Genomic DNA, 288358 nt, shown 5'->3' on the forward strand with positions numbered 1-288358 from the left:
TGGAGCTGGCCATTGAAACATTTTAATGAGCATATAAATATTGTACAACTTCAATATGTCTAGTATAGTAATATTTTTAAACTTTGATTCAATCTTCTTCCTCACATAGATTTAAAATAGTTCTGAATGTGCTTTTCAAAATTTTAAATTAGTGCTTTGTCTCAGGATATCTTTTGTCTTATCTTTTCAGAAGTTTCCACAAATTATAATAATTTTATAAGATATCAAGGACATAAGCATGAATAGCAAAGACTTTATAGTTCTTCCATGGGGAAAATCTGGAAATTCAGTAAAACTAAAATATAAGTAAGTTACTATTTTTTGTTATATAGAGAGAAATAATGATGTTAGAGTTCTATAATTGTAATTCATGATTTTACATAGTGCGTTTTATAATCGAATTCAGATTTTGTGATCTTTAATTTTCTTCACAATGCTGTATTTTGTCATAGATGTGTTTAAATATCTTAGATCAATGATTTAGAATAGTAACAAAATAATTATAAGACTCAAAATAGAAATTAGGGTTATTATTGAAACAGTAGAAGAGTGTGACAAATATTTTATAATTTATTTAAATATAAAATTATTATGTGAGAATTTAAACTTAAATTTAATAAAAGTATGAGATAACCAATAAATTTGCATAGTTAAATATTGTTATACAGAAAGAAAAATATCTTTTATTCTGAATTGTCTGGCATGCAGTCAGTCAGTTCCAAGTAATTCTTGGTATCATGGGAATTTCATAACATGGTTTAGTAAATTACAGATCCTAAAAATTTAATATATTGTTTCGCTTTGAGAAGATCTTCTCATTAGAAATTTCTAAAACTTCCCTCAGAAATAGCTGTAAGAACCAGGCAGGATATAATAGGGCCACAGTATCCATTTTAATTTAATTTATATGTTCTTTGATCCAGCTTGATAGTACTATGATTAATCAATGTCTTTAGATATTTTCATATTTTTCTTTTATATTTTGAAATACTGTATAAGGATATGGTGTCATTTGGAAATTGTTATACACATATATGACATTATCACCATTAGATTTATCATATTTTTCTAATTATTGTTAGAATTGCCAATTTTACTTTTTTATGGAATTAAGCTTCAGTTAGGTCAGCATAATCACTGTATTATTAGTATTACTCACTAAGCCTAACTGCTTTGCTGCAACCTTATAATTTCTAATTAATTTTTCTATTATGTGAGTAGAATGAACTTTCTGAAATGTAAGTCTGATCAGTTATATTAAAATCCTTTAATAGTTCTCATTTCTCAGAGGATAACATTTCTAATTTTTCAGTATGAATTAATAGTTCTACATTATCTATCCATTGTTACTTCAATAGTTCCATTTCCTGCCATTTTCTATATTCTGCAAATAATAGATAATGACACCAAACTTTTAACTTTTTTTGATATACCAATCCTTCTTTCTACTTGCCTCCATGCATTTATGTTTTTCTAGAACATTTTTATTACCGATTTTCTCATTCATTATTGATCTTCTATCTCAGCTCACATTATGTTTGGGACTTTCTCAAAACAATGTATAATCAACTTGATAGTTTAGCCATATTCTTTTTCAGTTCTTGATCTCTCTATACTAGAAGTTCTATTGTGCCTCATGTTCTAGCTTCATATATATATGGTATAGTACCATAAGAATACCATACTTTTTATGGTGTTACAAAAGGTAGGTGGGTCTGTATTATTTCTTAAGTGGTGGGTCTAATAATAAAAAAAAAACTCTTACAATATCTTTGCTTTATCACTGTTGGGATGAAACAAATATGTTGCTTCACTACCAGAATCTTTGTAGATTTTATACAATTAGAGATTATCTTGAACTGACTTATCTTTGATGAATGTGCATAAAGGACATACATTAGCTTTATGTCTTTGGATGTCTGTTGGTATTTAGAGTAGTTTTTTTTTCCTATACATATCATGTATGGTTCTCATACCACCTTACTGATTATAGTAAAACTCTAATGAAATAGGAAGAAGGATATTTATTCATGAAATATAATGAAGTTGAGATTAGGTATATGAGGTTGTTCATGACAAATTCTGAGAAAAAGGCCAAAAATGTAAAAAGAGCAAAAATGTAAAATACATTAAAATCTAGATAATCTCCTGATAGTATAAAGATCTTTAGCACACAAATAAATAAGGTTGTTTAACTTTGTCCTAAAATAGTTCTTGTATCATTTCTTTTTCCTTCATAGAGAAATCTGGGTAGTGTTTGATTCAGCTCCTTTTATCTTTTTGAAGTTCCTCTATAAAACTTGCAATATGTCTTTCTTTTTTCTAGGCTTTAAGCTAACTCTCACTTTCCCATCTCTATTTTTGCATAAAAGTAGATATAATGAAGATTTTCAAATAATGATTTCAACAAAACTTAAATTCTATCCATACAGTGAAAGATCATTATCTTAAACACTATGCTTCAAACTTGTGAATTCATTATGACATAATATTGTAAAATTATAAAATAATTCCTTTCTATGTGTGTATCACTGGTATTTATGCATACATAAAACCACAAATTATGTATAAAATGAATTGTGATTTAACTTGCTAGTAAAATAAAAAAGGGAAAGTCTAATATTTAAAGAAATACTTTGTTAGAGAAAACATTAATAAAGGCAAATGCTAACTTTATAAACCATATTTCAAAGAAATATTAATGGAAGTAGTAAAACACTCATTACTTATTTATTATTCATAATTTTAACTTATTACAAAGGTTACTGTAAAATTACTTTTCCTTTAATGTTCTTGCTGGTATACCCTAAATGAACATTCTGCGTTGTAATCTTTCATCTTCAGAAATTCTTTGGAATTGAAGATGGAGAAAACACAATTAGAGTTGGAGAATCAAGAGATGGAAAAGAAACTACAGGAATTCCAATTCATAAGGAGCAAAGAAAAGGAAGAAAGACAGTGGGTTACAGTTTTAGATAATTTTTGAGGAATTACCCAAATTATGATGTAAATGATAATTTTATCTCTAATTTTCATTCTAAAAACAAAGTGTTTTAAATGAATAATTTGATTTTTTCTGATCAACAGAACTGAATTTGTCTATACTTTATTACCCACACATAAGAGAAACATTACATTTAAATAATTATTCTAATTTTATTTCTTCTTAATTTTACATGCTTTCTTATACACACTAATTTATCCTCTCGTATAATCTTTTGACCTATTTATAATCTGAAATATAATACAGAATTTTTTCTTTTCCTTCCTCTCTCCTCCCTCTCTTCCTTTCTTCCTTCTCCTCCCTCCCTCCCTCCCTCCTTCCCCCTTACTTCCTCCCTCCCTCTCTACTTCCTCCCTCCCTCCCTCTCCCTCCCTTCTTCCCTCCCTCCTCCCTCCCTTCTTCCCTCCCCTCCTCCCTCCCTTCCTTCCCTCCCTTCTTCCCTCCCTTTCTTTCCCTCCCTTCTTCCCTCCCCCTCCCTCCCTCCCTCCTCCCTCCCTTCCCTTCTTCCCTCCCTCCCTCCCCTCCCTCCCTCCTCCCTCCCTCTCCCTCCCTTCTTCCCTCCCTCTTCCCTCCCCTCCCTCCTCCTCCCTCCCTCCCTCCCTCCTCCCTCCTTCCCTCCCCTCCCTCCCTCCCTTCTTCCCCTCCCCTCCCTCCCTCCCTCCCTCCTCCCTCCTTCCTCCCTCCTCCCTCCCCTCCCTCCCTCCCCTTCCTTCCCTCCCTTCTTCCCTCCCTCCTCCCTCCCTCTCCCTCCCTTCTTCCCTCCCTTCTTCCCTCCCTTCTTCCCTCCCTCCCCTCCCTCCTCCCTCCCTCCCTCCCTCCCTCCCTCCCCTCCCTCCCTCCCCTCCTTCCTTCCTTCCTTCCTTCCTTCCTTCCTTCCTTCCTTCCTTCCTTCCTTCCTTCCTTCCTTCCTTCCTTCCTTCCTTCCTTCCTTCCTTCCTTCCTTCTTTTCGCACACCTGGCAGCCCCCAGGAGTTACTCCTGGCTCTGTGCTCAGAAATTGTTCCTGGCAGGCCCAGGGGAACATATGGGATGCCAGGGATCGAACCCTGTTCTGTCCTGGGTCATCTGCATGAAAGGCAAAATGTCCTACCTCTGTGCCCTCTAATAAGATTTTTATTCAAAGGGTATTGACAGTTTATAGCTTGGATAATATTTATTGATTAAAATATGAATACAGGATCTTACATATATTGGTATAAAATTAAACTGCCAATGTTTGGAATATTTTAGGATATGCTCTTTAGCATAATTGTATTAATGAAATTCTGATATTCTTGCATATATGACGTTACTGAAAATTTTTCCTCATAGAAATAATATGATAGCAGTGTTTAATAGTAATATGAGAGACAATACATATACTTAGTATGAGATTGGTAAGCAAAACATTTCAATTATTGCTGTTAGCTAGTAATTTTTCCCAAATATTTTTCCATTGTATAAACATATATTTTTTCACTAGTATATATGTATATATGGGTTTTTTATATTTTTTTACAAATAAACTTAGCTAATTAAAAAGCAAGTTAATTTATTCACATTCTACTTTTCTACTTGCTATATCTAATTTCTCTGCAAAATTTTACACAAATTAACACAAATCTACATTCTTTTAGTAGCTGAGTGGTTTACCCTTGGATATATAATTCTTTTATCTTTTGGTACTTAATGCTCAGTGTTTGGGGATTACAATTGCTGATTTAAACACTTCTATGTATATTTTTGCTTATGCACGCAAATGTCTCTATGAGATAAGATTTTAAACATGTAATTTTAGGTCAAATTATATATTTTTGGACTTTACAATTTGGTTGACATAGCAAAATTTTCTTCCAAAATATTTTCCCAAAATAATTTCCTATAGAAAACTCATGTTTTATGTGCTTTTTACTAGTAATAAATAATCCCTACATGGCATTTTCTAAACCAATATAATCAAATATTTATTATTTGCTGCAGTTATCTTTATATTGAAAAGCACATATTAAAATGTCCATAATCTTATTTGATTTTACCCCACCCCATTTTATTTATTTATTTTCTTTGGTGGCTCTTGCTACTCCTCTCCCAGTGATCTAATGGTCAGTTCTTTGGTTTAACCTTCACATTTCTGGGCTTAGTTTCTTCTTTTTTCCAGTGGGTTTTAAAAATATTTGAAAATCAGAGTACCAGAAGTTAACGTATGAGTTTTCCTTAACTGAGAAGACTTTTCTATCTATATTTTAAATGTCCTAAATCTTGTGTGAATTCATATCAGTTAAATGCTTCTCTAAGATCACATCAACAAGAAATGCCACAGCCAGAATGAGAACCTGCCACTCACAAGAAAAGAAGACAGAATTCTGTTCTTCTGATCTTGACCACATTATTTATTATCTGTGTGATCCTGGCAAGGTTTTATCTCATTATTTTTAATAGGAATTGGTTTTCTGACCTGTTGACTTCAGAGAAATTTTGCAAGAATAATTCTTTAAAACTGTAAAACCAAATACCTTGCCTTTCTTTTCAATCTGTGTCATAAACTCTCAGTTTGTGAATCATCATCGGTGATAGGAAATCTGCTATAATTTTGGGTACTGTTTGCCTTACTTTCCTTATTATTTTTTGCATTTTATGTCAGTTTTAAAAATTATACAAGTCTGTAAATTTTTTATAAATCAGTAAAACTATATTGACTACGATTTATATAATATATTTGTTAAATTTGTTTTGGATATTTCTCTTTAATTGGTTCTTTTCTAAATGTGGTATATATATACTTAAGAATGACTAAGAATAATGAGTCATTATTGATACCTGATTTTTTATTATGTGGTCTCCTGTTACATGTTAACAGTTAAATTTCCATTTCATGAAGCTGAATATCTAGTTTTCATTTAAAGTAATCATATTTTGTGTTCTATTTATATATGTATTAAAGGTCAAGTGAATATCACTGGAAATCTGGACAAGTGGGAAAATTGAGTAATCAATCACATATGATATCACAAAATAAAAAGCATGTTACTAAGGTAAGAAAATACTATTTGATTCTCAATGTGCTAAACAAGAATATATAAATTGCCTTTTCAGAAGTTGGAATTTCTAATCATACTGCAGTAAATACTACTGTAACAATATTACATATGATTTGATTTTGAATTATTTTCATTAATATAAAATTAATACAAGTATTCATATATGTTTTTATTTGAAAATAAATGTTAATTTAGACCCAGCTTGAAAATTTTTTATTAATAATAACAGTTATTTTCTGTTTTCTATCTCATTTGTAAATTACAAATTAAGCAATTTACTTATTGAACAGTAATTCTTATTCACACGTTTTTGCAGCTATTTAAACATAAAAGTATTTTCAGATATAAAATTAATTTATTTTTCTTTTATTTTTATATTATTTTATTTTTTATTATGATATCAAAGATACAAAGAAAGTAGACAAGGTAAAGTACAGTGGGAAGACAATCACCCATAAACAGAATTCTCAGAACAATCCCCTTGCTGACACCTTAATTTTGAACTTTCAGCAAAAGATCATTAAGAAAAATAAAACAAAACCCATGCACAATTACTTTTTTGTCCCTCAAGTCCCAGATTATAGTACATTATAACATTTCTTAGCAGTACACAAAGCAATCTAAAGCCACAATATTTATGTAACTACTTTAACATTGAAGGCATAGTATTTTTTTTTACAGTTCCATACACATGCATAATAGTTTAAGTTAACCTCAAAAGTTTAAGTGGTTGTTTTTTTTTTTTTAAGGATTAGAGTCAAAGGAGCACAGCAAAGATGGTGTTAGAGTGGCAATTGTTGTTTGCATAGGTCCAGCAAAATATGGGGGGCATGGAAAGGAAAAACCTTGGCCTAAATACAAGGAGACCTTACCACTGAAGTTTTTTGGCATAAGACCATTTCTAGGCTCCAGTCATACTAGGTTGTCCAACCCAAGTCATTGTCTGTAGTGCCAATACACTTTTATTTTTCACAGTCACTGTTGTTGGTGTCATGTTTCTGAAGTTAAAGATCCTGTAATCTGTGCATATCCTTCATCGGAGTCAGGATGATGTGGAGCATCCTCTAGTTTCACCTCAGAATTAGAGGGCAATGCAGAGCACCCTGTCCTGAAAGCAGGTCCTTGTTAAGTCTTCTGGGTGTTAAGGGAAGTAAGTCTCTTGAGTAGGTCTATGTGAGAGCAGCGGTAGGGTCTTCCCTAGTAGAGGATTGCTTCTAGATGATAAGACAACCTTGGTTGTTTCGTAGATGGCATCCCTGGTTAAGGAGTGAATGGAGAATGTCCATTTTTCTGAGGCCTGAGCCAGGTCATTATGACAATGTTCAGGGTGTAAGGTCCCATAGCATTACAAGATTTGCGTGTTCCTGTAATGAATCTGAGCTGTTAGATCCTTTGTTGGGTATTTGTGAATCCACGAACAGTCCCCAGAATGAGAAATTACTTCCCATCCCCTTGTCCCCTTTTGGGGGGAGACCTTGGTAATATTTATCCGCAGCAAATAATAATCCACACAGACAAGAAGGTTAGGGTGTAAAAGATTGGGGGGAGGGAGGGAGGGAGGGAGGGAGAGGGAGGTAGGGAGAGAGAGAGAGAGAGAGAGAGAGAGAGAGAGAGAGAGAGAGAGAGAGAGAGAGAGAGGAGAGAGAGAGAGAGAGAGAGAGGAGAGAGAGAGGAGAGAGAGAGGAGAGAGAGAGAGAGGGAGAGAGGAGAAAGAGAGAGAGAAGAGAGAGAGAGAGAGAGAGAGAGAGAGAGAGAGAGAGAGAGAGAAAGAGAAAGAAGAGAGAGGAGAGAGAAAGAGAGAAAGAGAGAGAGAGAGGAGAGAGTTCTCTTGCAGCCTGCAGACAGCTTTTGCAAAAGGACCCCTCTTCCCTGCCCATCAAGCTATTTATTGCCAACTCCACAGCGCCCCCACCTGGAAGGTCTAGGTGGGGTAATAGTCACAGAACAATCCTAAGGAAATATTTTTATATACAATTCCAAGACTAATCTTATGGAAACTTTTTCATTTTTCATATACTACATGTTCCTATCTTTATTAGATCAGAACTTGTTTGTATGTATAGTATTTTCCCATTTTAATGTGTCTATGTAAAAGAGGAACAATGCCACGTGACGTTATTGGTGCATAAAGGGGCCGCTAGAACAAGTTCAAAAATCCCTGTGACTTGATTCAAACATAAACTTTAAACTGAGAGACCCTTCTACCAGAATTTCTTATTGAACAGATCACAAAGAGAAGAACAGAAAAATTGTGGGAAAAATAGTCACTGCATAAGAGAATATTTAGTAAGAGTTATAGCTGATAAGGAAATACATATAAAATATTCCAAAAACATATACTTATCCCTTTTATGTCTTTTAAAATAGTTGGAGGGTGTTAAATAAGGTGTACCACTTTGGTCAGTGATTTTGGCCTGTGCAGTACTGAAGGTAAAAAGGGTAAATGTGGGGTAATGATGGTTGGGAATGAGGGAGTGAAGGACTAGAAATGAGCTTGTAGGGGTGTAAGAAAGGGCAACATAAAAGATGGACATTCTGTATATGCAAAGCATATATTAATCACAGGGATAATTTAATATATATGTATGCACGGGGGCAAATTTGGTGGAGAACCAGAAGCCAGACATCTGGCCGCCCTCCTCCCGTGCCTTTTCTCCCCTAGTACTGGGGGAAGGGCAGGGTTAGCCTGAAGATCCCTTTAGAGTAGTCCTCTGGAACCCACCTTTCTTACTACCTGGGCTGGCCCCCAGAGAAGGCCTGGAGACCGGGGAAGAAGAGGTGGACGGCCGGGGGCTTGCCTAGCCTCCCAGCACCCCCAAGCTAGGGAGAAGGCCTTCGGCCTGGAGTCTCCCCAAACCCCATACCAGCAAGAGCTAGCCTCCAGATCAAGAAAAGGTAAATTAATTTATTTTAACTGAGTATTTTATTTTATTTTATTTTTGGTTTTGGGGCCACACCCGGTGATATTCAGGGGTTACTCTTGGCTATGCGCTCAGAAATCGCTCCTGGTTTGGGGGGACTGTGGTCCGTCCTAGGCTATCGCTTGCAAGGCAGATGCCATATCTCTAGCACCACCACTCCAGCTCCTTTACTATTTTAGAAATTTCATTACATTATTATTAAACAAGACAAGTGACTTTAGATAAGGCAATTCTTTGCTTATAAAATCTTTAAAACAAGAGTCATGACTTCGTTAAGTGTTAACTTAGCTTTATCTTTTTATATGCTCATCATTAAACTTTCATTGGGCCAGTTGGCATCTACAATTTACACACTTATAACATTATCTGCTTCAAAATAATATTTTATTTTTATTATTATTCTCTTACTAAGTTATACTTCTTTAACTCTTTCCATTTTAAGCTATCTCCCTTAGCTAGAGTTCTGTTTCAAATATTATTATTAATATGTATTTAAAACACTGCTCTATTTAATAGCACTTATTAAATACTTCTATCATATATTAAAAACTACTATAATTCCATTTATATGCATCTTTACATATTCTAAATGAAGTATTCTTTGTTTCATTGAAAATATTTTCAAGTTATTGTTTAAATTTCTATTGCTATCACATTGAATGCTTATATAAGGCCATTGTTTACCGGGATTTACAACTTTGATGAACTTTAAGACTTCACTAAATTCTGTCCCTTTATATCGATGAAGCTGCATTTCTTTGTTTCCCAATTTTTCTTAATCTTTTGGTGGGACTGAATGTAGAACTTTATATTCCTTCTTATCTGCATACTGATATAATTTATTATTTACATAAATGTACTCATGTCGCTGCTATTCTGACTATTTCTGTTACCAAGTAATAAAATTTCAGTTGGAGAGACAGGAGTCTTTAATATAGTTACCAAGACTATTTGGGATTATTCCTGCACTTAATTAAGACTCAGTAATTATTCACCAGTACTCAAGTTGCACAGGGGTCAATAGGGTTTGATAGTTATGAGGATGTTTCAAAATTGGCACCCGTTGTTTTGCATACATATGGCTCTTCATTGAGCAAACAATCATGCAAGAGGGTCCTGGAAGTTGCAAGAAACTACTCTAGCTCAAAGTTTTGAAAAAAAGGAAAACACTAACAAGATTATGAACATTATTAACTAGTTTTGTTCATATGTCTGTTTTCTCTGTGTTTATAGGGTATGGAACAAATAGTATCCCAGAGCTCTTTTGATCATGCATCATATTAGTAAATACATTTTAAACATGATTAACTTACATATTTGCTTTTATTTATTATAATTATAATTTATTTATACATATATTTTCTTACTAATATATCAAGTTAACTGTAACAACTAAAATTGGGAATTAGTCTAATATGATATAAATACAAATTGATATTTCTTCTCTCTGATCTTTTTTGTGAACTCTTTCTTGTATATTCACTTGCTTTGTTTAGGACTACAATTATAGAGGCAGTGTGTTTATTTGAAAACTGTTAAAGAATACATAGGTTTGATAAGAAGAGTATGTGATTAGTACACAGCTGAAAATAAAAAGGGTACCATGAAAAAATAAAAGTTGTGAGAAAATAAACTCAGCAGTTAAATGTATAATTGTGGCTGGATTTACTCTGAACTAAAATAGGGAAGGGATGTGGAATATTTGTTTTGGAATAAAAAATTTTATTCTTGTTTTTAACTCCTTTCCCCCATTTAATTAGATAATTTTCTTTCCCAGTTTAAGAGAATTATAAGGATATATCAAGTGTTCAATATGATGATTTGATATACATACACATAGTGAAAGAATTTCTTGCTGTGTCTTAATTAGCACATTTATAACCTCACATACTAAGCTCTCTAGTTTTGCACATGCAATTTCTCAGCAAATTTCAGAAATTGAGTTTTATTTAAATTCTCATGTGTAGTTGAAATTTAGAGAAAATTTGTTCCCTATTAATTTATAGAAATAAGAAAGATATATGATATAAACTTCAAGAAACACAAATATAAATAAACTTCAAGAAATAGACACTGAAGAATGTTAATACTTTCAAATATGTGCAAGCCAGTAGTTTTGTTGATCAATAATAGAGACAACTTCCACCATTACAGAATTTTATTTAGCTTAAAATATCAATAATGCCAAGATTAAACAATAAACATAAGAATATCCAATTCATTTTCTTAGCTTTGTGATTTTAGAAAAATTGTCTAAACATTTTAGACTTTGTTACCAAAATCATGCGCTGTATTTGCCAGATACTTTACAGTTTTGAGAACTATATAAATATATTAGTTGACAATTTTAATATTTCTTTAAAATCATATTGGTGTGTTTAATATATAACAAAAATGTTTTAATAAATTGAATCTGATTTGATCATTGAATAAAAAAGGATGAGTTGCAATGAGTAATGGCAAATGTTATAGTGGACTGAGCAATAAGTCAGCAAATAGGGTACTTGTCTTGCTTATGGCTATTCAGGGTTTGATACCCTGCTATCTCATATGGTTTCTCAGGTACTACCTAGAATAATTTTTAAGTGCAGCAGAGCCTGAAGTAAGCATGTGCATTTCCACGTGTGCCTAATATTGTCATGAATCTGAGAACAGGGGTTTATTAGATTTATGAAAGACTTTATTATATAACTTTTACAATCAGAAATATTTGTTGATTTGTACCGAAGTGTGATGGATTCAATAGTAAAAACTGGAGATGAGAATTAGAGGTGTCAGTTGCTGGAGGTAAGATCTTTGAAAGGATGACTGCTTACGGAGAAATTTACTAATTACTAGAGGAAACATTTTTTCTGAGAAGAGAAAAATTGACTAATGTTTCATGTGAGTATGTTCTGCCTAAAGTGAAAAAAACACAGTAGAGTGTCCCCTTTGCTCCTAAGTCTACACTTATATAGTATATGAATCCCAGCACATGTAACAAACACAACACAAAGGACACAGTGGAAAATCAATGCAGAGTATCATCATGCTTAGAGAATGAAGGTGGTAGCTCCAAAGATCTAACAAGTACCAGCCACCTAAATAGCCTTTCTAGTAAGTCTCTAGAGAGAAAATTAGGAGGGGAGGATTTTCAAAGAACTCAAAGAATCCATGGAACCAAATGAACCACAAATAAGACTCAAGATGATATGAAAGTAAAAGTGGGAAAACTTCAAACCAAAATAGCAAGGTTGAAAAACTTGGTAGGTGTAATGAAAACCTAAGTCTAAGGCCTTATCAGAAGAATAGTAGCTGATAAGGACAGAATCAGTGAGCTGGAAAATGAGTGTTACAGTTGGAAATATATACTTTTATTTGTACCTGAGTGATAAACTCATTAGTAAAAAATGAAGATGAGAATTAGAATTGCCAATTGTTGGAAGTATAGGTATAAAACTTTCATACAACATAAGATGTTGGCAAAGACCCTCAATGAAAACAGAGAGGAAACTAGAACTTTGGAATAAATTCAATAGATACAGCAAGAATTATTTGAGTCCCAAAAATCCAGGAAGAAATCTATGGAGATGAAAAATCAATGGTCAAGAACATCATTGATGAAAATTCCTCAGAGCTAAAGAGTGCATGCAACTACATCCTGGATGTTTGAAGAGTATCAGATAAAAGATATCCAAAGAAAAGCACCCCAAGGGACATCCTAAGCACAGTGATGAAACCCACATTCATAGAAATAATACTGTAAACAGAAAGATCAAAAATGGAAAATGCATACAAAGAAGTACCCTTAAGATTTAAAGCAGCTTTATCACAAGCAACTCTTAAGGCCTGAAGGCAGTGGTGAGATATAAACAAAACTTAATGAAATGAATTGCCAAGAATACCTTGTGCAGTAGACATTCATTCAGGTTTGAAGGAACGATACACAATTTCACAGATAAACAACAGTTCATAAACTTTACAGGCTTAAAACCAAACTTAAAAGAAAAGTTGAATGCTTTAATTTAAGGCAAGTCAGTCCCAACAAACAAAAACAATCCTACAAAAATATGACACTGAATCCCATACCAATAATCTTTCAATAGACTAAATGCCCCAGTTAAGATACATAGAGTAGCAAAATGAGTCAGATAGATGAATGCAATATTTTTATTCACTTAAGAAACACATCTGAATAGTCAGAGCAAAGTATAGACATAAAAATCAAAGGTTGGAGGACAATCATTTAAGAAAAATCTCCCCTAAAAGGGCTAGAGTTGGGGCCAGCTGCCTTGTCCACTCTAGCCTAGAACGCACTGCAGTTTGATACCCAAGTGTGCCATATGGTCCCCCAAGCCAGGAGTGATTTCTAGGCACATAGCCAGGAGTAACCTCTGAGCATCCCCGTCCCCAGGTGTGGCCCAAAAACAAACAAACAAACAAACAAACAAATAAAGGCTGGATCCAGGACCAAAGGTGGTTGGTTCGAATCCCGGTGTCCCATATGGTCCCCCGTGCCTGCCAGGAGCTGTTTCTGAGCAGACAGCCACGAGTAACCCCTAAGCACTGCCAGGTGTGGCCCCAAAAACAAACAAAAATAAATAAATAAATAAATAAATAAATAAATAAATAAAGGCTGGAGTGGCCATGTTAATATGACACAACACAGAAATAAGTGTTAAAAAGGTTATAAAAGACACACATGGGCATTTCTCACTGATCAAAGGAAAAAATCAAACTTCTAAACATATATGTATATATATGGGACAGAAAAATACTTTAAAAACTAATAAAATTGAAGAAAGACATCAATAGTAAACAAATAATGGATGATTTCAACACTTCCTTGTCAATAAGTCAATGAGGCTAAAATTTAAAAAGATATTACTGGCTTTGAGGGAAGAAATAAAAGTGGCTTAGTATATATATATGTGTGTGTGTATATATAGAGAGATATGTGTATATATATACATATATATATATATACAGATATATGTATGTATACACACACATACAGAGAGAGCTCTTAATCCACAGCATACTGGGTACAATTTTTTTCCCAGTGTTCTTGGGACATTCTCCAAGATAGAACACATCATGCTGGGATATTAAAAATACCTCCACTAAAAAAGAGTATGGATACTGGTTCTACTATTTTTCTGAGACCATAGTACCGAAAATAGATGCTCCTTTGAATGTAATTTTCCCTTCTAATCTTGCTGCTTTCAATATTCTATCGCTATCTGTGGGATTTGTTATTGTGACTTGGATGTGTTTTGGGGTGTTTTTCTTTGGGTCTCCTTTAGCTGGTACTCTTCGGGTATGCAGGATTTGATTGCATGCTGTCTTTAGCTCTGGGAGTTTCTCTGTGATGATGACTTTGACTGTTGATTCTTCCTGGGTATCTTCTGGGACTCCAGTGATTCTTATGTTGTTTCTGTTGAGTTTATCAAAGACTTCTATTTTCATCTGTTCACATTCTTTGAGTACTTTTTTCATTTTCTGATCGTTTGCCTTAAGGTTCTTTTCCAGTCCCTTCTGCTGTTGAAGTTGTTCTGCATTTCATCTTCCAGTTCACTGATTCTGTCCTCATCTGCTGTATTACCCTGCTGGAGAGGTTTTCCATTGAGTTTTTCAATTGAGCTACTTATTTCTATCTTTGTGTTTTGTTCAGCTAGAGCTATGTTTTCTTTGATTTTCATGAGGATCTTTCATATTTATATTCTAAACTCCTTATCTGAGAGATTAATCAGATGGTTGGCATTTTTTGGGTCATCAGAGCTGCCATCTTCATTTAATTTTTTTTTTTTTTGGTTTTTGGGTCACACCCGGCAGTGCTCAGGGGTTACTCCTGGCTGTCTGCTCAAAAATAGCTTCTGGCAGGCACGGGGGACCATATGGGACACCGGGATTTGAACCAACCACCTTTGGTCCTGGATCGGCTGCTTGCAAGGCAAACGCCGCTGTGCTATTTCTCCAGGCCCTCATTTAATATTTTTGATGCTGGCTTGTGTTGTTTCCCCATTGTCACACTTGCTGTGTGTTGTTTTTTTTTTTTTTCTGCATTTTATGGTGAAGTTCATTTACTAGAGATGCACAAGCCAACATGGTTAGGTGTCTTTTTTAGGACCTGCAGTGCTTATGAGCCCTAAGTAGTGGCGTTGGCATTGGAAACCTGGACAGGTGCCCAGGACACCTTAGTCTCTCTGCTTTCTTCAGGGATTCTGTGAGGGAGTTGGTTTCAAACCCGCGCTGCTCAGGCACCCTCATAACAATATTCTCTAGCTATGGAAAAATCTTAAGATGAAGATTATAACTAGTTGGTATCTTGAAGCCAAGAATATTAAAAATGTTATTTAGATTTAGGTATGTTCATAGTGATAGATTAACTGAAGAGATAAATAGATGTTCATGTTAGTATATTGTATGACTTTCAGTATTACGATGTCATGCAAACTAGAAATCAAAATCTACACAATTATTCTCCAGATAAACTATGGAGATAAATACTGAGAAAATTGCTTAAACTCAGGTTAGAGAGTATCCTGGGTATCGATGTGAACAATAAATGTCAAAGGTAAGAATTTTCAGTGGAGTTAATTTTACTAAATAATGGTAGTGGAACACTAGAGGAGGCCGTGTTAAGAAAAGATACGAAAAGTTAACTTGAACTTTTAGAAAAGATATTTATAGGAAGTATTTGAGACTTTTACAAAGTTCATGGAATTATAGTGGAGTTTGGATCAAAGAAAAACAATAAATTAGAAAACATTGGGATAAAAATTAATATATTTGAAAAAATAAACTTGTGGGGAAAACATGGGAAGAAAAACAAATTATAGCATTCATGGGAAATTTGAAGAAAAGTTGTAGGTATAGAAGGTTGAAGAACACAACATAGTCTGATGCTAATGGCCAGATGGCAGAGGCACTAATTTTTCTTTCAACTGATGGCATTTTTTCAAGTTTGTCTGCTGTAGGTATAATTGGTGTGTGTGTGTGTGTGTGTTTGTGTATGTGTGTTCTGTTTATGACTGGAACCCAACTGCAATATGTTTGTAATCATGGTGCTTAAATAAAAATATTACTAGAAATTTAAATATAATAATTACATTAATAGACTATAGACTATAACTTTTGATATACATATATTTTCTTATCTATCAGTCTCTATATATTTCTCTGACCTACCTCATTCACACTCACCTATTTTCTTAACAGATAAAAATATGACTTAATAAGCAGCTTGCATGTTATTAATGGAAATACATATTAGTCTGAATCACTTGAAATAAATATGGTTATTTTTATTGAACATAAAATATGATTCACCACAATAAAACAAAATGATATATTTTTTCTAATAACAAGATCAATTTGCCTTACCATTTATATCCAATCTGCCTTGGTAACCAATAACATAATTCCTATTTCAGTTCAGATGCATCATTAAGGTAGTGCTGTTGAGTAATTTGATTATGAAAAACATGATTAAATTATCTGTAACTTTATAACATTGCCAGTTTAAAAATAAAAATGTAATTCACATAAAATTGATTATTTCTGTCCTATTTTCATTTATGCTATCTGTGGCATACAGCATCTTAGCAGCTACTTAAAGCATATGAGTAACAAATGCCCTTTTGAAGCAAAATCACTAGTTTCATTAAGAATAATTAGATCTAAATTTTCAAAGATGACTGCAGTTGGTACAGCCATAGACATAGAGGCAACCATTGTCCTCATATTCTCATGTACAAATTGGGCAATTGAGCATGCAAATTGCCAACTGCAAACTCAGCATGAATTTATAGTCTGTATAGAATTGAACCATCCCCATGCTCATTTTGTATATGATCAGTGTTGATTTTAATAATACTATGGCAATTGTGCAATTAGAGTTTGATTTATATAAAAAATACAAAGTTTCAAGGATTTTGAGAAATATTTGGTATTCAAAAAGTGAATTAGTTGACTGAAATTATTTTGAGTTTAGCTTAGGGAAGATAAGAACCACAAATAATATTTGGAATATGAATCAATGATGCTTAAACATGTGATTCTCTAAATTTGGAAGAGAAGATAATAATATTGATTTCTGCTGTTATATAAGTATAGCAACTCATCAAACTTCAGGTTAATCTGAGCTACCCAAATATTAGACTTTGTATCAGAAAGAGCAGACTGATAAAAGAATGATCAAACTTTTATAAAATTTTAAAATAATAGTGCTTCCACAAGAAAATTTCTTGGTGGTATTTTTTTTAATTTTCTTTAAATATATTTTCTTTTCTTTTTTTTTTTTTTTTTTTGGGCCACACCCGGTAACGCTCAGGGGTTACTCCTGGCTATGCGCTCAGAAGTCGCTCCTGGCTTGGGGGACCATATGGGACGCCGGGGGATCGAACCGCGGTCCGTCTCCTAGGCTAGCGCAGGTAAGGCAGGCACCTTACCTCCAGCGCCACCGCCCGGCCCCTAAATATATTTTATTTTCTTTAAAAATTGATGACCTGGTTTAAAATGTTAAAATTTCTATTGCTCTATGAGTTTTCTATTATGATTATGATATATTTCATAAGTCCTATACATTTAAAATAATCTCAAAATGAATTTTGTTCAGGATGCATAAAAATTAAAACATTTTAATAATTATTTTAGTAACATGTTTTTTTGAATAAGGTATTGCATCCCTGACAAATTCTGTTTCGTTAATACAGTTTTCTGCTGGAAAAGTGAAATTGAAATTACTGAAGGAACAGCTTCAAGGTAAACTATCAGTACAATTATGCTAAAATACGATTTACATTTTATATTTGAATTGCCTGAGCATTAAAGTATTAGAATTGGTAATGAAATATAAAGTTTCTAAATCATTGTCATCAAATAGTTAACATATTTTATATTCAAAATACAGTTAATTCCTTTTGGGTAGATTTTATTCATGTCAAAAAAAACCCAACTTATAACATGTTGATTATAATAGCACTTTTCAAAGCCAGATACTTTCATAATGCTGTACCATTAAATATCTGAATATAATATCTTGACAAGAAAAGTCATCAGTCTAAACATATAATAAAAATTTAACTATGAAAAATAAAAGTTTGTTTAGGGTGCATAATATTTTAATACCATTTATAATAATGATAAAACTAGGATTTATTATGCTTCCAGTAGAAGTAAACATGAATTAATATGAAATCATCATAGATAATGCAAATAGTCAAGATAACATTTTTAAGGACAGAGGGATAAAGGACTGAAGAACATGCCTACATGCACAAGGCCCAGGTTATATTATTAGTTCCATATACTGTACCTCACAGCATTGCCAGGGTGACTCATAGCCTCTGACAGTGCTGAGTTGAGCCTCATCTCCTGACCAGACATACAACCATCTGCTAGACCCTGGATTGAACCATCCCCCACACTTTTAGACTATATAAGTTTATTATATATTTATTAGGCATATAGTAATCATATATTAGAATAAATGCTTATAAAGATTTTTAATTTAATTTTTATTTATTTTTGCCTCACCCAGTGATGTTCAGCATCTTCTGAATCTGCTTTCAGGGATCATTCCTGGTGGGCTCAGGACAATTTGGGATGCTGGGATTGAACTGGATCAGCTAATGCAAGGCAAACAACATATTTAGAAGTTTTATTTTTTCCCTAGAAGTTTTTTAGATGTACTTAAATTTGATATAGAGATATGGGAAAAAATCACATAGCCATTACATTATGGACATAATTTTTAATATTCTGTAATTATGTGTCTATATTAAGTCTATTTTTAAAATTATTATTAATTTTTATTATTAATCACTGTGATAAACAAAGGTATTCATAGTTGACTTTTAGACATATAATGTTCCAGCACCAATCCAGTGTCAACTTTCTTCAGTGTTAACTAGGTTTTCTTCCATAGCTCCAATTCCATCCAACTTGCCATCTTAAATGATACCTCTTTAAGTCCTGTTGTTAAATGATTGAGTCTCATCATTTTAGTGTTGTTGACTCAGAGGTTTGAATATTTAGGACAATCTTTCTTTAGCACCACCCATATACCTCCATCCCCTGGACATGTGCCTTTGTTTTATCTCATCTATATTCCAAATGCATTTTAAGTAGAGTGGACTTAGGCAGTTAAATGCAGTCCTGAAAGCATAGGCAAGAAGAGAACTATGCATTTCCCATACTTTTGAGGAAATTTGATTTGGTCACTTGCTATTCCTAGTAGAAAACTAATATTTAAATACTGTTTAATATTTAGAAATGTGAAAAAGTTCACTGCTTTATCAAAACAAAAACATCACATTTTTAATGATTATTATTATTTATCCCCCTCCCCAGGACCTGTGAAGCAACTTAGTAATAAAACTACAAATTCTTTTGAAGGCAAAAAATTTATAATAAAAGGAAAAGTTTGTGGGCAATGTGAGAACAAAGCTGCTCTACTAGTAAGTACATTTTAATAAGAAATTAGAATGTAACTTTGTCATAATTTTATCCACATTTGTTAACATAGCCTCCTTTTATTGTCATATAATTTTTCTTTTTTACTAAGGTGACTTCTGTTTAAGGACAACAGTCATCCACTGTGTCAAATCTTTAATTCCTGTTTAAGAACATCAACTTTATTCCTTCTTCCCTTGGAGCATACCTATGAGCACAGACTGTTTTAGTCTGAAACATATTTAATTTAAATCACAAACCAAAACAACAAGAAATTCTCTATACTTATCATCACTACATTTTATCTTATCTTCTTAATTCAAACTTCTGAAGATTTGTTTTAAATCTTAGATTCTCTAATTACATCATCACATTATATTCTGTTCTCTCATTTTGTTTTTGATTATAAACTGACTGGAAATTCTGAAATACACATTTCTTAAATGCAGACGTACCTGACTTTTAAATTTATGAACTTCTACTAAGAAAATAGGATGCTCTTGAAAGTTTTCTTGCACCTCATTCAATTAATACTACAAATACAACAGTTCTTATTTTTAGTACCATCCAGTATTGTTATCTTATCTTTGTATTTTGCATCATATAGATATTTGTTCACTACTGCATTTGTTCATTTGCTTTAGGTAATTGTATTTTATTATATGAGCATAACAAAATTATTTATCCATGTTAAATGTCATTTGATTGTTTTAAATTATTATAACTTATTTTTGGCTGTAAAAGACATTTGTGTCTTTTAATTTTTCCCAAATACTATTTTTCTTTAAAACTTATAACTATAATTTTAAAACAATATATACTTTCTTATAACTTGAAAATTTAGCTGGCATCAACTTCACAAACTTTAATAACCTTATCATAAAATAAACTTTAATTTAGAAGGTGCTTTCTTTGGTACAGAGACAGAGTAGAGGATTAAGTCTTAGGACTTGCGTGTGACAGACTTACATTCCTATATTCCTCCAAACAGCACCAGAAAATAAACCCTGAGCACAGAGCCAAAAATAAGCCTTAAACACTGATGCATGTGGTGCAAAACCCAGTTAGTAAATAAATAAAAGTTACAAGCTTAAACTTTAATTGGGGGGGGTGGTGTTTGGAGCCATATGAGGACCATATGAGGTGGAGGACTATATGCAGTCTTGGAGATGGAAACTGGGTTGGCTTTGTGAAGCTAAGCATCCTACCTGCTGCAATAACTCTCTGGTCCTAGCTTAACATTTTTTAGTGTGGATTTAGACACATTAAGTGTATTTATATTGATCTGCAATATAATTATATTTATTCACTGAACTCATGTTATCTTGTCCTTTGTTTATTTTTGTGCCACACCTGTCAGTGCTGAGAGAACTCCTAGCTCTGTGCTTAGGCATCAATTCTGGCAGAACTTAGGGTATCATATGTGATGCTGACATGGGTTTGCCATGTGCAAGGCAAGTGTCTTGTCCACTGTGCACTAACTATCCAGCCCCACAATCTCTTTTTCTTTAAATGTACAAATGTATCAAATCATCCATTGTATAACTAATTATTAGAAAACTTTGTTTATGAAACCTCAATGAATCTGGAAAAACTTTCCCCCATAGAACAACCACTACTATCTTGGGTGAGGGGAGAAAAAAACCTCGTATTCACCACTGGTGGGAATGCCATCTAGTCCAGCCTTTTTGAAAACATGAACTATATTTCTTAAAAAACTGGACATTGAGCTACCTCCCACATGATCCAGCAATAGCACTCCTAGGGATATACTGTTGGACTACAAAAGCACAATATAATAATGCCTTCTTTACTCCTTTATTCATAATAGCACTATTTACAATAGGCAGAATATGGAAACAACCGAGATGCCAAAATACAGATGAGTAGCTACAGAAACTGTGGTACATACCGTATTTTCCAGCATATAAGACGACTTTTGAAACAAAAAAAGTGAACCGAAAATCGGGGGTCATCTTATACGCTGAGCATATGCCAAAAAATGTTTCAATATGCCGCTAAACGAAAACTGTCTGAATATTGCCACAAAACAAATTTTCCAACTCTATCCTGCACCAATCACTGCAAGGCTGCTCAGGCCACCTCTCCTCTCTAACTCAGCCAATCCAAGCAGGCTTATTATGCATGCAAAGTAGACAATGTTCTGGACTCGAATCTAGACTGTAAAAAGCCTGCTCAGTTTGGCCAGAGTCAGAGAGGAAGTCTATTACAATATAACCTTTGAACCTGTGTGTGGCTCATCTGCAGATGGCTCGACTTACCTGGAGCCTTCCCTGGAGATGAGTTTACATGCCGAGAAAGGGAGGAGCCATAGGAGTGAGGCCACTCCACTTCACAGCCGTGCACATCATTTAGCCAATGAATACAACCACAACACGTAGAAAAACCCACAATACAAGTGTGACAATGGGGAAACAACATAGGCCAGCGCCAGACATATAGAATGATGATGGCAACTCTGATGACTTGAACATGACCAACCAACTAGTTAGTCTCTCAGATAAGGAGTTTAGAGTTGCAATATGGAAGATGTTCAAATAACTCAAAGAAAGTATAGAAAAGAACACTAATAAGAATCAAGAGAATATGAAGATAGAAATCAGAAAACTCCAAACTGAAATTTCAGATCAAATATCAGGTCTGAAAAACTCGTAGATGAATTAAAGAAAAACATGGTTGAGCTTTCCCATGGGTTAACAGCAGCTGAGGATAGAATTAGTACACTGGAAGATGAGATTAATAACAATTCCATACAGCAGAAAAAAATTGGAAAAAAGCCTTAAAACATGATGATCAAACAATGAAAAAATTACTCAAAGAATGGAAACAGATGAAAATAGAAGTCTATAATAAGCTCAAAAGAAACAACTTAAATATCAATGGAGTCCCAGAGACCCTGGAAGAAAATCTCCAGGAAGAATCAATGGTCAAGAACATCATTAAAGAGAAAATACCAGAGCTAAAGAATACATGTGATCAAATCCTACATGCTCGAAGAGTACCAACTAAAAGAGACCCCAGAAAAAACACCTCAAGACACATCCTAGTCACAATGATGAATCCCACAGATAGACACAGAATTCTGAAAGCAGCAATATCGAAAAGAGAAATTATATTCAAGGGAACATCCTTGAGATTTACTGCAGACCTGTCACTGGAGACACTCAAGGCCAGAAGGCAGTGGTGGGACATAGTGACAAAACTCAATGAAATAAATGCTTTGCCTAAATACTGTACCAGCAAAACTCACTTTCAGGTTTGAAGGAACAATACATGGTTTCACAGACAAACAACAGCTAAGAAACTTTACAGACTCAAAACCATTCTTAAAAGAAAAACTGAACGGCCTACTTTAAAACAAGATGACCAACAGACACACCAAACTTTGATAGAAAGATGGCACTAACTCCCAGGACAATTCTTTCTCTCAATGTCAATGGACTAAATGCACCAGTTAAGAGACACAGAGTGGCTAAATGGATCAAAACTCAATCCAACCTTCCGCTGCCTAGAAGAAACACACCTGAATAGTCAGAACAAACATAGATTCAAAATAAAAGGCTGGAGAAAAATCATCCAAGCAAACAACACCCATAAAAAAGCTGGAGTGGCCATACTAAAATCAGATGATGCAAACTTTATACTTAGGAAAGTTGTAAAGGGGCAAAGATGAACATTTTCTATTAATCAAGGAATATGTACAGCAGGAAGAAATTACTCTCCTAAACATATATGCACCGAATGAGGGGCCAGCAAAATATTTAATAAAATTGTTGTCAAATCTGAAAAATAATATCAATAACAACATAATAATTGTGGGAGACCTCAACACAGCATTGTCAACACTTGACAGGACAACCAGACTGAAACCCAACAGGAATATACTAGACCTGAAAAGAGAAATGGAAGAAAGAGGCCTTGTAGATATATACAGGACACTCCACCTCAAGAAGCCTGGATACTCATTCTTCTCTAATGTATATGGGACATGAGATGCTACCAAAAAAGAAAATTACAGACCAATATCGCTGATGAATACAGATGCAAAAATCCTCAACAAAATACTGGCAAATAGGATTCAATGCCTCATTAAGAAGATCATCCACTACAATCAAGTAGGTTTCATCCCAGGAATGCAAGGCTGGTTTAACATCTGTAAATCTATCAACATAATACACAACATCAACAACATGAAAAATAAAAAATCACATGATCATATCAATAGACACAGAGAAAGCATTTGATAAGGTACAACACCCATTCTTGATCAAAACTCTCAGCAAGATGGGAATAGAGGGAACCTTTCTCAATATAGTTAAGGCCATCTACCACAAGCCAGAGGCAAATATTGTCCTCAATGGAGAAAAAATGAAAGCGTTTCCTCTAAATTCTGGCATAAGACAAGGCTGTCCTCTCTCACCACTCCTATTCAACATAACACTGGAAGTATTTGCTATAGCAATTAGGTAAGAAAAAGATATCAAGGGAATCCAGATAGGAAAGGAAGAAGTCAAGCTCTCGCTGTTTGCAGATGTCATGATACTCTACTTAGAAAACTCTAAAGTCTCTACCAAAAAGCTTCTAGAAACAATAGACTCATATAGCAAGGTGGCAGGCTACAAAATTAACACACAAAAAATCAATGGCCTTTCTATGCACCAATAGTAACAAGGAAGAAATGCACATTAAGAAAACAACCCCATTCACAATAGTGGCACACAAAGTCAAATATCTTGGAATCAACTTGACTAAAAATGTGAAGGACCTATACAAAGAAAACTATAAAACTCTGCTCCAAGAAATAAGAGAGGACATGCAGAAATGGAAGCACATACCCTACTCATGGATTGGCAGGATTAACATCATTAAAATGGCAATACTCCCCAAAGCATTGTACAGATTTAATGTGATCCCTCTAAAGATACCCATGGCATTCTTCAAAGAAGTGGATCAGGCACTTTTGAAATTCATTTGGAACAATAAACACCTAGAATAGCTAAAGCAATCATTGGGAAAAAGAATATGGGAGGAATTACTTTCACCAACTTTAAACTATACTACAAAGCAATAGTTATCAAAACAGCATGGTATTGGAATAAATACAGGCCCTCAGATCAGTGGAATAGGTTTGAATACTCAGAAAATGTTCCCCAGACATACAATCACCTAATTTTTGATAAAAGAGCAAGAAATCCTAAATGGAGCAAAGAAAGCCTCTTCAACAAGTGGTGTTGACAAAACTGGTTAGCCACTTGCAAGAAAATAACTTAGACCCCAGTTAACATAATGTACAAAGGTAAAATCCAAATGGATAAAAAACCCTGATATCAGACCTGAAACTATAAGATATATAGAACAACACATAGTCAAAACACTCCAGGACATTGAGACTACAGACATCTTCAAGGAGGAAACTGCACTCTCCAAGCAAGTTAAAGCAGATATTAACAGATGGGAATATATTAAACTGTGAAGTTTCTGCACTTCAAAAGAAATAGCGCCCAGGATACAAGAGCCCCTCACTGAGTGGGAGAAACTATTCACCCAATACCCATCAGATAAGGGGCTAATCTCCAAAATATACAAGGCACTGACAGAACTTTACAAGAAAAAGACATCTAATCCCATCAAAAATTGGCAGAAGTAATGGACAGACACTTTGACAAAGAAGAAATACAAATGGCCAAAAGACACATGAAAAAATGCTCCACATCACTAATCATCAGGGAGATGCAAATTAAAACAACTATGAGGTACCACCTCACACCCCAGAGATTGGCACACATCACAAAGAATGAGAACAAGCAGTGTTGGAGGGGATGTGGAGAGAAAGAATTCTTATCCACTGCTGGTGGGAATGCTGTCTAGTTCAACCTTTATGGAAAGCAATATGGAGATTCCTCCAAAAACTTGAAATCAAGCTCCAATTCGATCCAGCTATACCACTCATAGGATTAAACCCTAGGAACACAAAAATACAAAACAAAAACCCCTTCCTTACCCCTATATTCATTGCAGCACTATTTACCATAGCAAGACTCTGGAAACGGCCAAGATTCCCTTCCACATTTGAATGGCTATAGAAACTGTGGTACATATACACAATGGAATATTATGCAGCTGTCAGGAGAGATGAAGTCATGAAATTTTCCTATACATGGATGTACATGGACTCTATTATGCTGAGTGAAATAAGTCAGAGAGAGAGAGAGAAAGACGCCAAATGTTCTCACTCATTTATGGGTTTTAAGAAAAACGAAAGACATTCTTGCAATAATAACTTTCAGACACAAAAGAGAAAAGAACTAAAAGTTACAGCTCACCTCATGAAGCTCATCACAAACAGGGATGAGTTTAGTTAGAGAAATCACTACGTTTTGAACTATCATAATAATGAGAATTTATGAAGGAAATAGAAATCCTGTCTAGAGTACAGGCAGGGGTTGTGTAGGGAGGAGGGAGATTTGGGACATTGGTGAATGGAAAGTTGCACTGGTGATGGGTGGTGTTCTTTACATGACTGAAACCCAAACACAATCATGTATGTAATAAAGTTTTTGAAATAAAAAAAAAAAGAAAAAAATAAAGTCACAAAATTTGCTTATATATGGATGGATTTGGAGACTATTATGTTAAGTGAAATAAGTTAGAGGAAGAGAGATTAGTACAAAATAGTATCACTTATATGTGGAATTTAAAAAATAAGACAGTATAGTACTAACAACCAGAGATAATAGAGATGAGATCTGGAAAGACCAGACCATGATAAGTTTATCACAAAGAGTGTTAAGTGCAGTTAGAGAAATATCTGCACTAACAGCTACCATGACAACAATATAGAGAGAAATACAATCTGTCTAGAAGACAAGCAGGGGTAGGAGGAAGGTAAAAAATAGGAGAGAAATGATGTTAGGGAAATGGCACTGGTGAAGGGGTGTGCATTTTATCGCTAAAACCCAGTTATGAACATATTTGTAACCATGCTGCTTAAATGAAGAAATTATTTTAAACCATTTTTATCCATCAATATTACCTTAGAAAAGTGAAACCAAAGAAGTGATTGAGAATGTGGTCATAAACTCATTTCTTCACGCATAATTAAAATGTTGTATCAACTGAACATTGCCTCTGTAATCACACCCATATTTTCAAGTCTCAGGATCTACCATTCTCTATTTCTTGTCTACATAATTTTGATTAATTTAATTGCGCTGTGCAAATGGAATCAACAATTTTTTTATTTTGCCTTTGGGTTAAATCTTTTTTCAGTAGAGTCAATAGTATGTAAAATATTGTATTCAAAGTTCATTTAGTTTGTAGCTTTTATCAGAATGTCCTTCCTTTTAAGCATAAGAATATCCCATTGTCTGAATATTGAATATTTTGTCTATTTTTTTAAGGATAGAAGAGAAGTTTGTTTCTACCTTTAGGGTATTCTGATATAATGATGCTAGGAAGATGGATATTAGATTATATGGACAAGTTCTTGCTTTTGGTTCTTTTTAGATATACCCAGAAGTGAAAATGAAAATTTTTCTTTCTTGTTAATCATCTCTATTCAGTATTGTATCTCCTCTACTGTCCAGAAATTACCCAAGGGGCTTCCATGTTATTAATGACAGTAGTAAATTTAGGTTATTAACTTCACTAGCAATGTTTAAGAGTATATTATTTTCTGTGACTCTCCATTTGACTTACTCTGGGACATTATTTTTTTCTCAAATTTTGACCATTGATTTTTTACATTTTTAGCTCCTAATATTGGAGATTATTCTTAAGATTTGCCTTTGGTCTCTAGTCAAGTCTTTAGGTAATTGCATCCACTCTTTTGATATTGACACTAGCTCCCCATTTTTAGATTTTTAAAAATTATATTTAAACTTCATAGTTTACAAGGTTGTTCATAAAACAAGTTCTTTTATACTATATCTTTGTTGATTATTTCTAATTTTCCCTTTGTAACTCATCCTACTCTAAACTTTCAACTCAAAAATATACTTAAAAAGCTCTACACTTTTATAAAGTGACATTTTCTTGTACTTAAAATCATTTGGAATATACTACATAGAATATTTCTTATGAAATACAGATGAATATGCTAAATGCTTGTAACTATTTTTGCATATAAAAGTTGACTGAATTTTCATAAAATCAGATAAATTTGCTTTGTTTTTAAAATTTTCCACCTTTGAAATAAACAAGTAGATTTTCCAAATGCATCAGGTTTGAATACAATCATAAAATGCATGTCTTTCTTAACTACTGGTGTTTTGAAATTAAAACATATGGTTTCTATTTTAGAATTAGTGGAAATGACAGGTAGAGGAACATGAGCAGGAAGAGTTATGTAAATTGCTGAGACTAAGGTGTCAAATGGGAAGAATTAAGTTAACATATTCAAAATTGAACCCTTAATTTCTCTTTATCTGTTTTTCTCCCTTCACAATTTCCTCCTCAAAATGAAGGTCAATACAAATATTACTTCCCCTGACAGTTCTTTATAAATTAGCAACAGTGAAGTTATACTTCCTGGTCTTATGAAACTGCTTAATTCATCTTTATAAGATTTATATGTTTAAATTTATATACTCAAAATAAGCCTATATTTGTTATATATTTTTGAATTTTATTTTACATTTCAGCAGAATATAAACTTCCTGAAAGTAGGAAATTATTTTACTGTCTTCTGCAGAAAATTATTTTTATTTATAGGAGTTAAACAATGTTTAAAACATTTTTAAATATTTTTGTGCAAGTTACATTGGACTTATATATATATATATATATATATATATATAGTTAAGCACTGAAGTGACTACAGTAGATCTTGCAATTTAAAACCATTACAGCATATAAGTGGCCACCACACACAAACTCACACACATATATGGACAATGAAGACTGATCATAGATTGCAGTTGAATAATTCTAGAAAATAAGTTTATTATGGGTTCTTAGTTTATGTTAAAATAAGGCTATAAGGATTGTTTAGCTTGTTATTCCCCCCCCCTCCCATATGTACCAGTAGTATCCTGTGGCATTTCTCCTTTTTTCCTAGGCACATTAAAATGGGAAACCTTGAGCATAGAAAGTTCTTATCAAAAAAAGATAGGAACTCCTAAAATTTTTTATTGCAGGGGCCTTTCATCCTGAACATGTGTCAGAATAAGTTGAGTTAAGCTTCAGTTGTTCTTACATCTGCTGTTCACCCCCTGAACCTTGCATTCCATCTTTGGAAGTGGCACAGTTTTTGTACTAGCACCAGGCATCAAACTTCTCTAGGGGAAGGCCCTAAAGCTTCCTTGGCACCCACTTGCTTCAGGGTGGGTTCGTATGACACCCTAACAGCTTGGAAATAGCAAAAACTTACTTTCAGCATGAATTTCTCTGTCTTATCATCTAAAGGTGAGAAAAAAAATCAGAAGACACTCTGTGACACCATGATTTCAACATAGAATCTGAGCAAAAATCTAGATCTCTAATTATTAAACCTGATTGTGACAAATGTGATTGAGGAGAACTTTTCCTGGAACCCTGAAGAAAGACTTTGGGCTTTGTTAATTTAGTATGCCTGGAGCCTGTAGACGGTCTTATAGCAGGAAAGCTTATGGGTGGATAGGGACACCCATTTTTAGACCATAGGATTGTTCTTTCTGTTTTGCCAACTTTTGCTGTGCTGTACAAAAAATTCCACCCTTTTTTTAACTTTTAGATAGAGGCTCCCTAAGTTTTCATCAAACCTGGCACATAAATTTGTTCTACATCATATTTCTGCATTTTAAAAAGGGAAAAAAAACGAAAATGTGTGCCAGGGGCAAGTGGTCTCGGGTGCACTGGTAGAGATAAAAAGGACAGAACTAAATATCCAAGTCAAAATTACCAACAATAGGATCAAAAGACCAAAAGTATAACTTAAAATGTGCCTGTTTTACTGAAAGTCCAGAAGGCAGAGGGTGGTGGTATAGGATGTTCTCTGGGAACATTTGTGGAAGGAGGTGGACACTGGTGGTGGGATTGACACTGATTCTTTGTATGCCTTAAATCCAGCTGTGAAGAACTTTATAAATCACAGTAGTTTCAAAAAATAAAAAATAAAATATTAATAAAACTATTAAATACATTTAGGGAACAGCTTTCCAATGACGAGTTTCTGATGAGTTAATAATTACAACTATAATATGCATAGTATGAGGTGATATAAGAAAATCTAGCTATAATAACTTCTGATTTATGACTACATTATTAGCCTTATTTTGTGGAAGTTTTACTTTATTGAAAACTTAGATATTTGAAAATATAATAAAGAGCAAATAACAGGGTTAATGCAAAAAGATAGCTCTCAGTATAATGTTCTATTCTTACATTATACTATTTTCTTAATTCATTTTATATAATAGTAGACTTGAGATACTTAATTAAATTTCTACCCAGAATTTAAAATATATAAATTAGTACTAATATAATTGAAGCCAGACCATGAAAGCTAAAAGGAAATTAGTGGATGAATTGAATTTTGCTAGTCTACTATCCATAAAATGAAAAAGGATATATGTAAGAGCTAAGAGTCAATGTTTCTTATAAATTCTATTCTGCTTTGAGAGGTTTTTTTTTTTTTTATAAAGGGAGGAAGTGTGGATAATATAAAATTTATAGATGGGACTTGAATTGAAATAAATTATCTGGTTTTGTAGAGAGAAGAAAAACAAGAAAGGCATCCTAGAATGGAATAAATGACTATGTAACTTGACTGGAAAGCAGATGTTAGAAAGTGAATAAGAAGTTAATTTGCCTAAAAACTATTGTATAATTCAACAAGAATTTATGTCCTACACACCTTTTTGAGGACTTTTTTTATATTTTATTTAAACACCTTGATTACATACATGATTGTGTTTGGGTTTCAGTCATGTAAAGAACACCAACCATCACCAGTGCAACATTCTCATCACCAATATCCCAAATCTTTCTCCTCCCCACCCAACCCCCGCCTGTACTCTAGACAGGCTTTCTATTTCCCTCATACATTCTCAATGTTAGGATAGTTCACAATGTAGTTATTTCTCTAATTAAACTCATCCCTGTTTGTGATGAGCTTCATGAGGTGAGCTGTAACTTCTAGCTCTTTTCTCTTTTGTGTCTGAAAATAATTATTGCAAGAATGTCTTTCATTTTTCTTAAAACCCATAGATGAGTGAGACCCTCTCTCTCTCTCTCTCTCTCTCTCTCTCTCTCTCTGACTTATTTCAGGACTTTACTAAATTTTTTTTATCTTTGTTTTGTTTTGGGGCCACACCCATTGATGCACAGGTTACTTCTGACTAAGTGCTCAGAAATAACTCCTGGCTTGGGGGGGATCATATGGGTCTCCAGGGGATCCAACTGCTGTCAGTCCTAGGCTAGGCTTGCAAGGCAGACGCCTTATCTATAGCACCACCACACTGGCCCTAAGATTTTACTAAAATTTTAAGAAAATAATTTTCTTATTTTCTTGAAGTAAAAATAAAATTCTATGATGCTTGTTCAAAGCATGATATTAAGGTTAAAAGGCATTTTAAAATTTAAGCTAAGCAGGTCTAATGCAAAATTTTTTTTTACTGTGAAACTCTAGTTTCCTTTTTATTTTGTTTTCTGGGTCACACCTTGCTTTTCTCATAGTTTAGTCATGGCTCTGGGTTCAGGGATCACTTCTGGCCAGGCTTAGAGAGCCAAATGGCATGAGGGGTTGAATCCTGGGTCAATTGCATAGATGTTATATACCTGTAGACCCTGTGTCTTTGGTGTCTAACATTCCTATGACAAGACTTATTGGACATTTAGAACAAACATTTAATTTTTATTTAATTTTTATTGATACATTATAAATTATGTCTTTCATAGTTGTATTTCAGTACATAGTGACAGTGAATTAGGGCCATTCTCACCACCAATGTTGATTCTGGTTGAGACCAGAGTTCCCAGCATGCATCCCAAACTTCCACGCTTAGCCCCTCGGACTATTAGTGTAACAGGTCCATTTTGTATTTAGCTTGTTATAGTTTGGGTTGCTTGATTCTGTTGTTAAATTGTTTTTAAAAATAAATTTCACTATATTTGGGCTGTTTCTGCATGAAAAAAATAAAAAGGTTTTAAAAACATTTTAATTTGGAAAATGTACATAATTTAATTAAATTCAAATGGATCCTGAAGGCATAACAACTGTTCAAATTTTGATACAATTAAAAAGAGTTTAGCTTTAAAAATATGTTAGTTTAAATTTCATGTGGGTAGTTTATCATTATAGAAACATCTTTCGCAGAATCTAGTCCTTATCTATGTTTTTATTATATTGTGCCAATTACATAAATTGCCTAATGTGATTTTCTAGTTGACAGTCATTTTAACTAAATTTAAGTCAAACATATATGAAGCTTAGTCTGAAATTCCAACTTTGGAATATAACATATTTTTTCATGGATTATTTATATAAATTATGCATTTGTAAGTTTCTATCATTTCTCTAAGATTTTGGAGTTCTTGAGCAAGAGGAGTTGAACAGATCAGTCTGATAATCATACAAAGAATGATATATTTTCTGCATACTTTATAAAAATTCTTGAAAAGTATGACTAATAATATTGTAAATCACAGTATTACATAAAATATTTTAAAATATAATATAAATAAGTTACATATTACTTATTGAACTAAATGGTTCTGACTGATAATTATCTGATTATGCAGTCATTAAGAATACTGCAATTTAATTTATTTTAATTTTTGATATTTTTAAATTCTTTGTATTGCAATTAATGGTGTATGACTTATTTTAGATAAGTAATGAAACTCATAGGTAAGCAGTTCTAACTGTGCAATGGGATGGATTCTTATCGTCATCTTATATTTTTCATACCTCATCTTACAGCAGGAATAGAAAACCACTCTCATCGTGTAGAATTGGTGTGAGAATAAAATGAGACACAATATGTGAAGACAATAGAAGAGTGCGTTTGTGTGTGTGCCTGTAAATGTTGAGGATATTGTTTATGCTATTTAATTTACATTTGGTGAGGGAACTTTGGGTCATATCTTGCAGTGTACAGGGCTTACTTTTGGCTTGCTACTCAGGGATCATGACTGGCAGTGCATGTGAGACCACAAATGGCTTGAGAGACGAAACTGGTGTTGGCTTGTGTAAAGCAAGCATCTAAATCTTCTGTACTATCTGGCTCTGTTTAGTGTAATTTAAATCTAGCTTTCGGTTTTGGTTTTGGTTTTGGGTCATGCCTGTCGATGTTCAGGGGTTACACTTGGCTCTGCGCTCATAAATTACTCTTGGCAGGCTCATGGGGCCATATGGGATGCCAGTGATCAAACCTGGGTCTACCATGTGCAAGGCAAATGCCTTCCCTGCTCCAAACCCAATCTATTTAAAAATTTTTTGTCAATAGTCATTGTAAATACAGTGTTGTTGGGTTTCATGCACACAATGATAAAACACCAATCCCTTCACAAGTGCCCACTTTCCCCCACCAATTTTTATATATATGTATATATAATGTGTATGTATATGTAGACATTTGCATATATTTATGAATTAGTATATATAAATACATATTTGTGTTCATATTCATTCACAGTTTTGCACAGTTTGTTACAGTACTTTTGCTGACAGGGTTTCATATATTAAATTTGACCAACTTTCAACATCACTTCCTCCCCTATTAGGCATTTTCCACTACCCCTCCTTATCCTATCCCCCAACCCCCTCAAGAGTTTGTTTTCTTCTTACTACCAGTCATCATTTTCTTTGTTTTAGTTGTTTATCTATGGGCATTCATTATTTAACTGTTATGTTTCTTTATATTTCACATATGAGAGAGATCATTTTGAATTGGTTTCTCCCTTTCTAGTATTTCCTCTTCATATATTCTCCATGTTCTTCTATGCAACATCTACTAAAGGAATGCAAATCAATCAGCAATGAGGCAACCATTTCACACAACAGAGACTGGCAAACAAAAGAACAAGTACAACCAGAGCTGGCATGGGTGCAGAGAGAAAGGAACTATAATTTATTGCTGGTGGCAATGCTGACTAGTCCAGCCTTTTGGAAAACAACATGGACATTCCTGAGAAATTTCTAGGCATTGAGCTTTCATTGTACCACACAACTTAATATTTTGGAATATACTCTTAAGTCTCTGAAACTAACAAACAAACAATTAAAGAAAAAAATTTTACTCCTGTTTCTTGCAGCACTATTCAACAGAACCAGAATCTGGAACAACAAAGTATATGTGTCCAAAGCTACTAGATATAGAAACTATGGTACATATATACAGGGGAATACCTCCATGTTATAATCAATAAAACAATAAATTTATAACTTTTTAAAAATTCATTATAAGTCTGAGGCCGAAGGAGTGGTGCGGAGCGGTAAGGCATCTGCTTTGACAACGCTAGTCTAGTATAGACTGCGGTTCCATCCCCCAGTGTCCTATATAGTCCCCCAAGTCAGAAGCGATTTCTGAGCGCATAGCCAGAGTAATCCCTGAGCATCATTGGGTGTGGCTCAAAAATTCATTGTAGGGTCTGGAGCGACAGCATAGTGCTTGTTTCCAGGTGAATGACCCAGGCTCTATAGCTGACATTCCATGTCATTCCCTTAGCTTGGCAGGAGTGATTTCTGTGTGTAAAACCAGGAATAATCCCTGAGCATTGGCCCTCACCAAAGAAAATCAATCATGGTTATAAAAAATGTTAATTCTCTTTTTACCAAAATTTTAGTCTTCTCTTATTCTCTTTCTTCTGTGTTTGTATGCATGTGTATGATGTTTTTTGTTTTGTTTTTTGTTTGTTTGTTTGTTTTTGTATCACATCCAACTCTGCTTAAGGATCACTGATGGCTCTATGTCTTTGATAGTGCCAAGACCAGAACCAAAGGCCATATGCAAATGATGCCTAGATCCTTGTATTATCTCTGGTCCTTAGTAATATCATAACCATTTTATGTATTATAAATGTGATTTATTATTTTAGTAAGGATATTATTAAGAAGAGACTGGAAATTTGAAAGAATACTTGCAATTTTTTTAGGTATAAGAGTTTATTTACTTTTTCACATGTTAAAAATGCTAGTGCTTTGATTTCCAATGTGTTTTGCATTGGCATCACCTGAGGAAAAAATAATGGCTCAAGTTGTGTACCAAGCCTGATACCAACTAGAGTCTATTTTGTCGCCACATCCCACTGATTCCTGTGCATATTTGTTTGAAAATCCTCACTGTATTATAAATTTCAGGGTACCTATAGTCTGTACAACATAGAAGAGCATGGTTACCTTCTCCTCAAGTGTCTGAACTGTGTTTTCTCTTATTTTCACTGATAAGGGAGAAAATGGAGAGAAAGATGTTAGTGGGAACTATATTTAAAGGAAGAAGAAATAAGGGAAGATCATTGGGAATGCTCATACTTCCACTACAAGTCCATATTTTCTTTATTTTTGCTAGTGGTCATTATAAAACTAGGACAATGACTAGAAGATAAAGGGGTTTCATAATTTCACTCTTTATTTTAATAGTTTTAAGAATGTTTTAGTGATTATTCCTCATAGTATTTTACTCCAAGAGAAAGTACATGTTTTCTTCTCTTCCAGTCTTAAAATCACTCATTACATTTCTAATTAAAAATTACATATTAGGGACCAGAGTATGTAGCCCAAGCAGTAGGACATTTGCATTGCACGCGCTAACCTAGGACGGACGACAGTTCGATCCCCAGGTGTCCCATATTGCCCCCCAAACAAGGAGTGATTTCTGATCTTATAGCCAGGAGTAGCCCCTGTGTGTCACCAGGTGTGGCCCAAAAAAAGCAAAAAAAAAGTGACATAATATTGGTTAATACATTGTTTATGCTTTTAGGAAATTAAGAATTTTGAAAATTTAAAAATGTGTGCATATATATGTATATATGTGTGTATATATATGTATATATATGTGAATATAACAAGCTCACTATTACCGTGCTTATATTGCTTTATTAGTCCTCTGGAAGTCCCTTTCACTATTATATATTCACTGTTAGATGCCCCCAACCTTGTACTATTTAATATTCATTACTACAATGAGAATCCAGACATTTGATTATTTTTTTGCTGGGGTTCTTTGTTTTATTTCTCTATATTTCACAAATGCATAAAATCATACAAAATTTTCTTTTATCCTAAATTAAACAAATACACTTTAGAGGCATTGAGACTTTAGAAGAAAAATATAAAAATTTTCAGAATAATTTCATGAGTATTAAACACTGTTGACAGTTTGATTTGGTTTCATCCACTTCTTTCCTTTGAAGACTCCTTTAAGAAACTTTTAAAACCAAATTTTGAGACTCTACAGTGAAGTAGTGATATTAAGAGAATGTCATGGAAATTTATGAAGAATAATATTATACACTTATTTTGAAACTAATTGTGTAATTTAGTTTTATTCCAAGAGGTAAAAGAACTTGTGAAATCTAAGTAGTTATGGTTTAGAGCTTTAGTTTTTTACTAATTTAAGAAGTTTTACCTGAGATTTATAGTTATTCTATTATTTAATTGGAATTTTAAAAATGTATATATAGCACATATATAACCTACTTAAAGTTAATATTTTCTTAAAGAGGAAAATAGAGTTTATAAGTGAATTTTTCTCAGGTAGGATAAGACTTGTGACAAATGGTTTTCTCAGTTTCTTAAATTTTATCACCATATCTGATATTAAGATATGTGATTATATATTTTATGAAGTAATATTTTATGTAAATATATTCTAAAGGTCATTTTCAGTTTGCATGATTTAAACCAATATATCTTCAAAGGTATGCCTTGAATGTGGTGAAGATTATTGTTCAGTCTGCTTTGCTAAAATCCACCAGAAAGGGGCACTAAAACTCCATAGAACATCTCTTTTGCAGGTAAGATTAAAAAGCTCTCATAGTAAAATATTTATAAAAGACAACATAAAGACCTTTAAAACTTGCTTAATTATTTAAAATTTAAGATGATTTACATTATTTTCTTAAATTATATTATATACAAATAGTCTACATATACCTCAAACTTACTTCTCTGAACACTTATCTGGATTCTCTTTTACTATTAAACTATGTTTTAAAACAGTTCCTAAAAGAATTCTAATATAGTACCTTGATTAGCTTTTAGTATATATAATTCTATATTTAAATTTACAATGTACATATTGTACTACATTGTATTACAATGTAGAATTAGAGAGTATTAGATTTACAGTGATTTCAAATGAGCACATGGTTTAAGTTTGATTTTAAACTACTTTATAAATTAAAATTTTATGTTTTCACGTTTATTTAAAATGTAATGTTTTATTTGAAATTATACCAATTAAATCATATATCTCTCAGATTATACTACTCTTCTGAGCCAAAATCTATTACATATTTTTATTACTGATCTATTAATCACTTATAATTGACATAAATATTTTAGACATGTGATACTTAACTATAGCACATCTTTCACTACTACCATGCTATTATTTTTACCCAGATTGTTCTTTGCCCCTATCCCTTTGATTCAAATCTGTTGGCAAAAATCTCATTCACCCCCTTGATAGTTGTCTATTCTCTTTATTGTCACTTTGTTTTTTTGTTCGTTTGCTTTGTTTTGTTTTTGGGCCACACCCGGTGATGCTCAGGAGTTATCCTGACTATGCACCCAAAAATCGCTCCTGGCTCTAGGACTATATGGGACACCAAGGATAGAACCCAGGTCCATCCTGGGAAGAAGTGTGCAAGGCTTCAGCCCCCTCATTGTCATTTTAAACTCCACAAATGAGTACAAGTATTTGGTAAATGCCTTTTTCCTTATGACTAGCTTTGCTCAGCATGCTTAATGTGAATTACAAGAGTTCATCTTTTTCAATAGCTGAGAAATGCTGTGCTGTATACATATACCACAATTTTTATAACCAGTTGCCTGCATTAAACACTGGGTTATTCTCAGATCTTGGCTATGGTAAATATGCTTCAATGAATATGGTGCAAATATCTTTTAAAATTATTACTTTTTTTTTGCCAAGGAGTGAAATTACTGATTCATATGGAAGTTCTATTTTAATTTTTTAATTTTCAATATTTTGATGTCTTTATACAATTTTTCATAGAAAGTGAACTAGCAATAGTTCCAATAACAGTAAATGAAGTTATTTTTACATCTTTGTCAAAATTTCTTGTATTCGACTTTTTGAGGTGGGTATTTCTTATTGGTAAATGACATCTTTGTCATTTTTTAAAATTTTTATACTATTTTTTATTTAAACACCTTGGCTACAAACATGATTGTGGTTAGGTTTCAGTCATATGAGATGACACCTCCCATCACCAGTGCAACATTCCCACCACCAATGTCCCAAATATCCCTCCACACTTTCCCACTCCCACCTGTACTCTAGACAGGCTTTCAATTTCCCTCATATATTCTCATTGTTAGGATAGTTCGCAATGCAGTTATTTCTTAACTAAACTCATCACTCTTTGTGATGAGGTTCATGAGGTGGGCTGTAATGTCCAACCCTCCTCTCTTTTGTCTCTAAAAATTATTGAGAGATGTCTTTCATTTTTCTTAAAACACATAGATGAGTGAGACCATTCTTCGTGTCTCTCTCTCTCTCTCTCTGACTTATTTCACTCAGCATAATAGATTCCATGTACTTCCATGCATAGGAAAATTTTATAACTTCAACTCTCCTGACAGCTGCATAATATTCCATTGTGTATATGTACCATGCTTTCTTTAGCCATTCATCTGTTGAAGGGCATCTTGGTTGTTTCCAGAGTCTTGCTATGGTAAATAGTACTGCAATAAATAAGTAAGGAATTTTTGTATTGTATTTTTGTGTTGAGTGGTATAGCTGGGTCATATGGGAGCTCAATTTCCAGTTTTTGGAGGAATCTCCATATTGCTTTCCAGAAAGGTTGAACTAGTCGGCATTCCCACCAACAGTGGATAAGAGTTCCTTTCTCACCGCATCCTTGCCAACACTGCTTGTTCTCATTCTTTGTGATGTGTGCCAATCTCTGTGGTGTGAGGTGGTACCTCATAGTTGTTTTGATTTGCATCTCCCTGATGATTAGTGATGTGGAGCATTTATTCATGTGCCTTTTGGCCTTCTGTATTTTTTCTTTATCAAAGTGTCTGTCCATTTCTTCTCCCCATTTTTTAATGGGATTAGATGTTTTTTTCTTATAGAGTTCTGTCAGTGCCCTGTATATTTTGGATATTAATGCCTTATCTGATGGGTATTGGGTGAATAGTTTCTCCCAGTCAGTGGGTGGCTCTTGTATCCTGGGCACTATTTCCTTCGAGGTGCAGAAGCTTCTCAGCTTAATATATTCCCATCTGTTAATTTCTGCTTACACTTGCTTGGAGAGTGCAGTTTTCTCCTTAAAGATGCCTTTAATCTCAATGTCATGGAGTGTTTTACCTACGTGTTGTTATATATACCTTATGATATCAGGTATCGAGGTCTTTAATCCATTTGCATTTTACATGACGTTAGCTGGGGGTCTAAGTTCAATTTTTTGCAAGTGGCTAGCCAGTTGTGCCAACACCACTTATTGAAGAGGCTTTCTTTGCTCCATTTAGGATTTCTTGCTCCTTTGTCAAAGATTAGGTGATTGTATGTCTTGGGAACATTCTCTGAGTACTCAACTCTATTCTACTGATCTGATGGTCTATCTTTATTCCAATACCATGCTGTTTTGATAACTATTTCTTTGTAATACAGTTTAAAGTTGGGAAAGTAATGCCTTCTATATTCTTTTCCACAATAATTGCTTTAGCTATTTGATGGTGTTTATTGTTCCAAACGAATTTCAAAAGTGCCTGATCTATTTCTTTGAAGAATGTCATGGGTATCTTTAGATGGATCTTTGTCATTTTGATTTTAATTATAAACAGTGATGATAATCACTTATTCACATTGTCACCATATGTATAACTTTTGAAAACTGTCTGGTCATATATATACATATAAATAAATATTTATATTTATATATAAATAAATATTTATATTTATATATATAAATATATATTTATTGATTGATGTTTTGGCCACACCTGGTTATGCTCAGGGGTTACTCCTAGCTATGCGCTCAGAAATTGCTCCTGGCTTGGGGAACTATATGGGGTCAGGGGGTCAAACTGTGTCTGTTCTAGCCTAGGCTAGCTCACACAAGGCAAATGACTTACTGCTTGCAGCACCACTCTTGCCCCTCTGTCTTTATTTTTAAGTCATTTTCTTTTTAATTTGTTGCAGTCCCTCTCCTCATTTTTTGTCAATGACATTAAATTCATGAGGATACAAAAATAAAGTAGATTCTACTTATGTTTATTTCCTTTTGATGTATTTATGTATTCCTATCTAATGTCATGGCTTGTAATCTATTTTTAATTTTAAATATATTTTGCTATGTTGTAAGTCCCTGTTTTGGCAGTTGATTTCTAGCACTTGATTCAACTGTATACTTTTAGTTCTATTTTTATAAATATATATATATATATATATCTGAAGATTTATATATAGGCTTCCAATTTACTTCCTTTTTACAGACAATACTATTTATTCTTACATAGTTATTATTCTTTGAGATTCCTAAACTCAAATATTTCATGTTTAAAATGTTAAATTTTATAGGTATAATGAAATTTTTATATCATTGTTATGCTTTGTGATGCCTTGGTTTGCCATAAATTTTATTCATTTTGTAGTAATTTATTTTATTTACACATATAATATATGTTATATAACATGTATAAATATATACTACATATGTATATGTATATATATGGTTTTGGGGCTCTTTCAGGGGTTACTCCTGGTTCTGAGCTCAGAATCGCTCCTGGCAGGCTCAGGGACCATATAGTATACTGGGATAGACCTGGGTCAGTTCTGAATCAGTCAAGTTCAAGAAATATGCCCTACAATTGTGTTATCACTCTGGTCACAATTTCAATAATATTTATTGATAACTTTTAAAGATGCCGAGTCTGTGAGTGATAGCACAGCAGAGAGGGCACTTTCCTTGCACACAGCTGACCTAAGTTCAATTCCTGGCATATCATATGGTCCTCAAAGCTACCAGAGAGACAGAAATAACCCCTGAACACTGCTGGGTGTGCCTCCCCCAAAAGACCCCCATAAAAATTAAAAAGGTAAAGAAAACAAAAAATAAATAAAAAAAAAAACCCTCAAAGATGAATAACACTAAAATCTTATCTTTAAGGACCTGGAGATAAAAAGTAACTATAAGTAAATTATTTGTGTAGTGGATAATACAAGATATTATCTTGTATGTCAAGGGGAGATAGATTTTGGATTTTTTAGATTCAGTAAAATTATTGGTATATTTTGATATATTTTTTTCTTCATGAAACTAAAACATAAATTTATCCAAGTATGCTATCGACCACACTCAAGATAACCAAGAAAGAAAACCGACATTATATAAACATTTATAAACATCAGGGTTGTTTTTGAGTGGCTATTCAATATTTTAAGCATCTAGGTCGAAATTATGGGAGAAACACACACAGATACAGTTATTACTTGTAAACTGCAGGACAACAGTCAGAAATTACAATTGATGAATTGAAGTATGAGTATTGGTCCTAAAACCAATAATTTTAGAGTTCAATTATATATGACTATTACATAAATATTTATATAGTTAAAATGAAAACAAAACTAAGTATAATTCTATTAATATACTGTAATTCTGAACAGCATTGAGTTAGACTAAAGACATTACTTTTAAAAGTTAACTCTAGTGTGAGTCAAAACCAGAGCACAGAAATTGTGCAGACTATCATTCTTACCCCCAAATCCACCAGCAATATAATATATCACCATACCCTTTTGCATAGGAAACAAAATACTATGCAGCTGCAAGGAATGATAAAAATATACGATTTTTTGCAATCTGCATAGAGCTAGATAAGGATAAGCACAGGATAGTCTCACTTATCTAGTGTATAGATAACTAGATTTAAAGGAAATATATCCCATAGTTGACACAATTGATCATAATACATGTTTCAGGAAGAACAAAGGCAAAGTATTTAAAAATAAAAAAAAACTAATGAGATGGAAGAGAAAGAGAAGATTCAGTAGCAAGTATTTTTTGAAAATCATTGAATCACTAATTAACTAATTAAAGGCCTAGCAGGTTTAATAAGCTTTTCTTCTTCTTCTTCTTCTTCTTCTTCTTCTTCTTCTTCTTCTTCTTCTTCTTCTTCTTCTTCTTCTTCTTCTTCTTCTTCTTCTTCTTCTTCTTCTTCTACTTCTTCTTCTTCTTCTTCTTCTTCTTCTTCTTCTACTTCTTCTTCTTCTCCTTCTTCTTCTCCTCCTCCTCCTCTTCCTCCTCCTCCTCCTCTTCCTCCTCTTCCTCCTCCTCCTCTTCCTCCTCCTCCTCTTCCTCCTCTTCCTCCTCCTCCTCTTCCTCCTCCTCCTCCTCTTCCTCCTCCTCCTCCTCTTCCTCCTCTTCCTCCTCCTCCTCTTCCTCCTCCTCCTCTTCCTCCTCCTCCTCTTCCTCCTCCTCCTCCTCCTCCCTCCTCTTCTTCTTCTTCTTCTTCTTCTTCTTCTTCTTCTTCTTCTTCTTCTTCTTCTTCTTCTTCTTCTTCTTCTTCTTCTTCTTCGAATAAGAGTTAAAGAAGTACAGCAAAAACAGTGTTAGAGGGGCCTGAGAGATAGCATGGAGGTAAGGCGTTTGCCTTTCATGAAGAAGGACGGTGGTTCGAATCCCGGCATCCCATATGGTCCCCTGTGCCTGCCAGGGGCGATTTCTGAGCATGGAGCCAGGAGTAACCCCTGAGCACTGCCAGGTGTGACCCAAAAAACAACAAGCAAACAAACAAAAAATAAACAGTGTTAGAGTGGCAATTGTTGTTTGCATAGGCACAGAAAAATATGGGGAACATGGAAAGGAAAAGCCTTGGCCTAAATACAAGGAGACCTTACCCCTGAAGTTTTCTGGCATAAGACCATTTGTAGGCTCAATGCATACTAGATTTTCCAACCAAGTTATTTTCTATAGTGCCAATAAACCTTTTTCCCCCTGCACAGTTGTTGTTGTTGGTGTCAGGTTTCTGTAGTTAAAGATCCTGGAATCTGTGTATATCCTACAGTAAAGTCAGGATGATGTGGAGCGTCCTCTAGTTTCATTTCACACTTAGAGGGCAATACGAATAGCCCTGCCCTGAAAGCAGGTTGTTGTTATGTCTTCTTGGTGTTAAGGGACCCCTCTTTGTAGAAGGTCGATGCTGGGGCAGCAGTAGGGTCTTCTATGATAGAGGATTGCTCCCAGGTGATGTTATAGACAACCGTGGTTGTTTTGTAGATGGCATCTTGGTTCAGGGGTGAATGGACAGTGCCCACTCTTCTGAGGCCTGTGCCAGGTCATTATGACAATATTCAGGGTGGAAGGTCCCACTGTATTACAAGATTTGTGTGTTTCTATCTCTATAAGATAAGAATGTATTTGTAGTATTTTCCTATTTTAATGTGCCTATGCATAAGGGGAACAATGCCTCATGGCATTATTTGTGCATAGGGGGACCACTGGAACAAGTCCAACAATCCCCATAACTTGGTTCTAATATAAGTTCTAAATATAGGGACTCTTCTACCATAATTCTTACTGAACAGATTACAAAGAGAAGAACAGACAAACCAGTGGGGGAAATCGTCACTGTATAAGAGAATATTCAGTAAGGGTTTTAGCTGTTAAGGGACTACATACAAGATATTCAAAAGATATATGTACATGTCTCTTTTATGTCTTTGTAATAGTTGGGGCCTGGAGAGATAGCATGGAGGTAGTGCATTTGCCTTGCATGCAGAAGGTCAGTGGTTCAAATCCTGGCATCCCATACAGTCTCCCGAGCCTGCCAAGAGTGATTTCTGAGTGTAGAGCCAGGAGTAACCCCTGAGCGCTGTCGGGTGCGACCCGAAAACCAAAAAAATAAATAAATAAAAATAAAATAAAATAGTTGGGGGTGTGTAAAATCCGGTGCATCACTTTGGTCTGTGATTTGACTTGTGCAATCTCATAACCGGCTGGCAGTGGACCCATAACAGAAAAAATCCTTGAGCCGTGACTTCTCAGAAACCAAGTCTCTTAGCAAGCAAAGGCCCACAATGAAGGAAGGAGGAGGGAAGGAAGCCTTTGAGAGTGGATCAATAGCAACATAGTATTGGAATTTCTTAGGCTGAAAGGCTATCATATCACTTAGGGTGCAGTTAGGCAGCTGGCTTTGTGTGGGGATAATTATCTGCTTCTTGAGGAGCCAAGAACTGAAGGTAAAGGGTTAAATGTGGGGTAATGCTAGTTGGAGGTGAGGGAGTAAAGGACTAGAAATGAGGTTGTAGGGAGGTAGGCAAGGGCAGAATATAATATGGACATTCTGCATCTGCAAAACATACATTAATTATTGGGGGTGCTGAGAGGCCAGGGAGGCTCCCAGACTTCTCCCCTCTTCCTCCCAAAATCCAGGGGCATGCCTGGATGCTGGCCCAGCAGCCATAAAGGTGGGTGCCAGGGAGGACTCTAAAGGGGACCTCAGGACTATCCCCTGCCCCCACCCAGCATACGGGGGGAAGATATTAGGGAGGGGGGCAAGCGGATTTATAACTTCCGGTTCTATAGTAAATCCTTTTCTGTTCTGGAAGCTAGCTCTGGCCAGCATGGCGTGTTGGGAGACCCTAGGCCAAAGGCCTTTTCCCTAGCTTGTTGGGTACTGAGAGACCAGGGAGGCTCCCAGCTATCTTTCCCCTTCCTCCCGGACTCCAGGGGCATCCCTGTGTGCTGGCCCAGGCAGCCAGAAAGTGGATGCTGGGGAAGACTCTAAAGAGGGTTGGGCTGGGGGAAATCACCAGCAACTTTCTCACTGGTCTCCATTTTCAAAACTGCGCAGCGCATATGATATAAATCAATAGGATTTTCTATGATTAATGTATGTTTTGCAGATGTCATCATATATATATATATATATATATATATCATTTTTTAAAGGGATATATTTCTAAATAATAAAGAAACACTATTATTACTCCTTCTATATTAACTAAGACTAACATATAAAAGGACTTTTCCTTTTTCAATTAATTGTGGTTTGGGGGCAACAATTGGTGATGCTCAGATTTATTCCAAATTTTTTGTTCATGATTTACTCCTGATTATGCAAAGAGAAATATATGTTGTGCTGGGGACAAAGTGCAAAACTTTCTTTACCATTGTCATGATAGTTATTAGTGTAGGTATTTCTCTAACTGCACTAAAAGCTCTTTGTGGTAAGCTTCATACAATGGGCCAGTTTTTCCAGCTCTTATCTCTATTTTCTCTGGGTATTATTACAATAATATCTTTAAGTAGAATGTCTGTCACGAATACAGGCAGGGGTGGTGGAGAAGGGAGATGGTGGGCATTGGTGATGGGACTATTGCACTGGTGAAGGGAAGTGTTCTTTTTATGACTGAAACCCAACTACAAACATGTGTAATCATGGTGCTTAAATATATTATTAAAAAAAACAGTGCAAAACAATCATCTTAATATATGTACTATATCTCTGTTGATTTTAGATTGATTCATGCTTTGCAGAGTTTCCTCCAATTTTACTATTGCATTATTAACTCCTTTAAATAGTTTTTTTTTTTTTTTTTTTTGGTGAGAGAGAGGCATAACCACAGTGCTGGCATATCCTGGCTCTGAATTAAACGATTACTTCTGGCAAGTCTCATGGGACTTTATGGGATGATGAAAATTGAATTCAGGTCCTCTATCTGCAAGAAAGTGTCCTAACAACTTTACTATTTATTAAGACTTAAATAGTTAATTATATACAAAATGAAGTTAAAATTTATAAGTGAAATAATTTCAAATTAATATTTCACTACTATATTTAGAAATATTATACTACTATATTTATATATTTATATTTACTATATTTTTAACAAAGCATTTTAAAATAAAACTTTTTTCCCAGTAGATAAGAATTACTTTAATGAAAACTAAGGTATTAACATATAAGACATTCTTATTTCCTTTAGACAATATCTGATCAAACAGAAGAGACAAGGTTAATCAGAAAATAACTATAACAAGGGGAAAAACAAACACAAGACATTCCATTTTGAAGTATGACATACACAAAGGGAGGTTGGATTAGGTAAATCATTAATGGATTCTGATACGTATTTTTTCTAAATTGGAATAGAGATTTTCTTAATTGGAAAGGAAAGACCTTGGGATAGAGGAAGATTAGTAATGAGAAAGAGATAATTGAGATTGAATTTTCATGTTTTCTGGTGTGAGGCAATTTAATAAAGCCTCTATTTTTTAATCAACAAGAGATCTGCCTATATTGCTATAACTAGGAATATATTTTTGTTTGAATATACTTAAAGAGAAATAAATTCCAGGACAATCTTAGAATTTATAGTCTTTTATTAAACACCTTGATTACACATACCATTGTAGTTGGGTTTCAGTTATGAAAAAAAAAAAAACCCTATTCACCAGTGCAACATTTCCATCACCAATGTCCCAATTCTGCCTCCTCCCCACCCCACCCCCACCTGCACTCAATACAGTCTTTCTACTTCCCTTATTCATTCACATTGTTAGGATAGTTCTCAATGTAGTTATTTCTCTAACTGCACTCATCACTCTTTGTGGTGAGCTTCATGTTGTGAGCTGGACCATCCATCCTCCTCTCTTTTGTCTCTGGGAATTACTATAAAAATTTCTTTTATTTTTCTTATAAACCATAGATGAGGGAGACTATTCTGCATCTCTCTCTCTCTCTCTCTCTCTGATTTATTTCACTCAGCATAATAGATTCCATGTGCATCCATGTATAGGAAAATTTCATGACTTCATCTCTCCTATGTCTGCACAATATTCCATTGTGTATATGTACCACAGTTTCTTTAGCCATTCATCTGTTGAAGGACATCTTGATTGTTTCCAGAGCTGGCTATTGTAAATAGTGCTGCAATGAATATAGGTGTGAGGAAGGGATTTTTGTGTTGTATTTTTGTGTTCCTAGAGTATATTCCTAGGAGTGGTATAGCTGGATCGTATGGGAGCTCAATTTCCAGATTTTGGAGTAATCTCCATATTGCTTTCCATAAAGTTCGGACTAGACAGCATTCCCAGAGTTCCTTTCTCTCCCCATCTCCGCCAGCACTGCTTGTTTTCATTTTTTGTGATGTGTGACAATCTCTGTGGCATGAAATAGTAGCTCATAGTTGTTTTGATTTGCATCTCTCTGATGATTAGTTATGTGGAGCATTTTTTCTTGTACCTTTTGGCCATTTGTATTTCTTCTTTGTCATAGTGTTTGTTCATTTCTTCTTGCCATTTTTTGATGGGATTAGATGTTTTTTTCTTGTAAAGTTCCATCAGTGCCTTGTATATTTTGGAGATTATTCCCTTTTTTGATGGGCATAGGGTGAATAGTTTCTCCTACTCAGTGGGTGGCTCTTGTATCCTGGGCACAATTTCTTTTGAGGTGCAGAAACTTCTCAGCTTAATATATTCCCATCTATTTATTTCTGTTTTCACTTGTTTGTAGAGTGCTGTTTTCTTCTTTAAAGATGCCTTTGGTCTCAATGTCATGGAGTGTTTTACCTACGTGTTGTTCTATATACATTATGGTTTCAGATCTGATATCAAGGTCTTAAATCCATTTGGATTTGACCTTTGTAAATGGCATTAGCTGGGGGGTCTTATTTCGATTTTTTTTTGTAAGTAGCTAACCAGTTGTGCAAACACCACTTGTTGAAGATGCTTTCCTTGCTCCATTTAGGATTTCTTGCTCCTTTATCAAAAACTAAGTGATTGTATGTCTGGGGTGTATTCTCCAAGTACACGAGCCTACTCTACTGATCTGTTGGTCTATCTTTATACCAATACCATGCTGTTTTGATAACTATTGCTTTGTAGTACAATTTAAAATTGGGGAAAGTAATGCCTTCCATATTCCTTTTCCCAAGGTGTGCTTTAGCTATTCTAGGGTGTTTGTTGTCTCAAATGAATTTCAGAAATGTTTGATCTACTTCCTTGAAGAATGTCATGGGTATCTTTAGAGGAATCACATTAAATTTGTACAGTGCTTTGGGGAGTATTGCCATTTTAATGATGTTAATCCTGCCAATCCATGAGCAGGGTATGTGTTTCCATTTCTACTTGTCCTCTTTTATTTTTTTGGAGTAGGGTTTTATAGTTTTCTTTGTATAGGTCCTTCACGACTTTGGTCAAGTTGACTCCAAGATATTTGAGTTTGTGTGGCACTAATGTGAATGGGGTTGTTTTCTTAATGTCCATTTCTTCCTTATCATTATTGGTGTATAAAAAGGCCATTGATTTTTGTGTGTTAATTTTATAGCCTGCCACAGTGCTATATGAATCTATGTTTTTCTATAAGCTTTTGGGTAGAGTCTTTAGGGTTTTCTAAGTAGAGTGTCATGTTATCTACAAACAGTGAGAGCTTGACTTCTTCCTTTCCTATCTGGATTACCTTGATATCTTTTTCTTGCCTAATTGCTATAGCAAGTATTTCCATGCTATGTTGAATATTAGTCGTGAGAGTGGTCTGCCTTTTCTTGTACCAGAATTGAAGGCTTTTAGTTTTTGTCCATTGAGGGTAACATTTACCATTGGATTGTGGTAGATCGCCTTGACTATATTGTGAAAGATTCCTTTCATTCCCATCTGTTTAGATTTTTTTTTTTATCAAGAATGGGTGTTGGGGGCTGGCGACATAGCACGGAGGTGTAAAGCCTTTGCCTTCCATGCAGAACGACAGTAGTTCGAATCCCAGCATCCCATATTGTCCCCCAATACTGTCAGGGGCAATTTCTGAGCTTAGAGCCAGGAGTAACCCCTGAGCACTGCTGGGTGTGACCCAAAAACAAACAAAAAGAATGGTTGTTGGACCTTATCAAATTCATTCTCTGCGTTTATTGATATGATCATGTTATTTTAATTTTTCTTCTTGTTGATGTTGTGTATTATTCTGATAAATTTACAGATGTTAAACCATATTTGCATTTTTGATCATAGTGGATGATCTTCTTGAAGCATTGGATCCTATTTGCAAGGATATTATTGAGGATCCTTGCATCTGTGTTCATCAGGGATATTGGTCTGTAATTTACTTTTTTGGTAGCATCTCTGGTTTAGGTATCAAGGTGATGTTGACTTCATAAAAGATATTTAGAAGTGTTTCCATTTTTTCAATTTTATGAAAGTGTCTTGCCAAAATTGGTAGTAGTTCCTCTTGAGATGTTTGAAAGAATTCATTAGTGAATCCATCTGAGTCTGGGCTTTTGTTTGTGGGTAGACATTTATTACCGTTTTTATTTTCTAAATAGTGATGGGGGTGTTTAGATATGTTACATCCCCTTTATTCAACCTAGAAGGTTACAAGAGTCCAATAATTTATACACTTCTTCCAGGTTCTCATGTTTAGTGGCATAGAGTTTCTCAAATTACTTTTTGATTACCCTTTGAATATCTGCAATATCTATAGTGATCTCCCCATTTCACTTCTGATATGGGTTATCAAGTTTCTCTCTTTCTTTGTGAGTTTTTGCCAATGGTCTATCAATCTTGTTTATTTTTTCAAAGAACTAACTTCTGCTTTCTTTGATTTTTTTGGGTTGTTTTTTGGGTTTCCATTTCATTGATTTCTGCTCTAAACTTAGTTATTTCCTTCTGTCTCCCTATTTTTGGTTCCTTTTGTTGAACATTTTCTAATTTTATGAGCTGTGTCATTAAGCTATCCAGGTATGCCCCTTCTTCCTTATGTGTGCTTGCAAAGCTATTAATTTTCCTCTCAGTATTGCTTTTGCTGTGTCCCATATGTTCTGATAGTTTGTCTTTATTGTCATTTTTTTCCAGGAATGTTTTGATTTCCTATTTGATTTCATCTCGGACCCACTTGTTGTTCAGTAGTAAACTGTTTAATTTACAGATGTTAAAGTTTATCTTTTGTATCCCTTTGTAGTTCACATCTAATTTCAGAGCCTTGTGGTTAGCGATGGAACCCTGCAAAATTTCTATCCTCTTGATTTTATGGAGGTATGTTTTATGTGCCAGCATGTAGTCTATCTTGGAGAATGACCCATGTACATTGGAGAAGAACATGTATTCAGATTTCTAGGGGTGGAGTGTCATATATATATGTATATATATAAATATACATATATATATATATATATATATAATGGGCATCTTTTTTCCATTTTATTTTCAGGTCTAGTATATTTTTTGTTAGGTTTCAGTCTGGTTGACCTATCAAGTTTTGACAAAGCCATGTTGAGGTATCCCACAATTACTGTGTTGTTATTGTTATCCTTTTTCAGATTTGTCAACAATTATATTACATTTTTTGCTGGCTCCTTATTGCGTGCATATATTATTAGGAGAGTGATTTCTTCCTGTTGTACATGTCCCTTGATTAGTACAAAATGTCCAATTTGTCCCTTAATACTTTTCTGATTATAAAGTTTGTGTCATCTGATATTAGTATGGCCACTCCAGCTATTTTATGGGTGTTGTTTGCTTTCATGATTTTCCTACAGCCTTTGACTTTGAATCTATGTTTGTTATGACAATTCAGCTGTGTTTCTTCTTCTTCTTTTTTTATCCATTTAGCCTCTCTTAACTGGTGAATTTAGTTAATTGACATGAGAGAGATATTTGTCATGGAATTTAGTGCCATCTTTGTGTAGAAGTTTTGTGTGTCTTTTGGTCTGCCTTGTCTTAGATTAGATCTTTCAGTTTTTCTTTTAAGGCTGGTTTTTAGTCTGTAAAGAGTCTGAGATGTTTATTTGTGAAGCTATGTATACTTCCTTCAAACCTGAAAGTGAATTTTGCTGGGTACAGAATTCTAGGCGATACATTTATTTCATTGAATTTTGACATTATGTCCCACCACTGCCTTCTGGCCTTGAGTATTTTTTTTTAACAGGTCTGCTGGAAATCTCAAGGATGCTCTCTTGAATGTAATTTTCCTTTTTGATCTTGCTGCTTTCATTATTCTATCTCTAGACCTACTGTACTATCTCTCCTTCCCCTGTACATACAGCAATAAAAATGAGTATGAAGAAGAAAAATATTCACTATACCTACATTCTTAATCTGAAGTCTTGCCAATTAGACATAAATATAAGAATGGGAGCATATGTTATCTCAATAAATAACTATAATAAATTCTCATTATCCAAGTGATGATTATCCTATATATAGTGTTTGTGTTTAGGAAACTAATTTTAAAATGTATAAAATGCTGATCATTGGCATTTTAACTATTTTTTATTTTTAAAATTACTTTAAACACCATGGTTTACAATGTTGTTCATAATACAGTTTTTTTCTCAGGTTACAAAAATTTTCATGATTTTCAGTTATATAATGTACAACCCTATCATTAGTGCATAAAAACATTCTTATTCTTTGTGCTACATGTTTATGTTTATTGCCCTCAATATGATGATTAAGAAATGGATTTATAAACTATTAACTATTTGTCCTTTTATATATATTTATAAGTTATAAAATATGTGATAAAAGATACCAATACAATTTTATTCATTAACATATTCTCTACATTTTGCATTGTTCCTGACTCTTGCAGATAATTTTCTAATAAAGTTTAGAAACATAGTAAAGAAACTAAAAAATACCAAACTCATTATAATCATATTGATTTTATTATGCTTTTGAATAAATAAAATGATAAAGTCTTTTAATTAGACAAATTTTCTTAAATAATTAAACATATATATATGTAGCAGCTATAATTTTTTTCTCTTGGATCTACACCTTGCAATTCTGTGTTTACACCTGGCTCTCAGCTCATAAATTACTTCTGGCAAGGTTCAGAGGACCATATGAGATGTTGAGATTTTTATCTGGGTCATATGTGTGCAAGGCAAGCTTCCTACATGCTGTAATATCTCTTTGGTCCAATCACTTTTTATATATCAATTTTTATATATAATTTTAAAGTAACAAACTAAATAATTTAAAGGATTTATGATATTACACAAAATTTTATGCAATTTTCTTTAATTATGAGAATCTGGCCTCTAGTTAGTGTTTTGCCTCTTTCCTTGGGAAACAAAGTTAAAGATATCAACTATGTTCCTCCTTATTCAGCAATATAATGAGTTCTGTCTGGTGAGTTTTACTTAAATGAGAGAACTATAAATACTTGGAGTATGCCATTGCACCCTAAGTGTGGTGAATTTTGTAACTGACAACTGGGATTGTCTGTAGTAAAACAAAGGCTTCTAAATCTGGGACATTCTCCTTTGAGCTATATACTGAATGTATTCTTCTGAAGGACTCCCTTCAAAGAAGAACAATTGATGCTGTCCTGATAGCAAAATGTTCCTGTTCTGCTTTTTGGGAGTAGGATAATGCCAGAATTGGTTTAAAGAAAGCTGTGTATTTGAAAGTTTTATTAACCTAGTAAAATCCTTTATCAGCATGAAATTTATGTCTTTTGTTAACTAGACATTTGCAGTTGCACTTGCAGTGCCAAGTGTTATTCTTGGCACTGTTCTCAGAAAGTGCCCCGGGAGCTCAAGGGACCATATGCAATGCAGGGAATTGAACCCAGGTCAGTTGCATCCAAGGCAAATGCACTACCACTGTGCTGTAATTCTGACTCCCTAATTAGACTTAAAAAAAAAAGCATTATTGTGGCACACACAATAGATACATGCAGCACACATGTGTAAGTTAGTCATTTATTGCTAGGATTTTTTAAAAATAGCTTTATTAATCTATAATTAAAATATAAAATTTTTGTAATGTGTGCAGTTCATTCTAGCAGTATATTTATTTTTTTACTGTTAGAAAAAAATTTATTACTTTAAAGCATTTCCCCTCAAAACTTTCATCTACTGGGCAGGAGCGATAGCACATCAATAGGGAGTTTGCCTTGCAGGCAACCGACCCAGGAAGGAACCAGTTTAAATTCCCGACATCCTATATAGTCCCTAGAGCCTGCCAGGAGCAATTTATGAGTACAGAGCCAGGAGTAACCCCTGAGCACCGACTAGTATGACCCCAAACAAACAAACAATCAAAAATCCCACATCCTTTTGACACTGTATATACATCTTTTAAAATAATGCTTCCCTTTTCCTCTGACAACCACCAATAAACACCTATAGTATATACTAAATATTTTATATAGATTTAATGTGATATGTGGTCTTTTATTTATGCAAAACCTAAGTAAATAAAATAGTTTAAATAAATAAAATACTTTAAAAATTAATTCGTGTTTTGGTATGTGTCAGTATTACTACTACAATAGCCCAATAGCATTCTATTGTATAGATAATTCTTGTTTTTGTGTTGATTGATTGACAGACACTGCATTTGTCTATATTTTAGATTATTTTGAATAATTCTCTTGTGAGCATAGTGTACATGCTTTAGCATAGTTATGTATTTTTTCTCTTATCTATATCCTAGCTGTGGAATTTCTGCTTAATGTAGAAACTACTTGTTGAACTATGAATTTTCCAAAGTGGCTACTCATTTTGCATTGTTTTTCAAAATGGACACTTTAAAAATTTTTTAGTAATTGAAGAAACATTTCTACAATAGTAAATGTTCATGATTTTGATGTTAAATATTACTGCACCCCAACACCACTACAGTTACCAAAACCCTGCAAAAATGTCCCTGTGTCAATTTTTCATTTCCCATATACCTCTATAGATTTGCATATAATTTCAAATTTATGATTTCCTACTCAAATAGATGCCAATAAGTGAAATTTTTGGGTCATTTGGAAGCTTTAGTTTTCATTTGTTGTTGTTTTGTGGTATCTCCATATTATGTATTGATGGATGGTTAATGAGGATTCTTTTTTCCTCATGTTTCCATTATACTAATTCTAGTATTTTATATACCTGTTCTTCCTGGTGTGAAAAATATATCATTATCGTTTTGATTTGCATTTTCTTAAAAATAAGAAAATGTCAATCACCTTTAAATATGTAAAATTGGTCATCTTTACATCCTCTCTTGAGAAAGTGTTGATTAATTGCTGCAGTTTTTGATGGAATTGATCTTTTAGTTGTTGAGCTTTGTGAGTGTTTTGTATATATAGGCTATTATCCCATTAACAGGAGAATGATGATTTAATAATATGTCTTTTAACATTAGCTTAAATATCTTTTGATATGCAAAAATATTTAGTTTCATTTAGTCACACTAATTTTGTGTTTATAATTTTTATTCATATCAATGGAGTTAATCAATTAAATCAATTAAATCAATTAAATCAATTAAATCAATTAAAACTGCCCCAGAGTCCATATTATCCATATTATGAAGAGTTCTTAAATATTTTACTTTCATATTTTATAAAATATGGTCCAATCTCAATGTCTTTTTTTATGACAAACATTTATGCTCAGCAGTTACTCTTGCTCTGAACTCAGGAATCAGTCCTGGAAGAACTTGGGGACCATATGTGTTGAAAAGCTGCATGCATGGCAAACCCCTTATCCACTGTACTATCAGAAATTATTGTTTATGGTGCATATCCAGTTTTTATTAATAAATGTAGTTATCCAGTTTTCAATAAGGCTTTCTTCACTGCACATCAGACACCTAGTTTTTTGTCATAGATTAACTAGTGCATAAATCTGAGAATTTATTTCTGGACTTTTATTTTGTCTCATTGACTAAGCATCAATTTTTATTTTGTTACATATTATATTTGATGATTACTCCTTTATAATTAAAAAAAGTAATGCAATATTCCCCATGCTTTATCTCTCTAATGATTATTGGGGGAGTTTTAGCATTCCATACAAATTTTAGTAAAGTTTGTTGTTGAAAAATGCTATCAAAAATTTTTATGAGAATTTGCATTTAATCTGTTTAATACTTGAGATATGGTATCATTTTGACAACATTTGTTCTTCCCATCAATGAGCATGAAGTTATTTTTTATTTCCTGTTGTCCTTTTATATTAGTATCAAAGTGACTTCAAAGTTTATTTTATCTTTTTTAATGTTTAAGTCACATTGTATTCAAGTTGATTCCAAGATTTTGAAAACTTTTTAAAATATATTTGACTTTTGAATTTTTTATTCTATTTTTAAATTCAAATAAAAATTCTAATCAAATAATGAGAGACACTTGTTCATTATTAAGTTGTTCATGATGGAATTTCACAATGCCCAGAACCCATATATTCACCTGTGCACATTTCTCACCATTAAAGTCCCTAGTTTCCCTCCTCCCACCCTAACCCCTGTCATCTACCCTGGCTACCTCAATGGCAGACATTTTTTTCTACCTCTCTCTCTCTCATTATTTTGTTTATCCCTTTTATATACAATATGTTTGCAATATTAATACTATAAGGGTATTGTGTATTTAATTCTACTTCCTTCAGCACTTCAGCTATTTTCCAAAGCGATTATTTCCAGCTATCACTGTGATAATTTTCTCTTCTCTGTCATCTGAGTGTCTTATTTGATGAATTGTTTATTCATCTATTCTCCTACATTTTCGGTAGAGTTAGGTTTTGTTGGTGGTGGTTTTGTTTAGGTCTAACTGTGCTTATGTCTTATATATTAACCCCTTATAAGATGACTATTAGATGAATAGCTTTTCCCAGTCCGTGGATTCTTTGTGTCCTGGATACCATTTTCTTTGAGGTGCAGAAGCTTCTAGTTTAATTTAGGTCCATTTGAGTATCTTTGCTTCCACTTGCTTGGTCAATGATGTTTTATGATTAAAATGCCTTTAGTTTCAATTTCATGGAGAGTTCTGTCTTCATTTACCTCTCTGTGCCTTATAGTTTCAGTCCCTTTATTAATAATTTATTTGAATTTATTTTAATTTTCTTTATTGCATGTCAATAAAAGAAGTCAAATTTTATTTTTTAGATGTAGGTTATCAGTTTTCCCAACACCACTTCTTGAAAAGGTCTTTTATGCTTTACTTCATATTTCTTGCTCCTTTACCAGAAATTAATTGATCAGACCTTATGATTTGTTCCAGGATATTGATGTCTATTCCCTTGATTTGAAAGTTTGTCTTTATACCAATACCAGTCTGTTTTGATAACTATGCTTCAGAATACAGTTTGAAGTTAGGGAAAGTGATGACTCTCATCTTATTTTTAAAGATCTTTTTTATTATTCATGGAGTTTATTCCAAATGAACTTCAGATGATGTTCTATTTCTTTGAAATATGTCATGGATATTCTTATAGGGATTTATTATATATATGTACAGTGCTTTGGGGAGTATTTTAATAAATGCTTATTTATTTTAATAATGTTAATTCACCTAGTCCACAGAGAATGTGTTTCCATTTCCTTGTGTCCTCTTTTATTTCTTAAAGTATCTTTTACTTTTCTTTATACAGGTCTTTCACTTTATTAAGTTGATTACAAGATACTTAATTCTCTGAGGCACAATTGTGAATAGAACTGTTGCTCTTAATTACTCTTTCCTCTTTCATTATTTGTATATAGAAGACATGTAATTTTGTATATTATTTTGTGTTATACAGCTTTATTATATAAATTTATTTTTTCTAGATTTTTAAAAAATATTTAGGAATTTTTAAATATAGTTTTATGTCACCTAAAAAGTGAGAGTTTTTATCTATATAAATTTCATTGATTTTTTTTTTGCTGGTAATTCATTTCAATTTCAGGGTATTAAGGTCTGAGAAGGTAAATTAATACATCATCTATCCTATTGATCTTATGGAGGTATGTTTTGTAATCCAGCATTTGGTTTATCATGGAAAATGTCCCGTTTCCATTAGAGAAGAATATGTATTCAGCTATTGGGCATGAAAAGTCTTAATCCTCTCTCTATCATTGCTTCCTTCAAAGCCATTATACCTTGTTAAGTCTTATTCTGGTTGATTTATCAAAAGTTGACAGAGTAGTGTTGAACTCTCCAACCACAAATGTGATGCTATTAGTCTTTTTTCAAGTCTATTAGCAGCTGTTTTAAGTATTTTTCTGGCCCCTTATTCTATGCATATATTTTAGGAGTCAAATAACTTTAGGAAGAAATAACTTCCTTAATTTTCCCTTGATTATTAAGAAATGACCTTCTTTATCTGCTACCTTTTTAATTCTGAAGTCTTCATTGTCTGGTATTACTATGGCCACACAAGTCTTTTTGAGGAAGTTGTTTGCTCGAAGAATTGTCTTCCAACTTTTGAGTTTGTGATTGCTCTGTTTATTCAAATGTGTTTCTGAGAGGTAGTGGATGCTGGATTAAATTTTTGGATCCATTTTGTGTTTTTTAATTGATGCATGTAGTATATTGATATTGAGAAAAATTATTCTCATGGAATTTTTGCCAGTTTTTTTAGATATTTGTTGTGTTTTATGGGTTTCTCTTACCTTAATGTACCCCTTTCAGTTCTTCTTTTAAAGTTGGTCTTGAGTTTTTAAAGTTCCTGTTGTTTTATATGTAAAGTTGTGTATCATTTTTTCCAACATGAATAAGTCTAGCTGGAATAAGTATTCTTGGTGAAGTATCCTTTGAGTTACTATTTTATTTTATTTTTTACTATATCCTACTACTGTCTTCAGGCCTGGTATGCTGCTGTTAATAAATATGCTGTAAATCTTAAGGATGCTCAATTTATGTAATTATTGATTTTGCTGCTTTCAGCATTTGATTTTTATTTATGGTTTGCATCACTGTAAATAAGATGTGACTTGGGTGGTTCTTTTTAATTAATATCTTTGTGTAATTTTGGTATGAGGATAATTGTTTTTTTTAATATAGTAAAACTTTGAGGGAATCTAGGAGTAGATGTTAGTGATGGTAGTTTGGAACTTAATAATGAAATCAGAAAAAAGACCACAACTTTTTTCTCTGAGATATTTTTAGTTATTGCTTTAACTTCCTTATTTGTGATTGATCTGTTTGGCTCTTCTATTTTCTTGAATTTTAATTTTGTGGTAGAGAAGGTGTTGAAATAAAAATGTATTCTTTTTTCTTTTTGTTCTCTAACTTAGTGTTCATAGTACTGTTCATAGTAATTTTAGATCTTTCATATTTATGTAATGTTTATTCTAAGTTTAACTCTTATCACTAATTTGATTGAATCTATTTTCATTTTATTGTTTTCTTTCTTGTGATTCAAGCTTTAGTTTTATCAATTCTGTTTATTTTTTTCAAAACTAAATCACTCCTGTATTTACTGACACTACATATTTTTATTTCTATGTTATCGTTTCTATTCTAATTTTTTTAATTTTTTGCCTTCTTTTACTTCTTTGGGATTTACTTTTATTTTTCTGATATCTCAATATATGATTTAATTTAGCTTAATATTCTGTTAAAGCATTTTTTAGCCACAGACTTCCTTTCTTGTACTACCTTTGCTGTGCACCACAGTTGCTGATAGTTTTTGTTTTCATTCTAATTAGTATTTGCTTGTTTGTTTGTTTTTGGGCAACACTTTGTGACTCTCAGGGGTTTATTCCTGGCTTTGTGCTTAGAAATCGTTCCTCGCTTGGAGGACCATATGGGATACTGGGGGATCGAACCGCAGTCCATCCTAGGTCAGCTGTGTGCAAGGCAAACTCCCTACTGCTGAGCCACTGCTCTGGCCCCTCTACCTAGTTTTGAATTTTTGTTACTTCTTAGATTTCCTCTTTAACTCTTCAATTATTTAAAACTCCATTCTTCAGTTTCCTTTTCACTAGGTTTCCTCTAACTTAGATTTCAGAATCAATCTGGTGCAGCCATATTTAGAGAATTTCCTTTGATTGTAAACTGCTGCTACTATCTTGCTTGACTATCTGGCACATGAGGACTGGCAGGTGAGGCCTTTCAGGAGAGAGAGTTGAGATATGGCAGAGACAATGTTTGATAGGGTGGAGCTGTGGCTTCAACCATTCCTTGGGAAGTCTGAGGCTGGGGATATTTTTTGTGCAATCCTCACTAATAGAATGGGTGCTCCCAACCCCAGATGGTTAGTCTACATCACTCTTTGTTGGACCTAAGACTCTTCTGAGCCAATAAACAAATAAATTATATACAAAGACTATTTGTTTACTTAAAATATGTATGGTAGAGGGTAGTGTGGCCATGTCAGCACTAAGAGACTATACAACCCTATTGAGAGATGATCTCCTCAAGAATGATTGAGTTCTCCAATAACAACAGTTCACTGTGTTGTGCTGCAGAGGCTGGTTTTTTTGACTTTGAAAATATAAACTTGTTATTTGTCTGGTACTGTCTTCTTGGACTAAGTTACCTTTTTTTGTTTTGTTTTGTATTGTTTTTTAGTTTCTGCTCCCTCTATCATCAAGGGAAAGAGATCCTTAGTTTAGAATTTCAACAATAGGGGCCAGGAAGGTGGCGCTAGAGGTAAGGTGTCTGCCTTGCAAGCGCTAGCGTAGGACGGACCGCAGTTCGATCCCCTGGCGTCCCATATGGTCCCCCCAAGCCAGGGGCAATTTCTGAGCTCATAGCCAGGAGTAACCGCTGAGCGTCAAACGGGTGTGACCCAAAAACCAAAAAAAAAAAAAAAAGAATTTCAACAATACTGGTTTCTACAGCATGGGATTTCACTGAGGTAGTAGTTGTTTCCTCCAGTTTTCTTACTGGATATTCTGTTCTTAAGAGTTTTTTGTTTTGACACTACAGGAACACTCACAGAACTATTCCTTTTTTTGGCCACTGTGGCACTGATTTCTATTGACAATTTTTGATAAAACCTCATTTTGGGTTTATATCTAAATTGTATGTATACTACATTTACAAAACAATTCTAAGAAAAATAAAGACAATATTTTATTTGACAGTATGTAAGAAAAATAAGGGAAAGTCTTCTATTACCAACAGTCAAAACTTGAAAGAGCATAAGTATTTTTTTGAGTTGATGGCATAATCAATTGTTACAGTAATTTATATAGTGGAGTTGATAGATAAGTGCAAAGGTTTATAGTGCAGAACTGGCCTAAATCATTCTCAAAAGAGGATGTACATATGATATGTATGTTATGGGAATACTTTTGATAAATTTAATATATGAGGCTTAAGAACTTGCTGGGTTGCTCTCATGTTAAGATTAACTGACAAAATATTAAAATATACAGTTATTTTAGCAGGTGTTCCATACATTTTTATTAGTCAGGATATGATAATGAAAATTCAAGGCGATTCCTATAACATCTACATTTAGAATTTATAAAACATTATGATTAATGATGAGTATTAAATTGCTTTAAGTTTATACGTGCATATCGATTTTATGATAAAACCTAAGTTTTAAAACATAATAGAACAATATATTTAAAGTGAAGTTTATACATATCCAAATAAAGATAATGGAACCTAATTTTGGAGTTGAAAAATTATCATTAGTCTAATGTGTGTCTAAATCTTTAATCCATCGCATAGACATTGGATATTAATCAGCCTTTTTAATTTCAGGTGTTGTTTATGTTGCCTTTCATTTTCTTGTATATTGTAAATAGCACATTACATTACAGTTGTTCTGATTATTTATGTTAATTGATCCTTGTATAAACTATCAATTTCTTATGTAACATTATTATATATACATAAATATTATGAATCATTTATATTTATTTGTAAGTAGTTCGCTAAACTAAAAGTTGTCTTGCAAAGTAGTGCATATAAAATCTTTTATTTCACTTGTAGTTCAAATATGATTAATTGCTGAAAGCACTTAACTCATCTGTATGCATTATACATGTAATATTAGATGAAAACAATTGCAAGTGCTTGCTAAGAAAATTAATATAGTACATAATTATAGGACATCAAAACTTCAAATAGAAGGCAAGATTGCAGGTGTGAATTTCCTGCATTATATTCTTGCTTTTATTCTGCATCACTAACAAAATTGCTTTATAAATAGAAGTTTTAATGTTGAAACAAAATTTGAAGAAACAACTATTTAGAACTACATGATATTCTGCTGTTTTTATAGATGTCAAGTGATTTAAACTTTGGCTAACATTAGGTTTTGATTTATATAATTTATATACTATAGTGGTTTTTAAAGTATTTAACATTTCTCTTTAAACATAACATGAAATATTGATTCCAGGTTAATTATAGTACATACTTATTATCTATTAAAAAGTAAATTGTGGGGCTGTAGAGATAACACAGCAGTAGGGTGTTTGCCTTGCATGCAGAAGGACAATGGTTTGAATCCCAGCATCCTATATGGTCCCCGAGCATGTCAGAGGCAATTTCTTTCATGTCAAGAAAGTATAGTGCTATAGAAATATCTAATTGCTAAACTTGTGTTGTCTATTATATTTTTAGAGGAAACATTAATTTAAAGGCCTTTAAATGATACTGGCTTAAGAAGCAAATGTCAATCACATGAATCTTATATAATCTGTATTTGATTCTTATTTAGTATATAATAAATAGTTTTCTAAGAAACTCATGTATTTATATTACTACAGCAAATTTGATATCTGTTTTTAATAAATATGATGAACATAATAGAATCTAACACATGATTCTTTTGTAAGTCTTATTGAAATTTTCTTTTTTCTTTCTTTTTCTTTGGTTTTTGGGCCACACCCGGCAGTGCTCAGGGGTTACTCCTGGCTGTCTGCTCAGAAATAGCTCCTGGCAGGCGCGGGGGACCATATGGGACACCGGGATTTGAACCAACCACCTTTGGTCCTGGATCGGCTGCTTGCAAGGCAAACGCCGTTGTGCTATCTCTCCGGGCCCAGTCTTATTGAAAATTTTATTACCCTTTAACATATATTTTAATCTTATTTTATAATGCATATATGTAATTTTACACAAAACATTTCCTTCTCTCTCCCCATAATTTGGTAAATGGAAATTCTTCATAACTTTCAAGCAGGCCTGAAGTAATCCTTTTTCATTTTTTTTTTTTGGTGGTTTTTGGGTCACACCCGGCAGTGCTCAGGGGTTACTCCTGGCTCCATGCTCAGAAATTGCTCCTGGCAGGCACGGGGGACCATATGGGACGCTGGGATTCGAACCAATGACCTCTTGCATGAAAGGCAAACGCCTTACCTCCATGCTATCTCTCCAGCCCCCTCATTTTTTAAATTAAAATGCTACATAATGCCTTTGATTAATCATTTATAGATCCATTTTCTTCAACTTAAAAAAATTAAGAGTTAACTCTGATGAAGTCTAAATTTAGAGAAATAAAGCAATCTATACAGATAGATGTTCATAAAAGCACCCTAATTTGTGCTTCAAAGTTATATTTTGGTAATATTAAGGAAGATACAGTAAATAGGGTCAAAGAGATAGCACAGTATATAAGATGCTTGATTTCCATGTATTCTATGTATAAATGTATTCCATTTATTATTTCCAATAAATAAAGATTTATTCTCTTACACCTTTTATAATCCTCCAAGGCCTTCTAGGAGTGATCACTAATTTCAGAGCCAGAAATAAATCCTGAGTACTGCAGTATTTCCCTCAAATAAAACAACAAAAAAGTAAATCTTATTTTTTATTTTTGTTTAATGGATTATGTTAAATTATAAATTTTATATAAAATGTATACATATATACTTAATAGAAATTTAATTGGCAGACTATATCTACCTTTTAGATCCATGATAATTTGAAGAATTTATCTTGGGCAGAGATAATATTCTTTTAGTTATTTATACATTAGTTTGGGTTTTTTTTTTTTCTCTTTCTTTTGTTTTTTGAGTCAAACCCGGCAGTGCTCAGGGGTTACTCCTGGCTCTGTGCTCATAAATCGCTCCTGGAAATTTCAGGGGACCATATGGGGTACCAGAATTTGAACCACTGTCCATCATAGGTTGGCTGCGTGCAAGTCAAACGCCCTACATCTGGTCTATTAGTTCCACCCCACAGCAGTATTTTTATATCTGATTGTTGGGTGCAATTTTGATGGTTGTATTTCATAAAACTTAAGCTAACAATGGTTTATGTTAAATTTTAGGAGTATATTTTCGACTTTGATAAATGAATATGTGTAGCTATATGTATATCACTCCATATACTACTTTGTTCTACTTTCCACCCACTATCATCTATTCAACTCCTTTTTTTTTTCCTTTTTTTTTTTTTTGGTTTTTGGGCCACACCCTGTGACGCTCAGGGGTTACTCCTGGCTATGCGCTCAGAAGTTGCTCCTGGCTTCTTGGGGGACCATATGGGATGCCGGGGGATCGAACCGCGGTCCGTCCTAGGCTAGCGCAGGCAAGGCAGGCACCTTACCTCCAGCGCCACCGCCCGGCCCCCATCTATTCAACTCCTAAACGTGTCCTTTCCTATTGATCCTGCATTCTCTTTAATAAGCATCATTCTATTTTAATATAAGGTTATATTTTACATTTTTGTTTATTTTCTTTTTATGTTTATATATTGTCTTAGTAAAATCTTATGCAATTTGTATCTGTCACTCTGTGAGGGACACAAAATTACACATTTTAACAAAAATGACAATATATCTTTTTAAATAGCTAATAGACTAAGTGTGTGTATATTTTATTTTATTCATCTTTGATGGATTCTTAGTTTGTTTCTGAACCTTGGCTTCATTCTCTTGGTTCTTCTAAAAGTAGAGGTGTATAGCTTCCCTACCCTCCCACTCCCAATTGCTGGAATCCCCAGCAGCCAACATATCCCATATCCATGGCCATATAAACAACATAGCTTCACAGTCTCACAAGGACTTAAATGGCTTTAGACAATAGGCTACTAATACTATCATTATGAAATGTAGTAATAAAATATTTCACTCTAGAGGCCTGTAATGGTTTATTTGTTTTTGTTTTTGGCCACACCCACTGGTGCTTGGGAGTTTCTCCTGACTCTATGCTCAGAAATCACTCCTGGCAGGCTTGGGGAGCATATGAGATGCCAGGAATCGAACCTGGGTCAGATGCATGCAAGGCAAAGGTCCTGTCCACTGTGCCAAATCTCTGGCCTCTCTAGATGCTTTTTTTATTGATACATTTTTGGACAAATCTTTATTACAAAATTAAATTTAGCATGAAAGAAAAAAATTGTTCAGTGTGAATGTGTTTTTCCATAATTATATGATTTAAAAATATATCTTTAAAATTACTGATTTAAAATTTTTAGGGGTGATGTAAATTAGAGGGGAAAACTCAGTTTTATGAAAATTTTATGAAAACATTTTTACAAGTGAAATGAAACTTTTAATAAAACCTAGAGTTCACATACCTTAAGAATGTGGGCAGACAGTATTGCAAATCAGTGTTTAAAAGGAAAAGAGAGAGACAGAGACAAAAAAGAGATTGAGACAGAGACGGATAGAGATAAATAGAGACAGGAACAGAAAGACAGAGTCAGAGAGAAAAGTAAAATGTCTGCCTTAGAGGAGGGCAGGTGAGGGATGAAGGAAAACTGGTAACGTTGGAGGAGGAAAGATGCACTGGTAAAGGGATATGTTTAGACATTGTATGACTGAAACTCAATCATGAACAACTTTGTAATTGTGTATCTCACAATGATTCAGTTAAAGAATTTGATTTTACAAAAAGAATGTGTGCTTTTTTCTCTGTGATATAAATCCCGGTGGATTTTATTTATAACAAATCATTTTTTTAATTTTAGAGTATTAAATCAAATTTGAATCAAATTTTTACCCTTTTTGTTAATTCAATGTTTTATTTATTTATTTATTTATTTTTTGGTTTTTGGGCCACACCCGTTTGACGCTCAGGGGTTACTCCTGGCTATGTGCTCAGAAATCGCCCCTGGCTTGGGGGGACCATATGGGACGCCGGGGGATCGAACCGCGGTCCTTCCTTGGCTAGCGCTTGCAAGGTAGACACCTTACCTCCAGCGCCACCTACCCGGCCCCTAATTCAATGTTTTAAACTAAAGTATGTTATAGTGTTCTAAATTGAGCTTCCTTCCTTCCTTCCTTCCTTCCTTCCTTCCTTCCTTCCTTCCTTCCTTCCTTCCTTCCTTCCTTCCTTCCTTCCTTCCTTCCTTCCTTCCTTCCTTCCTTCCTTCCTTCCTTCCTTCCTCCCTTCCTCCCTGCCTCCGTCCCTCCCTCCCTCCCTCCGTCCTTCCTTCCTTCCTGCCTTCCTTCCTTCCTTCCTTTCTTCCTTCCTTCCTCCCTTCCTCCCTTCCTCCCTCCCTCCCTCCCTCCCTCCCTCCCTCCCTCCCTCCCTCCCTCCCTCCCTCCCTCCCTCCCTCCCTCCCTCCCTCCCTCCTCCCTTCCTTCCTTCCTTCCTTCCTTCCTTCCTTCCTTCCTTCCTTCCTTCCTTCCTTCCTTCCTTCCTTCCTTCCTTCCTTCCTTCCTTCCTTCCTTCCTTCCTTCCTTCCTTCTTTCCTTCCCTTCCTCTTTTTTTTATGGAGAGGTGTTGGCCCACACCCAGCACTTACTCCTAATTCTGCATTTAGGAATCATTCCTGGGTGTGCTTGGTGGAGAATCTTTGGTCTCAGGGATAGAACCTAGGTCATATACAAGTTCTCCCACTTTCTCCAGACCCAAGGGATTAAAGATCTTTATCTTTCCTCATGCTTTTTCAAAATATCTTATCTAGGGAATGCTTGGTTATTGAAACTCTTTAAACTGTCAGTCTTACACTGAATGAAGAGTTTCTGTATATGTGTTTTTTTTAAATATGTGTGCTTGTGTTTGTGTGTGTGCGTGCATGTGCACATGTGGTGCCATACCTGCTGGTGCTCAGATACTCTTCCCTCATCTAATATAAGGGGTTACTCTTGGCAATGTTTAGGGCCATGTGCCACTGCTAATGAATAAAATCAAAGCATACACTCTAGTCCAAAAAGATGATTCTCTGATCTTGCCATTATTTTCCTGTAAGGGATCATAAGTTGCTAAAATTTTGACTTTAATTGTGAGATGGCTGGTCCCCATTTTTCTTAACATAAAAATGTACTGGAAGGGGCCGGTGAGGTAGCGCTAGAGGTAAGGTGTCTGCCTTGCAAGGGCTAGCCAAGGAAGGACCGAGGTTCGATCCCCTGGGTCTCATATGGTCCCCCCAAGCCAGGGGCAATTTCTGAGCACTTAGTCAGGAGTAACCCCTGAGCACCAAACGGGTGTGGCCGAAAACAAAATGTACTGGAAAAGAACAACTCTAAAACCCAACAAAACTATAAGATAAACTGATAGTAGTTTCTTCTTTATCAGCTATCTCTTAGGTCAACAGATAAAAGAAATAGAGCTTGTAAAAAGTGTAGATGGTGAAATGTTTTCTAAAAAGCTACTCCCATATATGTATAAATCTGTACATCCATTTACCAAAAGATAATATATATGGTTATAAAGAAATTTCAAGTCTTTCAAATTACTAAACAAAATACTAGGTATTAAAATTCCATTAGTACATAATTTGAACCTCTTAAAGTAGTTTCATAGTTAAAGTCATGCATATTCCAAACCAATAAAACAATTTATTTATAATTTCAAACAATGAATCCATTATTTCCATTGAGTAGTTCCCTATTACATTTTGTGTTTCTGTGCATTCTCTAATCTATCTCTATTTATACATATCTGCTGCCTTTTCTCTATATATAAATTTCCCTAGAACATACAAATAAAATAATAAATTTATTTTTTAGTTTATAAAATTTTGGTAGTTTGCAATACATGACTTCTAAGTTACAATACATTTCTAAGTAAAAATCTATTACTGAACAAAGAAAATAGATGATTACTAACATGAAAAGGGAAATTTCAGCAACTTTTTCTGTGTCACACCTGGTGATGAACAGGGGTCTACTCCTGGCTCTTCACTCAAGAAGTGATGCTCAGGAGATTAAATAGTAAATAAATAATAAATTGTAAATAGAAGACTAAATAATGCTGGTGATCAAAATGTGTCAGATTATGAAGGCAAGTGTTTTATGCGCTGTACTACCTTTTTGGCCTCTTCAGCATATTTTCACCCAAAAAACATTGAAAGTAAAATTTTGTTTTAAACTGTGTCTGAAGTTCTTTAATCTGGAACTTTTGAATCACATAAATAGGAATGACTATGTCAATATTGCCATTAGTGTTGCTGGAATTTTGAATCATGGTGGTAGAGTTTTAAAGCACTAACACTACCATTAATTAATACCATCTTTTTCTAACTTAACTAAAACTTTTACTTTTGGAGCTTAACTTCTGGAAGTTGCCATGTATTCCAAAATGTTATAAAGTATCAACTCTCTTTACTTTTATTAATAATACATTGTTAGAGTGATGCATTTTTTCCATATAATTTGAAGGATAATATTACTGTAGGGGACACATTTTCAAGTGAGAACATAGAATGGAGATGAAATGATTCCTGCCATCACAAAGCATTGCCAAGAATATGTGGGAATGTGGTAATCATGGCAGTAAATCACATTATTTGTGGCTATTTTAAGCTTTTTATTCTATAGTAATATATATATGAGTTACTATGTTCCCTTACATTGTTTGCTTTTATTTTAAACAATTTTAAAATGTAAGAGATGCTCAATCATTATAATCCTTATCTGTTTTCATATTTGATTACAAACTATTAATGTATATTGAACTGTTCAAGTTTAGATAACAGACAGAAATTTATGTGTATGTTCTGGTTTATAATTTGACAGTATATAACTGGTAAATATCATGCAGTTTGATGCTACTGAATTTTCATTTCCTATTGTTTCCATAACTTGAAAGGATCATTTTTATCTTATTAAGCAAATTAAATGTGTTGTGTTGTATATTTTATATTAAAGGGTCCATGTTGCATGCCAAAATGTTTAGAATGAAGTGTTCCTTGAACATTGATATTCAAAAATTAAAGAAAACACTGTCTGACATTTAAGTTAGTGGTTGAGGCTGAAGAGATACTACATCCAGTGTGTATGCCATTGGCCTTTCATGTTGCCAATATATGTTCTATTCCTGTCACCTGAAGTATCAGGTGGTTTCCTGAGTGCCAGGGCATTTTTAGGGGGGCTCAGTCCACCAGATGTATCCTCAGATTCTTGGCGGGTAGAACTCATTTAACCCCCATGGGATTCCTCAAAAGGCCTGCTGTGGACGCCTTTTTCCCCTGCATGGATGGTTGAGGAATTTCCAAAGAGATGCCTGGCATTACATTTTCAGCCAGTATTTACTATCTCTCCTTTGTATACATCAGGCAAAATAATGGCCTCTATCAAATAATTTGGCTCAGAAATCCCAGCACCACAATTTTATTTGAGAACCCCTTTTCTGGATAATCAGCCTTAAAAGCAAAGACAATATATTTTTTTTCTCTTTTTCAAATATGTCCTTGCAGCTGCATTTTTTGGTAATCAAGGGCATAACCAGAATGCTGATCCTGGCTATTGAATATTGACCCTCCTTTAGAAAAAGGGAAACTCATTTTCGGTGATTTGGCTCCTCCCTTTACTTAACCTTTAAAACAATAGAGTCCAGCCCAGGAAGATCAAGTTTCTAGATATTTCCAACTTCCTCCTAATCCCGATTTTGCATTTGAAGTAAGCTTGCAGGGAATTGCCTTGAGTTGTGACCTTCTCTTTTGTAACCTAGAATTTTTACAGTCTCACCCATATCTTAGGTATTGTTACTGTTGTATTATGCTTTGTAATTATAATTATTCTTTACCTCTGGCTAATTTTACCCCTATTAATTCCCCTGCTCAAAAAATTAAACTTGTTGCACTCTGCCAGAAGATGTGTTAACCCCACATACTCTGTGTGGTTTCATTATTTCATATTTCATATTTGACCATTTGTGTTACCCATTTTTCCCCTCATGAAGGATTACTCCCCCCTAAAGATGCTGAGACGCAAGGCGCCTACAGCATCTGAGCCTCAGAAAGAGTGATCCCTGGTGCAGAGCATAGACAGTGTGTACCTAAAACAAAAAAGAGATGGTGTTACAATTTTTTTTCTGACTTTATATAATTTCAAAAGATATTTTAAATTTAGGTTGTGTCTATGTTTCAATATATCAATAGAAATTCTCTTCAATATTTCTATAAAATTTTCTTCTTGAAGTGTACATTTTTACTTTTTAGAATTTTTCTTAATCCTCAATATCTCCCAGAGTTATTCAGAAGTAATCAAGACCCATAAACCTGCCATCTCCATCAAATGTCAATTATGTTCTCCAATGATAGTTCATATCGCAAATAATTCCCCACTTTATTCCAAAATAAATTACTTATATTTTCAGGATAACAATTATAATATAAGTCATAGAACAAAGTTGTCAGTTTCTATAACATACAAATCTAATGAATTATTGATGAAAGAGTAGAATACGCACAGTAATTTCACCCTAACAATATTGTTTTCTGTTCTATTGCATAGAATTTTTTTTTTGTTATTGTTGTTGTTTTGGGGCCATACCCAGTGACGCTCAGGTGTTATTCCTGGCTCTGAGCTCAGAAACTGCTTCTGGCTTGGGAGACCATATGCGAAGCAGGGAATTGAACCACGTCCGTCCTGGATCAGCCGCATGCAAGGCAAATGCCCTACCACTGCGCTATCGCTCCTGCTCCTATTGCATAGAATTTTGAACATGATCATTTTGGTTACTTGCATCTAATAATTTTATTTGTTTTTATTTTGGGGACAAACTTGACATGCTCAGGGCTTACTCCTGGTTTAGGCACTCAAAAATTACTCCTGTAGATTTTCTGAGGACCATATGAGATGCCAGGGACCACGATGGAACCCAGGACTGCCATATACAAGGCAAGCACTCGATCTACTGTTCTTCACTCAGGCTCCTTTTAACTTTATTTTTATTTTGGGTTTCATTTTTTGTTACTTATTTATTGTTGGTTTGGGCCCTTCTTAAAAGTTCTTAGAGTTGGCTCAGCTACAGTAGGGAGTTTGCCTTGCCCGTGACCGATCTTGGATAAACTTTGGTTTGACCCAAGCCAGGAGCAATTTCTGATCAGATAGCCAGGAATAACACCTGAGCATCACAGGGTGTGGCCCAAAAAGCAAAGCAAAACAAAACAAACAAACAAACAAAAATAAAACCCAACCAGTTATTGGAGTTTACTGTGTTCAAAGGCCACTACTATGGAGCTTGGTGGACCAATTTCAGGTATTATTCTGGTTCACATTACTGTTAAACTCTCTGAATTGACCTAGGTTCCCTTGACTTCAGTTGCTGTTGTCTCATCTGTCTTCCAGAAATCTCTTTATTGGAACTTGTATCTTTACTTGAACTCTTCCCAGGGTGCTCTCAGTCTCTCTCGTGATTTTTCCCTTTGTATTTTCTCTTTGACTCTTGCCACTCCCGCATTTAATTGGGTACTCTCACACTGCTCTTTGATCTCTGTGGTCATGCATATTCTGATCCTGTTCCTTATAGGATTCCCTCCCTATAATGAGTTGTTTTAATACATATTATTTTCACAGGTATCTAAGAATAAACGATATATAAGAAAACTGTAGTATAAATACACAGTGGGCTACTACTGATTGATAAGAAAAAGTGTGAAATCATTCAACTTGCCACTACTTATAAGAAATTAAAGGTAATCATGCTGAAAGATGACAGGAGAGAGACAAATACAGAATAATTTCTCTAATATGTGGGATACAAAGGAGTATAGTAAGGAAACGACTAATGGCCAAATGAGTTAATTTAAAGAACTGAGCTTGACAAAAGAGGGCACAAATGGTGATGGTATGGACTCTTATTTTGTACTTTGGTAGAGAGAAGCAGACACTCTAATAGTGAGTGTGGTGCTGGAATAATGCATTCATGAAAAATAATTAACAATATTTAAGTGATAATACCTTAGGAAAAGCATGAAAATTAAATGATAATAATAATAATAATAAAAGAGGCTGTAGTAAATGCACAGAGGGTTAAGGTGTTGGCTTTGCTCTTGGCTGACTCATGTTGGATCCCGGCATCCCAGATAGTCTCCTGAACCTATCAGGAGCATTCCTGAACTCAGAGCTAGCACCACTTAAAGTACCACAGGGCGTTGTTCAGAAACCAACAAAAGATAATGATAAAATATATCAGCCCAATTTACATTATGCATAGAGTTTGGTCAGAGAGCTATAGAGGAGTAGAGAAGTAGGGCCATTGTTAAGGTGGCAAATGTGGGTGATGGCTGCATGCACCCATGATTTTGGAAGGACGTTTCTTTTTTTTTGGAGTGGATGAAGAAAGCTCTTCGAGACATTAAAGCTGAAGTCATCTTCAAGAATGAAACACCACTGATAAGGAAATGGAAGCAAAGATTAAGCAAATTGAGCTACATAAAATTAAGAAGCTTCTGGACCTGAAAGGAAACAGTGACCAATGACAAATACAGAAATAGAAAATCTATTCGCCCAATCCTATATGATAAGGGCTTAATATCTAAGATATATAATGCACTGGTAGAGCTTAACAAGGAAAAAAAATCTAACCTAATGCAAAAATGGGAGAAGAGAGGAACAGAAACTTCCTCAAAGAAGAAATACAGATGGCCAAAAGGCACATAAAAATTGTTACACATCATTAATCCCCAGGGAGATTCAAATCTGTGGCCTTTTTTTTTTAATCCTACAAATGTGTGTGATCATCTTATGTCTATCCCTCCCTCTGATACTCCTTTGCTGGGAATCAAATCCAAGACCTGACAAATGTAAAGTATGTATCTACCATTTGAGTCATAATCCATATTATACTTTCCTATTTATTTTACCTACATAATCACCTTAAATTCCATTTATTTTCTACCTAAGGTCACAATTTCATTTGAACATTATTTCACTGCATATATAAACTGCAACTTCGTTTTTCTAGCATCTGTCAGTGAACAATTAGGTTGATTCCATAACTTGGCTGTTGTGAATAATGTAGTAATAAACATTGGTTTGCAAGTGCTTTTTCAAATTTCTGTTTTTATGATTTTAGGATAAATGCCCAGAAGTGTTGTACTCTATCACAGGCTATTTCTACTTTTTAAAGGATTCTCTAACATTTTCTATAAAGGCTATGTTAGTTTACTTTCCCACCTACTGTATACCAGATTTCCTTCCTCTCTACATCCCTACCAAGACTTGTGATTTTTTAATGTTTTTGATATGACATTCTAGCAGTGTGAGGTGATATTATGGTTTTGGTGATAACGTTGAACACATTTTTAATGTATCTTTAGGTTACTTGATTATCTATCTTCTTTTAAGTAGTATTTATAGAAATATTCTGTTAATTAAAAAAAAGAAATTTGCTTTCTTATGAGTTGCATGAATCCACATTTTCACATATAAATTCTAAATAAAATATTATAAAATGTTACATGGAGAATTATTTTGTGGTCAAACAAACAGCTTTAAATTGGTAATCTGACTTTCATATTATTGAATAATATTTGCTAAGCTAATGCTTTACTGTATCTATGCAGAAAAATAAATTCAACTACAATTATATAGTTATTTATTTTTAATTAAGCTGTATATATTTTTGTAAAGATTTATAATTGAGTAGCAATATATTGTATATATTAAAATTTTTATATGTAAAGTATTTTATATTCTATATTAAGTTTAAAATTAAAGCCTGATAGTATCTAAACTTCACCAAAGTACTCCCTTATACATGATTTTCCTTATTTATAATTAATGCTAACATAAGCATACTATTCTTATAATTTTTGGATAATTACCCAGGTGTGAGAAACTGGATCATATGCAATTTCAATTTTGAAGTTTTAACAAATTAGCTTTTATGATAGCTATATAACTTCGGTCCTACCAATCATCTCTATTAAGTGTTTTGTAATTTTCACTTTCAGATTATTCCATTAAAATTTTGACTTTTATTTCTTTTTATTTTTAATTTTTAATTATTTCTGTTGGAAATAAAATCCCCAGTATCATCAGAGTTATAAGGTTTTCCTTTTGGTTTGTAGCCATATTTACTTGTTTGGTCATTATGCTAATACAGTTTTAAGATTCTGGCTTCCATTGAGAATGAAGTATACAACAAAACCATCCATGCTCTCTAATCAATAGCAAAATTGGGAAGGGCAATAAAAGATAGGAACAGCCTCATAAAAAGAAGACATAAACTTTTATGTTCTTCACTAAAATCAGTAATTTTTTTAAAGTAAATACTTCTGAATTTGTTATTTTCTTTTTCATTTACTTACAGAATTCTGAAATAAATGTTAACAATTTTCTTTGGGGTTGGAAACATATTAGAGTGGGGTAGGGTCCTTACCTTGCATGTGTCTGAACCAGGTTCAATCACCAACACCACTTATGTTTCCTCAAGCACTACCAGGAGTGATCCTTAAGCATAGAGTAATGAGTAAGTAAGTAATATGTGTCCAAAATTAAATAAATAAAACAAAACAAAACCGAAATAAATTATTTAATATTTCTTCTATTAGAATAGAATTATTTATTCACTGTTTCATTATATCATAGAAAATTCCTTCTTTGTCTATATAATTTTCTATTAATTTAATGTTATCATAGTTGAATTACTTGTCTCTTCCTTTGGACAAGAATACAGTGAGGTCTACACAAAGTGGTAACACTCATTTGGATGTGCTACATTATGACATTTCTAGTTGTATATTCATCATAACAGTTCTTCAAGTTCTGCTTTTTTAAAAATTATTTGTCTTCCCATGCTATTATTAATAATGCCATAGATGTTGACTGTGTTAACACTTCATTTGTTGGATTGTTTTGAGGTATTAGGAAAGAATTCTCAAATATAATTTTTAGTCAATCTTGCCTCAGTAATTCAGTTAAATTTGCTTCAACCAACATTTCTCAAGTACTTATCTAGTGTCAAGCAATGTTCTAGTTTCATTGTGTGAAGGGCAGCATTGCAGAAGGCAAATTGAAAGAAGGTGATATGAAAAAATAATGTAGAATAATGTATCGTTGCCCCTCTCAAGGAGTTTAGAATCCCCAAAGGGAAGACAAATGTGTTTAATCAAATGTGACTACAACTGACTGATAACTGTCCTGACACATAGTTCTTAAATCCTAATGTGCATAAAAATAAAAACGTCAGACTTCAGATTCCAATTTATTGAGGTTTTCAGTGGGAGCTGAGATTTTATGTTTTTAGGAAAGTTCTGGGATTGTATTTGAGGAACAAATTTTCAATATAGGTGATAATAGCAATATGAATCTTGTTATTAAATATTTTGTTTTTACAAACTTGTCAAAGTTTTCACCTCCCATTAAGTATGTTATGTAGGATATGAAGTTTAAGAACAACCCACATATTATCCTGTCTTTTGTTTGCTATTGCTTGGTTATTTGAATTCTCTTTTGTGGTGAGACCTCTCAAGCATTGCTGAGGAAGTCCCTGCAATAATTGGCTACAGAACCAATTGGTTTGATTTTAGGACCTAGAAATGTGATGCTAGTGGTGGGCACCAGGACATCCATGTTGTGTTTGGGAATATTCAATGTTTGGGGATCATGAGGTGCCAATAATTACAGTTGGGATCTTGACCAAGCATGGTGTGTACACCTGGCTCTTAAGTAATATTTTTTGTTTGTTTTTGATTTTTGGGCCACACCCAGTGACACTCAGGGGTTACTCCTGGCTATGAACTCAGAAATTGCTCCTAGCTTAAGGGACCATATGGGATGCTAGGAATTGAACCCAGTTCAGTCCTGGGTCAGCCGCGTGCAAGGCAAATGCCCTACCACAGGGCTATTGCTTTGGCTCCTCTTAAGTAATCTTTTAGGTCACTTGAATTATCTAAGGGGTTTTCTAAGGAGTTGAAGCAATATTATATAAGGTAGGGGTGTTTGCCTTGTACAAGATTGGCCTGAGATCAATTCCTAATATCCGATATAGTACCATGAGTACCACCAGGAGTGATCTTGAAGGGAAGAGCACTGCCAGGTGTGGCCCCCAATCAAAAATATAAAAATAAAGTCTAGAATTTTTCTCCTCCCTTTTTCAAAATTCTAATTGGCAGGATTAACATCATTAAAATGGCAATACTCCCCAAAGCACTGTACAGATTTAATGCGATCCCCCTAAAGATACCCATGACATTCTTCAATTTATATATTTAAATCTTAAGTAATTATATTAAAATTTAGAATTAATTGAATAATAAAAATATTACTTAATATATTTTGTTTCTTTTTTACTAGAAAAAACCTCAGATATCACCCACTATACTAGATGTTGCCCATCAGTTCATTAAGGAAGTTACTCCAAATGAAAAACACGAAGAGCATCATTTTACTGAGGAGATTTGCAAAAATCAGCCTAAACCTAAATCTGTTCTTTTGCAAGATAACAGCTCTGAGGTAAGCAAAAGAAAAACAATAAACTATTTCACACATAGTTTTAGAGGTTTCCATTCATATACTTAACTGGAACTTTATACTTTTACAAATTATCTTACTACATTGTTGGTTATTTCTTCTTAGTAGTCACTCACTTAGTAGTCACTCTCATACTTACAATAAAATTTTAAGGACAATATTGCTGTGAGTACAAATAACTATTTTCATGCTTCATACCTTGATAATATTATTTTTATATGTCCATCAAGGCCAGATATAAATTAGTATTTAGAAGAGAGTAAAAAATTTATGCAATTTAGATTAGCTAGAATTTTATTCTGGATCTCAGGGACTCCATGATTCTTATATTTTTTCTGTTATCAATGATTTCTATTTTTGTCTGCTCGTATCCTGTGAGGATTTTTTTCCATTATTTGTTTTAAGACCCTTTTTCAATCTCTTTTCTTCTTTTGTATGAAGTTGTTATAAATATCTTCTTCCAGTTCACTGATTCTGTCCTCAGCCACTGTTTCTGTTGAAGAGACTTTTCAGTGAGATTTTCATTTCACCTATCAGGTTTTTTAATCCTTTTATATCAGTTTAGACATTTCTTATTTCTACTTTCATATCCTCTTGTTCTTATTTGTGTTTTTTTTTTGTTTATTTCATGCTTTCTTTGGGTTCTACTAAGATCCTCAATAATTCTTTTATAAACTTCTTATCTGAGAAGCTAAATAGGTGTTTGGAAATTTGGGAGTCATCAGAGATACCATCTTCATTCTCTAGGCATGGGAGTGGCCAGCATTTTTTTCCTCATGCTTATAGTATGGTGTTTTCTACATAGTGTTCTGGGGTTCACTGTTCTTAGGAGAACTGTGTGGCTTGGGCAGTGTCACTCACCTCTGTTGATGTGCATGTCACTGGCAGGGGAGGATGTGCGGCTCTTTGTGCAATGTGTTTTAGGCACACATCAGATTTTTCTCCTTACAACCTTCAATAGATTAACAATGGTATTTGAGGGAACACGGTTCTATGATTGATAATGCTGTAGGTGCCACTTTATGTAACCCAACTCAGGACGAAAGGGTCTGGACCAGGTTGTTCTTCGGGGAAGTAATAAACCAATACATGCATATAATAGAATGCATAGATGGGTAGACTTTGGCTTAGTGATCTTCACTAACTAGGGTTTCAGAGAGGCTAGAAATACAAAATCTTGTCAACTGCTTTAGGTGACAGACGATTTGACAGTTATGTAAAACAGGATTTATATAAAAATTTGGCAGTTACCATATTCCAATTAAATACTGATCTCACAGTTTTCTAGCTAAATTTTATTTTTATGTGTATATTATTATAACATGATTTAATAGGGAGAAATAAAATCTCCAATTGTCAGATATGCAGCAATTTATTTATATGCCTTATTTATATGCCTCTTTCCTTTACTTTGTACTTACAGTATTGTGAATGACTTGTTTAAAAACATATAGCTATTTATTTGGTGACAGAATCATGCTTGAACTTTGCTCTATTGAAATTTAAACACATGCTTAAAGAACAGACAAATGTATGTTCTATGTTAATATTATGCCATTTCAATCAAAGACCTGTTGAAAATATGCTTGATTAGTCTGGCAATGCTGATGTATTTGTGTGCATTTTTCATCACTGAAAACTCATCAAGGGTGTTTGTGAAAAATCACTAAATGAGGTACAGTTGTCAGAAGATAGTACAGGAGGTAAGGCACTTAGCCTTGCACTATGGCTGACTTTTGATAGATTTCCAGAACAGCCTATCATTCCTGAATACTACTGGATGTCACTCCTGATCACAGAACCCTGGATATACACTGAGTATTGCATAACCAAAACACAATAATAAAAAGTAGGCATTAAGACATGATTCTCAGAGATTATCCTAAATATTTTATGTATTGTTTTCTTTATTATTTTTTGTATAAAAAGTAGTGATTAAGAAACATTTTATAATTTTCTAAAGTATAATTAATAATGGAACTTAGATTTGAAATCAGATTTATTTAATCTGAAATTACATAATTTCAACCTCTCCTTAGAAACCTCTTCTTATCAGGGCCAGAGCAATAGTACAAAAGGTAGGCTGCTTGTCTTACGTATGGCCAACCCTTTTTCTTTTTTCTTTTTTTTTTGGTTTTTGGGTCACACCCGGCAGTGTTCAGGGGTTATTCCTGGCTCCAGGCTCAGAAATTGATCCTGGCAGGCATGGGGGACCATATGGAGCACCAGGATTTGAACCGATGACCTCTTGCATGAAAGGCAAATGCCTTACCTCCATGCTATCTCTCCGGCCCTACCATTTTTCAATCCCTAGCATCCCAGACTTTTTCTTGAGTGAAAAGCTGCAGTTACTCTGAGAATTTCTAGGTATAGGTCAAACCTAAAGATAAATAGATAACAGAATTTCATATTAAACCAGCATGTATATAATTCATCTAATTAATAATAATTATAAAAGAAGGATGTATTTCACTATCAATAATATTGTTTGATCCTTTGTATGCCTAATCTAATAATTACAATGCCTTATAATATACTTTATTATTATCCTGTTTACAAATGAGGAAGGCAAAGAACATAATATCATGCAGGAGTTTTAACTTAGAATCAACTGAATTATGCTTTAAAGAGATGTTAAAATGATGTTCATTGTAATATCAATTCCCATATTGTGAAATCTCCCCATGCATCATATTTCCAACCCCAATTGGATGGGTCTGAAAAAGCATTCTAGCTACAAAGAATTAATAAATGAAGCCAGTCAGGAAAAACTCATAGAGTCAGTTTGCTTCTCACTTTATGGTCTCTCTGTGTGCCAAAGCCTGATGGAAATTTTTTATTTACCTAGTAGAAATTTAACCAGGGCAGAGGAAGACCAATTGAGAGACAAAAGTGCTTTTCTCAGGGAGGGACTACAGAGCATGAAAACTGGCAAGGCTTTGCAAAAGCCGGCTCCCTGTGTGTGACACCAGGCGGGGAAAATCCGCGAAAGTACACCGGCCCAGTGGGGCCCAACTGTGAAAAACTGTGAGTTTGACCTGTCTATGTCTGTCTACTGTCCTCTTGCGTGAAACTCTTGCGAGTGGGGCAAAAAAAGGCTCCAGAAACATCGCTCGCCTAGACGCCATTTTCAGGGAGGGACTACAGAGAATGAAAACCGGCAAGGCTTTGCAAAAGTCGGGTCCCTGTGTGTGACACCAGGTGGGAAAAATCCGCGAAAGTACACTGGCCCAGTGGGGCCCAACTGTGAAAAACTGTGAGTGTAACCTGTCTATGTATGTCTACTGTCCTCTTGCGTGAAACTCTTGCGAGTGGGGCAAAAAGAGGCTCCAGAAACCTCGCTCGCCCAGACGCCATTTTCAGGGAGGGACTACAGAGCATGAAAACTGGCAAGGCTTTGCAAAAGCCGGGTCCCTGTGTGTGACACCAGGCGGGGAAAATCCGCAAAAGTACACTGGCCCAGTGGGGCCCAACTGTGAAAAACTGTGAGTGTGACCTGTCTAGGTCTGTCTACTGTCCTCTTGCGTGAAACTCTTGCGAGTGGGGCAAAAAGAGGCTCCAGCGGAGCATGGCCACTCCACTTTGCTACGCGGCCGTGCACTCTTTTTAAGGAAAGAACACCATTGCAACAAGAAAGAAAAATCACACTAAGAATGGTGCTATATCACAGAAGCAAACATTTCTTTCCAGACTGTCTTGTCTGTTGAATGTTCGGGCCTAAGATTTGACCCAGTGTGAGGCTTCATCCACGGAGGACTCCCCTCCCTTCGAGGCAAGTCAGCCCATCCAGAAAGGGAGGAGCCAGAGGAGTGTGCTGCCTGCATCATATAGACAATGAATACCACTACAACACGTAGAAAAACCCACAATACAAGTGTGACAATGGGGAAACAATGCAGGCCAGCATCAGACATAGAGAATGAAGATGACAATTCTGAGGACCAGATAATGACCAACCAACTGATCAACCTCTCAGATAAGGACTTTAGACTAGCAATATGGAAGATGCTCAACGATCTCCAAGAAACCATGGATCGAGTTGAACAGAACACTAATAAGAACCAAGGAAATATGAAGACAGAAATCACAAAACTCCAAACTGAAATAACATGTCAACTAACAGGACTGAAAAAGTCAGTAAATGAAGTGAATGACAAATTGGATAAGCTCTGGGACAGGGTATCAGAAGCTGAGAATAGACTTGGTGCTGTGGAAGATGAGATACATAACAATTCCATACAGCAGGAGAGATTGGACAAAAAACTTAAAGCAAATGAGCAGACAATGGAAAAATTAGTCAAAGAATGGGAACAGATGAAAATAGAAGTCTATGATAAGATCAACAGAAACAACTTAAGAATAATTGGAGTCACAGAGACCCAGGAAGAAAATTTCCAGGAAGAATCAATGGTCAAGAACATCATTAAAGAGAAACTTCCAGAGCTAAAGAATATATGTGATCAAATCCTGCATGCCCGAAGAGTACCAACCAAAACAGACCCCAGAAAAACCACCCCAAGACACATCCTAGTCACAATGACAAATCCCACAGATAGAGACAGAATTCTGAAAACAGCAAGATCAAAAGGGGAAATCACGTTCAAGCAAGCTTCCCTGAGATTTACAGCAGACCTGTCACCAGAAACACTCAATGCCAGAAAGCAGTGGTGGGATATTGTGACAAGACTGAATGAAATGAATGCTTCACCCAGAATACTATACCCAGCAAAACTCACTTTCTGGTTTGACGGAAGAATACATGGTTTCACAGACAAAAAACAGCTCAGAAACTTCACAGACACAAAACCAGTCTTAAGAGAAAAACTGAAAGACCTAATCTAAGACAAGACTACCCAAAAGACACACCAAATTTTGAAATAAAGATGGCGTTAAATCCCAGTACAATTCTTTCTCTCAATGTCAATGGACTAAATGCACCAGTTAAGAGACACAGAGTGGTTAAATGGATCAAAAAACTCAATCCAACCTTCTGCTGCCTACAAGAAACACACCTAAATAGTCAGAACAAACATAGACTCAAAATAAAAGGCTGGAGAAAAATTATCCAAGCAAACAGCACCCATAAAAAAGCTGGAGTGGCCATATTAATATCAGATAATGCAAACTTTATACTCAGGAAGGTTGTAAGGGACAAAGACGGACATTTTATATTAATCAAGAGGTACGTAGAGCAGGAAGAATTCACTCTCCTAAACATATATGCACCAAATGAGGGGCCAGCAAAATATTTAATACAACTGTTGACAAATCTGAAAAATAATATCAACAACAACACAATAATTGTGGGGGACCTTAACATGGCTTTGTCAACACTGGATAGGTCAACCAGACTGAAACCCAACAAGAATATACTAGACCTGAGGAGAGAAATGGAAGAAAGAGGCCTAGTGGATATATATAGGACACTTCATCCCCAGAAACCTGGATACACATTCTTCTCCAATGTACATAGGACATTCTCCAGGATAGACTACATGCTGGCACATAAAACATACCTCCATAAGATCAAGAGGATAGAAATTTTGCAGACTACCTTCGCTGACCACAAGGCTCTGAAATTATTTCTGAATTCCAAAGGGACCCAGAAGAAACACTTTAACACCTGGAAGTTAAACAGCCTCATGCTCAATAACCAGTGGGTCCGAGATGAAATCAAGGAGGAAATAAAAAAGGTTCCTGGAAACAAATGACAATAAAGACACAAACTCTCAGAACTTATGGGACACAGCAAAAGCAGTACTGAGAGAAAAATTTATAGCTTTGCAAGCCCACATCAGGAAGGAAGAAGGAGCTTACCTGAGTAGCTTAATGACACAGCTAATAGAACTAGAAAATGCTCAACAAAAGGACCCAAGAATAGGAAGACAGAAGGAAATAACAAAGCTGAGAGCAGAAATCAACGAAGTGGAAACTCAAAAAACAATCCGAAAGATCAACGAAAGCAGAAGTTGGTTCTTTGAAAAAATAAACAAGATTGATAGACCACTGGCAAACCTAACAAAGAAAGAGAGAGAGAGAAACTTGATAACTCGTATCAGGAATGAAAAAGGAGAGATCACTACTGATATGACAGAGATTCAAAGGGTAATCAGAAACTACTTTGAAAAACTCTACGCCACTAAAAATGAGAACCTGGAAGAAATGGATAAATTCTTGGACTCTTATAATATTCCACGGTTGAAGGAAGAGGATGTAGCATATCTAAACACCCCCATCATTATTGATGAAATTAAAACAGTAATCAAATGTCTGCCGAAAAACAAAAGCCCAGGTCCAGATGGATTCACTAATGAATTCTATTAAACTTTCCAAGAGGAACTACTGCCAATCTTGGCAAGACTCTTTCATGAAATTGAACAAACAGAAACACTTCCAAATAGCTTTTATGAAGCCAACATCACCTTGATACCTAAACCAGACAGAGATGCTACCAAAAAAGAAAATTACAGACCAATATCACTGATGAATGCAGATGCAAAGATCCTCAACAAAATTCTGGCAAATAGGATTTAATGCCTCGTTAAAAAGATCATCCACTACAATCAAGTAGGTTTCATCCCAGGAATGCAAGGCTGGTTTAACATCCGTAAATCTATCAACATAATACACAACATCAATAACAAGAAAAATAAAAACCACATGATCATATCAATAGATGCAGAGAAAGCATTTGATAAGGTCCAACACCCATTCTTGATCAAAACTCTCAGCAAGATGGGAATGGAGGGAACCTTTCTCAATATAGTGAAGGCCATCTACCACAAGCAAGTGGCAAATATTACCCTCAATGGAGAAAAACTAAAAGCCTTCCCTCTAAATTCTGGCACAAGACAAGGCTGTCCTCTCTCACCACTCCTATTCAACATAGCACTGGAAGTACTTGCTATAGCGATTAGGCAAGAAAAGGATATCGAGGGAATCCAGATAGGAAAGGAAGAAGTCAAGCTCTCACTGTTTGCAGATGACATGACTTAGAAAACCCTAATGACTCTAACAAAAAGCTTCTAGAAACAATAGACTCATATAGCAAGGTGGCAGGCTACAAAATTAACACACAAAAATCAATGGCCTTTCTCTACACCAATAGTAATAAGGATGAAATGGACATTAAGAAAACAACCCCATTCACAATAGTGCCACACAAACTCAAATATCTTGGAATCAACTTGACTAAATATGTGAAGGACCTATACAAGGAAAACTATAAAACTCTGCTCCAAGAAATAAGAGAGGACACACGGAAATGGAAACACGTACTTTGCTCATGGATTGGCAGGATTAACATCATCAAAATGGCAATAGTCCCCAAGGCATTATACAGATTTAATGCCATCCCTCTAAAGATACCCATGACATTCTTCAAAGAAGTGGATCAGACACTTTTGAAATTCATTTGGAACAATAAACACCCTCGAATAGCTAAAGCAATCATTGGGAAAAAAATATGGGAGGAATTACTTCCCCCAACTTTAAACTGTACTACAAAGCAACAGTTATCAAAACAGCATGGTATTGGAATAAGGACAGGTCCTCAGATCAGTGGAATAGGCTTGAATACTCAGAAAATGTTCCCCAGACATACAACCACCTAATTTTTGATAAAGGAGCAGGAAATCCTAAATGGAGCAGGGAAAGCCTCTTCAACAAGTGGTGTTGGCACAATTGGATAGCCACTTGCAAAAAATTGAACTTAGACCCGCAGCTAACATCATGTACAAAGGTAAAATCCAAATGGATTAAAGACCTCGATATCAGCCCCAAAACCATAAGATATATAGAACAGCACATAGTCAAAACACTCCAGGACATTACAGGCATCTTCAAGGAGGAAACTGCACTCTCCAAGCATGTGAAAGCAGAGATTAACAGATGGGAATATATTAAGATGAGAAGCTTCTGCACTTCAAAGGAAATAGTGCCCATGACACAAAAGCCAACAACCGAGTGGGAGAAACTATTCACCTAATACCCATCAGATAAGGGGCTAATCTCCAAAATATACAAGGCACTGACAGAACTTTACAAGAAAAAAACATCTAACCCCATCAAAAAATGGGGAGAAGAAATGAACAGACACTTTGACAAAGAAGAAATACACATGGCCAAAAGACACATGAAAAAATGTTCCACATCACTAATCATCAGGGAGATGCAAATCAAAACAACGATGAGATACCACCTCACACCCCAGAGAATGGCACACATCACAAAGAATGAGAATAAACAGTGTTGGCGGGGATGTGGAGAGAAAGGAACTCTTATCCACTGCTGGTGGGAATGCTGTCTAGTTCAACCTTTATGGAAAGCGATATGGAGATTCCTCCAAAAACTGGAAATCGAGCTCCCATACAATCCAGCTATACAACTCCTAGGAATGTACCCTAGGAACACAAAAATACAATACAAAAACCCCTTCTTTACCCCTATATTCATTGCAGCAGTATTTACCATAGCAAGACTCTGGAAACAACCAAGATGCCCTTCAACAGACGAATGGCTAAAGAAACTGTGGTACATATACACAATGGAATATTATGCAGCTGTCAGGAGAGATGAAGTCATGAAATTTTCCTATACATGGATGTACACGGAATCTATTATGCTGAGTGAAATAAGTCAGAGAGAGAGAGAAAAACGCAGAATGGTCTCACTCATTTATGGGTTGTAAGAAAAATGAAAGACACCCTTGTAATAATAATTTTCAGACACAAAAGAGAAAAGAGCTGGAAGTTCCAGCTCACCTCAGGAAGCTCACCACAAAGAGTGATGAGTTTAGTTAGGGAAATAACTACATTTTGAACTGTCCTAATAACGAGAATGTATGAAGAAAATGGAGAGCCTGTCTAGAGTACAGGCGGGGGTCGGGTGGGGCGAAGGGAGACTTGGGACATTGGTGATGGGAATGTTGCACTGGTGATGGGTGGTGTTCTTTACATGACTGAAACCCAAACACAATCTTGTATGTAATTAAGGTGTTTAAATAAATTAAAAAAAAAGAAACATCAAAAAAAAAAAGAGAGAGACAAAAGTGCCTATTCAGGTAGAATTTTCCATACAAAAGCACTAGGTTTAAAGGAGAGGGGAAGATGGGGAAACACCTTTGTTTGTGATAATAGCTGCATGTCAGCTTATAATTTTACCCTTTCTATTCAAAACAAAACACATTGAGAAAGGCTACAAAAGTTTTATTCTTCTGTTTTCTGCAAGAACAGTAGATCAGAAGGTATAAAAATGGCTGAATTTTGTGCTGGCGGGGATGTGGAGAGAAAGGAACTCTTATCCACTGCTGGTGGGAATGCTGTCTAGTCCAACCTCTATGGAAAGTGATATGGAGATTCCTCCAAAATCTGGAAATTGAGCTCCCATTCAACCCAGCTATTTCACTCCTAGGGATATACCCTAGGAACACAAGAATACAATACAAGAATCCCTTCCCCACACTTATATTTATTGCAGCACTATTCACAATACCCAGGATCAGGAAACAACCAAAATGCCCTTCAACAGACGAATAGCTAAAGAAACTGTGGTACATATACACAATGGAAACACAATGGAATATTATGCAGCCATCAGGAGAGATGAAGTCATGAAATTTTCCTATACGTGGATGTACATGGAATCTATCATGCTGAGTGAAATAAGTCAGAGGGAGAGAGATAGATAGAATAGTCTCATTCATCTATGGGTTTTAAGAAAAATAAAATTCATCTTTGCAACAATCCTCAGAGACAGTGAGAGGAGGGCTGGAACTTCCAGCTCACTTCATGAAGCTCACCACAAAGAGTGGTGAGTGCAGTTATAGAAATAACTACACTGAGAACTACAATAATCATGTGAATGAATGAGGGAACTGGAAAGCCTGTCTAGAGTACAGGTGTGGGTGGGGTGGGATGGAGGGAAATTTGGGACATTGGTGGTGGAAATGTTTCACTGGTGAAGGGGGGTGTTCTTTAAATGACTGAAACCTAATCACAATCATATTTGTAATCAAGATGTTTAAATAAAGATATTATAAAAAGTGGCTGAATTTTGCATAGGTACAGTAAATTTGGCTGTAAAATGTTAGATTATGCATACAACATTCTTAAAGCATTCAGTTTTTTATATTTTTGTCTTATACATATTATATTTTTTATTTTTTCTTTCTTTTTTTAAGTGACTCTCACTCACTGCTAGGGGTTGTGTTGACAGGTCCAGCCTTTTTGGAAAGCAATATGGACTTTCCTCAAAAAATTAGGAATTCTCATTATCTGCAGCTCTTGTCCTCGCATTAGGGACCTATATCCTTAACCTGTCACCTTTATCATCAATTGGAAACCATATCCTTATCTGTAACCCTCGTAGACTTCTCTGAACATAAACCTTAGAACCTTTCTGCAGACACTAAATTTGAAAATTCTTAAACAGTCTTATAATGAATACTGTAAGTTTAGAACATCGGAGTTTCTTTTCAATAAACTTACCTAAACAAAATCCTAAGAACATGTATGCCAACATATATAGTTTGAAAATAAGTTTAAAAATGTTTTTATAATGAGCACTGTATAGACCCTGTGGAATGTTATCTGTGTGCAGTGCACATACTAATTTTTTCCTTCATTTGCCTAGACTTTCTGTATTAAAGAACATTTGTTCCCCAGCTATATTAATCACCAAAATTATTAGATATTTTAAAATGTATTTATCTGTACCTTTAGGATCTTAAAATATAGTTTTAAATTAGTGTATCAGGAAACTAAAAGCTTATGTAGTCAATAAAGTCCAGTGTGAATCTTCTTTAGGAATTTTCTCATGGCCCCAAGCCAACATCATGTATAGACTTGGCGAGGGATGTGTATCTGGAAGAGCTTTTATTATAGCCTAAATCCCAGGCTTGAAATGCTGTCTATGGTTTTCTTACAAGTTTATGACATCAGGAAATTTATTTAGTTTCTATTTTTGTTTTGGCTCATACATAGGGGTGCTCGTGGGTTATACCTGGCTCAGTTCTGAGGAATCACTACTTGCTGTGTTTGGGGACACATGCAGTGTTTGGAATCAAGCCCACGTCTCCTGCATAAATGTAGGAGTCATCACTCCAGCTTTTACTCTGTCATTACTTTTTGATTCTGTGTCCTCTTCTGGAAAATAGAAATGTTAAAATATATCTTTCAGAAATATACTGTTGCCTACTGGTTAGTGGATGCAAAGCACTAAATTTTATTTGCTTTTCAAATTAAATTGAACCCTTTCACATTGCAAAGAATCTTATTGGACTCTGAGTGAAAGTGACACATGATATTTATGGCTGAAATATTGTATAGTTGATATAAAACCTGTATTTCCTAACTTGCAATCATTTTGTGGAGACCATTTAGAGTGTCATATTTCATATTTGTTGCTGGAAAGAAAGCTTCCATAAAGAGTTATAATATTATTTTGTATGAAGCCCTTGAGTTACCAGTGCTGCTTCATTAGAGTGGTATAGATACATGCATCCTTAAATATTGCTCACTGGATACCTGCACTCTTCATTCAACATGTGCCTGAAACTCAGTATTTAAGAACTAAATTCTCTCCAATTATTAAAACTGACTATTGTTAGAACCTATCTTCCATATTTCTAAGACAACAAGACCAGGTAATTTCTATCATTCTTTCTTTCCTGTGTTCATTCATGTAATTTTGAAAATAAACATTTTATATATTTTTGTGTAGATGATGAAATACTGATATTCTGATATGAATAAATTTAAAAAAAATTAAGTATATATAAAACACCATGTTGTTTATTATATAAAATCTCTAGTTTGGTCATTTGTGTCCATATGCTATTTCAAATATAGAAATTTTGTAAAGTCTTTTTTTTTTAATTCTTATTCTGTCTAGATAGGGGGATTTGGCCACACCTAGCTGTGCTCTGTATTACTCTTTGTTCTGCATTCTGGGATCACCTCTGGTAGGATTTAGGGAATAACCTGAGTGCTAGTATAGAGAGTAGGGATTGAACCCATATATGGCCATATGCAGAAGAAGCATCCAACTTGCTGTACTAATGTTTAAGCTGCATATAAAAATTAGCTTTTTCTTTAGGTTGGAAAAGGTTTCTAAAGTAAAAGTTACTCCTAGTTTTGTGCTAAAGTACTTTTTTATGTAAGGTGAGAGGTAAAATAGATCAACTTTTGACAAATATGAAGAAATCCCAAAATTACTAGTTGAATTTGGAAATATGTTTATTGACAGAATGGTAATGCTCATTGGGGAGTTGATTCAAAGGACTTTGCATGCAGAATTCCTGGGTTCTAGCTTCAGGCTCACATGATCAATTCTCCAAGTTTTGTGCCAGGCTAAGTATGCAACGCTTATTGAAATTTATATGTATTATATATCATTGTAATGAACATTATATTATTAACATAATGGATCATTTAATTGGTTTATTTGCATATGAATTAACTCTTCTCAGTATTTATCTCTCATAAACATGACACTTCAGTGACTGAATTTTTACTATTAAGTGTAAATGTAAGTTCAAGCTCCTCATTATCCCAGACATAATTATTTTTGTTTTGGTATATTTTTGGAGGGCACACCCAACCACCCACAGGGGTAACTCCTGGTTCTATGCTCAGAAATTACTCCTAGAAGGCTCTAGAAACCATATGGGATGCTGGGGAATAAACCCAGGTCAGCCCTTTTGAAAAGGCAAATGCCCTACCTGCTGTATTATCACTCTGGCCACCAGTCACGATCATTTGTCTTTCTATATCTATTTTTTTGTGATAGTAATGCAACTAATTTAGATATCCTTGATACTATATGTTAATTGTATTTTTAGCACATATCCAATTCTGTCCCTGCCACATTTTTATTGATTTTTTTTTAATAATTCCACTTGCCTTTGTTTCGTACAAGCAATATAAAGTAAATTTGTAGCTACTAAGGGGCAAGCTTGTGTAGTGGGAAGTTTCTATTGAAAACTCACTAAGCTAGTTACATGCCGAACAACTAGTGTTTGGCATTTGACAGTGTCTCAGACACTTTTATTTATATGTGGAAAAAAATTTATACTAGAAAAAAAAGCTTAGGAGAAAATGAAATGGAAAATGTTCCCCTTACTACAGAGAACACTGGTGAAGAATAGTGATAAATCCTGTCTTATAAGTTTTAGTTTTGAAAATTTCTTGAGACCATATATAATTGCCAATTGAACTTTAACACATTATTTAAACAAGTTAATATTGAAACTTTCTATTATTTAAACTATATGATCTATAATGAATGATTATTATTTCAATGTTTTGAATTGTGGAAAATTTTTCAAAGTGCTCTTAGATCAATTTTTAATTGTTCTAGGTAGAAGTTTCAACAATAGAAGCAGAATATAAAAATCCCAAAGAGAAGCTTTTGTGTGAAGAGTCATTTGATAAAGAAGCTTTTACCCTGTCCTTTCAGAATGCTTTAAATCACAAGGAAACTGAACAAGGTGGCAATGAGAAACTGAACTTAGCAGTAACAAAAGCAGGTACAGCTATTTTTATAAAACAAATTCTGTAAAATAAATCTGAATTTAATGACTACACATTCTCTGTTGATATATGTAATGTAAATAAACAAAAAAGTTAACATTAGGATAGGGATTTGATATTGTTTCTTAAAATAATATTCATGATAAGACCATTAGCTAGCATTTTAAAAATATTTATTGAACTCTGAATTGGTATTAAGATATATGCTTGTTTGATATGCATGTAAAGGCTGTAAAATGAATCTTTTTAACTTTTTTTAATCTTTTGAGCCACACCAACTGTATGCAGGAGTTACTCTTGCTTCTCTGCTTAGAATTTATTCTTGATGAGTTAAAAGAAAAATAAGTTGTGTCTAATGAATCCCAAGTCCCATGGTGTGCAAAGCAAGCACCCTACCTACTTATACTATGGTCCCAAAGTTAATATTTTTAAAATAGATGACTGAAAAATTAACTTCAAAGATGTTAGAAAATGAACTGATATTTTTTATTTATTATTCAGAGAAATATGTTTCTTTTATAATATTTACATGCCCATATTCTTGAATTTCAAGAAATAGATGATCAAAGCATTTCATATTGTTGCTCTAAGTTTCCCATTATTTATTTTTTTTTAGGAAATGCATGTTTAAAGTATCTGATGGGGCCGGAGAGATAGCATGGAGGTAAGGCGTTTGCCTTTCATGCAGAAGGACAGTGGTTCAAGTTCCGGCATCCCATATGGTCCCCTGTGCCTGCCATGGGCAATTTCTGAGCATAGAGCCAGGAATAACCCCTGAGCACTGCCGGGTGTGACCCAAAAACCAAAATAATAATAATAATAATAATAATAATTATTATTATTATTATTATTATTATAATGTATCTGACATACTAATTTTTATTACACAATCTTACAAAGAGTCTCAATTAATTTTATCAAAAACATTTAATTATGATAAATTTTGACATTATGTTTTAATTTGAGGCAACTGATATTTAGTTTTATTTTTAACTTCTATTTACAGAAATTAAAATTGAAATTCCTTATATCAAAGTAGCATATACTATTTTTGCAAACTAGAGAAAATATAATGCTATTATTTTTCTTTCAATGTTTTTAATATACCGGTATTTGTTCACTGTATGATTGAATTACTACTTCCAAATTTTAGTAAATTCTTATTTTAAATTCCATTAGCGATGTCATATTGTATTATTTTAGATTCTCTTTGTATTTTCATGTATTTTATCTATTCTATAACATCCTTCTTCTACTTGATTATAAGAATATATAGTAATTAAATTATATGATAACTAGATAAATTATATTAATTTTGACTTGACAATATATTAAACCTTTAATAATTTTACTTTTTTAAAGCATAATTTAAAATGATTTACAATTATTTGTCAAAACAAAAGTTAACAAATAACAAAATAAAAACAATCTTGAGCTCCTATTCAGAGGTGAGCAATATTCTATCACTGAGAACTTTATCTATAACAGTTATTAGCTATCAACTAGTATATGTTTTAATAAGACAGTTACATCCACATTTACATATAAACATAAATTGAAGGTGATATTGCATTTACCACTTATTAAATTTCACTTTTGTTTTGATTCTGTCAGGGACAATTCTTTTTTTATAAATACAAATATTTGATAGAACAGAGACACCTTCATGGCTTACTTTGTTGGAGTCAATGTTGATTTGAGCTACAGAACCACATATGGTCTCCCAAACACATTTAGGAGTAATTCCTAATCATGGAGCCAGGAGTACAGCTACTTGTGGTCCAAATAAATTTATGTATATAAAATACATCTTGATATATATAATTTGGTTTATCTTTATTTAATCAGACATTTATTAATGGACTGTGTTATCTTTTCAATTTGTATCATAGAAATATGTAAAATAAGTAGATTAAGATATTTTAATTATAATACTGAAGATAAATTATAGAACTTGAGGGGCTGGAGAGATAGCATGGAGGTAAGGCATTTGCCTTTCAATCAGAAGGATGGTGGTTTGAATCCTGGCATACCATATGGCCCCCTGTGCCTGCCAGGGGCGATTTCCAAACATATAGCCAGGAGTAACCCCTGAGTGCTGCGGGTGTGACCCAAAAACCAATATATATAACTTGAATATACTGAATTGATTTACATAGATATATTCATATAAATATGGATTTTATGTAGTGACTCCATAATTCAAAAATTGCTTTTGTTATGTTACATTAACTAATTAAATGTTGGGATTGATAGTACACAACTAATTTAGTTTAATTATATTTTCTGTGAGGTACCAGGAAACCGTTTTTTGGTTTTGCTTTTTGGGCCACATCCTGTGATGCCCAGAGGTTACTCCTAGCTCTGCACTCAGAAATTGTTCCTGGCTCAGTGGAACATAAGGAAGTCTGGGGATTGAACCAAGGTCCATCCTGGATCAACCACGTGCAAGGCAAATGCCCAACTGCTGTGCTATCACTCTGGCCCCACCAGAAAACCTTTTGCAGCCAAGTAGCTAGTACCAAGTTCTTGGTAAAGATTTGCATGGTATCCTTTCTATATTGAAGACTGTAGATAAAAGTGCTTTAATATAATTGTACATTGAAGCCTGGAATGATAAAAAAAATCTGATGAAACAATGTGCAGACATAATTTATAGTGAGATATATGTATATATAATGTTAATAATGCTTCAAAGTCACATAGTTTCCTTTTGTACTTAAATCAGTTGAATCTGTTTGAATGATGAACTGATATGACTTGAAACAGTATACTGAAAAGTCAAATTTTTGTGAAGTTCTGTGGCTGAAGCCAGTTCACACATTTGAAATTCTTAAAAGTTGGCACCCTTGTCCTTTTAGAGAATTTTGTAGTAAAATGACAAGAGTTCATTAGGTATCTTTTATCAAGCTTTCCTCACAGAAACCTAAGGGTTGACCAGCATGCAACGAGAAAGGAAAAGGCTCAGATCATTAGAGGGATTTTGATTCTGTCTCTACACTAACACTTATTGATGGAGACTTTAAATACTACTAGTTCAAAAGTCAGCATCAGGCATTTTTAGAAAAAAAAAAGTGGTGTAACTTTGAGACCATTTTAAGATTGTTTTTCCAGTACAGCTATATATTGGGAGTGAATACACTTATTAAAGAGTTAGACTTATTGTCATGTTTTGGTGGTTTGGTATGAAGATTGTTAAATTAGTACATAAGTAGAAAATGTTAAAACTATCTCCATCCCTTGCAAACTTCTATGCCAAAATAGCATGCTATAAAGAAAATTATGTTTCTGAAAAGTTCTGAGATAAAAATTATTATCAAGAGCCTGAAAGATATATGGCTACATAACACTTTTAAGTGATGCAAAAAAAATGGTCTTAGGGAATGACTATTAGTTATAGTAAATTTGATTAGATGTTAGTGATGGTAATGTCAACCACAGATACTTTCTGCACATTATACCTTTACTGGAGAAAACATTTATTATGAGTGGATAAGAAGCTATTAGTCTTGCATAGAGTTAAAGGAACTTTTTCTGTCAAGCTGATTAATAAATATTTCATTCTGAAGTACTAAAAATCTGCTATTGTAGTATGAAAGAAATCATAGATCATACACAAACAAATGACTATGGTTATTTTTTTTATTTTGGGACAATACAATTCAAATAATTTAACATTTTATACTATTTTATTTTTATTATTTCAATCATTACATATTTAGAAACATTTTTACATGCAATATATTATAGAATCAAATTTTGGGTCAACTCTGACCTGTAAGTTTTAGTTTCTGTTCCTTGGCTTAACAAAATATTATTTTCTATTTCTGTCAAAGAATAATAAATACTTGGATTTAATGTGGCAAGGACAAAAGCATGTATTTACAATACTACATTAGACCTACATTAATTATATTATCTTCTAGTAATATGATAGGGCTATGATTATTTTGGCATTGTACAAAACATAATGATTGACTATTAGATTGAGGATATAGTGATAAGAGTCATGATGTGATAAGGGTTCTGTCTGTATTAAAGGATGATTTATTGAATCTCTCTATCATGTAAAGGGAATCTATTCTAATGGTGAAATGTTCTACTTATTTTTGTATAGATTTCTTCCTCTGCATATGGTAGCCTCTTCCTGCTCGTAGAAACCTTATTTATTAGCATGGTATGGCATAATGTCTTAAGTCAAGATACTCACTTTATAATTGAAGTGGTATTATAAGAGTCATATCTCCTTAGAATCAGTAAATTAGCATGAGAACTATCTAGAAGCATTGGGTAGGTAATTTGGGGGAATTGCCAAGTGTGTTATGTTTATCTTCTAGTTCCACCTGTGTAACAACATCTGTTGTTTCAAATTAAAGTGCTTGTTCTAAGTGCTATATTAGTATTTTTTGAAACTACAGTCTTGTTTTAATTTTTAAAACTGAATTTAAAACTACTAATTCACAATATTGGGAAGTTATCAGCACTGAATAGTCAAGCATTCTACTATACTTAACATTTTGGCTGAGCATAATATCAATAGATTTATACTATATAATGAAGAGAATATATAATTCAATTAGAGATAACAAAATGGTGGGCTTATTTTTGTGTGTCCAATAATAACTTGAAAATATAACAACCTAGTAAAAAAGAGAACATCCTTAAGCCTTTGAAGATTTGAATAATTCCACCAAATAAAAAGTGATGACAAACAGTAGTATGAACCTAGAAGAAATTGTGTTAACAAAGTAAAGTTATTGCAATTAAATTAACTTAAGACTTCGAAATTGGCTGTCTTGAAGTACAGGGCAGCTGTATTTCATGTTTTTTGTTTGTTTGTTTGTTTTAAAATATGCTGGGCAAAACTGGTTTTTCAAATTTTAATATAGATGTTAGTTGAGGATTTCACTAAATTTACATCTGTGATACACAGCAGCTATAAAATTTTATGTTTTCCTTGTTTCAGATATGAAACATTTTATGTGTATGTAGAGAGAGATGGTGAGGAATGAATGATAGAGAGGGATAGACAGAGAAAGAGGAGGTGTTAAGTGCAGATCAGATAGTCTACTTTTTCAGATTCATTCTCTACCATTTTCTTTGAGCCAAGTGGTTGCTCTCTAGAAACTTATTTCTTCTGAGTTCTCTGACTCTATGATCTCTTTAGTTTTACTTGTGAAGATAAAAACAGAACACATGGGGGAGAAGGAGAGGTGGAGATATTGTCTTTTCATGTCCTTAATATACTGAGATCTTATTTCTTTCTTTTCTGAGCTACACCAGTGGTGCTTAGGACTTGCTCCTGGCTCTCTGCTTAGGGATTACTTCCTTTGAGTCTACAGTACTAATTATGTGATGCTGAGCATCAACTTTGGGTTAGTCATGTACAAGTCAAGCTACTGAATGCTGAAATAGCTCTCTGGTTCCAATGGACTGGGATTTATAATGGCTTCATTTTGTCCTATGCAATTAACACCACACAAATAATTTCTCTTTTATAACCATTGCTTTCAAATCCTTTATGGCTTTTCTTATTTTGTCCTCTTGATCCTGTTATTGAATCTGTTATTTTCTAGATACATCAACATCATTTGTTCCTTTTTCCCTATCACAGTAATTTTGTTTGTTTTGTTTTGGTCACACCCAGCTGTGCTCAGAGCTTCCTACTGACTTTTTGATCTGGGATTAATTCTTGTATGCTCCAGAGAGTTTGTCCATGCTGTTATAAAGCTGGTATTGGCTGCATACATGGGAGTCTCCTTATTCTTAGTGCTACATTGATTATAAGTCAGTTTCTTCATTTAAGATTCTTTAAATGACCTCTTTGAATTTTCATTTTTTTTTGGTCAGGATGATTATTGATATAGATAGTTAGAAACGATGATTCCTAAGGTGCCAAAATTTCAGTGAAGGGTTGAAAATGAAATGGAGAGTCTAGATGGAAAATAGCATGTCAGATACTTTATAATGGGTTGAGCATAATTCTTTTAATGGACCTGAAGTTAGGTATAGATGGCTGATGCTTAGCTAGTTGGGGAAAGTATTGTAGGATAGAGATATTTACATTTTTGTGGCCTGAAAAGGTAATTCTGTCAAAAACACCCACACACATATTTATATATTTAGTATTAATATATTTGGCATACATATATGTGAGTAAAGTTGGTAAAGTGCATTTTCATAAAAGTTATGGTACTTGTCATTATAGAAATGAGGTCTTTCGGGGCCAGAGCAGTGGCGCTATAGGTAAGGCATCTGCCTTGCCTGTACTAGCCTAGAACGGACCGAGGTTCTATCTCCTGGCATCTCATATGGTCCCCACAAGCCAGGAAAGATTTCTGAGCACATAGCCAGGAGTAACCACTGAGTGTCAATGAGTATGGCCCCCAAAAAATAAAATGAGAAATGGGGTCTTTCTTATATAATACATATAGTTACTATAGATGACTCATTAAGACAGAGAACTTTTGTTCATGTTATTTATCTCTGCCCAGAGTATCTTGGGTATTTTGGGTATTATGTGTATAAGTTTTCTAATGATTTACTTTCCTTAAGATATTAAATTAATATGTAAACATAAATTAATATGTAAACATACTATAGCTTGTGAGAAACAGCAGCCACTGTCCTGGTTACCTCTAAAAAATAACTAAGATGATTTTACAATTTTTAATTTTCTTTTTTTTTTTTTTTTTTTTTTGGTTTTTGGGCCACACCCGTTTGACGCTCAGGGGTTACTCCTGGCTATGTGCTCAGAAATCGCCCCTGGCTTGGGGGGACCATATGGGACGCCGGGGGATCGAACCGCGGTCCTGATCCTTGGCTATCGCTTGCAAGGCAGACACCTTACCTCCAGCGCCACCTACCCGGCCCCAATTTTTAATTTTCTTAAACATTATATAAGTAAAATATAGAATCTTCAATATGTAGATAAGTTCAGTGCAAGAGTTTTACAAATATTTTAAGATAATTTTGTATCAGAGCATATAAATGGTGTTTTGTGTATGTATAAATGTCATTGCATTAACATATTTTGGGCTCTTTCTCTGAGAGTTTAAAAATAAAATATCTCTATTTATTATCTTTTAAATATTATCTATATTAGTTTAAAAACTTATAAATTAAAATTGTATTGATTTAACATTTTTAAATCCCATACACAAGTTTTAGAATATAGCATTGTATCTTGTAAGTTATAAATATCTATTTTTATTGTATTTGTATACTCCCACCTATGCATATAAAAATCTTGGTTACCTTTTATTATCTGCAAGTCTTAAATTGAGAAAATTATGAAAAAAATGTTAGCCTAATAGTCTCTTAGACCATATATTTATATAAGCCTATATATTTGTTAGTCTAATATATTAGTAGATTTAATTTGTGAACCTATTTCAGATGATATATATATAATTTTCATGACTCTTAGTCACTTAGCAACATGCTTTGAGTTAAGCCTTTTAATTATCTTATTAACTTAGAATTATAACTTCATAAAACAAATACATGGGGCCAGAGAGATAACAAGAAGGTAGGGCATTTGCCTTGCATGCAGAAGGATGGTGGTTCTAACCTTGGAATCCCATATGGTTTCTTAAGCCTGCAAGGAGCTATTTCTGAGAGTAGAGCTCAGGAGTAACCCCTGAGCGCTGCCAGGTATTACCCAAAAAACAAAAATCAAACAAAACAAAACAAAACAAAAAACTCAAAAACAGAAACAAACAAAAAACAAATGTAATGGTTTTATGGGTAATTATTGAGAACATACTAGGTCCCAGAGGATAGTGAGAAGAATAAATTGAGCAAAGTAAGAGAAATATAAATATGAAAGGACTGGAGACTGGGGCTGATGCATGGTGGTAAGAAAGGATAGAATTAAATATCCAAGCCAGACTCAGCAACAGTGAAATTATGAGACTCAAACTTTAACACCCAAAATTAAAATCAGTCTTGTTATGCTCACAGTCTGGACAGGCAGTAGTGACATATTATGCAGTCTGAGAGGACCTTTGGCAGAAGGAAATTGATGCCAGGGGTGGGATTGGTCCTGAAACATTGTATGTGTAAAATCCAGCTATGAATAACTCTGAACATCGCATTGGTTTAAAAAATCATTTTGTGTTCTAAAATCAGATTCTCTTCAATGTAAAAGGAAAATATTTACAATGTCCTAAAAATTCTATTCTATCTGAAGGTCGTTTCCTTTGTGAATTCATGTTCTGTTATTTTATCTCAACTTATATTATTTTAACCACAGTAGTCTCCAGGTATTCCTTAAACACCTCAGATATATTTCCACAAGACTTTTGTATTATTAAAGGAAAATATGAACTCTTAATGATAGAGTAGCTCACATATATTTTTGCAGAAAGTAGGGAGTGAATTATCAACCAATGGAGAAATTCCAAATTTAATGTATATTTCTTAGATAGAATTTTTTAGCAATTATTCTTCAAATATATATGTTATAGATTTATTTCTGTTCAGTATTATAGACATATATAAATAGCTATATTTTCCAGAATTTTTTTCACCAAAAACCACTTCTTTACTCAGTAATAAATACACACACACCAATTCCAGAAATAATTATGTTTATAATTTAGAACTTTCTTTTATACACCCAGCAATGTTTTTGCTCTATTTATCAAATGGATGAAGAAAACTATAGAAAAAATTTAATTGATAACTCACATCTAGTATGTCTAATTACATTATTTTTATTAATATCTTTAAACACCTTCCAGAATTTTGTGAGCTTATTTCTATTTTTATTCCAGTTTTTGCTTTATACCCAGTTATGTTTAGGTCTTACTCCTGACTCTTCACTCAGGATCAATCCTGGTGAGTCTCAAGTTATGTCATAGGGTACTGGAAACAGGGTTGACTGTATAAATATGCTATTACATATTGTTCTCTCTCTCCAGTATAGGGAGTTATTTCTCAAACACACAGATACTTTTCTCTAATCTAGCCAGGAAAAAGGTGTCTTTATTTTTCTTCATTTTTCCTGTCAAAAAATAATTTGTTTTGGTGTGGAAGGAGAACTCATAGTGATGAATCTCCATTATTTCGTGACTTGCCTACTTATGTCCTGGATTTTGCTTTTTCCTGTTTAATAGATTCTGTTGATAGATTCTCCTCCAATCTTTTTTTTCTTATTATTCCTCATTGGAGAAAAAAGCAAAGTGAGTCACTTATATTCTTGCAACTTATATTTTGTTGTTGGTAGTTAATTTTCTGTAACCTACTACTTAAAACATGCAATATAATATTGTTTATTTTTACATTTAGAGGTTTTTGATACTATTTTTCATCCTTCTGATATAAGTTTTCTCTTCAACAATTCTTCTGCATGATGGTAAATTTGTAGAGAGGGAAGATATTTAGGAGAATTGGAGAATATAGTAATTTTCTGCTTAGATTATTTTGTTTCCCAGAAATCTCCATCAGTTTTAAATATCACTGTAAAGTGGTTTTAATTTAGTAATACTTCAGAATCATCTTAAGCATCTTGAAATAAATTGCCATGTCGATATAAATTCATGAGGATAGTGTCACCTTTGCCTGCCATTCTGAGTTATTTATTTTCTTCTTCCCATAATCTGTAAATATTATTGTCAGGAGGTATAATACATTCCTTATGATGCACGCTTATTGAATGCACAATATACCTGATGTTTTTCAATTTAAATTAAGTTATTCTTTTAAAATACTTTGTAAATCGCAAGATCCATCTATTTAAGGGAATTATTGAAAAATATTTCTCTAGTCATTTAACAAATAAAAATGTTGACAATTTTGTGTTAATTAAGTTTATAAATATTAATTATATAGGCAAATATAATATCAAGGTTACCTAAAATAGTGAGTTCAAGTCATTAAGAGGAGATATGATAATTTATAAATTAAGATATTTTGACTACATATTATTTTCATTGTTATAGACTCATGGGAAGTTAGTGAGGTACAAACAGATCTGAAAATTTGGAGAGAACCATTGAAGATTGAGTTTAAAGAAGATAGTTTATCCTATATGGAAAAATTATGGCTAAAAAAACACAAAAGGTATTTTCTAAAAAAAATTTCTTTTATGAAAGATGAATGCAAGTACTTGGCTATTTGGAGATAATATCCAGTTTTTTTTTTCTTTTTTTTTTTTTTTTGGTGTGATGAATTGTGTTAATTCCTTATATGCTTAATCTTTTTTACATTTTTTCTTTCTTTCTTTTTATTTAAAAAACAAACAAACAAAACCTTCACCAGCGCAAGATTCCCATCACCAAAATCCTAAGTGTCTCTCCTCCCCAACCCCCTCTGGCATGTGCTCTAGACAGACTTTCTACTTCTCTCATTCAGTCACAATTTGTTATGATGGTTCTCAGTGTAATTATTTCTCTAACTGTGCCCATCACTCTCCGTGTGGCTTCAACTCGTGAGCTGGACCTTTCAGTCCTCCTTTCTTTTGTCTCTGAGAATCATTGCCCAAATATCTTTTATTTTTCTCAACACCCATAGATGAGTGAGACCATTCTGTGTCTATCTCTCTCCCTCTGACTTATTTCACTCAACATAATAGACTCCATATACATCCATCTACAGGAAAATTTCATGATTTCATCTCTTCTTACGGTTGCATGATATTCCATTGTATATATGTATCACAGTTTCTTTAGCCATTCATTCATCTATATATTCATTTATATTAAGCTGAGAAGCTTCTGCACCTCAAAGGAAATAGTGCCCAGAATACAAGAGCCACCCACTGAGAGGGAGAAACTATTCACCCAATACCCATCAAATAAGGGGTTAATATCTAAAATATACAAGGCACTGACAAAACTACAAGAAAAAAACATTAACCCTATCAAAAAATGAGAAGAATTGAACAGACACTTTGACAAAAAAGAAAAAAAGAAAAAAAAAAGAAATACAAATGGCTAAAAGGCAAGTAAAAAATGCTCCACATCACTAATCATTACGGAGATGCAAATCAAAACAACTATGAGGTACCATCTCACACTACAAAGATTGGCGCACATCAGAAAGAATGAAAACAAGCATTGCTGGCGGGGATGTAGAGAGAAAGGAACTGTTATTCACTGCTGGCGGGAATGCCGTCGAGTCCAACCTTTATGAAAAGCAACATGGAGATTCCTCCACAAGCTGAGTTGAGCTCCCATATGATCCAGCTATACCACTCCAAAGGATATACCTGAGGAACATAAAATACAATACAAAAATCCCTTCCTCACACCTATATTCATTGCAGTGCTCTTTAAAATAGCTAGACTCTGGAAACAGTCTATTTTCTGAAATTTTACATCATCTATATGTAAAACAAAGAGTATTTTGTTCCTTGCTTTGTAACATGCTTTTTGTAGTAATATATATTTTCATTGGCATACAAAATTTATTTTTATTTATTTAAACTTGCCAAGTACAAAATAATTTATTTCATTATTTTATTTTATTTGTTGTTTTTACAACAAAATGGTAAGTGAAATTATCAGAAAATAATTCAGAGAAATAAAATAATTTATTTTATTTTTTTCATTTTTTGCTTTTTCAATAATTATTTAATATGCATAAATAATTTAAAAGTATTATTAAATATGGAAGTTTCTACTGTTGTAATAAGAATTTAATTTCATTTGTATATATATAATAGAACTAATTGAGGTTTTTCCTTAAGAAATAAAAGTGAACATGTGAAAAAGAAGGCACAGATATGGTGCAGAATTTAAAAAAAAATGCAATCAATGAAAATATATTTGGAAGGAAGATATTGCTAAGATATGAAGGAAGATATTTACTAAGAAGATAAAATTTGAGACTATTATTTTCAAACCATCTACTTTAAGTTAATTTGACCAGGGCCCGGAGAGATAGCACAGCGGTGTTTGCCTTGCAAGCAGCCAATCCAGGACCAAAGGTTGTTGGTTCGAATCCCGGTGTCCCATATGGTCCCCCGTGCCTGCCAGGAGCTATTTCTGAGCAGACAGCCAGGAGTAACTCCTGAGCACCGCCGGGTGTGGCCCAAAAACCAAAAAAAAAAAAAAAGTTAATTTGACCTTTCGTTTTATAAATTTAATAATAGTATTCACATATATTTTATACATAATATATCATTATATGTACCATTTTGTATATTATCTAATGAAAATGATATGATTTTAGAATAAACTCTAGCTGTTACATGTCAATTATAAATTATGACTAAGCATTCATGTAGTCATTTATGATTTTTCTTGACTTTATTTTTCATATGAAATTAATTAAACCCTTTATAAATCAATCTTAATTTGGATGATAAAAGCCACAGCTGAGCACCTCATATTTGTATCACAAAACTATCTTTTTTTTTTTTTTTTTTTTTTTGGTTTTTGGGTCACACCCGGTGGTGCTCAGGGGTTACTCCTGGCTGTGTGCTCAGAAATAGCTCCTGGCAGGCACGGGGGACCATATGGGACACCGGATTCGAACCAACCACCTTTGGTCCTGGATCAGCTGCTTGCAAGGCAAACACCGCTCTGCTATCTCTCCGGGCCACAAAACTATCTTATAACCCTGTTGGTTGGTATAATTTTAGAAACATTTCTTCATTTGTCTTAAGATTCTGAAGATAGTAAATTTTGTAGATCCATTGTACATTTATAAATGAGCATTTTAAATAGATTAATGCATTTATAGAATCCATGTGGCTTTTTGAAAATACTGACATATTTTTATTTTAAACTAAAACAGTTTGAAAAGCACTAGAAGAACTTTGTGTGGTGTTAATTTTATTCATAAAGTTATTTTAATAGATTTATATTTGGTGAATAGAAATATTTGATTTGGTGAATAGAAATATTACCAAGATTTTAAATTAATTTTGTAAACTCATTTGTTATATAAATCAGATCTTGTATGAAAAGTTTAAGTTAAGGAATGCTAGTCATTTAATTGTTCTATTACTGTATTGTAGTACTCTACAGGAGAAAAATCGAAACGTGCATCCGGATACATTCATGGCACATAAAACTGCTAGTGAAGCCGAGTGTTCTCACAATGAAAATAATCAACATAGTGATGGTTAGTTCAGTCACTTTATATAATTTTAAATTCATTATTTTAGCTTTTATGCCAAACATTAAATAGTATCTACTTTTTGAAAATTGCATCATTATGTGTAGACTTAATGACCTTAGTCTCCATATCAAAATTTACTATTTCTTCTTTCCATTCTCTAAATTTATTTGTTCTTAGATTTTATTTAAAATTGATTGCTAAAGTAAATATTTACTTTTATGAGGAAATTAAGAAAGCTTATAATTTTTATAGACAGACAGTATAGTAGCATTTTTAACTATATTGTTTAAAGAAGGTAAATTATTAGGTAACTATACTGTGTTGATAATATTTACAAACATTGCTTTCTAGTTGAGGAGAACAAAGCAGAACATGAAGATATTTTTCTGCCTGCACAAGAACTAAACCTAGAGAGATGCGAACCAACTCTAAAAATAATTGAGCTGGATGATGTAAGTGCATAATAAACATAACACATTGCTTAACAAAAAGAAAATTCATAAAAATTACAACTGTACATTATTTTCAAACTAATTTATTTTATAATTTAATGTAGTTTGAAAGGTTTTAAGAAGTATTATAAGTATATTGATAGAATAAAAGAGTATTTTATATAAAGTAAATTTTCAAATGCTTGGATTTTTTTTAAAGCAGGTGAGTGATAGAGCATGCTTTAATATTTTTACTTATATAACTTGGGGGGGTTGGGTCACACCTGGTGACGCTCAGGGGTTACTCCTGGCTATGCTCTCAGAAATTGCTCCTGTCTTGGGGACCATATAGGACGACGGGATTGAACCATGGTTCGTCCTAGGCTAGCGCGGGCACGGCAAGAAGCCTTACTTCTTGTGCCACATCTCTGGCTCCTTAGTTATATTATTTAATGTCTGATTAATCTTATGTTATAAGATCTCTTAAAAGAATGAAAAATCTTATATGTAATATGTCTAGCAGGGTGTGTATATGACAAACACAATGTCTCAGAATGAAAATAATCAACATATTGATGGTTAGTTCAGTCATCATTATATTTTTTCAAATTCATTATTCCAGCCTTTTATGCCAAACATTGAAAAGCATATATTTTTTGAAAACTGTATCATTATGTATAAGTCTCCATATCAAAATCTATATCTCAAGAAAACATGTTTTCTGAATGGCATTTATTTCCTTTTCAAAGAATATGTAATTCATTGCTTGCATTGACAAATATAACACATTTTGTATATTATTAGTATTATTTAAGGAAATTATTACAATAGTAACTTCAACTTCTACAAAACACTTAATATAATAAGCTGATGGTAAAAAAAAGCAGTAGTAGCTAGATATTACACTTAAAAGTTTAATTTTTGATATATTAATCTGGACAGATAGTACAGCAGGTAAGGCATTTGATTTGTACCTATTGATTTTGGTTTAACTGATAGAAATACGTATGTTTTTTGAGACCGACAAGAGTGTACCATGAGTAAGCCTTGAGAAACTCCATATATTATCCCCTAAAACATAAATAAAAACAATAATACATTACCCACTTCATGGGTATTACTTCTTGTTATATTTTAGTAACAAACAAGCAATTAAAATTTATTAATAATTATTATAATGTCTGTTCTGGCGCCAGATAGATCGTACAATTGTAAGATGCTTTCCTTATATGCATATCCTGTCCATGTCCAATTCTCACGTCACATATCATAGTCACAGCACCATCCAGGTGTGATCCCTGAGTTAATAGCCGGGAGTGCTGCAGGTGTGGCACAAAAATAAAACCAAACGAAACAGTAAGAAAGTTATGTGGTAATTTTTTCATGTGCCTTATTTCTTCTTTGAGAAAGTGTCTGCTCATTTCTTCTGCCCATTTTTTGATGGGGTTATTTTTTTTTCTTGTTAAGTTCTCTCAGTGTCTTGTATATTTTGGATATTAGCCCTTTATCTGATGGGTATTGGGTGAATAGTTTCTTCAATTCTGTGGGTGGCTTTTATAACCTACATCAATATTTCCTTGGGAATGCAGAAGCTTCTCAGCTTAATATTGTCCAATCTGTTTATCTCTGCTTCCATTTGTTTGGAAAGTGATGTAGACACTATTATAATAATACCCAGAAACAATAAAGATGACAACCAGAAGAACCAGTTCACTATTTGAAGCTCACCAAAAAGAGTGGTGAGTGCTGTTAGAGAAATAACTATACTGATGACTACCATAACAATATCAATGAGTGAAAGTAGAAAGCCTGTCTCAAATACAGATGGGGGGCTAGAAGGGAGATGGGGGTCATTGGTGGTGGAACTGTTGCACTGGTGAAGGGTGGTATTCTTTACATAACTTACACCCAACTACAATCAAGTTTGTTATCAAGGTGCTTAAATAAAAATATTATAATTTAAACAAAGTTCTGAGGGAGACTTTATGTCTTTACATGCTGCTTATCCTTTTCAGAGTTTAAAAAGGTATTTTACCTACATCAAACTTTTCAGGCAAAAATTATTTATAATACTTTCTTGCCCAGAAATCTATCTTCTTTTGAGCAAACAAAAAGTGCTTCTTCCCAATGGCATCTCAGTATACAGCTGCCCACATATAATTCTCCCCATGAGCCATAGTGCTCTTAGGGGGAATACAAAATTTATTAATGAAATATATCAGTTGTCCTCAATACTTTGCTTGATCTTATTGTTATTGTGATAATAATAGTATTAAAATGAAGGAGGAAGAACCACCTGGAATATTGCACTTTGCTTTAGGTTACTATGTAACAAGTAAATATATCTATCTATTAAATACATATATGTATGTATATGAATTCGATAACACAGGAGTATGTGCCTATCATACACATATAGTTATGATTTGTTTTTAAGTTCTTGATACAAAATAAGCTTATAAAATATTTACCAAAAAACTAAAAACACGTTACTCTTTGATCTATTTGACTTTTAAATTATTTAATAATGGGGCCGGAGAGATAGCACAGCAGTAGGGCGTTTGCCTTGCTGGCATCTCATTTGGTCCCCTGAGACTGCTAGGAATGATTTCTGAGCACAGAGTCAGGAGTAAGTAATATTTGAGCACTGCCAGGTATGGCCCCCAAATAAATAAATAAATAAATAAATAAATAAATAAATAATTTAATAATAAAAAATAGTTATTTTTGACCAGAGTATGTTAGTAGTGATAAAATGACTAAAATCCATATCCTGAAAATTTTGAGAAATTTTGAATGTATTTAGGTATAGAAGTTTTGTTTATGGCATATAGTCATAGAGCTTATGACATTATACTTGCATGAAAAATTTTCTCTAATAATATCCATAAATTAGATGACTAATGTATAATAATTTTTCTTGAACATGCAAATATTATACAATATGAATTCCATTAAGACTTATGAAGAAGACTTTGAAGAAATAGGAAATATCGTGCCTTACAAAGTTGAGTTAGCTGATACAAACTGTCAACAAAGGTGATCACTTTGATGCTTATTTAAGTGCTATAAATATCAAGTATTTCTTTAGATAATAAATTTATGATTGTATGTATATTTATATGATTTTAATTTTTTGTGTACTGGTATAGTTGAAATTTTCTATAAAAATTACTGATTTTAATATGTAATTTATTTTTCTGTAGAGGGGAATTATTATTAATTGACAAGTTATCCAAGTATGTTGCATTTTATTGAGTTTTATACTTTTGTCCAAAGATGATATTTGTTATTTTCTTATTTCAATTGATATAAACCATAATCAAAATAGCTGTATACTAGTGTAAACACTGAGAATATAAAGAGCTCCCAAGCCATAGATTACTTCCCAGGTTGTATGTAATATATGGCAAATAAGTGAGCAATATATGTGCAGTGGTTCTTTTTTTCTAACTTTTTTTTGTAGAATTTTGTTATCCATAAAAGAAATATAACTAAGTCTTGACTATTAATGTTAAAAATTGTTTCAAGTTCTTTTTTGTTGTAAATTTAGCTAGAATATAATATATTTAATTACAAAATATTGGATTGGATACATAACAATAAAATTTCCATCACAAAATATTGAGTTGAATAAATATCGGAATTGAGTTTCAATGAAGAAGTCCCTATACAAAATTCTATAAGTTCAAAACAATTTGGTCTCTTGTAAAGAATGCAATGGGCCTAAATGATGCCATTGATTCTGAAAAAACAACAGCAGCAATACTTGTTGGACTCCTTAATTGCAGGCATCTAGTATCAAAAACACTTTTGGCAGGAGATAACCTTTTAACTTGATAAGAGCTTTATTCACACAGAAATGAATTACATGTTTTCCCTCTGTATATTAATTCTTTATATACTGTCAGAGAATGCAGAAAATATTGTTGATCATAATTTGACAATAATTTTGCATCATGGCTTTGGAAGTATCCATAGTTTCTTCTTTTTCAATAATCATAAATGACCTTCCTGTTGTTATTGTGGGATAAGAAAGACAACACTCAGCCAAGCTCAGGGCTTAATCATAGCTCTGTACTCAGAAAATACTCCTGAGAGTACTCAGGGACAAAGCATATAGGTGCTAGGGACAAATCTAAGTTGGATAAGTGCAAGAAATGTGTCTTACCTCCTGTGCTAACTCTCCAGCCCAAATTACCATTAAGCTTTTTTGCACTTGTATTTGCTTTTGGGTCACACCCAATAATCTGCAGGGGTGCTCTTGGCTCCACATTCAAGAGTTAATCCTGAGAGTACTTTGGGGAACCATATTGGGTGTCAGGGTCCATGACTAGGTCAGCTGGTTGCCAGGCAAGCACCTTATCCACTATTTATTTTTCCACTCATGATCTTTTTTTTCTAAGAAGAATTGTAACTATAAGTGACACAAGAAGATATTACAAATTATACATAACTCATCATATTTTATGATATAATGTATAGATATATATGCAGTATTTTGTGGTACAAAATGCATATAAACTAAATTATATAATTAATAAAATTGAAACATAAGTAGAACATACAGCTTAGTAACTTACAATTTATTGGTGGATTAATGTATAAAGCCACTGGTTTTTGTGGATATAAAAGAGCATTACCACACATACATTAAATAAAGAATCAAAGTATTTTAGAATGATTTAAAAGTTGAAATCCTGAAATTGAATCAGATTGGCCCAATTACATATTTCTTTCATATAAGTGATATTTATTATTTGTCATTAGTAATATGTTTAGAATACTGGGTTAAGTGTCTAAATATCCTTGTATCCTTAAATTTTAATTATTTGTTTTAATAAGCTGACGTTTTTAACTTTATTTTTTAATATCATTTATTTTGACTTCATTGCTGCCTGTCAATTTGAAAGTTATGCATCTCATGATGATCAGAATTCTTTTCTGTATGAAAATGGCATCCTCCATCGACATTTTTTCATCAAGAGTAAAACAGACTTCTTACATCGTTATCTGAGTAGCAGATTTTCTTATTGTAAAGATAATCTAAGAGGTAATTTTGTCCTATTACTTAATATTGTTGACCATGAGTCTTGTAACTTAATAAAACAATAGTTATTGTACTATATAAGAACTCTTAAGAGACTTTTATAAACTGTTCATTTAAGAAAATAGATTGAGGAGCCTTAGTGATAGCACAGTGGCAGTGCCTTGCATGCAGCCGATCCAGGACAGTTAGTGGTTTGAATCTTGACATCCTGTATTGTCCCCTGAGTCTGTCAGGAGCAATTTCTGAGAGCAGAGCCAGGAGTAACCCCTGAGCGCCGCTGGGTGCGACCCCAAAACCAAAACAAACAAAAAAGAAAACCATTAAAAAGAAAATTGCCTTAATATTGTGCTAATCTCTTGAAAATGATTCCTTTGCTGTGAATAATGGTATCTTTATACGAAAAAGAAGTCAATCTAGGTCTCTAAATATTGCAGGAAACTAAGCTAACATACATATAAAATCCCAGTGATATAGATATAATAGACATTAAGTTTCAATGCCTTAGACTAAATCTATCAAACATTTTCAAATTTAATATAAAGTTTCAAACAATTGATAAAACCAGGATAAATCAACTGTTCATGTTTATATAGGTGTATGGTTATTAATAGTAGTTTCTTTAAGATTGGTATAATTGAAATTCTGTATGCAAATACTGGTTACAATTTCCAGATAATGAAATAATAAAAGACAGTTACAGAAAGATACTCTGATTTCGAGTCTTATTAGTTTTCTTTTCTACCTTTCACTGTGACCTTGAAATACATCACTTAATTTCTTTGATGTAACTTAAACTAAAAGTAAAATTATTTCCAATATGTTTTAAAATTATATATCATCTACTTGATATTTACATAAAGTTAATAAGTATATATTATGAATTGGGAGATGTTAGAAAGCATTATTTTAAGTAACTAGTTATAAAACTAGTGATTATCTTGTGATTTGTTAGCAGATGGTAAATAACAGTGATTTGTGGCAATCCTGCTGGTCTTGGAATTCTCAACTACGAAGACACAAATCATTCTGACCAACAATGGACTAACTCCATATAGCAACACCCAGAACTTCAGATTTCCTACAGATACATTTAACACGCACGCACACACACACACACACACACACACACACACACACACACACACACACACACACACACACACATACACACACACACATTAATTTAGATTTAAAATTGTTGTTTACCCTAAATGCAGAATTTAAAAAATTCTAGTTGCTTATCATTTACATTATGGCATCTTTGAATTGAGTAGGATTTCTACAAGTATTTTTGTGTTTACTGATTTAATATTTAATTTAACCAATTTTATTATGCCTTCATGATAATATTGAAGAAAATTATGCTTTAATGTTTTGTTTGCTTTTTTCTTCATTTACCCTCAATTTTCAATGAAAAACAAACTAATCTATTTAGTAGAGAGTAAATATAGTAAAAACTTAAGATACTTGCTTTCCATCAACAAACTAGATATAGAGTTCAACCAAGGTCACTAAATATGGTTTCCTAAGCATAGATTTCAGAGTAAACCAGTGGCCCTCAAATAAACAAAACACACAAAACCTAAATTAAGTATGATGTTTCATTTTTCTGTGTGAAGAGGGAATGTTGACAATAAGGCCCACAGGAATGTTACTTTACATATAATTATTTTTCATATATAATTGAATATATATATTTAGGTTAACTGCAAAAAATATGCAGTAAATGCAGAGTTCCTTTGTACTTTATATTACTAATAACCTATAGTTTTTCCTAAAATAACTTTCCAATCCACATTTATATATTGAATTAGAGTTAGTATTCTTGCTACTTAGTCTGTCTGAAAATGTGTAATTAAATATATTTACCATATAGGATAGTTTCACTATTCTAAAAATACTGTTTTGCTTTCAATGTTTTCCTTCCTTCTTGCTCCTGGAAACCACTGGTATTTTTTACTGTTTACCTAGTTATGTTTTGCCCACATGTCCTATAGTTGTAATATTAAAGTATGAATTATTTCAAACTGTTTTATTATGTAGAGATGTGAATTTAAAGTGTCCCTTGGTTTCTATGCCTTCAATATCCCTTTATTTTATTGTGAATAAAACTTCAGATGTATCAAAATTGGCACACTCACACATTATGAAAAATCTTGCTTACATACAACTTTTTACAATTATACATTATGTTTTTTGGTTTTGGGGGAGGATGGAGGCAAAAAAGGAATATTTGTGGCTCTGTGCCCATGAATCAACCTGAAGGTTAGGGAATTTTGTAAGATATCAGAAGTTTGAACCCAAGTTGGCTGCACACAAGACAAGATCCCTGCCTCTGGAATAACTCTCTTGGTGATAGATTTTTCATTGGATATATTTTTGTTTCTTTGGCTAAATACTAAAAATTTTATTGTTAAATCATGTTTAAATTGATAAGAAATAAGTGGAGTTTGTTTCCCAAAGTGACTATAATATTTTAAATCCCACTAAAATAATTTTTCATTATCATTTTTATATTGTGAATGATTGGGTTGTTTTTGTCCTCATAATTATTATAAACTGATATATCATTTGCTTTTCATGTAAAGCTGTTGAATGAGTTGATGTTGATCTATATTCCCCTCTCTTTATAAATAACACACATATAGATATATATCTACATGCAGATTAGATGATGAACTATCAAAGGCTTTTGCAAATTTTAGACAAGTTGTATTGTAAAAATGAGAAGTCTTCTCAGAAGTATTCTTGAAGTAAACAAGTTGTGTTATAATTTTAATATAATGTAAAATAAAAGCCTAAAGAATAAAAAATCTATATGCCTTATGAAATAAAAAATATATTGGGAGAGAAATGACACATAATCAATTTCAGTTGCATGAGTCTGTATAGTGCATTTTATTTTTATTAATGAAAGCTCTGTAGAGCTGAAGTAGACACAGAGCCTGTAGGGCTCCTGCCTTACACACAACTGACCCAAGAATGACCTTTGGCACCATATAGTTTTCCCTAAGTTCCACGAGAAATGACTCCTGAATGCAGAACAAGAAATAAACTCAGAGTACTGCTGGGTTTGGCCCCAAAAGTAAAAAACAAAAACAAAAACAAAAAACATTTAAATAATAAAAATAAATAAAAGCAATGTGTAAAAGCATTTAAAAACATTCCCATTATACATGTAAGAAAGACTAACATTTTACAGAACTGAGTGCTCATTATATTCACCTGGAGAATTTGATAGAAAGGGGAAAATATTGCTGTGTCTGATTTAATTGGTTTCAGATCAAAATAACACTGCTACTTATTTTAAAGAACCTTTAGATGATCCCATTGTGCATCCAAGTTGAAAACCAATGATCTAAAACAAGTGAGTTATTTAAAGCAGACATAATGAGTTGGGTGACTAATATAATCTTGCTCGTTTTGTAGTTTTTCAGAGGCAGGTGTCCCAACTTAAGCATATTTTTGTGCTCTTAAATGCTGTTACTCTTTTATCTGGCAGATCTCCCTTTGCCCTCTCCTTGTCACTAGGAATACTAATGAAAGAAGTGAGATGTGGAGATAAGGTTTCCTATATATTATTTCTGAAAAATTCCTACTATAAAATTTGAGTGAGTGAATCTATAAAACAATAGTCAAGGAAAGGAGCAAGAAAGGGGAAAAAGACAAAAACATTTGAACAAGGCTAAAATAAAAGTGTCAATTTCATTGCAAATCAAAATTTGTTCCCCTCTGTCAGTCTAATGAATTATAAATGTGGTTATACATGAACTGATTATCATGTAAAAATATAAGAATAATTGTATGAGTAGCTAAGTATTTTTTGGTTTGATTTATTTATTCATTTAGTCTTCGGTTGTGCTTAGGTCATACCCCTGGCTCTGCACTCAGAGATAACTCCTTAAGATCTCAGGGTACCAAATGGTGTTCCAGGATCAAGTCTTTACCTCTTCCTCTTCTTCCTCTATTCCTTTTCTTTCCACCTCCTTCCAACCCCGAATAATCCAGTAATATCTTTGGACAATATAGCCCTTCAATAAATTTTTCTTCACATATACACAAACATAATGGTAATGATATATGTATTGATAAAGAATATTAATTAATTAAATTAATAAGTGTGGAGATTTTATTTATTTAAAAAATAAATATGTATTTTTTCACAGCAGGAGCTTCAATTACAGATTTGAACAACAGTGAGGGACCTGATGCATCTTCTCATGCCACCAAAGAAGTAGTTGATTATGAGTTGTTCAAACGAAAATTTGAAGAGAGAAGCATAAAAAGAAGCCAAAGATATGATGATTCTCACATACTACATAACAGAAAGGATTCATTGCCAAATGTAGATTTAGAAAAACCTTCCAGTAGGGAGAAGTTATCCGAAGATGAAAAGGAATCCTTGAAATGTGTCAATTTACATTTGATGCAAAACTTTGAAATTTCTAAAGCTTCAGAGTCATCACTGGTAAGTCTATAATGTTTATTAAAATGTTGTAAGAAATAGGGGTCAAAGAGATACAGGTAGGGCACTTGTCTTGCCTGAGCTGATAAGGTTCAATCCTCAACATCTCATCTGGTCCCCTAAGTACTGCTAGGACTGATTCCTGAATGCAGAGTCAAGAGTAACCCCTAAGTATCTCTGGGTTTGGTGCCCGAACAAATTAAAAAAACATTACAAATGTATAATTATGCAATATAATTATGTAGTATATGCAATTATGCAGTATATCAAATGTTACTTCCTATTGGAGTTAAATTGTGGTAACATTATTACACAGTGGTTTAAAAATGACTCAGCTACCAAATAATTTTAATGATTTAGGGGACAAATTATAATATAATAAATAATATGACAATATTTTTCCAAAAATAATTAGACTGTAAGACTCACCTCAGACATCAAAATGTGTAAGATAATCTTTCTGCATTAAATTAATAATATATATGAATATTATATATAAATTATATGAATTCATATACTATATGAATAAATTTATATACTAAATGTATATTTTACTGGAAACTATTTCATTGGTTAACATATAAGACATGCAAATACACAAAACTAATTTCTATGACTTAATGTAAATATTACTTTTATAAGGTAATTATTTGAAAATATGATTAATATATATGATTAAATAAATAAATATAATAATTAATTAAACAAAATCAATTAATAAACTGTTTTATTTTTGTTAGAATGATTGGTAAAACAACATATTTAATTATTGCCAAACAGTTGCATTTTTAGCAAATAAAACTATTTTCATTTAAATTCTACCTATTGAAATTATTAAATAGTATAATTTATTAATAACTATTACTAAAATGAAAAGATCAAGTTTATTAATCATTTAATACTGGGGTGGCAAACAAAAATTTTACCCTCATTCAAAATGGCAAAATGCAATATGTGTTTAATATATTATTGTTAAAATTATATGCTTTTGTGTGAGTGTTTGTCTGTTTTGGCAGGTCACTGTGTGATGTGGCTCTCTGACTCTCACAGTTTAAAATTTTGGTTCTTTGTGTCGAACTTACTCGCCACCCCTGATTAGTAGCTCTTTCAAGCAGTGCTCAGAGGAACTTGGGCCATTTCCAGAAGTTTTTGGCTACTTGACTGGTGTCTCTGTGGTAGAGCCCTAAATTTCAGTGGGACTAGGAGCACTTCCTGTTCAGACACATCTATTCAGTACCCAAGGATCTCCAGGAATATCAAGAAGCACTTGTCCTCTCCATGGCCACAGCCAAGGAAGTCCAGGCAGACCATGTAGTGTAGGGAATAAAAATGGGTGAAACACAATTGTAATATATCTATGATTTAGCTTATTGATATTTTAAATACCTCAGAATTACTATTAGAAAAAATGAGCTGTAAACTATATGGCATTAATTATCATAATCTAGATGCTGTGTTTGAATAGCCTTTTTTCTAATGACCAGAAACTGCTTTCATCCTCTCTGATAGAAAAATTCTTTAAGGGGGAGTTGATTTGATTTTTCAGAGTTGTTATTTAAGATCCACTTTGAATGTTGAGAAGTATGTTTTAAACTTAATTTTTGAGCAATTATTTTGTAAAGGTAAGATTCTAGAAATAAGTAATAAGTAACAGCAGTGAGAGTGGTCTCAGTGCCAACGCAGAGTCAGGAATTCTTGCTTTTGATTTTTAAATGTCAATATTTTTCTTTGTGTGGTTAGAAAAAGGCACAAACAAAACAAATCAGATAGAAAAATAACCTTGCCAGTTAGTATATAAACAAACCTACCAATGCTTAGTGTCTATCTCCCCCAAAATGTTTAGATTCTAGATCCTCATTGTCTAATCCAAATATTAGTTCTGCTAGAATTTAAAAATCATGCACTTGGTAAGCATTGTCTTAGGAAGCCAGAGAAAACATCATGAGTGAACTTGAATTTGTCTCTGAAGAAGACACAAGGTATTGTAATTAATTTTACTTATAACTTAAAATTTACATTATTTGTAACTTACAGTGATTTACTCCCTTGAAATAGCTTGCCTTTATGCTTTTATTTAGTATATTGGGGAGTTATTAATATAGGATAGACACTGATAATTGTAGCACACCAAAAATGATCACTTCTGGGTATCTAATTTGTTTTTTATTAAGAGTTATAATTTGAATTCCATTAATATTTTTCTTATAATAAAATATTAATAGTATTGAGCTGTGACATTCCGTACATCTCATTAAGAAAGATGTATATTCAAAATTTTTTTTTCAGTCTCCTTGCAGCACAAACATCTTTAGTTTTTTGTTTTTGTTTTTGTTTGTGTTTCGGGGAACCACACCTGGTGACACTCAGGGGTTACTCCTGGCTATAGAGCTCAAAATTCACTCCTGGCTTGGAGGACCATACGGGACCATATGGGAAACTGGGGGATCAAACTGCAGTCCGTCCTAGGCTAGTGCCAGCAAGTCAGACACCTTACCACTCCACGCCACTGCTCTGGCCCCACATTTTTAGTTTTGTTCCCATTCGTTTGGCTTTTATTTGCCATTCTTTTTGGCCCTCATGATTAACTTATCTCATAATAATCACATGGACCTAGTCTCATAGACCAGAGTATACAATAGAATATAAAAAGCAGAAGAAATAATAATAAATCATGATAAAATCGCTAATGACTATACATCAGTAGTCTTAAGTATTATTTGTAGTATAGAAATGGAAATTATTGCTTAGAAGATACTTTGGGTGCTTCATATTTTTCATATTGTATCAGTATACCTGTACCCATTAATATAATCCAAGGTACCCTTCTAATTTATTCACTAATATTTGGTCTGAAATTCATAGGAACTACTCTTTTATACTAGAATGATGTATTTCTATACTAGTGTATATTATGTTATACTATACAATAATATACTATTAGTATATAGGTTATATATTATGCCATGTATTATACATACATGCTATATGTATATTAATATATGTTAATATATAACTCTATAATTACATTAACTTATTGTTATTGATAGTAAAATATTTCTATAGTGCACAAATTTATCTTTTAAATTTCTGATTAATTTATTTATCATCATGTATATATATCATTGATATATAATTCTATGTACAAGTAACTATAAAGACATTAATTATTTTATACATTGACAAATGACTATCCTTTTTGAATTTTTAATTTTGAATCAGGACTGGGAATAAATATAAAGCATGTAATTAATAAAATCATGATATTTTGGGTACTAATGCCAGTAGTACTTTAAAGATAATGTTTTTCACATGTTAATACCAATTTGTAATCATGCAATGTAAATTATTTTATAATAAAATTCTTTATTTTAATAAAAAATAGATATATCTGAATCAGAGAAACTAGCAGTGCATTAAAATACTTTAACTATGGGGGGCACAGAGAGAGAGAGAGAGAGCGAGAGAGAGAGAGAGAGAGTACGGGTGTAGGGCGTTTGCCTTGCACACAGCTGACTTGGATTTGGTCCTTTGAACCTGCCAAGAGTAATTTCTGAGCTCAGAACAAGGAGTAATCTTGAGTTCTGTTAGATATGACCCCCAAACTAAAATAATAATAATCATTAAAAAGTAAGTATAACTATGGGATGAAATCTAAAATTTTTCTCTGAAATTTTGACTGGAATTTAGCAAGTCATTTTGAATAATTACATATTACAAATTTACTTTACATATTACATTTACATATTACAAATGTTACTTTAAGAAACTATTTGAATAACTTTTTTCCCCTAATTTGAAGAAAACAAGATGAAGAAACTAAATTGTGATCAATTTAGGGAAACAAAATAATAATCTGATTTAGATCTTTTCTGTTGGATTTTTTCTATTATAAAAAATTAGGCAGCACAAAATTATATATATATTCTTTTGGGAGTATAGTTTCCAAGTGTTACTCAGGATGCATAGCGCTATTCTTAGCAATGTTTAGTCTAGGGATTCAGTGTCAGGAATCATACATGAGGTTCTCACCTAACAATGATGTTCAAGAGAACATGTTCCAGGGATCTAATCTGGCTCAGCATCATGAAAGGCTTGAACACACAGCAACACTTCTTCATTCACTCTGATTACTTCACCTTTACCATAATATAAGAATAAGTCATATTCCAAAAATTAAAATTGTTCAATAGGAACTAGTACTGTGATTATCCTGTTTTGGCCTTTTTAATCTAAGGACCAGTATATAATTATCTTAAAATGTATAAAGTTATCTTTAAAAATGATACAGCTTTTACTATAGTATAAATAGTATGTGAATTAACCTTGAAATAAATTCATTTTACAGATGTTTTGTTATGACTTTAAGTAGCCTCTTTTTCTTAAAGTAGGAAAAATTAGAAGGAAAGTAATATAGAAGTGTTCTTTTGATGTGAGAAAAGTAATTTGGGGTTAACAACTGTGACAAACCAAAATTGATGGCAATCTACTATTAATGGCAATCTCATATACTCTGTTGCCTGACATGAACTGCTCAAATTTCATAAATCTAGTATTTTTTTAGTTTTTAATACTCATTCAGAGTTTTAAAATAGTTGATTTAATATATTATTTCTATTTTTATTTTAAGTCAGACATCACAGAGACCTTAAACAATAAATTTAGGACTTTCTAACCCTATTAACAAAGCAATACTTTTTCTTCTTTATTTCTCAATTAAGAAGTACAACTGATGAATCATTATCAATAGCTACTTCTAAAATTTTAGAAATTGAATATACTAATATATTCAAGGATCACAGTAAACCATTCTTAGATACCACTGCTGATAAAAACAGTTTATTTTATTTTATTTTATTTTATTTTATTTTATTTTATTTTATTTTATTTTATTTTATTGACTAGAGAGGGAGGCACACCAAGCAATGCTCAGCAGTTACTCCTGGTTCATTCCTCAAGATTTAATGGTGCTTGGTGATCATATGAAATCCTGGGGATCAAACCCAGGTTGGTCACACATACAAGGCAAATGGCCTACCTGCTGTACTCTCTCTTAGAAACAATTTTTAGATCTTTTGGCAAAAGAATCAAATTTGCTGTTAAATGATGCAGATAATGCTATTCATCCCCCAGTCCCTCTACTCTAATTATTTTAAACTCTGCTTCACTTTTCAATATTCTCATCTTAAGCAAAAAGGCTAACAACAAACATTTCCTGTATCTCAATTTTGACCATCAACCTTTTGTCTGTTTTCTCAAATATCACCTTATGTTATCTTGAAAATGTTATAAAATGTGTTGTTGCCCAGACAAACCAAAAATAATTTCCTTTGGAACTCATAAATAATGTAAATTATGTAATAAAAATTTTCATGTGGATAGAAACAATTTTTTTTTGTTTTACAAAACCAATGAATGGCTATTTCAAAGAACTTTATGAAATCCTTATTTATGTACCACTAGGGTCAAATGCTGCCACGCTGAGTAGGAGGTTCTTGTGGTACTAAGAGAAAGGGTGGAGACTCATGCCTTGCACATGCTAGGTCCAATCTATCTAGTTTCAACAAATAATTAACCCCCTGAGAGATCTTGATAAAATGTATTTCTAATTCAGTATGTTTGTAATGGGTGAGAACTCAGATTCTCCACATTCAGTGATGCCTGAGTTAATGACAATGATGCCGATGGGCAGATCTTGTGCATCATATGACTTAATATTCAATAAATAGAATATAATCTAGAAAATCATAAGAAAAATATACAGATTTGTCATTTCATTAGTAATTTAACTTTTAATTTTGGGCCATACCCAGCAGTGCTTAGGGTTTACTCCTGGCTTTGTACTCAGAGATTTTTCCTAGCATTCTTGGGTGTCCAGATGTGTTTCTGGGGATTGAGCCTGGATCAGCTGCATGCAAGATAAGCATTCTATTCAAAGTAAGCATAATCTGGCCATTATTTAAGTTATATTTTTATTTATTTATTTATTTTAAGTTATATTTTTATTTAGTGATTTTCAAAGTGATTGATAATTGAATTTTAGGCATCCACCATTTTAACACCACTACCACCAGAAGACTCAACTTTTTCCACCTGTGTTTTAATGCAACCTTCTGCCCTTCTCATCCACCACCATGTCAGGTACATTCAGTGTTGGTAAATTAGAGTTTCTGTTTTCGATGTTATTGAACACTTGATTTGGGGACCATATGAGATGGTCGACCATTAGCTTGACCAGTCTCAAATATAAATTTCTAGTACATCTGAGGTCCCTGACTCCAGGTCCCTCATTACTATTACCATCTTTTCTCATCTTCTTTCCATGTTATTTTTAATTCTCTACCCTTTCCGTCCCTATAGTCTTAGGTCAAGGGCTAGCTAAGCATTTGCCCTTTACTACATTACATTTCCTCATCTTTTTTTCTATATACCACAGATATGTGAGAACAAGCTATATTTGTCCTTTTTCTTCTGGCTTACTTCTCTCAACACGATTTTTGTTTTCAGAAAATCATTTCACACAAGTCGTAAAGACAGATCAGGTATTTCTCTGGGCCTCATATATAAATTTGTGTAATATTACACAACTCTTATTTTAACTACTAGTTATATTCTCCTTTGTTAGCCTAAAATACTTATTTTTAGCATTATGTTTTTTAAAAGACATGTGACTTTAAAAATTGAATCAATATTAAAAGTTAGTGTAGGGACTGGAGCGATGACACTAGAAGTAAGGCATCTTTCCTTGCAAGCGCTAGTCTAAGACGGACCGTGGTGCTCGATCCCCTGGCGTCCCATATGGTCCCCCAAGCCAGGAGGGATTTCTGAGTGCATAGCCACAAGTAACTCCTGAGCGTCACCGGGTGTGGCCCTAAAACAAAAACAAAAACTAAACAAAACAAAAAGTTACTGGTAAAGGTAAGCTCCAAACTCTCACACACTCTTAGCGCTCTGAAAATAATATGTTCAGCATCATTTTAAGCTTTCCTGACATCATAAATAAACCCGAAAATATACTTTTAAAAAGAGATTGAATAAAAGATGAAGATAGTTCAAATGGTAAAACACATGCTTTAGGAGCCAAAACCCAGGGTTTGATTACAGGCACTCATGTTTCTTCATGTACTTCTGGGAATGATCCCCAAATATCACCAGGTGTGGCCCAAAAATAAAATATAAGTTCAATATATTTTTCCAATTTAACAAACATATATTAAAAAAAATGAAAAAAGTAAAGAACATTTTAGTACTTTTTTTTTTTAACCACAAGAATGCTGTTGCTTAGGTGAAACTATCTTTTTATTCCTTTTGGGGTCACACCTGGAGGTGCCAAGGGTCACGTGATTCTTGGCTCTGTGCTCAGGAATTTCTCCCAGCAGTGCTAAGGGATCATACAGGTTGCTGAAGGTTGAACTAGGATTGGCCATGTGCAAAGTAATATCGCTATCTGTTGAGATAACGCTCAGGTCCCTTGGAATTGTCTTTTCACAGAAAAGAAAATGCTCACAAAACAGTAAAAATTTGGTAAATTTATGTAATTTAACAATAATTTTGTATAAACTTCTTGAATATGGGGCTAGATTATAAACAGTAAGCAATTTTACTCAACTCTGATTGAGCTTTAGCCAATAGAGGTAGATTGATTTGAGAATTAAAAGGTTACTTATTAGGGGTTGTATTTCTAGTCATATGTAATCTAAAAACTATTAAATACATATTATCTTAGATATGGTTGATTGGCAAGTTAGCTAGTTTACATGAGTAGATCACAATTTGGTTTTGGCTTAGCTTTGTATATTTATCCTCTATCTTATAACTCAGAATAATGTTTATGATTCTCTATTAGCAGAGGTTTTCCATTTCTTTCCAACTCCCCATTTGTTTTATTTTGTGTTTTTTTTTTTGAATTTAATTTTCGATTATTTTGAGGTAGGACTCTATTGCCTGAGTTCCTTTTTGTTTGTTTGTTTTTGGGCCACACCCTGTGACACTCCGATGTTACCCCTACTGGCTCTCCGAAATTGTTGCTGGAGGACCATATGGGACCCTGGGGATAGAGCTCAGGTCCGTCCTGGGTCAGCCACTTGCAAGGCAAGACAAGGCAAGGCCCTACTGCTGTGCTATTACTCTGGGTCCCTGAGTTTCTTTTTAATTGAGAATATCTTAAGCCTTTATATTTAAATAAGTTGCTGAGGTTAATTCCTTGAATTACTATTCTCTTAAAAAACTGATACATTTTGATTAATCATTTTCTGCTTCTAAATTCCACTTTGACTTTTCACTTTAAACCTGCCTGGTTCCCTTTTCTGTGACTCTGAACTTGAATATTTTTCCTCTTATTTCTTTAATTTCAGCAAAGGGATAGGATTATATTTAGTTAATAACAGCATTTTTTAAAATATAGGAGTCTTTGCAAAATAAAATTCTACAGTGAAATATTCTGCTTCTGTAGAATTAAATTGCTTTTCTGTTCTATTTCACTTTCTTTTATAAAGAAACTTAGTCTGAATATGTTGGATCCTTATTATAAAGTTGCTTTTGAAATATTTATCTTAGTATTTTAATACATTCATTGTAATTATTTAATTCTTGTGTTCTTTCTGAGTATTTTACTTTTTAGCTAGCTATCTTAAATTTATTTTATTTTTTATTTATTTTGTTTTTTGGGTCACACCCGGCGGTGCTCAAGGGTTACTCCTGACTCTATGCTCAGAAATTGCTCCTGGCAGTCTCAGGGTACCATATGGGATGCCAGGACTCGAACCATCGTCCTTCTGCATGAAAGGCAAATGACTTTCCTCCATGCTATCTCTCTGGCCCCTAGCTTAAACATTTTTATTTTTTTGAATTTAAAATAAATTTTCTTTAAAGTTGTTGCTTTGAATACTTTTCTAGAGTCATAATTTCAAACATATAAAATTTAGAAGAGTAGAATTATAAGACAAGAAATTATTGTATTAAATTCTACCTTTTCATTATTTGTATTTCCCTATTTTTATTGAAGTGTACTAAGTCACAGATTCTTTTTATTTCCAAAATCATTAAGAGGAAGTGATAAATATCAAGACCTTTACAGTAAAATATTGCCTCAATATATTTTTATTTAAATATTATCTCTTAAAGCCATACTATATTAAATGATTAATTTAACTACTTAACATTGACAAAATAAAATTGCCTAATCCATATCAATATCTAGTTTTGTTTGTTGTTTTCTTAGTGATATTAATTGTGACTTGCTTTTTGTTCTAATATAGTAGTCAATCCAGGAACAGGTGATTTCTAATTTGTTTACTTTTTATATGCAATGTATTTGATATTTGAAGTTACTTTCGAACTTTTGAAATATGTTGTTTTTATTTTAGACAAAATAGGCAAAAGGTTTATAGTGTATTTTTGTCTTGAATAAAGTATCTACTATTATAATTCTATTTGCGTAACAGGATAGGGAAAAGCAAGTAATTGTAAATCACTGAGATTAAGGTAACTCAGGATATGTGTAGAGTCTAGATGAGAACACACCAGTTAGAAAATATTTTTAATATTTGCTGACATAACAAATTTAAAAGAATGTTAGATTTTGGGGCCGGAGAGATAGCATGGAGGTAAGGCGTTTGCCTTTCATGCAGGAGGTCATTGGTTCAAATCCCGGAGCCCCATATGGTCCCCCGTGCCTGCCAGGAGCAATTTCTGAGCCTGGAGCCAGGAATAACCCCTGAGCATTGCTGGGTGTGACCCAAACAACAACAACACAACAACAAAAAAGAATGTTGGATTTACATCATTATATAAGAAATCATCTATCATCAAAGTGGTAATATGTTCCACCATAGTCAATTGGGTTTTTTTTTAGCTTATTTTTCTGCCTTCTTGGTAATCTGATTATTTTTGTTATGTTATTTTATTTCTAGAATTATTGATTTAGGGCAACACCTAATCATGTGTAGGGCTTATTTCTGGCTCATACTCAGGTATCATTCTTGCCAGTGTTTAGAGGACCATATTTGATGCTAGAGAGCAAATTGGAATTGGCCACGTGCAGGACAATAATCTTATCCAATGTACTATATATGGACTTTTAAGATTTTTATTTAATTGGACTTTACATATATAGAGATGTTCTTGTCTTTTTTTATTCCTTACATAACCTAGTATTCATATTTCTCTCTCTCTTTTTTTTTTTACTTATTTTCACATAGCTTGATTCCCTCTAGTTCATCATATCTATGTGCTAACAAAGCACAAAATTTATATTTTTGTGCTTGGAAGTATTTTTGTTGAGTTTATATACACATTTTATGTGCTAATTTATAATTGGTTACTTAGATTATTTCTAAATAGTGTCCATTATCAATAGTGCCCCAAGGAACTTAAGAGTACATATAGCATTTCAAAATAATGTTTCTGAGTTCTTTGGGTGAACCACTAGGAGTAAAATTACTTGTCTGTACAATACTTCTATTATTTCTTTCTAGTATTTTGTGTGTTAATTTTGTTTTGTTTAATAAATACTCCTTACTGTTTTCCACAACTCTGAAGCAGCTTATATTTCTACCACCAGCATATAATTGTTCTATTTTCTCCCTATCACAGATGGGACTTCTTTATTCTAGCTCTTTTATATAGGTCATTTTCATCAGTTTTATATATATCATTGTCATTTTGATTTGCATGTTACTTGTAATGAGTGATGGTGATTTTTATGTGCCTGTGATCATTTATATTGCGTGTCCTCTGTGGAGAAGTGTCATTCAGCTCTTCTCCCTTTTGATGGTATTTTTTGAAGTTTAGGAGGTTCTTTATATATGTATATATAGTATATTATGTCTTTATCAAACGTATGTGTTTGAATATTTCATATAATTTGAAAGATTTCTCTCACAGTATAGATACTTTCAAATTTTACATAGTCTCTTGTTTTTTTGTTTTTGTTTCCTTTGTTAGGAGAGCCAAATCAATGAAGACAAGACTGAAACCAGTACAATGAAATAGTTTGCCTGTGGTGAATTTAATTGTTTTGTGGGGAAAAACTATATCAGCAAAACTATTGTTTCTCGGTGTTCTGCATTCAGAGATACACCTGGTGGAACTCAAGGGACCATATTGAACCAGTGCCATATATTGAACCAAAGTGAGCCACATGCAAAGAAAAAGCCTTAGCTGTGGTACTATGACTCCAACTCCTATCTTTAAAGTTTTTATAAACATTAAATTCTTTGTTTTCTGCCATGTTAGTCTTTAATCATTATATTTTGGATTCTAGTTGCATGCATAGATAGCTGCAATGAATCTTTGCATCTTACTTTTGTTCATTTTGCATAGATTGAGGTATCTGACACAATGATTCTAAGCTTTCCCTGAAAAATCTCTCTACCGATACTGCATAGAATGGTTATTACATTTTTTCCCCTGTATCATGTTGGCTGAAAGGAATAGGGAGCATATTGAAAAACTTTGGAGAAAGCTTTCTTTCTTTAAGGAATTATATCTTCTTGTGTTTGCCTAGATTTTATTAAATGCCAACTTAACTGTACCTTATTTCAAGAAAGTGTCTGTAGCTCTGAGGACCACTCTTGGGTTTGGCTTAATAATGTTATGCTGGATAGCTACAGGCTTTAAAATATTTTAATGTTTTTCTCTCTTAATTACACTTACTTATTCTTCTTAAAATTTGTTTTATATGAAAACTGATTGCTTCACTTTTATTTATCTATAATAAGTTTGGTGTGAGTATTGAGTATAGAATGTATGGGTAGCATATAGCTACTGTCAAGGAAATGTTTAATATTTACTCATAAAAACTTTATTAGGATAATTTATATTCCTTTTTTGTTTAGTTCCCATTATAAATTTATGGTATTTTTATATTAAAATTGTTCATTGGCTATTTTGGTAAATAAGAATATGATTCATCTTACCTGTATATCTTATTAGTTTATTTCTCTTGTAATTATTAAAAATAAAATGCATACCCTAAGATGTAATTCTTATACTAAGGTTAATTCTGAACTAAATATGTCATATTTGAACTGAGTCAAAACTTATACTTTTACTCTCCCATATGATCCAGCAAAACCACTCTTAGGGATATTCCCTAGAAACACAAAAACACAATACAAAAATGCCCTCTGCACACTTATGTTCATTACAGCTCTATTTACAATAGCCAGAACCTGGAAACAACTCAGATGCCCAACAGATGAGTGGCTAAAGAAACTGTGGTACATATACACAATGGAATACTATGCATTTGGCAGGTAAATGAAATCAAGAAAATTTTCTATACATGAATGAACATGGAAACTATTATGCTGAGTGAAAGGAGTCAGAGAGAGATATAGACACAGAATAGTCTCACTCATCTGTGGGATTTAAGAAATATAAAAGAGAGTACAGTAATAATACCCAGAGACAATAAAAATGAGGTTTGAAATGACCAGCCCTCGATATGAAGCTTAACGCAAAGATTGGTGAGTACAGTTAGAGAAATATCTGTACCAACAACTACCAAGATAATGGCAGTGAGTGAGAGAACTAGAATGTCTGTCTCGAAGGCAGGCAGGTAGTAGGAGAGGAGGGATACGGGAGGCATTGGTGGTGGGAAGGTTGCAGTGATGATGGGAGGGTGTACTTCTTTATGACTGAAACCCAAACAAACATGCTTGTAATCATGGTGCTTAAGTAAGTATGTTAATAATTTGTTATAAAGTTTTTATTTGGGGGGCACACCCGGTGACACTCAGGGGTTACTCCTGGCTATACACTCAGAAATCACTCCTGGCTAGGGGAACCATATGGAACTCCGGGGATTAAACCCAGGTTCGTCCTGGGTCAGCAGCATGCAAGGCAAAAGCCTACCGCTGTGCTATCACTCCGGCCCCAAAATCTTATAAAGTTTTAATCAGAAAACAGAGTCTCTAAGAATGGCAGATGTATAAGTTCATTATTCACAAATAAGCTCATTATTCACATTCTTTTTTTTTTTGTAATGTCATGCATTTTCCCCTTCTCCCATGCTGTGCTTCTTTTAGCCCCCCCCCCCCCATATTTACAATCCTATGAGAATACTCATATCATGGTAAACTCACACTGTGGCCATACAGGGATTTTTTTTATGGACCAACAACTGATGACAAAAATCTGCATGCATTTGGTACAGGGCTGGGTCTCTGTGTATATGAGAAAATAGATGTGGGATCAGTACACAACTGTTGAGAAATTATGAGGAGATAAAAGATGACGACACAGCAGCCAACCTGGATCAACCCAGGCAACCGAAGCTGTGGTGAAATGAAGTTCTATACCAACTTTTGTATTTGTCTTAGCATCATTGCACATCAAATTTCCATTCTCATATACATGATACAGTCTGGAAAATTTTTCTGCATGAAACTTAGTCTTATATAGTCATAAACAATTTGTGTCTTATACAATGTCACTGTTCACATGCCTGTGAAAACTGAATTTTCTGTGACCAGTAATACTTCTGACTTATTTTCTATTAGTTCTGGGAGATTTCCCCTTCCTCTTTCTATGGCAAATAATCATGTGAAGAATTGGGAAGAAAAAATATAGAAAAAAATAAAAAATAACTGTATAAACTGTTTCTCCTTAAACTGCTTTGAATTACTCTGATTAATATTAGTCCTGTTTCCAATATAGCCTGGCTGGCCAATAGGGAGAGGTGTGTGTGTGTGTGTGTGTGTGTGTGTGTGTGTGTGTGTGTTACTTCCTATTGATCTGATAAATAGGTAAAGCAAAGTATAAGTTTGGAAGCCAAGATCCGGGACTAAGATGTCTGGCTTTGACACTTGAAACTAAAATTTCTTCTCAAATTGCATTTCTAATTGTTCTTTTAATAAGGTTTTGTTTATTAAAGATGAATATGATAATATGACTTATTTTTTCTCTACAAATAAGTTTTATCTTGGCTTACAGATGAAACTAGATATTCCATGTTGTTACTGACTTATAATCCTAATGTATTCATTTCTAGTAGGTGAATATCAAAAACGAGTACATTGGGGTTTCTTTTCCTCTTTAGAGAAGTCTCATGAGTACAGCCCAGGGCTGTAGCTAGATAATTTTCTGAAAATGTAAAGATCCAAAATTTAAACAGCCTTTATAAATGTAAGATCTGGAAGCAACCTTAAACAAAAGGTCATCTGAGGTAAGTCTAAAAATAATGCTTCATCTAGTGTAGGCAAGCCAGCAGACACTTTAAAATGCCTCCGTGTTAGTTAAAAGTTCAAAAAGCCCAGGGGTTCACTATTATTTCTGAATATTGAGGAGTTCTGTCATGAGCTTGTTTGATGATTAAATGAAATAGAACGTTAAAAATTGAATTTATGAAAATCACCTTTCTCCACATACAAACACCAGTACCCTAACACATCATAATTTCTAAAACATGTTAGATAAATAAATAACTTGAGCTAAATAACTTGGTGAAGATATGCATATATAACAAATATGTATCTATATGGTACAGGTAAACTCAGATTTTAGTCAAAAGCATTAAACATTGCATTCTAAATTGTATTTTATTTTGAATGGACTTAAAAAATTTAGTTAGGTATAATTAATGCCATAGTATTTTTTCTTCTAAAATTACCATTATAAATACCTACAACTTTTCTTTAATAACTGTAATATAGCTGTGTAACACTTAACAAGACACTTTATAAGTTTGGGGGTTTTATATTACCTACTAAAGTTTAAATAAGTATAAAAAATTTGTATTGTCAGAGTATCAATAATAATGGACTTTAAAGAATTTACATTTCCAATAAATAAAAATGATTTCTTTGTCTTAAACTCATTCTGATTCATAGTTTAATGTGTCTTTAAGTGATTTCTTATAGAAGTCATATTTACTTAGGCCTATGGGTCGTTATTACTCTTTGCAAAGGAACATTTTCCTAACAAAAAATCTATTTGATACTTATAAGTATAGCAGTATAACTATAAACAACTATAAAAACAATAACTTCCTATGTGGGACTTCTGTTCATTAGTTTTTCATTAATAAGATAATTAACTATAGATGCAATAATCAGTACTGATATTTACTAATTAATTCAATAACTTTCTAAAACGATCAGGTTGAGATCAGTTAGAATGGATTTCTTTTGCCGTTAGGCTACTGGAAACAAGATAGGATTCTGCATACATGCAAAAATATTAAAGTACTCTGTTATTTATTATGTGAAAGTATTTGATGAGTGATAATTATTGCTTTGTATTAAATCTACCTATATAAAATTGCTTCATTTTGTTTAATAGATACTCTGTAAGGCCAATAGGACAAGTGTTATTCTTAATACCCTTTTTATGGGAACAGATAATAAGCAAGTGAGAGAGATAGACGCAGAATAGTCTCATGCATCTATGGGGTTTAAGAAAAATAAAAGACATGTTTTGCAATGATTCTCAGAGACTAAAGAGATGAGGGCTAGAAGGTCCAGCTCACAGCATGAAGCTCACACCACAGAGAGTGATGAGTGCAGTTAGAGAAATAACTACATTGAGAAGTATCATAACAATGTGAACAAATGAGGGAAGTTGTAAGCCTGTCTAGAGTGCAGGTAAGGTGGGATGGGGAGGAGGAAGATTTGGGACATTGGTGATGGGAATGTTGCACTGGTGAAGGGGGGTGTTCTTTACGTGACCAAAACCTAACTACAATTATATTTGAAATCAAGATGTTTAAATAAAGATATTAATAAAAAACATAAAAAGTTAAAAAATTAGTTATGTCACCTCCACTCCTATTTTTTAAAGGTATGCCTTTGTAAATTAATATACTTTTTTTTAATAGCTTATTTTTATTGAGGATCAGAAGTTAATATACGGCTAACATTATTTCTGCACACATCTTTCCAAAAATACCCCCATGGCCTGAGCACTTCTTACCTTCACAGTAGCCCAAGGGCCCCTTTCATAATAGCTCAATCCAGGGCCTATTTTAGTAACATAGGATTGAAACATAAACCAATCAGATTTGTACAAGTACAACAATTTTAACCAATGGGAGCATAAACACATTTTGATGGCGGGAAGGATAAAGAGAAACCTGGCAGGATGGGGGGAGGGGAAGCAAATTCTTAAACAAATAACTAATTGATATTTACGCAAATACAATTATTTGTTTAGCCCATTTTCCATTTAGATCTATCTTTTGTGCAAGCAATAAGGATCATAATTTAAACTTTACAAAAACATATCTATAACTACATGCTTGAGAGCAGTTACAAAAACAGGTTCCATGGAAAGGTTAAGGCATCTGGTTAAGCCAGATTCTTTGTGCTGAGCTAAATTTATTTGCAGAGTTTTCTGTTGGTTCAGGGCTATGCAAACTTTTGTGGCTTGAATCAGACAGGCGGTGGAAAATTCATTCAGAGTTCCTTTGATATGTGGGGTGCTCGATCTCCCACATCTCCCCCTGTTTAGTATACAATATAGAAGGGACAGATGTGCCTCGGTGGACTGGCCACACTGGGTGAAGAGGTGTGGGGCTTCCAGTCACCGCATCTGATACCCTTGATTCAGTCGTTTCTAAAGCTTGGCAAGGCACAGATTGAGGTCTATGCGCCAGCTCCTCGATAACTTCAAACTTAAGTGGCGGAGAGTTGGCAGGAGGGGAGATGTCAGGTGTCAGCTGGTCTTCTGAGGTGCATAGTTGTTGGTATAGAACCTTTGAGTCCTTTTTGGTTGCTTCATCCACTTGATTCTTTACGAAGGTGGTGAGTTTGCAAAAAGCCCAAGGACCAAAGGAAACTAGCAACATAAAGCCAATGAAGGGCCCCAAAAAGGCTGGGAGCACTGTTGTTATCCATGGAGTGGTAGAAAACCAATTTTTGTACCAGCTCTCACTCTGCTCTATATCTTTTTGTCTATTTACTAAATTATCCTCTATGTGTTGAATGCTATCTCTAGCTAAGCCGAATTTATTTTAAAAAGCAACAGTTTACTCTAAGGATGACACAAATTCCCCCCTCCCTCAAAAAAAAATGTTCAATTTTGAACGACAGCGGTTATTCTGCACTCTTTGCTAGGAAATCAACAGTAGTGAAAACTTCTTTAAGTTTGTAAACATTTTTAGCAACAGTTATAAGGCATTAGCAGATTCTAGAGTATGAACCAATGAATAAATATTTGTGCTTACACCAATAACACCTAGGCCTTTTAATAAGGCTAGGGTGATGGCAGTGTTTGATTTTTGTACTGCAGCGGGGAGAGACACAAGATTATATTTAAGAGGTAATAAGGCAATTTTTGATCTAACAGTCAATTTAGGCATTAAAACAACCAAAACACAGTGGTACTAGGACTAAAGAAACAAATGTAAAACAATGGGGGAGATAAACTAGTGAAACAGGCAAAAAAAACGTTAAATTGGGGGCAATCATGAACTGAAAGGAGAAATCAACGACAAGAATTTGATTACAATTTTTTCAGATTATTAAAATTTGCAGCAGGGAGGTCTTGGAAGAGTTCTTGCATTGGGGATACTTTTGGAGCTAGGCCCAGTTTCAAGGAACAGTCCACGTTAGGGAGAGTTAGTAGGGAGGGCCTCGCAGCATGAGTCCACAGGGGAGTTGGCTGTCTTTTCTTTCAGGAGACGAGGTGTGGGTTTATCTGGGTGTCCCCTCGCCTGGGTGTAGGGTACTGGTTCGTTGAGTAGGAGGTCGATCTTGATGCCTAATAGAATAAGGACTGAGGGTGAAAAATTTTAATATGGTGGAAGATCTGGATGGGACTGAGGGGTAAAGGGATAGTTGGATTTCCGGAGGGGAGAAAGGGGAAGGTATATGGGAAGGGTATGAAGGAAGAGAAAAGAGAAAATACCTTAGAGAGAAAAGGGGAAGAGAAAGAGAAAAAAGTAATAAGCAGAATAGAGAGAGAGAAAAAAAGAAAAGTAGTAAGAAGAGAGGAAAGAATAGCAAGGGAATGCTGGTTTAATTAAAAGTGTTCGAAGAATCGAGCCTGTGGTTTAAGTCTGTACGTCTCAGGTACTGCTTCAATGATCTGAATGATCACGTGCTTCAATTCCTAAATGGAGGTATTACCTAGAGATAAAGTATATGTTAAAGAGTTTTCTCGTGGCCATCTCGTAGTGCATGCAAGGTATGGTATCCTGTGTGGTATCCCGAATAGCCACCTTAGTTTGTCCGCCCTTTGTATCCAAGGGCGCCTGTGGACAGAAAAGCTGAGAAATTAATATTCTACAAATTAGGTTCACATACAAATTCAGTTCACATAGAATTGAACCTTAGCTCATCTGATTAGAACTTAAATGCCTGAGTTTTATTACATCTCCACATTCTTGTTATTTTAGTAAGCACCAGCAGTAGAATTTAATACCAGTTTTTTTTTTTTTTTGGATTTTCAGGCCACACCCATTTGATGCTCAGGGGTTACTCCTGGCTAAGCGCTCAGAACTTGCCCCTGGCTTGGGGGGACCATATGGGATGCCAGGGATCGAACCGAGGTCCTTCCTTGGCTAGCGCTTGAAAGGCAGAGACCTTACCTCTAGCGCCACCTTGCCTGCCCCAGAATTTAATACCAGTTTTACCAGTTCCAGATTTTGAACTGATTGGTTCTTTTACTTGTTGATATATTATCAACAAATAAATTACATATTTTTACAAATAAATGTATGTACTCTTGATGCAATATGTAAATTGACCTTGAGTACCTGCCTTCTTTAAACTTACCAAAAATAAGGGATACAATAATAGCTAAAAGGTAGGGGGTGGAGAAAATAAGATAAAAATAATAGCCAAAGGTAAAATAATTAAATTCTATAATATGGTGATTTATAATATTGGTGAATGCAATAAACTCATATCTAACTTGGGCTAGTTTAATATATATCAATATGGCATACAAGCTACTTGTCTTGTGTGCCCTTAGTTTACTGATCTTTAACAAATGGATCTGGGTAAAAAAATACTTTGTTGAAAGCTAGACCCAGAGGGGACCACTTATACTAGCAGTCTGGGGGGTAAGGGAGGGGTATATGGATGGGATGCTAAAATGGGGTGGAGGGAGGACAACTTTGGTGGTGGAAATTCCTCTGATTCAATGTTAATATGTACCTAAAATATTACTGTGAAAGATATGTAATCCACTTTGGTCAAAATAAAAATTACTATTAAAAATACTTTGTTGAGTATCTTGTTTTATTCTAAGAGAGAATAATATTAGTTGAGAGATTTGTTTTACTCTAAAAAACTGCCCCTCCAAAATTTATATGAAATTCAGTAAAGCTATCCTAATTGTCTTGGAGACAAGACTCTATCATAGAGAATGCAGAATATGACATAATGAAAGGTGAAGAGCTAAATGATTTTGGGAGACGTTTGCCTGTAAATGTATTAAGACTGTCACACTGTAGTGAGAATTGAAGTTGCTTTCATCAGGGGAATCTCTGTTTTATCCAAAACTTCAATTTAGTACTAACAAGCCAAAGAAAATTTTTCTCAGCAAGTGAATATATATATATATATATATATATATATATATATATATATATATATATATATATATATATATATATATATATATATATCTTGGTGTTTAGTCCTTCTGATTTTTGCTGGATGATTTCATAAGAGTGACACAAAGAATAGGACACAGAAATAATGATCTCACTTTATAAACTTAAAAAATATATAAATAATGAAAAGACATTGTAGCATTTTTAAGTAATTTTTTTGGCCACATCCAGTGATGCTCAGGGGTTACTCCTGGATATGAGCTCAGAATTCGCTCCTAGCCTGGGGGACCATATTGGATGCCAGATTGTGGTACATCCTAGGCTAGCATGTGCAAGGCAGATGCCTTACCACTTGCAACACCGCTCCAGCCCCAGTAAATATTACTATTTATTTCTACATTTAAAATTTTGGTAGTATACATAATTGAAAAAATTTTATGCATAAAACTTACTTGATTTAAACTATGAATCCTTACATAGGCCAGCTTTGTAAAAAGAGTGTTTTAGGATTCTAACTTTCCACATGTCCAAAGAAGGAAGCCAAGATAAAAATAACAGTTGTCAAAACTAAGCTACTTTAGAGTCAGTGTGACTAATGCCTTTCTTAGAAAAATTAAATATAATAATTTGTTTTAACATACAGGCAGGTAACTACTCAAATAATGTAGTCTTAAGTAGAGTCACTGATAGTCTATTGAATTTTGTGAATTCTTAAAAAATACAAAAATTAAGCATATCCAATATTTAAAATGAATATGACAGGCTGATATAAGTAATAGAGTAAAATTAGATTTTACATGAAACACTTGTTTGAGAAATCTAACAAAAACCAAGTCACTGAAACATATTAGAATGATAGTGACCAGAAGTGGTAAAAAGTAGGAGATATTTGTTGTTGTACACATTTCTAGTTATAACAGTCTATAAGATATTATATGTAATTATATTAAATTCTAGATCTAATATACATACTAGTCATTATAGTTAAAATATAATATTATATCTTTTAAAGTTGAAGAGAAAGTAAATCTTTACATTTTATTATCATGAAAAATAACTGGTAATTAAGGTGTGCCATTAGGTAGTTGATTTTGTCTTTTTCTTCTTTTCTTATGTAAACCTGTATTGCTAAGAGTTTCCACCTATTTGAAGCTTTTTCTGTGTGCCATAGATTTTGGTAACTCATTTCTTCATTATCTTAGTCTCAAAGACTCTCTTTATTCTTTCTTGATTTCTCCTTTAGCCAGCTATTGTTGAGCAGCATGTTGTTTAGATTTCAGGTGTTAGATTGTCTACACATCTTTTTTTTTACAATTAATTTTGAGACAGTAAAGGAACCAAAACACAAGCAAAAGTAAAGAAATAATAAAAAAACCAGAGTAGAAATCAACAATAAAGAAACAAGAAAAACAATACAAATAATTGATAAAACCAGGGGATAGTTTTTAGTAAGAATAAACAAGATAGAAAACCATTGCCAAAACTCATAAGAAAAAAAACTAAATCCTCAAATAAATTAGATCAAAAATGAAAGGAGAGAGATTACAACAGAACTTTAAGAAATACAAGACATCATGAGAATTTATTATGACCAACTGTATGCTGTTAAGCTAGAGAACCTAGGACAAAAGAACAGATTTCTGGAAACATAATTTCCGAAAACTGAAGGAAGAAGAAGTAGAAAGCCTAAACAGGCCAATCATAAGAAAATTGAAATAGTAGTTAAACTCCCCAGTAATAAAGTCCAGCACCAGACAGATATATGGTGAGTTTTATTAAACATTCAGAGAATTACTATCATTGATTCTTAGCCTCTTCCAGAATATTTAAGAGATGGAAATCTTCCCTAATACCATCACTCATTCCCAAAGCTGACAGGCATACTACCAAGAAAAAAAAATACAGATCAATCTCACTAAAAACATTGATGCAAAAACTCTTAATAATATCTTAGCAAACTGAATCAAACATTACATCATAAAGATTATACATCAGGGCCAACAAGTTTACATCCCATGGATGCAAGGATAGCTCAATATATCCAAATTAATCAACATACTACACCACATCAGTAAAAGGGAGGATAAAAACCACATGGTCATTTCAATCAGTGCAGAGAAAGCATTTGACAAAATCCAACTTCCACTCATGATTCAAACCTCAGAAAAATAGGTGTGGAAAGAATATTTACAAGACAGTAACAGCCTTCTATAAAACATCCACAGCCAAAATTATTCTTACTGGTGAAAATATGAAAGCATTTCCACTACAGTCATTCTGCTTTTATTTAACACAGTATTAAAATTTCTAGCAATAGCAATCAGACAAGAGAAGAAATTAAAAGAATTCTAAGTTAGAAAAGAGATTTAAAATTATCTCTATTTTGAGATAATGATATACATAAAAGTCTCTAAATAAGCACAATAAAAGCTTCTAGAAACAATAAAACAATACAGCAAAGTCCATAGAGCAAAATCATTACAGATACTAATATACAAAAGTTAGTTGCGCCCAGGTGGCCGCCATTGCAGACTCAGGGACCCCAAACCCAGCGGGGAACGGCCAGGTGAGTGTCTCGCTCCCAAGCGGCCGCCGTCGCAGACTCAGGGACCCCAAACCCAGCAGGGAACGGCTGGGTGACTGTCTCGCTCCCAAGTGGCCGCCGTCACAGACTTAGGGACCCCAAACCCAGCGGGGAACGCCTGAGTGAGTGTCTTGCTCCCAAGCGGCCGCCATTGCAGACTCAGGGACCCCAAACCCAGCGGGAAATGGCCGGGTGAGTATCTCGCTCCCAAGCGACCGCCGTCGCAGACTCAGGGACCCCAAACCCAGCAGGGAATGGCCGGGTGAGTGTCTCGCTCCCAAGCGGCCGCCGTCGCAGACTCAGGGACCCCAAACCCAGCGGGGAATGGCCGGGTGACTGTCTCGCTCCCAAGTGGCCGCCGTCGCAGACTTAGGGACCCCAAACCCAGCGGGGAACGCCCGGGTGAGAGTCTCGCTCCCAAGTGGCCACCATTGCAGACTCAGGGACCCCATACCCAGCGGGGAACGGCCGGGTGAGTGTCTCGCTCCCAAGCGGCCGCCATCGCAGACTCAGGGACACCAAACCCAGCGGGGAAAGGCCGGGAGAGTGTCTCGCTCCCAAGCAGCCGCCGTCGCAGACTTAGGGAACACAAACCCAGCGGGGTACGGCCGGTTGAGTGTCTCGCTCCCATGTGGCTGCCTGTCGCGAAGCCAGGAACCCCAAGCCCGAGTGGAGAGCCGACTGGCAGAGACTTGGAGGGGGTAGAGCTCCATAAACACCCAGAGAGAGGAGGGAGGACAGAGAGCTAGGCTCAACATCACCAGCAATCATTGTGGCCAGGAGCGGAACTGCACCACTGGCTGAAATAAGGAGCAGAAAAGTGACAAGGCGGACCTCTAAGTAGCAAGGGGAGAAGAAAGAGCTAGGTTCAACAAGCTCACCCAACAGCCCCCTCTAGAACCACCCTCAGGAAAGTGACCCATCTTCACGCCACAGGGGACCAAAGGAAGGCTGAACTCTAGGTAGCAAAGGGGAGGAGAAAGGGCTAGGTTCAACAAGCTCACCCAACAGCCCCCTCTAGAAACACCTACAGGAAGGGGACCAAAGCAGGCTGAAATTAGAAGCCACAGCACTCCAAAACACACCATTAAATACAAAGAATTATGTGTAAATCAAGGAGATCCCTAATAACTGGAGACACCATGACAAACCCTATCAAGTTTCCTAGTCCACCAAAACGCACAGATCCATGGGAAGAAGACCTAAAAGCAGCCATGAGGAAGGAAATGCAAAAATTACTAAAAGAATTGAAAGAAACCCTAGCAACTGAGTATAAGAAAGCCATCGATGAACGAATCAGCCAAATTAAAGAAGAAATGTCAAAGAACATGAGAGATTCCATACAAAAAGAAGTGAAGGATTTAAAAGACAAAGTAACAAGCCTTACAAGCAGAAACACAGAGTTGGAGAAGCACATAGAAGAACTCGAAGGAAAACTGCAATCAAAAAATGATCAAGAAACCAACAAAGAAATAAAAGGCAAAGCACTGGAAGGAAAAATCCAATATCTAATGAACAAGGACAAAAGAAACAATCTAAGAATTGTGGGTATACCAGAAGGGGAGGAAATAGGGAAGGGGGAAGAATAGGTAGTCAGGGAGATAATAACAGAGAATTTCCCCACCCTCTGGAAAGACACTTCAGGACAAATCCAGGAAGTCAAGAGAGTCCCTAATAAAATAGACCCTAATAAACCCACACCAAGACACATAATAATCCAAATGGCAAAAAAACAAAGAGAAAGAGGAACTCCTGAAAGCAATAAGGGAGAAAAAAACCCTAAAGTACAAAGGAAAGGTCATAAGAATCAAACCAGATCTCCCATTGGAAATAATTCAAGCAAGAAGACAGTGGAATGACATATTTAAACGACTGAATGAAAGATATTTCCAACCCAGGGTCCAATACCCAGCAAAACTATCATTCATATGGGAGGGCAGACTAAAAACATTCTCAAACATGAACGAGCTAGAACTATTTGTGCAAACTAAGCCGATCTTAAACGACCTACTCAGAGACAAATTACACAATCCAAACCCCCGATTGTAACATCAACCACTCCACACAATACAACTGCACAACAGTCCTCTCTCTCAATAATTTCCCTAAATGTTAATGGACTAAACTCTCCAATTAAAAGACACATAGTAGAGAACTGGGTTAGGAAAAATAAACCAGACTTCTGCTGTCTCCAAGAAACACACCTACAACTACAGGATAAGCACCGGCTTAAAAAAAGGGATGGAAAGTAATTATACAGGCCAATGGAAAACAAAAAAGAGCAGGGACAGCCATTCTGGTATCAGACCAAATTGCATTCAATCTCAAGAAAGTGATCAAAGACAAAGAGGGTCACTACCTACTGATTAAGGGAACATTGGATCAAGAAGTACTAACCCTGGTCAATATCTATGCACCTAATATAAAGCCAGAAAATATGGGAGGCAACTACTGGCAAACCTGGAGAAACACATAAAGGGAAATGTGATAATAGTAGGGGACCTCAATACTCCACTATCACCACTGGACAGATCCACCAAACAGAAAAATAGCAAGGAAATAAGAGCTCTAAATGAAAAATTAGAAGACTTAGGGCTAATAGACTTATTTAGAGCCCTCCATCCCCAGAAAGCAGAATACACATTCTTCTCAAACCCACATGGAACCTTCTCCAGAATAGACCATGTCTTAGGATAAAAAGCCAACCTATATAAGACCACAAAGGTAAGGATCATTAGAAGTACCCTTTCAGATCACTATGCAACAGAGGTCAAAATTGATGTCAAGAAGAAACAATGGAGAAAAACTAATACCTGGAGATTAAACAACATGCTGCTCAACAACAACTGGATCAAAGAACAACTCAAGGAAGAAATAAAAAGATTCCTTGAGACAAATGACAATGAGGAGACAACTTGTCAAAATTTGTGGGACCCAGCAAAAGCAGTAATTAGGGGGAAACTCATAGCAATACAGGCCTATGTCAAGAAACAGGAAAACAATAAAATCAACAGTTTAAACGATCATCTCAAGGAATTGGAACAGCAACAGCAGAGAAACCCAACCACGACCAGAAGGCAAGAAATAATAAAAACCAGAGCAGAAATAAATAACATAGAAACTAAGAAAACAATACAAAAAATCAATGAGACCAGGAGTTGGTTCTTCGAAAAAATAAACAAAATAGACAAATCACTGGCAAAACTCACCAAAGAAAAGAGGGAAAACACCCAAATCAGTAGGATCACAAATGAAAGGAGAGAGATTACAACAGAACCCCAAGAAATACAACATATCATGAGATCATACTATGAACAACTATACTCAACTAGACTAGAGAACCCAGCAGAAATAGACAGATTCCTAGAAAAATACCATCTTCCAAGACTGGAGAAGGAAGAAATAGAAAGCCTAAATAGACCAATCACCTCAGAGGAAATTGAAGATGTAATTAAAAAACTCCCCAAGAACAAAAGTCCAGGCCCAGATGGATTTACAGGTGAATTCTACCAAACATTTCGAGAAGACCTACTACCACTTTTCCATAGGCTCTTCCAAACCATAGAGAAAACTGGAATCCTCCCCAATTCCTTTTATGAGGCCAATATCACACTCATTTCCAAAGATGGCAAAGACACCACCAAAAAAGAAAACTACAGACCAATCTCACTAATGAACATAGATGCAAAGATACTCAACAAAATCTTAGCAAACTGAATCCAGCACTTCATCAAAATGATCATACATCATGACCATGTGGGATTTATACCAGGAATGCAAGGTTGGTTCAATATACGCAAATCAATCAACATTATACATCACATTAACAACAAGAAAGGCAAAAACCACATGATCATATCAATCGATGCAGAGAAGGCGTTTGACAAAATCCAACACCCTTTCATGTTAAAGACACTCAGCAAAATAGGGTTAGAAGGATCCTTCCTCAAGATAGTTACAGCTATCTATGAAAAACCGACAGCCAACATTATTCTTAATGGTGAGAAACTAGAAGCATTCCCACTAAGATCAGGAACTAGGCAAGGCTGTCCACTCTCTCCACTCTTATTCAATATAACCTTAGAAGTCCTAGCAATAGCAATCCGACAAGAGAAGGGAATCAAAGGAATCCAAATTGGGAAAGAGGAACACAAACTATCTCCATTTGCAGACGATACGATGATATACATAGAAAACCCTAAAGAGTACACAATAAAACTCCTAGAAATAATCAACCAATACAGCAAAGTAGCTGGATACAAAGTCAATACACAAAAGACAGTTGTGTTTCTATATACAAACAACGAAGCCGAGGAGAGAGAGAGATTATAAATACAATTCCATTTAAAATAGTATCAAAAATATCAGATACCTAGGAATCAACCTCACAAGGGAAGTGAAAGACCTATACCAGGGAAACTTCAAAACACTTCAGAAAGAAATTGAAGAGGATCTAAAAAATGGAAGAATATCCCATGCTTATGGATAGGTAGAATTAACATAGTTAAAATGACTATCCTACCCAAACTACTATATAGATTTAATGCAATCCCTATCCAAATTCAAACACCATTCTTTAAAGAAATAGAACAATCCATCACAAAATTCATCTGTAACCACAAAAGACCCAGGATAGCCAAACAAATACTGAGAAACAAGAAGCTGGGTGGCATCTCCTTACCTAACTTGAAACTATACTATAAAGCCATAGTAGTCAAAACAGCATGGTACTGGAACAGAGACAGGACCTCAGTCCAATGGGTCAGGACAGAATTCCCAGACATAAACCCCCAGATATACAGCCAACTAATATTTGATAAAAGAGGCAGAAACTTGAAATGGAACAAAGAAAGCCTCTTCAACAAATGGTGTTGGTACAACTGGAAAACCACATGTACGAAAGTGAAAATTGACCCATACCTCACTCCTTATACGAAAGTCAACTCAAAATGGATCAAAGACCTTGAAATCAGACCCGAATCTATAAAGTTTATTGAGAACAAAATAGGTAGAACACTCGAAGACCTATATATCAAAAAGGTCTTCGAGAATGGAACACCAATGGCAAGAACTTTAGCATCAAACATAAACAAATGGGACTACATCAAACTAAAAAGCTTCTGCATGGCGAAAGAAACCTTACTTAATGCAAGAAGACAGTTAACAGAATGGGAAAAATTTTTTTCACTCAACATATCAGATAAAGGGCTGATATCTAGAATATACAAAGCACTCAGAAAGCTGAGCCCCCCAAAACCAAATAAAGCCATAAAAAATGGGGAGATGAAATGAATAGACACTTCTCTGAGGAAGACAGAAGGATGGCCAACAAACACAATAAAACATGCTCACCTTCACTCATCATCAGAGAGATCCAATCAAGGCAACAATGAGATACCACCTTACACCAGTAAGGATGGCTCACATCAAAAATAATGGGGACAATCTCTGTTGGCGGGGATGCGGTATGAAAGGAACTCTCATCCACTGCTGGTGGGAATGCCCCCTAGTCCAACACCTATGGAGAACAGTCTGGAGAGTGCTCAAAGAACTCAGAATTGAGTTGCCATTTGACCCAGCAATTGCTCTCCTAGGTATATACCCCCAACTTGAAAGGACATTCATTCCAAAATATGTGTGCACCCCACTATTTATAGCAGCACTCAGTATAATAGCCAGGTCTTGGAACCAACCTCGATGTCCAACAACAGATGAATGGATCATTAAGATGTGGTATCTATACACAATGGAATATTACATGGCAGTCAGAAATGATACAATCACAGACTTTGCAGCAACATGGATGGATCTAGATCATGTTATGTTAAACGAAGTACGTCTGAAGACCAAAGATAAACACAGAATGATAGCACTATTCTGAAGCACCCAGATTATACATCTTATACACAACTAACACTCAACAATCAAATAATAGGGTTTAATAGGGTAGAAACTCTAAACACTGTAATAGCCAACATATACTCGAGTGCAGTGCCCAAAATACATGAAAAAAGGGACAACACAAACTCTTGACCGCACTATACCACAAAGAAAACAGCAGCACCAGAAATAACAGCATAGGGAGAACAGGTATGTAATCAGCCTTCTACGACAAAGGCCCACAATAATTCCTTGGAGATCGTAATCAGGATCACAGGTAAGGAATACCACTGGAAATCACTGACTCCAATGGAATCATCCCATAACATCAAGTTTTAATGCCTTATCTTACTATATTTAAAATAATCTCTCAGCTTTTCTGTCCACAGACATCCTTGGATACAAAGGGTGGATAAACCAAGATGGCAGCTCGGGATACCACACGAGATACCATTCCTATCTGGCACTACGAGATGGTCCCGAGAAAACTCTTTAATATACACTTTTTTTCAAGGTTATACCTTCTTTTAGGAATCGAAGCACGCGGCCAGTCAGACCACCGAAGCAGTACCCTTGACATACGGACTTAAACTACAGACTATACTCATCGAACACAATCAACCAAACTTACATTCCCTTGCTATTCTCTCCTCTCTTCTCACTACTTTCTCTTTTTATCATTTCTTCTCCACTTTTCTCTCTACTTTTTTTTCTTTCCTCTTTTCCCTTCCTTTCCAATGTATTTTCTCGTTTCTCCCTTCCTACCCCTACCATATACCTTCCCCTTTCCCCCCTTTGGAAATCCAAATACCCCCTCATCCCTCATTCCCATCCATACTTCCCACTGTATTAACACTCTTCACCCTCAGTCCTTAATCTATTAGGCATCAAGATTGACCTCCTACCCCAATGAACCAGTACCCAGTACCCAAACGAAGAGACACCCAGTCAAATCCACACTTCGTCTCCTGCAAGAAAAGGCAACTAACTCCCCTGCGGACCCATGCTGCGCGGCCCTCCCTACCATCTCCCCCTAAGGAGGACTGTTACTTGAAACCGGACTTAGCTCCAAAGTAGCCCCAATACAAGAACTCTTCCCAAGACCTCCCTGCCGCAAATCTTTCACCAACCTGAAGAAGGTCAGGGGGTGTGATGGAAAGGTGCCTGGAAACCCACACACTACAAGAAAAACCCAAAAGACAACGGGAAAACCTATACTCCCAACATAAACATAAAACCCGTATTACACCTCCTCTTTACCTGCCTTTCCCCAAATGTAAGGTAGTCTTTTGCACCTCGTTGGTCCTTTAAGTACTCCGTTAATTCATTTTTTAACTTTTTTGTCCACATATACATATGTGAGCACATACATTTTTAATCCTATTTGTTTCTAATCTTTTTTGGGTATGTGACCTGTTTTTGTTTTCCTCTCTGTCCACCCCCAAAGGCACCAACAATATAACATAACACCATTTCTCTCTGCAAAGGCACACTAAAAAAAGGAGAAAGCTTTCCCATAAAGAAAGAGCTTTTATCTACTAGAGATAGAAACTCAGAGTTGTTTACAATACAGAAATAACTCCTACCTTGAAAATATGTCATGTGGAATCAACTTAGACCTCAGGAGATTAGATCCCATCCATCCAAACTTGAACCATGGATCCCTGTCACAGAAATGGCACAGTCCTTCACAACAGCTGCATGTAACAAACCCCATCCGGAACAACCTTATTACTGCTGGAACACCAACGAGTGCCAGTTCTAATACAATATCCTGACACCGAGGAAAAGGGGAACAACTTGATTTTAGAGCAGGTTATCCTGCCTTACCAGCCACCGATAAGACAAAATCAGAAGATTTCTCACCTGCTGGTAGGTCCAGAAGCCAAAAACGCGATTTACAGAGGACTGGCTGCTAGAACCATGACAAGACTGTATATATCTTGGGACCAATAAAAAAGCCCTAGCCTAGGGTTTGAGCTACGACCTGCACAACAGCCATGATCCCCAGTTCCAAAGGTCTGGCAGAGACAACTGTAATGGAATGGGGCTTCTGAAAACGCAAGGAAAGGCGTTATCCTAGGTGCCATCCCAGGGTTAGTGCCAAGACCAAGACCACCAACCACAGAAGATGGACTGGAGTGACACGGAGGGAACAGAACTTCTACAACCACAAAGACTGACTTCATCATAAGTCCCACCCCTGTAACTGTGCAGATACTGAGATCTCTAGGTACAGAGGTCTCACTATAACACCCAGGATGGAGCAGAAGCCTCCCAAACTCCACAAATGAACCACCGGGAGAATAAAGGATCATGAACAGAGTCTATAGTTGATCCCATGACAATATACTCCAAGGGCGGAGAAACCCCATATCTCTTAGGCCATGTGAATCCCTTTTTGAATGACCCCAATATTTACTGTGCCTGGGCAGGAGGGAAAAAAAACCCAAACACATTGTTTATTTTTCATATATCACTTTTTATCTTCATGTACTACTATCATTATTTTTATTTACCTATCTATTTTTGGTCGATTTCTTTGTTTTAGTGTGGTTATTGAAGTTATTGTCCCCCACTTATCTTTTTTTCTCCCTTTTTTTTTTCTTTTTTTTCAGATTTCTGGATGGCACCTGGCATTGCTCAGGGATTATGCCTGGCTCTGGGTGCAGAGATTGCTCCTGGCGGGCACAAGGGACCATGTGGGGCGCAGAGATTCGAGCCGATGACCTCCTGCATGAAAGGCAGACGCCTTGCCTCCATGTAATCTCTTAGGCCCCTCCTTTTCCCTCTTCATGGGCTCTGCCATGATGCCTTTCTCAAGACCACGACATTTTTTGTTTGTTTGTTTGTTTTGTTCTGTTTTTGGGGTGCTTAGCGTTATTGTTGGAACTCTTAATAGATATTTGACACTTCATTTCGTAGGGGTGGACTGTTTCACCTTCTTTTTCTCCTTCGTCTCTCAAACCGAGGGCGAGAGCCTCTAGAAGAATTCTGCTTATTCCCGGCGTATTAGACTTTTACCCCAGTTTATTATTTTTTTCCTCTTCAAACAAAACCACATAACTTGAACTAGCTAGTCCTGCCCCCCAATTAGAGGGGGAAATAAAGGAGGCATCAGGACCAAACAGGTGTAAGACTACGAAGTAATAGGATAGGTACAGAGGGGACCACATATTCTAGCAGCCCTGGGGGTGAGGGAAGAGGATATGGAAGGTAGGACAAAAACGGAGGAGTAGGGAAGACAAACTGGTGATGGGAATCCCCCCTGATTTTATGTAAATATGTACCTAAAATATTATTGTCAACAATATGTAAGCCACTATGATCAAAATAAAAACTATGTTAAAAAAAAAGTTAGTTGCATTCCTTTATAAAAATAATGACTCATAGGAGAAAGAGATCAAAGAGTCTATCCCATTTAAAATAGGTTCCAAAACTATCTAGTACCTAGGAATCAATCTAACAAGAGAGGTGAGAGACCTATAACACTAAAACTTTAAAACACTTAAGAAAGAAATGAAGGGGACCTAAAGAAATGGAAGAATATCCCATGTTAATGGATTGGAAGAATTAATATCATCAAAATAACCATCTTACGGAAACTATTATACAGACTCAATGAGATTCCTATTTTAATTCAGATAAAATTTTTCAAGGACTTAGAAAAATCAATTATAAAATTTGTGTGAAACCATTAAAGAACCAAGATAATAAATCCATATTGAAAAACAAAAAAACTGGGAGGCATCTCATTACCTAATTTGAAGCTCTACTACAAAGCCATTGTGATCAACATAAAATGGTATTGGAAACAAAGACAGACATTTAGAATAATGGGTCAGAATACAATAGACAATGACAAACCTAAAAGTATATGGGCAACTAATCTTAGACAAAGGAGACAAGAACTTAAACTGAAATAAAAGTCTTTTCGATGAATTGTGTTGAAACAATTGAATAACTACATGCAAGAAATTAAAGATTGATCCATATCTCAAACCTTACACAAAGAATTTAAGACCTTGAGATTATATCTGAATACATAAAATTCATTGGGGAAAACATAGGCAGACTTAGATTTCAAAGAAGTCTTTGAGAATAGGATGTCAATGACAAGGGCTATAGCATCAAATCTGAATATATATGGAACTGAATATATATGGAACTACGTAAAACTGAAGTTTCTGTATGGCAGAACAAAAAACAAGTTAAAATTAGAATACCACTACTGAATGGGAAAACTTGCTCTCAATGCACCAGATAAAGTTTTGATATCTAGGATACATAAAATACTCAGAAAGGTTAACTTCATAAAACTCAAACAGCCTAGCAAAAATGGGGAGAGAAAATGAACAGACACTTCTCTGAGGAATACCAACAGATAGCCAACAGCACATGAAAAAATAACTATCACTTATTCTTAGGGAGATCTCAGTCAAGACAACAATGATATATAATCTGACATTAGTGAGGATGGCACATATTAAGAATAATGGTAACAGTCACTCTTAGTGGAGATATGTTGAGAAAGGAATTCTCATCCACTGCTCATGAGAATCTACCTGTACTAGCCCTTTGGAAAAAAACAGAGACTTCTCAGTAAATTCAACATTGAGCTTCCATATGAACTAGCAATCTCTATTTTGGGTATCTACCCCCAAGACAGAAAAATATTCATCCAAAAGGATGTATGCACACAACTATACATTGCAACACTCAGAACAATTGCAAAGTCTTGGACTCAACCTGGATGTCCCACAAGATATGAGTGGATCGTGAAGATGTGGTATATATATATATATATATATATATATATATATATATACCATAGCTGTAAAAAATAAAGCAATCATGCAGTTTGCAACTACATGGGATAAAGCAATCATGCAGTTGAAACTACAAGGATGGAACCAGAAGATATGTTAAATGAAATAAGTCAGAAGAAAAAGGATGAATACAGTATAATATCATTTTATATATGTGGTATTTAGAATAACTTCAAGAAAAAATGCAATAGTCTAAATAGGAGTTGTGTCAAATGCCCTTGGCACCAGAATATAGCCAGAAAAAAACAAACTGAGTAGAAGAGGAAAACTACAAATATGAAAGGATGGAGACCAGTGGCCAAGTAGTCTCAGGTGCATTGGTAGTATTAAAAAGAGATAAAACTACATATCCAAACCAAAGGCAACAACAATGGAATAAAGAGACTCAAAATTTAACAATTCAAACTTAAAATGGGCCTGTTAGACTGCAGGCTGGGGAAAGGAGGGATGCACTTGGAGAACACTGGTGGATGGAGGTAACCACTGGTTAAGGATTGGCCCTTATTCTTTGTTTGTCTGAAAATAAACTATGAAGGACTTTATAAATAATAATGCTTTTAATAAAAACTGGTAATTATGTGATGGGATAAAAGTGTTAATATTGTACCCATTTTTCGGTATATAAAACTTTTAAATAAAATTTTTAACACCTTAGACTTGTAAAAGCTTGTATGTTAAATTGTTTCTCTCAGAACTACAAAAATTAGAGAATTTTCTAGAAAAATGTATTATTATATCTTTTTTTAATTTGAAACATTGAGATTTTTTAATGTTATTCATAGTTGAGTTTTAGATAGAGTATATTTTAGCACCAATGTCATCACCAGGCTAGCCTCCCTCAACCAATGTTACCAGAGTTCAAACCATACCACTACTTCCTGTCCCAGTTTACTATCATAACAGACACTTTTTTAAGTTTTATCTTTAATGTTTCACTCTGACTTGGATATTTAGATCTGTCCTTAAATTCTCCAATGAACCTATGTCCTCTTGGCACCTGTCCTTCATTATTTTATATTTGTCTTTTCTTCCACTCAATTTTTTTTATTCTCCTCAATATTCTCTGGCACCAAGAGTGTTCTAGACAACCCACATTTAAATCACTGCATTCTTCATGAAATTTTTTAATGGCACATAAAATTGACATCATTATATATTTGTTGTTTTTCTGGCTTTACTTCATTTAACATAATATTTTCAACGTCACACCCATGTGGCAGTGAATTGCATGTTTACATCATTCTTTACAGTTGTGAAATATTTCATTATATGAACATGTCTTCATGAGCACTCTTCTGTTGTTAGATATCTAGTTTGATCCCTACTCTTAGATGTTGTACTGAGAGCTGAAATGAATAGTGTTGTGCATTCATCCTTTTGAATAAATGTCTTTTTCAGTCCTAGGGATAGATACACCAAAATGAAATTAAAGTAATGATATAATTTGTTATGAATAAACATTTCAAAATCATACACTGTAATTTTTCTTGGATTTACTTGTTGACAGAATTTGAAATATAATATTTTAGATACTCCAGAAAACCTTGATAGGTTAACCTCTGAAAAGTTACCAAGCTTCAACAATGTTACTCTGAATATAAGTCAAAGTACCTTAAGTTTTTCATTAATTCATATGCAAGTAACCTCTATAAAGTTGAACTGAGGTAGGTAAAATGTACATAGTTTGTGGGAAAATAACACATTATACAATTTTTTGTGAGTTTTAAATATTTTGCTCTATAAAAATTGTCCTCATGTATATATTTCATGGGTAATTAATTATAAAGTGTTTAACTTCTTTTATGCAGTTGTTAGTTAGGTTGCAGTGGAGATCAGTATCCGCTCTATGTGTCTGCCAGAAAATAAAAAGATAATCTGGAATTTAAAAAATTCTCAAATGTGTTCTCTAATACTGAAAATTGAACATCTTACATTATTAACCTAGTAAATTTCAGAGCTAGGTTTTCGAAGTATCTTACTAAATGTGAATAAATATTTTAAAATAAAATATTGAAAAATTTCTTGAAATTGAATCTTGATGATAACATTTTAATTTTTGTTATTCCATTCTATCTTCACATAAAATAATGATATGTTGGAATGATGATCAGCTGATATAAAATTAACTATCTTAATAAATTATATTGAAAAATATAGTTGCTAAAAGGAGAGTACAAAGGTTTAGTTGATGCCTTGCATGTAGCAACCCTGGTTCAATTCTTATCTCCATGCGGTCTTCCAAGCATTGCTATGAGACCTGCCAGATTGGCCCAAGTAATTCTTGTCAAATAATAGTTTATATTAATTAATTCTTCCACAAAAATGTCTTTCAAGTTATTCTTTTAGTGACCTACTAGAAATTCTTAAAATAGAAGGTAGGCTTTTTTCTAGAAGGACTAAAATAAACATAAAATAGATGTTCCTGATCTTGGGCAATATGGATACTACAAAGTTTAAGATTCTTGCTTTACTTGAGACTGGCCCAATTCCATCTGGGCTTTGGATAGGTGACAATAAAATCCAGAGTGACTCCGTTTACCTCTGGTGAGACACCAAGGCAAAGTTCCTGAACATTCTTATGATTGTGTTGAAGTCTATTCTTGTAGAATGGAAATTAATCTTTTCTCTGTTGTTTTTTGAATGAAGTCATTTGATGATAATTTTAGTACTTATAACACCACTTACATTTTTTAAGAGGGATCTCTATAAGAAGGAAACATTTTTCTTAAAATATCATTAATAAATACTTAAAGCTAGCAGATGCCCTCAGCCTAATTTTACAAAAGACATTTTAATTCTAAAAATATGTTCCCCAATGGGGAACATAGTAGCACATTAAAGCATACTTCTTTACAATTGTCATAAAACATTGCCTTTTTCTTATTTTTATTATTTCTTCTTAAACCTGTGAAAATTATAGTCACTGATCTGTATTGATCCATATACTAAAGTTTAGTTACTGCTGATTCAGCATGTGCTGGCATAAATAAAGAACACACAGATTTTGCTATATAAAAAGTTGTATTTTCTAGATACAGAGGTCCTATTTTACCATCCATGATGAAGAAGTCTTCCATACACCACAAAAGCATCGAGGGGAGAATAAATGATCATGCAAGGAGTCTATAGTTAATTCCATGACAGTATGAAACACTGTATCTCCTAAGCCAAGGGAATTCCCTCTATAATATCCCAATAGTTACTGTGCCTATGAAGGGGAAAAAGAGAAAAAACCCCACAAATTAATCATTTTTCCACATATATATTTATTGATTGATCTATTTTTATTGACATCTTTATTTTGGTGTAGATATTGAAGTTGATGTCTCCAATTTTTTTATTTTATTTTATTTTATTTTATTTTATTTTATTTTATTTTATCTTTCTTTTTGCATTCCGGCATGGTCTGATTTCAGAACCGAGACTATTGTATGGTGCTTGCCTTTATTACTGTAGTGCTCACTGGATATTTAATTTGATATTTCTTTCTGTATTGATGTGGTGTTTCAATTACCTTCTTTATGTCCTTTCTCAAAATGAGGTCGAACGCCTCTAGAAGGACTCTGCCTATTTTCAGCTTATTTGATTTTTTAATTTATTTTTATTTTTTCTTATTTTTTACCTCATCCTATGGCTTTTCTTTCCTTCAAACAAAACCACATAGCTTGAATTATCTAGCTCCGCCTCTCAAATAGAGGAGAAAACAAGGGAGGGTACCAGGACCAAACAGATATATGATCACTAAGAGTAAGCTAGACAAAGAGGAGACCACCTATTCTAGCAGCCCAGGGGGGTGATGGTGTGGGATATGGGTTGCAGAAAGGGAATGGGGATGGGGGAGGACAAATTTGGTGATGGATATTCCCCTGATTCAATGTTAATATGTACCTAAAATACTACTGTGAAAGATATGTAAGCCAATATAATCAAAATAAAAATTAAAAAAAAAAGTTGTATTTTATGTTATTTAGTGACTCATGAACTGAAAGTCCAGCAAGCTTAACACCAAGATCTAATTATGCATATTCCACACTGCTTGTACCCTCCTCTCTCAGGGTTAACATAGCTATAGGCTCAAGCTCTTACCTTTATAGAAAAAAATGTAGTACAATGAAATAACTAAATAATTGCTGCCTTTAATATTGATTTTGGCATATTTTGGATGTCTATCCACATAGTCCTAATTTACTGTACACAAAAGAGGTGATTTATCTGGCAGTCTATTCATTGGAATTCTATTAAACAGCCAATGCAATGATAAATGTTCTTAATGATGACCCTGAGGCTCAGCACGTTTTTTAAAGTGCCTTCTGAATTACCAATGAAAGATACAAGCAGAGACCATAAAACCTCTGCTTGATTCCTCTGTGGCTTTATTTCTTGAAAGAGAGATAATGATGAGAATTTCTCAATAAAAGAACATTGGAATATTGGGCACTTTGAAAATTATATCCTCTATCTGAGACGGCCCCTTCACTTTGCCTGTCTCCACGACTTCAATATGTGTAGTATTGATTATAAGATAAATGAAGGGTTTAAATCTCGTTCTATATATTGTATATTGATTTTTAAATGCATTTCTAGCTCTTCTAAAAAAGATATAGATATTTAGTCTTTGCTGGCATCTTTTGAGAGCAGCACTGATGAGAAGATTTTCTTCATTAGCCTCATTTTATTACACTACAATGGCCAGTGAGTTTAATAAATATTTGTTCGTTACTTGTTTAATTTTGTACCCAGAGTAATGTAAACCATTGAAAAATAGTAACCAAGTGATTACCTGTCTAGTTACTGGAGACTTTTGTTATTAATGGCTTTGGTATATCAAAGTTTGTAGATTAATAAAATTAGAAAAAAATTTAAGTTTAAGGCCCTTTTCTTCCAAATGATATATTGTATGTCAAAATCTATTATAAAATCAGTGAAACTGGGTGGATTTTAAGAAGTATCATAATTGTGTCTACAGAACCTACCATAGGACAGAACATTTTAAAATGTATTAATATTAATTATGTTTTAAATTATTATCCTATACTTAGGAATATATTTGACAACCAATTTATATTTGGCAGTAGCAGCGATAGAACCTGAAACATTTTTTACTTTGGGTATTATAGTATTTTCAATTAGTATTATTTTACTTTTTGGGGGGCACACACACGGTGACAATCAGGGTTTACTCCTGGCTATGTGCTCAGAAATCATTCTTGGCTTGGGTGACCATATGTGACACCAGGGGATTGAACCATGGTCTGCCCTAGTTAGCCACGTGCAATGCAAATGCCCTACCGCTGTGATATTGCTCTGGACCATTGTATATTTTACATTTATAAAAAAGTTTCTGGTAGCTTAAAATGTTACTGTTAAGTGACAAAAGAGGACCCGAATAAATTGGAAATTATTCTTGCCATAGTCTAGTGAAACTCAAAAATAAAAACTGCAAACAAACAAAAAAACAAAATTCCAAAACTACAGAAACATTTTATTTGGGGAAGAGGGCAATGTAATGTAGAATTTTATGTCAACCTGAGTAGGCTTTAATAGCAAGATATTTGGGCAAACATTATTTAATATTTTATAACTATTTCTTTTTTACTAATATCTTTATTTAAACACTTTGATTACAAATATGATTGTAATTGGCTTTCAGTCATGTAAAGAACACCCCCTTCAACAGTGCAACATTCCCATCACCAATATCCCAAATCTCCCTACTCTTCACCCCATCCCTGCTTTTACTCTAGACAGACTTTCTACTTCTCTCATTTGTTCACTTTGTTATGATAGTTCTCAATGTAATTATTTCTCTAACTACACTCCACTCTGTGGTGAGCTTCATGTTGTAAGCTTGACCTTCCAGCTATCCTCTCTTTTGTCTCTGAGAATTATTGCAAAAAATGTCTTTTATTTTTCTTAGAAAAACATAGATGAGTGAGACTATTCTGCATCTATCTCTCTCCCTCTAACTTCTTTGGTTCAGCATAATAAATTCCATGTATATCCATGTATAGGAAAATTTCATGATTTCATCTCTCCTGATAGCTGCATAATATTCAATTGTGTATATTCCATTGTGGTCTATCCTGAAGAATGACTCATGTACACTGGAGAAAATGTGTATCCAGGTTTCTGAGGATGGAGTGTCATATATATGAAGTATATTATTATGAAAATATATTATATATTATATAATATTATATATTTATATATTATTATAAAAATAATTCATATATATAATTCATTTCTCTTTTCAGGACTAGTATATTTTTGTTGTATTTCAGTTTGGTTGAATTATCAAGTGTTGACATGGCCGAGTTGAGTTCTCCCGCAATTATTGTGTTATTATTGATGTCCTCTTTGAAATTTGTCAATAATTGTATTAGATACTTTACTGGTCACTCATTGGGTTCATATATGTTTAGTAGTGCTATATCTTCCTGTTGCACATATCCCTTGATTAGAATAAAGTGTTCATCTTTGTCCCTTACAACTTTTTTGAGTGTAAAGTTTGTGTCATCTGATATTAATATGGTTATCCCCACTTTTTTAAGTTTGTTGTTTTCTTGGATGATTTTCTTCCAGACTTTGATTTTGAGTTTATGTTTGTTCTGACTATTCAGGTGTCTTGGGGTGTATTTCTTTGGGTCTCTTTTAGCTGGTACTCTTTGGGCATGAAGAATTTGATTGCATTCGGTCTTTAGCTCTGGGAGTTTCTCTGTGATGTTATCTTTGACTGTTGATTCTTCCTGGGGATCTCTTTCCTGGGCCTCTGGGACTGCAATGATTTTTACGTTGTTTCTGTTGAGTTTATCAAAGACTTCTATTTTCATCTGTTCACATTCCTTGAGTACTTTTTCCATTGTCTGATTGGCAATGATTCCATTGCCAATGATTCCATATATATGATATATATATATATATATATATATATATATATATATATATATATATATATATATATCATATATACAAGAACTAAGGAAATGACACATATGTAAGCTTTGTGAAAATCCTGGGTCATGATTAATTATAAAGTGACTAGGTAGTCAAAGTGAAGTGTTACATGCCTTTTAATGCAAGATACTAAAAAACAGCAGGGCTATATAAAATAATTCTGTGATTTTCACTTTGTGACATTTTAAAATAGGTTCTTCTAGTGAAATTTGTTTATATAGAAGTGGCCTCTGAAATTGGCCATGGCAGAGTCCCAAAATTTGAACTCTGTTTATCTTGTTCTGATATCATGTGTAATAACTACTGTTGCAAGTTGATGGCTACTTATTATAAATGTATCTCTGATATTTCCCCCATAATATTAAATAATTTTACTGGCATCTACATATATCATTTACTTACAGTACAAAATTATTATTAAGGGAGCAAGGAGGTAATACATTTGGTAAGTTGCTTGCCTTGCATAAGGCTGACACAGCACCCCATATATCTGGATTCTGCTAGGTATGATTCCTGAGCACAGAACCAGGAATGAGCCCTGAATAACATAAGGTGTGACTTATAAACAAAATTATATATATATATATATATATATATATATATATATATATACCTATAGTCATTCCTAGGTTTTCAAATATAGAACACCCTTTATAAAAATAATTAACAGTGAAAATCAGGAAAACCACTGATGAAGGGGATGTTTTGTTTATAACTAAAATCCAACTACAGTCATGTTTGTAATCATTGTGCTTAAATAAAGATTTTATATAAAACAAAAAAGAATAAAAAGAAAACCACCAAATCATTAAACTATTTCAAAATAATATTCTGATAGTTTGAGTATAATTTGTATTGTTTTCTCACTTTATTTCTTCTTAGTCTTGTAGCTTTACAGACAATAGTGTATCTCATTATCTTCATAATTTGTGTCAAAGCCCATGTGAGATCCCCCTCAAGTTGATGTCTTTCTGAATTTTAGTGTTCATAATTAATACTGGTTTGCCTGTTCATCTGTTAAGATAGACAGAAACTTTATTTTTCTTTTTATTGTGTCTGTCCAAATTTAAATTATCTTGACTCTATAGTCTCTCTCTCTCTCTCTCTTTTTTTTTTTTTTACAATTTTTCTATTTATCTTATGAGGAACAAGTGTCTGTCTCATTAATGTGACTTATACAATTACAGAAAGTTTCTCCAACAAATTGGAAGGTGATGTGTTGGACATTTGTTATGGAATTATTAGATCTATGTCTTCTGTGTAATGATCTGTAGCTTGTGTTTATAAACTTAATTGGAAACATATAGATACCCTTATAAGATGGCCTTACCTTTTATAATATATTTTTGAAATAAATATTAAATAGTAGTTGTCACCAATGTTGACTTACATTTTTGTTTATTTGATTTTGGGTCACACCTCTGGTTCAGGGTTTGCTCCTGGCTCTACATTCAGAAATTACTTTTGGCAAGCTTGGGGGTACTGTATAGGATGCCAGGAATAGAACATGGGTTGTCTACTTGCAAGGTAAACATCTTATCTGCTGTGATATGACTCCAGCCCCTGTTGGCCAACATTTGAGTTAAGAACTGTATCACTTACCTGGTGTAATTTTATTTATTTGTTTGCTTGTTTTTTGGTCACATCTATTGATGCACAGGGCTTACTCCTGGCACTCTCTCAGGGGTCATTCGTGGTAATGTTTGGGAGAAGGTGGCAGGAAGGGTGTTGGGGATTGAACCCAGACTCATTGCATGCAAGAAAGATCCCTGCCCACTGTTCTATTGCTTTTGAACTCAGACTTCATTATTTGACTCCAACATGACATTGACATTGAACATGAGGGTCATCTGTGGCAGAGCAGAACAGACCCCCTTCTGCCTTTATTTGATCCTCATATTCACACATTTAGAAAAGCTCCTTAATTTCTTCCCCATTAGTCTAATGAGGAAATAAAAACAAAATAAGGTTAGAGCCTTTGCCTGAAGCAGCTTCAATTTGTTCTCTCATTGTGAAGCTCTGACTTCAAATTGCTATTAAATGTGAGCACCTAGTTTTGACTGTGAGACTGAGCCACAGAAATACAAAAAGAATCAGGACCATTTTTACAAAGACTTAAAGTTGGTTCTTATTTCTCAAAAAACTGAACAGTAAGTCACCTGTTTTTGTCTACGTGCTGCAATTTAGTAAATTTTTACTCAGTGGTATAATAACTATAAGCAATCCTGTAATTTACACTCATGGATTTAGACAGTATAAAACTAATCGACATACAATTATCTTTGATGGTTCCAATATGTTGTCTGGTATTCACTGAAGTCATTCAGATCCAATGCACCCAGAAGGTTGTAGCACAGCAGTGTAGTTTCCATTTAGGACCACTTACTGAGGGTCTGGAGAGAGTACAGAGACCCAAATGTGATTTTCACCAGGCTGATCTCTGGACACCGTGTCAGAAAAAAACTGTTAAGCACCTATGAATACTACTCTAAACCAAAACAACAACAAAAAAAGCACATCTGAGCTTAAATGTGTTGTGGATCAAAAATGTTTTCTTAAATGTTGCAAAAAATCTTGAGTATAATAAGAATCATAGGTATAATTTATATGTAGCCTAAGTATAGTTTTTTTTCTCATACGTCTGGAGGTTAAAAGCTGTAGGTTAATTAACTTCTGAAGGAACCCCTCCTTTTTTTAAGGAGGGAATAAAGCAGTTGACTTTTTTATATAAAATTTAAAAATCACACCAAAACGTAAGATTATTTGAAGATCTGCACATAGAATAAAACTACAAAGAAAACCAAAGGAGTAAATGGCACAGAATTTTAGTCCAAAATTAAAAGAAGAAAGGGCAATCAGGAAATACTGAAAGGTTTCAAAAGATTCAAAAACATTTTAGTGCCTTACAGACTGGTATAACAAATGGCTACTTGTTTGGTTTTGTGTTTTTAGCATATGAATGTTCTTCAAACTGTACCTACAGCTTGTGTTTCCTTTTTTAATTTACGTTATACATCAGTCTTTAGTTTGGATCCGTGTTCAGCTGTGATCAGGGTTAACTCCTGATTCTGTGCTCAGGAATCACTCTTGACAGTGTTCAGGGGACAAAATGTGGTTTCAAGAGTCAAACCTAGATCAACCAGGCATAAAGCAAGTACCTTAGGAATCCCATTTTGACTATTTTGTTTTTTTCCTTTGTCTTTATATGACCTTTTTTCTTATAAAATAGAAATCAGGTTTTCTTGCCTTTGATGAAGCTGTTTATTGCTTTGTTATTTACCTTTATTTATTTCTTTATTTTAGTGGGATTTGAGGAGAGAGAAGAGAAGAATGAATTTGTTAAGTGTCTCATCACTTCAAAGTACCTACCCTTCCTTAAATGAATAATTAGTTTAGATCTTACATCAGCACTGATCAATGATCACTCCTTGGTTTATGCTTTCTGGTCTCCACTGGTGTTACTCTGGCTGTGATGATAGGGTGCTGAGGGCCAAACCTGAGCTTCTAGCTTTCAATTACCATTTAAGCTATGAAACTGGGCTCACTACACTTCTTTGTAATTACTATATTGCTCTGAGAGGATATTTTGCTATTGTAAGACCATAGGCATTACTTATTTCTATTAACTCTAAGTTCATTTTATATTCAATTACCTTCTGTTTCTTTTTAAAAATTTTCTTTTTACTTTATTTAGTGCATTAATTTAATCTCTCCCTATATTAGTAAAAATGTTAGCTCTTTTATTTTTTATTTAGAACTAGTTCATATATATTACAAATGAATTGCAAATGGTAGAATTACAACTTTTTGTAGCTGATGCATATCATTTATTAGATTTATTTTAATATAAATAACAAAAGTAGATCTTTTTATAATTTTAATTTAATGGTTGTCCAGAAATTGAACAACAGTGGTTTTATCTTAGTTTGGATCAAATTCTATTAGCATTTCTTAAGTTTTAGAAAGAATTTCAGAAACTCAAGTTATCAAAGAAAATTTATCTACTAATTAATTACCTGTATTTCTACCCTTTCCTTTACATTTTTCTTTTTCTAAGTACTCTAGTTTTTCTTCATAACTGTCATAATCATTATCTCTAGGTTTTGAATGTGTGTACCTCAACAAAATATGTATTTTAATAAAACCTGGATTATGCTTATTTTATTAATAATCACTAATATAGGCTTATTTCAGATTGGTGGTCATTAGTGAACAAAATGAAGAAATAAATTAATGGAATTTTCCAGATAATAAGCCATCTTAGTCCTTAATATCTCACAAGGGAAGAAAATACAACATATGTGTGGGATAAGTATGGGTTATTAGTCTGCACTACTCGTTTGCTGACATGTTGCTTGCTTGAATGTAATCTTTCTTGAGGAAATAGGGGAAAAGATAACCACTTAGTTCAAAGAAACACTTATATTTATATATTGTAATGAATGCAAAAAGAATTTTGGAATAGAAAAATGTTCAGCTGTGTTTATTATTGTGACTTTTATGAGTTCATGTCACAGTTATTGAAAATGAATATTAATGGTGGCCGATTAAGTAAATTTGAAGTTAGAATGACAAATGATCTACAAAAATGATTTAAAATCAAAGGTGGAAAATTGTTTCAGTATTTTAAGTAGATTGAATGATATATGAAGTTTTAATTTACTTTTAACATTAAATATATTTTCCTAATTACTTTTTTTAATTTTGTTTATTGTTATTTTATATATTTATAAATTCCATTTTTAAATATTGAAGTCTCCCTGATTCATTATAAACACTGTTCATTATACTTACAGGGAGAGAGAAATTTAAAAATGATATTTATACCTCCTCAAATTTCTTTTTAGAATATTATGTTCGATCATAATTTCATCCCGTTTATTTATTACTAGCTGTGTTTGCATAAAAACAATCATTATTACCTCAGAGTTCATCTGTGCCTGAGTTTATCCCCCACCTAACGTCATAATTCATTGTTAGTGACATCCTGATTGTTTTCTGGGTAAATGGTTATGATGTTGTAAATAGGATTATGACTTTAGCTGTGGAATAACCAGCGGGCATATCTAAACTCAAATGAATAAAGATTCTTTTCTTTTCATGTAAATGTCTTTCATGGTTAAAGAAAGGAAAAGTATATTCTTAATATTCTCTATGAAGTAGCAATTACATTTAAAGAGAAAAGAATTGATGAGTTTATTCTGTGTTTCTTTTCAAATATATCTAGTATACAATGTCAGTTATGTAAACAATTCTGAAAGTACTCTCTATATGCTCTTCTCCTGGAAGGAAGTGATATAAATATGAATTTCTACCCAGAAAACACATATACATTATTTTAGACAAAAATGTTTGGAAATATTTCCAAGATGGGAAATATAATTTATCTTTATCTTATTAAAACCAAACTGCATATATAAAGCACAATTATGAATCTTATTTATAGTATATTTTGCTATAAAATTACCTATTTAGGTACTTTTCATGTTTTGATAGGATTACAGTTTATTGCTCATTCAAATGATGATAGTGTAACAGCTCTGTACTTAAAAAATGCGATCTGGAAGTACAGATGGGAAATGAACAGATGCATGTTTTATTTTTGAAGTGATGAATACGTTTATTTTCTCTGCTGCCCTCTTAAGCTATAGTGGTAGAAGAATCTCTCGCAAGTATATTGATTTAGTTAGGATGTGTTTTATTTTTATATTACTGATAATACCATATAACAGTAGACTAACTCCAACATTGACTTGTCTATGTAAAGTCTGATAAAGAACATTAAAATGCAACTGCATATATTTGTTTTACATCCTAATATGTTACAAAAATTTTTGTAGATCTCTAGCCTATACATTCTCAGATCCTAGCAACCAGAAGGTAGAAAGTGGGAAAAAGAAATTTAGATACCTCTGAACTGAGATAACTTACTTTGAACTATCTTCCTAGAAATCTTTCTCAGCACTAGAGTTCTAATAATTGGCCACAATTTAATCTATTTAAATATTTCTTAAATCAGAATTAAGTTTTTAGAGAGATTGGGAGAGTAAGACAATAGTAATCTTTTTTCCAGCCTAAAATTATGTCTTCCTTAATCATAAACATATTCTTTGGGGAGGGGGCGGTCACACCTGGAAGTGGTCAGGGGTTACTCCTTGCTCTACTCTCAGAAATTGCTCCTAGAAAGCTCGGAGGACCATCTGAAATGCCGGAATTCGAACTACCGTCTTTCGGCATGTAGGCAAACACCCTACCTCCATGCTATCTCTCGGGCCCAATCATAGAAATTGCTCCTAGAAAGCTCGGAGGACCATCTGAAATGCCGGAATTCGAACTACCGTCTTTCGGCATGTAGGCAAACACCCTACCTCCATGCTATCTCTCGGGCCCAATCATAAACATTGACGTGCTTGGAATATTGAAACCTAAGTTGTTTATATCAATCAATAGGGTCTACAAAAAATATACCCAAACTAACTAGTGAAAATCATTAGTTAAGGCAACTAAAGAAGGGCAAAATAATTAAACTTTAAAGATTAAAGTTATGATTCATAGGGAGAGTGTGTATAGTTGAAGGTTGAAGTTTCCCTGTTTCTTGACCTTCAGAGCCACAGGCTAGCATTGGCCGAAAGAGATAAGAACCTGGCTCCACTTGAGGAGGGCAGTATACACCCAATTTGCTCAAGCTCTCTGTTATCTTTGCTTGCAAAACTTTTAGTAAGGTAGAGTAAGGTGGCCACCCCCACCTATAGCCTTTAAGGTAAAGAAATGTAACCTTAAGTTTAATATTTCTCTGTAGGATCAAAACGTAACTTTTAGTGGTGGTCTGTTTAGCTTTAGCAATTGTCTCTTTGTGTAACTTTTAGTGGTGGTCTGTTAGGTTTTAACGATTGTTTCTTTCTTTGCTAAATATCTCTTTCTTTTAACTGAGTTGTGCTGTATTCCTAAGTAATATGTAACAAACGGAATACTTCTTCCGTGACGTATATTGTCCCTTTGGAAAAGTGCTCTATAAAACACTGCTTAAGTAATGTTTGCGGTCTTTGCTCTGGGGTTCATCCCTTAGCAATGGCCCTGGTGTCACCCTGGCACCAGAAAGAAAGAAATCATCATTTTTACAAATTTCCATGGCTCCGTATCTCTTTGAAATGCTTGAGACGCTGCTCGAGAGAGGGGGACTAATCCCGGACCCCAACAATACATGTATTATGTTATTTATGTGCTTTTGAATATGTGATTGATATGAACCACTTGGGATTTACTTCAAAGATTTCAGTGGCACTGAACTCTAATTGATACTTCTATATCTAAATTACTCAAAATTTTTTCAAAATATACCTCATTGTTAGACTGAATGACAGATTTTAATTGTACAAATAGACTTTTTTTTAATAACTGATATTCCACTGTTACGCTTCTAGTTTTACCTTAGATGTCATGTCATGCAGCTAGAGGTCTCCATTATAGGGGAAGCTAGTCCACCAGACATATCTATTGGCTTTCCTGGTACAGTGAGCTGATATTTCCCCCAAGAAATTTTTAGTCAGCAGGCCCATTGGTGGACTTAATCATAACTCCTACACGGATCACTGGCTATAATTCTGTTATACATGGCATAGTGGTGACATTAAATATTTCTTTTCTTATCATTTGGCTTTGTTTCCCTTGCAAAACTAAAGGCCAAAATTTGGCCTCAGGGAAAGTTTTAGTACCAAAAGCTGCCAAAGTTCCCCGCTGGCAAAGTATATTTGCAACTCAAAGATGAGTCCAGCCAGCTACCTGCAATCTGTTTTTCTGGTCTCAGCTTCTAGGTGGTAAACAATAGTTTCTGCCTTTCTTGCATTTTACTATTCTGGCAGGCTGCAAAATTGTAGTAAAACCACTTTCTCTTTCTTTGTTATAAGAAGCTTCTTGCTAAATCAGAACACCCCTTCTCATGTTTTGCCTTAGCTTGCTAGCTCAGGATTCTTTTCACCTGTATTGGCTAGTTTTTTTTATATGTATATGCTAGGGCCCAGTACCATGTGTTATTCCTCCTAAAGGTTTTCTGCCTTTTGTTATTGCGGAAATACCTTGCATACCAGAGTTGTGCTTATATGTCATCAGCCTGAAAAGTAAAATTGTCTCATGTCTCTTGAAGATGCCGGTCCTCATACAATTTATTTGTGTGGTTTCATTATTTCATATTTTCATATTCGTCGCTTTCCTTTCATGAAGGATTTCGTCCCCACTAGGAGATGCTGATACGCAAGAAGCCTGCAGCACTTAGAACTTTTGGAAGCTCATTTAATATCTTTTTGAAGTTCAATATTTAGGCTGATGCATTAATTCAATCTTTTTAGGAGACTTTTTGTTAGAAGTACAACTGTAAGAAATATTTTTTAAAATGAATATTCCAACATTTAGATATTTTGTAAACTGCAATATTGGACACCGTTACAATATTTCACAATGACAAAGGTATAAAATATTCATATCTTATAGGAATGTTGAATTTTAGCATAGATGAAGAGATCTCAAATGATATTAGAGATAAGCTTCGTGCTCATTTTTCAATATAGAAACTTTAGTTTGTTAGAGACCATATATTAAATTATTGGTGGGGCTGGAGAGATAGCATGGAGGTAGGGTGTTTGCCTTACATGCAGAAGGACGGCGGTTTGAATCCCGGCATCCCATAAATGTGTCTCTTAAATTATAGGTTTCAAGATAAGTTTTGGAAACTATTAGGATGATCGTTTGGAGAGAAATGTTAAGAGGGCAGAGATGCTAAATAAAATTTTTCATGTAGAGTTACCTTTTATTTATTTCAAAATAGAATTAAATCTGCCTCAAATCGTTAAAAAAATCTCAAGAGATCCTCTCACTATTATAAGGCCATGTATTGCCATATACTGCTATGTGTTGCTAATGTTTGTGTCTTGGTTTACATATCTGGCTCTGAATCTAAATACTACAAAATCAAAGTAATAAGATAATTCTTCCTCCATAAGACATTCCTATCTTTTCCTTCTCTAAAATAATTCAACTTTAAGTAGCTGTTTAAGTAAATAACAGATATAAAGTTATTTATTTTCTTCAAATACAGATTCATACAAGCTATTGAAAAGAAAGTTGATTGATTTTAGCTAAAAGTGAAAATATATAAAAATCCAAGTATAACAGTAAATAAATTATTCATGAATTTAGGATTTTAGAGTTTAGGATCTGAGGCAGTTCTCCCTCAAGGTTGTTGTGAATACTCATGGACCTTGCCTTTTTTGGGGCACATTAGCTCTATTTTCTGCTACTGTTGGACTACTTATAGTCATATTTAGTGCTTATGCACAAATATTTAATTTGTAGTGGCTTATCCAGATATCCTAGTTATACTAAGATATGGGTTTCAATCTCTTGGCTTGCTTATTCAATTCTAAATTCAAAGACATGTTTAATCAAGTTTTTATTTTCATGTAAGATAATACAGTAACCTAATATGCACTCAGTTAATGGGTAATATCCAGATACCAGCAAAGGAGAGCAAATAGAAATACAGTAGTACAATTTATAAAACATAATGTTTAACTTGCAGTACACCAGAGAATATTATTTAAGAGAGCTCTTGGAAACTCAAGTGTGTGTGATATGCTAAAGAGTTGTCTCAGTCTTTCAGGTAATGAAACAAAGATTCTGAGAAAGTTTGTACCTGAAGGTGAATAAAGAGTGTAAAAGAATAGTGGCATGTCAGGGCTAATTTGATTAAAGAGTCCTATGCAGGTAGTCCCTATAGTTTCAAGCATCTTTAACCTGAAATGCAGATGTTCTTGGGAGACTTTCTGAGAGCATTCCTCTCACACATGGCACAGAAAAGACATCACTCAAAGAGCCTATTATTAAGTATTGCTGGAAATGAATAACCTGGAGCTTCATTTTAATTTTGTTCTTTAATGACTTCAACAAACACACTTTTTCATTTCCAGAGCTGATCTATTTGACAGCTATGAAGTGAAAGTTCCCACTTAATACCCCTTAGGTCAAGTTTTCTCTAGAGGCTCCAGGAAATTTTGAAAAGCAATATTATAAAAAGTATGTCAGGTGTTTTCTCTTGGCTTGCTTTGCTTTCGAGGCCAGATGATGCTGACAGGAGCTCAGGCCTATCTCACACAGATTCCAAGTTATTGGTTCTTGAAATGGCCCCATTTTCTTCTTTATTGAGAAAGAACTAATGCACCAGCAGATGCTTGCGATTAAAATTAGAGATAACGATAATAGAACCTTACCAAGGATACGTCTCCTCCTGCTCTCAGATAGATGCTAAAGTGAACACAAGTCATTTATCTGCAAATAAACATTACACTGGGGGCAAATGGTTTATTTTCCAAGTTTGAAGCAATTATATTTTGACAGCATCACTCCTCTCAAGATTTTAAGTTTATTATAACATCATTAAAAACACATTTAGTTGGTATTAATGAAACACAGTTCATTGCACTGTTATATAAAAAGTAATTTTATGTCAAATAAGCATAGTCACTTTTAATATATACAAAATATATTTTGTTTATGATAATAAAGTACATAAATCACCAAGAATATTTTGAATTCATTATTTTTAAAAGTAAGAATTATAGATTGCAATTATCAAGTGATCAAATTTTTATCGGTATTTCTCAAATGATAAAAATAGAAGCGCTTAAGCTTCTACGTTGTACTTAAAGCTTTTCTTTTTGATTTGCTGGACTACTCAACATATTTACTACTTTAGAATAAAATAATTTTTCATTTTATTTATGTAACATGCTGTACACTTTAAAATTAGGTTAAATATTAATTTCTTGTATCAGACATATTTTTGAAATATTTATGATATTTTGTAAATAATTAAAATTAGTACTAAATAATTCTTAATCTTAGGTCAAAGGGTTTCTCTTTATGGGGTCAACTTAAGAGAAATAAGTCAAAGAGACACAAAGACTAGAACTCTTTACTATGTAGTATTAAAAACAATAAAGCAAGGGAGCAAATGACAATATCCAATAAAACAAACCCCTAGATTTTAAAGTATTGATTTTCCAAGGGTTGTAGACAAGTGGACTAAAAGCATGAATGGAATGTAGAATATGTATAATGACACTAGGGTTATGGGACTAATATAGCCTTATAGTGCTATAACTTAGAAAACATCACACTCTTGTAAACTTATATTGTCCTACTAAAATATAAATAAACAAATATAACTATCATAAAAGATCCTCCTAGCAAAGAGACATCATATTGTTAGATCTTCCATAGTAATTTATTTTTGTTTTGAGGCCACAGACAGTTGTGTTCAGAGCTTACTCCTGGTTCAGAGCTTACTCCTGGTTCTGTTCTCATGGATCACTTCTGACAGTGCTCAGGCTGTTGGGTATTGAACCCAGGTTGGCTGCAGATAAAGGAAGTATTTCCCACTGTCCTATCTCTCTGGTCCTGTAAGAAGCTTTGCTTCTTCCATAGTACAAATTCTCTAAAGAATTCTGTATACACTGCTTCAATTTGCTTGCTTTTCTAAATTTATTTTCTCCCAGGAAATTTGCCTTTTGTTCTCAGCACTTGATCATGTTCTCATGGGTTGTGTCTGCGTTTTTCTCAGAGTTCATTATACGCAACATCTCAGACTCATTTAATATAACTGACTATACTGCATCACCCTTGAAAGTGTTCTTCACAGATCCTGAGGGACTCCACACTCATGGCTTTATTTTGAACTTATTTTTCAAAGTGTCTGAAATTCCTTCTGCTTTTATTAGCTTCTGCATGTGTTTAGGCCACAATCCTATGACCTCTTATATTTACTTTAAGTCATCATATTTAATATGAAATGCATATTTTACCTCTAAAAACACTCATTTAATCCTGATCAGTATGCTGATACATCTCAAATAGACTAAATTTTTCTTCATATCTCATATTCTCAATAACTTAAACTACTTTTTTTGAAATATATACAGCAGTATGAAAGTTGAAGAGTTCCTCAGATTTTGGATAATACATTTGCTCACTGAATTGTTCAGGTAAAATATGTTAGCAATCTGTTTTGAATCTTCCTGTCTTCATAGATTCTTATTTATTTTGCAGTAAGTCCTCTTAACATTATCTGAAAGCACATCCTAATAATTCCTTCTCTTCCTACTCAGTCTTCTCTACCTCCATCACTACCACTACCACTACCTCTTCCTTCTTTAATTTTGGTCAATAGTCTAAGGTACTGAAGGATTTACAACTGTCCCTGCTTTGGGACCACTCCTGAAGGTTATTTGCTTACATAATGTGGTGCCAGGATTGAACTAGTGAGTTTATTCTCTCTACTATATGTATTACCCTCAAATTTTTTCTTCTAGCTATTGATACCACTTATACCATAAATAGTTGTTATTCCTCAATGACTCTTACTTATACATAATGAAACTGCCATAATTTTGAATTGCTTTTAAATTTTGTGGTGTTGGGATTTTTGTTTGATTTTGTTTTTTGTTTTGTTTTGGTAATTCCCAGCTATGAATTTCTCAGGGATCACTCTTAACATTGTCCTGGGAAATAAATTTAATACCCCAGGATTGAACGCAGGTTGGCTGGTTGTGATGCTAGCGATTTATAAGCTATATTATCTCTCTAGCTAAATAACATTTTTTAATGCAGATAAGGGGACATTCTTTTCTCATGCAAAATTCACCACTGGTTAATATATTTAAAATTAAAATCACATGTTCCTAATTGTAAAATTAAGTCCACGCACTTTGTGGAAAAGACCCCACACCTTTTCTCTAACCCCATGTGGACCCAATGTGCTTCTGAAGAAATAGGGTAATGGTGAAGGATTAATAAACTGAGCCTTGGGGCCAGAGCTATGGAGCAGCTGTGGGGTGTTTGCCTTGCATGGGGCAGACCCAGAACAGACCTCTGTTCGATCCCCAGCATCCTCATGGTACCTGAGCCAGGAGCAATTTCTGAGCACTGAGGCGGGCGTAACCGCTGAGCATCACTAGGTGTGGCCCAAAACCAAATAAATAAATAAATGCTCAACCAGTCATGAAATTATGATGACGTCATTTTTGGCTTTTACATCATGGTGACTTTTTCATCATGCTGTTGTCTCTGAGCACCAAGCCAAACTGACTTTCTTCTTTATTATCTCAGAACCAAATCACCAGGACAGAGTAGGGCAGAGTAATCCAGGTGGGCTTTGACATATCAAAAGAGATTTACTGAAGGAGGAAGATGGGGAACACATTTGTTTGAGTTAATAGCTGAAAGTAATCTTACAAATAATGCTGACCAAACCTTCTATTATTCCACTCTCCCTACATCTAATGCCCATTGCCAGAAACTGCGTTTATGCTTCATTGATTTCAATATCAGCTTTGATTTCACCTCAGCTATTTCTAGGAGAAATTGGGATGGTGGGTCACATCTGGCAGCATTCAGGGGTTACTCCTATGTCTGCACTCAGAAATCGCTCCTGGCAGGCTGGGGGACTATATGAGGTGCTGGAAATTGACCTCAGGACCATAACGAATCAGCTGCATGCAAGGCAAATGCCCTATCCTATGCTCTCTCTCCAGCCCCACTAGTCCTACTTTTCACTGATCACTATAACTGAACGAGCCATTTATCTGTTTCTTATCTGCCCTACATTTTATTTGTCAAATTTACTACTGTAAGCAGTCACTGAAATTGTTTACTTTTCCCATTCCCATTCTGAATCCTGCAATATATCATTAATAACCATATTACCACAATGTATCTGGCACAGAGAAGATTACTGAAAAAAATTAAAGGGATCTTTTTCTTTAAAAAGGTTAGCAGAGGTAGGGGGGAACCTGAGGACAACTAAGAGTCCACCTGAACCCTCAGGTTCCCCCCTCCCTCCGTACTCCAGGGGGGAGGTGCATGGGGAGGAGGGCAGGCAGACATCTGGCTTCAGATTTAGTCCTTGATTCTGGAGAACAGCTCGTGCCAGGTATAGGGTTTTTCTCCCCTGGACTTCAGTCTTTCCCTGGGCACCGGACTAGGTGGACTCTATAGGGTTCAACAGACTTTCCCCCTATCTCTCCCTACACTAATGGGAATGCGCTCTGGGAGGAGGGCAGGCTGTTCTAGCACTGGTTTATATTGAGACCGTCAGTGGAATTTTTTTTCTCTTTGTTTTCATATTGATAGTATTGTGTGCATATATTCTATATATCCATAATATCCATCTTGTATTGGGACCTTGATGCTGCCCTATAAAACTCATTTCTAATATTTTACTGCCTCAGTCCCAACCCTTACTTCCCCCCATCCTCCCATGTAGGTGCAGCTAATGACATGAAGCTCACCACATAGAATGATAAGTGCAGTTAGAGAAATAACTACACTGAAAACTATCATAACAATGTGAACGAATGAGGGAAAAAGAAAGCCTGTCTCAAGTACAGGTGTGGGTGGGGTGGGGAGTAGGTTAATCTGGGAAATTGGTGGTGGGAATCCTGCACTGGTGAAGGGGGGTGTTCTTTACATGACTGTAATAATACAACTACAATTATATTTGTAATCACGGTGTTTAAATAAAGATAATTAAAAAAAAGGTTAGCAGAGAAGATACTTTGTAGAAAAAGTTTCTGCAGTAACTGCTTAATATATTGAACATTTTTACCTATAGCTCATCATTGCCATTGGCTCAGAACACATTGACGCAATGTGTTATTTTTAGCACTCATTTTGCATATTAGAAAAGAGAGTTCTAAAACTCAATTCTGAATAACTTTGTAAATCATGTTGTCATAATAAAAATTAAAAAAATTAAGTAATTAAATAATGTATTCCAGGTTAGAGACTAGGTGAGGATGCTGTATTATAAAATAGTCTGGGGCTGTGAAGCAATAGCACAGTGGTAGGGCATTTGCCTTGCATGCAGCTGATCCAGAATGGCCCTTGGTTCAGTGCTGAGCATCCTGTCCCATAGGGTCCCTGAGCCAGGAGTGATTTCTGAGCATATAGCCAAGAGTAACCACTGAGTGTCACATGGTGTGGCCCAAAAACCAAAAAAAAAAAAAAGTATTTGCAGAATTCATCAGGTAGGATGCTTTCCCTGCAAGTACTAACATGAATTAGATCCCCGGAATCCCATATGGTCCCTTGACCACTACTAGAAGTGATGAGCCAGGAGTGTGATCTGTAGAATACATGTTATGATCTCCAAAGAAAATCTCAAAAAAAAAAAATAGTCATTTCACTTGTTTACACTTGTCAACATGTATAATGTTTTCTTTCAATGTATTTAATATCAGTGAACTTTAAAAATATAAATTAAATATTTATGGAAATAATCTTAATTTAGTGTTTATAATTTTATTATTTGGCAGTGCTCAGGAGTTACTCCTGGCTCTATACTCAGAAATCGCTCCTGGCAGGCACAGGGGACCATATGGGATGCTGGGATTCGAACCACTGTCCTTCTGAATGAAAGGCAAGCGTCTTACCTCCATGCTATCTATCCAGCTCCTAGTGTTTATAAATTTATAGTTTAATTTTTATCAATGTTTAGGCTAGCTCCTCATGTCAATGTTCTCCTTTGAAAATATATCTTGCTTGTTTGTATTTGCTAGTTTCATTCTGCTGATTCTCTCAAATTATTTTCTTCCTCTTGTTCATTCTCCTCACATTTAAGTAAACATTTATACAAATATTTTTGCTTCACAAAAATATGCATTTTCTTATAAAAATAGCTTTAATTTGCCAGGACCTAGTAGATTTAGTAACTCTTACTTGAATTAAATATCAAAAATAGAATCTAAGAAGTTGATAATAGCTATAGTTTTGCCATCACTTAATTTTCTTCTAAAAGTATCATATAGTAGATAAGAAGTAGCTAGAAAAGAGGCTAAAGGTAAATGCCCTTGACTATAAATTTACATACCACTTTGATGATTACTTGTCCTACTATGGCTGTTTACAAAGCAATTCCATGAGACACTTCATTTATAATGATAATATTAGCTATCAAAAAAACACCTTTGACAGTTCATTATGTGACAGGCACAAAAGTAATCCTTAGAGCATAAATGAATAGAGTATGTATGTGTGTATATATATATGTATATATATTATTTTACATATATGTATATATTTTCTGTCTAAAGAAATTTATGTTAGAAGAAGGGAAATAGACACATAAATAATTGCATGTATATTGACTTCAGCTCTTTGATATTTGCATTAAGAAAGGCTTTGCAGAGGCAGGAGTGATAGCACAGTAGTGAGGTGCTTGCCTTGCACCTGGCTGACCCTGGACGAACCCAGGTTTGATCCCAAGAAGTCCATATGGTGCCCCGAAATTGCCAGGAGAGATTTCTGGGCACAGAGTCAGTAGTGACACCTGAGTACTGGTGGGTGTGGCCCCAAAATCTAAATAAATAAAATAAATGTTTTAAAAAAAGAAAAAAATTGCAGGAGATATTCAATTTTCTATAGAAGAAATGCTTATTTCTTCTTTTCAGAGATGTTCCTCACAGAAAAATAATGTTCAATTCACAGAAGAATTGGCGTATGTATGTTCATACAATATACGGGTTAAAGGTGAAAAATAATTACTCTCCATATACTAGGATTAACTTGGATTTTGTCTTGAGTCTGTATAATCTTATCTCTAGGGGCTTTATATTATGTCTTAAAAGGAAGGAAAAAACAGGCTAATTTTCAAGGTGCATATAAAGTAGTGTTGATGGGATGGAAAATGTGTTTGAGAGATCTCCACTGACACAAGGGTCAAAGTGACATCAATCATTAATGGCAGAGATTTGTTACTTAGGCAGCTCTCATCACATCACCTACCTTCTTGAATTCCTAAACACCAGACTAAAACAAAACAAAAAGCAGTCATCTCCAATCAACTTTTAACAAAATAAGATAAATACCATGGCCTGTATTATTTTTATTATAGAAAATGAGAAACATAAACTGTACTATTGAGCCATTTACCAGATGCATACTAATATGTAGTTTATATTAACACATAAAAGTAATATCTATTATGTGTCTGAAGGGAACATTGGTGCTTCCAACAACTCCCTTCAGGATAAAGTATTGGGGCCAGAGTTTTGATTCTTTCTCGATTTAATAAGAAATTTCCTATATTTTTTGTGTAAGATTTTCTTTTGCATCAAATATTTCAAATCTGCAATGTTTAAGTGGTGCTGTTCTATTTATAAGTACACTATTATAAGAAACAAGTCTTCTTAAAGCTTCTTTTAATTGAGTGGAATAGTACTGTATACATGCTTAGTGCAGCATAAAGCATAAATGCCTAAGATGGACTGCAGAGCACCTTGTTATGGAAACAACCCAGCTTGACTCAGATGATGAGTCATTGCTCTGATGATGCACTTTTATTTTACAATTTAAGAAACACTTTAACTCTGTAGCTGCTAGTTTAGTTTAAGGAGTTTTAGTGGAAATTCCTTAACGTATGAAGTAACTCTTCATCCTATTTTTATTTACTTACATTTGTAAGAAACTATTTCAAGTATTTTAATTTGGACAAATACTAACAGAGGTCTTTTCATTTTTAAAACTATAGTAATCAGTAAAGTCTAGGATTAGATGAATGAAATACCTCCTTTGCAATACAAATCTTGGCACCCACTTAGAAAGAGTTGTGACCCAGTTTCACAAAGACACAGTGCAAAATAATAAATTGTTAGGCTGCTGCCTTTGGCATAATATGCATTAAATACATAAAATAAAGTCATAGAAACATAGTCAAAGAAAAATAAATACCTTTTAAATACCTTATAGAAATTAAATTCATGAATAAGATAAAATGGAACCTGTTCAGATTAGGATGAGGTTCCTTTCTTTTACAGCTAGAGATCTTTGGTATATAAGAGTGGGTTAATGCAGAAATTTTGGGAGATTATAAATCCTACAATTTTATAAATTCAATAATGTGGTATTATGAAAAGATTTTATGCCTTTACTCAGAACTTTAAAATAGTTCACATATGAAACAGTTTTAGGATTGCTAGAAAGCATTTGAGGTTATATTGAATTAAGTCAAGTTATAGATTTGTGTGAAAGTCTCTAAGTAACAAATTTCTTCTTAAGGAAGATCAGGAAAGGACACAATTGTGTTCAAAGAAGAGTTATCTGGTCACCTTTTTGATGAAGTAAAATAAGGTAAATAATGTGTCTTTGTAGATTTCCTTAATATGAAGCTGTAGTACCAGTCTTTAATTGCAAAATGTTTACATTTTTGTCCAGAGTTGAGAAAATTGGCAAAAAATTATAGCTTCATATTCATTATTCATGTGTTTATTGAAAATGAGTTTAGAACCATTGTAGTATAGAGCCTGTTTCATTCTTATATTCATAAGATACTTATTTAGTATTCAGAAAGTGTCTAGCTCTTTCAGTTCACATGTTCAATTCTTTTTTAAATAATTATTTTAGGGGCCAGTGAGGTGGTGCTAGAGGTAAGGTGTCTGCCTTGCAAGTGCTAGACAAGGAAGGACCACAGTTCAATCCCCCAGTGTCCCATATGCACCCCCACAAGCCAGGACCAATTTCTGAGCACTTAGCCAGGAGTAACCCCTGAGCATCAAATGGGTGTGGCTCGAAAAACAAAAAAAATATTTTAGTAAAGTAGTTCAACTACACAGGTTATCATTTTATATATTGTAGCTTCTCATTTGGAATGTTAAAATGAGTGGCTTGAATTTGTATTAGTTAGGACAAAGTGACACTGCAATAAACATTTTAAAGTGATTGAAGTAAAATAACTCATGATATATTCACCAGAAATTCACTGGACCTTTATTCCAGATAATTTTCTGTAAAGGCAGAGTCTAATAAGACCTTTTCTATCTAGTACTTCATACACTACAATGGCACAATGAATAAAAATGAGATAGTGATTTATCAGCTCTTTAAGCTTCTGACTAAAAGTACATGTTACTTCCAATTTATTTTTATTGGTCAAAGAAATGTAAAGAATGCTGAAGGTAAAGAATGCTTTGATTCAAATATTCATTAATAAATTATTTTATGAAGAGCTCATATTTAAGATGAGATCTCAAAGGTTAGAAATTGGTAGTATTAGGATCAGAAGTCAAAGCACAATTGAAATAAAGTAAAGCAAGACTTTATTCCATCAGTCACAAGCCCAAACTGACTAGTGGGATCATTGCCCAAAAAAGGCGATCACACCCAAGATCACAAACCTGGTTATATAGGGAGGGAATGAAGAGATTCCGTTTCTTTAAAACAATTGGCTATTGTCTAGGTACTTTCTACCACTCCCTGGTGTCCTTTCTAGATAGGGTATCTAATATGGCCATATATATCTTTGGGTGGTATTAATGGAAACTTAGGTTTGAGAAAGAGAAGCCTAAGAAGTTTACAACATATACTCCCTTACAAAATGTTGTCCCTCCAGTTCCCTAAATAAATGTTCCTCCTAGATCCCACATTCTGTCCTCTTTTTATGGGCCTGCATCAAATCCTTGACTTTCCTTGAGGTTCCTCAACCCCATCTCTGCTTAAGGACACATCCTGGAACATCAGCACAGCATCTTAACCGCACCTATGTATGCCTGAATAAAGCAGGCGAGAAAATTAGCTATGCAAGATTACTAAGAGCATTATAAAAAGAATGAACAATGACTCAGCCCAAAAGGTTTTCCAGGGTGATTGAGTCACCTGCTGCAATGTCCCCAAGATGACCCCCTATCTGTTTGTGATCTATTTGCATAAAAGCAACACTGTTCTCTGAGAGCCATACACTAGTTTTTAAGAATCTTGTGTCCAAACTCCTCCTGTTCTGCAGGATCACTTATATTAAAGAGTCCAGATAGTGCTCTAGATGTATGCACAATGAATAATCTTTGGACATTTCTGGGGAAATCTTGATTCTTGGCTCTCCTTTGCTCCTGCTTAATAGTGGGGCTTATACTGAGACATTAAGTCAGTGTTGAACTAGTTCCTCCTTCTACTTTAGCCCAGGGGTCTCAAACTCAATTTACCTGGGGGCCACAGGAGGCAAAGTTGGGGTAAGGCAGGGCCGCATAAGGGATTTCACAAAAAAAGTCCTCAAACATAATTATTAACAGTTTTAATTATAAGAAAACATTGAGTGAAAACCATGAACAGTTCTTCTGAACATGGCATCTTTTGCCTATTCCTTGCTGCCAGAGACTTGACAGCACTTCTCCTCAAAAATCTGAACCACATTTGGCTTTAGAGAGGAAGCAGTTGAGACCCTCAGTATGGCTTGAAGATGATCATCATTAAGTTTAGACCTGTACTTTGACTTATTGAAGTTCAATGTGGAGAATAACTTTTCACACAATTATGTGCTCCCCAAAAGTCACATGGTGCGCGTGAACATTTGGGAAAGCTCAGGGAAGCGGGGGGGGGGGGGGCAATTCTCTCAAAAATTCCCCATGCATGTCTGCTTTTCCACTAATCTCCCTGAACTTGGCTTTAAGATCAGAGTTGCATTGCAGGTCAATGAGCTCCATTTGAAGCACAGGAGGGGCATCTTGCACATCAAAGGAAACAGGGTCCACAAAAATTTGGAAAGTGGCTCTGTGCTTTTTGAAGTCTGCAAATCTGTGATCAAATTCCTTCTCTAGCTTAAAAATAGCATCAACATATTTCTCACCACTGAATGATATGCAAGTTCCTTGCATGCTGGAAAATAGCAAAGGCTTGTCTGTGAGAGCTGGGATTTCCACCACACAAGTTTTGTGGAGAATGCTCTCACGTTGTCATAGGCAGCACTGATAAGCTTCCCCGGGGCCTTGTAACATCTTGTTTAGTACATTCAGCTTATGTGTGATGTCAACAAGAAAAGCTAAGTCCACGAGCCATTTGTGATCACTCAACTCATGCAACATTCTCTTTGGTTGCTTTCTTGAAGAAATCTTGTTGCCTCATTAGACATGCTTTAAGACTGGCAACCCTCATGGCTCTCTCATTTCCTTGATATTTTACACATTCCTTAGCATGTTTAGTTGAATAATGGCATTTCAAGTTGTATTCCTTGTGCACTGCAAGATTCTCTGAGCAAATAAGACATGTGGGGATGTCCCTGTGCTCAACAAAGCAATACTGCATCTCTCATTTTTCCTGAAATTGTCTGTGCTCATCATCAATCTTTCTCTTCACTGCAGGCTTTGATGAAGTCATGATGCAGGTATGACAAAATCTAATTCTGTAATAAACTTCTCTCCCTTCTCTCCCTTAGGCCTCTCATAATGCAAGGGACAGCGGGCAGGAGCAGCGGAAATGACATCTGCACTAGGCACAAAATATTCGTGATTATTCGCTTACCTAATATTCACAATAAAAAAATCACAAAAAATCGCATTAAACATTTGCATACCCGGAACGGAACTGCTCGGGGTATGCGAATGTTTAATGCAATTTTTATTGTGATTATTCAGTAAGCGAATAATTGTGAATACTGCGATATTTGAAGGTCTGCTGTGGGCCACAAAATGTTGTATGGAAGGCCACAAACAGCCCGCGGGCCACGAGTTTGAGACCCCCGACTTAGCCTTTTTGGGGCAAGACAGCTCTGATTTTCTGCAAAGAAACAGCACTCCAAAAACTCTAACTGAGACCTCTAGTCTTCCCCCTCCACACCCCCCCCCCCCCCCCCGGTGATCTGGCTCCCTCTGTAATTTGAATGTATCCTCCCAGGTGGCTTCCTTGACACTCCTATAATCTGTATCTCTTCCCCCACAATTTGGGAGACTTTCTTATGGATATGCATAAAACTGGAATGTTCTAAGTGCAACTTCCCTGTCCCAGAACCCACACCTATCAGGTGGTACCCACTTCTTTTTATCACTTACACTTCAGTAGTGGTCAATCTTGTGGAGCATAATTGGAAACCCCAAACAAATTGTTCCACAAACCCTCCACCCACAGTCTGGGTAAGAGTCCAAGTATAGTTCACAAGCAAATGGGGTGTTCAATTTTGCGCTCATCCTGCAGTCACTGTTACGAGCAGGAGCATCAGGGTGATCTACATTCTGTCCTGGTTCTGGAAGCTGAGTCAGCCAAATCTGCATTCTTCATTTGGGCTATTTCTCTCTACTGTGAGGAACAAGGAGGTTCCTTAATCATCTTCAATACTGCAATTTATACTACTGTTGGAGTGGAGAGAACAATATAAGGCCCTATAATCCAGTCACCCAGAGAGATGGGCTGTAAGGGTCTTTGCCATTCCTTCTCTCAGTCAGACAGAAATGCCTTTCATACCTGGTGTTTATTCCCTTTTTCCCCCCTCTGTGCTAATTCTTAAACCTTAGTCTTAAATGTTCATTGTTTCCTCATGCTGACCTCTGGGAAGATAGGAATAGTGTAATTTTTGGTTGATTTTGTAACTTTAGCTTGTTGAGTACTTACAGTTCCTTTTTCCCTTATTTCCCTGACAGCTTTCCTGCTGACTTCTTGTTTCACATTTTCCCTAGAGATTCATCATCTTAGACATCATTAAAGGGGAGTGTGGGTAAAGGTCTATCTTCTGTGTAAAATTTTGGCTTCTATTATCCTAATAAGACTAGTCATAATCTGTACATATACAGTTCTTCATGACCAGTCTATTACAACCAGTAAGTACACTTTAATGTAGATTATCCAAGAAGAGTTTGCTTTAAGTCTGTAGAATGCATTTAATTCAATCAACTACAGAAAAATAGATTTTTTCTTCACCTTCACCTTGCACCTTGCCAGATAGAATAAACTTGGCTTGTTCCTTTGCATAAACCTGGCAAAATTGAAGAATTCTCCATTGTAGCACCTTTTTATTTATGAAGAATTTCTGGGAATTGGTCAAGGACAGAGCACAGGTGGTTTACCATTAAAGAAATTAATACTTTACTTGTCATCATAGGAATTAACCTTGGTTAGTCAAAGTGATAAAGTCAGATTCAGAGGTAGTCTGTACCAATCCTATCCAGGGTTAGGAGAGACTCTGATCTTCACAACTTTTCACAATGCTCAGAGCAGAATCCTAAGAGTGTGGCAAGTACTTGTGCGTATAAACATTCCTAGATGATTTCCAGTTTTTTAAGGCCAATCTGCCTCTATAGTCTCCCTTAGGTTAGCAGAGCAGAGTACTGTACAAAACACATTATTATTGGACCTGCTTTTGTCATTTTCCTCAATACTTTTCAACTCAGTTTCCCTGGAAGAGGAATCTAGGGTCTCCTAGTTGACTTTTTAAGATTTCCTGTCATTCATGATGAGTAATCCCCAATACAGAGAGCAAAACTTCCTGCCTGTATTTACACACTGATATAGTGCAGTGTATAATCAAAAAATACTGAAGGTGCCAAGATAAAAATCAATGTTTCTTAATTTACAGAACCCACAGAACACCAATTATGACATAATTATAAATTCCATTTGAAAAGCAGAATAAAAATTATAACTTCCATTTGATTTCTATAATTTATAATTTATAAAGGTCCAATTTTCTTTGTTTTTCTTTATTTTTTCAGGAGATATCAGCTTTATTCAGTGGAATAGGCTGAAGATTCCCCTATAAAGGACCAATTTTCTAAGAGCACTATAGCATGAGTCTAGAATATCGAAATTCCTTTCCATAAAATTCTCTGTACATAAACTTTAGATCATTTGTTATTTAGAGAGATACTAATAATCCAGTTTTACCATACAGTTGTTTCTAACTCAACCCTCAAAGTCGCACATTCCTTTACATTTTTGTGTATTTAATGTTCCTTTATTCCAATTTGCAACCAACCAATTACACTATCACAGAATTCCCTCCATTTTATTACTATTCATACCTTTTACCCCATCCTGGTGGTCCTACTAGGTGTAAGAATGTCAACAATACAATGACAGAGAAATAGAGTGACTGGAATCCCAAGTGGGACTCAAACTCACAAGGATCCAGTTGAGACTCAAACCCCTGTATCACTCTTGACTGTGATGCTAGAGCTCCTCTTAATGGGACTCGAACACATGAGGCACATAGTGGTATTCAAAGCCATGTCGGTATCATCCCTGGAGGTTATGGTGGTCAAACCCACCTTTCCTAGTGGGAGGGTTGGGACATCCTCATAACCTCCAGCCTTTGGGAGCAATAGTGCATTTGGTTTCTCCGTCTTGGGCCCTGTTATTCCCTTTAGGCTTTCACCTACCTCGAGGAATCCTGGTGTATGTCCACAAGATCTAGGTAGCTATGTTGGTGACCAAGTCACTATCATTTGATCCTGGACAAGCCCCAAAATGTTAGGATCTGGCGATGAAGGATAAGACCACACAATTGAAACAATAAAAAGCAAGACTTTATTCCATTGGTCACAAGCTCCAAACTGGTTAGCAAGGGCTACCTCCCACAGAAAGCAACTATCCCCAGGGTCACAATCCAGTTTATATGGGATGGGGATGGGAAGTTTAGCTTCTTATGATCTTTAAAACAATTGGCTGTTTTCTAGTACAACTTCCAATAGCTCCCTAGTGTCCTTCCTAGATAGACTATCTGATATGGCCAGATATCTTGGGGCAGTGTTAATGGAATCTTAAACCTAAGAAATAGAAGCCAAGATGCTTACAATTGGAATCCTTTAAAAATGGTCTCTCTCCTTTATAACCTAGGCCCCCACATAGCTATTTTAATAAAAATATATATAAGAAAGGGAAGAAACTATTAGAAAAAGTTCATAAAATTTTGGTCAAAGACATGCAAAAAAAGAGTCCTCTATATTTGTTTCCTCCTACAATCATGGTCTATGTACATCAAAGTGTGCATATATCACTATGCACAAATTCTGCGCAGCAATGCTATACAAATATAGCACTGAGGACTGGATAGAGAATCTCCAGAATGGAAATGTCACTGAAGACTAACAAGCTGTGATTTGGAGGACTTTTCTAAGGTGTAAAATCTTACACTAGGGAATAAGGGACTGATTAAATGAATGTTCTTTAATCACACCCATAATCCTACATTTTCTTCCTGGAATTGAGAGTTATAAAATTATAGAATCAATTTAAGGGTTAAAGTCCCATGGCAGGTAGCATTCTGGTGACCTCCGATGACCTAGCACCCTCAGTAAAGCTACGCATGATCAAAAACAATAAAATTCTATTTTATAACTGTGGGAAATCCTATAACAAAAATAAAAGATGGGGGGATGATTGAGGGTAAATTGGAAAGCAGGAGATCTTGACTTTGCTATTTCATAGTAATAAAAAGTAGAACATAACTATAAAGAACAAGATACTCAAAATGAAAATTTAATGCCCAGAGATAATAATTTCACTAAGGTTTTCATACTGTCTAAACCACATTCTTCGCCTGTACCTTCTCTCACTAAAGATTATGTTTTAGAAAAAGGCATAGGTGATGACATATAGTGAATAAAGATAGAATAAACTGAAGAGCCACAATACCAAAAGCAAGAGATAGCCAGGTAATACAGATTAACATGATAAAGAAAATTCTTCTAAATGAAGAAATGTTTTTAAACTAATATTTTTAAATATTATACTACAATGAGATATGCAGTTATAGTTTTATTCACCACTGAATTTCAGTCATACACTGCTCCAACATCCATCCATTCTTTCAGCATTGCACATTTCCTGCCATCAATGTCTTTTATTTTCTTTCCTGCACTCATCTCCCACCCCAGACTTGGCCTGCCTAAATGGAATGAATTTTCTTTTTTTTTTTCTGATGAAGATACTTTTTTTTTCTGGCAGTTGCAATGCTTTAGGAGCATTTTGGAAGCAGTCATGCATAAGGAGGTAAAATTTGGATGTTACATGAAAAGGAAAGAAGAAAGAAAGCAAGAGAAAGAAAAAAGAAAAACAAAGCATGAAAAAAAAAGACAGGAAAAGTAAAGAAAGGAAGAAAGAAAAAAGAGAGAAGAAAGGAAAAGACAGAAAGAAGAAATAATACAGAAAGGAAGAAAGAAGAAAGAAAATAGAGAAAGAAGGAAGGAAAGAAAAAAGAAAGAAGGGAAGAAAGAAAAGAAAGAGAAATAAGAAAAGAGAAAAAGAAAAAATAAGAAAGAAAGAAGACAGAAAGAAAAAGACAGAAAAAAAGAAAGAAAAGAAAGAATCTGGGGCAGATAGATTGAAAGCCACATATATAAAGAAAACAAGTTACAATAAAAGTACAAAGTTGCTAGATCTTGGGAACCAGTTCGTAAGAAATGTAGTATAACAAACTTAGGGAAGAGGAATATCAAGGCATAGACCTGGAGGTAATGTAGGTTGAATAAAGAAAAAAAAAAAAAAAAAAAACATTGACCAGAGAAGGGGAGGAAGGCTTTGCTAGAAGAGATCCATCATGATAAAAAAAGAAAACTGGAAGAGCAGGTAGTGGAATGAAAAATGGCCAGTGAGATGCTATTGGAATGAAAGAAGGAAACAAAAAGTTTTTAAACTTACATGAGACTTCAATATCCTCTTCAGTTCCTTTAATTGCTTCTTTGTTCTCCACAACATGCCTCTAGGAAAGAAAAATACTGCCACTCCAAAGAAAACCTGAATAGGTGGAAACACAATGGAATGGTTATCAGTCCTGATTTCTCCCAAATCTTTTATGCTGTCTGGGATGCTTCCAGGTCTTTCAAATTTGATATGTTATTTTGTCATTCAAATTATAATACTATCTATCATTTATGGTTTCTTTCCCTTTTTTCTTTTTAAATTTCAATTGAATCACAGTGAGATATAAAAAAAGTTGTTCATGACTGAGTTTCATTCATACAGTATTTCACTATCATTATTTATTTTTATTTGGGGGGGGCACACCCGGTGACGCTCAGGGGTTACCTGTGGTATGTGCTCAGAAATTGCTCCTGGCTAGGGGAATCATATGGGATGGTGGGGATCGAACCATATCCATTCTGGATCTGCCGGATGCAAGGCAAAAAGCCCTACAGCTGTGCTATGCTCAGTCCCCTCATTATTTTATTTTGAAGCTGAAAGTCACCTACGGGTCATTTTTGAATCATATTTTCACAAAGATGAAAGAAAATGATATTGTGGGGTACAAACTGCAGTTGGAATAACTCATGTTTAGGTCTGAAAACATGGGATCTACTAAATGTTTTTTTTTTCTAATCATTCCATTCATGTTTGAGGAAAACTTTTGATATGAATAACCGTAATAACGTATTTACCATTCTGTAGGCATACACTAAAGTGTTTCTTATTGCTTTAAACACTTTATTGTCAATGTACTTAAATAAATGCTATTATCTTGGAGAAAAAAATAAAAGGCCATGGATAAAATAAAATAATTTGGGAGGATAATTATTTCTAAAATTATCTGGATTTCCAGCTTTCACACATCATTTAATTCCATTAGGAACATATAGAATTTCCAAAGGAGATATACCTGATGTTTATTCATGTGTTTTAAATTAAATTTTCAGTAAATAAGAACTATGGGTGAGAGGACTTTTTTCTTTCCATAGAATATGGAGTGAATGTATAATATAATTTGATATGTATGCTTAATGTTTTCCTTTTCCTTTAAATTGTGGTCTTTGAATTTGAATAATTAATCTATTCATTTGTTTACTATGCTGTATATCTGCTAGAATATCCAAGGCTGTCAGGGGTCTCAAACTCAATTTATCTGAGGACCGCAAGAGGCAAAGTCGGGGTGATCCTTGAGTGCAAAGTCAGTAGTAAGTCTTGAACATTGGGGGGGGGGAGTATGACCCAAACAACTAAAACAAAACAAAACAAAACCAAAAAAAGATTCCTCTAAGGCAGGGCCACAAAATGTTGTATGGCCCATGGGCCTCGAGTTTGAGACCCCTGCTAGGTTGTAAACAAATGATTAAATCTGAAGATAGCATTTCGCTCAAGAATTTTGAATTTTGTGTGCTTTAGAACTAGTGGAATAAATTATTTAAAAAACACAGATGATGTTTAAGAGTATATTCATTATTTTCAAGATAGTTTCTAATAATAAGGCATGAGATAATGGGAGTAAATATTAGATCTGCTCCAGGGGTTCACTACTAAAGTATAAACAGTAGCTTAAACCTTCCCAAGGCACATGGATCCAAGGCAATGGCTATCTCATGATGAAGAATACTCATCTTACTTTATGGGACATCATCCTTTCATTATTGATGGGTTCCAGGAGCTGCCAGAAAATGTTAAGGTACAACTATCTTGCCTATAAGAAAAATGTGCTCAAATGAGACTACATAATATCTGTAATTGTACATACTAGTTATAATCTCAAGATCTGAACCTGGTCATACTGGCATTACAGAAAGTTATCACCCATTGTGAAATCTGAAAGTCTTTTAAAATATAACTTTATTTCTGACATCATCATCATCATAGTCATGATCATCATCATTAGTAAGTCTCAGTCTCTCTATGGGCTGTGAACTTGAAGTAAATATAGTGCTGTGTATAGTCATATAAGCAATGTGTTGCTGTATGACTTATGACATTTCTATGGAAGAAAGTAATATGAGCAAAAATAGTCTATATGGCTTGACAAGATACATTCTATGGGGCTATCCACTTAACTTAAAAAAACTTTAAAAAACTTCAAAAAAACTTTAAAAAACTTTAAAAAATCTTAAAACTAAAACAATCTTTAGGAAAACCTCTTAATCATAATCTCTGTGTGATTTGGACTCTTTATCAGAATGCAATAAATATTACAGTGGACATTACTTATAATGTTTATAATTTTGTATTTGTGGGAAATATGCACAGTAGTGGCTTTGCTGGGTCATATGATAACTATCTTTAGCTTCTTTGTGGTAAGATGTTTGCTATACCGTCTGTGCTTAGGATTCATTCTTTGGCTTTGTGTTCTATTATGTATTTGGTGCAGGTTGTATATCTGGTGTAGGTTGCAGAGGATTGACCTACTGTCACTATATTAAACTGAATTATCTATGTAATATCTCTCTGGCCCCATGATTAGCTTTTCAGGGTACTTCTATAGAATTTTATATGAAGAAACACATTTTAGATTCAATTGGACATACATTAGCGATAGCTAGAGGAAGAAAAATTTTTGGAAGGTGACTCATGTTAAATGTTCAGTTGGGAAGAAGTGTTGCAATATATAGGCATGTGAAAATAAGAGACTAATTTCAAGAAAGGGATATTTTGTATACTCAGTAGCTTTCAGGCTATTATGTTTTAAATTTATTTTTAAACATAAATTTATGTTAATTTTAAATATTCTTTTGTGATAATATATGACTAGAAATTATACCGATCATAGCTGGAGCACCAATGCTTATTTAGCATGCCAATTTATCAAAATGCATGAAACTAAATAAGTGTAAATAATGTATTTATGAGAAGTCTGAAAATAATACAGTCCAATGTTTTAATTGATTTGCATTGAAATGATATGGTTGGTTAATTCAGGAAATTATTGAGAATCTAATATAGCCCTTATATAGAGATAATGGACTAATAATTACTATGCATTTCAGCTTGTTAATAGCTTGTTTCCCACCCACTATGTTCCCTCCTGTTGGCTTGTTTGCCAAGCAGATCGACCTGAACTTCTGGAGAACGTTTAACTGCATAAGTCATTGAAAACATCACCATTTAACTCTCACTTTCTGCTATATTTTTTGTCTTCCATTAATATTTCAAGAAAGAAACAGTGGAACAATAGTGTCATGGAGAATCCATTCTCTTTTAATGCCACACAGTTTATATACAGAGCTATTAATAATAAAGCCATATAAGCTGTATCTTGGGGCTATTAAGAACACATTCAGCAAGGATTTAACAAAATATATGTTATTATAAATTCTTAAGGACTGTAAATAATTGAACTGTTACAAGTATAACATAAAATAATGGTGTTAAGGTAGGCTTTTTGCCAGAATTTCTTAGTTGGCCAATAGGTTAGAAAGGGTATTTGTTCATTAATCATACTTGTGACAGAGGAGAAAGAGTGTTAACAGAAAGTTAAGAGCTGAAATTGGACTGAAAGATCAATTTGACCTAACACAATGATTTTATAAAGCCATCTAGAAGACCAGAAAGGTTAAGTGACTTGCCTAAAGTCATAGTGCTAGTTAGAATCCAAGGTAAAGCTAAATTTTAATTCTCAGTTGTCTCATATCAAAGCCCTTTCAGAATGTTAGACTTTGGTTTTCTTTCTTGTCTTTTCTAAGTAGTTTCAAGTACTTTTATATAAGGGCAGTACAGCATATAAAATATAGTAAAAAAAAAAAAAAAAAGCATGGGTGATGATAATGAATGCAAAGGAAAGTTTAGGTGTTGAATATAAAGAATGAGTCTATGATTAGCAGAAGACTATAATTGGGGAGATGAAGAAGTAGATTCCACTACTGCAACACCGATGATGTGGTGCAAAGTTTGATTAAAGGTGGCTGTTTTGGTGAGCTATAGTAGAGAGGGAACATAACCAAGTAATAAATATAAAACTAGCTTTCAGTGTGAATAATTCTCTGTTCTCAAAATATCATGTCAGGTACAACTTCCACAATACAATCAAAGGCTGTTTTACTAGGGATAACATTTTAGAAAATTTTGCAAATTTACATTTGTGAGTTTAATAACAATTTGTGTAGAATTATTTTATATATTCTCTTCTCAATTCTACACAGTCTATAAATGCTCGGGAGTAAGGCCACACGTTGCATATAAATATATTATTTTAAAATCCAGGTATTTTATTCTGAGTATGATTGGATAGTTATTACATTTTTAAACCCTGTCTCTGCAATGACTTTGTGAAATATGGCAAGTTATTTCTCTGTACTTAAGTGTTCTGTCCTGTAAATTGAAAACAAAACATGCAGTGAGAATCTCATTACATTATTTCGAGTGCTAAAGTAGTAAAAAATATAGTGCTTAGTAAAATATTTGGCATTTAAAAACTCCTGCACATGTGATTCTGTTAGTGTCTTACTTATTTTATATAACAATTCTTTGAATTTATCTGTAATGCATAATAATCCTATTAAACATATTAATAATCAATTATTTGACATCTCAAAATCACTTAAATTTGTTAAGCACATTTACAAATTTTTCATGATTTTTATAGATACCTTTGCTCCTTACTTTGTTAAAGAATATATTGTTTCTCACTTAGTAATCCTCTTTTCTTCACATTATCATTATTTACTATTAGCTATAAATATAAAATTCTTTACCACTGAAATGTGATGGTCTTGAAGGGGATCAAACTGAACCCTGCACATATATTAACTTAAACTTGCATAATAAGCTTTTCTCTTCACCTACAAGAGTAATTTCAAATGCCCCTTGCATCTCATACTGTGGCCCTGTAATATTACAATTTTGTTATTATCTACCTCTCCTTTCCAATTTCTTTGGTTTTTATTTCTCTTCTCACCTTCATTTCAATAGTAAAAAAAAATCAAGCTTATCTCATCTTCTTGTGTAAAGGCTTACTAAGCCTTTCTTCCTTTTCATTTGTTTTTGGTGTTGGCTCCAGTTTTTAAGATTGTATCTCTTATTCTAAGTACTATTCATAGACCTTTTCTAAACAAAACAATTTTCTCCATGCACTTAAACTAACTGTTAAGAAAATGGACTTTTCCTCCTTTTAATAAAAACAGACAAACAAAAAACAACAGAGCTTTTTTGGAGTCTGAAATTTACTCAGATGACACTCAGAACAAGTACTATAACCAGATTGTGGTACCTCAAGTTAAGTTCACTTTCTGTTGGAATTCTTTAGGATATTTATATATGCCATGTATTCTGACACATATATATTAATGTGAAGTGTATATTCAGTGGAAGACTTAATCCTGGTGTGTATTCTCATGATTGACCTTTATCCCTTTATATTGGACTCATCTTGAGTTATCTTTCAATTATTTCAAAGATAGAAAAATAAGGAAAATTTATAACTTGCATGTATATAGCTCTCTCTATAAAAAGTCATTTGATTGTAGAGGTAACTTGTTCCTTTGACACTGACTGAGTCTTGTCATATAACTCACCATCTTGAGAGTTTTAATACATGGCAATTAGGACTGGATTTTAAACAAAATTGTAGAATCAGTTTTCTTTTTTGTAAAAGGAAATCAATTCCCTTTAAAACTCTGCCTTTTGGTACTATTATTGTGACAGTTTAAATTTCATTAAAACATTAAAGGAAATATACTATGAGAGTTTGCTTGTTTAGATTTTATCTTTGGATTCGTTGATGCTTTGTTTTAAAATGGAATTTCATTAAGTATTACTTGATCATATTGATTAGTTCAACTCAGTAAAATTTTAAAAATGAAACCACAAAGATATTAAACTCTAATATATAGGAAGCTTATTTCTAACAACTTGTTGGTTGTTTTTTTTTTTTTTTAGATATTTTAACATGCATTCTTGTTTGTTTTCTGATTTTGGATCACACCCGGCAGCACTCAGGAGTTACTCCTGGCTTTGTACTCAGAAATCACTCCTGGCAGGCACTAGGGACCATAGAGGATGCTCAGGATGCTGGGATTCGAACCACCTTTAGTCCTGGATCAGCTGCCTGTAAGGCAAACATCCTACTACTGTGCTATCTCTCCGGCCCCTTAACATGCATTTTGATAATATTTCTAAACATCTAAAGCAAAGAGAACAATTGCCAATTCTTTGTTAACTACATTAAATTATGAGTATAGACTTTCCTTATTAACAATGAGATATCACAGCCGATAGTAAGACTATTGTACTGCTAATTAGGATTGTGAATAAAATTCAAGTCTTGTTTCCCTCACAAAAAGTTCTGTGACCTTGTTTATACTCATGAGACATTTCTTAATCCTCAGACTCCTTAACTCTATAATAAATTTAATGTTAATAGTCCTCTCCTTCTCACAGCTACCAGAAAACCTATTCAACAAAGTAGGTAAAGGCACTTCCTAAATTTTAAGTACCAATCATCATTATGATTTGATACATAAATAAAAATTATTTAACCTTTCAAACAAGTAACACATTTCTAGTATTATGCCTATAAAAAAGGGTAATGCTTGGCATGGCGATGCTGTAAAGTTCTTCTAAAATAAAGAAACTAGTGCACTTTGAATTGAAGAAATTAAGCATTTGTTTTAATGTCAAGGAACAATTCTGTGTGTAAATTAACTATTAGGTGTTTTCAGGAAGAGATTTTTTTTTCTAAACATGGAAATGCAGAGACATAGCAAGAAACAGTGCATTCCCAGAGTTCTACTCATGATGTTGTTCTTAGTTCTTTAAACTGTGATTTTTTATTTACTTTGTTTTTCACTCCAGTGTTCTATCTTGAACCTGTATCGTGCTTTCTTGCCTCTGCTCATTTCTATTCTGGAGCAAACCCTATTCTCTCTTGAACATGTACTTCTCTCTTTCCTCACATCTTTCTAAATAAGTTTTAGCAAAAGTATCTAGCTGCAGCAAAAAATAGGTAAATAAACAAACATACAAGTAAATAAATAAGCTGTGTATGCTAAATTCCTTTAGAGATTTAAGTTTAGTTCTTTCATTTTACTGAATGTCTTCATATGTGGACCATAGTTTCTTCATGTTTAGGATTGTGGAACTCAATCTTTATTGCATTTATTATCCGACAACTGCCAGTATATGACATTTACAAATTTATTTGAAATGGAAATTTCTTCTTCTTCTTCTTCTTCTTCTTCTTCTTCTTCTTCTTCTTCTTCTTCTTCTTCTTCTTCTTCTTCTTCTTCTTCTTCTTCTTCTTCTTCTTCTTCTCCTCCTCCTCCTCCTCCACTTCCTCCTCCTCCTTCTCTTCTCCTCCTCCTCCTCTTCTTTCATTTTTCTTTCTTCTTCCTTCTTTTTTATTATTTATTATTATTATTAAATTTTGAACTGCTTTCTAGGAATAAGTATTCTTTTTAAGTGTGGTAGGAAGAACAGAAGACAATTGTAACTGTACTAAAGAAAAATTTTGACTCTCTCAGATTTAAAACTAAAATTAAAATTGACTTCACAAGCAAAGTGAACTTTCTAATAATAGAAAAATCAATTTTCCCCATTGACTATAGGTTTTATGTTAGTGCTTGGGCCACTGCTAGCAGTGCTTAGGGCTAACTTCTGGCTTGCACTCAAGGATTACTTCTGTAGGATCTCAAGGACTATACGGGGTGCTGACAAACATACCAGGTGCCTTAAGCTCTGTCACAATCTCAACTGACTATAGACTCTATATAAACCAAATATAAATTAGGTTGTATTTTAGTCATTGTGCATTCAGTTCTATATCGTATTTTGGAATTCCTAGGCAGAGGTGTTTATTTTAATTCCATTTCAGATGTACTGAAAAAATAGGTTTTGAAGTAAACTATAGCAACTTAGATGTACAGAAATTGACAACGTATGGAGGTCCAAATATTTGTATATTAATCATTTAGCAAGTTCTTTCATTAATACATACATAGTTGGTGAATGTAGCATTTTGTCAAGTTGTTCTACCTTGAATATTTCTCTCTTCCAATTTTATTTGTCTATCCAATTTATCTTCTAAGGTTTAATTTCACATCTACCATTGGATATTTGACTTGAATTGTCAAAACATTAGAAGTGAAACGCCTGAAGTGCTAGGAAAATAGAAAGGGTTCTTGCCTGGCATGAGGCCAACACAGGTCCCATTACAGTACCCATATAATCCAGAGTCTGTTAGAAATAATTCCCAAGTTATTCCTAAGTAATTTCTAAAAACACAAGAAGTAACACTTGTGTACCTCTGAATGTGACTCCCCAAAGGTAAAACAAAACAAAAAGTAGAACTAGGGATTTTCTTTCAAAAAATGTATTATATGTTGAACTCTGATGGAATGCTGAGGCTTCGCACATTTCTCTGGACTGTCTTCTGTGCTGCATCTGCGGGCCTGATTTCCTGTGTGTCTGGCTTCATCTGAGGATGGCTAGCCTTCCCTGGAGGTGAGTTTTTCCGCCCAGAAAGGGAGGAGCTGGTTGAACTCTGATGGAATGCTGAAGCCTGGCACATGTCTCTGGACTGTCTGTCTTCTGTGCGGCATCTGCGGGCCTGATTTCCTGTGTGTGTGGCTTCATCTGCAGACTGCTAGCCTTCCCTGGAGGCGAGTTTTTCCGCCCAGAAAGGGAAGAGCCTGAGGAGCATGGCCGGGAGCCCCGCACATCATTTATCCAATGAATAAAACCACAACACATAGAAACCCACAATACAAGTGTGACAATGGGGAAACAATGCAGAACAGCACCAGACATAGAGAATGAAGATGGCCACTCTGATGAGCGGAACATGGCCAAACAACTAGTCAGTCTCTCAGATAAGGAGTTTAGAGTCGCAATATGGAAGATGTTCACAGAACTCAAAGAAAGTATAGAAGACAACACTAATAAGAATCAAGAGAATATGAAGATAGAAATCAGAAAACTCCAAACTGCAATTTCAGGTCAAATAACAGGTCTGAAAAACTCAGTAGATGAATTGAAGAAAAAAATGGATGAACTTTCCCACAGGTTAACAGCAGCTGAGGATAGTATTAGTACACTGGAAGATGAGATGAATAACAACTCCATACAGCAGAAGAGATTGGAAAAAAAGCCTTAAAGCAAATGATCAAACAATGAAAAAAAATACTCAAAGAATGTGAACAGATAAAAATAGAAGTCTATGATAAGCTCAACAGAAACAACTTAAGAATCACTGGAGTACCAGAGACCCAGGAAGAAAATCTCCAGGAAGAATCAACGGTCAAGAACATCACTAAAGAGAAACTACCAGAGCTAAAGAATACATGATCAAATCCTGCATGCCAGAAGATAACCAACTAAAAGAGACCCCAGAAAAAAACACCCCAAGACACATCCTAGTCACAATGACAAATCCCACAGATAGAGACAGAATTCTGAAAGCAGGAAGATCAAAAAGAGAAATTACATTCAAGGGAACATTCTTGAGATTTACCACAGACCTGTCACCAGAAAAACTAAAGGCCAGAAGGCAGTGGTGGGACATAGTGACAAAACTCAATAAAATAAATGCTTCACCTAGAATATTGCAGCCAGCAAAACTCTCTTTTAGGTTTGAAGGAACAATACATGGCTTCACAGACAAAAAACAGCTCAGAAACTTTACAGACTCAAAACCAGTCTTAAAAGAAAAACTGAAAGACCTACTTTAAGACAAGACTGACCAACAACACACCAAACTTTGATAGAAAGACGGCACTAAATTCCAGGACAATTCTTTCTCTCAATGTCAATGGACTAAATGCACAAGTTAAGAGACACAGAGTGGCTAAATGGATCAAAAAACTCAATCCAACATTCTTCTGCCTACAAGAAATGCACCTGAATAGTCAGAACAAACATAGACTCAAAATAAAAGGATGGAGAAAAATCATCCAAGCAAACAACACCCATAAAAAAGTTGGATAGGCCATGCTAATATCAGATGATGCAAACTTTATACTCAGGAAAGTTATAAGGGACAAAGATGGACATTTTGTATTAATCAAAGGATATGTACAGCAGAAAGAAATCACTCTCCTAAACATATATGCACCGAATGAGGGGCCAGAAAAATATTTAATAAAATTGTTGACAAATCTGAAAAATAATATCAATAACAGCACAATAATTGTGGAGACTGCAACACAGCATTGTCAACACTTGAAAGGTCAACCAGACTGAAACCCAACAAGAATATACTAGAACTAAAAAGAGAAATAGAAGAAAGAGGCCTAGTAGATATATATAGGACACTCCACCCCAAAAACCTGGATACACATTCTTCTCTAGTGTACATGGGACATTCTCCAGGATAGACAACATGCTAGCACATAAAACATACCTCCATAATATCAAGAGGATAGAAATTTTGCAGGCTACCTTCCCTGACCACAAGGCCCTGAAATTACATGTGAACTATAAAGGGACACAGAAGAAAAACTTTAATACCTGGAAGTTAAACAGCCTAATACTGAACAACCAGTGGGTCCGATATGAAATCAAATAGGAAATCAAACCCTTCTTGGAAAGAAATGACAATACAGATACAAACTATCAGTACCTAGGAACACAGCAAAAGCAGTACTGAGAGGAAAATTTATAGCTTTGCAAGCACACATTAGAAAAGAGGAAGGAGTATACCTGAATAGCTTAATGATGCAGCTCATAGAATTAGAAAGTGCTCAACAAAAGGAACAAAAAATAGGGAGGCAGAAGGAAATAACAAAGCTGAGAGCAGAAATCAATGAAGTGTAAAACCGAAAAACAATCCGAAAGATCAATGAAAGCAGAAGTTGGTTCTATGAAAAAATAAACAAGATTGATAGACCACTGGCAAAATTAACAAAGAAAGAGAGAGAGAAACTTGATGACTCATATTAGTAATGAAAAAGGAGAGATCACTACTGATATGGCAGAGATCAAAGGGTAATCAGAAAATACTTTGAAAAACTCTATGCCACTAAAAATGAGAACCTGGAAGAAATGGATAAATTCTTGGACTCATAATCTTCCATGGTTGAATGAAGAGGATGTAACATATCTAAACACCCCCATCACTATTGAGGAAATTAAGACAGTAATCAAATATCTGCCCAAAAACAAAAGCCCGGGCCCAGATGGATTCACTAATGAATTCTTTCAAACCTTTCAAGAGGAACTACTACCAATCCTGGCAAGACTCTTTCATGAAATCGAAAAAACAGGAACACTTCCAAATAGCTTTTATGAGGCCAACATCACTTTGAAACCTAAACCAGACAGAGATGCTACATAAAAGAAAATTACAGACCAATATCACTGATGAACACAGATGCAAAGATCCTCTACAAAACCCTGGCAAATAGGATTCAATGCCTCATTAAGATCATCCACTATGATCAAGTAGGTTTCATCCCAGGAATGCAAGGCTGGTTTAACATCCGAAAATCTATGAACATAATACACAACATCAACAAGAAAGATAAAATCACATGATCATATCATTAGATGCAGAGAAAGCTTTTGATAAGGTCCAACACCCATTCTTGATCAAAATTCTCAGCAAATTGAGAATGAAAGGAACCTTTCTAAATATAGTTAAGGCCATCTAGCACAAGCCAGTGGCAAACATTGTCCTCAGTGGAGAAAAACTAAAAGCCTTCCCTCTAAATTCTGGCACAAGATAAGGCTGTCCGCTCTCACCACTCCTATTCAACATAACAGTGGAAGTACTTGCTATAGAGATTAGGCCAGAAAAAGATATCAAGGGAATTCTGATAGAAAACGAAGAAGTCAAGCTCTTGCTGATTGCAGATGACATGATACTCTATTTAGAAAACCCTAGACTCTACCAAAAAGCTTCTAGAAAAAATAGACTCATATAGCAAGGTGACAGGCTACAAAATTAACACACAAGTATCAATGGCCTTTCTATATCTCAATAGCAATAAGGAAATAATGAACATTAAGAAAACAACCCCATTCACAATAGTGCCACACAAACTCAAATAACTTGGAATGAACCTTATACAAAGAAAACTATAAAAATCTGTGCCAATAAATAAGAGAGGACACACGGAATTGGAAGCACATATCCGGCTCATGGATTGGCAGAATTAACATGATTAAAATGGCAATACTCTTCAAAGCATTGTACAGATTTAATGCGATCCCTCTAAAGATACCCATGGCATTCTTCAAAGAAGTGGATCAGGCACTTTTGAAATTCATTTGGAACAATAAACACCCTCGAATAGCTAAAGCAATCATTGGGAAAAAGAATATGGGAGGAATTACTTTCCCCAACTTTAAACTTTACTACAAAGCAATAGTTTTCAAAACAGCATGGTATTGGAATAAAGACAGGCCCTCAGATCAGTGGAATAGGCTTGAATACTCAGAAAATGTTCCCCAGACATACAATCACCTAATTTTTGATAAAGGAGCAAGAAATCCTAAATGGACTATAGAAAGCCTCTTCTTCAAGTAGTGTTGGCACAACTGGGTAGCCACTTGCAAAAAAAATGAACTTAGACCACCAGTTAACATCATGTATGAAGGTAAAATCCAAATGAATTAAAGACCTCTATATCAAACCCGAAACTATAAGATATATAGAAAAACACATAGGCAAAACACTCCAGGACATTGAGACTACAGGCATCTTCAAGGAGGAAACTGCACTCTCCAAGCAAGTGAAAGCAGAGATTAACATGTGGGAATATATTAAACTGAGAAGCCTCTGCTCCTCAAAGGAAATAGCGCCCAGGATACAAGAGCCACCCACTGAGTGGAAGAAACTATTCACTCAATACCCATCAGATAAGGGGCTAATCTCCAAAATATACATGGCACTGACAGAACTTTACAAGAAAAAAACATCTAATCCCATCAAAAAAATGGGGAGAAGAAATGAACAGACACTTTGACAAAGAAGAAATACAAATGGCCAAAAGACACATGAAAAAATGCTCCACATCACTAATCATCAGGGAGATACCAAATTAAAACAACTATGAGGTACCTCCTCACACCACAGAGATTGGCACACATCACAAAGAATGAAAACAAGCAGTGTTGGCGGGGATGTGGAGAGAAAGGAACTCTTAACCACTGCTGGTGGGAATGCCATCTAGTTCAACCTTTATGGAAAGCGATATGGAGATTCCTCCAAAAACTGGAAATCAAGCTCCCATACGATCCAGCTTAACCACTCCTAGGATTATACCCTAGGAACACAAAAATACAATGCAAAAATCCCTTCCTTATACCTAAATTCATTGCAGCACTATTTACCATAGCAAGACTCTGGAAACAGCCAAGATACCCTTCAACAGATGAATGGCTAAAGAACTGTGGTACATATACACAATGGAATATTATGTAGCTGTCAGGAGAGATGAAGTCATGAAATTTTCCTATACATGGATGTACATGGAATCTATTATGCTGAGTTAAATAGTCAGAGAGAGAGAAAGATGCAGAATGTTCTCACTCATTTATGGGTTTTAAGAAAAATGAAAGACATTCTTGCAATAATAATTTTCAGACACAAAAGAGAGAAGGGCTGAAAGTTACAGCTCACCTCATGAAGCTCACCACAAAAAGGGATGAGTTTAGTTAGAGAAATAACTACATTGTGAACTATCCTAATAATGAGAATGTATGAGGGAAATAGAAAGCCTGTCTAGAGTACAGGTGGGTTAGGATGGGGAAGAGGGAGATTTGGGACATTGGTGATGGGAATGTTGCACCGGTGATGGGTAGTGTTCTTTACATGACTGAAACCCAAACACAATCATGTATGTAATCAAGGTGTTTAAATAAAATATAAAAATATTAAAAATATAAAGTCATAATAAAAATGTATTATACATAAACATAACACTTTGCTAATATATGGGTGATGCAGATACTGTCAGTTACTAGAGGACAGTTTTCTTATTAATAAATTATTGTTCAGTGTTATAATAGTGATATCATAGGGTCCATTTCACAATTAATCAGAGGGTTCCCAAATGTACCGCCACACAAATGACCAGGGATGTAACTTGCACATAAACTCACTCTCCGCATTTTTTTTTCACTTTCTTAAATGCTGCATAACTCATTATGTCAGAGAGTTTTGAGTTTTTTTTTTCCGGTTCTTGCTGAAATCCCCCAAAAAGCAGTCAGTACACATGAAACAAAACAATAATGAATTAAGTACTCCGAAATTGTCTTTTAGAGAGACAGCATTTAAATGATCTCTTACATTTATTTTTATATTTAAACTGAATTAAGGACAAAGTTTAAATTACTTGGTACAAAGAAAATCACTGATTATGTGACAGGGTTACTCTACTTTTGAAGGCACATTATGTCATTAACAAAACCATGTGTTAAAATGCTAATAAATTATTAAAAATGCTTAATTTAGTAGTTAACTATGCTTTTACACAGTAGTTTGTATAGATGTGTTTTTAAATATAATGTAAAATGAATTTTTAGAACTTATCTCAATGATTTAAATAAGACATTTTAATTTCATATTCAAATTTCAAGGAAACAACTACTGTATTTTTTATTTGCCAAAAAGTCAAATGATCTACGCTTACATTTTATTTAACATTATGTCTATTTAACAATATAAAATATGTACCTTCAAATAGAATGTTAAATCTAGTCTTTATTCCATTACATTTTTGAATAATTTTATAAATGTGCTTTGCATCATATTATTAGCATAGCAATGTATTTGTAGTAAAAGAGCCAAGAAAAGGGAGACCTTTTCAAATTAATATGGCCCTATCCAAACTATACTGAATTTTATTGAATCATTTAAAAAAAAAGCAAAATAGTAGGTAAAGCCATGCCAATGTTTCTGAAAATTAAATTCATATTCAAGTAATTGAAAAGCCTTAAAAGTATTGTTATATTTTCCTTTCTTTTGAATCTTGGATAATCCTCAAATAATATGAAATAAAAATCAATGATTATAATCTATGAGATATCCTTCAAATGACCCACTTTTATCAAGGAATGAGCTCAGAAAATAATTCCTTCCTGATGTATTAATAGCATTTTTCTAACATAGCCTATAAATAATCAGTACTTTCATTTTGATAAAAGACTGGTATTGCAGAGATATTTACCACCTTTACTGGTATTAAACCAGAAAAGATGAATTTCACTATTATAAATGATTATTACAAAAATAATGAAAGAAAAGAAAGTAGATAATGTCTATGTATGTTTACTGTGTGCAAAATGTACACAGTCAAGTGAGTACTGTTATGTTCTATTCAAAAGATGATAGATGGGGAATATATTGAAATATCTCTCAATTAGTAATTTAGAAGGACTATAGAATGTAATTAGCAAGAAATGACATGTTGAGCAATGGAGAAATAATGATTCTTCGTTGCATTCTCAGTTGCATTCTTAGTCGCTTCATTCGTCCAGTAATGTGACTTGACTTTGAAATTCTCTAGGTAAATTAATCTTTTGATAGTGATAACTCAGAAAATGTAGCTCATATTTAAAGTGTCTTTTCTTTAATTGTGATAATATCAATGTTATTAAAGTTAGTTGTGTACTATACAATTTATAAAAATTTTATAATATTTAAATGTTTTAAAATTATTCTACTAAATCAACATGGATATTTAATTATCTTACTTGAACTAATAATTCCCTAGTAAGGATAAAGACTGCCTGACTTGTATTAATAATTTAATAAGTACTATAAATTCTATATATCAGTATTAACTCCTATATTTCTGTACAAAATACTGTAGTATAATGCAATGCCTATAACATTCTGATGTTGGGTGAGCATTGTAAATAATAAAATATCAACTATTAGTCATATAATATTTAAAATGTGTTTCACTTTGACAACTTTATCAATAGCACAAACATTCCAAGATTTCTCCTGTAATATATACTCACAGAAAAAAAAATGTTAGTCTTGGATTCTGTGCAGTTAATTATTTGAACAAGATAAAGTGTTGAGTTAGAATTTCTAAGAATTTGTCACAACATAATATGGAGACAGCCAGATGGTAGAAGAATCAGGATTCAATATTAAAAATGATTTGTCCAAATATGATCAACATGTAATAAAAAAACAAGGCACTAAACTTTAGCAGTATGTAGGTAGTACATAACTAAGAGATTAGACAATAAATCACAAAAGCTTACATTTTTTGATGCCAAGAAAGAACTGTGAATCTGGAAATTATTATTCCAAGGAGAGGGAGAGTGCCTTTCCATTTTTTATAATTATATCTTATACGGTACTTTTATTGAATAGTGTCATCAGGTAAGCCTACAAGAAAAAAGAGCCTCACTGGAAATAAGCTGTTACATTCATTTCAATATACCAGCATGTTCTGCTCTGATGCAGCCTGTCAGTATCTACTTGATGTTTTAGCTTCTCCTGTCAATTTCAAATAATTTCATTTTATTGCAGTCATCATTAAAGGTAGAAATAATGATAAATATTATATTGCCTCAGAAAAACTTGTAAAAATTATTCTCATTTGGGAACTATTTCATCAGAGATTAGTTTCCTTTGGTGAGTCCAATAGCTTTGATGTTCTAGACTTAGAAAGCAATAATGAAATATGATACTTGCAAATGGGAGTAGGAAATGGGAATAGGAAATTGTGTGTGAGCACAATTTCATTTTCAAAATTATTTCCCTTCTCATTAAAGAAATAAGTAGAATATTCTAACATATACCTTGAATTGTCACAAGCTTGGATCTCTTATAATCTACAGCATTAGCATAGAATAATATCAAATTGAAAATATTACTCAACAAATGAGAGATTATCTGCTAGCTTTGACATTACCTCTTCAGTATTTGCCAGTCATTGATCAGTCTAGTGATAAAAGTCTGTCTGTGTTATATACTTACTTTAAAAGCTCTGCTAAAGAAAAATCATAGGGGATATATACCCAGAGCATCTATTTAACCAACATATTATAAATTACTTTAAAAGAGCAAAATATTTTCACAAAAATAATAGACAATTAACATCTTTGACTTGATTCAGAAATCATATTTACAATTTTATAATGAACATAATATAAAGTATGATAAAATAAATTTTGAATCCATCTTCTCTTTTAGATTTTATAACAAATTGTTAAGGATTAGTCTGTGGTCATAACACAAAGGAGTCATTTGCAATGAGTGAGCAAATTGCCTGTAAGAGCTTTGCAACATTCATCACTCATCACAACATATCACTCATCAAAATACTGATCACAACATTTTTTAGCGCACTGTCAATGTCATTCAGAAGAATATATGTAGAATTCATACCAGCTATAATAGCAATTGTGGGATAAAAGGTTTCACTAAAGACACATAGCACGACTGTTAGTGTTCAGGGCATTTTTCTAAGTATCTATGCTGTACAATTACAAAATAATCTAAAGTGGGTGAAACTCTTGTACTTTAATGTTATGTGATCCCAGATATGGCAGCTCTTGATTATAATTTATTGGAAACCTCTGTTTTATATTATTTTTCATGTAAAGAAAAAAACTATTTATAGTGACTTCCTTTATGCCATCATAAATAAGATTTGCTGTATTTTGTAGCTGCTATCATGGATTCAGCTTTAACAGTATATAAGCTGTCTGTAAATATACTTTCTAAGAAATGGGGCCGGAGAGATAGCATGGAGGTAAGGCGTTTGCCTCTCATGCAGGAGGTCATCGGTTCGAATCCCGGCGTCCCATATATGGTCCTCCCGTGCCTGCCAGGAGCAATTTCTGAGCCTGGAGCCAGGAATAACCCCTGAGCACTGCCGGGTGTGACCCAAAAAACCACAAAAAAAAAAAAATATACTTTCTAAGAAATCTCCAAATCATAAAGTCATGGCAGATGGTACTATTGTACAATAGAAATTACTACATCAAAATAAAAATGTTTTATTAAACTTAAGCCTAATTAAAATTGATACTAACTAAATGTATACTTTCAACAGAACCAAATATGAAATATAATTGTAAAAATTGACATTATTAGGTTATTAAAATAATTATTTTAATAATTTTTATATTTTATTCTGGATAGGATCAAAGTCCTTCAATTATAGTGACTCAAAAGTAGATTGAAAAATATTATCTTTTGGTTTGATGGTTCAAGTAAATTTAAACTATTAATTTCAGATCTTTAATAACTCAATAATATTGATCAATTTTATTCTTAACATATTTATTTTCTCATTAGTGAAATGATGCTATAGTAGAATAAAAAACTGATAGGTAAATAAGAAAACTTCAGAGTTTCTTAGTGCAAGGGAATCTACCCTGATTTAATTCTTCTCAGATTACATAACTTCAGGAAGAATTGAAAGTTAAACTATAGAAGCACATTCACCCAAGAACTATTTACAGTACATTACCGGAATGATTTCAGAACTTAATGGCAGAGTTGAGAGCCCTGGATTCTATACAATTTGGAAAGATGGTTTAAAAGTAATTATAATTTTGGTCTCTTTTTCATTTGAAAGACTGACTTGATTTTTTTTTCTCTTTAATTCTGGTATAGCCTATGGATACTTGACAAAAAGAATCTTGTGCTACTTTCCAGGCTTAAATTTAGTGAAGATTGTAAACTTTGGCTTTTTTTTTTTTAACCTTAGAGTGATACTCTTGGTCATTGCTTAGACTCTGAATACAAATTAAGGTATTGGAAGTGAAAAATCCATAAAGAATCCATTTAAAGGTACTCTGATCCTTAAACCAGGTGGATAGGCAAGCCTCTATCATTAACTGTTCTGCTCAAGTTATAGTCATTTAAATCTCTACAATTACTATAGCCAGTATGCATTGCCAGGAACAAACCAACTACAAACATGTTTGTAATCATGGTGCTTAAATAAAAATATTATAAAATTGTATAAATTCACAACTGTGATAGATGATATGATTATAAATTTATATCACTAATATTTGAAGTGTTTTTTATATATTGGTTATATAGTATTATATGTACTTTTTAAAAATATTTTTTGATTTTTGGATCACACCTGGCAGTATTTAGAAATTACTTCTGGCTCTGTGCTCAGGAATTATTCCTGGCAATGCTTGGAGGACCATATACAATGAGAGGGACAAGTATGGGATGTGAAGGTCATATGGAATAGAGGGACAAAACCTTGGTAAACTGCATGTAAATTTAATGTCCTAACTGCTATACTATCTCTCTGGCCCTATTGTATTTTTACATTAAGCCATTGTATTTTTACATTTGAGAAGAAAGTTATCATTTATGTTTTTGAACAAAGTTCAGAGATAGGTTCTAAAACAAAGTCCTGAAACTAGATAAAACTAAAACTGGTGCTAGGTGATAAACTCAGAAAAAGATACAACTACATTTTGTGGATCAGGAGTCCATATCTTAAACATAGGTTAAAACCAACATAAGTATGACTCTATGAAATGTCCCCCAAATGTCCCCACATTATATATCATATTATTTAGAGACAGTCACACCCTAGATCACTAGGATAATATCCAATGCAGTGTATTTTCAGTTTTATAAATGAGGATATAGGAAAATAATATGAGTTTGTTTAGAAAGCCATAGTTAATCATTAAAGGTCAATAAATAAATGATTATTTCTGAACAGAGATATGAACAGCTTTTATAATAGTCAAATATTTATATATCTTTATCCTTTTTAAACATACAAATTTGTAATATAGATATTAGATAGAAAATAAAATTTCATTAGAACTAGTAGAAGGTTAGATTGAAACTGAAAAGTATAATTATCCAACATCATATAAAGTGACATACATTAACTTTTAGTAACATCTGTATAATATAACATTTTATATTCTGTGATATTATATAATATTTAAGAAGTCTTTAATATTATGAATGTGAAATTTACTATAGCTTCCTTAATAAAAATATTAAACATTTTATATTTTATTGTTAATTCTACATAAATTTTATCATTGGTCTTTCTCCAATTTGATTTACAGAACAAGCTCTAGAGAAAGTCAGACTTCACTATTTTCTCATATAATCTTCATTTAACAACTTATCTAATATATTTATGTTCTTAACATATGACATTCAACAACATCATCCTTCCATCTTAGGGTATTCTATAGAGGATAGGTCCGTTACAGAAAACATTATAATATTCATATTCTCCTTCTGAAGTGAAAGAATCTGCAGATATCTGCAGAGAGGCTATAATTGGCATTTAAATAGAGATAGTGACAATAGTTGCAAGTTTTGTTGCTGCCCAGGCTCAAAGCATAATCCCTCAGGAAAGCAGGAGTGTTCAGTACTTTTGGTGCTTGAACTGAATCACCTCCACCTTGAAGGAGAAGAAATGGAGCTTGAAAAGAATTGAAGGGTCTTAAACTTGAGGTCTATTTGTTTCATGGTGAAATTGCCTCTAATTTGAGGGTTAGGAACAAGCTTCTTAAATTCTTCCCAGATAAGGTAAGGATATGTCCTATTAACTCTGCCAAGCTCAAGGGAGCAGTTTTATGAAAAGTGCTTACATGAAGAAAATGAGAGGTAGAGAGAGGCAGAATCCAGTCAAGTCTAACAAAGTCTCTGCCTTTTTCAGTTTCAACCTAAACACATTTTGATGTAGTTAATCATTTCCACATTCTTTGTATATGTTCAGTTTCAAATTTTTCCCCTTCCAAACGTGGAATGAGTTGAAAAATATACACAGGAATGTAAGATTAAAAATACTACTGTCTTGCTGCCAAACAATTTGTGAAATGAATGAGGAACTTGAGATGAAATTGGATGCTATTTCCTTTTCTGTAAATTGACCCATTCCAGTGACACAGAAAAGTCGGAGAACTCAGCCCTGCACAGACTACTTGAATATGGAGAAGTGAGACACATAGCTGTCCTGTGAGAAGATATATAAACCAGGCTCTGACGGTAATGTGAAGCTACAATTTCACCAACAGGGAAATAATTCCTATCAGGAAAAGGTCAATGTGGAGCTTCATAGAAATAGAGCACAAGGTTAGTCTTTTTTTTTTTTTAAATGAATTATCTTAGAGAGAAGTAGATGAAGCCTGTGATGGAGATGGCAAAGTTTACTCCAGAAAGGAATAGTTCTGGAGGATTTTTCCTTTTTGGGGTGGGGTCCACACCCAGCTGTGCTCAGGGGTTACTATTGGCTCTGCGATCAAAAATTATTCCTGGCAGTTACGGGGACCATATTGCCGGGATTCGAATCACCATTCGTCCTGGATTGTTTGCATGCAAGGCAAACACCCTACCGCTGTGCTATCTCTGAGGCCACTGGAGGATTATTGATATAGCATTTATGTCTCTTTCTGTTATCTTTGACAGAATTAGTCTATCTGTGACTTGTAAGCAATGATTGCCTATTTCTTCTGATTCTTGCCACTGAGACTCTGACAGACTTGTTTGAGAGTTTGCTAATACTGATTTTTAAGGAAGGATACTTGTATAGAAGCTTTGAGCAGGATTTCAACTTTAATGATTTAGTAGGACTAACTAGAAAAGATCTATGACTATTTACATAAATCTTCCTTTCAGGGTTGCTATATTGCAGCCATTATCTCAAGAAAAAGGCCAAGAGCTGCATGCCTAGCATGCTGCATAATTTGCTTTAAGATTAAGACTGAGCAATGTCTTTATAAAGAGAAGCACAGCTCCAAATTCCTATTACTTTTTTAATTAATGGAGGCAACTGATTTACAACACTGCATATGTTTCAGGAACACAGTATATTAGGACTCCATGCCATCACCACATACTAATAATAACCCTCCATCACAATTTCTTGGAAATTTCCACTCTATTACTTTCATATATTTCCCACTTCCACAGAATTTACATAAGCTTAAATTCTACAGTCAGATTCAAAACATTTGATTTTTGTATTATTTTGTTTCTTTGATTTTATTCTTAAAAACTATACGTTTTTATGGGCCAGAGCGATAGCACAGAGGTAGGACATTTGTCTTGCACATGGCCAATCTAGGACAAACCTCCGTTGATGCCCAGCAACCCATATGTTCCCCCCAAATAGGAACAATTTCTGAGTGCAAAGTCAGGAGTAACCCCTGAGCATCACTAAATGTGCCCCACCCAAAAAACTATATGTTTTAAACATATTAATAATATTTATTTATATTCTAATATTTTTGCTTGACATCAACATTATCTCCTGTTTTACCAAAGTTGTCATAAATGTAGAGTCTTTTATTTTTAGAAGATTATTGTTTTGTTCTACAGATATATCCTATTATAATCCTAGAAAACACAACTATTTGCACTGAATGCTGTAGGTTCACTTTAAATGCAATTGAGATTTTTCTTTTTTATGTCCTGTACTGAGTTCTTTGGTGTTAATTTTAATTAGTCGGTTTGTTTCAAAGGAATAATATCGCTGATAGTTGATAAACTCAAAGATATAAACAACTTATAATAAATAATTTACATAATTTTTACATTTTAAGACGTTAAAAATATTTTATCTCTATTTCAGAGTATTCAAGCAATTGTTATCAATTTATATATGTTGAAACCAGAGCTCCACTTGGTAGTGTCTATTAAGAGCTTATGTCTGTTAAAATTTTGATCTCTATTATTGTCAATCTGTCCAAATTTTTGGTGCATATAATACCAAGCAATATGAATTGAATTTTATGAATCATAATTTTGGGTGATAAGTATGCCTCACTGTAGGTTTATGGGTAAGAACATATATATCAACTACTCTGATAAGAGAAAAGGGCATTTTAAGTGGTAAACTGTGTCATGTTGCTTTTAAACGCATCAAAATAAAATATATTTTATAAGTAACATAAACTTGTATAAAGTGTATAGTATTCTAGAAAAATTATCTTATAATTGTTTTACTTTGAAATATGTAATTTGTGAGGTGAATTTGTGTGTGGCCTTCAATTATTAGTATCTTACTAAATTGTCATAAATAATAGTGATATTTTTAATTTATATTTATTATTTTAATTTCAAAAACTTTGAAGTTAAGAAATACTTTGTTTTTGTTTGTTTTCTTTTGGTCCACACCCAGTAATGCTCAGGGGTTACTCCTGGCTATACACTCAGAAGTCACTCCTGGCTTGGGGGACCATATGGGATGCTGGGGTATTGAATCACAGTCCATCCTAGGGTAGCACGGGCAAGGCAAACACCCTACTGCTTGCGCCACTGCTTCGGCCCCTTTAAGAAACACTTTTAAAGGATATCAAACATTCATCATTTTGGAAGCTTCACTTGTTTTCTTTTTAACTGGGATGTATTCAGATGCAAATCTGGTAGAAATGTACTTAGTTTATTACATTGTATTCAAATCACAAAAATATTTTTATTCTACCTAAAACCTCAACTTTCACGTGCCTTTGGATTTCTGAGTAATGTTATATTAAATACAATATATTTTTAGATTACATAGGAGACATAAGTTTTGCGACTAATTTTGGTAATCTCTGAACTAATAATAATGCAAAGCAGTTTATCTATTAATATATCCTTAAAAAACTTGAGACATTATCAAGTATCTGATTATTTCTCAAATTGTAGAAGTGTTTTTGATTCCATTTTCTTCAACACGTGTATCAAACTAAGAAAGCAATTATCATTTTCATAAGAGTAAAATGTGAAAATCAGTTTTAGCCTTTGACCAAAAGATTCGTATTTTATTCTTTTTGTTTATAGGGGTCATTTCTGAACTCAACCTGCAGAGAATTTTAGTGCTCATCTTCTTGGAAGTTATAGATACTACACCTGAGGGAACAAGAACTGGAAAGAGGGTAAAAAATTGCAGTGCAGTTTTTATCTGAAGGGCCTAAACTCATCCTGGATAAAAAAAATAAGACTTGTAGAGTTATGCATTGAATTTTATATATATATATATATAAATTTAGTCAATAATGAAGTCACAACATTATTTGTGATTGGGTTTCAGGCATAAAATGATTCAACACAATTTCCTTCATCATGTCTCTTTTTTATATAAAAATCTTTATTTAAGCACTATGATTACAAGAATGATTGTAGTTAGGTTTCAGTCATAAACAGAACAACCCCCATCACCAGTGCATCATGTCCCTTCATCTTAACTTTCCTCCCACTTACCAGTATGTTTCTATAAGCTACATCATTTTATAATATTTATCTGCTAAAGTTTAGTTTACAATTCTCCCATCAGAATTGTGTTTTATTTAAAACCTTGTAAATGTTTCTCTCTTAAATGATTCCATTATAGTAGTATCACATTTTGTACCATCATTCTGCACTGACCTGCGACATGTTTTAAAAGTGCATTTCCCCCTATTATATCTTTGCTCTACTGCCAAATTATCTCCTTGATGTTTGAGGTAAACTATAGAAAGTATCTCATACTGTAGATTTTTTTAATTCTAGAGTGCTGGTTTGCTAATTTGAGACATTCATCTAGTTTGAATAACAAGAGAATATTGTCAGCATTGATTCTCTATTAAGTTCTTATTGTCTTATTTTAGTGCAAGTATAAAAATCATAAGCCCATTGTAAATTTATATAAATATTTATAAATAAAAACTGATGAGAAATATGCTCATCTGTACCATTCATTTGCAACCTGTAATATGAATAAACTTAAGGATATATGTTTTCACTATTAATGTGTTGTAAATTTAATTGCAATCACTTAAATTTATAGTTTAAATGCAAATCAGAGCTGTCGAATTTTGCATGACTTATACCTAGTGTTCCAAATAATATTTGCTTTCATTTCACTAAGCTGCCCCACAAGGGAATTTAGTGTGGCGATGAAATGAAGAGTTATGTCATTCATAGTGAAACGAAAGATATTTGATTCTGTCCTCACTAAAACCTTCAATGTCAGTTGCCAATGATTATTTTTCAACTTGCCAGGATTCAGCTTTGCTCCAATGAACACATCCTCTTTTGCATTAGCAGCTCTATCTCTGAGCACTCCACATGGCTCAACATCACAAATTGTTCTTTTGCAGAAAAGTGGGGGTGTATGCTTTGGTGTAGAACAATTCTCATATGGAATCACTGTTTTGTTTTTATTGTCTCCTCATCACAGATAGATTTCTCATTCTTCCTACTATTCTGTCAGAAATTCATTTTTTATATCTGTCATATAATTTGACAAAAAACTGAGTTATTGAGTTAGATTGATGCTGTAAGCAGTATACATGATAAAAAGAGAGGAGTAAAATAGAGATGTTTGGGTTTTTCACTTTAGCATATTTCCCTTTGCAAAATACATAATAATAATCTTCTAAAATAAATAATTGTCACTTTTCCTTGGATAAAAATTTCTGTCACAGATGATGCATGTTTCTCATTTAGAAATAAAAGCATCATCCCAAAGTTGAAAACATAAACATTTAAACATACAGGCAAAAATATCCTAAGCCTTATAACAAAAGGAGAGATTTGTTATAATCTTTATAACAAAATATAAGCAAAATTTGATTACAAGCTAGATAATATTTTATTAGCCTGACCACCAGTTCAATTTGACTTTAGCTTCTTATTAATAATATGTGAAGATGAATAATTGGAACTTTCAGCTCAAAATTATTTGCTTTTCTATAATAATGTTTACAAAAGAAAACTCATATACATATTTACCCTTAGAATAAAAATTTATTTAGGTCAGTAATTTATATTTAATCCATATTTCTATTTGTAATGGATTTTCTAAAATAAAGGAACAGAACAATGTAGTTTAGCTCTATAATAAAATTATAATATTCAAGGAAAGGAGATCTAGAAATTATGTAGCACATAGAATTGACTTAGAGCTTTTGTTATAGTATTTTCTTAAAACTGCCTAATAAATTAAATGTTATTAATTGCTTTTTCTATGGAAAAATTGTGCTTTACAACAATTTTCAATATTGTTAATAGTAAACAATAGTCACTTCACATATTATTGAGAAACAACAACCAAAAACCTGATGCCATATGACTAACAGGTAACATACATAAACACTAAATCTAGAAAAAGTTATAAATTACATTAAAACACCAAGAGAAATTTCTAGACCTGCATTAAAAATGTAGAAGACCAGAAGTAAGATCTGAACATCACCAGGTCCCAAAACTAAAATTCAAAATTAAAATTAAAAGAGAAATAGAGGGGATTGGAGTGATGGCGCAGTCAGTTGGGAGTTTGCCTGGCATGCAGTCGACCTGGGTTTGATCCTCAGCATTCCATATGATCTCCCAAGTCTGCCAGGTTAATTTCTGAGTGCAAAGCCAGGAGTTTCCTCTGAGCTCTACTGGGTGTGCCCCCAAAAGAGAGAAATAGAGGGGAAACCTTTACTTTTGTAGGATGGATAATTTGAATAAAGATTAAATTGTATATATGTATATATATATATATATATATTTTTTGGGGGGGGGCCAGACCCTGTGAAGCTCAGGGGTTACTCCTGGCTATGAGCTCAGAAATCACTCGTGGTTTGGGGTCCATGTGGGATGGCAGGAATTCAATCGAGGTCCGTCCTGGATGAGCCGTGTGAAAGGCAAACAAGAAAAAGAAGGAAAAAAAAAAGAAAAAGAAAAAGAAAAAGAAAAAGAAAGGCAAACAAGATCTACCGTTGTGCTATTGCTCAGGCCCCTAAATGTATATTCTTAATTCCAAGTAACCTGTTAAAATCAATCCAGAAATAAGAAATTTGAAAGCAACAAATACCTTTAATAAAAAAAATTTAAAGATAGAATTAAATAAACTAAAACTTACATGAATATTTCATTAGAACAAACCTTTAGAATACTGTACATAGAATATAAAATTATAAATTAAAGAAAATGCCATATTTTATACAAATTATGTTAAGCATTGTGTGTATGATATTTATGTACAAGCAAACATAAAAAATTGACTCAATTTCTAATTTAGGATGGAAATGAGCAACAGCTGTTCTTAAAATTAAAAAATATGTAAATTTATAAAGAAAATTATTATTGTCATAAGACCTTGTACTAAATTTTAAACACAATGAAAACCAGAGAAAATTAGTTACTTGGGGCTGAATAGTACAGTGGGTAGGGTTTATGCTTTGCATATGATAATCCAACTTGAATCTGACACCTTGAATAGTGTCGAGTGTCCCTAAGCACAGAGCAGGGAGTAAATTACTGAGTGCAACTATACGTGGTCCCAAATCTAAATATTATAATGAAATAATCATTTGTATCAAAATATTTAATAGAGTTTGATTTATAACAACAAGAGTTTTAATGTAGTTCAAATATTCATTACTGAAAAAAGGTTAAGTCAACAATTTATTTTTTATTTTATTTTATTTTTTTGGTTTTTGGTTCACACCCAGTGCTCTCAGGGGTTACTCCTCGCTCTATGCTCAGAAATAGCTCCTTGCAGGCTCAGGGGACCATATGGGATTCCAGGATTTGAACCAATGACCTTCTGCATGAAAGGCAAATGCCTTACCTCCATGCTATCTCTCCGGCCCCTAAGTCAACAATTTAAACAGTTACAATAATGCAAATTTCAAAATGAAAATTAAAAACCTGTCTCTACTTCAAATTTCTATTTTAAGAAAAAACAGTAAAATATATATTACATTTATTTATAGAATATCAAATACACATAAATAATATAAAAATAAAAAACATAGTATACTGGAATGGAAAACCACACTCAGTTTGGAGTTTCATGTTTTGAGAAAATTGCACCATCTACAATATGTACTAATAATCAAACAAATATATTTTCACAATATCTCATATTCTACCATGAACCTAGTAGTCAATTTTTATCTCTATCAAACTTATTTTTATTACTTTATTTAATTATTTATTATTACATTTATTTCTGATAGTATTATATAAAAACCAAAAGTATTAGAGAATATGTTTTTTATGAGGCTTTTAATATTGTTTCTAGAAATGTGTTGATGCACAAATACAACAACAGTTTATGAGACTGCTCCTTATATTGCATTACAGAAAATACAATATCACTTAAAAGGCATTCATTTTATAATTTGATAGGCAAAATGAGTAACTGGTTATAAAAATTTTTATATAGTTGTTACTTTAGGCTTTGAAATTAACTAAGTTGAATTTGGAGAGAGCTTAAAAATTCCAGATATAGTTTCCAGTTTAAAACTGTGAAATATATTTACCTCCTAAACTTGATGAATGGAACTTTTATGGCAGTTTTATATAAAAAATATCTTTTAATACCTAGAAGGAAGTATGTGTCCCATAAATGATAATTATTTTAATTATATTATTTTGTTGAATTATGTATGTATATAATTTTGTTTTCCATGAATTACTAGGGCTCTTTAATAAAAATGATTAGAAAAAAAAATAGAGAATATGTTTTTGGTTCTGACTGTTTTCAATCATAAAAAAATATGAGGAATTTAAAATTACATTTGGTTAGATGAAAGCTCGATGCTGAATTTAATGACAAACTTTCATACTGTTTTTTTATAGAGATTGGATGAGAAAACATTTCCACCAGTAGTAGATAATTTTGTTTCACTACATGCCCACCGACATAGATTGTTCACACTTTTTTTAATATTTGCATTTTCACTGATGTAATGTTATATTTTTGTCATCTTAATTTAGATATAGCTAATAATAAGTGATAATGTTCCTTCTTCATGTGCCTGTTTCCCATCCATTGATCTTCCACAAAGATCTGTCTGTTAACATTTTCTCTTCTAATTTTTGATATATTTTTAGATTTTTTTTTGATATTGATCATTGTGAGTACTTTATATACCCTTTATACCAACTCATTATTTGGTCTATTGCAAGTATTTTCTCCCATTCAACTGTCTTTTAGTTTTAGCCTAAGTTTCTTTTGCCAGGCAGAAACATTTATTTATTTATTTATTTTGTTTTTTTGGGCCATATCCGGTGGCACTCAGGAGTTACTCCTGGCTATGCTTGCACTCAGAAATCGCTCCTGGCTCGGGGGACCATATGGAATGCCGGGGATAAAACCCAGACCCATCCTGGGCAGCTGTGTGCAAGGCAAATGCCCTATATTTGTGCTATCACTCAAGCCTCCAGAGAGATACGTTTTATTTTATGTAGTCCTACTTTATTTTGTTGTTTTTGCCAAAGGCATATCGTTATTGAAGTTGGGTCTTCATGTCTTCTACTATATTTTCTTTCTTTTACTTTCTAGATTCAGGCATGATCTCAAGGTTATTGTTCCACCTTGAGTTGCTTTTGTATAAACTGTGAGATATTGACCAAGCTTTAATTTCTTATAACATGTTTCTTCATTCTCCCAAGACTATTTGTTGAAAAGGTGGTTTCTATTCCATTGCATTATTTCTGATCTTTTGTAAAAATTTGTTACTCATATATATGGGAGAGTTATTCTATTTTCTATTCTATTCTTTCTATTCTATTCTAATTTATTGGTCAGAGAATCTATCATTGTTCTAGTATCACATTGTTTTTATCTTTATGAATTTGTAGTATTACTTCAATTTAGGCAATGCAATTCATTCTGCTTTTCAGTAGGGCTTTGACTATCCAGGGTCTCTCATATTTTTTTTCAATTTATTTAAACACCTTAATTACATACATGATTGTGTTTGGGTTTCAGTCATGTAAAGAACACCACCCATCACCAGTGCAACATTCCCATCACCAATGTCCCAAGTCTCCCTCCTCCCCACCCGACCCCCGCCTGTACTCTAGACAGGCTCTCCATTTTCCTCATACATTCTCGTTATTAGGACAGTTCAAAATGTAGTTATTTTTCTAACTAAACTCATCACTATTTGTGGTGAGCTTCCTGAGGTGAGCTGGAACTTCCAGCTCTTTTCTCCTTTGTGTCTGAAAATTATTATTACAAGGGTGTCTTTCATTTTTCTTAAAACCCATAGATGAGTGAGACCATTCTGCGTTTTTCTCTCTCTCTCTGACTTATTTCACTCAGCATAATAGATTCCGTGTACATCCATGTATAGGAAAATTTCATGACTTCATCTCTCCTGACAGCTGCATAATATTCCATTGTGTATATGTACCACAGTTTCTTTAGCCATTCATCTGTTGAAGGGCATCTTGGTTGTTTCCAGAGTCTTGCTATGGTAAATAGTGCTGCAATGAATATAGGTGTAAGGAAGGGGGTTTTGTATTGTATTTTTGTGTTCCTAGGGTATATTCCTAGGAGTGGTATAGCTGGATCGTATGGGAGCTCAATTTCCAGTTTTTGGAGGAATCTCCATATTGCTTTCCATAAAGGTTGAACTAGACGGCATTCCCACCAGCAGTGGATAAGAGTTCCTTTCTCTCCACATCCCCGCCAACACTGTTTATTCTCATTCTTTGTGATGTGTGCCATTCTCTGGGGTGTGAGGTGGTATCTCATCGTTGTTTTGATTTGCATCTCCCTGATGATTAGTGATGTGGAACATTTTTTCATGTGTCTTTTGGCCATGTGTATTTCTTCTTTGTCAAAGTGTCTGTTCATTTCTTCTCCCCATTTTTTTGATGGGATTAGATGTTTTTTTCTTGTAAAGTTCTGTCAGTGCCTTGTATATTTTGGAGATTAGCCCCTTATCTGATGGGTATTGGGTGAATAGTTTCTCCCACTCAGTGGGGGGCTCTTATATCCTGGGCACTATTTGCTTTGAGGTGCAGAAGCTTCTCAGCTTAATATATTCCCATCTGTTAATCTCTGCTTTCACTTGCTTGGAGAGTGCAGTTTCCTCCTTGAAGATGCCTGTAATGTCCTGGAGTGTTTTGCCTATATGCTGTTCTATATATCTTATGGTTTTGGGGCTGATATCGAGGTCTTTCATCCATTTGGATTTTACCTTCGTACATGATGTTAGCTGAGGGTCTAAGTTCAATTTTTTGCAAGTGGCTATCCAATTGTGCCAACACCACTTGTTGAAGAGGCTTTCCCTGCTCCATTTAGGATTTCCTGCTCCTTTATCAAAAATTAGGTGATTGTATGTCTGGGGAACATTTTCTGAGTATTCAAGCCTATTCCACTGATCTGAGGACCTGTCCTTATTCCAATACCATGCTGTTTTGATAACTATTGCTTTGTAGTACAGTTTAAAGTTGGGGAAAGTAATTCCTCCCATATTCTTTTTCCCAATGATTGCTTTAGCTATTCGAGGGTGTTTATTGTTCCAAATGAATTTCAAAAGTGTCTGATCCACTTCTTTGAAGAATGTCATGGGTATCTTTAGAGGGATGGCATTAAATCTGTATAATGCCTTGAGGAGTATTGCCATTTTGATGATGTTAATCCTGCCAATCCATGAGCAGCGTATGTGTTTCCATTTCCATGTGTCCTCTCTTATTTCTTGGAGCAGACTTTTATAGTTTTCCTTGTATAGGTCCTTCACATATTTAGTCAAGTTGATTCCAAGATATTTGAGTTTGTGTGGCACTATTGTGAATGGGGTTGTTTTCTTAATGTCCATTTCATCCTTATTACTATTGGTGTATAGAAAGGCCATTGATTTTTGTGTGTTAATTTTGTTGCCTGCCACCTTGCTATATGAGTCTATTGTTTCTAGAAGCTTTTTGATAGAGTCTTTAGGGATTTATAAGTAGAGTATCATGTCATCTGCAGACAGTGAGAGCTTGACTTCTTCCTTTCCTATCTGGATTCCCTAGATCTCCTTTTCTTACCTAATCGCTATAGCAAGTACTTCCGGTGCTATGTTGAATAGGAGTGGTGAGAGAGGACAGCATTGTCTTGGGTATCAGAAGCTGAGAATAGAATTGGTGCTGTGGTGATCTCCCCCTTTTCATTTCTAATACGGGTTATCAGATTTCTATCTCTCTCTCTCTCTTTCTTTGTGAGTTTTGCCAATGGTCTATCAATCTTGTTTATTTTTTCAAAAAACCAGCTTCTGCTTTCATTGATCTTTCGGATTGCTTTTTGGTTTTCCACTTCATTGAGTTCTGCTTTCAGCTTTGTTATTTCCTTCTGTCTCCCTATTTCTGGTTCCTTTTGTTGGTCATTTTCTAATTTTTTAAGCTGCGCCATTAAGTTATTCAGGTATGCTCCTTCTTCCTTCCTGATGTGTGCTTGTAGAGCTATAAATTTTCCTCTCAGGACCGCTTTTGCTGTGTCCCATAGATTCTGGCAGTTTGTGTCTTCATTATCATTTGTTTCCAGGAAAGTTTTGAGTTCCTTTTTGATTTAATCTCGGACCCACTGGTTGTTCAGTAGCAGTGTGTTTAATTTCCAATTCTTAAAGTTTTTCTTCTGTGTGGCTTTGTAGTTCACATATAATTTCAGAGCCTTGTGGTCAGCAAAGGTAGCCTGAAAGATTTCTATCCTCTTGATTTTATGGAGGTATGTTTTATGTGTCAGCATGTAGTCTATTCTGGAGAATGACCCATGTACATTGGAAAAGAATGTGTATCCAGGTTTTTTGGGATGGAGTGTCCTGTATATATCTACTAGTCCTCTTTCTTCCATAACTCTTTTTAGGACTAGTATGTTTTTGTTGGGTTTCAGTCTGGTTGACCTATCAAGTTTTGATAGGTCTGTGTTGAAGTCTCCCACAATGATTGTGTTATTATTGATTTCTTCTTTCAGATTTGTCAGTAATTGTATTAGATAATTTGCTGGTCTCTCATTGGGTGCATATATGTTTAATAGTCTGATTTCTTCCTGTTGCACATATCCCTTAATTAGTACAGAGTGTCCATCTTTGTCCCTTACCACTTTTCTGAGTATAAATTTGGTGTCACCAGATATTAATATGGCCACCCCAGCTTTTTTGAGGGCGTTGTTTGCTTGGATAATTTTCTTCCAACCTTTGATTTTGAGTCTATGTTTGTTCTGACTATTCAGATGTGTTTCTTGTAGGCAGCAGAAGGTTGGATTCATCTTTTTGACCCATTTTGCCACTCTGTGCCTTTTAATTGGTGAATTTAATCCATTGACATTGAGGGAGATGATTGTCATAGGATTTAATGTCATCTTTGTAGATAAGTTTGCTGTGTTTGCTGGTCTCTCTTGTCTTAGAGTAGACTTGTCAGTTTTTTCTTTAAGGCTGGTTTATCATCTGTGAAGTTTCTGAGCTGTTGTTTTTCCGTGAAGCTGTGTATTCTTCCTCCAAACCTGAACGTGAGTCGGGGTGGTTCAGTATTCTTGGTGAGGCATTCATTTCATTCAGTTTTGTCACAATATCCAACCACTGTCTTCTGGCCTTGAGAGTTTCTTGTGACATGTTTGCTGTAAGTCTTAGGGATGCTCCTTTAAATGTAATTTCCCTTTTTGATCTTGCTGCTTTCAGTATTCTATCCCTATCTATGGGATTTGTCAATGAAACGAGGATATGTCTTGGGGTGTTTTTCTTTGGGTCTCTTTTAGCTAGTATTCTTCAGGCATGCAGGATTTGATTGCATGTAGTCTTTAACTCTGGGAGTATCTCTTTGATGATGTCTTTGACAGTTGATTCTTCTTGGAGATCTCCTTCCTGGGTTTCTGGGACTCCAATGATTCTTATGTTGTTTCTGTTGAGTTTATCAAAGACTTCTATTTTCATCTGTTCACATGCCTTGAGTACTTTTTCCATTGCCTGTTCGTTTGTCTTAAGGTTCTTTTCCTATTTCTTCTGTTGTGTTGAGCTTTTCTGCATCTCATCTTCCAGTACTCCGATTCTTTCCTCAGCTGCTGATATCCTGTTGGCGAGGCTATCCATTGTGGTTTTCAGTTGAGCAACCATATTTTTCAGATCTGTTATTTTAGTTTGGAGTTTTCTGATTTCTGTCTTTGTGTTCTCTTCAGATCGATCTCTGCTCTTTTTGAGTTCTACGAACATATTCCATATTTCTATTCTAAACTCCTTATCTGAAAGGTTAATCAGGTGGTTGGAACTTATTAGGTCATCCAAGCTTTCATCTTCATTCTCTATGGATGGTGTTTGCCTGCGAGTTTTCCCCATTGTCACGTTTGTAGTGTGGTTTTTATTGCATGTTGTGGTGGGGTTCATTGATTAGAAAGAGTGCGTGGCTGCGAAGCGAAGCAAAGTGGTCGAGCTCTTCTGCTGCCTCTAGTTGTCAGTCCTCAGAGTGAACAAAGGCACAGCAGGGCAGAGCGATCCCACAGCCCCAGAATGTAGGCACTCACCAGCTTCAAAATGCAGTTTTTTGGAGGTGTGCTCCCTAGGCCCCTGAGGAAACCTTCGGGGATTCAGAAGCACAGTTTCAGGCAGACAGAGATAGGAGTTTCCTGAAGTTCTCAGAGTGAACAAAGGCACGGCAGGGCAGAGCAATCCCACAGCCCCAGAATGTAGGCACTCACCAGCTTCAAAATGCAGTTTTTTGGGGGCGCGCTCCCTAGGCCCCTGAGGAAACCTTCGGGGATTCAGAAGCACAGTTTCAGGCAGACAGAGATAAGAGTTTCCTGAAGTCCTCAGAGTGAACAAAGGCATGGCAGGGCATTTACTGTGATCTTATGATAAATGGCTTTGACTACATTAAGCTCCTTCAACTGACATTTTTTGAGAGATTTTTATCGTTAGATGGTGCTGGATCTTGTCAAATGCTTTCTCTGAAATTATTAGTGTGATCATTTAATAATCATTATTAATATGATCCATAATAATATATTGCTTAACTAGTTTATGTTAAAGCACAGTTTATCTCCAGGATGTATTCCACTAAGTCACTGTGTATGCTCAATGTGATGAGTTGTCGAATTTTATTATTTGAGGATCTTTGCATTGGTGTCTCAGGATCCCATTCTTTAATTTGCGTGTGGTGTCTCTGTTTTTGTATCAGGGTTTGCTTCATAGAAACTTTTGGATTCTTTGTATCCCCAATTTCTTTTAAGACCAAATTAAAAAGAGAGTAAATCTTCTTTAAAAGTTTAATAGTTCTTGGGGCCAGAGAGGTGGCACTAGAAGTAAGGTTGCTGCCTTGCAAGCACTAGTAAGGAAGGACCATGATTCTATCCCCTTGTGTCCCATATGGTCCCCCAAGCCAGGGGCGATATCTGAGCAGTTAGCCAGCAGTAACCCCTGAGCATCAAACAGGTGTGCTCCCCCCAAAAAAGTTTAACAGTTCTCACTGGTGTGTTTATGTGATTAGACAAATCGATTTTTTTGCATAGAATTTTGATTATCGGGCCCGGAGAGATAGCACAGCAGTGTTTGCCTTGCAAGCAGCCGATCCAGGACCAAAGGTGGTTGGTTCGAATCCCGGTGTCCCATATGGTCCCCCGTGCCTGCCAGGAGCTATTTCTGAGCAGATAGCCAGGAGTAACCCCTGAGCACTGCCGGGTGTGGCCCAAAAACCAAAAAAAAAAAAAAAAGAATTTTGATTATCATTTTAATGTCTTTAAAAGTTATAGGTTATTCTGTCATTTCATATCTTCTTGGTTCAGTCTTGTTCACTATTGTGAATGGGGTTGTTTTCTTAATGTCCATTTCTTCCTTATTACTATTGATATATAGAAAGGCCATTTGTGCAACCATGTATTCTTCTGTCAAACTGGAAAGTGAGTTTTGATGGGTACAGTATTCTAGGTGAAGCATTCATTTTATTCAGTCTTATCACAATATCCCACCACTGCTTTCTGGCCTTGAGTGTTTCTGGTGACAGGTCTGCTGTAAATCTCAAGGATGCTTGCTTGAACGTAATTTCCCTTTTTGATCTTGCTGTTTTCAGAATTCTGTCTCTATCTGTGGGATTTGTCATTGTGACTAGGATGTGTCTTGGGGTATTTTTTCTGGGGTCTTTTTTGGTTGGTACTCTTCGAAAATGCAGGATTTGATCACATATATTTTTTAGCTCTGGAAGTTTCTCTTTAATGATGTTCTTGACCATTGATTCTTCCTGGAAATTTTCTTCCTGGGTCTCTGGGACTCCAATGATTCTTAAGTTGTTTCTTTTGAGCTTATCATAGACTTCTATTTTCATCTTTTCCCATTCTTTGACTAATTTTTCCATTGTCTGTTTATTTGCTTTAAGTTTTTTTTCCCAGTCTCTCCCACTGTATGGAAATGTTATTTATCTCATCTTCCACAGCACCAATTCTATTCTCAGCTTCTGATACCCTGTCCCAGAGCTTATCCATTTTGTCATTCACTTTGTTTACTGAGTTTTTCAGGCCTGTTAGTTGACATGTTATTTCAGTTTGGAGTTTTGTGATTTCTCTCTTCATATTTTCTTGGTTCTTATTAGTGTTCTGTTCAACTTGATCCATGTTTTTTTTTTTGAGTTCTTTGAGCATCTTCCACATTGCTTGTCTAAAGTCCTTATCTGAGAGGTTGATTAGTTGGTTGGTCATTATCTGGTCCTCAGAATTGTCATCTTCATTCTTTATGTCTGATGCTGGCCTGCATTGTTTCCCCATTGTCACACTTGTATTGTGGGTTTTTCTACATGTTGTGGTGGTATTCATTGGCTAAATGATGTATGCAGCCACACTCCTCTGGCTCCACCTTTTCTGGGTGGGTCGACTTGCCTCCAAGGGAGGGGAGTCCTCCATGGATGAAGCCTCACTCACACAGGATCACATTTTAGGCCTGAGTACGCAGCAGAGAAGACAGTCGGGAGAGAAATGCTGGGCTTCAGTGATCCAGCACAGTTCTTGGTGTGATGTTTTCTTCTTGATGCGATGGTGTTCTTTCCTTAGAAAGAGTGCAAGGCCATGTAGCCACTGGGCAGGTGTAGTTTCATAGATTTTCCCAGCCTGACGTCACAAACAGGGGACCTGGCTTCTGCAAAGTACTGCTTATAGCCGATTTTCACATTATGAAGCAGTTCCTTGGCGTTCCCGCCCTGGAATAAGCCTCTGGAAGAGCGAGTTTTCTGGAGCCACTTTTTGGCCCACTCCCAAGAGGTTCACGTGAGAGGACAGACAGACACACACAGGAAGCACTCACAATTTTTCACAGTTGGGCCCCACTGGGCAGGTTTGTGATTCTCAATGTCTGATGTTCACCTCTCTCTCCTATTGGCAGGAGAAAATATGCAATCAGGGTATGTATGCAGACTTGCTTCAGATTCTGGAGTCTGACTAAATTTAAAGTAAATATAATGAGTGAAATCACATTGATATTTATTCCACCCACAGAAAGTGTTTTAAGTAGGATGGTAATAGATACCTATACTCAAAATTTATCTTACTGCTCAGTTATTTTTTCTTTTAATTAAAAACCATGAATACAAGTTGTTCATGATTGAGTTTCAATTTTACAATGTACACCACACTTTATTTATGAACATTAACTATGTTTTTAGTAGAATTTTTGTTTTTAGCTTTAGTTGGATTATTATCTATTTAAAGACTTTTTTAACTGAGGCTTGTGCTGTGAAGCACCTGGAGTTAATCCCATTAATAGTTAAAACATAGACCTGAAAATTCAATGCCAGAGCTCATGGATCCAGCACTGACTAGGACCTATGGTCACAGGAACAATGGAGACAGTATAACAATTCTTGGAGACCCCCATGGATACATCTGGATTTACTTTAGCTGCATTAGGTACCTTGCAATCATACACTTTTAATCTCACACTAGAAATTGGTTTTAAATGTAACATAATATTTAATATAGACTGATAATTTTATAGTTAAATAATTACATTTTATGTATATTATATGTTGTATATTCTTTGTAAAGCAAATATTTAAAAGCAAACTAATGAGTTTGCCGCATAAATAAAATATATTTTAAGTTGCAGTATTGCCCAGTGATTATTTTCATAGATTCCATATTCTGGTAGTAACAATTGTTTAAGATTTTCTCCTCAAATATAAAGTTTGCATATAATATGGGTTACTTTATTACTGAAAATTTTTCTTTAAGTTTAGAATTTTAGACTTTTCTAAAACAATTTGCCTGGCTCAAGATGAGATACAGTCTGATATTATTTCAACTTGTTATGAAGTCTCCGAGGAATAAAACTGCTCTTTAATTAAAAGGAAATGGTATTTCATCATGCTATCATTTGGAACACCAAACCACATCTGACAAATAAAAGGCTTTTGAAAATTAAAATAAAAAGTCTTTTAGGTGATAATATATCTTTTTTAATGTATTGAAGGTGTTTCAAAATAAAAGTATTAAAAAATATTTGGTTCCTTTAAATAATATTATAAAAATTAGAAAAAGTAAAGATTGTATATTCCATAAATGTAATAAATATTTTATTTTTAAAAATATTGTTGTTTTGAGGCCACACCCTACAGTGCTCAGGTTTTACTCCTGGCTCTGTGTTCAGAAGTTACTCATGACAGAATTGACAGGCATAGAATGCTGGGGATCAACCCAGGTTGGCTTTGTGTAAGCCAAACGCCCTACCCACTGTAATATTGACCCAGCCCCAATAAACTATTTAAAAATATTATTTCTGAAGATTTTTAATTACAAATGAAAATTGTGGAAAATATGCTATAAAAATTGATATAAAATTTATGCTTATTTTCTACATATCACAATGAGCAATTCTCAAAAAGTGCAGTTGTTCTTTATTTAATGATGAGACCAATTTTTGTTAATGTGCTGCAGGCTTCTTGCGTCTCAGCAACTCTAGTGGTGAAAAAACTCTTCACGAGAGAAAAACGGGCAACACGCGCAACAGGACGGTATATGAAATAAGAAATAATGAAACCACACAAAATAAATTGTATGTATGAAGACCTACATCTTCAATAGATGTGAGACAATTTTACTCTTCCATGTTGGTAATATATATAGGTAGTCATCCTGGTCTCAGGTATGAAAGGAATTTCCGCATTGACAAAAGGTGGGAAGTCATAAAAGAATGCACACAATGACAGCAGGTCCTAAAATATACATATCAAAATTAATGAATACAGGTAAAAAAAAATCCCTGCTTGGAAGGAGGAAGTAGCATAAGGAGAAAGGGGTGTAGCTAGTTTAGAAGGGAGGATCTTATGACAAAAGATGAAGAACTTGTTTTGCTACAATTTTGGGGGCTGGCCTAATAACAACTAGCAAGGAAGATAGAAACTGTTTACCACCTACTGAAACCAGGAAATGTGGTTTGCAAGTAGCTCCCCCTGGGCTTTTGAAATGTAGATTTATTTGGCTAAAGGGGAAACTCTTTGTAGACTTTTGGTGCTGAAAATCTCCCTGAGCGTTCTCCAGACATATAATCACCTAATTTTTGATAAAGGAGCAAGAAATTCTAAATGGAGTACAGAAAGCCTCTTCAAAAAGTGGTGTTGGTACAAGTGGCTAGCCACTTGTAAAAAATTGAACTTAGACCCCCAGTTTACATCATGTACGAAGGTAAAATCCAAATGGATGAAAGACCTCGATATCATACCCGTAACCATAAGATATATAGAACAACTCGTAGGCAAAACACTCCAGGACATTGAGACTACAGGCATATTCAAGGATGAAACTGCACTCTCGAAGCAAGTTGAAAGCAGAGATTAACAGATAGGAATATTTTAAGCTGAGAAGCTACTGCACCTCAAAGGAAATAGCACCCAGGATACAAGATCCCCCCCCCCCACTGAGTGGGAGAAAATATTCACACAATACCCATCAGATAAGGGGCTAATCTCCAAAATATACAAGGCACTGACAGAACTTTACAAGAAAAAAACATCTAATCCCATCAAAAAATGGGGAGAAGTAATGGACAGACACTTTGACAAAGAAGAAATACAAATGGCAAAAGACACATGAAAAAAATGCTCCACATGACTAATCATCAGGGAGATGCAAATCAAAACAACTATGAGGTACCACCTCACACCACAGAGATTGGCACACATCACAAAAATGAGAACAAGCAGTGTTGGTGGGGATATGGAGAAAAAGGAACTCTTATCCACTGCTGGTGTCAATGCCTTCTAGTTTAACCTTTATGGAAAGCAATATGGAGATTCCTCCAAAAACTGAAAATCGAGCTCCCATATGACCCAGCTATACCACGCCTAGGAATATACCCTAGGAACACAAAAATACAATACAAAAATCCCTTCCTGCCAGACCCAGCGAGACAGGCCGGGTGAGTGTCTAACTCCCAAGCGGCCGCCCCGCAGACTCAGGCAACCCAGACCCAGCGGGACCGGCCGGGTGAGTGTCTAACTCCCAAGCGGCCGCCCCGCAGACTCAGGCAACCCAGACCCAGCGGGACCGGCCGGGTGAGTGTCTAGCTCCCAAGTGGCCTCCCGCAGACCCAGGGACCCCAAACCCAGCGAGGAAAGGCCGGGTGAGTGTCTAGCTCCCACGTGGCCGCCCGTCACAGACCCAGGGACCCCAAACCCAGCGAGGAAAGGCCGGGTGACTGTCTCGCTCCCATGTGGCCGCCCGTCACAGACCCAGGGACCCCAAACCCGAGTGGAGAGCTGACTGGCTGAGGCTAGGAGGGGGTAGAGCTCCATAAACACCCAGAGAGAGGAGGGAGGACAGAGAGCTAGGCTCAACAGCGCCAGCAATCATTGTGGCCAGGAGCAGAACTGCACCACTGGCTGAAATAGAAGCAGAAAAGTGACAAGGCTGACCTCTAAGTAGGAAAGGGGAGAAGAAAGAGCTAGGTTCAACAAGCTCACCCAACAGCCCCCTCTAGAACCACCCTCAGGAAAGTGACCCATCTTCACGCCACAGGGGACCAAAGGAAGGCTGAACTCTAGGTAGCAAAGGGGAGAAGAAAGGGCTAGGTTCAACAAGCTCACCCAACAGCCCCCTCTAGAAACACCTTTAGGAAGGGGACCAAAGCAGGCCAAAATTGGAAACCACAGCACTCCAAAACACACCATTAAATACAAAGAATTATGCGTAAATCAAGGAGATCCCTAATAACTGGAGACACCATGACAAACCCTATCAAGTTTCCTAGTCCACCAAAATGCACAGATCAATGGGAAGAAGAACTAAAAGCAGCCATGAGGAAGGAAATGAAAGAATTACTAAAAGAATTCAAAGAAACCCTAGAAACTGAGAATAAGAAAGCCATGGATGAACGAATCAGCCAAATTAAAGAAGAAATGTCAAAGAACATGAGAGATTCCATACAAAAGGAAGTGAAGGATTTAAAAGACAAAGTAATAAGCCTTACGAGCAGAAACACAGAGTTGGAGAAGCACATCGAAGAACTCGAAGGAAAACTGCAATCAAAAAGTGATCAAGAAACTAACAAAGAAATAAAAGGCAAAGCACTGGAAGGAAAAATCCAATATCTAATGAACAAGGACAAAAGAAACAATCTAAGAATTGTGGGTATACCAGAAGGGGAAGAAATAGGGAAGGGAGAAGAACGGGTAGTCAGGGAGATAATAACAGAGAACTTTCCAACCCTCTGGAAAGACAATTCAGGACAAATCCAAGAAGTCAAGAGAGTCCCTAATAAAATAGACCCTAATAAATCCACACCAAGACACATAATAATCCAAATGACAAAAAAACAAAGAGAAAGAGGAACTCCTGAAAGCAATAAGGGAGAAAAAACCCTCAAGTACAAAGGAAAGGACATAAGAATCAAACCAGATCTCCCATTTGAAATAATTCAAGCAAGAAGACAGTGGAATGACATATTTAAAAGGCTGAATGAAAGAAATTTCCAACCCAGGGTCCAATACCCAGCAAAACTATCATTCATATGGGAGGGCAGACTAAAAATATTCTCAAACATGAACGAGCTTGAACTATTTGTGCAAACTAAGCCGATCTTAAACGACCTACTCAGAGACGAATTACACAATCCAAACCCCCGATTGTAACATCAACCACTCCACACAATACAACTGCACAACAATCCTCTCTCTCAATAATTTCCCTAAATGTTAACGGACTAAACTCTCCAATTAAAAGACACATAGTAGAGAACTGGGTTAGGAAAAATAAACCAGACTTCTGCTGTCTCCAAGAAACACACCTACAACTACAGGATAAGCACCGGCTTAAAAAAAGGGATGGAAAGTAATTATACAGGCCAATGGAAAACAAAAAAGAGCAGGGACAGCCATTCTGGTATCAGATCAAATTGCATTCAATCTCAAGAAAGTGATCAAAGACAAAGAGGGTCACTACCTACTGATCAGGGGAACATTGGATCAAGAAGTACTAACCCTGGTCAATATCTATGCACCTAATATAGAGCCAGCAAAATATGTGAGGCAACTACTGGCAAACCTGGAGAAACACATGAAGGGAAATGTGATAATAGTAGGGGACCTCAATACTCCACTATCACCACTGGACAGATCCACCAAACAGAAAAATAGCAAAGAAATAAGAGCTCTAAATGAAAAATTAGAAAATTGAGGGCTAATAGACTTATTTAGAGCCCTCCATCCCCAGAAAGCAGAATACACATTCTTCTCAAACCCACATGGAACCTTCTCCAGAATAGACCATGTCTTAGGATACGAAGCCAACCTATATATAGGACTACAAAGGTAAGGATCATTAGAAGTACCCTTTCAGATCACTATGCAACAGAGGTCAAAATTGATGTCAAGAAGAAACAATGGAGAAAAACTAATACCTGGAGATTAAACAACATGCTGCTCAACAACAAATGAATCAAAGAACAACTCAAGGAAGAAATAAAAAGATTCCTTGAGACAAATGACAATGAGGAGACAACTTGTCAAAATTTGTGGGACACAGCAAAAGCAGTAATTACGGGGAAACTCATAGCAATACAGGCCTATGTCAAGAAACAGGAAAACAATAAAATGAACAGTTTAAACGATCACCTCAAGGAATTGGAACAGCAGCAACAGAGAAACCCAACCACGACCAGAAGGCAAGAAATAATAAAAACCAGAGCAGAAATAAACAACATAGAAACTAAGAAAACAATACAAAAAATCAATGAGAACAGGAGTTGGTTTTTCGAAAAAATAAACAAGATAGAGAAACTACTGGCAAAACTCACCAAAAAAAAGAGGGAAAACACCCAAATCAGTAGGATCACAAATGAAAGGGGAGAGATTACAACAGAACCCCAAGAAATACAACATATCATGAGATCATACTATGAACAACTAGGCTATACTCAACTAGGCTAGAGAACCCAGCAGAAATCGACAGATTCCTAGAAAAATACCATCTTCCAAGACTGGAGAAGGAAGAAATAGAAAGCCTAAATAGACCAATCACCTCAGAGGAAATTGAAGAGGCAATTAAGAAACTCCCCAAGAACAAAAGTCCAGGCCCAGATGTATTTACAGGTGAATTCTACCAAACATTTCGAGAAGACCTACTACCACTTTTCCATAGGCTCTTCCAAACCATAGAGAAAACTGAAATACTCCCCAATTCCTTCTATGAGGCCAATATCACACTCATTCCCAAAGATGGCAAAGACACCACCAAAAAAGAAAACTACAGACCAATCTCACTAATGAACATAGATGCAAAGATACTCAACAAAATCTTAGCAAACTGAATCCAGCACTTCATCAAAAAGATCATACATCATGACCAAGTGGGATTTATACTAGGAATGCAAGGTTAGTTCAACATACGCAAATTAATCAACATTATACATCACATTAACAACAAGAAAGACAAAAACCACATGATCATATCAATCGATGCAGAGAAGGCGTTTGACAAAATCCAACACCCATTCATGTTAAAGATACTCAGAAAAATAGGGTTAGAATGATCCTTCCTCAAGATAGTTACAGCTATCTATGAAAAACCGACAGCCAACATTATTCTTAATGGTGAGAAACTAGAAGCATTCCCACTAAGACCAGGAACTAGGCAAGGCTGTCCACTCTCTCCACTCTTATTCAATATAACCTTAGAAGTCCTAGCAATAGCAATCCGACAAGAGAAGGGAATCAAAGGAATCCAAATTGGGAAAGAGGAACACAAACTATCTCTATTTGCAGACGATATGATGATATACATCAAAAACCCTAAAGAATCCACAATAAAACTCCTAGAAATAATCAACCAATACAGCAAAGTGGCTGGATACAAAGTCAATACACAAAAGACAGTTGCGTTTCTATATACAAACAATGAAGCCGAGGAGAGAGAGATTATAAATACAATACCATTTAAAATAGTATCAAAAAATATCAGATACCTAGGAATCAACCTCACAAGGGTAGTGAAAGAACTATACCAGGGAAACTTCAAAACACTCCAGAAAGAAATTGAAGAGGATCTAAAGAAATGGAAGAATATCCCATGCTCATGGATAGGTAGACTATCCTACCCAAACTACTATATAGATTTAATGCAATCCCTATCCAAATTCAAACACCATTCTTTAAAGAAATAGAACAATCCATCACAAAATTTATCTGGAACCACAAAAGACCCAGGATAGCCAAACAAATACTGAAAAACAAGAAGCTAGGTGGCATCTCCTTACCTAATTTGAAACTATACTATAAAGCTATAGTAATCAAAACAGCATGGTACTGGAACAGAGACAGGACCTCAGACCAATGGGTCAGGACAGAATTCCCAGACATAAACCCCCAGATATACAGCCAACTAATATTTGATAAAAGAGGCAGGAACTTGAAATGGAATAAAGAAAGCCTCTTCAACAAATGGTGTTGGTACAACTGGAAAACCACATGTACGAAAGTGAAAATTGACCCATACCTCACTCCTTATACGAAAGTCAACTCAAAATGGATCAAAGACCTTGAAATCAGACCCAAATCTATAAAGTTTATTGAGAATAAAATAGGTAGAACCCTTGAAGACCTATACATCAAAAAGGTCTTCGAGAATGGAGCACCAATGGCAAGAACTTTAGCATCAAACATAAACAAATGGGACTACATTAAACTAAAAAGCTTCTGCATGGCGAAAGAAACCTTACTTAATGCAAGAAGACAGTTAACAGAATGGGAAAAAATTTTTTCACTCGACATATCAGATAAAGGGCTGATATCTAGAATATACAAAGCACTCAGAAAGCTGAGCCCCCCAAAACCAAATAAAGCCATTAAAAATGGGGAGAGGAAATGAATAGACACTTCTCTGAGGAAGACAGAAGGATGGCCAACAAACACATGAAAACATGCTCACCTTCACTCATCATCAGAGAGATCCAAATCAAGGCAACAATGAGATACCACCTTACACCAGTAAGGATGGCTCACATCAAAAATAATGGAGACAATCTCTGTTGGCGGGGATGCGGTATGAAAGGAACTCTCATCCACTGCTGGTGGGAATGCCCCCTAGTCCAACATCTATGGAGAACAGTCTGGAGAGTGCTCAAAGAACTCAGAATTGAGTTGCCATTTGACCCAGCAATTGCTCTCTTAGGTATATACCCCCAACTTGGAAGGGTATTCATTCCAAAATACATGTGCACCCCACTATTTATAGCAGCACTCAGTATAATAGCCAGGTCTTGGAACCAACCTCGATGTCCAACAACAGATGAATGGATCATTAAGATGTGGTATCTATACACAATGGAATATTACATGGCAGTCAGAAATGATACAATCACAGACTTTGCAGCAACATGGATGGATCTAGATCATGTTATGTTAAACGAAGTAAGTCAGAAGACCAAAGATAAACACAGAATAATAGCACTATTCTGAAGCACCCAGATCATACATCTTATACACAACTAACACTCAACAATCAAATAATAGGGTTTAATGGGGTAGAAACTCTAAACACTGTAATAGCCAACATATACTCGAGTGCAGCGCCCAAAATACATGAAAAAAGAGACAACGCAAACTCTTGACCGCACTATACCACAAAGAAAACAGCAGCACCAGAAATAACAGCATAGGGAGAACAGGTATGTAATCAGCCTTCTACGACAAAGGCCCACAATAGTTCCTTGGAGATTGTACTCATGATCACAGGTATGGAATACCACTGGAAATCACTGACTCCAATGGAATCATCCCATAACATCAAGTTTTAATGCCTTATCTTACTATATTTAAAATAACCTCTCAGCTTTTCTGTCCACAGACATCCTTGGATACAAAGGGTGGATAAACCAAGATGGCAGCTCGGGATACCACATGAGATACCATTCCTAGTTGGCACTACGAGATGGTCCGAGAAAACTCTTTATCATACACTTTTTTTTCAAGGTTATACCTTCTTTTAGGAATCGAAGCACGTGGCCAGTCAGACCACCGAAGCAGTACCTGTGACATACGGACTTAAACTACAGACTATACTCATCGAACACACTCAAGCAAACCCATATTCCCTTGCTATTCTCTCCTCTCTTCTCACTACTTTCTCTTTTTATCATGTCTTCTCCACTCTTCTCTCTACATTTTTTTCCCTCTTTCCACTTCCTTTCCAATGTATTTTCTCGTTTCTCCCTTCCTACGCCTACCATATACCTTCCCCTTTCCCCCCTTTGGAAATCCAAATACCCCCTCATCCCTCATTCCCATCCATACTTCCCACTGTATTAACACTTTTCACCCTCAGTCCTTAATCTATTAGGCATCAAGATTGACCTCCTACCCCAATGAACCAGTACCCAGTACCCAAACGAAGAGACACCCAATCAAATCCACACTTCGTCTCCTGCAAGAAAAGGCAACTAACTCCCCTGCGGACCCATGCTGCGTGGCCCTCCCTACCATCTCCCCCTAAGGAGGACTGTTACTTGAAACCGGACTTAGCTCCAAAAGTTGACCCAATACAAGAACTCTTCCCAAGACCTCCCTGCCGCAAATCTTTCACCAACCTGAAGGAGGTCAGGGGGTGTGATGGAAAGGTACCTGGAAACCCAAACACTACAAGAAAAACCCAAAAGACAACGGGAAAACCTATACTCCCAACATAAACATAAAACCTGTATTACACCTGCTCTTTACCTGCCTTTCCCTAAATATAAGGTAGTCTTTTGCACCTCTTTGGTCCTTTAAATACTCCGTTAATTCATTTTTTAACTTTCTTGTCCACATATACATATGTGAGCACATACATTTTTAATCCTATTTTTTTTCTAATCTTTTTTGGGTATGTGACCTGTTTTTGTTTTTCTCTCTGTCCACCCCCAAAGGCACCAACAATATAACGTAGCACCATTTCTCTCTGCAAAGGCACACTAAAAAAAGGGGAAAGCTTTCAAAAAAAAAAAGAGCTTTTATCTACTAGAGATAGAAACTCAGAGTTGTTTACAATACAGGGATAACTCCTACCTTGAAAATATGTCATGTGGCATCAACCTAGACCTCAGGAGATTAGATCCCATCCATCCAACCTTGATCCCTGGATCCCTGTCACAGAAATGGCACAGACCTTCACAACAGCTGCAGGTAACAAACCCCATCCGGAACAACCTTATTACTGCTGGAACACCAACGAGTGCCAGTTCTAATACGATATCCTGACACCGAGGAAAAGGGGAACAACTTGATTTAAGAGCAGGTTATCCTGCCCTACCAGCCACCGATAAGACAAAATCAGAAGATTTGTCACCCACTGGTAGGTCCAGAAGCCAAAAATGCGATTTACAGAGGACTGGCTGCTAGAACCATGACCAGACTGTATATATCTTGGGTCCAATAAAAAAGCCCTAGCCTAGGGTTTGAGCTACGACCTGCACAACAACCATGATCCCCAGTTCCAAAGGTCTGGCAGAGACAACTGTAACGGAATGGGGCTTCTGGGAATGCAAGGAAAGGCTCTAACCTAGGTGCCATCCTAGGGCTAGTGCCAAGACCAAGACCACCAACCACAGAAGATGGACTGAAGTGACACAGAGGGAACAGAACTTCTACAACCACAAAGACTGACTTCATCATAAGTCCCACCCCTGTAACTGTGCAGATACTGAGATCTCTAGATACAGAGGTCTCACTATAACACCCAGGATGGAGCAGAAGCCTCCCAAACTCCACAAATGCACCACCGGGAGATAAAGGATCATGAACAGAGTCTATAGTTGATCCCATGACAATATACTCCAAGGACGGAGAAATCCCAGATATCTTAGGCCATGTGAATCCCTTTTTGAATGACCCCAATATTTACTGTGCCTGGGCAGGAGGGAAAAAAAAAACCACATTGTTTATTTTTCATATATTACGTTTTATCCTCATGTACTACTATTATTATTTTTATTTACCCATCTATTTTTGGTCGATTTCTTTGTTTTAGTGTGGTTATTGAAGTTATTGCCCCCCACTTATCTTTTTTTCTCCCTTTTTTTTTTCTTTTTCTCTTTTTTTCTTCTTTTCAGATTTCTGGGTGGCACCCGGCAGTGCTCAGGGATTATGCCTGGCTCCGGGCTCAGAGATTGCCCCTGGCGGGCATGAGGGACCATGTGGGGCGCAGAGATTCGAGCCGATGACTTCCTACATGAAAGGCAGACGCCTTGCCTCCATGTGATATCTCAGGCCCCTTCTTTTCCCTCTTCATGGTCTCTGCCATGATGCCTTTCTCAAGACCACGACATTTTTTGTTTGTTTGTTTTGTTCTGTTTTTGGGGTGCTTAGCGTTATGGTTGGAACTCTTAATAGATATTTGACATTTCATTTCGTAGGGGTGGACTGCTTCACCTTTTTTTCTCCTTCGTCTCTCAAACCGAGGGCGAGAGCCTCTAGAAGAACTCTGCTTATTCCCGGCGTATTAGACTTTTACCCCAGTTTATTATTTTTCTCCTCTTCAAACAAAACCACATAACTTGAACTAGCTAGTCCTGCCCCCCAATTAGAGGGGGAAATAAAGGAGGCATCAGGACCAAACAGGTGTAAGACTATGAAGTAATAGGATAGGTACAGAGGGGACCACATATTCTAGTAGCACTGGGGGTGAGGGAAGAGGATATGGAAGGTAGGACAAAAAAGGAGGAGTAGGGAAGACAAACCGGTGATGGGAATCCCCCCTGATTTTATGTAAATATGTACCTAAAATATTATTGTCAACAATATGTAAGCCACTATGACCAAAATAAAAATTATGTTAAAAAAAATCCCTTCCTTACATCTATATTCATTGCAGCACTATTTACCATAGGAAGACTCTGGAAACAGCCAAGATACCCTTCCACAGATGAATAGCTAAAGAAACTTTTGTACATGTACACAATGAAATATTATGCAGCTGTTAGGAGAGATGAAGTCATAAAATTCTCTTATACATGGATGTACATGGAATCTATTATGCTGAGTGAAATAAATCAGAGAGAGAGAGAAAGACGCAGAATGGTCTCACTCATCTATGGGTTTTAAGATAAATGAAAGACATTATTGCAATAATAATATTTAGACACAAAAGAGAGGAGGGCTGTAAGTTACAGCCCACCTCATGAAGCTCACCACAAACAGGGATGAGTTTAGTTAGAGAAATAACTGCATTGTGAACTGTCATAACAATCAGAATGTATGAGGGAAATAGAAAGCCTGTCTAGAGTACAGGTGGGGTTAGGGTGGGGAGGAGGGAGATTTGGGACATTGGTGATGGGAATGTTGCACTGGTGATGGGTGGTGTTCTTTACATTGCTGAAACCTAAACACAATCATGTATGTAATCAAGTTGTTTAAATAAAATATATATTAAAAAAAAGAAACTATAGTACATAGACATGATCGAATATTATGCAGCCATTAGGAAAGATAAAGTCATGAAATTTTCCTATACATAGATATACATGGAATCTATTATGCTGAGTGAAATAAGTCAGAGGGAGAGAGAGTCACAGAATAGTCTCACTCATTTATGAGCTTTGAGAAAATAAAAGATATTATTGAAATTATTCCCAGAGGTGAAGGCTGGAAGGACTGGCTCAGGATATAAAGCTCACCAGGAAGAGTGGTGAGTGCAGTTAGAGAAATAACTACACTGAGAATTTTCATAACAATATCAATGAGTGCGTGAAGTAGTAAGCCTCTCTCAAATACAGGCTTGGGGGAGGGAAGATGGGGATATTGGTGATGGGAATGTTGCACTGGTGGAGGGTGTTCTTTTTATGACTTACACTGAACTACAATCATTTTTGTAATCACAGTGTTTACATAATGATATTATTTATTTAAAAAATAAAAAATAATGAATACCATTTATGCATGTCTATATGCCTGGCAAAGGTGTATCAATATGAGACAAAGTGTATATGGATATGTGAATAAAGTGCATTGTTTACTCTTTGTCATTCAGATAGAATAAAGCATTGTTTCAGGGCCCTAGAAAATTCAGAATTTTCAATGTATGCGTTGCACACAGCCAACATTGGTTATGCCTTGTACCATTTATGGTGCCTTAGGCACCTTCAAGTGTGTGTAAAGCCAGGGAAAGCACTGATAAACTGCCAAGGGATGACTAACCCCACACTCCTAAATCAGTTGAACATCGCTTCTCATGAAAATAAATTATACAGACATGTAAATTAATTCTATTAATTAAGAATAACATTTTAATATAACATACTAATTTAATATAGTTTAACAGGTAATCTTTTGGATAGTTTTATTCTTGGAGTTATAAAATTACCCAGGTTTTTTTGCAGTTGGTGATTTCAAAGTTTAGGTAGGTCATAAAATTAAAAAAAAATGTTGGATTGTCTTTTCTATCTTTGTGATAGAGAATAACAGCTCTCTTAGTTCATATAGTCACTAGAGAGAGGATCTAAATAAACTTTTATGTGAGGACTAGCAACAACTAATATTATACATTTTTGAAAGCTTTACCAAAATAGTAGGGTTGCTTTTAAAGAACTGTAAACTACATATACCAGAGTTCTAAAGGTGTCTTTCAAAAAAAAATGTTAGCAGGGGAGATGTTTTTCTGTGAGCTTTTATGTTTTGGGTGTTTTGCTTTGTTTTGTTTCTTGTCTTGCAGACAGCTAATCTGGATTTGAGATCCCCACTAGTATATCACCTAAGAACAACCAGGAATGAGTTTAGAGCCAACAGCAAGTCCTGACAGAGCTGTATGTGTCTTCATCCAAAATACAATAAAATGATAATAACAATGACTTTATTACGCCATACATTTGAAGGATTACTATTTTTTCTAATTATTTTGATGGCATTTTTAAGGACAAACCAATCCGAAAAATGCCTATATAGTAGATGCATTTATGAATGTTTACCAAAATAAAATTCATGAAATAAAGATAAAAATGATGAGAAATATATAGTCTGATGAAAACTCTTGTTATGAATTGTATTTAATTAATGTTTAATTATTTGATATAATAAACTAATTTTAACCATTTATCAAGGTATTGCAAGTCGAAGAACTATAATTAAGTCAGTAGAAAGAAATTATTGGGGATCAAATATTATACCCTGCTGGTTTTTAAGCTAATAAATGTGTATTGGGCTCAGTTCCTATTGTGCAAATGTTCCTTCACCCATTGAATGTCTGACAATTGGAGGGGAAACAATATAAGAGAAAATGAACAGTGATGAACATTATGTATATTCTATTACTTTTAGTGTACTATATTAAGTGTCCTCTATAAAACTAAGAACTCTTAAATTTGTATGAAATAGGTTATTAGGTGCGCAAGATAAAATTTTTAAGTATCTTTTACAATAAAAATGTATTAGTCTTGAATCCTGGTTCCTGAAAAATAATATTTAAATCTTTTAATAAGGAATTTTCCTAGATATTGTCCTCAGTTTATGATGATTTATAAATATTCATAATTTCCTGAATGATGAAAGTGTACTTGTTAGTATATGTGTTATAAAATAAAAATAGAAAAATCAGGTTACATCACACAAAAAACTTCAGAACTGCAATAGAATTTATCAATAAAACATAGACTAATGAATGAGAGAAATTATGCAAGTAAACTATTTAAAAAATTAATATCCAAAATTAGTAATGTAACCTCAACATTCACCCAGAAAACCCATTAAAATGGGGAGAACTAGGTAGGTACTTTTCCAAAAAAAAAAAAAAAATATATATATATATATATATATATATATATATATATATATATATATATATATATATAGATGGCCAATAGGCACTGAAAATATGCTAATTATTACTGATTAATAGAGAAATGCAAATAAAAGCAAGAATGAGATATTCAAATTCTCATCAGTGAAAATGAGTATAAAAAGACATCCATCAAAAATAGAACAGAAAAGATTGACAGAAAAGTGCAAATTAAAGCAATACTGAGATATTACTTCACAGTATTCACATTAGAGAGAATTGAATGCATTTTTATGAGAAAGATCCCAAACAAACAAACAAACAAACAAAAAGTTAACAGAAAATACTGGCAATGGTGTTATACAGCAAAACATTAATTCACTGTTGGAGGCAGTGTAATGGTGTTCAATCTTTGTAGACAATAGATTATGCAAAATAAAAAACATAGAATTACTATATTTACTTTGAATTCCACTTCTATTTGTCTATCCTAAGAAATCCAAAGCCTTAATTCAAAAAGATATATGTATACCTTTGTTCAATTGCATCTTTACAAATAATCAAAATGGTAGAATATAAAATAGAAACATACAAGTGCCAACAACAAATGAAAGTATAAACAAATTGGGCTAAGAAAGAGAACTATGCATTATTAAAAACAAGATTATTTCGCTATATTCTTAAAAAAGTATAAAATTGAAGATTGTTATGCTAAGTGAAAATAGAAAAGAAAAAATAAGTATTGTAAGTTCACAAGTAAAAGAAAGCCAGAGAACAGATAGGGTCCTATGAAAACATACCCTTAATCTCTGACAACAGAATTTGTACTTACAAAAATGGGGTCAGGGCAGTGAAAGGTAAGTTTTACCACTGAATAAGGAATGATTGCACTTAGAAGATGGGTTGGTGTGGTATAATATTAAAGTATAAATATTTAAACATTGTATTAAACTATAAACCTGTATTACCTTAATAAATTAAAATATTTAAAATACAAATAAATAAGTCAATAAAATGATCTAGGATAAGAATTTGCAATACTATCAATATGAAAACAAAAAGAAAACATAATAGTTGAGGTTTTGAGCTAATTTTTGAATATTATACCACTCTTATGATAGTAGGTTGAATATTGAATTTAGCAGAGTGACTATATTAATCAAGTATGCCTACCTAATAAAAGCCTAATAAAAACGTTGGACATTCACGCACCAATGAACTTCCTGCTTAGAAATAGTCTGACTATTATCATAGATCAGTGCACCAGGAAGGTAATGTATCCCTGGAGAAAATAGAGCTTCGTAGTTAGAATACTCTCATATGTCACATTATGCATATGTCCTTTAGGTTGTTTCTAATTTTTTCCTTTCCAATAATAATATGTAATAGTAAGTAAGGGACTTAGCTGAATTCTGACTCTTTCTAGTGAACTTTCAACCAGCGGGATAGTGAGAAATCTAAATCTGTAGTCAGCCAGCTAGACAGAAGTGATCTCTGGACTTCTATCATATGTGAAGTTGGAGTCTAAGGAAAAGGGTCTTTAAATTTAACCTTAAACTTTGACCATTTCTGAGTAGTCATGTCAGAAGCTATTCTGTAACATGAACACAATAGTGACTCAATCATTTAAGGTTAACAGCAGAGATATATTCAAACTATGGAAGTGAATAAGGTAAAAATTAATATGATTGATTTTATAATCACAATTGAAGTTAAATATGAGCATAATTTTATTAATGAGTGTGCATTCTAAATAAAGGAAACGGTTTATATCCCAAAATACATTCCTCTATATATCAATTAGAAATTTTACTTAAGTCAAATACACCCTCATTACCTTGCTATTGATTGTTATTAATGAGTGATGAAGGTATAGTGTCAAATCTGGTATAAAAATAAAACGACAATTTATAACTGACTGATAAGTCAGTTGTCAAAAAATAAAAATAATAATAATAATATAGAAATAGTAATTTTAGATGTAGTGATTACACAGCATGAATAATATACTTACTTAAAAATAAGCAAGCAGAAAATGAAGGAACTATTTAGCATGGATATTTGGTGAACTTGAAATCATTGACACTTTGTGAAGGGGAACATTTGCTGCTTGGTAAGTAAACTAGATGAAAGATTTCATAAATAAATTGTTCATCTCACTTCCCATAATAGGACTAAAATCCAGTGAAGGATATCTGTAGGCTTAGTAATAGTAGGTGATACAAAACCCAGTAGGTTAGTCATTAGTGGATGTAACATGAACCAATTCAGTAAGGTCATCATAAATTTCTAGAATATAATCACTTTATATTATCTTCTTAGTTGGCATAATTTGGGAATAATGATAAGTACTGCATAGTGAATAAGTTTAATAGATAATGGTGACAGAAAAGAACTGGCTAAGTAAGAGTAAACAAATTTGTGAGTCAGATATAGAACATTACAGAAAAGAATATAAAATTATAACTAAAGTCTGTCTCTCTCTTAGGTGTACTTTTTCTCTAGGGGTATTTAGTACAGATGCAAGTGGGAGACATCCAATCAATGATTTATGTGAGTATTTGGGGAGAATGGCAGCAGATTGGGAAAGGGAATTTATCATGTTCTTTGTTTTTAGATGATTACTTTAAGCACAATGGCTACAAAATTGTTCATAATTAAATTTAAGTCATAGAAAGTACACACCCATTACCAGTTTACCAGTGCACATTTCATGCCACCAATTTCCCCAGCTTCCCTCCCAGCCACCCATGCCCATCTATCTCTGGGACAGATTTTTTATTCTTTCTGTCTTTCTCTCTCTCTTTCCTTTTTGACACTGTGGTTTGCACTATTGTTAATGAATAGGCACTATGCATATTACATTGTCAGCACCCAGGTCTTGTTCAGTGATCATTTTCAATTATTGTTGTCATAATGGACCCTTCTGTACCCTAAATGCATTTGCTGCTCTTTGTAATAAGCTGATCTGGCCCTCATCTCTATTGTCTCTCAGGATATTATTACCATACTATCTTTTATTTTTCTTCTATCCTACAAATGAGTGAGATTATTCTATATCTAAACCTCTCTTTCTGGCTCATTTCACTGAGCATAATAATACATATCTATTCATGTATAGGAAAATTCATGACTTCATTTTTTCCTAATGGTTGCATAGTTTTCCATTTTGTAGATATACCACAGTTTCTTTAGCCACTTATCTGCTCTTGGGCACTTGAGTTGTTTCTAGATTCTGGTTATTGTTCAGAGTACTGCAACAAATAATTGACTAATGAGGGTTTTTCTGCATGGTGTTTCTTTTACCATACCTCTATCACAATGGAGATTTCCAGATAGATCTAGTACAAATAAAGTCTATGGTGAGTCCCTTTGTACTAGGGGAATCAAGACTCACCAACCCCACTAGGCAGCCATCGAACTTCACCTGTATTTTACTTGTTCTGCATAGCACAGGACTTTTTTCATGGATAGCCATGGACTCAGGTTTGAGCAAGAAATTGCTCTTTTTAGAAAAACAAAAGGCAATCCTAAATCTTGCCCATGTCCTTTAGGTTCATCTGCTTTCCTCACAGAAAAAAATTCAGGATGAGGGGAGCAGTTAAGTAAAAACAGGTTTAATCAATGGTACCGGGGAAGGGGAGAGATGGTTTAAGAAAGAATAATAGGTAATGAGCTTAAGAAAGAGCTCAGACTTCTGCTAAATTACAAAGAGCCAAGTGCACGGTTTGGCAACAAAATGTATATTGCTTCTTTGTTCTAAATTAATTTTTATTTGGTTTCTCCCAATCTACCTCACATAGAGCTTTCTAGCCAAATAATATTTGTGTGGTCTATTGAAAGGGAATAATTGGTGGTCTTCTTCGATATTCTTTTCTTTGCTGTTGTTCCTATCAGTGCCTTTTTTAGGAGGGGTTCCTGACTTTTCAGGTTGTGGTGGTATCAGGTGAACCATTATAAATGGCAAGGCAATTCCTCCAATGCTAGATCTTGTTTACTCCTTCCATTTAGAATGAAAGTTACTGTGAAGTTACTTAGAAACTTTATATTATCAGGATAATTTTAGCTGTTTTTATTTAATATGAAATCTTTCAATTATTTAATATAGCTTCCATTTTTTCTATGTGGCTGAAATGTAGATATGTATATTCTATTTGATTACACTTACAACAGTGATACAAAAATAACACGTTCATCTTTTTATTTTAATTTTTGCTCTTAGTATTTCCAAGAAAGTACATGATTTGAGTGATTTATTTTGCATTTAACTCAGGAGAAGTGTAAATTAGATGTATAAAGAAATGACTGAAGTAACATATCTTCAAAAAGCTACCATGATTATTTTGTTACATGAGGAATTTGTTTATATAATAATATTAAATTTTTCTGGTTTCAAAATGGTTTAACTTTAATTTACTCAATATAACTATTCCTATAGTTGATTCTGATTCTATTTGTGTAATATAATCTCAAAAGCAAGATCTATCATCTATACATATATTTTCTTATTTGTATTTATTATGAAAATTTAACATACACTTATTAAAGTTAAGAAGTTCCACTATCTGCAATTTGTGAACTATAAGCCTAGAAAAGCTGATATTTATAGTTGCAATCCAAATCTAAGTTTTAGAAGCAAGGTGGTCAATAGTTTAAGTCCTAGTATGAATCTAAATGCCTCAAAACGAGAACCATTGTTGTTTGAGGTTAGGAAAAAAGAAAAGTTGCTTAAGTATAGAATAGATTTTCTTTCTCTGTATTTTTATTTCATTTAAACCTTCAGTGGATGGCTCAGCCACATTGTCAAGGTACTTGTTCTTTCCTAATCTACCTATTCAAATGCTAATCACTTCGAAACCACTCTCATAGCACTCAGAAATGATGTTTGCCAGCTATCTAAACATTTTTAGCCCATTCAAGATGACATACAAAATTAGCCATAAAAATCATTATTTTATACTATGCAAGAGTCAGACTGATCATTAATTTTCTCATAAATTTTCTCATAAATTTCTCATGCCCAAAATAAGGATTATGCTTTAGATAGGACTTGACTAGCACTGTTTGAGAGAATCTCGCTACCTTTGGCATTCTCAATAAAATTGTGGTAACATGTTAATCAACTCTCCATAAATATTTGCTCTGATTATGTTATGAAATAAAGATTAAATACACAAAACAATAAACATTAGGTTTCTTTTATATAAAGATGATTTTTATTAGCAGTATTTAGAATTTTTACCTATATATGACAGTAAATCATAAAAAAATTGAGATGTCTAAAAAATAGAACTGGGGCATAAAATTAAAATTAAAAAACTATGATGTAAGAACTAGGTAGCTGTGTGACTAAAACATTCGTTTGGATTATTATATATTTATTGAATTAATCTTTAATGAAAGCTCAGAAACTATAATGCAAATGGGAGTAAGCAGAAAGGAAAAACTATCCTAGTTTGAACATAAGCACTTAATTAAGAAATAAAAGGTAGAAGTCTCATTCTACTTTCAGTAGAATAAGTAATAAGTACTAATTGTAGAAATAATGTAGCCCCCACCCCCAAAATGAGTTGTAGAATCTAAAATGTTTAGCTTATGAAAAGAGAATGTTTCATTGGAAAGATAGGAAAAATCCGAAAATGTTCTTGCTTTGCAAGATTCTCAATCAGGTTCAATACAGAGCACATCACCTGGCCTTTCAAACCTTGACATGAGTGATTCCTGAGAATAGAAAGAGGAGCAAACTCTTATCACTGTTGTTGAGGAAAGAAAAGAGAAAAAGTAAGACGAAAGAAAAAAATGAAAAAAGAAAGTAAAAGAGAGAAAAGAAAAAATGAAGAAAGAAAAAGAAAGAAGGAAATAATGAGAAAGATAAAGAAAAAAAGAAAGAAAAGAAAAAAGAAGAAATGGAGGAAAAATGAAGAATGAAAGAAAAAAGAAAGAAAGAAAAGAAGGAATAAAGGAAGAAAAAGAAGGAAAGGAAATGAAAAAGAAAAAAGAAAGGAAGAAGAAAGAGAAAAAGAAAAAAGGAAAGAAAAGAAGGAACAACTGAAAAGAAAGAAAAATGAGAATAATGAAGGAAGGGAAAAAAGAGTTATAGTGAAAGGGAATAAAGAACAGAGGAAAAAGAGGAAGAGAAGAAAGAAAAAGAAGAAAGAAGAAAAAACAGAAAAAGAAAGAAGAAAAGAAAAAGAAACAGGGAGGGGGAGGGAGGAAGAAGGAGATCAAAGGAAAGTGATAAAATATTCACACTTTACCTAAGATTCACATACTCTGAAACAAATTTGCTATAACTAAGAGTGGTTAGAACTAAACTGAACATCTTAAAACATAAAACTTTGCCTCCTGTTTTTATATACACAAGTGCTATTAAAATAGTTGGACAGAAACCAAACGAGAAATAAGGCTTTAAGAACTTTATCTTTTGTCCAGACATCTGTACCCTCAGCAAGCTGTCAAAAGAAATTCTGTCTTGGAAACCAAAGTCACCCCGGGGACTAATCAGCTCAAGCACATGACAAAAGTCATAGACTATTCCAAAGTGCTAAGAACGTGCTGCCTGCCAAGAAACTGCACATCACTGCCAACACAAAAAGAATGGTTTGCTCTGCTTGAGCTTTTGGAATTCTTTATTTTCCCCTTCCCTCTTTGAGCTCTTCTTGGAAAGTATGGTAGTGGTGAGAAACTTGAGAATACCCATCTGGTGAGAGAGCCAAGTTCACAAAGTTAGGCTTTTTGGAGTGCCAAGGAAAGAGCTGATAAGAAAGTTGAGTGTTTTGAAATATTCTACTTTAAAGTATTTTCCCAGACTTTTAATTCCATGCATTTTTTTTTTCAGTTTTCCTTCTTTAGTATTTCTGGCAGTGTGAGGAAACAGTGACTTTACAAATTACTTAATGATTGCTTCTTTGTCTGACTCATGATCTCTCTGACATTTGTATGAAATAAACTTACCTGGTTGTATTCCACTCTTATTCTTCTCTTTTAAATCATACTGTAAAATTGGTAAAGAAAATATAAAACTTAATTGTCCATGAGTTATTATTCTGGAATTTTTATTTCCCTATTTTGTGTTATCATTCATTCATTAGTGCCACTGGTTAAATTTTACTTCATATCCTACATTTCTCAACTGAGAAAACAATGTTGTCATGGCATTTGTAAAGCTGATTTTTCTAAATATGAAACTTTGCATTGAAAATTTTTTTTGTTTGATTGAGAGCATTTTATATTTAAGATATCTGAGCACTTTATCTAATATATATTTCTTCTTGTAAGACCAACGTATTCATATTACTGTTAAAAATATGAATTTGAGGGGCTGGAGCGGTGGCACAAGTGACAAGGCAGATGCCTTGCCTGCAATAGTCTAGGAGGGACCACGGTTTGATCCCCCTGTGTCCCATATTGTCCCTCAAGCCAGGAGCAATTTCTGAGTGTATAGCGAGGAATAATCCCTGAGTGTAACTGGGTGTGGCCCAAACACCAAAACAAACAAACAAATATATATATATATATATATATATATGAATTTGAGAGAATTTTTCATACTCTTTGATCTAAAAGTATCTTTAGTTTTTCTTAAAATTTTCTTAGATTTTAGATTATATGTGCCTTTTCAATTTTCTCATAAAAATTGGTCTTAGGATGTGTATTGTCTGTTTTGTGAATATCATTTACTCATATATTCTCTTTATTCAACTTCTATTTAAGTTTTCATGCACAATTCTGGGTGAAAAATACTAGTAACAACCAAACTATAATAAAAAATGGCTTCTTTTGGGAATCCTATTATTTATGGGAAAAGGGAGATAAATGAAACAAAATATGACAGCTATAGTTGCTTTACAGGAAATGCAACAAATGTCGGAAACAAACAGAGTGGGGCTGTGATTTAAAACAAGGACTCAGAGACTTCATTGATAATTAGAAAATTCTCCATAAGTTAAAAGATGAAAAATGTAAGTTTAATTCATGTGCATATGGTCATTAAGTCCTAAATCCATAAGTAAAATCATATAATGGGGGGAATCTAGGAAGTTATTTGGAGTTATTTATGTAGGAAAGGATGGAAAAAAAACAGAATAAATTAGAGGGAGAAAAGTAGAAGGAATGAGCACAATGTGTAAAAGATTGTAGGAGAATGGAAGGACTTTGCTTTTTATTATTTGGGAGAATACAAAGAAAGTATTAGAGCTAACATAGTGACATGATCAGATTTATGTGTCAAAAATAGCTCTGGCATCTTAATAGTTATGTACTTATAAGGGAGAAAACATGGAGAACAATTAGGAGAATGTGGTGCTCTATAACATAAATTTCACAAAATTAGTTAGAGTTAATAATTTTAAAGAGAAAGTTCAAAAGGTGGTAAATTATAGAAATCATATTTTGATAGAAGAGAGAACATGATTTTTAGCTTTTAATATATAATATCATTCTCCTAGCCTGGCTTTATCTGGTCACATTTATACTCTAAGACTACATTGGGAGGTGGTGTGAAGCAATAACACTATGAGTAGGGCACTTGCCTTACGCATGACCCAATCAAGTTTCTATCCCTGGCATTCCCTGAACACTGCCAGGGCTGAATCTAGAGTGCAGAGCCAGAGATAAACCTCGTGCCCCTCCCAGGAATATAATAGAGACAGACTTGGGATATGATTCAAGTGATAGATCATGTGCTGCCATGGGTAAGTTCCTAAGTTTGATTCCCAACACTGCATGCCCCTCTTCTTATCATGGCACTTAGTAACTCCATTGCACTCCAAGATTGGTTTCCTTAGATTAAAAAATGAATTAGACAATTATGTGTCTAATACATGTAAAGGCCTTACAATGAGGTCTATAAATCATAGACTTTGTTAATTAGTGTTGGATACTGTTAATGGTAGTGACATTCACTTTTATGCATTTATGTCAAAATTTAATAAAAAATGCTATTTTGCCAATTTTGGAGAGTGGATCAAGTGCTTCAGATCATGACTTTCACCCATTTTCATTGCACCTTACTATGACTGAAATACATGAGCCAAAGCAAGTACTTAGACAAAAAATATTTTTGAACACATAAATATGTCATATATGTAATAGTAGAGGTTCTCTTCTGCCATAGCCCCTGGCCTACAGGCATGATGGCTAAATACCAGCAGGACTACGGTGGTGTAGGCTTAGCCTCTCCACTGAAAAAGGGGTTGTGGTCCTGACACACACTGCTGAGAAAAGGCCACTTTTGCCCTATGTTAGGGCTTGGCAGGATAGCAACAATGGACTTATCAAACATTAATGCATAATGAGAACTAACAATGCTGAGTAGATGAACAAACTGTGTAACTATTCCCCTTGCATAGAAACAAGAATTGCTGGAGAATAGCCTACTTACCTAAACTGCCTTTCTCAAGCTGAAAAAATCTACAATCATTTTTTCGAAGTTGATAGAATCTACTATAATATTTTTGGTCTGTTCCTTAGTAATGTGTAGTAAAAGACCAAGAATATTTAGTCTTTTAATTTCATCTGCCTTCTTTTTACAACAGTTTCTTGGTATAGCATTATTAGACAATAGGCTTGTATTTTGTTGATTAATACTTGACTAAGAAGAATCATATAGAATAGGAAATAATAAATATTTTTCTGATTTCTGTTAATGGTAAATAAAACTGATGACAAAAACTTATAAAATACGTACAGTGTTTAGATGGCTGTTTAATGATTGTGCTGACACATAATGTTTAATCCTATGGCTAAAATGATGTCACACTTGATCTACCCAACTTCCTGCTATTGATATTTTTTTGCTAAAATATGGAACAGAACTCCCAATAAATTGGGTTAAGTTCTGACTACTCTTAATTGTGTTTGGTCTCTGAGTACCCACTCTTACCAAATCCTCGCTTCCATTATCCTATTGAAGAACACTGAAGGCCCTGTCAGTGCTTCCCAAATCAGCTGGACAGCGACACTCTTCTAGTTTGAGAAAGCATTTTTTTGAGAAATAAAATCTAGATTCAAAGTCTTTGTTTTCTGGAGTAAGTGAGATAATGCAGTAGGCAGGGCATTTGTCTTACACCCGTGGACCTGGCTTCAATCTCTAGCAGCTCACATGAGTCTCTGAATATTGCCAAGAATGATTCCCGAATAGAGCCAGAGGGACGCTTTGAGCACTGTCAAATGTAATGCTACCAGCACCCCTGCCAAAGGAAGAAAAAAAAAACACTTTGTTTTCTAATCAGGACAAATAAAATAAATTGAATAATGCAGACAAAATTTTAATGCCTAAGATTTTTAACAAAATAATGTTTTCTTTCAAATTATCCTGTCATTCAAATTTGTGGGTTTAGAGTATATATACATATATATATGCATGTGTGTATCTATGTATACATGTACATGCAGTATATTATTATAAGAAAAAAAATAGTGATTTTAGACATAGAAGATGCAACTAGCAATAAGTCTTTATTCACAATAATATTCTAAATAATATTCTATAAAAGATACTGAACAACCCAGAACTTTTTCTTTCTGAGTACTTCCTTTTATCAAAGTTTTCTGCTTTTTTGGAACTCAGACTGCTTTCTTTTCTAGATTCAAGTTTAACACTAGACTAATAAGGCTACAATAAGACATAGAAAAAAATCTGATAACAATAACATTTTTACAGGATTATTTTGGTTAAAGTGGATTAAGGCATTATGGGACAAATATTTGAGGACAGAAACATATTTGGTTAACTAGTCATAATTTGAGGTACATTACTTAAGAATTTGTATAGTAATCCTGAAAAAATTATTTTCCAGTTAAGGCAAAGCTAACTCAATGAATACACAAATCACAAAACAGTACCTATATTTTGCCTATGCATGGAGGTATTCCTGATACAGAATAAAATTTAGAAGTTAGTTATGGGGTTTGTGTTGCTGTTTCATCAATATCTGGCTGCATTATTTTGCTTAATTTTCTTTATCAAAATAGAAAACATCAAGTAAAATAAATAATATTGCTTCATACTCTATAGGTATTAAATAAGATAGCAATTTATTTCAAAATATACATGACAAATGGTAAGTACATGTATCTGATATTATTGTAGTTGTAAGTACCAAACATTGAAATATCATATTTAAATATATATTTGATTTAAACTTAGAAGAAAGAAAATATGCACTCATTAATAATATAAAGAATTTAAGACATTCAAGCATTTTAAAACAATCTTTCAGTGAGGAAAGTTGTGCTAAGCAATATTTCTTTCTCAGCTAGACCTTTTATCTGTGTTGCTATTTTAAAATAGAGTAAAATGAACAAGATCTTGGTTAAAGTTGACATGAAATTTACAAAGTATTTAAATTTTATTTATTTACTTATTTTTGGTATGGGCACAGGTGGCTTATTCCTTTCTATAAACAAAAGTCACTCTTAGCAGTGGTTAGAAGATAATATGGGGTTTGAATCCAGGTTGGCAAGTACTCTACAAACTGTACTATTTCTGTGGACCAATATATAAGTTTAATACTTGTTAATGATTAAACAATATTTTTAAAATTTGTTAAAATACTGTAGAGTAAATGAGAGTCTCTAATCTTAGAGCCTTATCTTCTAGAAGAGAGTCATAGTTAATTCGAAGTTCACATCAGATATGATATACAATGCAAAAATTTTAAAAACTTTTAGATTATATAAATAAGTACTCTGCAGAGGAGTCACTGAGCAATTCTACTTGGGCCAGAAGAAAGAGTATTGCAATATATTATCTATTCTCTGAGCTTGCATTTCTTTTCTTAGGTACTAAATGAAAAAGTTGAGGTTTCTGAAAGATTACATTTTCTTTTTTGCTTTCTTTTGCATTTACCTATTTTGTATAAGCAGAATACTATGGGGGAAGTAGTTATAACAGATACATTATTGGAACAGATGTAAAAAAAATAACACTAGTTTTGAGGCTAGAACTGTAGGAAAGTACATAAAAATAGCTATTGTACAATGTTCTATCTTTCACAGATAACAGGAAATTAAATCTGTATGAATATATATAATTAGTATGGGTGCTATCCTGGGCTGAATTTTGACTATACCTTATTTAGGTTGGGACTTTATATAATCAGTTTTTGAAGTCTTTTGTATATCTTTTCCATTTTTTGTTTTTAATAGTTTGGTGGGGGGGCACATCTGGTAATGCTTGAGTTAATTCTGTCTCTGTACTATTAGGCACTGAAGATCAAACTTGGGTGGGTTGTAGTATCTCTTCAGCCTCTATCTCTTCTATGTTTTGCAGCAGTCAAAAATTAATTCCACTGTAATGACTACCATTATCTACATATAATACATTTTTTGTCTTTGCTTTTGGACCGTCTATATGGTCCTTTGCTCTGCTCCTGAATCTGTGCTCATATTTTGGTCTTATTAGTATCTTAGTAGTATTATTATTAGGCATTACCAGAAATCAAACCCAAATCTCATTTTTCACATGCTATTAATTCATTGAGTTGATTTAATAAAACTTTATGTGTTATTTGATGCAAATAAGTATGTTATCAAACAATTTAAATTGAATTATTTCATAATATTACTTTTATTGACCAATTATTCCCATGTTTCTTCCTTTTACAGCTTAGAATATTTGAAGATATTACTAATATGTAGAGAAAAACCAAATTTTAAGTTTAGATGATCTTTCTCAAAATTATATACTTCACTTTTTATGTAGAATAATCCTCTGATAATTCTAAGTGGTAAGGTAAATGATGATGAATTCTTATAAATACGATGCATGCTTATAAGGAATGGCATGCTGCTGGATACAGCTGCTAACATGGACATGTACTGTGACACATGTTCAAAATGGTGTCTATTATGATTACATTTTTAGTCAAATGTGCAGTTTTAACTACACAGAGCTGCAGCAATCTGTGTGTTAAAATAGATTCTGTTAAACAATGTATCTATATAAAGAAGACTTCAAATTACACTGCTAATAAGTAAAATTTTTGGACTTCATTGTTGGAACAGACTACATTTTGTTATGAGATCTTTATTCCACACTTCATTGATTGATGTAATCCAGATAGAAAAATGAGGAGGTAAAACCACTATTTACTAAAAACAAGATGTGTTATCAGAACTATAATTTTCTTTTTTTTAAATTTTTTAATAAATGTTTATTTAAGCACCATGTTTACATGCATGTTTTGTAGTTGGGTTTCAATTGTAAACAGAATAGTACATGAGATACAATGAATCCTGGAAATGATTATTCCTGTCTCATGTTTTAAATAATATTGTATATTAAAAAGATATATATAAAATAAAAAATGATGCAGATGTATGATAAATATATATTAGTATATAATGTATATAATCAGAAAACATACTCTTTCAAGTCATGGTTTTTCTCACTATATCTAGTTGTTCCTACAATAACATTATACTCTATATGCAGTGAGGAAAGCGATGACATGAATTAGTAGCCATAATATTTTGACATTTCTGGTTCCCCTTTAACTTCCTATTCTATCTAATACTAGAATTTCTCAACCTCTTCCTTTTACTGTTCAAATCATTCTGACTTTTCTATCCTTCATAATTTTCTTATCTATCCCTCCTACATCGGAAGCATTTCACTTACTGCCTTTATTCAGCATAATATGAATACTTCTCCTGATGTCTTTGAAGTCTATATTTTAAATTTTCTTGTTATAACATCTGAAACAACTTGCCGTAGATATTATTTAAATTTTTTGACATGATTATTTTATTAATATAACTAATTTTCTGCAAGTTTTTCAACTCATGAAAATTGTATTTGCATATCAAGGTCATCTTAAACCATAGTTGAAAACAGTGTGAATGAACACACACAAAAAATGCTATGATGAGGATTGCTTGAATAAAATGAAAACACAGGGGTGAGGTGATAGCCTGGCAAAAGGGCACTTGCCTTACTACTGTGGAGGTTTAATCTGTAGCATCTCATACAAGTCCCTCTGAGCCCACCAGGTATGATTCCTAAGTACAAAGCTAAGAGTAAATTCTGAGCATTGCTGGTGTGGCCAAAAATAACAACAGAATTTTTTAAATGCAAAACTGTCATAGATGTATAACTATAAAAGTTAATTAGCAAATTCTATAAACCAATATTTATAATTTCAGCTAAAGGGAATCCCTTTTGCTTTTGCTGCCTGGTAATTGTGATAGAGGAGGAAGCTAAGTTGTTTCATTGTCTGCTAAAATCCATAGGCAGTGACAAGGCACACTGTCTGCTTTAAAAAAAAATAAATTCCTGTCATTTTTCAACTACTTCATGTAGGTGTGATGACAAGATTGCAGCCCATTTTCATCTTCTTTCCAGACTGTCACATAGGGAAAACAAATAATATTTCTCATTTGATATTCTGTCCTGTGGGAATTTTATTACAGTTTTTTACCTAAAACACAAGTGAAAATTTTGACACCAACTGCATAATATACAAAAAGTCTGTTCTTTTATGGATGAGGAAGTCATTGCTTAATAAAAGCTTTCCATTGTAAGGTCAAATAAAATATGGTGTCCATTTGTTATAGAAACCATATAACATTGATTTATTTTCTATTTGTACTTTTCATCACAAATTACGTTTTATTACTTTTTACAACCAAAATTTTTAGTTCTTTCAGTAATATTTTTTATTTATTTTGATTTTTGTGTGACACACCCAGCAACACTCAGGGGTTATTCCTGGTTCTTCACTCAGAAATGACTCCTGGCAGGCTTAGAGGACCATATGGGATGTGGGGGATCATGTCAACACATGCCAGGCAAACACCCTAACCTCTGTGCTAATGCTTTGGTTTCATCTTCTAAGTATTTTATTATTTTTATTTTCTTTGTTTTTGGGCCACACCAAGAGATGCTCAGGAGTTACTCCTGGCTCTGCTCTCAGAAATCACCCCTGGCAGGCTCAGAGGACCATATGGGGTGCCAGAAATGGAAGACAGGTTACCCTGGGTCTACTGCTTGCAAGGCAAATGCCCTATCACTGTGCTATCTCTCTGGTTCCATCTTTCCAGTATTTTAAAAACATTTTTACCTCAGCTGGTGTGTGCTAAGTAAGCCCTTTATGATTAACCTACTCTGAAACAAGTATAAATGTTCACATTTAATTAATAAATTATTCAGTTCTAAATGCATTTTATGAAACATAAGAGGTTTATTTTGTAAAGTTTCCTGGGATCTTGACAGTCATGGGAATTTTTTATTCTTATACTTGCTTACTGTCTTTGTCCTAAATCATATTCTTTAGTGGCCTATAAGGTGAAATAAAGTCCCCAGCTTCCCTGCCTCATGTGTCACCCTCATTAATAAACCTGCATTTCTGGTCCTCTGTTTATATCTGAGTCTTGTTAAAACTGGATACTGAAGAAAGCCCTGAGTCTAGGCTACATCTTGCTCTATTTACTATTAAATGTGTGTAACTCTGATGGCTACTGATGAGAAAGGAGCATGGTTTGGTTGTACTGATTTTAAGTTAAGCATCAGGAAAATTAAATACTAATTATGGTTGGAGGATTTTTTTTTTCAGAAAAAGTCCTTCTTTAATTTACTAACAAAAAATAAGCAAGATTTATGAAATACTAGTGTACTTATACCTACTTATCTATAAAAATAACCAATTTTACTCCAAAGGCTACAATGATGTAAATCTTGTCAATAAATCAAGTCTCCTATGAGAAGTGAGTAATGATGAATATTGACAATGAAAGTATAACAACTGGAGCTTACTATATGAGATTGCTATATGAAATTCAACTTATTATGTGAGATTCATTTTAAGGTGATCTTGACTAAACAACAACATGAATAAAAAAGAAGTATTTTGCTTAAGAGGCAAGTCAAATTATGTTCAAATTGTTCTGGTGTACAGCTTACTTTACAAGTAGAATATTTATATAGTCAAATGTTTACTTAATGCTATTAGTATACAATTTGTATGACTGGTTTTCATTTGATCAGTCAATGATTCCCCCAAGCAGGCACTGAGACATAGATATGTTTCTATCAAGGTACAAATTCCTCACTTATGCTTTTGTTGTCTTACTGGTCTTCAATAACCACTCATATGTTCATTTCCTCCAATAAGAATAAAAATCTATTTTATAAATATTCACCCTATCTCATTAAATGACAGAAAGTATTTTATTTGTGTGTGTGTGTGCAACATTTCTAGAAGAACAGCAACATCAGGTAGGTGGGTGTGTGGAGTGGATAAAGCAATCTTCTATTTTCCTGTTCTAAAAACTTATTTAATGTATTGTTCTCATAGAGGGCATGGCAAATATTGAGTTGATAACATAAACTACATGTGTTCTTAGCCAAACATCTGACAAGAATCCTAAATAGAATTTTAATATGTTTTTCTTTTCAACTAATTATTTTTTGAGCCACTGTAATTTATACTGCTGCTAAGGAACACAGTTCAAATACCATATCCACCAACAGAAATGAAAGGTCATTATCTCCCAACAGCACCAAGGTCTCTTCCCATTTCTCCCCCACCTAGATAAACTTAGGTTTATTCTTTTTTTTTATTTTACGTATTTTAATTAAAGTGGATTATATATCTTTTACAGTAATATTTTAGGTACATATTGATATTGAATCAGGTGGCATTCCTGCCACCAACTTTGTCCTCCCTCCACCCTTGTTCCCAGCATGCATCCCATATAAATTTTTTTAAATTTTATTAAATATATTTTTTATTTAAGTAACATGATCATATTTGGGTTACAGTCATAACCAGTACCAGAACCAGAACCAGCTCCTCATTGAATGACACCCTCTCGGTCCTCAGCTCATGCCTATACAAACAACTACAACCAACATGCCTGGTGACCCATGCTTGGTGGCCCCTCATGCCCCCATCAAACTATGGACTGTTGCATGATACCAGAATCAGCTTCAGCATAACCCCTAGTTCAAGGACAATATAGGGTTCTGTAATGCCACAAAACATGTCTCAAACTCAACTATCACCTGTTGTCTTCAAATTCCCTTGTTTTCTTTCTTTTTTTTCTTTTTAAAACATAAAAGGGTCACATGCATCAATTTTGTATATCTCAGATGTATTCCCTTACATCTATAACTCTTTTCAAATATCCTCATATAGTGACAATTTTGCCCACTAGATTAGTTATTTGATTTTTGATTTTCCCCCTGTGAGATCTGTTTTATAAGTAATACTGGTAGAAGAGTAACTCTGTATAGATTTCACGTTTATACCAAGTTACAGGAAATGTTGGACTTTATTCGTTGGCCCCCAGATGCACCAACAATATCTTGTGGCATTGCTTCTCTTTGGCATAGGCACATTAAAATGGGAAAATAATACATATGCAAACAAGTTTTTATCTAATAGAGATGGGAACACAAATTTGGTAATGTAATTAGGCCTTTTACCCTGAACATTGGCATAATGATTTGGCTCAGGCCTCAGAAGAATGGGCATCGCCCACACACACTTGAACTATGGAAACAACCACAATTGTCTTTAACATTCCCAGGATCCAAGCCTCTACCAGAGAAAACTTAGGTTTATTCTTAAATGAATTCGAGCTTATGTTGCCTTTGCCCATTCATTGTTCTGTTACTATGTTTTTTCTTATGTTATCCAGTGAAAGATCATTAGGTATCTATCTAGCCCTATCCTTGTAGATTCTATTGATCTGATACCATCTAGTTTTATACAGTTTGCTGCAGTTTGGATGATTTCTTATTTCCTTCTGTCTGAGTAGTATTATTTTGTGTGTATGGCACAACTTCTTTACCTGAACAATCACCTGCTGTTAAGCACTTAGGTAGTTTCCAGATCTTGGTTATTGTGTATAATGCTTCAGTGCACTTAAGGTTACAAATGTCTTGTTAAAATAGTGTTTAGGGGCTCTTAGTGTAGAAGAGAAATGGACTAGCTGAATAACATTGTAATGAAATTCCTAGTTTATTTTTTGTTTGTATGTTGTTTTGCTTTTTGGGACACACCTGGTGACTCTCAGAGTTACTCCTGGCTATGCATTCAGAAATTGTTCCTAACTTAGGGGACCATATGGGACACCCGGGATATTGAACTGCAGTACATACTGGGACAGCTGCGTGCAAGTCCTACCGCTGTGCTATAGCTCCGGCCCCCCCCCCCTTTTTTTTTAATTCTTAGAAGTGTCTCTATTATTTTGCAAAGAGGTTGAAGCAGGTGACATTCCAGAAGAGTAGATAAGGGTTTCTATGTACCTAAATCCTCACGAGGACTATATGCTTTTTGTTCTTTTTCTCATTCATCACACTATTTATTTGGACATTTTAAAATATTTTTTGTAAACTTTAAAATAATTTTTATTAAAGTACTGCGATTCACTAAGTTCCTCACAGTATAGTATAGGCATACGATGTTCCAACACCAATCCTACTACTAGTGTAACTACTCTCTGCCAATGTGCCAGTCAATCTTCCTTCACAGTCCTCAGCCAGCCTCTTTAAAGTAAATTTCTAAGTTTGGGTCTCAATCTTACAGTATTGGTTCTGTGATTCGGATTAATGCATATTCTACAATGATACAAAACTGGTGTTCCTGATGCCCTATATCCTACCTGCCTCTTACAACTCTTCTCATTTTTCATTTCTTGTCTTTTACATTTCTACAATCTAGAGCCAATTATAATCTAAGGTATGTGTGTTTTAAATTTTGATTTAAATTTATGTCATTATAAGTGAAGGAGTGTTGTTAGTCTTCCTTGTTTTCCATCTTTTACTTTTTATTTATTTATTTATTTATTTATTTATTTATTTATTTATTTATTTATTTATTTATTTATTTATTTATTTGCTCACTCAGCAACACTCACGGCTTACCTCTGTCTCTGCACTCAGAAATTGCTCCTGGCCCAGGCGATCCAATGGGATGCCAAGGATCAAACCTGCCACCTTCCTGGGTCAGCCATGTCCAAGGCATATGCCCTACTGCTGTGATATCACTCCAGCCCCAGTTTTCCATCTTTTAAAGAAAAGTCTATTCATCTTTTCCCTCTGAATTATTTCATTCAGCATAATAGTTTACATGTTTATTCATGATTAGGAAAATTTTATTACTTCATTTTTCCTGATGGCTGCGTGGTATTCCATTGTGTGTATATACCACTGTTTCTTTAGTCACTCATTTGTTGCCAGGCAACTGGGTAGTTTCCAGATTCTGGCCCTTCTAAATAGTTCTGCAATGAATATAAGCATGCAGAGGGCAATTTTGTATTGTGTTTTTGTGTTCCTGGAGTATATTCCTAGGAGTGGTATAGCTGGATCACATGAGAGCTCAATTTCCAGTTTTATTTTTTTTTTTTAGGAATCTCCATATTGCTTTACATAAAGGCTGGATTAGACAGCATTCCCACCAGCAGTAAATGAGAGTTCCTTTCTCCCTATATCCTCTGCAGCATTAATTGTTCTTATTATTTGTGATATGTGTATCTGTGGCTTGAGATGGTACCTCATTGTTGTTTTGATTTGCATCTCCCTGATGATAAATGATGTGGAGCATTTTTTCATGCGCCCGTTGGCTATTTGTATTTCTTCTTTGAGGAAGTGTCTCATTTCTTCCCCCATTTTTGATGGGGTTAGAAGTATTTTTCTTCTTAAGTTCTATCAGTACTCTATTTCTTAAATATTAGCCCCTTATCTGATGGTTATTGGGTGGATAGTTTCTCCCATTCTGTGGGTATGCTTTGTATTCTCATCACTATTTCCTTTGAGGTGCAGAAGCTTCTCAGATTAATCTAGTATCATCTGTTTATCTCTGCTTCCACTTGTTTGGACAGTGATATTTCCTCCTTGAAGACTCCTCAAAGTCATGGAGTGTCTTACCTACATTTTCTTCTAAATATCCATTATGATTCTGTGTCTGATATCAAGATTTTTAATCAAGTTGAATTTGACTTTTGTGCATGGTGTTAGATGGAGTTCACTTTTTTTGCATGTGGCTAACAGAGTTGTCCCAACACCACTTGTTGAAGAGAATTTCCTTGCTCCAATTTATGTTACTTGCTCTTTCATCAAAGATTAATTGTATGTCTAGGAAATATTCTCTGAATACTCAAGTCTATAGTATTGATCTGATGGTCTTCCAATACTATGCTGTTTTAATAACATTGCTTTGTAATACAATTTAAAGTTAGGTAAAATGTTGTTTCCTGTCTTCTTTTTCCCAAGTATTGCTTTAGCTATTTGTGGGTGTTTATTCTTCCAAATAAATTTCAAGAGTGTTTGATCCACTTCTTTGAAGAATGTTATGGGTATTCTTAGGGGAATTGCATTAACTCTTGAGTAATGCTTTGGGGAACGTTACCATTTTAATAATGTTAATAATCCCAATTCATGATCAGGGTGTGTGTCTCCATTTCCTCTGTCCTCTTTTATTTCTTGAAGCAATCTTTTGCAGTTTTTTTTGTATAGATCCTTCACAACTAACTAACATGTGTTCATCTTTTACTAAACAGGGATTTTATGATTGTTGTGAGAATTATAATCTTAGCCATTTTGTGAGGTAATTGTTATTTTCACAAAATTTTCTGGTAAATTCTCGACAATTATATAATAGATCTATCACGTCTCAATCCCCAACTTCAACTCTAAAAAAAAAACTTTGTCAAAGAGTCTCTTTTAAAAATTGTCATATGTATTTTTTAGGAGAACACTGAAATCTTTTCTGAGAATACTACCAAATGTGAATGGAGAGGCCCTGTGAAAGGATACTTTTTCCCATATTATGTAGAATGTTCCAGAGGGATTTACTGAAATGAGCACATTGCCTCTTACATGAAGGCCAGGATTAAGGGATTTACTTCAAAAGAAAGAGCTTCTGACATATGGAAACATATTCCTTTGAACCATATGATGCCAGGGGCAAAAATAAAATATCAAGACACTGATCAGTGAAGTGATATCCTTTTTAAAAAATACCAAATCTGTATATTTAAAATAATAAAATATGTGAGTCATAATGGATTCTAGAACTCTATTTTTTAATATTAAACAATACTTCTATTTCTTCACAGAAAAAATTTTTGTTAACACTCAGATCTATCTTTTTCTATATACAGACATCTTTGGTGAATTGTACTGAATCTCTAAGAACATAACTATTCCAGGTAATAATTTTCATAATTTTGAATATTCCACTTTGGATTTGTACTTGTTGTTGAACATAAAGCTGGAACAGAATAGGTAATTCATAACTATAATTTACAAGCATTTAACTTGATATTTTTTAAACAAAATTTATTTTCTTTAAAATTAATAAACCCCAGCTTACCACTTTTCAACATTATCTTTAACCATTCTGTTTTTAGAACTGTCCAGACTCTAGCATGCAGTTACATTTTCTCCTATGCATAACGAGATTGATTCTGGTGATACCATAATAAAGACAACAGTAATCAATATGTCACTTGAACTTCTTCCCCCATTTCTTTTTTGCAAAGGAAAGAGCAAACTATTCAAATTATTCATTCAAGATCAAAGTATTCAAGAATTCATGCATAGAATATGTGAAATATTTCTTCCCATGAATAAAAAAAGACTTTGCTTTACTGCTTTGCATAAGTTTACTACTTCTAGAATCATGTTGAGATCTGTTATTGTGAGCCTGGAAGTCCTGTTAGAAAAGAAGAGGATTCATCAAATTTTATTCAAAGTGACATTTTCCTCTTGCACACTTCTGTTGTAGTGGTAATCTCCTTAACAATAAAACAATCAAAAGAGGATGATATTACTGCCTTGTTTTTTTTTTTAATACTGTGTAGTTAGAATTAATTCTGAACACTAAAACATAGAATTTAGGATACTGTCAGTCTCAGGTAAAGCTTTGTCATGTGAGACATTTGAGAGTTATTGTAAATAAAGTGTTCTCTTTTATAATTAATTTGATTCAAAATCTCTTCCTTTCAGTAAAAAAATCTGCAGATAATTTATTTTTTAAATAAGGCATCTACATCTTGAAAAGTCATGGTAAAAAGTAGAAATGCACTGCAAATATATGAGAAAATATTTTAAAAGAGACTTAGTGATATTTTGAATATATTTGAATATCAATTTTAATGTTCATTCAGTTCTAAAGTAATTGATTCCTCATAAAATATTTTTTTTGAAATTTTAAGATAGATTTTTTTCTTGGAAATATTACTAATTAGGTTTATATAAAATGTAGACTGTAACTTTAAGAAAATAGATCTTTTAATAATTTTAGGTTCCTTGTGAAGTTAACCATGTAGAAATACAAAACCTCGTTTAAAGGTGGAAATTTTAATGCTTTTTATGTTAGAGTAAAATAGTTTTTTTCAATTTTCTCTATTCCTTTCTATAGATGTCACTGTAGCATAGGACAATGAAAGAGAATTTCTTTTCTTCTGAAAATTTATGACTTCTACATGCAAATGAAAAAAAAAGTCGTGATTTGGTTTATTATGCTAAGGTTGTCATATCAACAATGAGGTTTCCAAATAACTAGTAGAATAAATTATTTTATAGATTTATTTGTGCAGCTTCATAAAAAGGACCAAATAGAAGACATATTTTTACCCATGATTATGTGGTAATTAAAAGTCATTATACAATATTATGCATTAAATTCACATTACTAGGAAGAGTTCAAAATGAATCATTTGAATGGAATCAATGCCAAAAGACTTAATGAAGATTTGCAGCTTACAAGGAAGCATTGTTGTTTAATGTTTGTATTATATTTTCAATAATTGATTTTCAAGTCTATAGTATGATTTGCATACATTTATCCTTCAAAGAGCTAGAAAATATAGTCCTTTAGACTCTCTTTAGAATGACTCCTGACAGAACCATGGAGCTCATTCTGTTAGACAGAGTGACTTATAATCTTCTACATATGCAAGTATATAAGCCAGTTTTTAAAAAGGTTTCCAAAAAGTTAAGAAAGTATGAGAAAATTAAGCATTGATTTTTTTTTAAAGAATGCCTTGGGGATGTTAGAGTCTTGTTACACATTCACAGACTATATTCTCAAAACATCTTTTTATAGTTTAAACATTTTCAATTCTGTTTTTTAGTTGCTTGTGTCTCAACTTGAGAAAAGCCTGACCTGAATGTAGGCGAGTTAGATGTTTTCTCTTCTTTTACTTGATTGGAACTTCCTTCAAGATGTTTGATTTACTACATTTCTGAGAAGAAAAAGAAAAGTTTCTTTCTAAATTTCACAATGTAGTTAAAGAAAGCCAAATTCTACCAGGCAGTAGCAGTACATGGATTTTACATCAATAGAACACAGATATATTTGTTTCTGGAGAAAATCAGTCATGTCCAAAAAAAAACATCCTGCTTGCTTTGTCTTTCCTAGAATGATTTTATTCTTCACACTTCTGTTTGGTTTATCCAAAAAATGTTGTTTGTTTCAAAAATTAGTTGGTTTTACATAGCTAAAGCATCAGGAAAATAACTTGTATTGAAATATAACTAAATGAACTACTGTGTTAACTGAATTTTCCTATTTTAAAAATATATGGTTATACCTTGCTTTTACTATCTATGTACGTGCTGGGGCATCTTGTCTAACCAATTCAGGTGTGTCTGCTTCATTATTGCCAACATCTTTTTTTATATCCTTGGAGATATTTTATATCCTTAGAGACATTTTAGAGTGTCAGCAAGTAGAAGAAAAATATTTCTCCCTTCAAATGACATTGCTCTAGTATTATTATGCATGCCAAGTAGTTCAACTTTGGACTATATGTGTTTCATTCCCTTTCATTTTTTTGTGTGACATAGTTGACTCGAAACAAAAGAAAATCATTTTGAGATTCATGGAAATGCTATATACACAGGTATTACAATAAACAATCTTCCTATACTGTGCTTGGTTTCTTGTTACCTGCCTATGCATTACTTCATTGCTTCTGTATCTTATTTTCAATTGTAAGCTCTTAGGCAAATTTGCTCTATTATCTTTCAGGAGAAGTCAATCTATTTTCATCTATTTCTGTCACAGAAAACAAATGAACAAAAATTTTAAAAACCTTTCCATTCTAGTCCTTTCTCGTTTCTACTTTTATACTAGAAGGTGAGGATAATGAAAACCTGTGAGTGCTATATGGCTGGAGTCAACAGAACAAAGGAGAGGTGACTATTGGAAAACTTCCACTTCATTATAAAATATTTACATAATAAAAGCACACCCACCTATATTAACAACATTTGTAAGTGCATGATAACCACTGAAAATAACCAAATTTGATAAGAATTCAAGTGATATATTGACTTCAGGATATCTCCTCCCCTCAATCCCTTTTTCCTGAAAAATATGAAAAGTCCATCCTTAATTTATCTTCTCTATTTATTTACATAATCTAGAAATCTGTGCAGAGATCATGCTTCTTTCTCTGGAATATACTTGCACTCTGGCTCTTAGAGTGTGTGCTGTTATTTTAATATTCCTTAACAAGTATTTTCTTTATATCTCTAACTTGTGCTTGGACTCTTTATGTGTGGGCTAAATATATATTGGAACCAATGCAGTACCCAAGGACTATCGTCTTGATTGATCACATCCCGCATCAAATTTAACAAAATGCTTACATATGCTTTTCCATAAATAGAATACCCAGGCATGTCATTAATTGTTTCAAATAGTGAGAACACTTAAAATAGCAAAATAATTTCTTTCCTTTCCAAACATAATTTCCCTTAGGATTGTTAAAACAATCTTGACCAGTGTTTGCCAAACTTGAATGTAAAAACAAGTTAACTGAAGAGTATATTGAAAGTCTATCCTAATTCTGGAATTCTCAGGAGACTCTTGGGTCTAAAACTCCCAATTTCTAACCAAATCCCTGTGGGTGACTCATGATTTATAAGCTACATTTTATGCAGCTGAGCTTTAGAATCTTTCTACCTTGTGGGTGAAGAAGCTGAATCAGTGCACTGTGAGCCTTTTTTTTTTTCTATTTTATTACTACAATATAAAATTTAAAAGTTCCAAAGCAAGAATGGATAAGCATTTGTATATGCAGTATATGCATAGATGAATGGATGTCAATTTTTTTGTGCTTTGATAAGTTATTTTTCCCATTTATGCTTAAGTGGTTTGAGATTATTTACTCATCACCAATGTTTCCATATTAATTGAGCTCAAAATTGACTTAGAAGAAGCTAAAATACAATATTTTTGAGGCTTGGAAAAAAGTTTAATCTAAAAAATAGAGCTTTGGGAAAACTGAGAAAACTTATCTTCAAATAATCACAAACTATGTGATAGAAAGAACAGGGATATTTTAGCACCATATATTAATATGAGCTTTCCAATAGAAAAATAAATGCAATCAAACAGATGGGCTAAGACACTGATGGTGTAGAAATTAATTTTCTATGATGAATCATTTAGCTGGCAGGCAATAAGCAGTAATTTGAAAATATGAACTTTATTTTCAGTAGACTAAAATATCTCTGTCATTTTTTCATTGCTTTTTCTACTTAGGGCTACACCCAGCCATGCTTATGCATTATTCCTGGCTCTGCATTCAGGAATCACTCTTGCTAGTGATTGGGGATCCATATGGAATGCCAGGGATAAAGCCTTGGTCAGCCACATGCAAAGCAAACCACCTATTCACTATGCTATCTCTGGCTCCCAAAATTTTGCATTTTGAAAAATATTAAAGTTCTGAACTGAAAAGAAACATCTCTTGATATCTCTATTTTGCCAGATGATGGAACATAAATGTCCCCTTATTTCTATGTTGTGTTATAATTTCTTCTGAAAGCTATGGTTGAATGAACTACTTTTCTCAGATTAAAGTAGAAATTCCTACTGTGCCATTTAATATGGGATATATTAAAAAGTTCAGGTGTCTTAAGACATCCAGATTTTATACCGTGACACCAACTTAAAATTTTAGTGGCCAGAAGTCCACTCACCAATTATTAATAACAACATCTTCTGAAAATGAAAAGTTGATAAGGAATAGATACCTTAAAGTGTATAATTTGGACCCAGAGTGATAACATAGCAGGAGGGTGTTTACCTTGCATGCAACCGACCTGGGTTCAATCCCCTGCATCCCGTATGTCCCCAACCTGCCACGAGTAACTTCTGAGTGCAGAGCCAAGAGTAACCCAGGAGTGCTTTCTGGTAAGGCTCCCACAAAATAGTGTATCACTTATTTTTCATAATGAATAAAATAATCTGAGTCATATGGGAGTATGAGGGATATTGGGAGAAAAAGAATATCTTGAAGAGTGGAAATTTGAAATAAAGATAAATATTGTTAATGAAGTTTTGTTTAAATTTTAATTGAAAGCCATGCAGCATCACTTACATATATATTTTTAGGTAGAAAAAGTAAAGCAAAGAAAGGACAAATTGCTCTGGAGAAATAGCTCAGCAGTATGGCATTTGCCTTGCAAGCGACCCACCCAGGACCAATGGTGGTTGGAATCCTGGCATCCCATATGGTTCCCCTTGCCTGCCAGGGGCAATTTCTGAGCGCAGAGCCAGGAGAGTAACCCCTGAGCTCGGTCTGGTATGACTCCAAAACAACAACAACAAAAAAAAAAAAAAAAGAAAGGAGGAACTTCAAAATAGAATCCATTCAGTCTCAGACACATTCATGTTGAATCATGCTTATAACAGCAACTATAAATGAATGGTCTCTGAAGAGGACCTGTAGGAATTTAAACTTGAACAACAGAGAGACAAGAAAATGTTCCCAAACCACATAAAAACTTGTGTATATATTTGCAGTTGTTTTGGTGAAAATTTAGGTTTTGATAGATCCATAAAAGATCTTGGGATAAAAAACAAAATAATAATTAATGACTTATAGTAAGTGTATTGGTTTATAGGGATAGTGAAGGAGTGACTTTGACCATAGTTTATATTTTGTATTTTTGGGTTTCTGAAATTTTTCATTTTAATCTTAATTTTTTTAGATTCAAACCAATCTTGTAATGCTCAGTGCTTACTGATGACTTCGTACTCAGGAATTATAAACAGAACTAGATATTCCATATACAGTTTGAAGAAGATCTCTAGTCCTCCAATGTACAAGAAAAGCACCTTAACAACAAGGCCCAACCCACAATTATTTTAATTCTCTCAACTAATTTTCTTGCATTGTTGCTTAAATCATACTTATGATTACTTCAGAGCATGTACCATAAAATTCTTCAAACATGAGGCAAACTGAGATGTTACCATCCTCCTTCTGAGTCCTAGAAAAGGTTTGGACTTGCATAAACAAGAAAATGTTAGTGCACGAATGATAAACAATTTGTAAGATGCTACTAAGTCTACAGAAACAAAAATCCTACATAATTACTTTCAATCATTTTCCTCCAGGTTACCAAGAGCTAATCAATAACATATCTGCATTTCATTTTATACATCTTAAAAATTCTTTCTAGAAATTGTGTAAGAAGTTTTGAATGAAATTTGATTGTGCTAAGTTTATGGCCTGTCTTTGCTATATAGGACATAAGCTTTCCCTCATTTTACTCAAAAATAAATCTTTTCAGTGATTGGTTCTACACATTTGTCACTCTGTAAAATAGAAATTATTTTTAATTTGTGCCTAAAACTTTGGAATGTATTTGTCTTTTTAAGTTTTGGGCCACACTCAGCAGTCTTCAAGGTGTATTCTTGGTTGTGATCAGAAATCACTCCTAATGGTGCTTATGTGGTCCAAGATACTGAACTTAGGTCTACTGCTATTGCAATGCCTTGACACCCTACACTATCTGGCCCTAAAACAGGGTATTTTATAAAAATTTAAAAGGACAGTAAGACGTCAGCAGGTGACAGATATCACTTATCTGTGGTATATTAAGAGACACAAACAATAGCATAGGCAGAACTGGAAGATGGCAAGCACATGGCCCTTGTATTACAACACTTATACTACCAAATGGGAAGAGGAATAAGGGGACTGAAGTAGTGAATACAAACAACAATAGGGGCATTGCTGGAGGCATTTGGGCATTTTTTTCGATGAGGTGTTTTGTTGCTTGCTTTTGTTTGTATGTTTATTTATTTATTTATTTATTTATTTTTTGGAAGGCCATATCCAGAAATGCTCAGGGCATAGTTTAGAATTTACTCTTGTCTCTGAACTCCTGGTGGGTTTATGGTATGGTGCTTGGGATGTAATCCTGGTCATTCATATGCAAAGCGAAAACTCTCCCTGCTATGGTGTCAGTCCTGCCTTGGTACAGAAACTTTATTTCAATTACCATCAATTTTAACATTATTGTAACCATGATACCAGCAACAAAAATAAATACAAACAAAAATGAATTTAGTTGAAAAATAAATCTATGTTAGGAAAGTTTATTTTGACAGAGCATTAGTAGAAACTGCACAAATATAAATTTTAGTAATAGGTAAATTTATTATTATTCACTAGTTTATTAAATACGAACATTTTTATATGTCATTGTCCATTACTGATATCAAAAATCTGAACTTTTTTGCCATGTTAATATAGATAATCTAAAATGAATGGTAACATATAGTTTTGAATGAATATTACATTTTTCAGTCTTATTATATTTAATATGATTTTGTAGAATAATTTAACAAAGACACAGTTCTTTTTCATTTTAAGTACTCTTTTTCTGTACAATATGCCTGATGGTTTGCATTTCTATTTCTTGGCCTAGTGGAGTGCAATTCATTAATTCATTTGTTTAACAATATTTTTAAAAGCCACTTAAATAATTAACAATAGCAGATAAAAAACAATATTCTAGTACATAAAGTATGCTACACCTGAAGCAACTTACAATTCATTTATAAATAATACCATATTTTATATAAAAATATATGTTAGAAAGTATTTGATTGTTATATGGTATTAAATGAATTTCCGGAACTGCCTGAACTCTGCACAATGGTACAGCAAATTAATACAGAGTTATGCCAGTACTGAAGAATTAATACCACTGACCATCATAAATTATTTTTTAAAATTTCTCCATTGTTTGCTAATTATACCTTTCTCAGAAGTGGCCAAAGTTATATATTTCTGTTTCTGAATCTGCAAAAGGAACACCATTTACTCATTCTTTCCTGAGGTTCTGAATAAAGATTAGACTCGATTGCATCACAGACCTGAAATGAGAATGGCATATGTAAGACTGTCATAATTGTGGAATAAATTAGAGCTACAGCATGACAAGTGGCTTACCCAGGATGGACGCGGTTTAATCCTCGGCGTCTCAATATGGTCACTAATCCAAGAGCGATTTCTGAGCGCTGAGCCAGGAGTAACCACTGAGCATAGCTAGGTATGCGCACCCCTTAAAAAAAGAACTACAGCATGAGATATTTATATTTGTTTCATTATCCACCCAGTGAATATGATATTTATGATATGTTATACATGCAAACACATATAGAGATAGACAGAAATGAGTGAAGTCACATAATCAAATACATAAAAATGACAATGTTCAAATGTGTTGAGAAGTTTATCATATTTATATTTTTAGTTCATCTCTCAGCTCAGTCAACAGCCAGCTTTTTATTATTAAATATTAGAAAATATAGGTGACTCAGCAGCATAGTTATAGAAGTCTTTGGACACATTGTTGATAAGGTATGACTTTACGTTTAGAGAACTAAAACATAAATAGTTTGCTATGATTTTTCTATATGAAAAATACAAAAAGGTAATACTCGGTTTAAACTAAGAGATTCCTGAAAAGACAAAATAACTGGGATTAAGTTTGGACTTTTTTATTTTATTTGAGTCTTACTCAGCTATGCTTAGGGTTTACTTAGGTTCTATGCTCAAGAATCTTACTTGGTGTGACTCGAGGGACAATATGAAATGCCTGGGACCAAACTCGTCCATGTCCCAAGCCAACTGACTATCTCTCCAGCACCTGACTGATTCTTTTTTTTTTTTTAAGAATTCTTTCATATTTTGAAAACTCAATTGGTTGAAACTGTAATATGTTATTTATTGCTTTTTATTATTTGATTCTACATTTCTATAAATCCAGATAATGTGCAAGATATAGTAGATAGCATGATTGTTACTCCATAAATGATTTATAATTTGTCTAATAAAAATGGCATTACATACAACTGATGTTTGGATTTTATTGTGTGGATTTCCTATTTATGTTTTATTTTTGGTTTAGAGTGCAAAGTCTCAGAATTTTCTGTGATATTTATTTACTCTACATATCTACCAATTACATTTATCAAACTGGTAGGCTGTACACATTATTTGAATATGGTTAAGTCCAAAATCATATTGTACACATGTATCAAGAGAAGGATAATTACATTAAGAAACAAGAAATAGCTCCTAGTGGGATTCTATTCCACTAAAGAGTTATGGTTAATTATAGTCGTATTTAAGACTATTATTATTATTTATAATTGCATACTTTTTATTTTCTACTACCCTGCTTCCCAAGTATTCCTGATTGTTTTTATAGATTGTAACGGTTTCAAGTAGAAGATTTTACCACTCATATTGAAATTAAGTGTCTTGATCATTGGAATTCTTATACTGAGTTTTTACATAGATTATTATAAATTTGAAGCTTGCCACAAAGAGCAGTGAGTGATGTTACAGCACTAACTACAATGAGGCCTACTATGACAATAATAGCGAGAAAGAAGCAGAATGCCTGTCTCAGTGGAAGGCAGGGTTTTGGGGATGGGGGAGAGATATAGGGATATTGGTGACAGGAAAATCTCACTGATGAAGCGTGGTGTACATTCTATAACTGAAACCCAATTATGAATATTTCTGTAACCACAGTCCTTAAATAAATAAATAATTATTTTTAAAAAAGTCCCAATAATTTTAACCTGAAGAATTATTTATCTTTATAAATCACATCTTCACACAAATATCAGTATGCTCCTTCTAAATCAAAGTATTTGATTCTTACTCAGATGCCTTACCCATTAGGCCACATGGGAAGGTTGCACTGGTGAAGGGGGGTGTTCTCTTTTTATAACTGAAATCCAACTACAAACATGTTTGTAATCATGGGGCTTAAATAAAGATATTATTTTTAAAAAATGCATGCTGAGAACAGGGATGGAGGGAGGAAAACATTGGTGGTGGGAATGCCCTGATTCAATGTCATTATGTACCTAAAATACTACTGTGAATGATTTGTAATTCACTTTGGTCAAAATAAAAATTATTAATAAAAAAAACAAAAAACAAAAAAAATAAAACAAATTCAAGACCTTGCACATGACATGTGCCTTACAATCTGAAAAAAAAAAAACTGAAGTATTTGAGTTCCTTGCTCCTTTTTTCCACTATTCTATTATTTTCTTTTTTCTTTATGTTTATATGTGTGTGTGTACACATATAAACATACAAGATTTAAATCAGAGGCAACCATATAAAATAAATTAAGAAGATAAACACTGAATAATAGCTGTCATGAATGGAATATGCAGAAGCAATGCAAGAAAAAGTAAAATGAATATTTTACCTTTGGCCAAATGCACATGATAATTCATTGAAGCACTAAGTATGATTAATAAGGGTTGGAAACAGATTAGATATCCAATGGCAGATGAGTGGACCAAAAATATGTGTTATTTATATAAAGTAGAACTCTGCACAGCTGTAAGAAGTGATGAAATATAAAATTTGTGGCAACATAGAAGGAACTGAAAGACATAATCTTAAATGAAGAAATCTAGAAGAAGGATAAAAACAGGATGATAACATTCTGTTTTTTTTTTTTTTAAATAACCGACAGAAGGAATACAAGGGTTTAAAGTATGCATACCTATATTAACTTTGACCCTACTACTGGCAGGATAAATGAAGGGGAGAGGTTGGAAAAGACAGATCAGTTATCAAGAGAATTAGGGATCAAAAGGACACACATATATCAGTGGTGTTAAGGAATGATAGATCTAAATATTCAAACCACAGATTAGAAAGCTCTGAAATCTACTGAACTGAAAAAGGTGCCTTGCCAAGATGGCAGGTGATGGACTGGGTTATGAAAGGAAACAGGGAACATTGGTGGAATGAGGTTCTCACTGGTGGTGTATTGTATACCTAAAAACTCTCACCTATAAATAATTCTAAATCACTTTGTAAAACTTGTAAATTTTAATTAAATATACTTTTTAATTAAAGAAAAACAGGACTTTATCTCAATAAATTTAAAACAAATACCAGAGTGGAAGAGGAGGCTGACTCACAATTGAAAGGCTCCAATAGATTGTGCTGAACAGATATCGCTATTTTAGTAATATAGTAATCTATTTTATGGTGATGCAGGAAATTTAATTCCTAGCTACTATTATCTCAAAAATTAAGTTAAAATAATTAAGTAAGAAAATTTAAAGAAATATGCATTATAAGAATATGTTTATATGTTTATCCATATGTGATATTTAAGCATTATTAGCTACAGAAAGAATAAATATATTAAAATTTTAAATAAATATTAGTGAGAGATGAATGTTATTAAAAACAAAGTATCAAAATACGTAGCCTAAGAGATCAGTTTGCGTACTATAAAACTATGCCAATATAAATAAAATTTTTTTAAAATGCCAATAAATAATATTAGATTGTTTACCTTTAATTATAATTTGATTTTGAAATTAAGGACCAGATTACCATTGTTATATCATATTTATAACAAATTCAAAATGATTGTTGATGCAACCTATTTTACTGAAATATGTGTCATTGTGAGAGAGTGAATTTGAAATGAGAAGTGAAAATGTATTAATTCTAACAAAGCTGATGATCTCCAAGACCCTCAGAAGTAAATCATTTTTATTTCATAATATCAGAAGATTTTCTCATGTTGAACATTTGCCAGAAAGAATCAATTGATGTAGATCTAGAGAGATAGTGCAAAGAAAACCCAAGCTTAATTTTCAGCATCCCAGATGGTCTCCAGAGTTTACCAAGAATGATTCCTGAGTGCGGACCCAAGAGTAAAGCCTGCATACTGCCAAAATACAAAACAATTAAAAAATTAAAATATAATAATCAGGGGCTGGAGAGATAGCATGGAGGTAAGGCCTTTTGCCTTTCATGCAGAAGGACGGTGGTTCGAATCCCGGCATCCCATATGGTCCCCTGTGCCTGCCAGGAGCAATTTCTGAGCCTAGAACCAGGAGTAACCATTGAGCGCTGCTGGGTGTGACCCCCCCAAAATAATAATCAATGCTATAAAATGCTTAATAATAAAATATGTAGCACTTAGTGTTTTCACCAGATGAAAGACACAATACAATGTGATTTGCCTTATATTTATGGGCAATAATATTAAAAATGAGGAAAATTTGTATTAAAATACACTTAAATGTATTTGAGTGCTAGATATTTTGCTTGCATAAGTATAAGATGTAGTGTTTCAAGGACTTAAAATATTATATTCATTTAAATTATCTAGTGCAATTAATGAAAGCAATGAATGATTATATGTTATTACTTAATCTCTACTCATCCCATCTAAGTATTTAATAACTAGTCAATTTAGAATCATTAATAAAATAAAAATAAAAGTATATTTTTGGAAAAAAGTAAACTCGCTGTCAATTCTAGTATTTTTTTTCTAAATAATAATTTAATGTTGTACTAATGTTTTCCCCAATGTGGCATGATAAACTATTGCAATTGCTAACAGATTCCGGGAAACATAAAAAAATATTACTGTATTCAACCTTGAGTAATAATTCGAACAATGTCATATAAAGGGTACATTTGTGCTATATATATATGTTTTATGTAAATTATAATATTCACAGTGACAAAATTAAAAGTTGGCTATAAACATACCAATTTTATTTACTATTGTATAGTAGTAAATTATAAATTTCAAATTATAATCTATCACAAAAGAAAAATGTTCACAGAAATATGTATATTTTGTTCATTTCTGTAAGGCAATTCTTTTAATAATTGAGCATCTCAACATCTCATGCTTTTGATTCTGCTGTAGATCCTCACCTCATACTAAATTTTGATACATAGCTGAAATATATATATTTTTTTACCCCCTTCCTCCTCAGCTGAAATACTTCTAATATATAATATTATTCCTCTGGATTTCAAGTTTTCCCACCTCATTTTAAAATAAGGTTTAAGTGCCCTTCCTGGAGCTGGATTTTTAGCAGCACGGGCGGGCAGCTGGCAGACCTCCGTATGTGCCAGCGGCCTTTTGGCCTGGCCTAGGGTGGGGGGCCCGGACCTGGGTCACCCGAACCCCCTCTCCCCCTTTCCTCCCAATCTCCAGGTGGGTTTCTGGGAGGAGCTCATGGGGCACCCTGGGTTTTCCCCACTCCCAGGCCGGCTCTAGAGGGTGGATCAGGGGGTGTAGTTTGATCTGGGGGGAGGCAAATAATTTCTCAGCTATACTCAGGCTATCACTGGCAATTTCATACCAGTCTACATTTTGAAACCGCGCGGGGGCTAGCGCCCCCGTGCGATCATATGCTCCTCCCAACCATCAGTACCCCAGATTTACCCTTCTTAACTTCAGTAACACACAGCTTCAATCTCTGACCAAAGACATACAGTAGATCTTACAAATCCCAGAACTATTTAGAAGGACACAAATCGAACACATATTGAACACATATATCTTTTGAATATTTTATGGTTATTTTCTTTAACTGCTGTAACTCTCTATATATTCTTCTACCATGATGTTTCTATCCACTTTTCATCTTGTCTTTTCTTTGTAAGCTGTTCAGTAAGGATTGTGGTGGAACTGTCCCTCAGTTTGATGCCTATGATTGAACTATGTCATGGAAATTGCTGGTCTTGTTCCTATTGCCTCCAGATGCACCAATAACGCTTCGTGGCATTGATCCTTGTTTGCATAGACACATTAAAATGGGAAAACACTATACATACAGATTAGTTATTATCTAATAAATCTCATTACAATGTACCTTACACCCTGAATATTGATATAATGACCTGGCATAGGCCTCAGTTGAATGGGCATTCTCCATTCACGCTGGAACCAGGCAAGCTATCTACGAAACATCCAAGGTCTTTTATAGCAACAGTTGGAAGCAGTCCTCTACCAGGAAAGACACTACCGAGGGTGTGACATCGACCTCCTAATAAGACACTTCCGTTTACTCTGAGAAGACGTGACAACAACAATGACCTGCGAGAAGACATGACAACAACGATGACCTGCTCTACAGGACATGGTTCTATTGCCCCTTAAGTGTGAGGTGAAACGAGAGGATGCTCTGCACCATCTTGACTGCAATATGGGATATGCAGACTCCAGGATCTTTAATACAGAAGCATGATACCAACAACAGAGACTATGTGAGGAATGGAGGTGTATTGCCACTACAGACTATGACTTGAATTGGACAAACTAGTTTGCCTGGAGCCTAGAGTCAGTCCTGTGCCAGGAAACTTCAGGGGTAGGGTCTCCATGTATTTAGACCATAATTTGTCTTTCCATGTCCCTTATGTTTTGGTGGGCCTATGCAAACAAATGCCACTTTAATATCGTTTTTTACTATGTTCTCTTTACTCCAATCCTTAAGAAAAACAACCCATTAAAACTTTTGAGGTTAACTTAAACTAGTAAGCATGTGCATGGAACTAGATAAATGTACTTTGCCCTCAATGTTTAAAGAGTTACATAAGTCTAATATCTTTAGATTATATGGTGTGCTGCTAAGAAACAATATGTACTACAACTGGGGATTTGAGGGACAAAGTAATTGTATTGTACATGGGTTCAGTTTTGTTTTTCTTAATGTTCTTTGGCTGAAAGTTCAAGGCTGGGATATCATCGATGGAACTACTGAGAATCCTGTTTATGGGTGATTGGGCTTCCACTGTAACTTTACCCTGTCCTCTTTCTTTGCATCTTTGTTGTCATAATTAAAATAATAAAAAAAATAATTAATAAAAAAAAAATTAGGTTTAAGTGATACAATCTTAAAATTTAGTTTACTTCCCTAAAATTTATCTGTATGTTTATCACTAAGAACTGTGAATATCAACTGATATATTTCCTTAATACATATTTTTGATTGATGATTTTTTGTTGTTTTGTTTTATTTTTGGGGCCACACCCATTTGATGCTCAGGGGTTACTCCTGGCTAATCGCTCAGAAATCGCCCCTGGCTTGGGGGGGGCATATGGGACACCAGGGGATCAAACCGAGATCCTTCCTTGGCTAGCGCTTGCAAGGCAGACACCTTACCTCTAGTGCCACATCACCGGCTCCTAGAATGATGATTTTTAATGTACATATATATCAGGGTAAATTTCCAAATATATATTTTGAAAAACATATACTCCTTAAAAACATTTAGCTCTTATCTCATTTTTCATTTTTATATTACAAATATATTATTATGTTATATTTATATTATATTATGTTATGTTATGTTATGTTATGTTATGTTATGTTATGTTATGTTATGTTATGTTATGTTATATTATATTATATTTATTATATTATGTTATGTTATTTTATGTTATATTACATTATATTTATTATATTATATATAATTATATTATATATATTATAGTCATATTCAATTGTGAGCAATCAGTAGTACATTTTAAAGATATATAAAATAGCATAGAGAAAAACTATGTTACCATTCAAAAATGTGTTTTTTTGTTTTGTTCTGTTTTGTTTTTTGGGCCATACCAGGTGACACTCAGGGTTACATCTGGCTATGTGCTCAGAAATTGCTCCTGGCTTGGGGGACCTTATGGGACTCCGAGGATCAAACTGAAGTCCATCCTGGGTCAGCCACGTGCAAGACAAATGACCTACCACTATGCTATTGCTCTGGCCCCAAAATATATGTTTTTTAATTAGAAAGCAGTTCTCGATATATGCATAACTATGCATATTGTACTTTATTCTTTATTTTACTAAAATTTCTCCAAATATAGTTTTGACTTGCTCAAAATCCTGATCTTAAACTTGGTAGTATACCTATGGCTGCCACTACTTTAGAAGGGTTCCTAATAAATCACTAGCTTTAACAATAACTTTGACAGGAGTTAATATTGTGTTATTCCTATTAGATAATGAAGTCTTCAAGAGGTTAAAAGATTATCCATGGTCATTTAGTAAATGAAGGTGAGCAAATGGGAAATCATGGATGTCTAATGTGATGTTCATTTTATTATCTAACTGCTTTTGAATGAATAATTTATTCCTACTTAGAGACAAGAATGGACAGTGTGATTAAATGTTGATAATAGATATTGATGACCCCAATAATAACATTTTAATACAACTATTTAATTTTCATTATTGGATAGAAACAAAAATGAACAAAGACTCTGATTAGAGACAGTTATTCATAAGGAAAAATGAGTGTAACTAAAAAATTAGAATGTTATGACTGCAATTGAGATTTCAGAAAACATAGGCTTAAAAAGGCTAAACCTAGAAGATATATATTTCTATATACCTATAAATACTACATGGACAATCTACAATGATTTTTTAAAATTATAAATTGGCATAAACAACATTATGCACATTTAAATTGCATGGTTTAATTTTTACTTAGAAATATTAATGAAGTTATGAGCACAATAGTAAAATACAGTAAAATACAGCTCACATTTCTTTTTTTGTTTGTTTTTTTGGGGGGAGGGCACACCCAGCGGTGCTCAGGGGTAACTACTGTCTCTGATCTCAGGCTCTGGGCAGGTCCGGGGACCATATAGAATGCCAGGAATTGAACCCTGGTCTGTCCTGGGTTGACCTCGTGAAAGGCAAATGCCCTACTGCTGTGCTATCTCTCTGGCTCCAAATAGCACCATTCTTATCCTTTACTCCCCTATTCTTCTTTCCCTCAGGGTGCATGTAATTTTCACTATATCTAGAAGACAGTTTCATTTCTTATTAATTTATTTTCTTCATTCATTTTCTACATATTATTATAGATTTTACTTAAGATAACATTTCTTCACTTAAGATATTCAACTCAGTGACTTTTGTCACAAAGAGTATAATCTACTCCTGCAGTTCATTGAGTATATAATAAAGTTTCCTTGCCTATTCATTTGGCAATGAGCATTTAGGTTGATTCAATTTTTATTTTATTGTTAAGCTCTTCGGGCCAAAGAGAGAGCACAGCAGTGTTTGCCTTGCAAGCAGCCAACCAGGACCTAAGGTGGTTGGTTCTAATCCCTGCATCCCATATGTTCCCCCGTACCTGCCAGGAGCTATTTCTGAGCAGGTAGCCAGGAGTAACCCCTGAACACCTCTGGGTGTGGCCTAAAAAACAAAAAACAAACAACAACAACAAAAAAGATTTATGCTTTTAACCAAAAGTACATATATTAATTTCAAATCAATGTATCTTTGCAAAGTTCAAACAAATGATTGGGTAGTACTAGTCTATGTAGATTTTGTCTTTTCACTTTTAGTTTTTAAGATTTTTGGGGGTCACACCTGGTGGTGATGAGGGATTACTCCTGGTTCTTTACTCACAAATTATTCCTAGCAGCCTGCGGGACCATATGGGACTCTGGGATGATAGAACCTGAGGTGGTCACAAGCAAGACACATGCTAGGCTATCTATGGTAATAACTTTCCTTCAATTAACTTTCATGGTAGAAGTATTACATGGGTATCGACATTTATTATTTCCAAAACTTTTGGCATAGGCCATTTTCACTGATAAAACTGTGATGTCATTGTGATTTTAATAATAGCAAGTGATTCAAATATGTTTTCATGTCTCTGTGGTCAATATCTATCTATGTCTTGTTTCTAAAAGCATATATATTTATTTAGGTCTTACACCCACTTCTGTTGAATTATTTTATGATTGCTTATATTTGAATTAATTATATTTTATTATTAAATCCTTGTCAAATATGTGGTATGAAAATATATTTTCCCAAATGCTGTGCTGCCTTTTTTTTTGTGGTAGTATCTTTTGCTGAATATGTGAATTTCTATGGTTGTAGTCCCATTTATTTATTCTTTTATTTTCCTTGACATTAATGTTGACATATCAAAAAGGTCTCTAGTATTGAGGTCTTTGAATACCTCATTTACTTTTTTTTTTTTGTATTTCATGATTTGGGATCTAAAATATGTCTTCAATTCATATTGATTTTAATATTGTATATTGATTTATATAATAAACTGGCTCTTGGTTTAGTTTAGTTTAGTTTTTTATGTTGCTATCTGTTGCAAGTCAGCCCCTGAAGAGGTTGACTGATGGAGGGATGGAGGATGAGGTCTTTCCCCTTCAGCTCGGAGCACATGTCTGCCACCCTGTCTAGCCGACGGTTCCAAGGTGAAACGGCGGGTAAACAGCTCGCAGACAGTCAGGCTTGTGGAAATATTAGCTTTATTCGGTGGACAAGACTGAAGTCCAAAGACTCAGCCTCAGTTCCAGCAAAAAGCCCCTCACCTTCCACAGACCCTTGTTTTTATCCCCCAGAATCAGGTACCACCCAATGGTGGGGTCAGATACCAACCAATGGTGAAAGCAGAATCAGGTACTACCCTAGGGTGGGGCAGAATGCCAGGTCACACCCTAGGGTAGGGCACAATCACCAATCAGGTTAGGGTCAGTAACATAATAATCCCCTAAAATATTTACATACACAAGAATTCCCCCATTTGTTTTTAGTAAACAAACAATATTGTCTACAATTATTAAAGGAAAAACTAGTCAATAATAAAAGAGCGGCTGTTTGCATAAGCACATCATTTCATGACTTTATCTCTCCTGATGGCTACTTAACTTTCCATTGTATATTTACCATATTTTCTTTATCCATTCATCTGTAGAAAGACATTTTGGTTGTTTCCAGATTCTAGCTATTGTAAATAGTTCTGCAATGAATATAGGTGTGAGGAAAGCATTTTTGCACTGAATAATTTTGTTCCTAGGATATATCTCTAGGAGTGATATAGCTGGATCATATGGGAGCTCAATTACCTGTTTTTTGAGGAATCTTCTTATTATTTTTCATAAAAGCTGGACAAGACAGCATTTCCAACAGCAGTGAATGAGAATCTTTCTTTCTCCACATTCCCAACACTGATTGCTCTTGTTCTTTGTGATGTGTGTTAGCCTCTCAGATAATGACTTTAGAGAAGTAATATGGAGGATGTTCATAGAACTCAAAGAAAACATAGATCAAGTTGATCGGTCCACAAATAAGAATCAAGAGAATATGAAGATAGTAATCAGAAAACTCCAAACTAAAATAAAAGGTCTGAAAAACTCAGTAGATGAAACGAAATCCTCAATGGAAATCTTATTCAACAGAGTAACAGCAGATGAGGATTAAATCAGTGAGCTGGAAGATGAGATGCAAACAACTCCATACAAGAATAAATTGGAAAAAAAAAACTTTAAACAAATGATCAGACAATGGATAAAATTCTCAAAGAGTGTGAACAGATGAAAATATAAGTCTTTGTTAAACTCAACAGAAACAACATAAGAATCATTAGAGTCCCAGAAGAAAATCCCTAGGAAGAATCAACAGTCAAGGACATAATTAAAGAATAACTTACAAGAGCTAAAGACTACATGCAACCAAATCCTGCACGCCCAAAGAGTACCAGCTAAAAGATCCAAAGAAAAGCACCCCAAGGCACAATGACAAATCCCACAGGTAGGAATAGAATACTGAAAGCAGCAAGATCAAAAAGGAAAATTACATTCAAAGGACCATCCTTAAGATGTGCAGCATATCTGTCACAAGAAACTTAAGGCCAGAAGGCAGTGGTGGAATATAGTGTCAAAACTCAATGAAATGAATGCTTCACCTAGAGCACTGCACCCAACCAGACTCACTTCTTTCAGGTGTGAAGGAAGTATACAAAACTTCATGGATAAACAGCAGCTCTGAAACTTTACAGCCTCAAAACCAGTCTTTTGTTTTGTTTTGTTTTGTTTTGTTTTTGTTTTTGGGCCACACCCATGATGCTCAGGGGTTACTCCTGGCTATGCGCTCAGAAGTCGCTCCTGGCTTGAGGGACCATATGGGACACCGGGGTCCATCCAAGGCTAGCGCAGGCAAGGCAGGCACCTTACCTCTAGCGCCACCGCCCGGCCCCAAAAACCAGTCTTAAAGAAAAGCTAAAAGGCTTACTTTAAAGACAAGAAGGACCAACAGACACACCAAACATACACACAAAAATGACACTAAATTCCATGACAATTATCTCTCTCAACATCAATGGACTGAATGAACCAATTAAGAGACACAGAGTGAAAAATGGATCAAAAATTTGAATCCAACATTCTGCTTCTTTTAAAAACACATCTGAATAGTCAGAACATAGATTCAAAATCAAAGGTTGGATTAAAATCATTGAAGCAAATAACTGCCTTAAAAAAGCTGGAGTAGCCATATTAATATCCAATGACACAAACTTTAGACTCAGAAAAGTAATAAGGTATAAAGATTTTATAATAATGAAAAGATATGTAAAACAGAAAGAAATTACACTTCTTAATATATATGCACCCAATGAGAAACCCGCAAAATATTTAATACAATTGTTGACATATCTGAGACATCAATAGCAATACAACAATAGTGGGAGACCTCAACACTTCCCTGTCATTCCTTGGTGAGTCATCTAGGCTGAAAACCAACAAGAATATACTAGCTCTGAAAAGAGAAATAAAATAAAGTGTCCTAGTAGACTTATAGGGTTACTCTATCCCCAGAAAACTGAATACACATTATTATCTAATGCACATGTGTCATTCTCCAGCATAGACTACACGCTAGCCCATAAAATGTATTTTCATAAAGTCAAGAGGATAGAAATTGTACAGATTACTTTCTCAGATCACAATGCACTTAAATTAGAAGTCAACTACAAGGAGACACAAAAGAAAAACTGTAGCACCTGGAAAATGTTAACTTTGTAATTTTAATTTTTAGATCTGTCTTTCCATATTGCTACCAATGTCCTGTAAACCCTGAAAAATGGGCCCCACATCCTGTTACTTCTCATATGACTTTCTCTTCCATTTCCTTTCTTTCTTTCTCTTGCCTCTCCTCTGAGGTTCTGTAAATGCTTGGAAGCCCTCCCACTGTTGGGGGCTGCTTGAACCCTGAGCATAACCGAAACCTCTGAAACTTCAGACTCTGCTACGGATACAACCAGAGGCACACATGTCCGTGAGACAAAGGAAATAGCTACAACGTATCCCTAAACCTTGAAGTTTTATAATTTTATAAATTATATAATTTAATTTATATATATAAATTATATAATTATAAATTATATAAAATTATATAAAAGTTTTATAATAACTTTTCTTTTACTTGCCTATAGGAATTATAGGTCCCGCCTTGTGATGTTAAGATTAACAAAATGCTTCCTTTAGACAAAGTAGACCTCTGCTCCACCCCCAGGTGTTATTCCTCCCTATTCCCTGTTTTTTGACTTGTGCTGATAACCACCTGCAGGAATGTAACTAGTGAAAAAGGACTGAAGTTTGAAGTGTTGTATGCCATATATGGAATGCCTCCTGTCCAATGAGAATTTGACACGTTTGCCTTACTCCTCCCCACTCCCCTGTACCTGGCTTACGCAGGTACTGAGAAACAAATCGTGCCTTGTCTCTACCATATATGGAAACATTCCTTGCCCTAAAGGATGATTGGTCCGTTTGAATTTCCCCCTATGCATGTGTCTTTAAAAGCTACCCACCCCTTACAATAAACGCTTTTGAACAGCGTGAGTTGTCTTAAGCCTCCTTCTTACTAACCTCTCAAGTTTGATTCACAAATTGGCTCTGCTTGAGAAAACCCACGAATTACTGGAGACCTTCATTCCCACACCCCCCCCCCCCCGGTTTCGGGGGTCCCCTATCAGGGGTCGTGTATCCCCCCTTTATACTATGTCTAGTGAAGCAAGCCAAATAAAGAATGATGGATACAGAATAATATCACTTTAATGGTGTATTTAGAATAACTCTGAGGGAATGGAATAGACATTACATATTTTTTGACACACTCAGTTTTATAAGTGCTTAATGCTTGTAGGTTGCAAAAGGGAGACATCAAGTAAGAACATGCTTGCAAAGCACAGGTCTTTGCCATTGAGCCATCACTGCAACTGTATTTTAACTTCTATTTTTAAAGCAATTATAAGTAAATTGTTTTCTTTATTTTTTCTACCTCAAATCCAATTGTTTGCTTATATAAATGCAGCAGAATTGCTGATGGTGAATGTGTGTAAATGTGTACATTAGAAGCAAGATCATCAATGTTTGTTCTAGCTTTATTTATCCAAAAGATTTGAGATATTGTCCTATGAAGTAAAATATTTATTTTGAGAAATATTTGAACATGTGTTGTCTATTCTCTATTGTTTCTACATATAAGTTTAATTAAAGATGTAAAGATACACATTTATATGTTACTTTTTCCCCATGAAAGTTTCAATATTTTTCTTTAAGAATGATTATTGATTATTTAATTGTGATATTCTTAATATAAGCCATATTTGATTTAAAGTGGTTTTTTTACAGTTCTTTAGCAATGTGTAATTATTCTTTTTTTGGAGGGTGAAAGTCTTAGTTTAGATTATGGTCTCTACTGTATCTCCCTCTTTCACCTTCAGGTATTTCATAAATTTATCTGCAATTTTTACCCTTATAATAGTGTTTGAAAATCTTAGTAGTTGTACTTGATGATATTTTACCATGTCTCTTTTTCTACAAATTTATGGTTATGTATTCTGCTATATTTTATCTTTGATTCATGATAGCCTTTTTTAAAATTAAAATCTATTTCTTATGCTGCTCACATTAGAATGAGCTTCCTTTACTGTGATTTCATACCTAGAATTTCTCTTTTTATCATCATATGATATTATCCATATGCAGAGTTTAATGAACTAAATAAAATTCCTTAATGGAAACAACCCTGAGACACATTCAGCAAAACTATTATCGGAGAGTGTGAAGAAAGTGGTGCATAATTATGGAGGGAATCATGGAGTGTGGGGGATAATAATGACTTTAGTTATGTGGGAGAATATTGTATTATTATCTTTCTTGTGATAAATTGGTGTAATAGCATGTGTACCAAAATATTTCTTTCAAAATTATTATAAATAATGATACTTCATTTAAAATTTGATTAACAAACGTGTTTTATATATAATAAAATATACAACTATAAAATTAAGTATTATTTTTTGTGTCAACTTGAATGGAACTTAAGATATGTCAAAATTAATGCAGAGGGAAAAGGAAGAATTCTATATGATCTCACTCATATTATTCACAGAGAAATAAAACAAAGAAGAATATAATATGAAAAGATGGAAAACTCTTGGACTTCAATTACACACCTCAGTTGGGAAGGAAAAAATTTGGAGGAGACATTAAGGAAAAACCATGCAAGGTCAATATTGAAGAATCTTGGCACTGTTGTGTTGGTGAAAGCAAAGCAATTTTGCATGCTAAACACAGGTGCTAACATTACAATAACCATGTCAACTACACTATAGTTTTTGCAAAGCTATATAAGCCTAGTATTGCAAGGAATGTTATTGAAATTAATAAAAAATGAAAAATTAGATAGAATCCTTAGCAATAAGGGCACTTGACTTACACCTGGGTTAAATTCCTGTCATTTTATTGGTCCCAGTGTTAGCAGAAATATTCCCTGAGCAGAGATACAGGGTAAATCCCAAAACACTACTTGTGAGGCCCCCTACAAAATGAAAACCAAAATCATGTTATTAGTAGTGATATGTTCCTCCTAAAATTTAATATAATCATTTATTCTTGGTTTTGGTGTCAGATGGAAATCTTTGATGTTCCATATTTTTTTAATTTTTTGTTTTTGGGCCACACCAGGTGATGCTCAGGGGTTACTCTTGACTATGCATTCAGAAATCGCTCCTGGCTTGGAGGACCACATGGGACGCCTGGGGATCGAACCATGGTTCATCCTAGGTTAGTGCGTGCAAGGCAGACACCCTTGTGCCACTGCTCAAGCCCCTGATGTTCCATATTTAATCAATAATCTCTACCCCATGTTATCAAATTAAATTTTCTCTGTCAATTGTGGAGTCTGTTTATATTGTTTGCAGAGCTCATCTTCCTTCATATTAAGCTTTTTTTTCAACTAGTTGCATCTGAAGTAGATTTAACTAAAATAAGAGCCTATTATAAATTTCTAGAAAGTCAGTAATGTGGTACTCAATTTCTATCTTGTAAGAATTTTATTATATTTCAATATATACAAATATAATTTTGTGTTATTTATTACATGATTAAATCTATAACTATTTTATTATATTTATAATTATTTATTGTGTAAACATAATTTTTATTCAAGCTTATCTTTTGATTGATAAATTATTTGTGTTAGCTACTGTAGAACAGTAATAACACATTTTTATAAGCTAGATAACTAAAAACAATAATTTATTGCCTCACTATTTTTTCTAATTTTAACTTTATTATTATGAAAGGAAAGTGATTGACAAAGTTATTCATAGTTGAATTTTAGGCATACAACTATTCCAGCACCAATTTCACCTTCATTGTCAACATCTCTTTGTCATTTTTCAAAAGAAAATTCTTTATGTAGACCTGTTTTACTGAGTTTTTGCCTAAAAATTGCTTTTACTCTGTTTCATAGATTTTAGCAAATTATTTCTTCATTATCAGTAGTCTCAATGAACCCTTTTATTTATTCTTATTTTCTTTAATCCAGAAGTTATTTAGCAGCATATTATTCAGTTTCCAGGTTATAGAATATCTCCACATCAATTTTTATGTCGTGGATAAGATGAATGTTTCATATGATTCTTGTTAAATTCTGAGAATTAGATTTATATTTTTAAGAAGTAATATATCCTGGATAATGTTTCATATGCACTAGAGTATTTGTATTCAGCTTGTTTAGGATGGAAGGAACTATATAAAATCACTAGTCCCAGCTCTTCTAGTTTCTCCTTCAGAGTCTTGTGTCATTGCTGTTATACTGTCTACTGGATCTATTCAGTGGTGTACAATGGTATGTTGGAGTCTCATATAATTATTGTGATTCCATCCATATATTTCACTGGGCTTGTGAGGAAAAAGCCTTACCAACTTTTCTGAACTAACATTTGGTGTGAAAATGTTGATAAGAGTTAGTAATTCTTGGTCTATTCTCTTGATCAATACATAGTACTTATTCTTGTCTGTTTTTTTTTTTTTTTTTTTTTTTTTAGATTGAATGCAATTTGGTCTGATATAAGTATGACTACCCCATTTCTGTTGCATGTATAACCGTTTTCTATCCACTTTCTCTGAGGCTATGTCTGTCTAGTGATTTTAGATATTTTTCCTTTATGTAGAAAATAGATGATTTTGTTGCCTGATTAAGTCTTCCACTCAGAGATATTATTGACAAAAAGCAGCTGTGTTACAGTTTTACTCTGTAGGGTTATTGCTTCTACAATTGGCTATCTGTTTTACATAAATGGACTTTCATTAGTTTATTCTGGGCCTGTTTGGTTGTCACACATGTAATCAGCTCTTGTTTGTTTCATCCTAATTTTGCTTCTCCATTCTATCTAAATGAGAGGGTAGGGTAGTTTTTTCATATAGTAATTTTAATATTGTATATTACATCTTTATCTGTACTGTCATAATCAGTTGTGATTATTGTGTTATTTTGTTCCTGTTTAAGGTATTTCTCCCCCTAATTGTTTTAAGAAGTTTATCTCCGTGATCAGAGAGATATCACAGTGGGTAGGGTGTTTGCTTTGCATGCAGTCTTCCTGGATATGATCCCTGGCATTACCTCTGGTTCCCTGAATCTGCCAGGCATCTCTCATTCTCTGAAAAAGTTCTTATTTGAATCATCTATTTGTTGCTTGATTTTGCTGGTAAGTGTTTCCTTAACTTCTGTTGCCAGTGCAGTGATTATTGATTTTGTTCCTCATAAATTGGACTCAAACATTTTGATGGGATTGCAGATTTTCCTAGGTTTCTGTTCTTATCTGTGACAGTAACTGAGTTTTCTAGTGTCCTCAATGGGTATTATTTATGGAGATTTAAATTTCTACTTACTAGAGATTAATCTGTTTAATTGTTTATTCCAGAAGACTGCAAAATGATGTGTCTGCTCTGCATACTCTCTCTACCATGCATTGTTAAGAGTTACCAGAAAAATAATCAACTAGCTAATTGTTGGATTAACTGAGACTTAAGACTGTATACTGTTAGAGAACTAGGAGTGACACATTCTACCTGACCCTAATATAAGAAATGGATATTATAGTGCTTTTGTACAGACAGGTTAGCATAAGTGTGAGTTTGGGTTTGGAGGATAATCTTGAGAATGAGCCAATGCCTGTTCTTGAGTTGAGAAATACAGGCAAAAAAAAGAGGATGTAAGGTCCCCAGGCTTGAAAAGATATGGACCTTCAAGGTGGGTGTAGTCTACATAATTATTATAGACTATATATATATATATATATATATATATATATATATATATATATATATATATATATATATATATGAAGGCATTAAAGGAATTGATTCTTGTCACTGCACGTAACATGGATGTCTCCACTATAAGGGAAAGCATACTCCAAATGTGTCTTTTGGCTTTTCTGGTGAAGTGCCCGATTTTCCCCTAGAAATAATTCAGTCAGAAGGCCCGTCAGTGGATTACTGACTATATTTCTGACATGGCTGTGACATTATATATCACTTTACTTTTATTTATTTGGCTTTGCATCCCTTGCTAAATTACAGATATTTAGCCTCTGATATCCTGCAATCTTATAGAAATTTTCAGCACCAAGACTGATAAATTCCTTGCTGGCTAGTATATTTGCAACTCAAAGGTTGAGCCAACCAGTTCCCAGCAACTTGCTTTTCCCTGCTCTCAGCTTCATGGTGCTAAAAACAGCTTCTGCCTTTCTTGAATTCTACTTTCCGAAGGCTTTGAACTTCTTGCAAACCAGAACACCTCCATCTCATGTTTTGCCTTACCTCTAGCAGGGCTCTTTCTCACCTATATCCCGTAGTTATTTGATATGTAGATTCTAGGGTCTGGTACCATTGTGTTGTCTCTCCCAACAATCCTCTGCCCTTTGTTTCCCTGAAAATACCTTGCATATCAAAGTTGTGCTTAAAATGTCATCAGCTGAAAAGTAAAGCTTGTGGGGCCAGCAAGGTGGCGCTAGAGGTAAGGTGTCTGCCTTGCAAGCGCTAGCCAAGGAAGGACCGCGGTTCCATCCCCTGGCATCCTATATGGTCCCCTCAAGCCAGGGGCAATTTCTGAGCGCTTAGCCAGGAGTAACCCCTGAGCATCAAATGGGTGTGGCCTAAAAAAACAAAAAACAAAACAAAACAAACAGTACTGCTATGAACATCAGACTTCAGAGGACATTATTGTATTGTGTATTTGTGGTCCTAGAGTATATTCCTAGGAGTGATATTCCTGGATCATATGTGAGCTCAATGTATAGTTTTTTAATGAATAATCTATATTCTTTTCTAGAAAGCCTTCAAGGAGAAATAACACTGTCCAAACAAGTGGAAGAAAATGCTATTATATCAAATTATAAAGCTTCTGCACTTCAAAAGAAACAATGGCCAAGATAAAATGGTCACCTACAAAATGGGAGATGAGGACTAGAAGGACCAGCCTATGACATGAAGCTTACTACAAAGAGTGGTGAGAGCAGTTAGAGAAATAACTACACTAATAATTAGCATGACAATGATATGAGTGAGAGAAATAGAATGCCTGTCTTAATTACAGACCGAGGGTTTGGGAGGAGGAAAACTAAGAGTGTTGGTTGTGGGAATGTTGCACTGGTGAAAGAGGGTATTTTTTTTATGACTGAAACCAAACTACAAACATGTTTGTAATAATGCTGATTAAAGAAATATTTTATTAAAAATAAAATTCCAACCAGACAAACAAAACAACATCTAACTACATCAAAAATATGGAGAATAAATGAACAGACATTTCCTCAGAGAAAAAATACAGAAGATTCAAAGGCAAATGAAAAAATGCTCCACCTTACTAATCATCAGGGAGATGCAAATCAAAACAATGAGGTACCATCTCATGTCACAGAGACTGGTACACATTAAAAAAGAACAAGTACAACCAATTTTGGCATAGATGTGGGAGAAAGGAACTCTCTTTCATTACTGGTGGGAATGTCCTCAACTAGAAGTAATTCTTTTGTTTTTTGTTTGTTTGTTTGTTTTGGGTTTTGGGGGCCACACCCATTTTGATGCTCAGGGGTTACTCGTGGCTAAGCGCTCAGAAATCGCCCCTGGCTTGGGGGGACCATATGGACACCGGGGGATAGAACCTCCATCCATTCTTTGGCTAGCTCTTCATGCCACATCACTGGCCCCTAGAAGTCATTCTTGAGCACAGAGCAATCAGCAAGTTCTGAACACAGCTGGGTTGTAAGCAAAAATAAAACAAAAAAGAACCTCAATGAATGTTTATGTTTTAGTATAGAAAAATACATTTATTTATGTAATTACCTACTATTTTATTTTAATGATATATTTTTTACAGTCTTTACTACATTTTATGCCAGAAATATGTTTTCAATTATTTAGGTATAGGTGTTATGGTAATAGTTTCAGTTTTATTTTTGTTTAAATAATCTACTTGCTTGCTAAGAAACAAGTAACCCTATTAAGAAATTTGGAAATCAAATTAATAGACAATGCCACAACTAGGGCATACAAATGGCCAATATATGAAAGTGATCTGTCACTTAAGGGTTAGTGTCACACAAATCCAAACGACAATGAGTCAGCCCTTCACGGCAACTAACAAAAAAGCTTGAAATGTGTATTGGTGGTAGTGTGGGAAATCAAAAATAAACTTTATTTACTGATGGTTGAAATGTCATCAGGTTCTGCCTTTATGTAAAACAATATTGAGATTTCTCAAAAAAAATAAGTCTAAAGTTCCCACATACCCAGATGTTACACTTGTAGGTATTTATTCACATAAAATCAAAATATTTAATTTGAATAAATATATGTACACATATATGTATTAAAGCATGTAATAAAATAACAAGCATATAACCAAAAGAGCCAAAATCAGATAAAGGGATAAAGAAGTTTTGTGATATCTACACAGTACAATAGTATGCAAGCAAAGGAAAAAAATTGTCATGCAGTTCAGGCAACTTGGGTGGAAATAGAGTGTATCATGTGATTCCAGAGGCAGCAGGACAAATGCAGAGATATCTCACTCATACTGGTACATAAACAAATTATGGAAATGTATAATGCCAATTGAAAATAATCTTTTGACACTGTATATCTTTGTAGTCATTAACTATATATGCATATATATACTTAAATGTATAAACATATGTATTTAATATTTCATTTTTGCTTATATATGCTGTTACTTTTGTTTCATTGTTTGAAGATTCATTTTCTAAATAGTTTTTTAAGATTAACAGAAATTTAGATAATTTAATTATCTATATTTATCACTATAATTATTGATAATGAATTATCCAATTTTTATAACTCAAAATTTAGCAAAAATATTTGTATATTGTATCTTATGGAATATTAAAAATTTCCCCTACTTCTGGTTAATAATACAATAGGAATTAATTTTGTGCATTTTTAAATATAAATTGGTTTAATATTTTTCTTAACCGTGGATATACATAAACCAATACCATCATTTGTAAAGGTATATATTATGTAATTTTCTCTTAAGTTATGTAATTATTTGCTATCAATTGTTTATGAATATATGAGTTTATTTTGAGATGTGTTTATATTTTGGTCTAAATATTTATTGTTGTGGCAATACCTATATTTATCCTGTTAGCTTTTTAATATATTTGATAATTGCATGTAGAGGCTTTTTTATTGTTAATTGCTTAAGGCAAAGTCATTGTTTATTTTTAAATGTCACAGATATATGTATCTTTTTAAAATATAGAGTTAAAAGTACAGCTTCTATACACATGTTGAAATAATGTCTACTTTCTTAGACATTTTTAAAATATATGTATGCTAATTTTGTTTATATTATTCTCATCAAGTATATATCTTGTCTTAGTAGTAAAGATTTAAGAATTTATTTTTGTTCAAAGTCATTCATGAAATACTAGAAGTAATTAATCTCCTCTCAAACTATTAGTATAATTTCTCATTAGAATATTCATATAAGTGACCATTTAAGTATCTTTTGTGGGTTTAACATCCATTATTTCTAAATTATTTTGATTCTAAATTATTCATCTTTGTCAGTAAGTTATGTACTAGGATATAATTAAATCTTTTAAACATCTATGTCATTTTTGAGTAATAATCATAATCTCTCTACACCTGCACACACAAACATTAACACACCTAGATTTACATGTTTACATTTTTATGTGGGAAGACTTTAAAGAAAAAGCCTACTCATTAAAAAAAATTGCTTACTCTTTGACCCAGTTAAGTGGTTTACACATAAAGGATTGTCATCTGTCCCTAGAAATATGCATGGTAAGTCTATCAATAACAGTATTTAGGGCTCAGAGTGGTAGTACATCAGGTGAGAGCTTCACTAGTGTTTAGTTGACCCAAATTCAATCCCAGCACTCTCTATTGACCTCAAGCTAGCCAAGAGTGATTCATGATAACAGTGCCAGGAGTAGGACTTGAGTTTCACCAGAAATTATTATAGAGGTTATCTCTAAAAAGCCTTTTTTTTTAGAAATGATAGTTTAGTACATTTTTAGTTTTAATTTATTTAAAGAAAATGAATCACATATTAACATAGTTTATCATAATACATGTTTCCAGATAAGTGAAAGCGAAGTTAATAAAATCTATAAATAAAAAATAAAATGGAAGAGAAGAAAATGATAGAAGAAACAAAAGAAAGAAAGAAAGAAAGAGAAAAAGAAAAGGAAGCAAAGTAGGAAGGAAGAAAGAAAGGAAGAAAGAAAAAAGAAAGGAATAAAAGAAAGAAAAATGAAAGAAGGAAGAAGAAAAAGAAAGAAGAAAGAATGAAAGAAAGAAAAAGAAAGACTAAAACATATAGTAGCAAGTACATTTATGAAAATTATTTGTATCTCCACTGAGGTCATTAATACAATGGCAAAAGGGTTAGTAAGCTCTTGTTAGCTGTCCATTCTGTTAAACTGATGTGTTCCTATAGGTATGGCAGCATCAAACAAATGTCCAGATTTTCAAAACACTGTTACTGATACAACATTTAGGTGCATGTACTCAGCTGACAGGCCTCCTGGAAGAAGAATAATACAGGGTTAGGATGCCTGTACTTGCTTTAAAAGCCCTGGTGATATCAGCTCGGAAACTGGCATAGCTAAAGTGTGATCAAATCAGTGTTTCCAAAGGGATCATAGACGGTCACATATGAGGCAGGGCCATACGGAAAATGATGATTTGAGTGATGGAGACAGCAAGTATGTTTTCAGCAGTGTAGGCATTTGGGCCCATGGTCTCCTCCTTAGATGGCCAGAGTTCTGCTGTGTGGGTCAGTATGGTGATAATCTTTTATGACTTGGTTTATATCTTGATGGAGAATAGAGTGAGTTCTGGAGATGGCTCAGTTCAAACATGGCAACTATACATACACAATAAAATACTATGCATTTTTCAGGAAAAAAGAAGTCATGATATTTTTTTTATACATGATGGATATGAAAACTATTATGATGAGTGAAATGAGTCAGAGTAAGAGAGATAGACAAAGAATAGTCTCACTCACCTGTGGGATTTAAGAAAACTGAAAGACATAATTGTAATAATAACCAGAGACAATAGTGATGAGGGCTGGAAGGATCAATTCACAGTATAAATCTTACCACAAAGATTGGCTAATGCAGTTAGAGAAATAATTACACCAACAACTATCATGACAATAAAATAGAGAGAAATAGAATGCCTGTCTCGAAGACAGGCAGGGAGTGTGTGTGGGGGGCATGAAGATGAGGGATGAGGGCCATTGGTTGCACTGGTGAAGAGAATATACTTATGATTGAAATCCAACTTGAAATATGTTTTTAATCATGGTGCTTAAATAAAGATATTTAAAAAATGGCCAAGAAGGTGGAGCTAGAGGTAAGGTGTCTGCCTTGCAAGCGCTAGCATAGGACTGACCGCAGTTCGATCCCCTGGCGTCCCATATGGTCCACCCCAAGCCAGGGGCGATTTCTGAGCGCATAGCCAGGAGTAACTCCTGAGGGTCAAATGGGTGTGGCCCAAAACAAAAAAAAATGGCAACTGTGTTTGTGGGCATGTTAAAGCTCTTATAATTTAATTCTTGCTTCAGATTCTGATTAAATACATAAAAACTTAATAAATAAAGCTTAAATAACAGGCATGCTATAAATTACTTTATATATATATATATATTTTTTGGGGGGGTTTTTTTTTGGGGGGGTGGTCACACCCGGCAGCTCTCAGGGGTTACTCCTGGCTCTATGCTCAGAAATCGCTCCTGGCAGGCTCGGGGGAACATATTGGATGCTGAGATCCGAACCAGTGTCCTTCTGCATGCAAGGCCAAACCCCTACCTCCATGTTATCTCTCTGGCCCCTACTTTATATATTTGAATACAAATTAATACATAATAAAACTCAAGTATGCATTTAAAAATAATATTTGGAAAAAGTTATTTTTCTAGAAGATTGCTGTGATCTAGTGGAACAGCTAATTCTTTCTCTCCTCTTATTAGAAACAGTAATCAGCTATTAAACTGGCCCCACATTTGACTAGTCCATTAAAATTTACAAAATATACCCATGTGACATTCTATCAGATAGGAGATTCATTCCTCACAGATGTTAGGAAAATGACTCAAGGTGGTCATTATTCCTATGAAAATAATGACCTAGGATTAAAGATATATTTGATGTATTCAGGGTGGCACCATTGGTCTCCACAGTAGCAAAAGTATTAGGGTGAAATTTCCCACAATTCAAAAATAGTGGGCATCTGAAAATTGAAGAGAACTCTGCCTTGGACACTGAAAATCTGTAACAATATGATGGTTTTGGGGCAAGTATTCTCTGAGAAGCTTACAGTTTTCATGGGTTGTGCTTCCTTAGCAAGTTGTGAATGTAGTCCCAAGACTTCTCCACCTCTCAACTGAACCACAAATAAAATACATAAGAATTCCAAAACTAAAGTTACAGAAAAGGAGAATGTGAGACAGAAGAAAGAACAAAAACTTTCTTGGAAAAATGTTAATGTAGAAAATGAAATATTGGAGCTGGAGCGATAGTGCAAGGGTGGTGCAGATTCTGTCTTCCGGCGCTAGCCTAGAATGGACCACGGTTCGATCCCCCTAAATCCCACAGCATCCCATATAGTCCAAAAAGCCAGGAGCAATTTCTGAGCGCAAACCAGGAGTAACCCCTGAACGTCACAGGGTGTGGTCCAAAAACAAAAACAAAAACTAAGGAAAGAAAATGAAATATTAAGTCTGATCTAAAAAGAAAGATAAAATTCCAGGGAGCAAAGATAGTGAGAATTGGAGAATCTAAAACACAAAATTAATAATTACTATCATTAATGAGTTTATTTCGTTTCTATTATTTTATTTCTGCTTTTTCTCTACTGTTGTAGCAAGCATTGAACATGTTGCTTGTACTACACTAATACTCATTAATTTTAAATTACTGCTTAAATATTCCATTTTTGCTTCAATTTTTTAACATTTTAATATCCCATACTTTACAGAGTTATGTTGATATAAATGTTATTAGCTATCCAAATTATATATACACACATAATATAATTACTATTATTAAAAACTGAAGTCTGTGATATGAATTAAATATAGAACTACATCAAAGACCTTACAACAATAATTTGTAAGAAAATGCATTTTAATAAAGATATGAAATCTGGGACCTGAAAGATAAAACACATGTAAAACTCTTGCTTTGCACATTAAACAATCCTTTGTAGTAGGCCTGATGCCACATACTTTTTCTTCAGTACACCAGGATGATCCCATATCAAAGAGACAGGTAAGCACAGATGGTGTGACCCCTTCTCCCCCAAAAACAAAATAAGAAATATTAAAAAATTCAAATATGAATATATAATATTAAGAAATTAGAGGTAACCACAGGAAACAAAATGAGTCACAATTTGCAGAAGAAAAAGATCATTGGAATTATTAAAAGTGTTCAGATGATTCAAATTTAAGAGAAGAGAAATGTAACATTTATGATAATAGAGAAATTATAATACTATTTGTATATATTAAAGAGAAAATATTCTTTGATATTCTTTATAGATAGTCTCTAATATGGATAAGAGAAATAGAGGGATTATTATACTATGTCATACACAAAGATTAATTCAAAATAAAGACTAGTAGATACTATCCCAAACTTCAAATGCATAAAAGAAAACACTAGTGATATTCTCCATGTTCATGAGGTTAGATATATATTTGGAGATTCAAATTTAATGTGGGAGAAAATCAATACATCAATCAATCAATGGAATTACTCAGAAGCTTCTAAACAATGAAAAAAAATCTCACAACTAAAAAGGCAATTAGCAACTTTTAAAAAGATATTTGTAAAATAAATAAATAAATAAAAATAAAAAGATATTTGCACTTTGTATGTAAAAATAAATAAATAAAAATAAAAGGATATTTGCACTTTGAATGTCTATCAAATGCTTAGTAGTATGAATTTATAAAGAATTTATACAGCACAACCTGTAATGTATATAAAACAATAGAAAATGGTGATAGAAATAGATACTGTTCAATGAAGACATACAGATAACCAAAACACATATGAAAATAAGCTTAGTTTTACTTAATATTAAGGAATAAAGCTACAATGAGGAATAAAAACCACAATGGAATATCACTTCACCTCTAGCGTAAGGTCTTTCTATTTCTATCTCTTTACATATATGTATATGTGTATATATATATGTTTATACATATATAACTTTAAAAATCACATATATGTGTATGTGTGCATATACATATATGTATGCATATGCACACATGACTATGTGTGTATTATATATGCATGTTAGACTCTGTCAAAAGTAGTTTGGGGCAGCTGTAGTTCATAAAGAAAGGGGTATTTCTGCCTTCTTCATGAGAACGCTACAGAGGTCTAGACTAGCAAAGAAATATCTGTGCCCATTATTTTCTTTCCACATTTTTAAAAATTCTTCTTTGTTTGTTCTGGGTCCAGACCCTGTGAGCTCAGGATTACTCCTGGCTCTTCGCTCAACAATTATTCCTGACAGTGCTTAGGGGACGATATAGGATACCAGGGGTTGAATACTGGTTGGCCACATGCAAGGCTCTACCTACTGTCCTATCGCTGTGAATCTTTCCTTTTGAAGACTAAGCCTCCTCACATCCACCCAACATCAAAAAACCCAGCATCCCCCACCCACTGTTCTTCCATAAATCTTGCACTTGCTGCAGCCCACCACCACCACCTATATATATATAACCCAGTTTTTCAGATAAAATCAAGTAGTATGAGAGTATGAATTATAAAACAATCTTGTAGACTATTATTAAAAATGCAAATTAGTTCTGTGTCCACAAAAACTAAAGTGTAAAGTGTTAAAATATTTAAGTCAAAACAAAATAAAGGTAAAACCTATTAATTAAGTTAAAATTAAGAAATACTTCTCCTAGGTATTTTACTGAAGAATATGCAAGACTAGTTTGAAAAGATACAGGCAACCCAATACTCATGTCAGTTGAGAGGGGCTCACAGACAAAAGAGGAAAGCAACTTACTCAAGCATCCATAAAAAATAAAGAATATGTGGATCAATAGAATCCAAGTGAATGATTTGCTATTTCATAAAAAGCAATGTTCTATTTTGTAACAGCGTAAATAAACTTCAGGTTATTTTTTTTTTGCTAAAAATACATCAAAATGTGAAAGATAATTAGAAGAGAGTTTATAATATAATGAATATAAATAATCCAATAAAATAAATTAAAAATAACACAAAATAATCTAGAGTCTTACAATAGTAACTAAGAGAAAAGAGAAAGGGAGAAAGAGTGCAGCTATAGAAAGTCTAATTTACATAAAAATTAGTTAGGTCATTTGAATATGAATTAGATTTAAGATTTGGTGATTTTTTTACAGTGAAAAATAGGATTACATCAATGTATGAAACTCTAATCCCCACCCAATTTTACTGAAAACTAGTGGTAAATGTCCAGTACAAAATTCAAGTGAAAAAACTCATGTAATATTTTAAATGGTTTCAGTAAGAGATCCAATATGGCAAGTTGATTACTAACAAAAAACTATCTTGCATTATGATTATAATTATGATTTTTTTCTAGAAAAGAACCTCATCAATCTCAATATATTATATTAGTATTTTAGATTCAAATATTTCATTTTTTAAAGATTTCAATATATATTTAAAGTAATTAGAGGAATTTTATTTTTAAACCTGTTATTTTATTTATTTATTTATTTATTTATTTATTTATTTATTTATTTATTTATTCAATAATTTCTTTATTTAAGCACCATGGTTACAAACATGTTTGTACTTGGGTTTTGGTCATAAAATCTACACCACCCCTTTACCAGTGCAAATTTTCTATAAGCTTACTAATGTTAAGGCATGTGTTTATAATGTTATTGAAGTATATGAAATATATGTGAATTTTATCTCCTTGTTACATATGAAATTATCTCCTTCGGTTGAAGTACATAGTATGTAGCCCATTTTCACACCTACTTATTAGGAAATATTTCATATGTTAATATATATCTTTCACTGGGTCTATATTTAAGAGCATTCTAATTTAAAGAATATTTTTCTACTACAAATGTATTTCTTTGTTTATATTTTATTTTATTTTATGTTATCTTTTATTTTAAGTTCATACCTGGTGTTACTCAAGGCTTACTCCTGGCTTTTGGTTCAGGATTTTCTTCTGGTGAAGTCACTCCTTATGAGCTCAGGGGAAAACTATGAAGTGTTGGGATCAGACTCATGAGTCTGAGTGCAAGGCAATCCCCCAATTCACTCAACTATTTCTCTAACCACATGTCTTCCTTTGGAGTCTGCAGTGGTGTAGAAAAGTTGGTATGTATTACCTGAGAATAAACATTGTTCAGTTTTCCCCAATTCTCTATAAAGTACTCTCAAATTAATAGTATAAAATCAACCATGTTGGAAGTTGTAACATCTGAAAAGACTATACAGTGATAGCAATCAGGATTCTAGATTGGTGGCATGTAACATTTTGTCCTTGTCACATGGAGCCTCAGTCAAGAAAGAAGAGCTAGAAGACTGCACTGCTCATCTGCGTTTTCACTTATAGTCATTATTCAAAACTGAAAATATTGGCATGCAATATCTGTGCAAAGGACAAAAACTCCATGACATATAAATACTCCTAATATTTAATAGCAAAAATTACACAGTTCCACAAGAAAATGGAAACAAATCAATTACACTCTTGTGTACTTATGCTCTGTTAACTCCCAATCATGCCTCTGTTCTTTCCAAAAATGCACTTTCCCTAAAATCCATGTCCTAATGTGTTTTCTGTGTAGAATGCAGAATGCCTGAACCATTAAATTGGACTAGAGATTTGAATGATATATTTTAAATTAGTATCAAATTTATCTATTTATCTATCAAATAGAATGAGTCACTAATTTGATAGGGGAAATAAAACACAAAGACTAGATTTTATAAAATGTTACAACTTTCATGGAAATGCAAATACAAGGCACATTGTTTATAGATTAATCAATATTTAAAATTATGTTATCAAATCTCTGGGCAAATTTGGGGCATTGTCTGATAAAGACATTATACAAAATGTACATCACATTGCAGGGCCTGATTAAAAAAGAGAGAGGAAAGAGCATTATTTTTATTTTTAGTATGAATGGTTAGAGAGTAGCAGGTTTACATTGCGGAGAAAATTGGAAGAGAAAAAGGATCATACTCAGATAA

The 288358-nt window shown here is 34.1% G+C and overlaps 1 protein-coding gene across 1 annotated transcript; it reads left to right on the plus strand.

Annotated features, from left to right (window-relative positions):
* Window positions 1-238: 238 nt before the first annotated feature.
* On the plus strand, window positions 239-134121 carry ZBBX (zinc finger B-box domain containing). The gene is made up of 16 exons (XM_049775576.1): window positions 239-306; window positions 2845-2958; window positions 5925-6015; window positions 17639-17687; window positions 19278-19384; window positions 36240-36335; window positions 74603-74761; window positions 88139-88307; window positions 98259-98379; window positions 101282-101388; window positions 101737-101837; window positions 104776-104855; window positions 106730-106869; window positions 111033-111334; window positions 133338-133398; window positions 133769-134121. The coding sequence occupies exons 1-16, from the start codon at window positions 239-241 to the stop codon at window positions 134119-134121; spliced, it is 2118 nt and encodes a 705-aa protein (XP_049631533.1).
* Window positions 134122-288358: the final 154237 nt, after the last annotated feature.

The sequence above is a fragment of the Suncus etruscus genome, chromosome 6, assembly GCF_024139225.1.
Source record: "Suncus etruscus isolate mSunEtr1 chromosome 6, mSunEtr1.pri.cur, whole genome shotgun sequence".
NCBI lineage: Eukaryota > Metazoa > Chordata > Mammalia > Eulipotyphla > Soricidae > Suncus > Suncus etruscus.

Coding starts and splice junctions, on each gene's coding strand:
- ZBBX (XM_049775576.1), top strand. CDS start 239: ATGAATAGCAAAGACTTTATAGTTCTTCCATGGGGAAAATCTGGAAAT. Junction 307..2,844: donor TCAGTAAAACTAAAATATAA/GTAAGTTACTAT, acceptor TTTCATCTTCAG/AAATTCTTTGGAATTGAAGA. Junction 133,399..133,768: donor ACCCAGCGGGGAACGGCCAG/GTGAGTGTCTCG, acceptor CTCGCTCCCAAG/TGGCCGCCGTCGCAGACTTA.